The 288,358-nt window shown below is 37.7% G+C and overlaps 3 protein-coding genes and 1 long non-coding RNA gene across 9 annotated transcripts in view; all 4 read right to left on the bottom strand.

Annotated features, from left to right (window-relative positions):
- LOC147527905 (uncharacterized) overlaps positions 1 to 5,688 on the bottom strand; it is a 6,095-nt gene extending 407 nt beyond the window's left edge. The window contains exons 1-4 of the long non-coding RNA XR_015222513.1: positions 4,261 to 5,688; positions 2,439 to 2,516; positions 2,197 to 2,328; positions 1,172 to 1,240 (exon numbers count right to left, since the gene is read on the bottom strand). This is a non-coding gene — a long non-coding RNA (uncharacterized LOC147527905). The remainder of the gene's footprint in view (positions 1 to 1,171; positions 1,241 to 2,196; positions 2,329 to 2,438; positions 2,517 to 4,260) is intronic.
- A 1,676-nt stretch (positions 5,689 to 7,364) lies between these two features.
- ZNF711 (ZFX family zinc finger ZNF711) lies at positions 7,365 to 30,295 on the bottom strand. The gene is given in 10 exon segments (XM_086619855.1): positions 7,365 to 9,109; positions 9,582 to 9,725; positions 10,311 to 10,358; positions 11,491 to 11,628; positions 12,232 to 12,378; positions 15,405 to 15,563; positions 21,834 to 22,115; positions 22,118 to 22,363; positions 23,944 to 24,048; positions 30,257 to 30,295. Coding segments are annotated over 9 exon segments (2,421 nt in total). The 5' UTR covers positions 24,023 to 24,048; positions 30,257 to 30,295; the 3' UTR covers positions 7,365 to 7,931.
- Positions 30,296 to 45,465: 15,170 nt separating this feature from the next.
- On the bottom strand, positions 45,466 to 62,276 carry APOOL (apolipoprotein O like). 4 transcript variants are annotated; one of them, XM_086619711.1, is made up of 9 exons: positions 62,253 to 62,276; positions 57,644 to 57,748; positions 56,942 to 57,061; positions 55,340 to 55,394; positions 54,295 to 54,393; positions 53,132 to 53,223; positions 51,488 to 51,574; positions 49,681 to 49,837; positions 45,466 to 48,394 (listed from the first exon to the last, which is right to left on the bottom strand). In XM_086619711.1, the coding sequence occupies exons 1-9, from the start codon at positions 62,262 to 62,264 to the stop codon at positions 48,297 to 48,299; spliced, it is 825 nt and encodes a 274-aa protein (XP_086475837.1). In that variant the 5' UTR covers positions 62,265 to 62,276; the 3' UTR covers positions 45,466 to 48,296. The 4 variants fall into 4 exon arrangements, with proteins under 4 accessions (XP_086475837.1, XP_086475839.1, XP_086475838.1 ...); XM_086619713.1 differs by lacking the exon at positions 62,253 to 62,276 and adding an exon at positions 60,466 to 60,519; XM_086619712.1 differs by lacking the exon at positions 62,253 to 62,276 and adding an exon at positions 58,117 to 58,258 and having other exon boundaries at positions 56,942 to 57,084; positions 57,667 to 57,753.
- Positions 62,277 to 70,008: 7,732 nt separating this feature from the next.
- Positions 70,009 to 268,631, bottom strand: LOC147527904 (connector enhancer of kinase suppressor of ras 2-like). 3 transcript variants are annotated; one of them, XM_086619486.1, is made up of 24 exons: positions 268,565 to 268,631; positions 198,648 to 198,811; positions 177,885 to 178,087; positions 176,529 to 176,616; positions 170,042 to 170,083; positions 164,880 to 164,999; positions 153,476 to 153,535; positions 148,634 to 148,702; positions 136,244 to 136,390; positions 127,826 to 127,959; positions 127,045 to 127,250; positions 122,750 to 122,835; positions 121,190 to 121,444; positions 108,131 to 108,165; positions 98,432 to 98,480; positions 94,543 to 94,591; positions 93,040 to 93,215; positions 91,475 to 91,548; positions 84,917 to 84,988; positions 73,927 to 73,997; positions 73,090 to 73,193; positions 71,145 to 71,652; positions 70,614 to 70,813; positions 70,009 to 70,224 (listed from the first exon to the last, which is right to left on the bottom strand). In XM_086619486.1, exons 1-24 carry the CDS (start codon positions 268,629 to 268,631, stop codon positions 70,009 to 70,011), a joined length of 3,195 nt encoding a protein of 1,064 aa, XP_086475612.1. The 3 variants fall into 3 exon arrangements, with proteins under 3 accessions (XP_086475612.1, XP_086475613.1, XP_086475614.1); XM_086619487.1 differs by lacking the exons at positions 98,432 to 98,480; positions 108,131 to 108,165 and adding an exon at position 122,451 and having other exon boundaries at positions 73,090 to 73,190; positions 93,040 to 93,199; positions 94,530 to 94,591; ... (1 more) ...; positions 122,745 to 122,835; positions 268,565 to 268,628; XM_086619488.1 differs by lacking the exons at positions 98,432 to 98,480; positions 108,131 to 108,165 and adding an exon at position 122,451 and having other exon boundaries at positions 71,160 to 71,652; positions 73,090 to 73,190; positions 93,040 to 93,199; ... (2 more) ...; positions 122,745 to 122,835; positions 268,565 to 268,628.
- Between the last annotated feature and the right edge of the window lie 19,727 nt (positions 268,632 to 288,358).

The following is a 288,358-nucleotide window of genomic DNA, read 5'->3' as shown; positions in this document are numbered from 1 at the left end:
CAAATGCTAATTTTAAAGAATGCTATTGATCTCAGAGTTGATGCATTTTCAGCTGAATGTTTATAAGCCCCAAACCAGCCATAAGTATTTGTTTCCTGTGCTTGCTTGAAAATTTCAAGAAAATAGTATATTTTTATATAGAAAAACTTAGTATGAAAATAGCTCTCAGACTAAATTTCATTATCAGACCAACCTTCTATTTCCGAGTTTTGCTCCTTGCTGGGCCACAGAAATTCTCTAAAATGATTTATTAATCATTAAGTAGTTGTCAAAGCAACACAGTACATAGAATTAAATTCTAAACTATGCAATCAAAAGGTGCTAGCTTGTTCTCCTGGGGTTCTTGCTTTGCTTTATCTCTGCAGACATGTATTTCTATTTACAAATAATATATATGATGGACAATGTTTAATGGTGAAAGAACACTGTAGGGTATGTTTAACTATGAAATAAACCTGAGTGTGACTTTCTGAATCCTGTCTGTCCTAGAAACATCTTGTGTGTGTCTGACTGATAGGCTGGAGGGGGTTGTTTTAGGGGTGTGATACTGCAGTTTTTTAGATAACTTGTTCCTCTGAAGGAATCTTTACAAGTGAAGGAACAGTCTTGGGTCCCTTTCTGTGTTACTGGTGCCAGTCCTCCACTCAGTTAATGGTGGGATGGCAAATTACCTTGTCCTTTTCGTAACTGGGAGAAAGAGCCAAGGGTAAAGCCTGCTCCTGGCTCTGCTCTTTGAGTATGTCCAGCCCAAGCCTGGCCTGCAGTTTTGGAAGCCAAGTAAGTGTGCACCATCAAACAACAATCGGTTTAGCCTTGCTCTATGATAAAGAAGTTTTAATTAGCTAAAAATTAAATATCCTCATTTGGATGACAAGTGCCTTGCCCCACTGAAATCCATTTATTAGATTCTAAAATAACCCCATTTCTGTACAGCAGTCAGATGTAAGGTACAGATCCACGCAGAGTTAACATACCAATATCACAGAATAGTGTCCAAGTGCATTCTAGCCCAATAAATTATTCTAGTTCTGCTGTCATCTAATGATTTTCACCTGTGGTGCCCTAACCAATAAAAGCTAAGAGGAAGCACAGCGCATTTGTCCAATGCCATCACACTGTTCCTGTGCAGTCATCCCCACTGGAGGAGCCACAGAGGAATTTGCTGACTTACCATGGCCTCTGCCGTGATCTCAGGCGGGCTGGACTCACTGGAAGTGTTACACAGACGGCCCAGAAGCAGCTGTGAACAGCAGAAATGTGAATTACCAACAGCCATGCTGTGCACGCATTTCACCAGTAATAGTCTATTACTAACCACGCCATCCCCAGCACTAACTGGTGCTTCTTCAACTGGGTTATGACTTAAGCCCACGTAACAGCCCACACCCTTCAAGGGCAGAAGCACATGGGTGGGCTGTTGGGTGTGGTGGTGTAACTGCAGGGCAAAGGCCATGATTAGGCAAATGAGCTGGTCCGCAGCCAGGGCTGGCATTGTGACAGATCTGAAACACCGGGATCGGTCCCCATACCCGAATTGATGGGTAACCCATATACGATGTAAAAAAGCCCGGCTGGCTAATTAGGACAGCCAGATGTCATCACTGTGTTGTGGAGCACGGATCAGCTTCTGTAAGGCTTGGTAGAGTATTTTAACCCTTCGTACACTGTAAATGCTACAGTGCCTAACACCACATTTACTACTAAATTTATTACATTTACCAAATGCTACTGGCCTAACACACCACATTTTACTCACAGATAACACGTAGCAATAGATACTTGTCAAAAACCTCAGTTAAAGCAGTAGATGAAGCACAATGGCCATTTGGGGCTGGTTTTGTTTTCAAACCAGATGGATTTTAAAAGCAAACACAGTATTTTGCATTACAAAAGTACCTGTTATCTGCTGTAGTCTCAGCTATTGCCTCTTTTCTGTCAAACCAAAACGGATTTACTGAACTATTTCTGCTGGAGTTTACAGAAACACATTTTGCTCATTTACCCATCGCTGTAAATGCTACTTACCACCCTAATTACAAACAGTATACATGAGACAATTTTTCACTGACTGCTACATTTTTTCAGGGACAAATTAGAAAAAATCAAAGACGGTGTTTACTTCACGTATTTACAACAATATACTCACTGCCCTATTAAGACTGTCATTACCAACAGTATTATTAAATAAACGCTCACCGCCTGAACAGATTTGATAGCGTGCAGTTTCTTGTTCTTACACTGAAGAGTAGAAGAAAACTGTCTTCTGGTTTCTATCATTGACTTTCCAAACAACTCGGTATGCAATGTGGAACACTTTTCCTGGCTCAGCTGTAAAACAAAAGGCAAACAGAGCCCTGGTTCAAAAGTTACTGACACCAGTAGCATTGTCTGACCAGCTGACACAGACTTTGAATGCTACATGAAGGTAACTTCCTTACCTGTACCTTGAGAGTACTCTGCTGGTGTTCTTGCTTATTTTCTCTCTCTCATTACCTTTAATTGTGGTCATTTGAAACCTAAAAAAAAAAAAAAAAATTACAGATGATGATCAAGACATGAATCACTTTTAATTGCTCCCGGCTTTTCGGGAGTTTTTAGCCTGTCATTCAAATAAAAAAATGCAACGAACAGATCTGACATGCCAGAGTCACCCTTCCCTGTGTTTGTGCAACTCGCTGCTTGCTCAAGCAACCAAGATCTCACAGTACATCAGGCACAGCACCCAGGGGCAGGCAGGGGAGAAACGCAAACACGGCCGAGAACAGCTCAGCGCTGTCTTCCCAGGTAGCCAACAGCTTTACGGCACACGGCACCGTTCCCTACTCCGGTACTGTGGAGTGGCAGCCTACCACAAACATTGGGAAAGGTGATCCACCCTGTTAGTGTCGCTGTGGGGACAGACTTGGAACGATGTGGCAAGCAGAGGCTGTGCTCAACACAACAGCTTCAAAGCCCTTACTGAAAACGCAGCAGAAGACAAGACGTACGTAAACTGCGCTGAGCAAAGCAGGTGTGCATGAAAAAAGATCATGTCTACTGAAGAGTGCCTTTAAAACTGCAGAGATCATGCCACTTCACAACAACCATGGGAGACAGCGTTCAGAGTTTTCAGGACAAGTAATAAAATCTGATACCACCAACTTCTATCGTTCAACACTGAAGTCAAAAGACTCAGGAGGCTTACAGGTGGTGGTAGTGTCTCTCCTTCACTTGCTTCCTACCGCCACATAGGAACTCATCAGCTTTGAAAACAAACAAGCAGGACCTGCCTGGAGAGCACTTCATCCCATCCTAAAGGCTTCACCGGTTTGGGCAACAGAAGGCGGTTTGCTGCCAGCTCAGGAGCGCAGACTACACAGAGCAGGGATCTGTGGAAGTACTGAGACACAAGAATTTTACTGCGATGTGACATGGTGCATTTTTGAAATCATGACACCCCCATGGTTAACAATAAAACAGCATCACAAATCCTCTTAAATAATTACTGGGAAAGTGCATTGAAAAGAATCTGGGAGCTGTGCCTCACACGGCTGAGGATTCAGGTGAAATTTTATTCTTACATTTCGGAAGATTTAAAATGCCACTTCCTATTAAAATCTTATTTCAAGTGTACCAACCAACCGCTTGCTTTAATACCGAATGTCAATTACCGGGGATGCACAGTTGGGGGGGGAGGTTCTACCTGAGTCTATATATATCTGTATCTAGATATATACATCTACTTAAGATATACATAAAAAGATCCTAAATTACTCCAACAACACATACAAAATAAGAGCACTGTTATCATACCACTTCCTCTCAGGTTTCTCTTTGTCTACCAGGCACATTCCTTTATTTTCCCTTCCCTAACCCCAACTTGTACGTCCTTTCTTCCACAGCCCCACATTGCCCAGGCCCTTTCTTGTTGATTCCTTCCTCTTTCCACACATCACAGCACAACTAACATCCAGCTAGTTACAAGAAGCTTCGACATCGCAGCTAAAAACAAAGTCAACAATTCTGGAAGAAGGAGCAGAAGCACTGGTGGGAATTTCAGCTACAGAAGGACATGTTAAGTCCAGTCTCAGTCACAAACATCTGAGCAGCACTGGACGGAACCGGCAAAGGGCCGAGTAGAAGCACACACTATCCCAGGGGTATCACAAGCTACTGAACTGAAAGACCACTGCCCAAGCAAGAAGTCTGACAAACTTATGTTTTTAAACATAAATTTGTGTGAAATTTAACAACATAGGGGCAGTAGCCCATGAACCTTACCACCGTGTGGGTTAAGTCTCAAGGCTCTCTGACAGACCTTGTTTCCACAGTCCTTAGCTGGGTTTCATTGTCCATACACTGCTGAGAGAAGAAGAGAAAAACAATTAATATAAAGAAAGAAACTTTCAAAACACTAATGCAGGAAGTCACCAAAGAAAAGTGGTAACTCACCTTGAGACCTCATACTGGACAAGGCTGTAACCTGTAACCATCCTGCCAAGTTTAAGTTTTACAACTCAGTTTCTCCCCCCAGCCACCACAAAAAGCAGGGCTCACACTATGAGGGCTGTGCTAGTCTGCACCTGCTTCAAGTCCTACATATTCTCCCATATTTGTACCTTAGTTGATAACAACCAACTGCATTTGTAGCTTTTCCAACCACTACTTCCTCCCTCATGTCTTGAAAAACATGTTCCAAAAGGTGTGACATTTTTTTCCCTAATTAAAAAGAAATCTCATTAGGTGGACTTACAGACTGTTAAACCTCAACGTGAATTTCAACTTCAGTAATACGAAGTTCCCAAATTCAACATTCTATAATATAATGACGAAGCTGTAAATGAATTAAACTTTTACCCAGCATCCATCGTATACTTCCTGCTATCATTAAATACGTTAAAAGAACTTTAGTGCCCTTCACGGGATGCAGGAAAAAACTAGATGCAATGGAAAATCTAGGTAATGAAAGTGATGCCTCACTGTGTTCCACACTCTTAGAACAGCAGATACCACTCACCAACTCGGAACTAAATGACAATCAGCTCCTGCTGAACAACTGTCCACCACAAAGAATTAACCCACGGATGTAATTTTAAACTGTCAGTTATGTAAAGGTCAAAGCCTTTCACTGTACTCCTTGGAAAAAACACTACTGTTATCCTCAAACGTACATTGTAAAACGTAAATGTAATAGAGTTCACCAGTAAATACCAAGTATGAGTAATAAAAGGTATCAAAACATGATCTCAATGCCATGCTTAAAAGCATTATGTCCAGACTTCATACTGCTGTCCAAAATGCTCCCTCTCCAGAAGGTTAATTTCTGCCATTCCTAGCCCCCACGTCCTGCTCTGTACCCCACGGTACATGGTTCACGGTGACGGACTCTTGGGCAATGTGGGATTAAGTCTTTCTACAAAGTTGGCTGCAGAAAATGTTTGAAAATACTCACATACCTGATCCTTCCGTCCATCTGTAAGGGGGAAAATGAGGCAGCACAGACGTGTGCTTTGTCACAGGGTCAGAACGATCATCTTCAGTCTGCTACGAAGAAACTCCTTCAGTCTGTATATTCAGTGTAACATTCAGGAATAAAGCATTAAAATGGTCAACAATACACAAGTATTTTCTAAGATTTTTTGAATGCTACGGCCTCCTCTGATTGCTGGGCATACAAAAAAAAAGTAGCATGAACAAAAAACGGATGAATTGGTTCATGTCTGCATCGTTTCTGGTTTTTAGCACAAAACCTACGAGTTGAGTGGCTAAAAGCCCGTCGGAAATCCTTGATGAAGAGTTCACTTAGTATCGCACTCTCTTCTGAAAGTTTTTACTCTATTACTGATGTCATAATTCAAGTATTCTAAAAGAGAGGGAAATTAAGAAAGCAGTATTTTTAGTATTTCATTTTGCAAGCCGTTCTTATTACACAGATAAAAAGAAAACACCTACCTGGCTTTTCCCAAAATATATGAGAAGTTTTATGTTCTCTTTACTTAAAGGAAAAAATTTCAAAGGAGTGTCAGTATCACATTTGACAATTATTTTAGAAATAAACACATTACCTGTAACTTTAAAGAGTCAAAAGTCAAATAAACCCCCAATACTCTTCCCTCAACGGTCTGATAAATAAACCTCAAGTAACCTGTTTGTAACTTGAAACGTTATTACGTATTAATTAGTGTCATTAGAAACACTAGGCAAATTTACACTGAATAAGACTTTCCTAAACACCATAAATGAAAAGCAAACTCCAAAAAATTTGGAGTGCAAGAGATGCGTTTTATTGTATGCCCGTTACGATGAGTAACACATTTAGAAATAATAATCCCACATAACAGTGACAATCTTATTTTACAGCGTGTACATCATTTTTTACAGCCACATAAAACACGTATTTTTCTAAGAGATTTCCCAAATTTAACTTTCTGAAGTTTAGAAATATAAAAAAAATTTATTCTCAAGGAACTGATTCTCATCTGGTGCAAAAACAAAATATGAACATTATCTGAAACACAAAGCCACAATATAGCATGGAGTTACAATTTATCATGTGAACAGCTGTGTGCAAACATGAAGCAACTAAAAAAGTAAAAAATACACATTATATGCATAACATTTATGAACAGGTTTTTCATTAAATAGCCCTAGACCAGCTCGTATATTAAGCGCCATTTGATTTGCAGCATGCTAACACAAAGCATTGTTTAAAGGGATGCATATTTTCAATGTATACACTGTAAACTGAAGATCCACCTCCAAACTCTAGTGGCAGCATGTTTTTCTGGTTAAATACTGCATATATACTTTCTTACAGATTGAAAATGCATGTTTATAGCATGGTATAGATTTTTTTTAAAGAATTGAGTAAAAGGTGCAATTTTATGTCTATATTGAAAATTTCATATTAGGAGGTAGGACAGTAAGAGTCATACCTGTTAAGAATACTGCCCCAAAGAACATCTAAGTACTCTGAATTTTAATTAAAAAAATCCTACATTTTTCAACTTTGTTTTTAATACTCTTTTTAGAGAAGATTTTAAAGTAGTGAGAAAAAAAAAGAGTGTTGAGTCACAACACTATGAGCTGCATCCATTTCACCCTTAGGAAAAAAAAAAAAGTCAAATTCAAAGTTAATTTTGTTATGTGCCATACTGAACAACATTCAACTGTAGTTTCAGATAAAAAAGGGAAATTATATACATACACATCTTTAACCCTTAGCACCAGAACACCGTCTTTGAGATCATAACATAATGCTATATTTTAGACATCACGTCCTGCAATAAAATAGGTTAGCAGCTTTGAAAACCATTAAAAAATTACTCCTTGGACCTAAACTAATAAAGGAAACGAGAACGTTTCCCAATGAAATGGTGTTTTTTTTTTTTTAAAAAAAAAAAAAAAAAAAAGGGACAACCCCCCAAACTTGAACAGTTCTGGAATTTAATTTCCAGGCACGATTTCAAAATATTATGATCAAGCGACTGACTAATAATACTCTCCTTTCAAAACTGCACAAGAAGTTAGACTCAGTTGCCTTTGCAAACAATTTGTAAATAACCCCACCATACAGCTGACCTGTATTCATACTGGAGACAAGTGCTGTTACGGACAAAATGGATAACACAATCATCCTCGTTTTGTCTTCTTTAGCTTAACAATGTGTCATACTATTAATCTGACGACATTCATCCATCTTTCTGCAAATTTAAGACATTCATCCATCCTTCTGCATTCCATAGTGCTCTTTAGGTTCTGATAAGCAACAATCCTAGGGCTATGAGATCCCCTGTCAACCCTCATACTTTTAAGACTTTTAATACAAAGAATGTAAAGTTATGATTTAATATCAAGCTTTGAAACCAGGAGAAACAGTTCATGAGATTTTTTTTTTTTTCCCCAATTAGCATATCACAGTTTCTAAATTGCTTCCTTCTTGAGACCATATATTACATTATGGCCTCTTTGTGGTGCCGCATTATATGCTGATTTTTTTCGGATGGTCTACGGAATCCCTTTTTGCAATACTCACACCTATGTGGGTAGTCTTTCGTGTGTATTGATATTACATGTCGCTTAAAGCCTGACGCATCCGTAGTGCTATATTCACAATACTGGCACTGATAAACTTTTCTTCCACTGTGGGTCTTCATGTGCTTCTTAAGTTCATTCTGCTGCCTAAATCCTCTTTTACATCTTTTGCATTTAAAAGGCAGGTCCTTGGTGTGAACTGAGAGGATATGCCCACTAAGTACAAAAGGATCTGATGTTTTGAAGTCACAGTGTCTACACTGATGGATCTTTTTACCTTTATGGGTTTCACTATGCTTTTTGAGCTCGGAGGGACGATGGAAGCCTTTTTCACATACCTCGCACTTGTGGGGAAAATCCTTCGTGTGAACCGAGATAATGTGTCGCTTCAGGTCACTGGAATTGGTGCTCTTATGGTCACAGTGAGGGCACTGGTGAGTCTTATGCCCTTGAAACAACTCTGTGTGCTGCTGCAGCTCCTTCTCATCCGCAAACGCCTGGGGACAGTGCTCACACTTAAAGGGCAGATCGGTCCCGTGTTTGGTTTTGATGTGAGTTTTCAGATTGGACTGATCAGCACACCTGAAGACACAGTGCTGACACTGGTATGGCTTCTCCCCCGTGTGGGTCCTCATATGCTTCTTCAGCTCCGACGGGTGACGGAACCCTTTCCCGCACTCCACGCACACGTGAGGGAAGTTCTTACTGTGAACTGCCAGCAGGTGTCTGTTGAGTAGTCCCTGCTCTGCAGTTTCGTAGTCACAATATTTGCACTTGTGCAGCTTAGGCTCCTTGTCCCGCAGGATTAGTTTATTAGAACTCAACGGGCTTGCTTCTCTGTATCTTCTCGTGTATTCTGTAAACTCGTGGGTTTTATCAACTTTATTGATAAGTTTATGGCTTTCCAGATGATTGTGGAAACTTACTTTTTTGTTAGTTGTAAAGTCACAGTCTGTACACTGGTATTTCTTCTTAATCATATGATCTGGATGGTTCTTCATATGCCTTTTCAAGAATCCTCTGGATTTAAATTTTTTCCCACAAATATGACAAGGGTAAACTGTTAAGGGCTGTCCATCAGGACCTATTATAACAGCTGTTTTTAAACAAACAAAAACAAGTTATGAAGGAAACAAATTTACCGATTAAGAAGTTTTAAATCAGCCAACTGCTGTTCAGATTCATGCACTTACACTTGCAGCAGACAGAACGGTTCAGCAGTTTAAAAACAACCAATCCACAGCACCTATAGTTTACATAGCTTTGGTTTAGAAACTGCTCAGAAAGATCAGTAATACTGCACGTGCAGTGAATATATCCGCCGTTACTTTTTATCAGCTTGCAAAATTCAAACGAATTGCATCAGCCCTGAGCGCACTGACTGCCAATAGCAAAAATTATTACATTTTCTGTGCACAGAATTGGAGGGGGGAAGGACACAGGAAATACGCAAATTATCATTTGTATTTTTTAATTCTGCACCAGCTTTTAAAAAAAAAAAAAAAAAAAGGAATAGTACAGGAGTAAGTGCCACTCCATGACAATATGCATAACCATACAGTGTTTACCTGTTTGCCATTGCCTGGCCTCTCCTCTCCTCCTTTTCTTGGTTTTTTGTTTTAGCACTCTATTAGTGCTAATGCTATCACATATCTGCAGGTATTGTGTTGCATTACCGTTTTTGTTTTCTAATCGTGTATCCAAGTTATTTCCTAGAAACAAAAATTAGACACCATAAAAAACCTTAAACAACTTTTTCCTTTGGGACTGATGACTGGAATTTCACAGCAGCATATCTACTCTTTCTAAAAAACTACTGCCTGTTCCTCTACAACGAGCACATATAAAAAAAGAAGAGTGCCAGTATAAAGCACTATCTATCTTGTATTCTTGACTTCTGCCAGCAAATTTTTCAAACATAATTAATTTTCAAATCTATTCCTTGATTTCTCATACTTCAAGACATTCATTTCCTATGAGTTATGATGGCTGTTTCCTTTTATTTAACTTCATTTTACTTCTTAACAACTGCATTATCTCTTTTCTGACTACAGGCTTTATTATTAAAAAGTCTGGCAGATCCTCCCAACTTCCCCACCCGCTCTGAAGGCCTAAAACACATCTAGAACTGTTTTCATTGCAACATAGTAGTGAAAAACTGCGGAGTCCTTCAATATACACTTCACAGATAATTTTTTTGCATTCACTAATTAGCAGAACTGGCACATAAGTGTATATATTTTCAAAGACAGCAAGTTAGCTTTAATGTTGAACCAAGCAGAGTTACGTGTTCTTACCTGCCGCTTGACCATCTTCGTATCTTCTGGGTAGTCTTCTTTCATCTCCTGCAGAAAATGGTACTTTAGTCATTACAAATTAAAATTCTTTTTGAAGACAATGGCTTTCAAAGCCTGATAATGAGAAAACTAACTTAGCTAATAAGTAACAGCTTAGCTCTCTCCAAACTGGGACGTGCAGTTCACAACCAGTTCAGTATTTTGTAATTAGGAGCCCCAGGAAATAATATCACATCTTTCTTAACAGTTAATATCCACTGCAGCTGTGTTTGCATGCTTACCATGCTGACTGTCTTTCCTGCTCCTCCTAATATGCTTGTTTCTGCAAACTTTTAACCTCACCAATCCAGAAACCAGGTTATCTGAAAGCCACTTTATGTTCCTGAGATGGAAGTGCTTTATCTTTCTGGAGTAGAACTAGGCAGATAAGAAGACTTGCACCTTATCAGCCACTCAGCACGCATCTACATGAGGCACTATGAAGTTTGGGAGATGCAGAAGTAGTATCTCAAAAGAGAATATTCCTCATTTTGGATTCAAAGTGTTTACTGCTATGTGCCAAGCCTCTGTGGTTCTAAACCACTTGATCAGCCCAGCTACTATGCTCAGATGGATTACATAAATGAATTTTAACTGACTGATTATAACATAAACTATGGATGACCTGATACCCTCTTGATATACATTTAACATGCCAAAATCTGAGAAAATAAAAAACATGAAATACCAGAATACTCGGAATTCATCATATATCCTGATAAAACACTTCTACTATTTGAAGCATGGCTGCAGAGAACAAATGACCTGGAGGTTTTTTTGTTTCTAATCTGAAGGACTAACAGGCTTAAAACAGGTACATAAACTGAAATTATTAGGAACACATTCATACATTTATTCCTACTACTCCCTTTTAAAATTAAAGCTTATTTCCCCTTCCTCCTAGCTAATGTGAAATACTCAAGGCTATTCTTGTTTTTGTAAAATCTTCAACAGCCAACTTAAATGACCATCCACACATTCTGTATATCTGAGATGGAATCAAGAACAGTATAAAAGATCACAAGGAGTTGTTTCCAAACCCCTAGGACAAGGTGAGAGATTATCCTATTTGCATTGACATTCTGGAAGGTAGATTGGAGATCAAATAACGGAAGTGGAACATAAGCATACGGATTCCTACCGTAAGCAGCAGCCCAAGCAACAGGGACAAAAGTTTTATTCACGCCAGAGTCTTCAAGCTGTGTGTCTGGAAGTGATGTAGCTTCTTCTTCACCTACAATAACTTCCATATAAACTTCATCTGCTATTTCAGCACAGCCTGGATTAAAGGAGAAGAATAAATCTTTAATTTTCTTCCACGCATCCTAAATTTTCCGTCATTTAACTTGCTCTCACTCTGATTTGATACCCATTATAAATTACTTTTCTTCCTTTGGCATTTAGAACCACCCCTTCCCTTAGGGGATCACTGTTTATTCAGACATTCCTTAAAGAGAGAAAACATGTATCAATAAATATAAATCCAAAATAAATACCAACACAAATTCAAATATACAAACTTATGAACTTGTAATTGATGACATTTATTTGCCACTTTGCCAGAAAGCTGTTTAAACAAGGGAATTCACAGTAGGAAAACAGAAAAATGAGAAATTTGACTAACCTCATTAACTTCATCCATGGACATGTTAAATTTAATATAAATAATGAAATGATTGCATACAGTATGCACAAAGTGCATTTATCCACATCACTTTAAAATAATTATAGCCTGCTCTTTATTTCTAGGGAAGATGAGCTTAGTTTTCTACTACTTCAGGCAGAAGAATCCTTCAGAAAAATTAAAAAAGTCCTTGAGAATGATGTTTATATTGTTGTACAAAACAGCATGAGAAACAAAAATGTTTCTTATTATGCTTACTAATATCTTCATCTTCCTGAGAAGAGTCCTTAACAGCCATGTAAACCATTTTTTCTCGCTGCATTCTACCAACACCTCCTTGTTCAATTACTCCAGCTACAGAATGTCCATTGTGAAAGTCGCTCTCTGTAACAATTTCTGTCCCACCTTTAAGAAAAAGATGTTAAACACATTAAGTAAATGTAAAAAAAGTCACTGTTAAGATAAATTGCAGATTTAACTATTTTTTTCTTATTTACAACAAAGCTATTTCGTAAAACTCCAACCAAACATTTTGATATCCATCTCTGCCATAAAATCATGCAAGTTTGATACTTGCGGGCAGATAATAAAAAAGTTATCTCAGTGTCTCCTGAAAATTCAAGACTGAACAACCACTACCCAAGAAGGATCAAGCCTTTTATGCATGCTAGCAGTGAACTCAGGTGTGACTGGACACATACACCTGCCCATGACCACCAAAAAATGACTCTAATTCTAACCTTGCCCAGAACACAGCCTTTACATACTGTCTTGAGATGCAAACAGCTAATTGTTACCCCTCTTCCTCTCCCAAAATCTTATTTACTCACCTTACAAAAACTGATTCTTAAGTAATTTTTCCTACAAAGATTCTAATGTGTATGTCCCAGACTCATTACACAGGATTGAGCAGTAACTTATACTGTGGTCACACCTCTCAAACCACGATACAGCAACTGCTATTGCCCATTATTTCAACAAGAACATCTAGAGAGACAGGCTAGCAGGCAGGTAAGGTGCTGCACCAAATCCATGGAGACAACACAACCTGAAGAGTAACAGCTGGAAAGAAGGAAACGAGAACAACTGCCCACACGGGCCTGCTCTGGGTGACTAGGAAGCTTTGGCCCACTGACTGACTTGAACAGAGGCGAAAGAACAAGTTCCAGTCTGGACTTGATCTTGATGCTTGAGTCAGAGACAGGTGGCAGATAAATATTGATGCTTAGTCTTCCATGCATCTCAGGGACTGAGCAGCGAGTAGAGAAGCTGCAGACTACGGCAGAACAAACCAACACCTGGTACACCAAGAGTCCTTGTTCACTACTACGAATGGTCCTGATGGAAAGCGCTCAGCTAGCTGGTCGAGTCCAAATCAAATACACTGATCCATCACTCCCTGTGTTTGGTAAATGGGAGACTTCGCCAAATGTCCTTGCCACCCAAGCCCATTTTGATCACTTTTGTCAAAAGTGGCTTTGCCAGGACGTTTATGCAAGTAACCAGACTGCCACGTACATGCATGACACGTGAGCACAGCCCTCCACCCACGCCATGTACAGAAAGATCAAGAGATTACTGCTAATGGGTAAACTTGAACCTTGGATATGCTTTGTGAAGCCTGTTATCTGTTTCTGTATTCCTTAATGCTGAGCAGCAAATGTCCATTATCAACACAATCGGCTCTTTCCATGGGGAAGCACTCACCAGTAACCAACAGGGTAATTTGCCAGGACTACCTCATGGCTGTTATCAGAAGCACTGAGAGCAGCTCACGAGAACATCCCTGCTGTAAATCAGTGTTCAGCCATAAGAGATTCTGATTCTTCCTGCTGCTGCGTTAGCAGTCTGTGTCCCTCAAGCCTGACAACCTATCCCCAGAGGAAGAAACCACATCTCAAGAACAGGGCCTGGCAATTCACGTACAACCCGGCAGACGAAACAGATGTCACAGTAGATAAGAGACGTTAACATGCCGCTCCTCCAGATCCTTTCCCCATAGTCTTATCAAGCACTTGGCCTTGACAACCTCTTTCTCATATTCAAAAGGAATTAAGGATCAAATACTGAAAATCCCAGGGCCTTAACAGAAATACTCAGTAACCTTCAGCTGAATCAGATACTGTCTGTTCAAAACGTAAGGGCGACTCTGCTTTTACAAATTATGAAGAACAGAACGTGGGTTAGCTGTATGACCACTTGCAAAGCATCTGGAAGTGCTGGATCTATCCTGTGCAAAAGAGAACTGCGGAGCAATTCTGAGTTTCTTGGTTAGGTCTGGAAATGACTGAATGCCTACAGCCCCAGCAATCTTCCCCTCTCTCTGTGTTAACACCACCAAAGACTGTTCAACGACAGGAATCCACTCTGGAGGCTTTTCTGTGCTGATACACAGTCCTGCAATGTCAGAGAAAAGCAACAGCTGAAAAACAGCTGCAGACACCCAATCTCTTCTACATTTGGGCTTTGGCTGCTGTCATGGTTTAGCCCAGTTGGCAACTAAACACCACGCAGCCGCTTGCTCACTCTCCCCCACGCCCAGGGACTGGGGAAGAGAATTAAAGCAGAAAAGGGAAGGAGGCTTGCGGGTTGAGATAAGAACAATTTAGTAACAGCAATAATATAAAATTAATAACGCTATAATAACAGTAATAGCATATGAATAGATATATGTATAATGATAATAATATACACAAACACGTGATGCGCAGTGTAATTGCTCACCACCCAGTGACCAACGCCTGTCCCGTCCTGGCTAACGATCCTGAAACAGATAAATCCCGACCCTGCAATCCTGGATGAGCAAGGGGCCCAAAAAGGCAGCCGGAGAGAGAGAGAGAGATCGCTTGGAGAGTCTGAGAGCCCTCAGAAGAGCGTTCCCAGAAGAGCAAAAGCCCTCCTTTCCGGGCAGCCGTCACCTATATACTGGGCACGACTTGCACGATACAGAGTGCTTCATTGGCCAATTTAACCCTCAATCCTGAATCCACGTTCGAATCACAAGGCGAGTTGTGGGCCCTCTGTCCCTGCCATGCCCCCCCATCCTGTTGTGCTCCTGCACACTGGCAAAACAGGGCAAGCTGAAAGGTCCTTGAGCTCTCCGTGCCAACTATAAACATCAGTGCGCTGTCCACATTCTTCCCATAGCAAATCCCAGACTAAAACCAAAACACAGAGCTCTTCTAGCTGCTAAAAAGAGAAACCAACTCTGTCCCAGTCAAAACCAGGACAGTTGCCTGAAAATAAATACTGCTGATCAAAAAAGAGCTTGAGATCAATACACATCCAGTATTTACCACATACGGGCAGCCTCTACCAACGTCACACTCTACAAAACATTCCAGTCTGTGGATTACATGAAATTAAGAACAAACAAAAAGACCCTGAAATACTTCAAACTACTGGAAGAACGCACAGAATTTCAAAGGTACCTATTTCGACATCATCTTCAGCTTCAGCTTTGAATATGTACACTTTGATAACTTCTGAACCAAAGCCGTCATCTTTAGCAACTTCATCATTTGTCACCTCAGTACTAATTTTCAAGGGAGTGCTTCCTATGTGGTCCAATTTTTCTCCAACATCATCCACTGTAAGGATAAGAGAATAATAATGAGGTTCAAGCACATTTTTTAAAAGTCAAAGCAATCAGTAGCATGATTTTCTCCATTACTGTCCCCATGCATAGTAAAGGTCTGTATTCATAAACAGCCTTTACAAAACAGTTACTCTCAAGATACTTAAGAGATTCCAGAAGTTCAGTACTCATTTTATTGCAACTCAAGAAACACAGCAGGAATTACAGAATGAAGAACACAAGATGGAGCTTCTCATCAAAGAGTGCGTGGTAACTGGTCATGCCTGAAGCTATTCACTTAGAAAGCTAAAACGTATCGGTAAGTAAAATTAAACATCTATCGAAACCACATTAAAAATTAACCCAGAATTGCCTGCTACAGTCCGAGAGTCCCAAAAAGTTTCCCTACTCTACGACACTGGTGACTAAAATTTAGTAGCTGAAACTCTTATGAAGAGTGATGACTCTGAGTATATTCCCAGTGAAAGAAGTGCGTATCAAAAATTTGAATACTTCTTCCCCCTAAATTGATATGTTTTCAAGTGAAAATGAAGATTATTGTATAACATACAGCTGATTGAATGATGTAGTGAAAATAAATCCAAATACTGCTGCGTGAAGCGGACTTCTCATTCTTTACGCACGCAACTTAGTCACTTTGAGTATTTGGTCTATATATTCAAAATGCTCATCTTATTTATACACCAAAAATTACACACTTTTAATAACACTATTTTGGTAAAAAAGGGTATTCACACGGAAATCCATATCTGTACCCCAAACTGCCACTGAACTAAGCATCCTTCTGACGGGTACTGCTAACATGCTTCTCTCAGTGGACAAAATTAGCTCCTGTGCAGATGGCCACCACAAAGCTGGGCAATGCTCCCCACCCACTGACGTCCTCTAAACACAGAGGAATCCCACAAAATGTAAACAGAATATGAATTAAATTCATTCTGGGGAAACAGCAATTTTTTGCATACACAACTTTAAAATACGTGCATACAAGGTAAAAAAAAAAATAATTAAAATTACTACTAAAGCAACAGGAGCGTTTCATGACTAAGAACGGCACCTACTCCCTGCAGATGCTGCGGGAAGGCTGGGTCACCTCGGCATGGTGCCGTGGTTCCCAATCCCCCTCCAAGTCTCCTGCCCCCAGTGGAGAGCTGTGCCTGGGGCACATAAGTGAACTGGAGTTACCTTGAGCTTTCTCAACACACCAGGCAGTCACACCAGGTGGTTCAGAACCTGACAGAAAGGGAGCAGATGCCTTTCCTGCAGCAGGGTGGGAATCCACCACAGCCATCCCAAACTAAGCTCTTCCCACCCACGGACAGGATTCTGTGGAAACACCTATCCAACTAACACAGTTTTTCAGCCCCACATCGAGGAACCTTATTTCTGTTTCACAAATCTTGGACTGCATCAGAAGATTACAGAAGTTACTGAGCACAGAACTGGATGTCATGTAGGTAAGTACCAGTAAGTATTCAACATCATTTTAGAACCTCTGAAAATTATGTATTTTGATAGCAGAAGAGAGGATTATGCAGCCTCTACTAACAGGAAAAGGGAAGATGCTAAAAGATACTTATTTTGGAAAAAGTATTTCCATACATTTAGTATGTTTGAAGTCATTAAAGATTATTTTCTTTTCTGCATGGCTTCTAACATTTATAAAAGTTTCCTATCCATATTCTTCAAAATCAAACACGTTGAATTTTAGTACAATGACCATTTCCAATACACGTATGAGTCTTTGAAGGTCTGGAGGTAACTAATAGTACAAGGAAGGAGTGATTATCCATCTGTATGACTAGACATGCTGCAAACACAGAAAGAATACTTAAAGGCTGGGTGGAAGAAATCACTAATTGTAAGCTGTTACTGTAATTTTAGAATTGGTAGGTGGTAGCAAAGCAATTTTCAAATCTGCAACTCAAACAACACCAACTTTTTCTAAACTCGTAAAGTTTACAAACAATGCATTATCAGTTTAACACAGAAAATAAATATTTCTGTACTGGAAGGTTATTTAACAGCAGCAACTTCTTACTGAACAGTGGAGTAATCATTTATATGCAATAAGAAGTTTTCTTTATGGCAAAAATTTCCAACTATTTAACTTATATTGAGTGACAATGACTGTACACCACTATGTATCTGGTGAAGTAACATAAGAAAAAAAGGACACAATTTTAGGTAGTTGCCTTACCAGGACATCGACTGCAATACAACAAAGATTACATAAAGAAAAAAAAAAAAGAGGAATTTTTCAGTTTTATAATTTTTATAAGAATAAATATTTTCAGCCAAAAGTAAAATACATCAATCTAGCATGTAAGCTCACATGCTGTGGTTTCTCATTTCAAATAAAGCCCTCAGATCTCAAAATCCTTCAAAGAATAGGGAGCCCTGTCTTTGAGGGGCAAACTTACATTATTTTTAGAATTAGTGGTTACTCCCACACCATCAATCATCCTGTGTCTTTTCAAAGATCTTCAGTCTCTACAATTTAAGCTGAAGTAATGGAAACGTATCAGGAAGCCTGTGTATCCAGGGCCTTTGGAACCCCTTTTTTAGAAAAGTGAAAGTGTAATATAACAAAATTTGAAAAATATAAACTGGACTGAGGAAATGATACTGATATAGACCATCATCTGTAAGATGTTGCCTTTTGTTTCAAATACCTCAACAACAGACGACACTGAATTGGCAATGCCATTGCTTAAATTGCTGTCTTATTTGAAGTAAATTGTAAGATTTCAATCTATTTTTTAAACACATTTAGAGAAGGGGAAAACAATCAGCACAGCAGGACCTGTAATATTTGTCAAGTTCCAAAACATCAGGACTTTTTTAAAAAACAGATTGTGAAAACATTCTAAGCAATATGACTTCAATCACAGACTGCTAACCCATCAGTGCTAAATTATCTGACGACTTTTCCCAGTGATAGTTCTCAGGAACAGGAATGCTTACTTCATGTCAATGGAATATGAAAGTGTCTTCCAGATCTGACTCATCCACCAGAAGCACTACATATTATTATCTCGTCACTTAAAATTAACTGAAAAAACACAACAGAGAACCTTTATAAATATATGCCGAATCCTCCTGAATAAACAAGGTTTAAAGGAAAACCCAGCACTTCCAGTTTTAAACTTACCTCACTTCGCTGTTTTCAGGTGTGTGATGTCCAGATTCACTGTGGATTGCCAGCTCCCAGTTCATGTGATGCCTCAGCATGCACTATGCTGGTGATATCACACCCACCATAGGAGCCCAGAGGGATAACAGGAGGGCAAGATAAGTCCCATGGTTTTACAGTTTTTTCATATTTTCCTCATACTTATTTTACATCCCATAGGTTACAATATAGGAGTATTAATCTTAAAATGTGTAGCAAACTACGTAACACTGTATTGTAACACACTAGAAAGGAGGTGGTGGTGGAACAGTACCTTACCCCTAAAGGCCAGCTCCAGTGTTGTTCTTTGGTGGGTATGAGGTCACCAGCATAGTGCATGCAGGGCCAGCACACGGATCGGGAGCTGGCAATCCGCTGTGGGTCTGAATATCGCAAACCTGAAAAACAAAAAAGGGCACGCTTTAAGCTCCACGTGTGCCAACTCCTCCCTGGCACAACGGGATGCACTGCTCATGACCTTCCCACCTCAGTATGGATGGACTGGGTCCATGACCACACCATATGCATTCACTTTGTCTTAATTTCTTTTTTAACAAGTCTCTTAAACAGGTATTCTGGAGATTTGGAACAAGGGATCACGCATATCCTGCGCCATACGTTGCGAACGTATCAAAAAGAGATTTTTAAGTCTTCTACTTATAAGGCTGATTTAAAAAAAGCTGAATTCATCTGCACTGAGGTAGCAGAGTGGTGATGATAACCTAGTGAAAATGTCCAATTACAAAATCGTACACAGCTAGTTTACAGACTTATCCAAACAAACTTATTTTCCAAATACTATTCGCACAAAACTATAATTATCAATAGTGTATAAAATATCTACATGGGAGGGTCATCTGAAAATGGTGAAAAATCACCTCTCACTATAGTTAAACTGCAACTCCCAACAAAGCAGCAAGAGAAGTTAAAATTCCACACTCATCTCAGCTTCCCATCCTGAAATGTACTATTTCAGAAGTTCCCAGAATGTGTTCCACAGAACAGCTGGTGCTATTCCCTAAGTGCATTATCTGTCGTTTTATGTAAAGTCCCCACTTTTTAGATGCTGAATTTCATTAGAAGACAACTAAGTATTTTGAGATTCTTTAAAACTATCATTTTGATGTGATTTACATTATTAAAAAGTTCAACTGCTCTATATACAAATCCCAAAAGAAGTATCATAAAATTAACTTTCTACAATATTTACTGAACATCTAACAATTTAAAAATATAAGTAAACAAAAAGGGGTTTAAACTGCTTGATGAACTGGGGAATTTAACTATTCTATACAACAAATTATCTTCATAAACATAACAAACCCAAGGCTAATTTAAAAACTTTTTTTAAAAAAACAACCACAAAACAACAACAAATGAACAACTTTTGCTAAGAAAAAACATCGCTAGCAGATAGTTTGTTGGGTCAAGCTGGCATACCCTGTGTAATACAGCCTCAAAACTTTGCAGAGGCAAAAGCCTGCCTTAGTTTATCTAAAATGATTACTTAAAACAAAATTATAGATTAATAATGTAGCTTCCAACTGTGACTATTCAGGCATATCGTGATCATACATATTAATTTGCTGAAAATTAGGTCTCAAACTGGCTTCAAAACATTGCAAAAGCCATCGGAAGGCTTGAGAACACCTGATAAAAATATAACTGTATCAGGCACAGCTGGGGTCATTGGGTAACTTGCTGAAAAGTTTCAGATGCTCCAGTCCAAATGCAGTGATCATCATTATCCACCACACTTATCTACCTCAGAAGGAATTCCAAAGATGACTTTACTTACACTTACAAAGGTGCAGTTGGAAGTACCGCAGTTACAGAATACAACTCATCGTAAGTACTCTGTCAGAAAGGAGGAATTTTTTCAGTGAAACAACTGACTGTACAAACGGTGTTCCTTTATTTACAAACACACAGGAATTTTTCCGTTGTAGGTCTAATTTGCTTTTAGGCTGAGGGTTTTTGGTTCTTTTTCCAAAAAATCTTTTCTGACTAATCGATTAGTGATAAATGGCATTACAGTAAAGAAAGACTGATAAAAAAATCATTGCCATCCACCCTGTACTGAACAAAAAATAAACACCAAAAATACGTTTTGCGTAACGGACATGAATGCCATGAAATATTGAAATAATGATAATTACTTATCAGTCATGTCCTCTGTCTTGGAATTTTAACAAATGCAGCTTGCTGTGAACAGATGACACTTTGACACACTTGGCACTGCCTTTTTTTAACATATTGCTTCTGACTAAGTAAGATCTGTTGTGACCTACTCACATTTCTGGAGAAGTTGGAGAAGTCAAAAATCTAACATGAACTATCAAACATCTTATCGAATTTGTGCAACAATAGAAACTGGTGTCCTGAGTATGATTTACCCACTGCAGAAACACGACAGGTCCTCTCAGTAGCTCTCACCCAACGAGCCCCACGGGACCACGCAGCTCCCTCAGAGTGGAATGCTGTGTGCAAACCGGAACGGGCAGTGCTACAAGGGCCAATCAATTCATGCACACAACCCTCAATGTCAAGTTCAGTCCAGAACAGCACAACATATCATAAAATGCCTATTATAATTTTTAATATAGCTAAATAAACAGTATTTTGTGGACGATTAAGAGAAAACTTTGGGAGTTGGATACCTTAAAAACCTATTTCTTTGTCGGATTCTACTGATTAAACCCAACATGTTATTTTCACGTGAATCTACGTAACATGCTAACATACCCGTGTGTTTAAAAAAAGAGTATTATACTCAAAACATGTAGAATGTTTAACTTTCCGATGTGTTTTTCTCAATTTTCAGGAATATCTAGTTTCAGAAACACAAACGTACACACTCATTCACTCAACAGCATGAATGTCATTCTCTTTCCTGCTGTATCAGCGATAATGGATTTTTCATCAAGAAAACCCAAACCCAGACACCAAGAACTAACTGGGCAACAGACTATCATTTGAGAGTTCCAGTACAGAATGCAGCAAGAGTTCAGCTACAGGAACTTCTCCCCACCAGACCACTTCTACTTCAGATAACCTCCTGTTCATATCTACCTTTGTGTAACTTACAAGATATCATTAAGTAGTCTTCAGACGTACTCTTGCCATCATCATCATCTTCTGTTTTTATAGTCATTGTGGAGCCAGGAACATTACCAGCTGCTTGAATGACTGCTTCAGAATCTGAGTTCGTGACAAGAACTTCTTCCGAAACCATTGTAGGCGAGTTGGCTCCTGACACAGAGTCTTGCACCACGTGCTCCAAATGTCCGTCGGGACCCGTGACAAGGTCAGCCACAAAAACCTGATCGGGAACTCTAACGGTTTCTGTGATTAGATCAGAAGTCAAACATGATCACTGGTATCTAATGCTTCTTCAATAGCAACATCAGCTTCCAAAACAGAATCGGGAACAATGACACCTTCTGTTACAACGTCAGTTTCAGTGATGATGTCAGGTCCTTGGACAACTTCCGCTGCTAAGCCGTGATCGAGAGTTATTCCATCATCAGTGACGACATCAGAAACTAGGACAGCTTCGGGCACGGATACAACAATATGGTCTCCATCAATGTGAGCAGTGCCAGCCATTCCAGCCACTAGGAAACAATTACGAATGAGGAGAAAAAGGTTAATATCATGGCACTAGCAATCAGTTTATCTACGGAATGGAATAATTGTACGGATAAGTTAAACACAGACCTACAAATCTGTTACTTTTCAACAATTCACATTCTGCATTTCACCTAATAAAGACTATCCAAAGCAGCCTGTATTCTTTAAATTAAGAAAAATAAAACATGCCACTTCGTTAAGACATAATGTGGAGTTTGCCTCAAATTTAGGTATTATAATGCTGATATGTTAAAAACTACAGGCCAGTTTGCAGTTCGATCTTTTCTTAAATTTCAGTTAGAAAACGTTCGACTACAGCAGCAATTTGAACCTGCACAGAATTCTTGCATGACCCTGGAAGTGTGGCACAAATACATTAATTGCTGTTACAGTAAAAGGACTCTCATCCTTTACACTGCATGGGCCTTGATAAAAAAAAATACTCAGTTATATGCAACATTTATAGTACAATTTCCAACAACTTGCCACGCTGCAAGGAATGGCTAGAAGCAGAAACCTGTTTTTCATTAACAGACTTGTCCGGCCAGTCATTTTTGCAGACTATTTTTCTATACATAAAAAAGAATGCACCGTAAATTATTTTAACACACAAATAAATGGCAGTTTTAATCTTAACGAATAAAACTCTCAAGAAAATGGTTCTTATCAGAATGAAAAAAAAATAATTACAATTTTAAAATTATTCAGCATTGTACTGCAAATGCAGCTATTTTGGTATGCTCTGAGGGATATTAATTCATGCAGAACAAAGACATGGTCCTCCCCAATACTTGAGAAGGTCACCTCCTGTCATAATGCAGAAATGGAGACCCACAAAGAAGAGTGGAGATTCTTGCTGTCCTTTCTCTAAACCTTCAAAATTGCAGAGGTTATTTAGCACTGCCACCAAAAGAAACAGTATTCATTTACCCAAAAAAAAAAAAAAAAAAAAAATCAATTTAGAAACAAGTTTTGTTACATCAGTACAGTTCCAGCACTGATGCTCTTGACAGAAGACTTCTAAGCACATGTGAACATGCAGATTCAACTAAATCTTTAAATTGTCGTCTATGTAATGAGTTATTTGTGGTGGGAAATGATGTCTTTGTGTGAGAACATCTACTGAAATACCCCAAAGGAGACCTGGAGACAGTAATCAAGGTAAGCACACAAAAGCTTGAACGTTGTTTACATCCTCTACTGGACGTTATTTACACCTCCTGTATGTTGGAGATGTAACAACTAGTCAATGTGATTACAAGCAGAAGCACATGCACCACAAAACTGCTCAACTCCAGATAACATTTTCTGTCTCTAGAGCACTTTGGGCCACAGACTTGACTTTTTTTTTTCCAGAATTACTTTAATATTTTGGAACAAGTGACTATTTCAAGTATACAAAGGCATATTATACACCACCCTAAATTTTGAATTTTCTCCAAAAAGTCATGCAAATAGCATTGTTCTATTAGTCAACACTACATCTCAACATCACTTATAAACATATAGCAAAAACTTGAAAAACAGTCTTGATTTCATTATTTTTAATAGTTAAAACGTTTACCAAAATCCTGCATTATCATGGTGTGAGGCATTTTGGATTCTTGAGTTTGCAATCCAAGACTTCCACCACCTGGATCCATATTCAGCTAAGTTCATTCACAAATAACTGCAACGAAAGCAAAATCAAAATTTATGTTGAAGAGTGTTATCATGTTCATTGGCTTTACTGGATTAACATGTCACACTGACAGTCACAGAAAATATTTATCCAAAAGGTCAAGAAAAAAGCATGCAGTACTTCATACAATTCACTCTGCTTTATTCTTTTGGTTTTGTACTTTTTTGACCTAAAATCCTGAAAATATTTCCATCCATAAGCAGTACCATAGTAATCAAAAGAATTAAACACGCGAGTGAAACCAAATAAGTCAGTAATTCTTGGTCAGGACTTACAAGGTTTTTTTACTTTTTTTTGGTTACTGCCTGGCCTAGAAGAGTTCTGTTCACATTCCATAGAATTTAACTGGAAAGTGCTTTCTGGCTACCTTCAGCGTGCAGAGGTACAGACTTCAATACTACTTTACTTCTAGGAGCACTAAGCACAAAAAGTGCCTAAACCTTCAATTTCCCCACTGCAAGCTGCACATCAGAGTATTTTGCAGTGTTGAGACTATCTCCACAGGGTAACGCTCCACTGACTGACAGCAAACACCTCACCTGCAACACCAGGAGCAGCATCCAGCCACAGTGACACAACAACAGAACGTGTGTTAGTAAGCAAACGAACCTACTTACAGGTCACTTGTTATCTAGAAGCAGAAGCTTTTCTCAAGAAGCAAGTTAAGGTGGCCCTAAACAACCTGCAGCTGTCTGCAGAAGCGAGAAACACAGGTCAGACACCAGCAGTGCACACGTGCTACTGCCAGCCACGTGCCTGACCACAATAACACACGCCAGTGCCACACACAAAGGACACACCTCTGCCCTACCCCCCTCTGCGTACACTCTTTAACTAATTACCAAGACTGGTGATGATGGATGCTTGGAGCTGCATTGGAGAAAGTGGAGAATTGTACTGGGAGTATCAATTTTTCAGATTCGTTCACAATTTTTTATCTATTGGATATGCCAAAACAAATTCCAACGTGTAAATGTAATGGAACATTATGTTTGACGATAGGCAAGTTTTGGAAAAGTGGCATACTTCACTAAATTTACGAGAACAAAAGCGCCGAAGCAGGGCTTCTCTCCCAGTGACTATGAACCCCTCTACATCATCAAAAAAGACTGACAAAAGGCCGGGCAGAAAATTTAATCAGCCCCCAGTTAGATTTGCACGCACAGTGCAGAACTACCCAGTACGACAGGCAACAGCTAAGCACGAGCAAGGCCAACACATTCCAACATCTCCATTGCCATGCTGTGGAAACGACGGCGCTCAACAGACTTCTCTGCTGACACTTCTACTTCCCATTCCAGCACTAGGACTGCATTACCCACACTGGTTGACATTTTACTTCAAAATGTCAGGTTATTCTAGAAATCTCATCTTCCAACACTGTCCCTTCTGTGCTGGCTCACTTCTGCTGCCAGGGAAAAGCTGGTCCTATGCAGCTGTCTGCAATATCCCGCTAATAGAAAACTGATCCTGTAAAGCTTCCGATAGAACAGACCCACCGACTCTTTGTGAACTCCCCATTATCCTTCACTGTCACATCTTTAGCTTCATTTTCTTTGCCTTTGTTTTTAAGAATTGCTTTGTTGCTTTGGCTCTTCCGACTCCCTTTAATGCTTAGGGGCTCCTGTTCCTCGACTTATCTTTTAAAACTACACCAGTTCCTCCAGCCTTGCCACACAGCCACGCCAGTTCTACTCAGTGTTTTACTTCTGAGATTCTCGCGTTCATTAAAAACGCAATTCCAATGACATCGAAGAATTTTCACACATGGAGAGGAAATGTTGAGCTTCTTCCTAAACTCAATTTCACCAAGATGTCCATTTCTGGTATCACACCTGTCTTGAAGAAGCTGAATCTCCTTCACAAGCTACAGCCACACAAGCCTGCTTTCTGAGAAAGAGCAACCACGTAACATAGAATCATGGAATCATAGAATCGTTAGGGCTGGAAGGGACCTTCAAAGGTCATCTAGTCCAACCCCCCTGCAAGGAACAGGGATATCTCCAACTAGATGAGGACATCTCTTGGACAGAGTGTTTCCATAACATACAAGAGAGAAGGGCAAACTAGCATTCCTCCATGCCATCTGCATTGCTACAGAGAATTAACGTGTGAGGATTCTGAATTATTTTGCAATTTCCTGCAACCCCAAGGGCTTTTCCACAGGTTCTCAGTCCAGATGAAGTGACTCCGTAGAATCAGCTGCAGGAGCACCCAGAGTCAGGCTTTCACAGGTGAGAAATCTCCAGCTGAGAACACCTCTGTTGCACAGGACTAAAAATCTTGTACTTTCCTGCCCTCTCGTATCCTAGATTCGGAAATCAGTGACAGTATCACACACAAAACAGAGTGTTAGGAGTCGTCGGAAGCGACTACAGAATAAGAGCTCAAGTCAGAACTACCTGGAACTGGGCGGTGCAGAGATGAAAAGGGAAGTACAAACTCAAAACCAAATTTTTTCACCACTCTAAGAATTACAAAGCAACCTCAGAAACATAATGCAATGCTCTGTCACTCCTGAATTATCGTCACAGCCTCTAAGGCAGCTAATGAATACTTGCTATTACAAAACAAGACACAGCTCTAGACCAGAAATGGCTGATTTAATATAGCAATTCCAGAACTAATGCAACACTCTACAATTTCCTGACCACAGTCTTTACACCCAGATAAATCCTTCTTTTTTAATGTAAATGAATACAAAAAAAAATATCTTAAATTATATAAATCTGAGATTACAGGAAGAATGCGCTAGGCTTTTCTTCCTTCTTAATAAGCAATTTAGTTTATTTTCATCAGATTATATAATTAGACAGCAAACTAGAAGTAGATTACATATTGTGCTACATAGAAAATTTAATACAAAGACTACAGTTTCAACTTAAAATTTCTACAAGGAAAGCAAATTATCACTAAAAAGAGTATTTTCCCAGAAGCTAACAGGAGTATAAAAATTACCAAAGTTAGGAGGTGGCAGCCTCTGTGCACTTAGTACTAGGAATACCTCAAACTTCCACCAAAAACAGAGACAGATGACGGCACGCTGCAATAAAGATGCAAAAGCTTCACCTCGGTTTATGCAGCTGGCATCCAACCATTGCTTAAGTATACGTTCTAAGCCCTCAGTGCAGACAAAGGACAGCGTTGCATCAACGATGCAATCACAGATTTATTTTTTTATATATATATATCCTTTTGGGTCTTAAAGGAATGCAGTGACAGTAGGAAAACCTCTTACTGCTAATGCTGCAACAATTAACAACAGATAATGGCTACAATTCGCCGACAACTGGACATTTTTGCTCACAGATTTCAGCAGTGCAAATGATTTAGTTTCACACACTACACAGGCAGGCAAATCTCATTATCTGAGACAGCAAAAAACATAGTACAGTGATTAACTGTGGCTCCTTTCTTTAGTACACCACATTATATACCCACACAATCACAGAAGTGGTCCAATCGTGTATTTTAAAAAGGACAGAGAAATAAGGCAGAAAGCCACAATTCCGTATAGTGTCACAACCCCAAACTTATCCATACAACTCTTGTCTCTAACTTTCTTCTCAAGTTTTTCCTCTCAATTCCCCTTCTCCCCTGTGCGTTTAGAAGAAAACACTGTGAAATGCTGTATTAGCATCAACCAATAAAATAATATCATTTTACAAGATGCCATTAATATTTTCATTGATTTTTTTTTAATTACAGCACGCTATCTTGTGCCAGGAAGTACGTACGTTACCATCAGATCCCAAAATGAAGAATTTCATGAAACCTAAACTGAGACTCCCAGAGCAGGCTGTCTCAAGGCTAAATTTTTAAAACATGGATCTATCTGATATTATTTTGCTTTTCTGAAAAATGCAGTTCTCTTTGTAACTAGCTTCAGGACAAGGTTGATTTTAATCTATTCCAGTTCTTTATGCCAAAGCTCTTCCTTAGGCAGGGCTCAGCTGAGACCAGGCAATGAATCTTAAGAGTCAAAAAAAAAGGGATATACGACCTCTCTGTCTAGAGGCAGAGACACTACTGTAAATTACTATTGTAAATGGTATTTTTTTTTTTAATCAAAGACAATGGTTGGCAGTTTGGGACTCCCTAAGAACACATACTTATAAAAACAATGCTCAATTGGAAAAGTGCTAAAGACCCAGACCCTTGTAAACGTTGTTCTTAGTATACACATTGATTTATTCTTAGCTTACTTCTCCCATAAAAATATCATAAAATAACCATTAATATTTTAATTTTCTTTGAGAAAGCTTTCAGAAAGCACCCTAAATTGAGAGATCTTCAGCCGAGTATTTTAAGAGGAGGGAAAAAAATTAATGCCTTGGCACTTCCACACTTTCCAGGAAAAAAAGGATGTCAGTCTTGTACCCAGAGGTACAATGAAGCTCCCAATCAATACGCTGGCTTCCAGGCATTGTTACCATATTTAGAATTTTTATAACATAAAAAATATTTCTACAAAATGCCGGTTACAACTTAATATATCTACATAAATAAAAAGTATGTATTTAATACATTTTGTTATATATATATATTTGTATATTTAATAAATTTTGTTATATCCTAAACAGTGTGGTCCTGCAAATTATTTGTAAACATACAAATAATTGTTTACACACACAGCTATTCCCAACACGTTCAGGCGATACATTTTTACATAAAGCATATTTGCACAGTCAGCCCTTTAGCACTCCTTTACAAAGAGTGAATTTATTCTAAATAATATTTAACTCTTGTTTACACATAATAAAGTAAAACACAACATCATACTTTGTCAGGTGTTTCAGATATTCATAACCTGCATTTTGATTAAATCAAAAGGATCAAACTCAGATACAGAGCAACTTAACACAATAAACAAACTCATATGTAGTGGAAAAATCCAAACCAGATGCTTTGTAATTACCTTATGTCTTAACATTCAAGTTCAAGAAGAATACAAGAGAATTATCCTCCCCTGAAGACACTTCAGGGTTTTGGGGGTTTTTCCCCCTCATTCTTAACGCAGCACCCAACACAAAAGCAATGAAAACATCCTGCTTACGCAGAAATTCTGAGCAGAAGAGCTCAATTCGTAAAACAACGTGCAGGTTAAAGCAAGCCCTTTGCAGAAAAATGACTGGGTATGAAAATCCAACATATCCATTTTAAAACCATTTATTGTGTCACCTATAAAGCATCCATGAAAACTTACACTATAAATCCGTTTAAAAAGACAAAGACGAAACCAGTGAATGAGATTTTGTCTCTACTGCCTGAAAAGCGCTTAAGGCTCTGAAATAAATTAACAGAACGGATTAATTTACATCTACGCGCTACACCCGCAGCAGCGACACAAGTCCCCGTGGGAAGAACCACGGGCAGCGGAGGGCGACAGCCGCATAACGGCACGGCGCAGCCCCGCGGTCCCTCGGCTGCACCGCGGCGGGGCTGCGCGGGTGCGGAGCAGCGCGGTAGCGCGGAGCAGCCGTCCCGCGCGTGCTCGCGGAGCGGGCGCGCCGCCGGGCGGCGGGAGCGCGGCGGTGGCGGGGCGGGCAGTGCCCCCACCCGCACCCGCGGAGCGCCTGACGGCGGTCCCGGGCGCCGGACGCCCCATCCCCGGGGCCGAGCAGACGCGCGCCGCGGACAGGCGGCCGACGGTCCCGCCGCGCCGGGGGGGCCGGAGGCGGCGGAGTGGGAGCGCAGAGACAAAGGAGCCCGCGGAGGGCGCAGGGCGGCGCGGAAAGGGCGCGGGGACGGGGCCGCCGCAGCCCGCGGCCTCCCCTCGGCGCAGCAGCATCGTCTGTGCGTCCCGGGCCGCCTCCGGGCTCCGGCACAGCGGCCGTGTGTCCCGCGGCGGCCGCGGGACGGGGAGGCGGGGATAACCCCTGTCCCGGCGGCGCGACGGCCCGCCGAGCCGCAGCCTTCCCCGCCCCGCCGGCCGACATCTTGTTTTCCGCCATTTTCTGGCCGCCCGAAGAGGCCCCTCAGCCGCAGGGCCGGCGGGCGACGCCCGCCCGCGCCCGCCCGGCGCGGCGGCAGCCAGCGGCGGCCAACGCTCGCTGAGCCGCCGAGACGCGGCCGCGGCCGAGCCCGCCAGCGGCCGCGGCGGCGCTGACAGGCCTCGGGCGCGGCCTGCCGTGCGGCCTACCCGCCTCCATTGTCCCCCATCCCCCGCCGGCCCGGCTCCGACGCCTCGGCTCACCTGTGCGGGTCCCCGCGCCGGGCGGCCGCGCCGCGGGCCGGGGCCCGGGGGGAGCGGGGGCTCGGGCCGCAGGACTCCGCCGCCGCCGCGGCCTGGCATTCGGGTCCGCCGGGTCCGGGCCTGCACCACTCGCCGGCTGGGCCGGGCGGCGGGGCGCGAGCGCGCGCGGCCTGCTTCCCCTCCCCCCGCCGGCGGCCTCGCGGCGGCCGCCCGCACGTCAGCGCGCGCCGAGCAGGCGCACCCGCCGCGCCGAGGCCGCTGCCCGGGCCCGGCCCGCGCCGCCGAGCGCGCCTGTGCGCGGCGGGGGCGAGCGGGGAGGTGGGCAACCGGGACGCCCCCCCCCCCCTCCCCTCGCGCCCCGCCACAGCGGCGCCGTTAGCGCGGGAGGCGCGGGCCCGCCGCCACGCGCCTCCCGCAGGAATGACCGTCAGGTGCTCTGCCGCGGCTTCCCGCCGGGAAACCGAAGGAAAAGGCAGCTTTCCCGGGGGGGGGGTACGGACACGCACGCAGCCGGTGTCCCAGCACGGGCTGGGGCTGTCGCGGCCATCAGGCCTCGGCCGCGCAGCGCCGCGGAAGCGGCCCGCGGTGGTGGGGAGGGACCCGCGCTGCTCGCGGGGGTCTTTCGGCAAAAATGTCATTTCGGTAAAAAATCGTTGTGGGCATGTCTCAATGCCAGCGTCGCTATCCAAGCGGTTCCCTTCATAAAACATGGGCGAGTCCAGCAAAAAGAATAAAAAAATGTAGAAATCTTGTGAAGAATTAGCGTGGCTGTGCCTGGTAACCGCATCAGGGGAACTGGTCAGCACTGGAAACCCGCACACACCAGTGGAAACCTGCACACACCAGTGGAAACCCGCACACACCAGTGGAAACCCGCACACACCTGTGGAAAACAGCACACACCAGTGGAAACACACACACACACCTGTGGAAACACGCAAAACTTGGGCTGGAGAAGCCCGTGAGCTCTGTCCTCTGATTTAACTGAACAACGGGTTGTAACTTAATTGTTCTAAACCTGCTGGAAGCCAAGAGTATTTTTGCAAACACACACCTCTGGTTTAGAAACTGGCGTGAACAGATCACAGTCCTGCAACAGTCGAGTGTCAAGCACCACTAGGGAAACACACGGAACAGTTTTCTGGTTGAAATACAGATAAATCATAGAAATGGCTCTGTGTGTTAGAAAGTTTGACCTTTATAGTCGTATTTGAGATTAATCTTGTTCACGGACAGTGGGGTTCAGTTGCTCAAGTGTCTAATAGGATGTCCAAAATGGAACTGGCAGAGATGATGACCTACAGAAGACTTGTCCTCTTCTGGAACAGCAGCAGGACATCAGGTGGAATGCCACGGAGCGTCAGAAATGGCACCAAGCACCTCCGTTCAGGTGCCGAAATCACGCGTGTAAATCTCATTTCGCACTATGCGACTGTAATTTGCAGTCAAATATAGAGGTACAGGGTTTTTCTTCTGGAGCTCTTAAAAAGAGTCTTACTCCTGGACTTTCACCTTCTTTGCGAGATCTTGGAGATCTCGCCTACATTTGACCCCCCTCCTTTTTTTTTTTTCTTTTAAGGGATAAAGAATAGAATACTGGGTAAAGCTGTCCCTAACATGCCACACACAAAAGTAAATACAGTATTAAGAACATTCTAATCAGTTCTTCCAGCTCTAGCAAAAAGATAGGCATTCTAATGAGGAAATATTCTCAAATTGATCAACACAATTAAGGAATGAGAGGAAAAAATACCTGAAAATAGGTAATCACAAAACTGAATACTTGGGGAAACGGCGAGAGAGAATCGTGCAAGGTGATAGCATCAGAAAAGCAGAACTACAGAGAGATTAATTATCCCTTTCTTCAACAAAATCCCATCTGTGCTGGATTCTGTCTTCTCGAGTAGTATCAAGGGAAATCTCAAAAGCAAGATGAGCATAAAACAGCAACAAGCAACAACAAAGCTATTGCCAGCAGCGTGACACAACATTCAACATCAGCCCCAACATGCAAATTTGCAGAGCGAGGCAGCAATTACAAAGAAAATCAGTCCAAAACACTGGTCAGAAGCACAGAACAAAAAAAACCCAAACCACCAAGACACCGAGATGACAGGAATCCAAGTATCAAGAAGTGCAGCAGTGAATCACAAAGAACACAGGAAAGCCAAACCAGCACTGTGTATCAATTTGAACTGTTCACACTTGACGAGGAAGCAGCCCATCATAACCATGGTATGCAGCAGACGACCAGAATTGCTCCTTACCCTTCAGTTCAGAACACAAAGATTTCAAAGAATTACAGAGCTTCTCTGCTCTCCACCCAAGAGGCAAACATCCAAAGCAGATGGCACATTCAAAAAGCTATTCCTTAATATTATTATTGTTAGAAGTGACATCAGCATGTTTCAAGCAGTTTCTTCACAGTTTTCTTTCGCTTACAACTGCCTGATGTTAATACTGATGACCTGAGCGGGACTGGTGAAGTCTGTCAGGAGCAGTGCCTATCCATGTGGCTGATGTCCTGCGACTCTTGGTCTGCCTGAGCCTGAACAGCAGACAGCGAAAGCCCGATGAGGAAAGCTTCATTCTCTGTGCAACTTTATTCATTTCAATTTAAACAGCATGAGCGCACACCTTCCCGATAGCTCTTCTCGTGCCAGCACCACGTGTATTTGATAAGATTGCCTTATCTCTTTCTCCTGCTCCTTTTCAAAGGAGTGGTGGGATATCAAACTGAACACTCAGATTCTGCGATCGCTTTCAGGTTGGTAAATGAAGCTAGAGGTCAACAACAACTGGAGTTTGTTGAATTAAGGCACTACTGGAGGCTAAGAAGAGACAGAAAAAAAAAAGCAATTCACTGACAAAATTCACTCACGCATTAGGATCTCACTTTTTGGGGTCAAAATAGTTTAAACTGATAGGCGAAGATCTAAACAGATGTGCTAACACTATTTCTGTGTGTTTCTGAAGATAACAGAGAATCTTTTTCATTTATCTTATTTCTGACAGTAATTGAAAAATAACTGGGTGACAGTAGGATGCTTTTACTGAACACACCATTGAAGGAACAGTGGGTGAGATGAGTAAAAGCAATGGCATCCTTCCAGGCTTCCTTCTCTGGTGATGCCAGAACAAGGTGCTCTGCAAGGGGGCTGTGCGGGCGTTACCAACGTAAACATGTAGCTTCTTTGTGCTTTAATCAGCAACAAAATTCGTAACACTGATACGTACAAGCATCGTTCTATGCTGTCTGCAGTGTCAGAAGACATTGTAGTGCAGGTCTGCAAGCAGCCCCCATTCAAAAATCTCTGGATTCTTTTTAATGAATCCTGGTGCATGTGATTTCAACTATCCATGAAAAATTCCTCTGCCAGCATCAGATGATCTACCAGTGAGTGAACCTGCCGTCAATACGTGCCAGGTCCAGACAAACGCCCAGCGGTATCTTGCTGCAGTAGAAGTAAAACCAGTGCATCCTACCCACTTCGGATAGTTGCTACATTGGGGCAGAAATAAAAAAAAAGGCAACTGTGACTGAAGATTTAGAGATGGCTAGGAGGGCAGCTAAGGTACAGAGCTAAGCAAAACTGCCAGCTTTGGAGCCACCTTCCTTTTTTCCTCAGCAGGAAGCTGTACCTATTCCCTAAATTCTTGCAAGGAACAGGAAGCAAAATGAAGGGGCCTGAAAAGGTTTCTGGCTTCTCTATTGATGTACTTGTCTGGGCAGTAACGGAGTTGTGGAGAGCATGGGAAGCGCCAGGATGCTGTTAAGGGATGGAGCTGTTGCAAGGAGAGTATTCTGATTCATAGAAAAGAAACTTCAATATTTAAATCTTTCTAAAAACCTTAAGATTCTTGCTTTGCCTTAAAGCTTCACATACCACCTAACACTAAGGAAAAGAATCATTTAATATAAATGTGCTTGAGACTTTTTGGAAAATGGGAAATATATGCAGGACTTCAGTATCTTTAATTTGTTAGTCAGTGGTAAGGTAGTTGATACTCCATGGCTTTGTTTATTTTCATTATTTACAAAAGAAGTTATAAAGAGAGCCTCTGTGTTTCTGAAGGCAAACCATTTCAGCTGTTAGGATCAACGAGATGACAGAGGAACACAAAGTGAGAAAGGAACAAGGGACAGTGGAATGGGCTTACAAATTGAGGTTGCTACATTAGTCAGTACTTCAGTATTTGATGCATCTGGAGCTGGTGGGAAGCCGAGTGCCTTGGGAATGTTTGTACAATGCTGCCAGTGTCAGGGGGACTAGGTGGCTCTGCCTGAGAACAGAGCCTTCCCTTCTACCTAATGCTGCACCCAACTGGTTTAACAAGAATACAGGTTCTTGCTACACAGTTCAAAACTGTACGTAATTTGTTGTTTTCTTTCTTTAAATATCGGCTCTTTAAGGGGAAAAACAAAGCGACGTCAGTCAGGGCACAACAGGCTCTACAGGCTACAACACCTGGAAGGATCTTCATCATCATCATTAAGAGAAATTCATGGCCCTACTAACAGCATCAGATTCAGAACCACGGCTCACCAGCATGCGGACAGAGATCATGCCGCAGAGTGGAGCATGCATCACAAATAAACGGGTGAGCCAGATGGACACCAAGACACTAAAACTGTGCCTGGCAGAAGCTGTCTTTGACAAGCTTTCCTGAGAACTATGAAAAAATGCAACCCCTTACCCTCCTTTCCCTTTGATATGGATTTAAGCCATCCTGGGAAGCAAACAAGGAAGAACAATGATTAGCATGCGTATTTGGCATTTCTCCTGCTAAAATTTGGGAAGACTTTTTCCTTTCTCAGAGTTTGTTCTGAGGAAGGGCAGCTTTTTGTGATAGGTACTTCCTGTTGTTTAGGCACAGGACATGTGGTCAATCACAAGAACCCTGAGTCCCGACAGATGTGCAACCATTTAAGCAATACTTAGAAGCAGCTGTGTAAACTGTAAAATCAGGTATTCACAAAAAGTTTTCATTGATCACACAGTAAACAAACTGGATGCTAGTATCACATTTTGCTTTATAATTATCTTCTATACCTTTTCTTTGCAACAACTTTTAGTGATTTCTAATAGTTATGGCTATTTCCTCTGTCTCAGCTCACGGGGTCCTACTGATCTCTCAGCGTTTGGATCATCCACTGATCATGCAGCATTCCAAGACATTTCAGATACACAAAGCACTGGTGCTTAGTGTTTCTGTAAAGAGATCAGAACTAAATCAGTAGTGTGACATATGCTCCCCAGTATGTTTGCTATTAAAATAATCTGTATTTAATCAAAATACATTTATGTTTCTTTCACTAGCATCCGAATGTATGTACTGCTTCTGAACAGGTACTCACCGATAGCTTTGGGAGATGATTGTCATGCAAAGAACTGAACATATTAAGACTTTGTACACACAAACTGAAACATCTTTTGAAATATTTAAAAATATTTCGGCAGGAAATGAAATATTTAAAAAAACATTCCAGCTGGAAAGCAGCATCAGCAGGACATTTTGTTGCTATTGAGGTGGTTTTCTAAAAAAACTGAAGAAAGCTCCCGTGGCCTAAAAAGCAGGGCTAAAGAAATCACAGGGCTATTGTGGAAGACAGACCATGGCCAGGCACGGCCATTTACACTTCTCTTGACTCTGTAGTGATCCTTTGCAAGTAATCCATAGACCAAAACTACTCCTCTGGAAGGAAAATCCTGTATTTTCTTTCCTTCCTCATTTTTCCACTGAGTTAACGGCAAACAATTAGGAACAGAGGACTCTCAAATACACATGTGCACACATACTTCTTGGAATATTTACAAAACTTTTGCTACCAATAAAATTATTTTTGTAGATATTAGATGACAAGGGGGAAAAAAAAACCACCTCAGATGGGTGAATTAGGTTGCAGGCTCTGATACAATGCATGACTGGCAACAGATTTACTTGTACTATAAAATACACAGGTAATATTCTCATCTTCATTAAGGACAGTCAAAGCACATCCCAACTCCTTTTTATTTTACTATTTTTCCACTTATGCTAAAGGCCCCACCTTTTTAGTATTTTTCTGCAGTTGAAACATATACCTTTCTGATCTGTGAGTTTTCTTTTTGTAACATGTTAACATTTTTCTTTTTACCATACACTTTACCCATTTTCTCTTTTTTTTTAAACTCCATTATGAAGAGAAATGCCTGTTTTTTACTGATAATTTATACCAATTATTGGTACCTCCTGTACAAAAATAATCCAAAAGGCTCATTTACATAAACCAACTGTAATCACAAAATACAAGACCTGGGCCAGAAAGACATTGGTAGCTGACTAAAACATTTAGCAATTTTGATAAGGCTGATTTTTTAGGCACAGAAAGGTCTTATGGTAAATCCATCTCTCTACAAATCATTCAATTATCAAAAAACCCTGCTAGAACATTTAGTTATAGAAAGGATTTCATAAGTTCTGGAATAAATAATTTCTCTGTACATCATGCCATTTGTATAAGAAACATATAAGAGCAAATTTACATGAAGTTTTAATAAGTTTAAATTATGAAGTGATGGAGGGGAACAGGAACCCCAGAGTCTCAAAGGAATGGTGCTTCCTAAGAGGAAAGTACTCACAGGACTGTTAACGGTCATATTTTTCACGCATTGGTGGAAATTTAGTTGTATCGTTATTCAGGACAGAGTTTGGAAAATTATTGTAATTTTAAAAAGTTTCCATTGTCAGTAAATGTAACAAGACAGCTGTTACATGAGAGTTAGCACTCTTTTGTTACCATTACAGAAGTTTTCAGCATGGCTTGAAACTACTGGCTTGATCTTTCACGGTATTCCAGCGAAATCGCAAGACATGCTGGCACGAAAAAGCAGTGTAGGTGAAACAGGCACAGAGCTTTTAGGAATTTATTTTTTCATGTCAGCCATATAAATTCCTTCACTGTACAACGAGTTAGAACATAGAATTCCAGTAATTCCTCCAGTATATATATCTCTATACTGACTGCAGCATCTGTTGGTGGTGATGGTCTCTTCTCCCAAGAAGCTGGGGGAGGTTGGCTCCCAAGCTGTTGGTTGGCTCCCAAGCTGTGCCGGGGGAGGTTTAGATTGGATATTAGGAAAAATTTCCTCACTGAAAGGGTTGTCAAACATTGGAACAGGCTGCCCAGGGAAGCGGTGGAGTCACCATCCCTGGAGGTATTGAAAAGACATGTAGATGTGGTGCTTAGGGGCATGGTTTAGTGGTGGCCTTGGCAGTTCTAGGTTAATGGTTGGATTCGATGATCTTAAAGGTCTTTTCCAACCTAAACGATTCGATTCTGTGATTCTTAAGGGGCTGTCTTTGGGCAGCCATCCCTCAGGTTGGTGAAAACCCTGTTTATATGTGTTGTAGTATCTAAGTTTAAATGACTCAGAAGATGATTAAAACATTGCAAAATGTATCCAGTCTAGAATGGAATTAGCAGGTATGTAATACTCCTGAAGGAAACACCTGTATAGTAAAAGGTGGTTTTAGGCTTTTTATTACCTCACATCTTTACTTAGTGGCATAAATACTACCAATCTGAATTATGATAATTTCTACTCAGTATCAAGACAGAGAATTATATAATATATATGAACAGGGATGTCATTGATACATACCCAATACTGCCTACACTCTGCATAACCTGCGTAAGGCAAATTATTGCTTGGATAGCCAAATTTCTCATATTGAGGTCGCTGGTTATGAAAATGGTCTGTTGCTGGATCTAGTCTCCTTAATGGAATGGGACTATGCCAACAAGAAAACAGAGGTTATTAAAAATATGAGTAAAAACATACTGCAAATACATAAAGTGTTAGTTTAAACGGAAATAGAAAAACAATAAAGCTCACTACTGCATGCACGACACTGAGGTAATAACATTAAGACACCTAAATGTTCAATCTTTTAAGTCCTTTTTACTGTCAAACTCTCATCCTGCAAATACAGGTAAAAATAAATTTAGAGAGGCAACATATTTTTTGAGCTTCCCCCCCTCCAGTGTTACACTAAATAGTGCCATAATATCTAATTTTCTATATTCCTATGATTATTTTGAAAATGTTTTGGATTCATGATGGGCATACCTTCAACATTTTCAATGTTTACATTTAAAAAATCAGGCCTTCTTGAGAGACCAAAATAGCAGACAGCTCTAGTCTGTTTCTGCAGTAGAACCCTGCTCCTTATGAGGAAAACGTTTAACAAGAGAAACACCACACTAGCTCTTTCTTTTTAGAAAAACAGACTAAGTCTTACACAGCAAGCTGATAAATTTAGTCCTGTGTGCTAGTTCACATTTAGTAATAATGTACAAAATAGTCCTACAAGCAATGCTTTTAAAATTATGCAAGGTAAAAGAGAATAAACAAAAAAATTGGAAAAAATAACTTCTTTCTATCAAAGACTCAAGCCACAAAATATATGTGAATAATCAAGCCAAAAGCTTAGCCATATACTGCATCTTTGTCAGCTGCCATGCCACTGGCAAAAGTACAAAGTAATTCTCAGTCTCCAAACCAGAGTATAAAGTGAAAATGAGCAAGATAGGAAAAACTGCAGCATACCTGTAATTCTCTAACTGACGTGGTTTTGGGACATCATCAAAATCTTGTCTTCTCAGTACAGCTTTTGGAATTTGTTCAACCAGACATCCTACGTATAGGGGATCAGGTAGCTACACAGAGCAAAATGACAACAAATGACAGAAATAGCTCACCAGGTACAGTATATTAGCAACTGTCTTTGGTGTAAAAAATTGTACAAACCAACTTATCAGTTACAAAATATATTGTTTGTTTCACATTTGAAAACGTGTCTATAAAGTCAATTTATCTAAAAGGGTCAGTAGAAGAAAAGTCTTTACGTACCTGGATAATGCAGAAAATGTACCTCTCAGATAAGAGAAATGTGCACCCAGGTAACTCTGCACAATTAAGGGTCTTACCAAGGCCAGAGGTTTTGTTCAGTCTTTCATGATGAAACATTTCAGAGAGATGCCACTCCGTAAATGACAGTGGTTTTACCTCTGATTTATGCAAAACTAAACTAAATACAGTGATTGATAATTAAGATCAACTGAATATTGCCATTTAAAGTGGCTGCTGTCTTGCCAAAGACATGGCTAGAGGAAGAAGGAAAACACCATGAAGAAACAAAACAGTACGCTATATTGTTCATAAAGCTAATAAACTATGTCCGTTTGCTAAAGGTATCTTTGTTTAAATAGATAGTGACCTGAAGTAATTTTCAAAACCAGGTCCTCAAGAGAGAAGACATATTCAGGGTCGTTCATCTGCAAGAGCTGATGCTATCAGATGCAGATTTCAGTTTCCTTTCTTGCCTCCCTGAGACAGCTTTGATGAGGGCTCTGCAGAGTCCAGAGCAGTACGAACACCAGCCTGCCCTGTTGGCATGAAAACAAGAGTCAGACAATGAACAATGGGCTTTCTACAAGCTCACGTTTTCGTGACCACCACATCTAGCAAGATGAGGCAGGTTGAAACATCCCCTGGGGTTGCCTCTGGGCTGCAACCTGCAGGCTGGAGCACCAGAAAGTAGTAAGTACTGCAGCCCTTCACCCAAAGCTGTTCTTTGCACAGTAGGTTTTCTGCCCTAACGAAGCGTGCAGGATTTGGTCTGATTCACACCTTGAAAACGACAGCACCAGTTGAAGGAAATTCAGAACTGGTTAAAAATTAAACAGCACCATCTCCTGGTGAAGGAGGCTCACGCCTCGTTTTTCTTCCCTCCTGCATTTCTAAGATACTAATACTTGGCAAATATATTTAACAGGATCGCAAATATGTTTAACAGGAAATAACATATCAGACTAGATTATTTTCTTTCTTTTCTCAGACAGCCTACGTCTTCTTCTCAGACACTATACACTCCTTATATATGTAAAATAATCACCTAAAGTATCAAACGAGGAAATGAACACTGTACACAAATATAGTCCTGTTCAGGTTTCTTTGTATTTCCTATTTCCTGTTCTGATTTTTTTGGCTAGAACTCTGCCAACAATGCTTACGTTATGTACTAAACCAGTTACATACTCTCATGCACAGATTATGCAGCTGAGAGATGACAAAGATAAATAATATTCAGTACAGCCACATCCTTCTGATCATCGACACTGATCCCTCCCCCAGCTCCAAAAACGGCATTGGAAAGCATTACTCACAGCATGGAAAGGAAAGAAGGGTCTCATTATTGCAATTTAACCTGTTCCATGAATCCCCATTCTACTTCGAATTGAATAAAAAGTATTTGAAACTATTTCTGATTTTCATAAAGTTTTAATCTTAAGACTCTGCAGAACCGTGTGGTGTTTATTCACAAAGGGTCAGATTCTCAGCTAGTACCACCTGGTTTGTCTTCATTAACTTGTGCAATTATGCTGCTCTGTACCAGCTGGTGACCACATACATCGTCATTACAAAAATACATCTGATTTCTGGTCTCTGAAGTAAACAACATAGATCAAATCTTTGCCAGGCCTCTTTACCTGTACTCTGACACATCTTGTACTTGCAAAATTTATTTTGGCACATACAGGAACCGAATATAGGAAGAGAGTGACTGAGGCAGGCCACCTAACACACTGACAACAGCCAGGAAGGGAAGCAGAAACAAAAACATGCAACAGTGCGACTACCTGAAGCACTGCCAAACATCTGTGCAAGCTGCCCTGCCATGACTGGCATCACAGTATTCCTCCTTTTACCCAACTGCCACAATGGAAACTGCTACTTTTCTGCTCCTTACACAACAAGTGCTGAGACAAGCCTATTCCTCCATGCCAATGACTTCAGAAAGTACAGGACTAAGGGAGGAGAGAGTAGGAGGGAGAAACGGAGACCTGAACAAGGGGCTGAACACCAAATCTCTATTATTGAATCTCTTTCATAAATAATAGAAAATATGATAATAATTTCCTGGGCAATTCCTATGAAGATATGAATAAGCTAGATATCAAGAGTTTGGTAAGACATGCTGTGAAATGACCACTTAATATTTGAAGTGTTTTAACAAGCTTAAATATATTCTGATGGACAGGAAGCCTTTAAACCCAGAAGGAATGTGGTAAGGACACAGGAGGAATATAAACTCAGAAGACTCCGTCTGGGTGGCGGAAGCAACCTCAGCTGCTACCTGTACTCTGAGCATCAGCCCGAGCCAAGTCACAAATCAAGTTACAAATGAGAGAAAGGGAAAGGAGGATTTCTCCATCACTCTGAGACTGAATGGAGCCTTGGCTGGTCCTGAAGCTAACTAACAGGGATGAGGCAGGAGCTAAGACGGAATCCTGTAATCGCATGCACCTACCATGAAGTTTCGTTGGTTAACTTCTCTCTTTTGCAATCGTGTTTGCTTTTGGAGAAAGGAACAGAAAATACCCCTCTGACAAGGATGAACAGCAACAAAACCTAACACCTTAGTGCAGCCCCAAACTGTCATCTTGCCTTTTTATTTAAAGTCTTTTAAAAATTCTCAACATTCACTGCACAAGATCCTGCATACATGATGGCCTCTGTGTGAATGGTTTGTCGTCCCGAAGAACTATACAGGAAGAAATGGGGATACACTCAAAGCTTGTGAAAGATTAACTGCATTGAAGTTTAAGTTAGCACAAGCATTGTTTTTTAGGATGGTGCCCTTGAAATTTCTCCATAATGATAAAATCTGAATGTGCGTTTCTTCATTTGACAGGAGCTAGCTGCTTATAAAAACTTGCCAAGTGCAGTTACATTAACAGCGAAAGGCAAACTTTAACCTTTACTTTTCAAAGGATAAATAATGATCTGTAAAAATCAATGCCTAGCAAATTCTTGAAAGAATACTGCTTTGGCTGAAAGCCCAACAGCACTTAATTTTACAGCAGACGATAAGGCTGATTCCTAGTCCTGCCAGAAGACTACAAGAGATCCCAAAATCACACTCACAAGAACAGAGAAATTAACATATACCTCAGTAAAAAAAACCCTGTGTGATCCTTCTTCAGATGTAACGCTGAAGTGTGAAGTACCAGCTCATACACATGCTTTTTTCTTCCAGTTGACAGAGAATTTCCCCTCTGGTTCCACAGGACACCTGCTGAACGCCAGCACTTCGGGCTGGGTGACACACAGAACACCTTTACCCAGGGCTTTGAAATTTGATTGAGATAAAGATGCAGAAATGTAACTTGCAGTTTTCACTCAGCTGGGATGTTCTAATGAAGCAGATTACAAAACCTAAACTCTTGGTCTTTCTGTTACACTGTTGGCATTTAATTAAATGCTACAGGTTTGGACTAAGCCTCATGGAAGGGCTGCAAAGGCCCGAAGTAGGTTTCTTTTTAGTGCCTACTTGGGTAGCAACAAATAAAACCAGTGCCACTAGGCCTGAACAGCTGTTAGCTTTGCATTTCACAGCACATCCATCTCTTTCTCTTACTGTCTTAGCTTCTGGGACCCAGCAAAATCAAGTGGAAAGTTATGCATTCCACGACTACAGTATAGGCAGACTGCACCTAGACTGATTTTATTTCCTCAAATAGAGGGCTATAACTAAAGCGAAGTTACTGACCAAAATTAATGGTGGAAGCTGGTCAACTGCTCATTTGCTTTAATTTTAATTAACTTCAGATTTGCTTCAAGACGGCTTTGGAGAACACTCTTTCTATACTGTGGTGTTGCAGAGGTTCCGAGGGAGGCACAAACAGAAAGCAAGCTACGGATTTCTCAAATTTTGCTATCAGGACTGCTACAAAATAAAGCATAAAAAAAGTTACCAACACTTCAAACGATGATGGCCTCAGGTCGGACTTCTCAGCTGACCACAGCAAGGGAAACACACAGAATTCCTCTCAGTTGTTTCAGTAAAGGCAATCTCCGACAGCCCGTGAACGGAAGGGCAGAGAACTAGCTGCACCTTGAGTAACGGTGTTCCCACTCTGCCCTGTAGTAAACTCACAACCCCAAGTGCACGTCCCTTCTACCAGTCGAGTCAGTGATGAAACTTCCACTTCCCTCTCCTTTCTCTTCTCCTCCTCCACATTGTTAGTATGTACTGATACACTCACTGTTTGCAACACAAGACAGATCTGGCCATTAGACTTTAAAACGTAAAGAAGTTTCTTTAAATAAAAACATTAGCATAATGACAAGATTTTCCAACTTTTAAATCTCCTTCTCCTTAGCATTTCCGTTTGGTTCGTACACTTGCTCTGGTCGACAAGAACAACACATCAACACTGTGGTAACATAAATAATAGGATAACTTCTAGAATGGTTTCAATCAATCTTTCTTGACTGCAGCTTACCATCAGCACGTGTCTGAGCTTTGCTTCTGAGAATCCCTGCCGTTTAAAATAAAAACTACACACAATCTAGTGCACACTAATGCTCCTTTTTAAAAAGTATACGCTTTGTAGGACCTCCACTTTCTTTTTAGATTTAAAATACCTTTTCTGCATTTGAATGTGCTTCAGAAATACTCCAAACTTTCATTAAAAGATGACTATACTGATGCCTTAAAATAACTTTATAATATTTCCTAAATTATTAAAGAATCATAATGATAATCTGCTATTACTTATTCACACAATTTTTCTTCTTTTTCACAGTTACACTGTAGGTTACACCATGTATTATATTATTTTTGACCCTTGGATTGGCAAATTACTTTACCTGGAAGATTATGATGGAGCCATACTGAAGTAAACATATTTGCTGTCTGCCTTGTTCTTTTAACAACATGTGCCATTCCTCCAGTATGGATAAAAGCCTTCTTTTTTTCCGAGTTCTGAGCTACAGCATTCTTTAGAAGAAATTACCAAGAAAAGAAAGTGGAAGCACTTCTCACAATTTAAGATGCATAAACAACTGAACGGCATTAATATGTCCTGTATGTTACTTTAGTGCTTTCTTCCAGGAATGTACGTTTCAGTACTCCAGGGTGGAGTTTTTTCCCCAAAATTATTGAAACAGATGTGTCATGTTTACTTATAAACTTTTAAAATGTACTTTAGAGAAAAGGAATTGACAATTTGCCCTTCAGATGAGACAACATACAGAAGTTAAACTTAATTTTCAAAAAGTATCTCGTCACCCTTTATTTTCAGGTGCTTCACAATTATATGACAAAATAAAGTATCACAATCGGTTTTATGTAAATAAAAAATGAATAAGTTCCAAATCTCTACATATTGAATACAATCAATCATAAATAAAAAACATGCATTAAATTAAAACTATTTCTGTATTATAAAATATCATCATGTGACCCAGTTCTTTAAGACATTGGATTTTTCACAAATATATTACTTACATCATATAAAATTACAGTATACATTCTTACTTTTATTATGTTACTGTATTATTGCATTACGAAAGAAACTGTAAGTGGCTATGAATCATACATTTGAGAAGCATTTCTAAGTGTTTCACTCTAAATGAATAAAACTATGTCTTGCAATGCAACTCTTCCTGTGTACTTACGTTAATTTTTCATTGCTCAACAGGTTTGAGTACTGGACACGAACTTCTAAAGAGAGCAAGTCAGGCACATACATTTAAAACGAGGACTCACAAGCATGGCATAGATTTGAATTAGCTTTTTTAAAGCCATTGCATAGCACCTTTACTATAAACCCTTAACACAGAGATGTGGCTACAGTTCCTTGTAGTTACATGGAACAAGCCATCTGTAGAGTATTATATAAAACGTGGAGATTCAGATGTCTGAACCAAAGAGGGCAGGCACCTTTGTAGATCTGACAAAGAAACACTTCACAAAATGGCAGCTGAGCCATAAAGATTCCCAGTCACCTTTCCAATATTTGTGTAAGAGCAGATTAGTAATCTGATTTGGGCTGCCTTCATTTCAGCAAACACATTCCAAGTTTCTCTGTAATAACCTGAATCTTTTTTGGTACCTCCAGAAATTTCTCTCACCATGTGTCTCACATGGACTGACAAGACAATGACTGATTCTAATAGAAGTTTATGTTAGCAAAGAACTATTATATTATATCACGTTACAGGTTTTACTGAAAAATTCATTCCTGCAACTAATTAACCTTGGCTCCAGGACAGAGAAATCCCAATTGAGAGATGGATTAAGGTCTTCCTGAAAGTAGAGAATGCACCCAGACAGGATACAAAACTTTTCATACTTTTTCTGTCCCGTTTTCTTTGGCTGTAGATAGGGAAAACAGTCACTTTAGCTCTGTTTCAGTGCCAAAACTCAAGCCTCTAATTTCAGCCCCAGCTTTCCAACTGCATGAGGATATTAAACAAAAACTGTTGATAGAAAAAAAACAAACAAACAAAAAATTACCCTCTCTTGTAAAGAATGAGAAAGAGACATCTCAACTGACAAAAAACATAAAACGTAGCAGGCAAACCCTGTACTGGAATAAACCTGCGCTGGCTCATTCCTCTCGTCCACCAAGAAGAAATGACATAGCACAGAAACACCAGTTTATGAGCTCTAGAACTGTATTCCTCATACTGTCAATTCACCAAAGTGGGCAGGAACAATAATTTTAAGTTATGTCCCAGAAAAACATATCTAAGACTTCTGAATGACAATTTAACTCTGAGGTACAGCTCCACTACAATTTTGCCTTAAGGAGTAATATGAGACTAAAACACAGCCTAGGGACAGCTTTGTGTATCGTGCCCACTTACAGCACGAACTTCTTGTAAAATCGGGGGCTGTAGTACAAACTGCTTGCACGAAACATTTCATTCTTGGCTGCCTGACCACCAAGGAGTCCAGTGTGGCTTTGCAGACTTCACACTTTCATCTGTATCATGAGATTTGAGTGCTAATGCCCTTAAAAGCATGCAAAGGACCAGACTAGCTTTTGGTGCTGCAGGTACACGGCAGTCTTTTAAGGCCTCCTCTTGCTTGGAAAGGGCAGGCGTGGTTGCTCCTTAACAGCTATCCAAGGTAGCTTCTCTCCCTGCTCCCAGAAGACTAATTCCTGTGCACAGGCACCTGTGCAATGTCACCACAGTAAAGCCCTACAAATTTCATGCGAACCTGCATCATCTTACCTTTCTTGTCGACTTGTTGCGGTAGGGCATCACTCAAGGGAAGTTAGATTTTAAATGGAATCTAGGAGTAGAGCAGATGTTTTTTTCTTTATGGTTTTTATCCAGAATTTGATCATTTGATCAAAGGGCCAGATATAGAGATAGATAATACAATTTCTGCCATACAGTCTTGCACTTGAAAATGATCCTTTCTTCACCATTTTCACTTCCTGCCTTACGTCTTCATCTGTTTCCCTGATACGGCACATGAAGCCCAGCCATCTAATTTTTCTACTCCTCTCTCTGTGATGGAACACTGAATGTGTCTCGTCCAGGAGCTCTGTGAAGATTGATTTAATATCCTCTGATTGCTGCCTGAGTTCTGACAGTTTCCTAGGCCTTAAGAGATGATTAAAGAAACAAAACACATTAAATCCTGTCAGCTGTCCCAAGCAAGTTTAATTAATAGAATTATTCTTCTTTAAACTTCACATTTACTGACTTCACCTTCCGTTGGACTCTGTGCAACAAAGTCCAACACTTTGCCTGAAATCTGGATTCCAAAATATCAATACTTATCAGTTTCTGAACCATCATAAAAGCCTTACTTATTCTTTTGCTCATTCATCATTCCTGCCTTGTGCACATCCCATTTCGCAATATTTCTGCAAAACTCCTGCTAGTTCCATAGTAATACTAGGAATACTGTTTGCCTGTACTTCACTAGTTGTTGGCCTTTGCATTAGAAGCCTCAGAAGAAAGAGTCACGTTGTGAAATCTCTTCTTACGGAGAACAGGAGCAAATAACCCTTCATATCCCAGTCCTGAGAATAAATTCATATGAAGCAGTATTTCTTTTCAGGTTTCAGCCTTCCAACCAAACTATCTGTTTATATAGTTTCTTCTCGCTTCCCCTCCCTCAACTTTGTTCAAGGAAGACCACCAGATCTATCCCGACCTTTTGGAGTTGTTTCAAAGAGAAATGGAGGATGAATACAAGTAAAGTGATACACACAATGATAAAAGCCATGTTTGAAGGTTTCATCCTGGGAAACTTAACCAATTTATAATTTCATTCTTATAACACAGAATGTCACAGGAATCCTACCGAGATCAATGGGTATTGCACACAAATGTCTGAGAAGAAAAAGCTGGCTGCCTATTACTTCTGCATTTAACCTTGAAACTACAGAAGGTTTCCAACTTCCTAAACATTGCTAATGCACTCTACGTAAATTCAAACAGTATCAGCTTCATGGATTAAGCAATTTGCATACAGTTCTTCCAAGTATTAGAAGTAGTTGAAAACTAACGCATAGTCCAAAAAGGATGTTTTAGAGATTAGTTATGTGGTTTTGCCCAACTTAAGTGATATTCAAATTCCCAGGAAGCACACTGGACAAGAAGTTGTTTCTATTTACCTTTGTGAAAGAGGCAAACAACAATAAAAGACTTTGCAATGAAAAAAAGGTGACTTACTTATACAAGCATTAAAGGTAATACTATTCATATGATATAACAACCAACTTTTTAAGGGTACTCAGAACAATAAGAAGCTGCACTTCATTCCAGGGCCGAAAGACAAAATTCAAAGACGCCTCTGCAACCCACATCCATCACATTCTTCTTTCAGATCAATGAACAGCTGAGTAGAAGTATAGAGGTATTTTTACATTTTCAAACATCTTTTGTGAAGTGATATTTATTAACAAGCGTGGCACAGAGAAACCTCACTGTGAGAAGACACTGACAAACCTAACTTTCTCAGTGTCTCACTAACGACACTGACAATCAGTGAATCCTCATTGCTTTTAAGGCGTGAGAAACAAAATGTTCACTAAACAGAATCATGTAAGTCATTAATACAAACTGCAATGTAAGAAAATACCTGATTAAATTATACCTCACAGAGTATGTATTGTAAGGATTATTCCTTCCCTTCTTCCCTCCCCCTTATCTGCAATGCTTTGCGAAGATTTGTCTTAGCTTCTAGTACTGTACATATCCACATCTTCTGGGCTGGACTGACCATGGTCCATAAGTTTTGGATCAGGCTTAAATTTTGTTGTCTTTGCTGTTCCTGTGAGAGATAGTAAAAAAATTTAACTAAAATATATATATATTTAAGCTGCAGATAAAATGGGTCATTGACACATTTTGAGAATTACTGTATTACCAAACACTTACAAAAAAGACCAAAATAACTATGTTCTAGTTAAAACTGTGCAAGTGATTGTGATGCAGGACAATGAAGGCATGTTGTAATTAGTAACACACAGCAGCGGATGGAGAGCAGGTCTTTCCCCTCAACACAGCAGGGTGAGAGAAGAAACAGTGATACTTTGCCCTACACACGTAAAGGAAGGAAAAGTTTGGGACATGGTAACAAATCTCCAGCCTTTCTTCCCCTGCTGCTCCCAGGAGCACAGGTGTCTCCCAAAACCAACTGAATCAGTATCTTCCCTGAAGCTGCTGCCAGATGGTAAGAATTCCAAATTAAGACAAATGCTCTTACTTCACTTCATGACTTCCAAAAACAATGAGCTAAGTTTACTAAAACGTTGAGCACTCACACTCATCCTGAATGACAAGCCACAAAGACTGTCCTATTTAATGACACCGCAATTCCAGAGGATCTAAGAGAATATAAAGGCAGGTTTTCTAGGACTGCGCCTCCTACTACTAGTCTGCTGCTTTTCCAGCTACATCAGTTGGTTTAACAAAGGGTGCTATGTTCTCCTGAAAGCTTTGCCCCATCTGGACTAGTTAAAACAAACACCTCTGACAACACAGATTAATTTAGGGCATGGGCATTTTTGGCTGTATTAGGGGCATGAACTAATTCCACCCATGAAAGCAAAACCAAAAGATATCCATATACATAAAACCACTAAAGACAGTCTGGCCCAAAGCGAATGTAAAACCAGATGAAAGTATTCCACAAACTAAATCAGAAGAAATACAGGTGCAAAGCAAAGAAAGTCGTAAATGTATATTACAGTGAAAATGAAAGGAAAAAAAATAAAACCCCATCCAAATATGTTCTGCTTGGTTTCCAGAAAAAAAAAATGTTCTGGTAAAGAACACAATAAAAAGAAGCAAGCAAGTTTAAGTGGGGAGTAAAATTCGGAAGTTGCCCCTACAAAAGGTAACAATTTAAAACAAATTTAGTTCTCCTTTAAGAGGTAACTCTGCTATTTCTCTTAGCAATTGGCCTATCAAAATATTTGTATGTTAAATATGCTGTTACATGATCTAGTCGATTATCTCAACCACTTAAGATGCACAAAGAACCACAGTAAAAAACCTAGCAAAGTAATTGGATCTTCAAGTTGCCCTGAGATTACACTCAAAATGTTTTATCACCTGATGAAGACACTGGATCTTTACTACTCCCCGACTCTACTGGAGAAGATTCTGTTTTGTTAAGTGATGTGGACTCAATAGCAGACTCAGGTTTTGTACTAGAAATTTCTTTCTTTTTCTTATCTTCTTGCGTAACTGATTTTGACTCTCGCTGCAGCTGTGAACCAAACATGAATAAAAAAATGCACGTGGGTATATGCTTAATACGTTGCTGCAAAATAAAGCTTTCAAGTCTGAAAGCTTATCTTACATGAAATTATTTTCAGATATAACATCACACAATGATATTCAACTAGTAATATTAAAGTGAGCTGCTCGGAAGGGACACAGCTGGAAAAAACAAAACGCATGAAAGAATCCTACAGTACAGAGACAAGAACTTCAAATTCACACATAAGGAAATTCACTTTGTGATGAGTATATACTGTGCTTTTACCTGAGACCCTCACAGTACTTCACAAGGAAGCCACTGTTCATTTTTAGATGAGGAACCGATAGTCTTACACAAGGCTGAAGTAGCATTTAGTTTTTACAGAACACTTAGCTACCCTCATTTAAGAGAAGAGGGAAAGATAAATCATGGTAACACCCTAGTAATGAAAAATAATGCATTGTTTTGAGAACAGGCTTCACTCAGGGAAAAAAATAAAGTAAATAAAAAATGTCTTTACTGCATCAATTCTTGTTTCACTGTCAGTTTAATAACATTTATCTGAATCTCATTTTCAACACTAAGAATTCCATTTGTGCTCCTCAGTGGAAATCAAAGGTGAGGACTGCATACAAACGAACACCATAAATTCAAAGCAAAATACTTCTGTATGTTAATAACTGAGAAACTTCCACGTTCTTTAAAAAGAGGAAAAAAAAATCATTGTGCAAAGCTGAAATTTTACTCAGGGAAGTACTACTTTGTCGAGGGTTTATAGATTTCCAATGGAGAAAAACCCTTTCAGGTTGCAGAAACAACATGTTAATTCTGGGATGTTCTAACCCAAATTCCATATGTAATTTCCAGGAGGTTAATATTCCCCTCTACTTAGTGCTGGCAAGGCCTCAGCTGGTTTCCTTTTCCTGTTTCGACCACTTCACTTAAAAAAAATCAAACCACACAAACCACACACAAACCACCCTAAAAACAGAAAAAGGAGAGAGAGAAACTAGAGAAAGCTCAGAGGAGAACAAGAACTATATACAAGTTAGAAAGACTCTTCTGTAAGGAAAGGTTACACTAGGGAGAAGGTAACGTCAAAAACCATGATAAATTTTCCACATATAATAGGTCAATATAAAGAGGTTACTGACCATTCATTCACTATGGCTGCAGTGAAGACAGGACAAGGAAAAAAAAATAAAATAAAATCACACATGGACAATTTCTATCACAGGGTAATTAGAACAGATTACTTGGAAAGGTGGTAGAATTCCCTTCACTGGTATGTTTAAGAACAAGCTATGCTTGCCTAATTCTGCGTGTCTTTGCCTTACAGTCTTTGGTCTGCTAGGACCAAAGCTTGAATCAGAATGGGTTATTTTTGTCAACATCAAAAATGAGCTGTAGGAAAAACTCAGACTTCTCTCGTGCATCCTGCATGTACTGTGGGACTACACAGGGGATCTCAGTATCTATTGGTCTGAAAGGTTTAACAAATATGACACCAATCAAACACTGAAGCTACACAAATATTAGAGTGTTTTTTGTGCCTCGCAATGCAATTAGTAGAGAGTATCAGCAGAATAATGACCTTCTAATTTATGTTTTTCTGCCTCTGAATTTGAGTTACAGTCACTGCTTTAGAAAGCCTACCTTGGTGACATCCTCCTTCTTTGCCCATAGTGATCGCACAGCTTCATAGGTTTGATGGCTTGCAGAAAACAACTTTTTCCCTGTTACCTGTTTTTTAGAAAAACCTAATTTAACAACAGCTTTAAAAACACTGACATACACAGACCATCCCAATGAAATGCATCTTATTTGCATGAGAACATGCTTGACTCCATACTAAGACATTTTAATCATCTACTTTTCATTATCTAGTGCATATTTTTTTACATTAAGCAAATCCTAAATAATGTTTAAGTTCATATTAGAAATCCACAGGTAGCGTCCACATGCTACATCCACTCAAAATGAAATCAAAACCTGATCAGCAAACAGTGTTTTAGAAAAGTTAGCACAACAGACTGGAGCGGGAGTTTTGAAGGATCCAACTTATCTCATTATGTTGGAAATGATCACAGACAGTAACACAAAAGGAAAAAGCCCCAACAGATGACCTGGCCCATGCTGGTGAGCAGTGCTTTGCTTTACAAATGGCCAAATCCTCCAGTCTCCTTTTGAAAAGTAATTTTGTAATAGTGCAGTGACTACAGAGTGCCTCTACAAACACTCTGCAGAACAGAATACTCCACAGCTGCAACTACAAAAAAACTGTGCAGAGGTGATACATAATGTAAGTAAATAAGAAACAATAATAATAATTATTATTGAGAGATAACTTCTCTCTTGAAAAACTGTAATCCTCACTGATGTGCATAAGAAAACCCCAATATATCAGTTTAGCAATATAAGTTCACCCAAAGATTTTAACCATGGAACAAATCTTTGCGGTATCTTCCTGAGTACTCTGGAAGTATAAAAATACAAAAAAAACCTACTTCACGAAAATTAGTAACAATAACAACTGATTTGTCATGATTGAAAGTTAGAGATTCAATAGTAGTTTTTTTGATCAGGTTTCGCGATAACGTTCCAGAAATCTTTCTGGCAAAGCTTAAATCTGATAATCTTAACTGAAAGATTGGTAAGTCCTAGAATAAAACACAACTAACTAAATTTTCCTATCTCATTAATTTAACACAGAAATGAAATTTTAAAATTTTAAATACAAAGTTTGTCAAGGAACTACAAAGGATCCTTATGAAGCAGCATGCACTTTTTGAAATAGGGAAACACTGGAAAGCTGTAGAGAAGGAAGAGATATATAGACTTTATATCCTGCTTTTCAATTATCTTTTTGTGTAGAAAAGTCCTGCGTGCAAAAAATTCTCACACATAAATTCTAATCAGGTAGAGTGCTGCAAGATGACAGTAACTGGAAAACAAGGAATTCTAACAAGAGATGCAATTGTACAGTATCTCCAATTGCACACCTATCACCTTTGGCAAGGCTTTATTTTTTAATTACTTTTATTTCAGCAATATAAAATTATCTTCATTTATTCGAGAAACAAGGATTAAGAATTAAGAGGCTATACAACCGTATTTTTAAATCCAGTCATTCTATTAATTTTTTATAGTTACGCAATTAACATCTGTGATGCATTATATGTTCTAATGAAGATGCATGTGAATTCTGACTCCTAGTCCCACGACACTTAATTCAAGTGTAATGGGAATGCTATGACTAAATTCACTGTTAATTCAGTATTAAAATACAAGGAATCTTACCTTAGCAATTACCACTGACTGAGCTGGGTAACAAACAGAAATTCCTAAAGTTGTAAGGCCCAATGGATAAGCAATTTTCTTAAATCTAGAATCTGTAAAAAGCCAAACATTTAGAATAATTAGACACTAATGAACTGTAAAGCTAAGCAGTTGTATCAATTACATGCAATTTTTAACCCCTAACCATTGTTTACATCAAAATTATTGCCATCGTAGCTGGAAGAGAGAATACAAAGTGTGATTGTGGCTCAGCACAGGCACGTTTGCAGCAGATACTGCTATTATGAACACCAGTTTCTTGAAGGAGAAATAATCCCAAACTAGATTTTTCAATACTGTGAAAAATTCAGGAGCTGCTGTGGTTCTTCACCAGCTCCATCCTTACTCTTTTGAGGACACAGACTGCAGAAACCGGAGCAGCTGCAGCCTGGAAACTGGGGCCTCTCTTCAAACACGAGAACGGCTGGGCCAGACTCAGGTTCCTGTTTGTTGACAAGGATCCCTGATGACAGATTCTCAAGGCCAAATTTTTTTTTTTTTTTTAAATCTGTCCACCAAAAAGCAACAGGGATACAAGAAAGCTTTTCCTAATCTGCCAATATTTTGATTAACCCATTTGCTTTGTGAAATATTCAGACACACATATACTCAGGTATTACAGATTAACATTTTCTGAACAGTATTTTCTGGCAGGTTAAATATTATTCCTCTAATATTTATCTTGAAAGGAGAAGCAGCTGTATCTATTACAAAGCTGCCGAAACCATGCCTTCTGACGTGTGTTCTCTTGTACTCTCAGCCAAATGCCAATGTTCTTTCATTTCTTTACTCTAAATTCCCTTAGTTTTCACTACAGTCAGTCACCTTACCTGTTGAGTCCAATTTCCTCCAATTTTCAAAAACCAGTAACCAAAACAAGTTTCATACTTTGAATTTCTGTTGATTCCACCATTAAAAATGACTACATAATCCTGCTCTATTAGGTCTTAGTCAGCTTTTAAAAGAAACATTGAATAATGTCCCTCCAATTTATCAGGAACAACTTTTTTTAATACTAGTTATGTAGGTTTTTGCCTGTGTTTCAGAAAAATCTTTTGACTGTTAAAATTACTACATGCTACGTGTCCAATGCATCAATAATGAAAATAAGCAGAAAAACCTACCTTTTCTTGCCAGCACTACACCAGCTAAGCCTGATATTGTAATTACACCAACTTTGGGAAGAAATTCTGGTGGTGGATTCTTCAGGTAAACATAAGCATCTTAGAATTTAAAAAAAAAAAAAAAAAAAGAGAGAGAAGAAGAAGAAAATGAAGCATAGTAATTCAATATTAATTCTTTTGTTTCCCACTTAGAAATAAAGATGGAAGTAAAATTATAAATATCCAAAACTGAAAACAGTCCAAGACTGGATTTTTTATTAAGGAATGTAGATGCCTTATTTTCCAGGGACACACTCTGCAGTTTGTGTTAGGCAGAATGAGAATTACAGTCCTCAAAACACAGCAGCAAAGCTGACAATTTTTCTCCTTAGGTATTTTTTTATGTTGTGCAAAATGTTAGTTCTTAAAGGAAAAGGAAAGCAGTTTTAAGTTTGATTGTACTGTGAGTTAATATAGACTAAATGACACAACGCATATTTTGGAATCTCCCAATATACTATTTTCAAGGAAAAAAACTTTTATTTATAGTTTCTGATACTGAACTTGAACGCAAACACTGCTTGTAACTTGTCCTAGAATTAAGAAGTCGTGTTTGTAATTAAGACAGGCTGTGGAATTGCCATCCCTGGAGATGTTCAAGGCCTGACTGGGCAGGGACCTGAGCAACCTGCTTTGGCCCTGCTTTAGGCAGGTGACTGCACCAGATGATCTACGGAAGTGCCTCTACAGAGAGACCTACAGAGATCCCAACTTCAATCGTTCTGTGATACTGTGATTTTCAGAAGAAAGCTAAAATCAAAGGAATGAGAAATACTATTTAATTGGTCATTTCTCTCATTTGAACAGAAATGAAACTCCACAGTGAATTAGCAGTGGTCTCAGGTTTTTTCCCCCCACACTTGGAGAAAGTATTCCAGTATACTCCCCTTCCACTCTCTCTCCCTTCTCCCCTCTTGTAACTAGAATTTGCTGATTCAACCACCTTTCTAAGTAGCAAGTAGAAACAACAGAAAATGCTTAATCCAGAAATATGCGACTTGCCTACCTTTTCCAAATTGAATTGAATCCATTATTCCATTTTTAACAAAGACAAAAGCATCCTAAAAAAAATCCAACAACAAAGCAAAATAAAATAAATGTAAAATCTTTGCAAAAGTAGATGTTTTCAGTACAAAACTACTTGCTTGATACATATAGCTCAGCACTATGAGACAAAGAAACAAAAACAAAGTTATTATATAACTTTTAAAAAAAACAGACCAGATCAGTGAACTTCTACATACTAGAATGCTGTGCTAAGATCTATCCCCTTTTTGACCACCATATTTATAAAACTTTCATCCATATTAATTTTTAAAGAAAATCTCTTTAATATAGTAAGATCACTTTCAAAATTGACATCTCAGGAACAAAGCAAAACATCTGGACCCCAACCATGTAACATAAGAAAATTCAATTATAAAATACAGTCTCCTCTTCCCTAGAGAGACTTACACAATAAAACTGATGTTGTCTTTTAGTTTGTAAAATTAATGCTCAGTTTGGCGAAAGATCAGCGACGTTGATTCGGTCCAAGATGTGTGCTCACGTAGTTTGCATTACTGCCTTCAAATTGGTCAACTTATTTAATTACAAGTTTTCTTTATTCAGAAAAAAAACCCTTCTGCTAGCCTATCATTAATATCACTGTCCTCAGGTTGCTAAACAAATTGAATAAATAGACATTCTTTAGGAGACTAATAAAAAGAATATGATCTTGTGTTACTTCATCCAAATCATTAGTTTGCAGTAACACAGAATTTGTACCACCAGAGGTCACTGCTAGTCAATCTCTGAAACACTGGATGATTAAAGGCATGAAAAAGTTTGATATAGATTTATAACTGAATTATTTCAGTTATGCAGTCACGGACAAAATTTTCACGGACCAATGGAATCAAAATTTTACAGGAAATACAGAAGACATTTTGATTTCCTTGCCTTTTTCAATTAACAGGGTCTATTTTGTTTGCAAGAGAAAAATACAAGCCTAACATTTCTTATCCTAACAACAGGCAGGGAAAAAAGTTGTCATTTTCCAGCAGTTAAGAGAATGGTGGCAGGCATCACATTTTCCTCTATGCCTGGCATATTCAGTAACAGAGCTGCGAGGTATTTTTGATGACTAGTTAGTAAAAGCCTGCTTTAACAGTTAAAATGGATGCACCCAGTCTGTCCTTCCTGAAGTACCTAAATCAGGTCTTTCGACCTCCCCTTTGGAAGCATCTCTCTCTCTGCAGACCGTACCTGGAATTTCAGACTCCTAAATGTTATCAAGTTTTGCTAGCAAGAATCTACCTATGTAACTCTTGTAGAAGTCAACCACAGGATATTCCTACACCTGACACTGCTACTTGGCCTAGATCCAGTTTAGCATTGACTGAAACAGACCTCTTTGATCTCACCACCTTTTAATCTAGAACACAAGGAGAACACACTGGTTCCTGTTATAAGCACAGTAGAGAAAAATGAGAGAAGGGTTCGTTTTTGCACCTTAAATTACAAGGAACTGCAAAAAAATCTCCCAGGTGAAGTATGATGTTTTTACAATGTTTTAGTCTAGTGCTGTCAGGAATTGTAGGAAACTTTGGATGCAGGCATTCCTTACCTTGCACCATCCAACATAGCGGCCAGTCATCTGTCTTACTGAAGAAAATTGCTTTTGCAAGTGACCAGGCTGTTCTTCAATGTATTTCAATTTTAGAGGTGGTGGAGAGTAAATTGGAAGCTGGAAAGAAAAGCACAGCTGTACTGCAGGGAGATAGTTTTGTACACCCATCAGTATTTACATTGAATATGTTTTTCAGGACCGCAAATTCTTAGCGCTCCCATTACAGCAAAGAAAACCTTTCTATCAAATCATGCTCTTCTATATTTACAAACTTACTTTACACCAGTGTGATCACAAGTTAACCCTTTAGAATTGAAAACTGAAAGTGCTGTAGAGATTCTAAGAAGTAGAATTACTGAGTATGACAAAAATATATTTTCTTCAGAAAAAGCATGAGCAAGAACAGTTGAGAGATGCATGCAGGTATTCCTTATTATCACTATTACATTCTTTTACCTTTTCTGGCTTCAGTCGGGAAATAACGCAATACTGAAAAGGAGATAAAACGTCACTAACTATTGTAACACTTCATAGTTTATTTGTGCTATAGTGGCCAGTTATTTGGGAGGTAATTTTATTATCACGTACTACTTAGCTATATATTTCATTTACTGGGTAATAGAATTCAATGGAAAGAGCTGGTATTCTGCAGATCCTTCTACTATTACCTTAAAGACTGACAAATAGTAAGATTCTTACCTGACTTGACTTCAGCAGCTGACCTTTCGATTCCTTTTCTGTTGCTGCATATACCGTAACACATACAAACGGCAGTCCAGAGGAAACAGCTGCCAGCTTTGCCACCTGGGACAGACAGACCAACAAAGGGAGTTTTAATGCAGAAATAAACATTTCACTCGAGTAAAATCAAGATTTTCCTATTGTGTTGTGCTTGACTGTGTCAATGGGATTAAACAAGCCACTTTTACAACCTTTTTAAAATCGTATACCTTTTAGAAACCTCTTCATGAAGATCTTCTCAAATGACAATGGTAAAGAAAAAGCTAGAGAGGACTGACAAGAAGTTAGGTCTAAAATACCAGGAAGAATTTTGTGTTAAAAGCCATGTTGATGCTTCCATCATCCTTTAAGGTAAATTAAGTTCTAATCTATTCAACAAACAGGTACTTCAAGTCAATGAATGACTGTCGTTTCAGCAAAATGTATCTCGATTTTATTTACAGGAATTCGCCATGACATCAGACAAAACGTCGTCATCTTTCCAATTCAGAGAACAGTTCAGCTATGTCTATGTGGAATAACTGCGTGTTGACAATAAATGAAAATATAGAGCAATTACTGGAATCAAGAATCACCTGCTTAACCTGTCTAATCATGTATGTTACAATGTGAACTACAAAAATACAGGTTTGGTCATGAGACTTTGATGTCTACTTAGAACATTAATTTGGAAAGAACCACCATATATTACACAAAGCTTAAACTCAAATACAGCTTCACACGAATATTTTTTAAGCGATTGCCTTAAGATTCCAATCAGAGCTGGCATTAAGCACACTGGCATACCAGATATTAAAAAAATTGTCAGAACATGACGAAGCATCTGCAACTTTGGTAGATTATGGTTTCTTCTGCACCGGTAGAGACTTTTCTGTTCTTCACCTGAAGCATTTTTGAAACTCTAAAAACAAGTATGAAAAAATGTTCCCAGGCTCTGCATCGTGATGACAGTGGTAGAGTGTCAGAAAAACAGAGAAAAAAACAACTTGATTTTGGGAAATACCTTAAATCCCTAGTATAAAACTCTGCTATATCCTCACTGTTACCTCAGCTTTCAACTGGAAATATCCCATCAAAGGAGTGGGACTTATTCCATAGAATTTTAATACTGAAAACGTAACGAACACGAAGAAACGCAAAAGCACTACCATGAATGAGCTCAGGTTCACCAGATGTCAATCACTTCGGTGAAATAGGCCAGCAAAAATCAAAACCCAAACCAATTAACACAGTAACTGCCTTTCTGATGACGTTGCTTAAAGTGAAATGCCACAGTCAGAGCTCCAGAAGCTTACCTACAAAGGGACACCCATCCTCAAAGAAAAGTCTGTATTTTAAAGGCATTATTAAAGGAAACTGTGTAAAATGTATCATAATTCAGATAGCCTGTTTCAGGACACGATGCTACCGAGACAACATACCAACACTCAGCAGATACTAGCAGGAAAAAGAGAAATTAGAAGTGAGAAATCATGGAAAAGTTGTATTGCTCACTTAACAAATTTGATTAATTTGTTTTAGACATACACAATGGAGTTCATTGTGATAAATGTAAAAGAGAAAGCTGTACTGTGAATGATGAAAGTAGTCCCATTTCTGACTGACAGTAATTGCTTTTCTTTTGGAGGCTTGAAGACAAATGCATAAATGTTTAAAAACCCATGTGAACAGCCGTACTATCTAACATTTACGCTGGCATAATTATTCCAAGAAGGTTTCACTCTTTTCTATTGAAATCCCAAAGAACTGAGGTGACAGAAAAGCAACATCACCTTGACTACCCTAAAGAGGTTTTACTGCATTGAGCTTTTGTTTATCCTTTTCCTTTATCCAATGACTAGGTATATTAAAAAGACCTCAATTAGCTAAGTTGTTTCCATTATCAATTTATTGAAATTATTTTATTAAGAATTACTTCAAAGGATACTATGCATTAAACAAGGAAAAATAGATATTGTTTAGCTAAAGAAATCAAAAGATATTTTAGCTATGAAATCTTCTGAAAGAAGCTATTGAGACTTATGAAATGGCAGCATCATACAGTTATGTCAAGGACTAGGAAAGAAGTACAGAGAAAAACATCTGCAACAAGTTCAAGCTGTAAGAAATGCTGGAATTACCTCGACAACCAGGAGGATAACTCCAGAATGTCAGTCGGTAACTGATTCAAACAAATATCTCTAACAAATTCAGGAAATATTTTACTTTTTCTTTTTTTGGAATTGAAAGAGTTTAGTTCAACAACTGCTCTGCATTTTATTACTAGTTCTGCATTTATCTGAAGTAATGCTCTGAACGAAGCCCCGTGAAACTAGCAGAAGAAAATCACCCAGTCCCTAACGGCAACAGATCTAAACTCCAGCAGTTATTAAAGCCAAGAGCTCAGATGACATCTTCTGGAGATGAACTCAACATGAACATAGACCTAAACATCACCAAAATTACAGCTATTAGAAATTATCAGCCTTAACGCACTGGATGGGAGGGAGAGGGGAAGGTCAATGGTAAGAGTCAGAAGATTTCCAGTAATACCAGTGCCATGCTACTGACACTGCCATCACACTGCACCACCAGGAGGTTGTATTTTCACAGGCATAAAAAGCACTAACCAGTGCAGGCTGATAGACATGGCATTATTTTGATGAGAAGACTGAATAGCAATTATTTGCTGAAAAAATTTATTATGTGCTCTCTCACAGAACATTGTTACAGCTATGCCTGTTAATAGCAGAACTAGAGTAAAACTAATCAAAATTTAATAATAAAAATGCCAAATGTACCTGGATAATTTCGGCTTTAAGTCTTTGCATTTCAAACGGCCTACTTCAAAGTGCTAGAACCTTATCAAAGATCAAAAATACAGATTCTACAAAAAGAAAAGTTAAAAAGCTACATAACTACAAAGAATTCACTATCAAACTCAAAAGATGCAGAACACAAACTAAAGCGTAAGAAAACCATATACCTAATTTATGCTAATCTTTAAGTATTGTTTCTCACTGAAACTCTGCAAATTCTGTATACTTGTTTCAAGAACTGGTGCACCAATATGGAAGCTTGGCCTGAAGGCAAGAACAAACCTCAAAATGAAAATGGGCAACCAAAGGAGTAGGCTATATGCAAAAACCTGATGCATGGACAAATATACACGCCTTCTCTATCACAAAATCAAAATCTACTAGTAGTCAGATTAAAATCAGATTAAAATTTTAGTAGCTATTGCATATTTTCAGTGGAGAGCTGCTACTCAAAGAATAACAAGTACAGGTTTATAGTTTTCTGCTACCACTCAGATGTCTTGAGGCAGAACACAAAACTGTCTCTGATCCTTTCGATTTATTTTTCCCAGCAGTTACATGAGGCATGATGACTGCCAGAAGTTTCCAGGCCAAATCCAGTATTTTCATTTGGATACGTAAGTGAGCATCCTTCCACTTCAACTCAACTTACTGTGACGCCACAAACTTGTTTTCAATCTTTGCCTGCCAGATGGTAACCCACGGAGAGTGAAAACTCAAGAATAATAAAAACCTATTAATTTTTCATAGTAAATAATAAAGGACACACATAAAGTCACATCCCTTCACCGAAGGTACTGAATCATTCAGATTTATGTACTACTTCAAGATCACCTGGGCATAGCATGAAATCAAAGAGTTTCCTTTTTCAGGTACTTATAACAAACGAAGGTAAAATGTTTCATTTTCATTCCTTTGGCCATCCTCCTTTGCATCATCCTTTCCTTTGCAGATATACACGTTTTAAACGCTTTTCAAAAGTAAATACGAAGGCTCATATGAGAGCAACCTCTTCACCAACTGGCTGTGAAAGCTGGAAAACCTGCCTGTATATTTGAAAGCCTAGCTCTTTACAGACAGATTTTTCCCTGGTTGAAGACACTATATTAACAGTACAATTAAAGATATTCTAGACACCTGTGGCCCCATTAGTTTTTAACAGTGTTACTTTAACAACCTTGTTTCAGTGATGCATAGCACCACTCCTTGTTTCAGTGATGTGTAAAACCACTACACTTCACGACGCTACTACCAAACCAGTATCCTGAGATTTCATCTCTCACACAAGGAGTGGAAGGCGTTTCAGAAGCTTTAAGCAGACGGAGCACAAGCAGAAGAGAAATAATTCCTTTTATTCCCTACTGTGCAACTTAACCACCCTCTTGAACCAGCTTTTTCCACCCCAAACTCTACAACGGGGAAATCAACACCGAGACCTCTCACTTCTCTACTCCTCCTTCACCTGCTCCCACCCGCTTCCCGCACTCCTCCCGGGCGGTGACGCCCCGACCGGAGCAGGCGGGTGCCCGGCGAGGCGCGGACCGCCCGGCCCGGCTCTGACAGGCGGCGAGGCGAGGGTGCGGGAAGGCCGCGCGGGGCCGGCGGAGAGGGCTGTTCCGGGCGCTCCCGAGGGGCGAAGGTACCACAAGAGGCCCCGCGGGGCGTCCTCCGGCTCTCCCCGGGGCCGTGGGTGTCTCCGGGCGGAGGCGGAAGCGCAGACCGAGGGAGCCGCCGCAGCGCCGCGCTCCCTCAGGCAGGGGGGCACTCACCTTGGCCGCCATCTTGGCGACAGCCCCGCGCGCGCGCGTGCGCCGAGCGGGGAGGGCCGAGAGCTCGGCGAGGGGCGGGGCTGAGGGCGGGGCGGTGGGCGGAGCTGAGGGCGGTGGGCGGAGCTTAAGGCGGGGCGGAAGGCGGGGCGGTGGGCGGGGCGGGCGGGGCGGCCGCGCGGGGCTGGCGGGCAGCGCTGCGGCGGAGGCGGCCCCGGCGGCGACCGGCGGCCGCGGGAGCGCTGGCCGCGGCCGGCGGGCGGGTGTCTGAGCCAGTGCGGCCTCTGCGGTTGTGCCGGTAGAGCCGTCCCTGCGCCAGCGGCGGGGACAGCGCGCAGCGGCTGCTGGAGCGGAGGCTGCGGTCCTGCCGTGGGTTCGCGTCTTTCTGATAGTTTTGTGGGTTTTTTTTTTCCCATTTAGCTCCTACAAAATGTTCCCCTCCCAACAGCCACTCCCGAATAGAAGATCACGGATTACATTTTCAGTCAGAAAAGCGCGAATGCCAAATGTCCCCCTTTAAAAACACGAAACGGAGAGAAAAAAACGCGTAAGCTGCGTTTGCTTCCAAGGAAACAGCCAGAACAGTTATCTGAGGGCTGTTCCTGCTGAGCAGCCACAGCTCCAGCTGTTCCAGCGGCGTGGGAACACGGGCAGTCCAAGGTAATCTGCCCGGGACTGGTGCTGGACTGGGGCTGATCTTAGCTACAGGTGTTGGAGAACACGCAAACACACAAGACACAACATTTAAGTGCAGATAATTCGTTTATTGAAGTCCAAATTTACAACTGAAGTTTACAACTTTTATTTTTTTTTTTTTCCCCAAAACAAAAGCTTTGTTTGAATTTAGGAAGAATAAATGTTCTTTTTAATAATGTACAGACTATATCTCTTAAATAAGTTAATATCTTTGAAAAAAGAGCAATATGTTCCTTTTTTAATGTTGCAGTGCAACTTACAACTTACACGTCTGTGCAATGTACCATGAGGTATATGCCCAGTGAGCAACACACAGTGAAGTTTTCCATTCATAAATTTTCATTGTAGACACACAAAAAGTTAACAAGTTAATCTGTGATAGAAAAAACGCAGCTGGATACAGTAATTCACACAGAACTCATCTGGAAAGAGGGAAAAAAGAAACCTAATTCCATTGCCTATATAAACTATTGGGTCATCTCTCAACATAGACGAGTACAAAATTAAAAATACTGTTGTGAAACTGAAGAAATACTGTATTATCCAGGGGTTGAAACCTCGTTTTACCTGTATCAGTCAGTTAATTTTCTCTCACCGAAGCATCAACGAGCTGAGGGACTGGACTCCGGAGCCGGTAGAGCATCTGTTCATAAAAGCGCTTAAGCGAGATGGTGATTAGAGAAAAGTTGCAGAATGCTCGTGGTAGAACTCGGGCATCTTCCCTGGCTTTGGTAATGGTTTGCCATTACCTCTCAGTTCACTTCTCAGCTGGTTGGAAAACAAGGCTGAAACATGGAAGATTTACTAGTGCTTGAAGCTCTGACACTTCAAACTTTTCAGGATGGCTCTAAAATACTTACTTTTCGTCATGACCGAAAACATATATTTATTTTAGAAAGAATCAACCACAACATAACTTTGTGATAAATAACAGTTCTGCCTCTAATACATATATACATACTGCTTGTAAACAAAAAATGCCCACAGGTCATGGAGTCTCCATGATTTTTATACAAGGCGCTATAGATTTTTTTTCGTTATTGAAAACAGTCCTAGTGAGAGTTTGGTTTGTAACCTCCTATTGCTACAGAAACAGTAAGAATGTTTATATTTACAAAGAAACAAAGACCATGGAGACCCCAGAGCGTTATTTGCTAAAGATTTGAAGTCAGTGGGGTTTTCAAACTACGTGTTGTCAGCATGTTCAGATTTAATTAACAGTACAGGTTGAACACCAGCAGTACGGCACTCCAGTGCTTTGGTATTTCAACCCCTGAATATACAAAGACATTACTACAGCCTACTTCACAGTTTAATGCAAGTAAAGTGCAAGCCATAGTACAAGGGTGTCATACATTTTTCATACATGTAAGCGTTATCTAAAAAAGGCTCTCTATACAAGATTTATTAGCTACTTCAGTAAACTAGACAGAAGTCACCTATGGCCCAGCAATTAATGGTCTTACAAGGATAGTTTTCTTTGTAATACAGTATGTGTCAAATGTAAAAAGTTTATTAATACTAGTGCATTTCTCTTACATCCTAACCTGTTTTCTTTTCAGATTTTTAAGCTGAAATCCTTGTTTCTCAGTAAAACAGAAGACTTAACTGGTAGCAGGGTCTTACTGGTATTTTGACCAGTGAACAAGATTTGTTAAGAAATATTTGCTTCGTGGTTGCTAGTGAAAAAAAATGCAGTAGACTCAATATGTGTAATGTGGCGTCCTTATTTAATCTGCAGCATTCAGACAGATGCATTTACAGTTAGTAAAAAGATCTGTAACGACACCCTCACCAACGCCTGAGAATGAACAATATTCTAGAAACGTGAGGACAGAAGCTAGAGGCCTGGCTGGTGAAGCAAGTTTGTCGACGTGTTTTATCATTTTTACAACATTGCTTTCTTTCAAATGCTACTCATACAGTGGCATCAATGCATACAGCAAAGCTGCTAATTGTCACTTTTAATACTTGTTTGTGTCTGACAAAAATAAACTGCCTGGCCTGCATTAAGAATGGATACTGTTCTTTTCCTGAAGATAACGACAGGCAGTATCTGTCTGATTTTTTTTAATGCTTTTATTAAGAGTAGATCCCAGTAGTATATCAGCTATCTCAAAAACTGATAAAATCTTTAACAATATTGTTTGTAATCCTCCTTCTGAATGTGGAAGTATGGTATAAACCATAAAACACAGAAACTAAGCTTTGAAAAAATACTTCTTCATCGATTAGTTATATCAAGAGTAGAGAGTCACCTGCCCACACATTAGTGAATGGAACTGATCAGAAGTACGACGTTATGCTTACACATGATGGGAGTAAAAAAAATATAATTTTTTAAAATCAACTAGGAAAATACAATTTACTAGTTTCTATTTAAATAACAATGTATTTTCCATTCACTGAAAGGGTTGTCGAGCATTGGAACAGGCTGCCCAGGGAAGTGGTGGAGTCACCATCCCTGGAGGTATTTAAAAGACACATAAATATGGTGCTTAAGGGCATGATTTAGTGGTGGACTAGGCAGTGCTGGGTTAATGGTTGGACTTGATGATCTTAAAAGCCTTTTCCAGCCTAAACAATTCTGTGATTCTACGATAAGCGCAGGTTTGACTTTCAGACCCATGTCCAGTTAACATTCATTAAGAGCCTCAGTCACACGGTGTGAATTCGTCTGGGAAAGAGGAGATGGGGAACCTATCCCCACAGTAGCTTGCCTGAAAAAGCTACTCTGAACCTTAGCTTTAATGAGGGAAATATTCTAGAAGAAAAATAACTTTTTATTACTTAATATATAATTAATTAGCTAATATTGCTTCTTCAGTCTTTCCTGTTATTACCCATTTTTTTGTAGTAGTGGTAAATAAGCATCATTTGGCAACAGGGAAGATGGTGTATTGTGTCTGATGAGATTTTAAGCTCAGTGGTCTAAGGCATGTGGTATGTGGAAAATCTACAAACCTACACTCCAAGCAAAAAGGCATTGCTACAACCTGTGCCCTTCTGTCTTGCCCAGAAATGCACAATTTCCCTATTGTGAAAACTAAGGAGAAGTTAAAAGTCCTTTATGAGACCAAGTTGCTACTTATTTCCCTAACGTTACGCTACAGGAACTTGAGTGGTACTATAACTTGATGGTTGGACTCGATGATCTCTAAGGTCTTTTCCAACCTAGAAATCTATGAATCTATGAATAAATAGTATTTTCAGGGCTGAGGCCCAGTAAACAAACAGACCTGACGAAACCAAGACACTTTCTTAAGGAATCTCTCCAGGACTGTGTCCTGAGACAGTAGTCAGGGTCTCTGTAGAGAGACAAGATTTGCTTATGCCAACAGATTTATTGTTTAAACCGTAACTAAAATGGTATGGTAGGCATCCTTTGCATTGCAGTTTTGGGGGTAGCTGACAGGCATTGCAGATGGGGATTAAGTTTTGCTGACGAGTTGTGCTGTACCTTGCCTTAGCCAAGCGTTGTTTAAACAACTTTGGCCCCAATTGCATGAAGAGTTTGTCCAAACCCTTAGTGAAATGTCACGAAATAGCTCTGCCTGGCAGAGCTGTCCCACCTCAAGGGGCCAACAGCCAAAGCTTACCAGGACATAAACAGCCCCCAGATATATCACCTTGGTCTTAAGTACCACTAGTGTGTTGGGGTTTTTTTTGTGCATGCAAGAAATCTGACAAAATTCCTGTGAAATGACTTTCAAATGCCAGCTGATGTTTGTGAAAGAATAAAGTCTTTGTACTGCTTAATTTAACGATTAGATTTTGCTTGCTCTAAGGCGTAAGCAATGTTAGACAAACATTTCAATCTTTTCTCCCAGTTAATCTTAACCCCATGATAGGAAATGTCTCCAGCATATCTCAGTTCACTTTGTGAATCTCTTGGATAATTTGTCTTGACTGTGCAGTGCAAATCATAGTTGATGAGAAGTTGTCTCCAAGAGCAGAATACAGACTTATGGCTCCAAGAATTTCAGAAAAGATGAACTCATGACACTGCAAGATTTTAAAGATAAGCTGAGCAAAAGTGTGATCTCTCAACTTTTTTTATCTCATCTACTCGTATTTCGGAAATCTGGGGTTTTTTTGCATCTTCGAAATGAAAATCGAGATTGTCTGTTTTCCTTATTATTTCAGTTATTTTTGAGAAATATGTTTTCCTAATGGTGTCTGTAAGTTTCAGATGCATCTATAAATAGCATTTTAGAAGAGAAATAGCTTGTTTCGTTATTGACTAGAGACTTCACTGAATATGCTCAGCAGACAATTGTCATTTCTGTCTTGAGATAAAATACAGTGGCATCTGAAATCTCTTTTGAAAGCTATTTTAAAATCATATAGATCTTTTCATTATGAAAGCACAAACCATCTTTTGGGTTTGAAACGAAAGGCATGTTTAAATTTCTGTATGAATACAGAAATTCAATCCATTTAACTAATTCTGTCACCATCTATCACTGCTTGCACACACATTATGAATTGGTTTCTAAATGGATTCTAGAATTTACCCCGTTTCTTGCTTTACTGCATCATATTTCTCCCACGTTGCACGAAGGCTAGTATTAAAAAATAGTGAAACATATAACTTTTAGGGATCTGATATGAAAAGCTAGGCAAATTCTCTCTGTGCTTCTGCTATTCAGTTGTTAAGTAACTACAGTGTTCAGATAGTAAATGCATTTCAATTTATTTCCATGTTTTGCATGAATACTGCAACTCCAATATTGGTGAAACCTGCAGTGGCAAATTGTTGTTCTATATTTCCTGTATCTTTTTTACTACCTCAGGTGCTTTGACAGAGGGTGAAGTGTGTGTTTAATATTCAAGCAAAACATATACAACGTGGTCCCGCTCCTCTGCAGTCACTGGAGTTTTGCTATTTATTTCAATGGAAATATAATAAAGCTCCAACTTAGGGAGCTTTTGCCTTCAGTGATTCTTAAGCAGAGCTGATTACTTTGTTGAAGCCGGGCAAATATGCCTTCGTGTTGTATGTTCTACCCAAATGTTGTTATGCCTTTGTTGCAATGTTGCTGTGTGATGCAAAGAACTCAAACCAGCTGTCAGTAGTACTTCTGTGCTAATAGCATCTCGTATTGTTATAGACTATTACTCGTTTAATCACTGCATCTACTGGGGTTCAAATAAATCCCAGTGCAAATGAGAGTAAAAAACAAATCTGAATTGTGTTTCTTCAGCTGCCACATGGGGTTACAGGGCAAGGTTTTGGTAGCAGGGGGGCTGCAGGGGTGGCCTCTCTGAGAAAAGACGGGGGCTGCTCCCATGTTGGACACAGCCAGTTCCAGCTGGCTCCAAAACAGACTTGCTGCCGGCCAAACTGAGCCCATCAAGGAGACTGGTGGGGCCCCTGGGATAACTTAGTTAAGAAAGGGTAAAAACACTGCAGAGCAGTTGGAGAGAGGAGTGAGAAAAGTGTAAGAGAAACAACTTTGTATACATCAATGCCTGTAAAGGAGAAAGGGGACAAGGTGGTCCCAGCGCTGGAGTAGACATTCCCCTGCAGCCTGTGGAGAAGACCACCCAGTTTTGGCCTTGTGACTATTTAAATCTCTTCTGGGATACTACGGACCTAATTGAGATAACATTTTTTCTTATATTACGTTGAACGATATGAATTTTAGAGCTCTTGATGTAAAAGAGACAACTAGGTTTATCTGTGAAAAAATTATCTGTGTTGAAGTGAAATGACATCAACTGTATTCACATTCCCTTTGTTCTGCTTTCTAGAAATATTCTAGCAAGCTTAGTCAAAGAAAATTGTGAACAGGTGTCTGAAATTTATGTTCAGTAGCATTGAGAGCAATCTCTTCTATTTTTTTTTTTTTTCCCCAAGAATACAAGTATTTTCTCCAAAATCTGATTCTTAGAAATCATTCTCAGCCAGGCAAGGAAGTGAAATACACTATGTGACTTGTGTGTCTTCCCAAACCAATCAATACAGATTGGTTTTCAAATGATGTATTGAATAACTTCACCCACTTGCTAATGTACTACTAACAGTTAAAAATTATTGCCAGACATTACATAATTTCGAATAATTTACTCAGCTCTAGATGTCAGTCTATTACAGAATTTAATTGACGAGTTCAGGATTTTTTTTAAACTTCTCATCCTTGAAGCATGCTTTTTTTTTAATTTTGTGACTCACAGTCATGTGTCACTTAAATTCACAGTGAAGAAACTATGAAAACCTGCAATATGTACCATATTCAGCGCAGATGTTTTTCTTTCACCATGAAATACTTCAAATTATACTAAAATCAGTTTAAGTTGCAGCATTAGTGAACAACCAACATTGTTCTACTCGTATCTTAACCTCTGTGCCATACCTGCTTGCTTATATTCATTCATTTTCAAGGCAGGCACAGTATGTTACAAACACAGTATCTAAATGGCGTGTACAGTATGCCCATAGGGCCAGATTGGGATCTATTTGCTAGATGTACAGTGTACATTTTAAGGCACACTATAGGGATCGAGTTTACATTTTAATAACTCTGTCCTTTTATTTGCAAAGATGGTCACTACCTGGAAATGTTGCAAAAATAAACGTTCATCTCTAAGAGTGGCCAATGTATTTCTAGTTTCATTTTATGTTTTTCTCGAGAAAAAGTGTGTGAAAATGTGAACTCTAGGGCATTTTTAAAAGTTTAATGTCAACTACCGTGTTACATTTTATATACATAGATATGTCTTCATATATATCTAAATATATAAAATGATTGTAGGAGCTCATACTATAAGCTTAGTTTTAGTACAGTACTTTAAATATACTGGTATTTATTTTCAGTTGCACTTCGGCACTGCTTCTTTCTAATGCAGAGCTTGATACGGACGTCAGTTGATAACAGCAAACAAAAAAATTCATAAAGAATATTATTGTCTCATCATGCAATGTAGTAGGCATCCTGTGGCGCTATTCTCTTATCCAACTTATTTACAGTACTGCTGAGTACATTATCAATAAATATTACAGTGTTTGTCTTACTCAATTTTTCATGGCACCCAGCAATTATTCAGGATATGAGTCCTGTCACACATGAGTTTCAATGAATGAGTGTGTGTGTGTCAGCATCGGTGCTGAGGTTGCAAGTTCAGAGGCTCCGTTTTGGGATTTCACAGCTGCACTGTACTCACAAATGTCCAGGAAAAACTCATAGTTCTTTAGTTTCCAGTCTTTAAACTTCTTTGATGTTAAGTTGGGATCATCCAGAAGGCTGTTGATAACTGTGAGGTCCCCTTCCTTCGCCTGTGAAGTTCCAGAAAGACACGGTACACGTCAAAACGATATTTATGCCACATTTTGTATTTCAGCACTTCATTTCTTCTTTCATTTGAATGCAAAGTGCTAGGGAAACTACTATGAACGCTTAAATCTTTACGTATATTCAGGAACTATTACAGCTTAAACTGTTTGACAACTCAGTTCTTGGCACTTTCTACAACATGCCTATAAAGAGTGACAAATAGTTATTTTTTTTTTCCCTTAAGCTGGAACATATTTACTTTCAAGTATTTTTAGTTTCTTTGGAACTTAATTCTAAAGGTGCAAAGAAAGCCTTATCCATGGAAAACGTTAAGAGATTAGAATTCTACTAGTTTATATTGCTTATACGCAAATTAATGATAAAACCTTACTTTTAAAGTGCTCTTGAGAACTCTGATGTGGTGAAGCTTTTCATTGATAACTGGATCGTTACATCGCTTTACGAAAGACTTGCGGAACTCCTGCTTGGTGGAAGGACGCTGCTCTCCGAAAGCTGACAAACTGGCTTGTTCCAGAGATTTGTATAGCTCTTGCAGACCATCTGTGTTTTCTCCAATTTCTTTTACGTTTTCTGAAAGGAAATAGATGAAGAAACCTAACAACAAATCTAATCATTCAGACGAAGTCTCTAAAACCAGCAAGCAATACTGCAAATTCATGTGTAAAATAACCCTATAACACAGTCTTCCAGTTTTTGCTTTGATGAAACAAGAACATTTTGGTCAGCTCCAAAGCTATATTCTTAGCACTACATCCAAGCACTTCAAGTACAAGCTCCTGTGTAGTGACTGAAGAGTTTGCCAGCATATAACAGCGCAACCCCAAAAACCTGGCTGAGAAGAATGGCAGCATTGCCCTGGCTTTCAGTGGCAGTAAAGATCAGAACATCTCCAAAAGCTTACCTTCTGCACAGAAACTATTATGCCTTCTAAAAGGAACTTTTTCTTCTAGCTTGTCATCTGTTCCTTCTATGGACTTTACACGCCCCTTACCCCTGACATCCCTGTTTCGGGGAAGGCTTTGGCTACGTTGCTTCTGTGGCCTGCCATGAGAGCTATGTCCCCTTTGACATTCCACCAAAGGGAAAGGCCCATCCTGCTCATAATTATGACGTCTTTGTACTGGCAGCGTTGCTTGTCTTCGTCTGTCCGGTGACATTCCGGGCCGGCCACTCGTGTACTCTGCATCAGGAGGAACAGTCTGAAGAAAATGGAGCCCTGAGCTGGTTAACGGAGTCTCTATCAGATCCTGCCACGAGCGTCTTTCTCGGTAGGGAGGTCTGCATCCTGACGAGTGTGTGCTTCCTGCTACCTCTTGTCGAGAATCCTCAGCGGAAGAATGAGAATATGTTGATTCACTTGAAAAGTGTCGACCGTGTTTGGCTTCGGGGAATGGACTTGAAGAATTCACCTGAAAAGATACAAAAGCACCTGCCTATAAGACAACGTTTTGAACAGACCCAAGAAAATTACTACAGCGCAGAATACTGTATGATATATACTATTAAATGGATTGATGTGTGTGTTTTGATATGTCATAATATGAAACTCTGTAAACAGAACGTAATTAGCAGTGAGAACTTGTATAACAGTGCTGTGTTTTAACCACTCCCTTATTCTTGTTTTGCACATTCTCTGCCCATGAGCAACCTGCTGGAAAGAACAGTATAATACTGGTCCAGTTTTCCTGAAGACCTCTCCAGTGTGCACTCAGTCCAGCAGTGTGCTGTGAAGACATGAAAGTCCCCAAAAGAAACAATAATTGGATTTCCTTTCTTTTTTTTAGGGGATAAGTATCCAGCCAAACAGAAGAAAAAAACTTCAGCATCCAAAAAGATTTTTGAATTTTGGTGGACTGCTGAACTTCTTGAATTATGTTAATTAATTCTGCTGGGTCCATGTATAATTTTAAGTCAAAAACAAAGAGAAAGGCAAAAAAGTGGAAAAACAGAAAGGGAGGGGCTTAACCTGTATCCCAGGTGATAAAACAGCATCACATGGGTGAAAACCAGTCTGAACTTCACCCATGTGATGCTGTTGCCTCAGTCACTCTTTCTTTGGTTCTGGCTGTGTGAGGATCGTGTCATTCACGCTGAAGAAAAATCTGAAAGAAAAATAGAAAACAGTCCTATCTGTGCTTAGAAACATAGAATAATCATCACAGCCTATGTTCTGTATAATAGAGATGTTCTTATTTGCTACTAGAGCCTCTTCATCTATTTTTTTCCCTTCAGTTATCAAAGTCTACCCGTACACAATATTAGAAGTGCTTTTATCAGCTACTCAACATATTATGACACTAACAGAAAATACTGTCACTACTATGCTATTGTACTCAATGTGTTGTATTGTAAAGAACCCCTTGCCTCTATAGATATGTTCCTAAAAAAAGTGTTTGCACTAGAACATGAATACTGCATGAATGTGATCTGAAATTAATCTCTAGCATCCAGTATCCAATATCCATACTTGAAAAGCAGTCTCAGTGAATACAAACTATCCCGTCCACCACCTTCTTTTCATATTCTGCAGTAAAATCAACATTTGAGTATTCTGTTCGTATTATCAGGTGTAGTCTCCCAAATCCTACAAAACGTGTCATATTTACAGTCTGGTGACACATCTGTGCAAGGAGACAGTTACCTCTCCTCCTTTTGTAATTGGCTTGCTGTGGAAACATTCAGGTCCTTGCTCATGAGAAACACCAGTAATTTCATTCTTACAATGAGATACATCTTTGTTCTGCCTTCATGGTAATTAAATATTCCAAACAATCAAGGAAAATGCAAATCAAGGCACACAGATATTTTTTGGTGACCTGCTGCCAAATGCAATGTTTATAACTCACTGAGGGTGTTCGATGATAGGAGTCGCACAGTGTCGAGGAGCCGTCCTGCTTCAGGGTTAAAGAGCCCTCGATGTCATCCTGGTCACTCTCACTCCAGTAATCTGCTAACAAAGCAGTCCGGGCTTCACTCGTGCTTTTCCACAAGAAAGTGGGTCCCACATTTTAAAAATACCATTAGCATGCAAAGGTGAACATTTCACAGTCACCTAGGTGGCTTGGCAGTCACTAAGGAACGGACTTGTGAAAATGTCTGGAACCTGAGATACACACGTATGTAGAACCACCTTCAAATGCTTTAGGAGAGCGTTACAGAAAGCAGAGTGGGCACTTAACTCCCACTGTACAGAAAAAACAGCTTCTGGTCACAGACTTTCAAAGAGAAACTTCCTTCTAGATGCCAAAGTAGGGCTAAGCCTCAACACTTAATTCAGCTATGGTAGTGGAAAATGCAAGGCTGACATCCGAGCTCAGGACATGCAAAACCAGTCCTAGAGCACATACTGAACGGTGTTGGTGATGTCTTCACATGCTCTGGGGTGACAAGCACATCTGTGGCTGTGATCTGGGAGGTCATACCTCACCCTGAACCTTGCATTCTCTTTACCATTTGTTTTAAATATTTATTAAAAGCATTACTCAGGATTTCATTTTCTTTGGTGGTGGCACCAATAAACATGGTTCTTCAAGGATAAGGATTCTTATGAAAGTTGATATTTTAAAATGTATGGCACATATGTTAATAAAGAAGTCAGTTATGACATCTCCAGCTTTGTTCAAATAATGAACAGATTTGTGCTCTCTGCTGATTTCTCCTAATTATAATCTCTGAAGGATTACCTTCATCTGGATGAATATCCTTGTCGTCAGGTGTGTAACCAATTGCTGCGAGACCCAAACGATTCATCCATCTAATAGAACAATAAAAAAATGAGGAAGAGATACACTTAAAAGGAACATCTAGTGTAAATTGGAGGGCATACACGTTCTTTACATTTGGAAAAGTCAGAGACAACGCTTAGTCAAAAATTGAACACTGTTCAGGCTGTTCAAATGATGATTCAGATGTGTCCAGTGGTTAATAATTTTAAGTGAAGGATGTTCCAGTTCATGTACAAGGCAGATGTAGTTCTGGACTTCTGTTCACATCTGCTGGAGGATGTTTGCCTAATGGGTTATCAGACTCATTGCATTTTATTCTGCTGCCTAGAAAACTGAAGCATCATGATATTGATCTTCCTTATGCCATCAAGAAAATGCAAAGCGTACATACTAATATGCTAACTTTGACAACGACTAAAGTTAATTTCTAGAATCGTCTGCATAGACCAGAGAACATCCAGCTCTATCTCCACCTTAAGCAGAATCAAATCCTCTCTAAGCTGCATCTGCCAACTTGTGTGGAATGGTTTCCAGAGACATCGTGTAGAAGGGCATACAGCATTTATTCTGATTGTTACTTCTATTAATTCCAAGAACTTGACCGAATTGCCAGAATACTATAAAATAGTTTTGATAATAATTGTAAGAAAACCTGTTTTAGGAAAAAAGTGGTATTAAATTTGCATACTGAAAAAACAAAAACAGACTAGGGCAGTATTCCACTGGTTATTTGCTAGTCTAGACACGATGCTGGTGATATAAATGTTTAGGCTTGTTTAGCTGTGATATCAAAATTATTTTCCTTTGTTTTTTTTTTTTTTAATACAGAATCTTAGGTTTCTAAAACAAGACTTGGTAAATTAAATGCATTCTTAAGTACTCCCTCACTCAGTGACTAAATTATTTACTGTATCATTAATTTCCTAGTAAATTGCACGTTTTCCAGAAGCAGCTCTTTCTTCTTTTTTAATGTTGCAACATAACATTTGTTAATAATTGTGTTCTTGGTTAATGAATCATATCGTGACAGAAACATCTTTCAAAGTCTTCAAGAAGGACATTAGTAAACAATACATACTGTATCATAAGGACAAGTGTCTTGCAGATTAAAACAAGAAAACTGTTCCGTGTAATTCTTTCGCACTTGTACTGGAACAGAAAAAAGCTCGTAAGGACATATGTGAATGTATTGTTGGTCTGATAGAATAGTATGTGGAAGATGGCATACACAGCAAGGAGGCAGAAAAGGATGAAAGAGTGAAGTCTGCACTAAAAATAGCACCCAGTTGAGCGTGCATCGATCTCCGGGTCTAAGCAATGCTCCGCTGCTGCTCAGAGCCGTGATCTCAGTCTGTGATATTGGACATAGCACTGACTCACCGCAGGGCCCTCAGCAAACCCTTCTGCCCAACTCATGACTTTCACAAGTATCCAAAGGGGACAACAACACTTCCTTCTTACTCACAGGGAATTGTTAAAGGGTTTAATTTACTTGCAAGATTATGAAAATGTAAAGAATTGTACAATAATATTGCTTGGCCTTTCAGTACTGAAACAGAAGTCGGCAAATTGGAAATAAAAACGTAAATGATGATTCGCTTTCACAAATGTCATCTGCACGGTTAGGACTGCTCACGGAGATGCCGTTTGCATCCACATGTCAATAACTCATCTTTCTCATGAAGGAAGTAGATTTCAAATGGATTAACAGGTTCACTGAAAAGCTTATTTTCCACAGTACTCACCAGTATAATTTCATTCAACAAATGGCATGCTGATCACTTGACATTTGCTTCTCTTGAAAGGCGTATTCTTTATTGCAGTAATTGAAATGACATCATATCCTTGCTCATTATTAAGCATTTGTGTTCACTATTTTTTCAATAGTTGTTCCTGAATTTCTAAACTCATTAGCATTGGAGCAAAATAGTTTTAGTCATACTTTACCATATGCCTTTGGCAATTAAACAGAATGCCTCAGCGACTTCAACTAAAGTTCTGCTTAAGCACCAGTGATAAATTAGGACTCGTTGCCATTTTTGAAGTTAAAACAGACTCAGCCACTTTGGTGGTCAGTGCGTGGAAATTTATAGTGTCTTAAATTTCTTAGCAAATTCATCTTGTTGCTTATTCTTAATTTGAGGGCTTCAAATCTTGGAAGGATATATAGATAGCAGTCAGAGTTAATATTAACCTTCAAGAGAACACGGATATTCCCAGCATACACGGAGTATCAGCATTATTTATATGGCCTCAATGTCCAAACCTGGAATTAGCAGAAGATAATCTTCCTTCTCTAAGACTGCTCGGATTTTTCTCTTACAACGGGCAAGAGGATCCCCAGCTATAGTTACAAGTACTTTCTTACTTCACCACAATCTAGAGTTAGCTCTTTGTCAAGAAAATAAAAAGTGTTATCTGATGACATTCAGTGGCTTATAATGATAAAATCACTTCTGATAAAAGAAAAAGAATCTCAATTTTAGTTTTTGTGTTTTTGAAAAAACATGAGTGAATGTTTTTGAGGTTAATCAGGAGTTATAGAAGTGCTGAGATTACAGATCCTTTTCTTGCAGTTGTTTTTTTTTTTTTTTCCCCCACGGAAATGCAAACTCAGTTCAAAAGGAACACTACGTAAACTTGATGACTTTACTTGATGAGCAAACTACTTTCGTCTTTAAGAAAACAGAGAGTCAAGGTTATAAAAAGTTATCTGTGGAAGGCTTGAAAACACAGCCTCTTGGTTCTCAACTCTGCTTTCAATGCCTTGTAGGCAAACATCAGGTTTCAGAGAGGCAACAAGAGGATGTGTTAGAATTGGACTCTCTAAGGATAGATGACTGCATGTTCAACTGAAGGTCATGCAATGCAAGACTACATGCTACACCCGACAAGAAGCTATAGTGAAAAAAAAAAAAAAAAAGCAACAGGAGATTGTTTGTGTGATTTGATTTATATAGCTGTTTCCCTAATAGCCCTTTGAATTTCCCATGACCACAAAAAAGCATGAGATTTTCCGGCAGGTACATGTATAGCGATCTTACATGTACATCTGTGCCTTGGCCTCCTGAGGGAGAAAGTTGGGCTCCTCTTTCCCCCTCTAAACCCTATCTTTTTTTCTGTGATAATTTCAACAACTCTTCTCTTTTGATAATTAAACCACCTAAGCAGCACATTTCACTAAGTTTGAGTCTAGGCCACTCAAGAAAGCAAAGGGTTTGCATTCCAGATGGAAACGAGTTGTGATGACATGGAGCCATACTCAATGTCCCAAGGATACTTTGCCACAACATTTTACCTTCAATATTGTACAACATCTCCCTAAGATATAATGTCTCTCTTACTGAGGTACATTTTAACTTACAGGGGTCCAAGAAGCGTATTAACAATTTTTTATTGCCTTTGCCTTAGTGAACCAATTGCAGGGAAAGCTAAGCCTCAAGTCAAGTCACGTAAATACAGAAGTAAGTTTTGTACTTTGTTTCAATGGTTTAAATTCTAAATAAGTCGGACTTGGCTTTAATTAATTCTGTTGGTTACAAACAGGAACTGTTGTCATTGCTTTGGGATAAAATAGAGCTGCATGGTAGGAAGTTAAGTTAAATTTACTGAGATAATTCTGGTTAGTACCAGGGGATTACAGCCCAGGGCTTCTTCTGAGAGTCTGATTCTACCTCCAGGCCTGGAAAGTGATGATTCCAAAGGCACTGAGGGCAGTGATGAACTAAGTAGCTGTGACAATAATCAAAACTTGATACTGAAGAGTGAGTCATGCTTGAAATGCCCTGAGTTGTCGGGAGTCAGGAGCACATTCTCTTACTGATCATTTAATAAAAACACTGGAGAAATGTTAAAGTGGACCAAACAACCAGGGAAATATTTTCATACAGCGTCACAGTCCTAGCACACTGTATTGAAAACAAGAATATGCCATTACTCATTGCACAAACGCAGTACTGCCTGCTATAATTTACTCCTGCCAAGTATGGTGATGAGCCAGTCCAAGGTCAGTGTGAGGTTCTGGGATTGAAGGCAACAATAATTTTCATAGTGGCATCACACTTCACCCACTTGGCTCTTCCTTTCTACAGCCCAGAGTGAAACAAACAAAACAACTTGGACAATCTCAGTTATAATAAATTTGAGAGAACTATTACGTTTATTGTAGCAAGATAAAAACCAAAGTCAAGAGGGTAATCATTTTTTAAAAACATAGATGTAAGGCTGTTATTTTTAGGGGTAAAACCATTCCATAAATCCATGGAGAATGGGTCAGGAAGTAGTGCATTTCTGTGGTTCAGATAAGTTTTACTTGCTAATATCCTCAACACTGGATACACTTTTTGCCTATACAAGATGACTGCTATATAGAAGAAACTATTTAATTCAGGTGAAAAAGTAAATAATGGATATATTCTGAAAAGATATAAGTTCAAGAAAGAATTTACTTTCACTGTTTCTTTCTGTTAAATGTTCCCTTAAAAATGAAATCAATGAAATACTGAGGCATTAAAGCATAAAATAAGTAAATAATGATATATTTCCCATCTTTATGCATCTTTTCATCAATTAATACTTGCACTTGTGTATCATCTCAGGTTTGAATTATAAATATTTCAGAGCAGGAATATATCTTTCTTTGCTTTTGAGATTGCATCTACGCTTGAGGTTATTTGGTTACAAGGAAAAAACAAAACTAAAGTGGAAGACAAATTTGACTTAATCAAGATATCTTGAAGTCTGTTATAGATTCCCTTGAACCATCTATTTCATACATAGAATTTATTCAGTTCAATTTATATTTAATTTCTGTTTAAAACCTTAGGTTTTTTTTTTTTACAGCAGTGGGATAATTGGATTCCAGAATTCACTGTAAAATTCTTTGCAATACAGAGTTGTATTTTAAAATTGATTTTGTACTTGTTAAACTGGCTTCTTTCTGACCAGTCTTTCTTAGTGGACACCTAGAAAATCAATATGTTTCCCATTTTAGTTCCTAAGGTACACTATTTTTCCTATTTTCTAAGGTTGTATAGGTAATACATTCATTCAACAGAATAAAGGTTCCTGTAATAGGTATGGCTAAAATGATGCTGTTATTTTTCTCAACACAAAAGCAGCCCAGAAATGTAACTGATGTCTCACAGTGAAATATAACACTGGGCAGATTCTTCTCAATGAGCTCATCTCTCCAAATATATCAACACTCAGCAGCCTGTATTCTTACTGTTTTGTTTGTCACAGTTGCTGGAATTCGTTAAGTAAAATCATTCATGGGATAAACTGTAAGTACTCTCTGATTTGATAGTTTGACATGACTGTTGATCTTGTTTCATGCATTGTCTTCTTGGATTTGTCAGGCTGGAAAAATATGAAAAAAGCCCCAGACAGCTTAAGACAAGTGAACCATGGCAATTTATGCCCTCTTTGCACATGCATCTACTTCATGCACTTAATGGGAATATGGTTTTTTTTTTTTTTTTCTTTTAACTTTACTTTGTCAACCAAATGCACAAATATGACTTTGTAGTCAGAAGTCTGGTTTGGTGGTTTGTTGAGTTTTGGGGTTTTTTTTCCTCCTATGAATGACAGACAAAAGACTTCACTACTGCTGTAGCAAATAAGTTACCCTTCTGGTAATAAATGAAGTATCATCTTACTGTAGAAATATAGTTGTTTATCAGAGAGAATATGCAGACAATAACTTTATAATAGACTATAATTTCAAATAAAACCAATGATAAACCCTAAGGAAATCTACCAAAACAGTCACAAAAACTCACTCAACTGATCTTTTTTTGCCGATTTTCAAACACGTTTACAAACAAGCTCATGGCAGCACTCACACCTCTCAGGCAAATCAAAAAGGAACAGTCATTGTTATGTCAAGCTTGGAGTTTCAAGCTGATAAGATATTTTCTTCATTAGCCAAACGTGGCTACTGGATTTCACCCTACTGTAACCTTGTCCTGTTGGTGTTACCATATTACTCCAGATAATTCGCCAGACTTTCTGGGCATCCACTTGAGGTGAGTACTGCTGCATGCAACTACTGCTGCCAATGCTGACCGTGACATTATGTATGCTTCAGCATGTGTGACAATGTGGTATTCTCCAGATAGTCTTCCTGCCATTCTTACGGAAGAACAAGTAAGGGATCAAAAGCCGTAAAAGTGAATCCAAGCCGTGATTTCTTACATTTAATGCATGCTGTAATTTTACTCAGTTATTCAAGGTTTTACCCTAGCTTTCTCCCAATGATTGGCCCAAAAGAAGGCTTTGGAGAAATGAAACATTCTTTATCAGCAAGAGAACTTAGTATGGCCAGGAAAGGTATGGATGGGGTTTTTTGGGGTTTAGAGGGAAATTTTTTTGTAAGAGATGGGATGATTAACTTGTGAAATTATGTAATTCTATTTCCACATACTCTTAAAGAAATCTGATCAAATAGGCCAAACAATACTGTTAAATGCCTGACTGATTAGATTACTTACATTACTTATATTACTAAAACCTTCTGATTTTGCAGTGTTAACTTGGTACCTCCAGTATAACATCCCAATATGTGAATGTAATGCATGTGCATTCCTTACCGAGAGGTACAGCACTGTAATCACAAAATCTGCTGTATTAAATGCAGCTGAACTGTTTGACTCCCAGAAGAACTATACCAATTCACAACGGTATTATCTACAGGAGAATTTGATTAAGTTAATTTTGTAATTTTAAACTAGTTCAGAAAGCCAATACAAATCCTAACTCCTCCACATTAGGGATAAATTCACACCTGAATGCTAGTTTGGATTGCATATCGGATAATTGCCATTGTGTATGGCAAACTCCTTTGAACTCCTTCACTGTAATGCTACAGGCCAGTGGCTCTCAAGCTGTATTAAGTCTACAGTAAGTAGTCTATAAATTGTAGAAAGGAGGAGTTAGGTGGCTGGCCACGAAAAGGAGATTTTGAAGACTTACATCTCCACACTAGTACTTTCTGGTGTAGTATTTTCCCCAGACGGGGCAGTGTAGCTCTACTATCACGCTGCTCACTCCCACATACATCCTGGTTTCATCCAGTTGCTGGGGCCTGCAGCTAATTCTGATCAGAAAATCGTTTTACTTGTGCTGCAACTGAGGAACGTTTATGTGAGAACAATAATTTAGAGGAGTGAAGCGGCCTCGGGCACGGACTATTTTTCCTGGATTTGAAACGAGTTTATAGGGACATAAAGAAGGGGGAAACCTGCTGTTTATGTTTACTTACAACACCATTGGGAAGCTCCGTTTCAGGGATTTCTATTTGGAAAGTATCTTTTAGATTCTGCAGAATGATCTCCTTGCTTTTCATCAGGTAAGGGACGGGGGAGTAAGAGCTCTCTAATAACTTACTCCGCTCTGTTCTCTTAAAGAACTGTTAAATTAGGACAAACAGATCTGACCTGATTACTCTTCTGCTCACTTCTCCAGGAACTCTTATTTGAGAGCAGCAATGCCTAATAGGGTAGAATGTCTGAAATTTTTAGTTGCCAAGATGTTTTCTTAGGTGTTAGCTTATTTGTAAGTGAAGACTGAAAATAAATTAAACTATAAAAGATGCATTAATACTGGCCCACCATCTGATTTGGCCAAGATCTGTCAAGGAGACTAACATGCCCAGAATTTAAGGAAGAAAAATGAATGAACTTTAGTAATGAACTAGATGATTTAGGGAAAGCCTTGAGTAACTTGCTTGGTTATATTCCATATATACAAAGACAGAGGCTATACATCCTGAAATTTGCTTAAAATCAATAGACATTTAAATTCAGAATACTTCAATTTTCAAACAGTTTCTTTTAAAGAGAAATATTTTGTTAGAGATTTTCAGGTCTTTACTTGGAAAATATTGGAAGTCGCCCCTGCAAAAATCAAACATCCTTCTGTTTCAATGGGTAGCAGATATTTGTTATATTTCTTGAATGAATAAAAAAGATTTATGGAGGTTATAAAAATTGCAAAGTTAACCTGGCTGTTCAACTCAAATGTGATCAAATTACTCAGCCTAAAATAGGAACTTTCTTTAATTTATTATTTGGAGTCTACAAGGAGATTATAAATGCAGTGCATTATATACTTCAATCACATGAAAGTTTTATTTAAAGGAGATATTTTAAAACAACTGGATATTAAATTGAATGCTGATTTCCTTAGGAGTATTTCCAACCTAGAAATCTATGAATCTATGAATTAAAGCCATAAACAGGTAATGCATGGTAGGGTAATAGATTAGACACTTCTGGGAAATAAGGTCTTTAACAAGCTTGGAGCACCCCGTGACTGTGGCAAGGGAAAGATGAGCTCATCAATTTCATTATTAATTCATTTCTAAGAAGACAACTCTGCTCGTGTAAGATGTGACAAAACAGCATGAGCATTAATCTTGCAAACCAGAGTCTGTCTGCACCATGCAACACAGCAGGCAAAATTCGGCTGCAACGGAGTAACTCTACCTGATAGGTACAAATCAATTACTACCCATGGGTATACAACTCTTTCAACAGCAATGTGGCATTAAAGGCAGATTAAAATATTCTGGAGTGGAAAAAAATTATTAAACAGTGAATCCGAAGTGAGAAACTGCACAAAACAGCTGTTAAAACAAAAGCTGATGGTAAATGCTGTTGAAGAAATGGTATACTTTTACCACACAGGGAATAAATAAATGCATGCTATGATCCTCTCCATATTAGAACTATTTTACTTTTCAGCAGGAAAGATCTACCCTTCTGTCAGCATGGAAAATCCAGTTAAATTTTGCGGTGACAGCAGGAGCATGAGATACCATACAGAGTATTTGCCCTATTTCCTCAGACTACATAGTAAGCAATTTGCTGGGAAGACAGAGATTTGTGAAATTAGTATTTTAAGTGCATTTTTCATCTATGAATCTTGCTATTCATTTCAAATTTCACACAGGACATGTGGGAGAAGGAATTCCATGAAGCATGTAAATTGCTGCAGGGGATGCCCAGGGATTTTACAGAGGTAGCACAGTAATCCATCATTTGGGTTGGGGAGTGAATTACAATTACTCTACAGGAACAGCATTGCTGAAGGAAAAATACTGCAAAAAAATACTTCAAGAGGAAGTTCACTCTTTGTCTTCTCCCATGGGAAGCAGACCCAAAAAGTCAGGAAAAAGGCTCACGTAGATACCAAAGTAAATGGTATGAAATGATAGTATGATACGAAAATACATCCTGGCACCTTTCCAGCTGTTCCTCTCCATTAAGGCTGTAATCTCCCATAAAGACAGCTTCTTTGGCTCCCCAGGGTAGAAAAATCAATGAATATTGTAAGAGCAGTTTATTGAACGCATGTCAAGACTTCCTGGTTTTCCTTGAGTCAGAGCATTTTATGGTATAACAGAAAGATGTGATCGATAGCACTTCAACAAATCACAGCTATCCAAGCAGCTAGAATCCAGGGAGAGACCGTGCATAGTTAAAGAGAGCAGAAGATCCTCCCTTCAGTTTTGGACCAAATAAATCTGAGCCACATGATGTAACTGAAAAATAGAGCATTATCAACATCGGAAAAGTATTTTTCAGCAAATTTATATCCTAAAAATGACAGCCACAGTGAGATACTCCTGAGAACTGGACCTCATCACCATTATCATCATTAGTGAATGATGAACTAGTCTGAACTATTTTCATACAGCCAGACTTATACATCTACATGGTGTTTCTTGAAGGGCCGCGTAAGCCACAGAATATAAATGCTCAATTAAAAAATAATTTTTAGACATAAGCATTCCAAAGAAAAAAGTCCAGCTGTGTCCTGAGGTAGCTGTGCCTTCCGAAGTCTGTGAACAGAAAGAACTAGCTAAATCTCAACGTTTCAGTGGTCTACGCCAGGAAAGATTTAAGACTTCCAAGAACAGTAACGCTGTCCCATGTGTCCTTGCTTTTTACATAAACAAATTACCAAAGTTACCAGGAGGAGGTAGAACGTTTGACTCTGCCTTTGAGAATCAAAGGTGCCTCCTCACCTTTATCTAACCTCTGCCTTCATCACTGAATCACGAAATAGAAGTGCAGAGTAATTTAGGTCAGAAGAGATCTCAGGAGGTCATCTGTTCCCACACCTCACCCGCAGCAGGGCCAGCTTTAATGTTGGATCAGGTTGTCCAGAGCCTTGTCCAGTCAAGGTCTGAATGCCCTCCCAGCACATCCAAGAACATTTAAAAAACAAACAGCAAAGCCAGCAATTGAACTTTGCCAGCCTCTGTTACTTGTTGGGACAGTGGTGCGATGAATAAAATTAGTTACTACTGGTTTTTGTTGTTGATGGTGGTGGGTTTGGTTTGGTGTGGTTTTTTTTGGGGGGGAGGGAGAAGTTTTTTAGTTTTTTTCCCAAATTCTGGCACAAAAAATAAATGCATCTAATTAGTTCAATCCCATTCTTGTAAAAAAAATTACTTAAAATTGCTTTTCTCTAGTTTTAGGTCATCTCTGTGGCTTGTCAGTAGATATTCTGACTTCAGAATATCTTATCCCATCATGTGGGTGTAATCTTAAGTCTGAGCTTTGGTATGTATGCATTGTTTTTATATACCAGAAACATTTATCCCATATTGATATTTCTAGTGTTTCTTGATCAGCAAAAAGTTAGAAGTATGATAAACCTTACACTCATTAACAAAGAAAAATTCTAATGAACACAGATGAGACCAACACAACTAACTTTCCCAACACTCTTTGCACAATTGTGACACGCAGCATGATAAAACATTTCAGCAAAGTGAGCCAACAACGTAATGTACGTCCTAAAATTAACGGAGGACTAAGCGGACTAAGTACTGAGAACACTATCAATCATCATGCTCCAAGAGCATATTTCTATGTGAGATGAAATATCATTTTCGATTGTTGGAGTACCATGATAAAGAGGGAACATAACTTACCTATTCATTTCTTCAAGGCAGTCTGTTGCAAAGTAGAAGCTCTTTATTTTGGGGTGGCACGCTTTGAAGGCACTATGAAGTAAGCACAAAGAATAAAAAGTACCTTTTCTTTCCAAAGAAAGTTTTGTGTAGTGTATTACTCAAAGCAATACAGAGGGCTGTCAACTTAGATAACTGTCTGATATCTTTATTGTAACTTTGATTCTGAAGATAAACATGAAATTAGCCAAATTTTATCCGATGCTAGTAAATGAGGAAGAGAAGGGGTATAAAGATGAATAACCAGTCAGTAATTGCATTCAACTGGAGATGACATTTGAAACACAGCACTCTCAAATTCCCCTTACTTAGTCACAAGACTGCAAGATCTCTAGAAGAAACTTGAAAAAAGGAACGTTTCCTAAATTTGATACAATATATTTTTAATCCCTAATTATAATCTTCATTCAATTTGAGTTTAACAGAAGTAATATGGAAAATTCTAAGAAATACATCTGGCAGGTTTGCTTTGTTCAGAAGTAGATAATAATAAAGAAGTTCCTGAGATAGTCTTAACTTTTCAAACAGTAATTTCTAATTCCAGCAATTGCTTTGTCAAGTTACTCTAAAAACAACCATATCCCACATACTTTTCATATTAATATATTAATCTTAGCTGTTTTTTTTTCCTGCAACCAACATGAGTTGTTAATAGTTGATGCTTCTTCATCTTCCACTTAGCAAATAACAGAGTTGTCAATATTTACATTTAAACCTTATGTTTGTTGTTACATTACAATTCATAATCAATTCTGTACTACCCAAGCTCAACATCTGACACCGTGGGTGATTGTAGTTCACCTAAAAATGCTTTTTATTAATACTTTTATATGGTATAATAAGCTCTCCCTCGGTTGAGCTGTTATTTGAAAACTGCTAAGAAGAATAATCATATTTTTTACAATCTTTTAGTGTGAATATAATCAAAAGGAGTATTGCTGTCAAGGAAACTACAAACTCAGAGCATTAAAGATTATTATTTTGATTAGTTGGCAAATGTTAAAAAAACGCCATGCTATCGTTCATAAAATTTATGTTAAAATACTGCCATTTATATGATAATTACCAGACATAAGAATTAGATTAGGAATCTTTACACGTAGCATTATGAAAAAGCTGTGATGCAACATTTCTCCTATTAATAGCTTAAATGTAAATGAGTGTTTTATTAATTACTATGATTTATTGCACTTTTCAGAGACAAAAATGAAAGCTGAAGAAGCTTCACCCGGACACACTGATTTTCAGATATATGTTATGAATACAAATGCACACAGTAACAGGTTTTCCTAACAAAAGTTCTACAGAAGAAAGAGATAACAGCAAAGTTGTATTTATGTGCAGTTTCCTCCTGCACGAGATAAGAATACTGAGGGTAAATTTACCTTTGCACAGAGGATTATCATAAAACATCTTAACCCTGTAAAAGAGACTTGAGGGGTATTTAAGGATTGTTTTGGCACTCGGACATTGACAGTTTCCACTGCACATCCTTGTCTCCCTAGCTACTTGCATTTTGCAAAAGAGAACAGTGTGTATGGGAAATCCCAAAGAGGGAGGACACTTTCCTGGTGCCCACTAGATGGCATACGCTTGTTAATTATACATACTCAATTTTAGGATTTTAATGCAAGAGATTTTGATCATTATGTAAATATAGCTGTAAGTCTACTCTGATCAAATTTATGATTTATTTACCAGATTAGTATAATATGATTTTAGAGTCGAATATTCTTAGTCTCTGACTTCTTAATGTGGAAGTTTTTACTCCCTTTTTGCCATCAGCAACTCCAACTGCTCTAGCAAAACAGATGATATCTGTCTGGGAATAGGAAACGTGAAACAGTTTTGTGTATGTCTTTATGTGCGCTCACGCATCTTAGAGCGGTACGTTACACGCTGCTAACTACACAGTAATTAACAAATATTACACCTCCTTACAGGAGTCCCTTACAGAACTTGATTTTTAAAGCCTAAAATAGAAATTCGTCATTACTAAACAAATACTCCTGCGTTGTTACCCTATTTAAGCATGATGTGCTGTTTTCGGGGATCTATTTTTTGCTGTGATGTCAGCACTCTGTTTCCTGTTGATCTGAACTCTGTGCAACATCTCCACCTCCTAGTGTTCCGTTTGCTCAACCATCTTCCAATCCTGAGATTTAAGTAGTGGCTCAAATTGGAGAGGATTATGTGGTGGGTCTAAAGATTCTAATCCTCTTGATTAATCCTGTTAGAATATCACATGATGGAGGTTCTGCTTGTAAATAGGATTATTTTCCTAGACGGGAAATTTATATACATAAAAACATTAAAATGCCAATATTGGGGTTTCAGAGTCAACCTTTTAAAAGTTAGAATGTGTCAGAGTCAGTGTGATAAACAACTTAAATTTGGCTCCACTGTGCTCTTGTAATGTGCTACAATCTACAATGATGTATTTGAATATTCCATTCTCACAGGAAGCCTACCTCAGTTACGGGGCAGAGTGGACCCACTAGAGATGAATCAGGACTATGCAACTGGTGAGGCTACTTTCTGTAGGACTCCAGTCTCAGTTTTCATGGAATTTGTGAATATGTCATAAAATGCAGAGTGCAAGAATTTTTCAAGGGTAAATCAGTTAAATGTTGCAGGTCTTCCTGCGTATGCAAAGGAGTTCTCACATGCTGAATCACAGCAAACAGACTTAATAATTGGTTACTACTTGAATGGTCCCTAATATCTTTCTGTTGAATATTCTGATAATTTACTGAAATGGCGAGCACTTACAGCTGCAATAATGTATTGGACTGCTATTTATTTACACGCTCTGAAGAAAACAGGTCTTTACTGTTATGAAATGAAGATCCGAATTCTGCGGAAACTTGATTTAAATGTTTTGCAGGGTTTTTTTTTGGGCTGCAAAATGTGACGACAAATCCATCCTCATCTCTCAGAAGTGTCACAAAAATTATTGTTAAAGAAGCATTTAGATACACTAGCATTAAGAACTGCAGAAGTCTCCTGGGAAATAATTCTAGATCTTTAGAAAAATAAGAATAATGCAGAAGAACAGGACTTACATTTTCACCTTTAAGTTGTTTTGGAGGGCCCAAGCTGCAATAATCTAGATGTGGTGTAATGAGCACCAAGTAAAAGGGAATAATCACTTCCTTCATCTGTTGGCTACATTCCAGTTAACACAGCCCAGGAAGCTGTTGGCCTTCTTTTTGGGGAGGGCCCGCTGGTGGCTAAAGTTTGGTTTGCTGTCTACCAAGACTGTCAAGTTCATTTCAGAGGAAATAATAAAAATTACTGAAACTGTAACAACCTTTAAGATATAACTTCATGTCTACCTATACTATATCAATGACATTTATATAAATTTCTGACTGCACAGTTTCAATATCAACAGTAAGGCATATAGTCTCATAAATTTAAGACCCAATTTTGCACTAATTATGCAAGGAAAATTTTCACTAGATGGAGATTTTTGAAAGTTCAGGTAAAGCACTAGTTAACAACAATTAATTATATACGTAGTTCCATTAATCTTTAGTCTTGTGGATCAGCTTCATCATGGGGCATTACAGTTATCAGTATCTTTGAAAATAACGTGTTATTCATGTCATGCCACATCACACAAACTTAAATAACTAAGATTTCTAATATAGTATGATAATTTTTAATCATGAAGACGCAAGTGTTGCCTAAAAGCAGTGGAAAATTTTTCAGTGTCAATGCAAGAAACCTCCTCTCCCAGGGACAAGGTCGTTCTACATCCAAATATAGCCTGGAGAGCTAAACCAGTCTGAGATAATGCCATAATTCATACAATAATCAGGGTACCTTCATTAAAAGTATTAGTGAGGCAAATCATCAAACCATACAGAATAACGTATTCAATTACTGTACTTTCTTGCGAAAGCTTTCTTGAGGCTATTTCATTCAAGGTACACTATGGACATCAACATCAGTCGTTCTCTAAAACAGCATTCTCCATCTGACAGAGCAGTGGAAAAGACGAATCTGTTAATTATTCTAGTAAGACTTCAAATTCTTTTGTTCAGTAAGGTTTGAACATTTCACGTTGATGGCTCTGCAAATAACAGAATTTTGAAAGCAAATCCAAGCTGAGTCCCAAAACGTTCTTAGTTTTGCTTTTGAGAGAGCTGAAATGAAACTAACAGTAATTTTAGCTGGACATCTTTATGCACTAAAGTACTAATTGTACTTTTCAGGCAATGTTAATTTGAAAACAAATGAACCTACTAATAAGAATAATAAAAAAGGGAAGAACTAGGTTTCTTTCCTCTGTCCTGATTAACTGTCAAGGTAATTGCTTTACTAGCTTTTGTATTAATGTCGAAATGGACTCAATCATATAGAAGTAAGAACACAACCAGATTTATGTTTTCAGATTTCAAGCTCATGATGAATTTTAGGTTACATTCCAGCACCTACTAAAACCCCACTATTACACGAAAAAATATCCTAAAGTGGAAAGAAGCAAGAACTGATCCTGTAAAATGTGTCTTTCACTAGCTCTCTGAAAAGAAAGACCTAACGAGACCTAAGGCAAGAAAACCCTAACTGAAATGTTTCCCTCAAGTCTAGCAGAGAGAATAATGACGTGTGGGTTAGAACTTTTCCAGAATACGCTGGGTCAAAATGGGTCACCATCACCTTAATTTTGTTTGCAAAAGGAATGCAGAAGAATGAAACCACAGGAAGTTTTCCTTGGGCTCACCAGAACCATTGGCTTTTCGGTGGAACCAGGCAAGAGCAACCATAGTCCTGTCCTTAGGAAGACAAGACAGGAGAGGGTAGGTGAGTGCTGTAGAAGTGTGTTTTTAGAGACTGTGGATTAGAGCTGGCCGTGACACAAGCAGGGCTCTCCCTTCACATGTGCTGGATATACTGAAATGCAAGTGACACTGGATTTACTTTCTCTGCAGTCTTCAGAGGAGCAGGTAAATAGTGGCAAATGTAACGGGCAGTTGTTATGATGGGGAAATCAATAAATGACAGTGCACGAAGGAAAAAATCAAAGGGAAATCCCGCTCAGCGAACAAAGGGAATATTAATGTTTTCATTATACTTCTACTCCTGGACCTACCTCTTTGCACACTGCTGAAAACTGAGTACCTTCAGGCTTTGAATCCTTTCAAAGTTTTAGTTAATCGGACTTTTTCCTGTGCACACACCCTACAGAAATTGTTCTCTAGGAAGTGTTCTGAGGAAAGGCGTTCTAATGCTCAGAGCAAAGCTCTGGAAGCTATTTCTAGCTGTGCACAATGACCTTCTGTTTGATCTTGGTTAATTCACTGAAATTTGTTAAGTGTTTTATATTCTAACAAAAGGGTATTATTTTCCCTATATTTTTATGTTCAATATCATTATTAATATCTGCTCACTCCTCAGAGGAATTTATAGTGCTCAGTTCATGTTTAATTTCTATATCAGCTGGAAGGAGTAATAGAAATATAAATGCACAATCTCCTAACTCTCAGACAGACTGTAATAACACCTCCAGACAAGAACAAGCAATTGAAGAGGTTTGATTTTCTGATGAGTAGGTCTCTATTGTAATTAATACCTTCAGTATTTTTATTATACACGTGTTCATAGACGTAGGACTTGTATTCCTCAGACCAAAACTGCATTTAGTCATTGGAAAAGCACAACGAAAATTCAGAATGCTTAGTTATAACTGGGAAAGCTTTAGTAAGAGAGCATTGTTTATGCTATTCTATGTAGCTCCTCATGGCAGCAAGTTCTAAAAATCCAGATGCAGCGTACAGAAGACACGTGCAAATAATTCAGGAGATAACGGCAAAGTGCCAGTCTCAAAGCATTAGAATTGTTCTGCTAAAACTGCTGCAGCTATGAATTCCCATCCCAACACTGCTTGCAAACAATTTCCAATGAGTGTCTGTTATTAAATGTGCCTTAAGGGTGGCAAAGCTTAGCATATGCTTTTTACTGGGAGCATCATGCAGTAGTAGGCACATAAGCAATAACGCAACGTTCATTTTGCATATGGAACCTAAATATTTTAGCAGTTGAGAATAACACAATATTGGGTAAATAAGTTTCCTCCATAAAGGAGAAAATGGAGATATTCACCATCCCTTACTATGATATTTTTAATGGTATTTCCTATGGCAATTGTTTCTTGCACACTTGAGTCTTACCCAAGTGACCATTCCGAACCTAAGGAAGTTTTATCTCTTGGCTAACGTATTCAGCATTTTTTGTTTTGCTTATTTAACTGAACTTGTAACTGGGCTGTCTGGAAAGCTGATAAAAGAGTTATTAAATTCTTTGTAAGATAGTTTATGCTATTTACATTAAATTGTATCTTTTATAATAAAGGAAAGTACTAAAGCTTAGGTGAATCTTAGGTGTATTATTTACAGATTTCAAGGTTTTCTGTGTAACTTCCTTCTCTGGGCTTTGCAAATTCTCAGTACTATGTAGTACACTTTCAAGAGCAATCCCTTGATTTATAAACATACTTGACACATTACTTACTGTTTTCTTCTGCATTCAATTGCTCTATCTATTCTGAACTCAGGTAAACTAATGAATCCTTCTGCTTTTTCATCCTATTGAAAGAGAAGAGAAAATGATGGTGAAGAGGAACAGAGAGTTAAAAAGAGAGGAGCGAGCAATAGCCATTTGGGTCTTACACTAAGAACAACCATCCAATCAGTTGAAATACTGAAGAGATTTTCCTCATGATGTTTTTGCTTAAAAAATGGCATTTACTTCATCATACAACGCCAATAACTTTTATGAAGTAACTAAACTGACGGTTTCTTGAAGGAGCTGCAGTCATACTAGTTCCCCTTTGCTGAAGATTACAGAAAACATATCAGCATCAAATACAGCACCTAAAATGGCATTCGAGACATCAACAGCTACAGAGAAGAATTCTCAGTTTCTTCATCGTGTAGTCTACATTTTAGAACTGCTTTGTGGATGCCTCCTTTTAAAGTCACAGTTGTGCAGACCATCTGCCCTGCTAATAATAATTGAGGAGGTTCCTACAGCGAGCTCACCAGTGATTAAATGGAAAAGTAATAACTGGAAAGGATCTCTTGTCACTTTTTGCTTCTTTTGAAGTAATTTACCAGGAAAAGCAAGGAGACATATTAGCATCAGTCAGATTTTTGAAAAGCATTAGCAAGTGCACTACGAATCATGGCTTGGCTGTAAACAACAGACTGAAAATCAGTGGGACACATAATGACTACCACCTTGCGCGTAACAATGTCAAACAAACAAAACGGGCTACACAAACTCTGACTGCCTTTATCATCCACAGCCTGAAACAACACTCTTTTGGGCTGACAAGAAAATACTGAGGATAATTCTGCTAGTAAAGTCGCCCTCTGGAAGAAAATGGAAACTATGTACTGAAGTGTCAGTAATCAAAGCAGGCTGTGTGCTAAGAGTTTAGATCACTGAGGCTCGATGCACACAAGTGGAAGAACAGCAGCCTGATGATATTTGGCTTCTCCCTTCCATTATTTTTTCCTGCATATATGCAGATTGCACAAGCACGGGCCCAGTGGTTTTCAGTAACGTTTCGCCAAGAACAGCATTTTACACATGAGAAACTGCAAACTCCAGGCTAATTCAGCAAAAAGCAAGAGGAACATCTATATAAGAGTAATGTTCAGATAAAGAGATCGACAAATTCAGATTTTCACATCTGCTTCACATAATGCTTAACAAACATGAATGGTTACGCTGTGTACGTCTCCCCATACAACCGAAACGAAGGAGAGCTGTGTGTGGACACTGTGTTGGTCCAAACAAATAATATCTGTGGAAAAGTATTAACTACTGACGTATTTATTTCTTTAAGAGTGCCATGAACACCTGCTATTTTATTAAGCTTGGACATGGGCTTTGGAGACTTTAAAGAATAATTTCAATTGAAATATTTCCAGCTAGAATGATTCAGACCTGGCAATTAAAGATGCAGTTCAGTAACATATCCTACCACATGGCAAAAATAGACTTTATTCAAAAGAACTGTAAAGCTTAAAGTTTAATTTTGACTTTCTCCAAACATAGAGTATACTTACATTCTGGTTTGTGTACCAATACAAGGACGAATCCTTCAGAATAAACCAGTACTTTTTCCATTTCTGTGTGAAATAACCCTTGGCATCCTTTTTCTTCCATAGCCAGCCTTCACAATCTCCATGTCCCAAGTCTTTGCAGGAAATCCGTCTTCTGCTCCCACTCGTTAGAGAGCTCCCTGAGAACACAACGATAGCACGAGACATCTCACTGGATGAAAGAAGAAAAGAACTATTTTTCTCAATATACACACACTACTAATTTTGAATGATGATTAAATTTAAAATCCTTCAAGACAAATCCTCTTCAGTTTCAGGGAGAGGAGATTGAAAGAACAATGCCCAAATTCCACAATGCTCTGCAATTGTGGTTTCAGCATGAATACAAACCAAAAAGGGCTGGTTTATGTCATGGTTTCTTTAATCTCTAGAGGGTTCATTCCTCTTAGGGCTGCGTTTTTATCTGATTAAGATGGGCATCATCATTCCAAAGTACAAAAATATTCATTTATTCCTCACTCTGAAACTCAGACTATGACATAACCTGTATACAGAAGTAAACACTACTTCTTCTGTGTATCTTCTGTTACCACTTTTAGCAATAGAAGGCCTGTCAAATCCTGCAGACTTTTAAACACAATTTTTGTAGTCAATGTTTATAGTCCATAAAAAAGGAAGATCATCCACTTCCACAAAAATGCATGTGCTTACATTGCTTCTATCCTGAATTTGACTGAACGACAATATGTCTTAATGAAAGGCACAGCATCAGGAAAAGCTTTTTTGTTGTTGTTAATCCAATACATCCTAATTGAAAGGCTTAAAATTTTAGTGTGCCTTGTAAATATCAATGAAGAAAGTTTTTCCTAATTATGGTATTATTTTCCCTGAAAAGGCTCTGTAAGAAATGTTCTTAAAACATTAGACATTTTTCTGTGAAAAATCAAGTTGATATTGCTATGAGAATTACCTTAGCTGTGAAACAGTGAAGAAATTTAGATAACATCTAAACATGATCTTTTGTTCTGCATCATTCCACAACCAAGTTTTACATTTTGATCATTTTAGAATAATATACTGCACTGTGTCCTGTTCAGGTTTAGAACAATAAAAGGAAAATTTTCACAGAAATGAGACTAAACCATCAAATAGAATAAAAAGAGCTCACTGGCCATATGCTTTCATATGAATTTATTATGTTGTAAGCATTTTTCATATAATTGTTTTAACAGTCTAAAATAAACGGATAAAGAAACAGAGCAGAAGGAAATGGCAAAATATACAGATAGTACCTTTCTTCTACTTAAGTCAGAGGAATTTTTACCATTGAGTCTAACAATGTTATACCTTATAACATATTTATTTGGTATTTTAATTTGGTATTTGGTGTTTACTATCCAATTTAGAAATATTTGAATTCAGTTCAACTTTGGCATTTGATCCAGATCGCTTCTTACCAGAGAAGTCTCATTTTCTAGTTTCAAAATGTTAACCCAAATAAGTTACCTTTTGACCATTTTCTGCTTTTTACCCTGAGGGAAGCGTAATGGAATGACTGTAAGGAAAAAAAAAAAAAATTATGAAAAACCAGTGCAGGCAATAGCAGTAACATGAAACAGCTAGCATTCAGTACCATCTCTGTGGTTATCTTAGGGTTAGTTATCACAGGATGTCATTTTTGTAATTTTTCTCTTACTGCTATTATAAACATCATAAAGAAAACAGCACAGTGCTAAATCTGCAAATTAAAACCCCATTTTTTTCAGTTATTAATTACAATTGCAATCAAATCATTAAAGATTCTGTGCATGAATGGTTATGCAGTGGCTTGAAAACTAAGGATGTAAACTCATCTGAATGACCCAATAAAATTAATGATACTTGAAGTTTATTCTAAGTATACACGAGACAGTGATACAAATATTCATTCAAAAAGAAATATCCATCACAAACATTATACAGTTAATGTGCAAAATTATGTGTTCAATGACATATTGAAGTCACTTTCTTTAATTGTTTCCAACCATAGGAAACAATGAAGTTTGTTAGGTTGAGATGTTGACAGAATAAATCTGTAGAGAAAAAACTGAATTTTTTCTTTTGTGTCTGCATTATAAAATTGTTACAGAGTCTTGAGAAAAACTTAAAAGCATCTCATTATTTAAACTTTTCAAAAACAAGGATACTACTCAAAAGATGTAAGGATTTCCCTCAAAGACATAAATGCTAGGGGAAGAAAGACAGGTCAACACGGTGGAGTAGCTGCCTGGTCAGTAACTGGTGTTACCAGTGGACATTCACAGTGTGACAAACCACGTAAAGGGCCATCTTTTTAATTTTCTGTAATTTTTCCTTTGTGGTAGATAACACTCAGCTCAGTAGGGGCCCAGAAGGGCGCCTCAGTCATGGCCAGGGACATCTCCATGCTGCCCTACTAGTGGTAGGACTACAGATAATTCCCTTCTCCAAGAGATCATCGGACTGCTTACCCTACCTCACTGCAGCTCCTCACCGTGTGCTCAAAAAGCAAACACATGCTGCAAAAGTCCTTGTTAACAACCGTTGAACAACGTGTTAAATAAGTGTTCAAATATCCCAATATTAAAATTTAAAATAACTGAGGATTAGAATAAAAATTAAAAATATTTAAATTAATATTTAACATAATGAAGGGTTACAGCTTAAGCACTGTAGAAAAGCAACAGCTGAAAACAGGACTCCAACCATTGAAGTTCTATTATTTAAGAATATTAAATAAACTATTTATCTAGTTCCATTTAAGTTTTATTTTAAATAAAAGTGGAGGAAGGGGGGAGGTTTGGTTTTTTTTTTTCCACATGCACAGGCCTATTTGTAACCCCTCTGCAATGTTCCCAGTTTACAGTGTTGAACAGCATGGACGCTTTTTTCCTGGTGTTTGTTTGTTTGTTTTTTTCTTTTCTTTTTTTTTTTTTTTCTTTTTCAGAAATCAGCAATTCCCAACTCCTGAGAGAGCTGGCTCAGACAACACCAGCTTTCTGTGTTCTGTTTATCTCAGACTGTTCTCCCAGTCAGCCACAGTGTAGGAATACTTCACAAAAATATTGTAATTTGGCAGGTGACAAGCTCTGTAAGTGAATATGCATTGTATCGCCCTAAGACACTGCACACTCGCCGTTTACTTGATAGCTGCAAATTTATCTCTGCTTTGAGAACAAGAGAAGACAAAGATTAATGCTTGCTCCTGTGCTATAGGAAACGCAGGAAAAAACAGTCAGAAAAAAGAAAAAGCAAAAGTAAGTCTGTGAGAAAGTATTAAAGATGCACATCGACACTGTTTTTTTTTTAAATTGATGTCTTGTAAGCCACAGCAGCAGTAGTGGTCAGTCATGTTGGGCCAAGCAGAGTTCTGTGGTGACTGTGACTGAAACAATCTGTCCAATGTTCCTCTTTCTGTATAAAAATGCATTAGGACAGAGCAAGTGTTCTGGACACTGGCAGTGTTCAAGGCCAGGTTGGATGAGGCTTTGGGCAACCTGGTGTAGTGAAGGGTGTCCCTGCCCATGGCAGGGGGGTTGGAACTGGATGATCTTTGAGGTCCCTTCCAACCCTAACGATTCTATGATTCTATGAAATATTTGTTTCTGAAAGAGATCACCAAATTTGTCCATAATTTAGGCTAAAAAAAATACAGGGATGAAATAAAACCCTATAATTAAATTGCAGCTTTCATATGTGATTAAATTTAAGGAACCGCAAGAAAAAAGGAAAAATTAGAGGATGTACACATGAGGATATTCACCAGAAATGGGTATGCATCGTTCAATACAAAAGTTTTTAAAATAATGAAAATACAAGCACAACAAAGCAAGGAGAGCTGAAAATATTAGCTCTTCTGAAAATAAAAGTTAATTAGTCTGAAAATAAAAGTCTTCTCAAAATAAAAGTTAATATGTTTTGTTTATGCACACATACAATGTATTCAAAGCAAGAAAGCTACAGAAAGTGAAAGGTTTGCAATACTTTGAGGATCAGTACTTAATTAGCACCCCTAACTTACAAAATTCAAGCTTCATATTCTGAGAGATAAAGGAACTACTATAAAATTAACTTCGTGGTAAACAGTAAGAAAACACCAGAACTTATAACTTCAAAATGACTCAGAGTTGTTACGGGAAACAGATGATGTGAGAACATACTGTGGCTGTCAGCATATAAATTCTCATCTCAAAACCACAACACAAAGTAGAATGTTAAATAAAATGCACATCCTCCCACCCCAACCATAGAAGCAGCACACCATGGGAAAAAAAAAAAATAAAGTGATAGAATTGAATCTGTGCTACGTGAAGCTGAATTAATGGGATCTCAACATATTCACAGTGTAGTAGTAGGAGTGCTGTCACAGAATCACCAAATGAAAAGTTATGCTGTGCTTAAAAAAAAAAAAAACCATTCTGGAGAGTATAGATTCAGTTAGCTGTCAGATGAAGGGAACCAAGGTGAAACTGGTTGCATGTATCTCTGCTCTTTTGAACCTTAGGAAAACCATTAACAAGTTCCACCCAGTGCCATCAGTGCATTCCAAGCACACAAACCACAGGGCACACACTGCTGATTTCCCCACGTTACATCCATTCTTTGCAGCACCAGGATCCCTGGGAGCACCCCCAGGTCCCAGCTCCTGCAGCGGAGGCAGGGCAGGGTTGGCAGATAGAGGCAGCGTGTCAACAACCACAGCTGCAGGTTTTCACCAACTGCACAACATTTAGCCACGCGTCTTCCCCTGTTGTCACCCGTCTTTAGCCCCGCTTTGCAAATATTTGAGAGGCAGAACGATGTCTGGCAACCTTCAAAAGTTGTTTAGCACCTACTTGGTGAAAGAAGTGTTAAGTCGGAATGAAGAAATAGGTATTCTAGAAATGAAGATTCTGTTGTTTGTCCTTTGTATGAAATACTAAATCATAAAAAATGATGTCTAGATATTTTGCACTGAAGACCTTCAAAATCAGTACCACAAATACCTTTGAAATTCTTAATCCCATATCTCCCTGTCATAGTACTCATACTGTTTTAAGAAGTTTTAAAATTTTATTTTGCTCCAGGGCAACCTTCCCTCCAGAGGTCCCTTCCAACCTATTTTCTACGATTCTCCTCCGCAAAAGAGTACAAACTTTAGAATTCACACTGGGGTTCCTGCTAAACTTAACTAAAAGTACTGCATACACACTGACTTGCTGTGTTGCAGCAACTACTTTTCTGAATTTAGACATTACTCCTAGCTTTTTAGTTTCAAATATTTCATAATATAGACAAATTTCAAGGTTTGTGATGTCTTAAGAATCTTTCAAAATCTGAAAATGAATTGAACTGTTGGGGATTTTTTTTTTTTTAAAGTACATTTATAAACCATTACCTTCCTCATGGATGTGCTTCCTTGCCGGTCAATGGCAGAACTCGCATATCTGGGACAGAGAGGAAGAAAGATGTCAAATAACTACAGAAAATATAATCTGAACAAGTAGTGCATACACATATGCTATGCATTTCCAGATGTATACTTCCAGATGCAATCATGTTTCAAAGTTATTTTAAATGTAGCAGTTAAAGCAGGACACCCTTTGGAAATTTAACCATCGTTTTCAACAAACAGTTCTAATGTTATTAAGACTCACAAAATCATTCTTAATACTCTGATTGAAAACATATAAATCATCTGAGAATATCTGGTTCTGGTTTAATCAGATAAATACTAATATACACTCAACCCTGGTCTGCTAAGATTCAAAAGCAGCCAGCATGATTCCTCCCTCTGAGAGACTGGAGTCTCAGGACACGTAAATCTTTTGTTACAGGGCTAACTCTTATTTGGGCACTTCTTCCAGCATCAACAACATTTAGCACAGGTATGGTGGATTCCTAGTGTCCAGATTAAAATGGGAAAGAATAAGCACTCTTAAACAGGAAGAAGGCAGAAATACAAATAAAGAATTTAGCAATTTTGTTTTAAAATTTTGCATTTTAAAATTAGGAAAGACTCGCATGTGTTCCATATTTCGCAGAGTTGGTTCCTTCTCGTGTCATTACAGAATCAAACCAAGGATAACTCAAATTGCTTATAATATGTGTCTTCGAGTTATTTTTTGAGTGTCTTAACTTTAGCAATATGTAAACACACGTATAAACACACAGACATTGAGAAGTATGTAACTATCAGGCCAAATTTGACATGACTGTCAGATATGTTTGCAGGGTACAGAGAAAGTCTAATATCTTCTTTTGTTCTGTTCTTTCCCCACCACCTCCTCTTTCGTTTTCTGGAAGCACTTAAAACCAGGAAATTCATAAAGACCACAGCTATTTAGTAGTTAACGAGAAAATTTAGATAATCAGAAAAACAGTAATATTTTTGCTGTACTGATATCCTAATAGTATCTTCTTGGCTGGCAAACAAGGAATGCAGCTGTTACATCTGCTATTGCAAGGAAGTGTGCTGACCATTTTCCATGGGCCCAGAGACAATCCTGATGTGAAAAATAGAAACTCTTAGCAAGAACATGAACACTAAGTAAAGTTTCCCAAACTAACTTCAATGTAGGCTCCCAACTGCTGCTGCAGTTTAGTCGTTTAACACCAGCATCCCTGCCTTTGAGAAACTGGTACACTGCTCGATTCACAGAAAGGCTGTTGCAGAGCAGAGTTTGAAGTTCTAAAGTCCCGGAGAAGGTCCAGGCAAAGTTTCACTTTTCTGAAGATGTGTGATTAGCGTCCTGACACAATAGTACAGCAAAATATTTTAGGTTAGAAAGGGAAAAGCCTGAAACAGTTTCTGTTCGGTAGGCCTGTTTGTGAATTTTTCACTTATTAAGGAGACACTTTTTGCATATCTTTCTCATATAAATGCTATGCAAACAGTAATTTGTCTCTACAGAGTTAGTAGCAGTTGTGTTCCTAAATCCTTTTTAAATGCTACGATCGTGAAGGTTTTTAGGTAGGTACAGGCATAGCAGTGGTCCTCCAAAATTTTTAATCAGTTCTGATTCCTTTGCATCAGAGAGAAGAGAGGGAAACTGAAAAAAACCTCATCTAGCTGTCTCTCAAGGCAACTGAGGGCAACGCTGTGTGGAGGCTTATGTACTCAGGAGAAAATAGGGAATAGATATTCAATGTCTCCTTGAATAAATTTAATATATAGAATACAATGGAGTTATAGAAAATTAACAGTTAGTTTGTTTTGTTTCGAACCTTCATTCATTAAAACACACAACAGAAATTTTTGGTATTCACAGCATCCTGCAGCAAAGAGTTCCATAACGTTTTGCTACAGGATGCCATGGCTACCAAAAATTTACACAGACTTTAAAATGCAAAAATAACTATCTACGGTGTATCTGAGCTTTCTCCTGGAGTTCTGTAAAGGCTAGAGAACACAGCAGGAAAGCATCAACAGAGGCCTTTCCTTATGCAATTATCAACATTATTGGTCGTTGATGGAAAAAGGACACTGGATCAGGGTCAACTTTTCTTAGACACACAATGTCCCCTCCTGTTTTCAAAAGTAAGAGAAAGGAGAAGTGGGAAAACCTTAAAAAAAGTGAATCTTTTTCGTATGTCGTATAAATAGAAAAGGAGGGCAGGAATGGGAAAGGAATTGAAGAGGAAAATTAAAACGGAATAAAAGGATTGTGAACATTTTTAACATATTACCAAATTCTATTGGTCACAATAATAACAACATCTGTCTTAAGTTAGAAAGACAGGAATTGGCATTTTCTCATTTGATGATTTCCATTGTTATGAGAAATCAAATTTACCAGTAGAAACAACCGCTGCATTGTCAGTCAAAAGGATCTATCGGTCCTGAGTCAAAGGAAATTTCCAGACTGCAGTGAAAAGATAGGATGCATAACATGAAAATTAAAATCATAAAAGTTAATAGGCAAGTCTCAGAAGTTCTGAGCTGCCTGTAGATTACAAGGATGCAAAGAAACAACTGAAACCCAAAAAAGTCAGATTACAACATTTGGTAAAGGAACGGACAGACGCCCGAACTGCTGCAAGGCAGATTTTGTCATTAATGCTCCATTTCTGCCTGCCCATGAGAATGCCAGAACTGCACTTCAGCCCTGCTGGGCATTTCCCCCCTGATTTCTGCTCTGCTCCTTTAATCACGGCCTTGACCCATCTGGAAAGTGTCGGTTTCAATGCTTCCATTCTTTCTCTCAGCCAATATACAACATGAATAATACATCTGTGTTTTTATCTCAAAAGCCCTTAGTCAAGTTTTATTGGCTTCCATGCACACGCAGTAATGCGTCTGCTTACAGTAATCACAGACTCACCAGCAAAAATGTTGAAAAGTTATAGAAGCGTTCTGCAACCAGGCTTTTGAAAGCTGTTCAAAAGTTGGCATCCTAGGAAGGGTCAGGAATAGGTGTTCTAATGTACAATGAGCTTATTTTTTCTATTTGGGAACAGTTTTCAACGACCTGCAGGAGTTGTTTAGTTTTTTTTTTTTAAAAAAAAGATTTTATATCTATCAAATACTCCTCCTCAAATCTAATCATTCTTGAAATATTCAGATCTAAAGATCACAGAAGAAGAAATGCTGACCTTTTCTTCTCTTTAGACAAGTAAATTCTCTGTGTGAAAATGACAGAATCAATTAATTTAGACGTAGAGGAACCCTAATATGTTGTCTATTCTGATTCAAATAATCTGTATCATGTTTGGTTGAGTTATTCCTCACCTTTCTTTTAAGGAAAAAATTATTACAGAAGTGAAGGGGAAAAGAATGAAGGGGGGAGAAAAAGGCATGTGCAGTGACATGGTCATAATGGCCTGGGCTGTTATTTCTCAACTCAATTAAAATAGTTGATCTTCTACTAAATGTTTCTTTTCTTGTTCATGCATAATACTGTTTTTGAAACAAACTGCAGAAACTAGAAAAAGGAGGGCCAATCACTTACGAGTAACTTATACCAATTTAAAAACAAAAACAATAACAAATCGAAACCAATATCAAACCAAACAATTATTTCAGGAAATTTGCAGAAACATTTATTGCATAATATGACACAAAAAAGGCAAAATACTAAGCAAATAACCTGCAAAACTTCAAATAACATTTAATTTCAGAATACAACTCATTCTAAAATACTTATTCTCTTACACATTTTTTTTTTCAAATGGATTTCTGAGGTATTCCTGTTTGGCAGAAGCATCCAGGACTTTAGCAATGTCTATCCTGAATTTTCATATGCCCCACCTAGCTGTGTGTCATATATTGGAATTTCTATGGATAAAAAGGTTGCCTCTTTCCTTATCCATTGTTCAAAACTGGCTAAATTATATGCTGTAAGCAAACTGAAATAAATATAAAAAGGGAAGAAGAATCAGAGAAATGCAAGTACTAAGAAACTAGCACAGATCAAAGTTCAATACAATCTGTCTCTGGTCTCAGTACTGGGTGCATATTGACTCAGTATTCCATCAGAATGAGGATGCTGAACATAGTGCTAAAGTAGAAATGTTAACAAGAATGAGCTAAAAAAAAAGATGAAAACGACTTTGACCTAGGTGGAAGCAAAACACTGAGAATTTAAAGTACTCAAGTAGGTGTCAACTTCCAACTCACATCTTAAAGGACATGCAAATGAAGTGCAAGCCTAGTGATAAGATTTGTAATCAGGATTTCAAATGAGGAGCAGTGTTATATGATTAGAAAGCAGTGATAATGAATCTCCAGAAACAAATTAGAATGGAGAAACCTAGAAGTACAGGGGATAGCAGAAGTACTGTATTCCAGTTTAAGGTATTTGATAAAAGCTGTAAGAATCAGGATACAAAGACATACCTGGCAAAAGATTTTGTAATGAATGCTGAGAATTGTCACCTACCAAACACTGAATATATGAAATCAACAGTGTAGCTGTACACACCTCTGCACTTTCGCTATCAGAGCAGTTACATCCGTTTAAGAACATCACCAGAATTCTGAGTATCCTGCATTTTCTGCTCCTACAAAAATTCCTCTTACAGTGAACAGAAGTGACCTGCTATTTCTTCATGACACAAGTGCCACTAAACAAATGCAACTGTGAATACCACCTCCATGCTGACACTCATTCCTATTTTCCTTTTCAGGAACATGTTTTCATTTTCTGCCATAGAAAGACAACAACTCATCTTTAATTGTCCCATATGGGTAATAAATCCCAATGAATGAATACAGTCTAGAAACAAAAATAATTTCTGTGATTGTTACTTACTTTTCATCTCATCTTTGGTACAATCTGTATTGTTGAATTTTTTTAAGTTCCTACTCTGGCAGTAATATATAGGATTATAAACTAGAAGTAATATAAAATCATTTTAGTGATAACAAACTGCTAATATATATTTACCATTGATCAGACAATAATTTTATATAGTAATTTCTGTGATTTGTATTAATTTAACTGCTCAAACAGCTATCCTGTTTGACTACCCCAATTTGCAATATTTTTTTAATCTATAAAAGTTTCCAGTAAGTAAAAAAAGACGACTATTTGCCAGAATTTATTCCTGGAGCAGGGATAAGTGAGGATGAATTACTGAGTAGTGTATTTAGTGTAGTTCATGTTCTGTCACGGTCCAGCATGCTCGGAGCATTCTGACTTGGGACCTATGTGGGATGTCCAAGTTGATGCATGGTCCCCAAACAGACAATTTGAGAGCTTTGCTTGCTGGTCCTCTGTAGGATGGCTCCTGCTTTGCCAGGTTACGTAAGTGTATGATCTCAAGTACACAGCACAGATGATCAAGAGATAATTTCAAAGCTGTTGGCTAGACATTACGGGCAACACTGAAACCCGCATTTGAAAATGTACTTAGAGCCTGCTGCCACCTTTGAAACACAGAGAGCTTGAGTAACACTCCATTGATCCACAGCACCTATGAACAACTACAAAATGGAACTTATCACCCTGCTCTTTTTGACTTGGCAAATACCTGGGAGATGTAAATTTCTAGATGCAAGGGTCATGCAAAGCTCTCTTCAACCTGCACCTCTCACATTCTGAATTACTTCAAGTGCAATCTGGTTGCAGCTCAGGGTCAAGGCCAAAATAATTCATTTGAGCAAATAAAAAAAAAAATAAATTCAACATATTAGAAAATATATTCATGCGGAAAAGTGTTGTACTTTATGTGAAATTTCCTTTTGGCTGGTTCAGAAGAGCACATATATAGCAATTTGGATTTATCTACCTGGTCACAGGAATGCATTTTTAACCACCTTGCCTGGATTCATGATTTGTATCTAAGTTATTAGAACCTCCGTAGCTTATGTGATGTATCCCTGTCACGACAAGTAAATTCTCACTAGAAATTTATTATTGAGTATTTTGTAGTGAGATTTGAATCCCTTCTCAGTTCCATGCTGGCTCAGAACTATGCTACCAGCTATTAGTATTTCAAGTAACAACCAGGTAGCCCAGATGCATCTGTACTGGTCTGCAGTCACTGCAATACAGGTGTATCTGTACATGCAAAGTTGACAAAATAATGTCAAGACTAAAAGTTATTTTCATAATACTTATCTCTTCTTACCTCTCCAGTATTGACCACAACTAAAAAAAAGTCACGTCACTGCGGACATGATTAAAAGAGTTTTTAAGCATTAATCCTTGCAAAGACAAGAGGTGGTGTGAAAAAGAACCTGAGCAGCATTTTCCCATGGAAACTAACTGCAAATAGTCACAAACCCCATCTATTCAACCAGCAGTTGTGCAATGCATGAATGACAATTCTTTTCTGCCTCTCCCTTGCAGGCCTGTGTGGTTAACTAAGCAGAGCAAGATCTTCAAAGCCAAGGTCTCTGTAGTGATGTCATGGTTACATTACGCACGCGTGTCTAGAACCCACAGATGTCAAGGTCTCCTATTTCTAGAAAAAAAAATTCTCCTAAAGTAAAATCAAGATCAAAGAACACAGTGAACACTGCTAAGATATACACTATACAGTATACACTATACAGTATACACTATACAGTATACACTATACAGTATACACTATACAGTATACACTATACAGTATACACTATACAGTATACACTATACAGTATACACTATACAGTATACACTATACAGTCTGGAGTTTGAAAAAAGCTGCAGCAGGGACTACATGTTAGATGCCCATTACCACTTTGTGGTCTGTGAAACAACAACAAGCAGGGAAAACTGCTTCCAGTAAAAAGGAAAACAAATTGGCTGCTTCTTCGGGAAGCATTTGCTTCGGCCTGCCTTCCTGAAGCCTCAGAGCACTCACACATTTAGTGCAGAGTGTCATTTTCTAAATCACGACACCTGCTTGGAAGCAGAGTCACAACTTGCCTGTGGCTGCCCTACTTTTCTAGCCACAAGACTTCTTAGAGCTCAGATTTTTCGGCATTTTGTCAGACAGGGGTAGAGTTTAACGAAGGGGCAGTATCTTACGATGAAGGGCGTGGGTACTTTGCACAGATGGTGAGAGTCTAGCCCTGTGCACAACACTGGGCCAAATATGTGAGGCCAAAATAGTTTGGAAGAAACCAGAGTTGTAACGCAGAAATACCTAGCTGTTCTTCTGCTCGAGGCTAAAAAGCAGCTTGCTTTACATCCTACTCATTCAAAGAGTTTAACAGCTAGATATTCATAGTAACATTCTGTAGTCTCAGATTTCCTACATAGCTGCGTTTCCAGTATATGTACATTCTACAATGTGCAAGAAACACCTTCTGGTTTGTTTTTTTCTTTTCTTTTTTTCTTTTTTTAAAGATGAAATCATATCACAGAAATTGCATAGGCAACTGTACAATTAATGAAGATACTGCTGTTTCATCCAAACATGTGAATCTATCCACAGTTTGTCTTCAGCTCTCCAAAACCAAACTATATGCGATGAAAATCTGCCATTAGTGCCCATCCCAGCTGATTTTAAACCGAAATATTTTTATTTTGTTTTAAGGTGTTTAAACCACTTGAAAGAAGGTTATTAGGAGCAAGAAGAAATCATTCTATCTCTTAAAATATTTTTCAACATATTGAGAAGATATAATATGATCATGTTTTGTACCTGAGATGTAAAATATGCGGGAGAAGGATTAGGAAAGGGAGTCATTCTATAATAGGATAGGAAAGGACAATCTTTTTCTAGAATATAAAAGAATAGCCTTTTGCTACGAAATTTTGCCAAAATTTCATCAAGTCATATGTCCCTGGAAAATATCTCTTGGCAGATGTCCAGTAGAGACTTGTGTTCTGTCCATCAAGGATGTTCCATCTGGATGGTAATGTCCCTGCCAAACTGAGCATGTGCAATCCACTCAGAATAATTAGGCATGCTTTGCTCTATGAAGAACAAAATTCCTTTACAACTCTTCCTTGTGGCTTCAAGAAACTATAGATGTGGAGAAAGAAGACAAAAAAGGGGTGAGAAGTATGATTTTTTTTTTTTTTTTTTTTTTTTTGGAAGGGGTCTGTGATTTCTTTCTGTTGCAGAAAGTCAAGTAGAAAGGATCTGAGGGAGGGAGCAGCCACGCTGGAATGAAAGAGGCTGAAAAAAGGGACTGACAAAAAGAAAGGGGAAACAAGTGCAAGGGAAGAACAGGACAATAGCACCTGGCGTGCTGGGAGATTAAGTGAAAACAGGAAATACATAATATTTACAGAAAACAGTAAGTTCTGAAAACTCCAATATAAGAGGTAAGGTCAAAAGGTGAAATCCAATTGTTAAAAAGAGACTGAGAGTAACACACTTTTTCCTCCCATGTAACCTCTGCCTTATACAAGATGGATGCTGCTTCGGCTCTGTGTTGGAATCAAATACTAAGCAGGATTTTTTTTAATTTGTTGTAAAAAAAGACTATACATTGAGCTGAGGTTAAGGATGAATGACGTAACGAACTACTACCATGGCAGTGATGGAGAGACGAGACCGTCTTCTGTGAGGTGAAGTAGAATTTTACCCTAGAAAAAGTCCTTCAAACTTCATCTTTACCCCACTTTCATCTGTGGTAACAGTGCTACTGAATTTAGTTGAATGTTGTTTTAAACATGCACAGCACCCTACCAGTGGGGAGACTTCAATAAATTCTTACCATTACAACTCCCTTCGAAATGAATGACAATGTTTAATACACGGATAAAGAGGTAAAAACGTTGACAATCCTGAAAAATCCAGCACAAGATGACTTGTATTTGGTGGTCAACAGCTAATATTGTTGTACCTCAGATTTCTAGCTGCAATGGAGTGATGTTTTTATCACTGAAAGAAATCATCGATTGTAAATCCTTTAGATTGGCAAAAGCACTCTGTGATTAATTATATTATATTCTGTGCATGGTTTAGCTTCTTAAATAGATTTAGGCCACATACAGGATGAAAAGATGCAAAAAAGAATAATTATCCATATGAACAGATTCCAATTTAGCTTAATTATGATGTTCTATCATGCACAAGTGTCTGTTATTTCAAACTTATTCTTTTAATATGACTTATTAGATGCAACTAGAATGTGAACATACTTCATCAGATAAACCGCAAAGAAAGAGAAAATTACTATTTTATCCATTAGAATTAGTTGATAAAATTCAAATGTAAGGGACAAACTGAAGTCCCTATTCTTAGTATTTATCAAACATGAGTCACAAATATAAACAAGTAATTTTTGTACAGACTGAATGAGCATGTACACGGTAATTGAAAAGTTCTGCATGTTATTTCCAAAAATCATGCTAGCCATGCATTATGCTTTTCATCCTCGGACTGATTCTGAAATACTAAATTTCAAAAGTAAAAAAAATAAAAATAAAGGATAGGGGAAAACATCCACTACTTTGTAGCAGTGTAATTCTCCCCCCAGTAATCTTTAATAAACTTACATCTGAAGTATTTTTTCAACCTTTGTAATCTATATTTACATTTGATGTTAGCAAATGAAAGTTATGACATTTACTAAACGATATAATGCTGTTACTAAATCTGAAAATTTATTCCTCAAGTATTGCAACTACATTTCTAAAAGTCAACAAGTAAATATAATTCATAGATAGACTACACATATATTTAAACACGGAATAACAGAAGTAATTACCTTTCAGTATCTCCACTGACTGTGTCCCCTGCTCTCTGTAGAAGAAAAACAAATAGTATTAAGCACAGCTAAAGACTGCGCTTCCTTAGCGTGCTCAGCACAGCGGTATCTGCAGTGAAAGAGGGCACACAAGTAAACCACAGTAGTCATTCTGTAACTCTAAAGAAAAGGAAATGGAAAATTTATTTCAATTTCTAACTAAATGTTACTTCACAAAGAAGATAGTATTTTAAAGCAACTTGCATCTGCACTTACGGTTTCAGCTGCTGTAGAACTGTGATTGAAAGCTCTTTAAAATATGAAAGGGAACAAAATGTTTTAGAATGTCAATGTTTGCAAAAAATGTTAATATTCGAAAGGGAGATTAAGCGTAAAGGACAAATATTACAATATAGAATACAGAATTTCGGAAGAAACTATAGATGATTTTAAAAACAATTATGAACTTGTCATCAAAACTTGCTTTAATAACATTTTTACATAGCTTTACATGACTTGATGTACTACAGTGGTTATTCCTCTGAAGTTTGGAATTAATATGTCTCTTAGTAGTAAGTGATTTAGGATTAAAAATAAAATCTTCAATCTGTTTTTGTTACTTTAAGCTTTATGATGAAGTTTTCTCATAGCTAAAAAATAGTTTTGCATCTTGAAATTGCAAAAATGTACGTTTTAAAATTAACATGTATTTGTTTAGAAATGCAGAAACCTGTACTTGAAAAATCTTTGACTATATGCTTTCTGATTAACCAAGTAGGAAAAAGATTGTTTTTTAGAAGCATAACGTTTGTGTTTTAGTATCACCACGTAGGCATACCGTCAGATATTTAATCACACATGACTTCAGAGAACAGCTACAAAACTGAAATGCACGTCGCACGGATAACAGACAGGAAGTCTGCTGGGTCTGTGCAACCACACGGGCTGTAACACAGGTATGTTCTAACAGCAAGTGTTTCTAAAATAACTTTAAAAGGTTCAGGGGACAAGCACGCGTTTTGCCACCTCCCTCCTTCACATATCCCTTGGAGTATCAAGATACAGCACCATTTATCATCTTTTACCACGCCATCTCTAGGTAATAGATGTTCTGCCGCTTGAGCCAGGCAAAAAAACCCAGAAGTGATCAAGTTACCCTGGTAATAACCAGTAAATTGGGAGAGGGTTGATGATACCACAGTAATATTGAAACATCTGAGGAGTCTTGTGCGTCACCTGCTTGCATCTAGCAAGATCAGACTAATTGTCTAACCTAAGATCAGAAAGACATTTTGCCCACAGCAGGACCATGTAAATCTGCATGACTACTTTTTCTTCTTTTCCCTTAGACATTTCTTTTATCCAAAGTACTCCTCATATCCAAAAGAGAATTCGCCTGACGCTGGAACACGCTGAACATACAGTAGGATTGTTAATGGCAAAGATTTCTTTCCAATCTATCAAGCATATGAAGGTACTGACAGCCTGTATGAAGTCAGAAGTGGATCACTAAATCAGTACGTGGAGCTCCGTGATGATCATTGTAATGATCACAGGGCTGAAATTAAAGAACGGGAAAGCACTTTTCCTGGTTGTGCAGCTGGTACATCCTGTGCCATGCTCGTGTTTTGGGTAAAACATTGCCAGGGTGAACCCACACTCAAGCCAGAGAATGTGCCATGGCAAAACTGTCCACAGTACAACATAAATGGCACAGACTTAAAAGTTTTCACTTATGTAAGCATTCCTGCCTCTTACCTTCTGTAATAATTAGGGAGCTACGTGGTTTACGAGTAACTCTTGTTGTTGCATTAAATACTATTTACAACTGAAAAATTTGCCTTTTACTTGTTCTGGTAATTGATTCAGTTAAAATGTGCCAGCAAATATGAGTATCAAAGATGGTTACCATTCAAATAAGACAACTTAGCTGATGAAAAGTAATGAAATTGTGCTCTTACACTTAAAAGCAGGGAGTTCTCCGACATACCTTGCTGAAACCAGGCAGAGGTAGGAGTTCCCTATTGAGGAACTGAGTACACAAAATTAAAACAGGCTTTCCTGAGTGCTCTGAACAACTTAATCCACCTTAGAGAGGTCTAAAAAACTTACAAAATAAAAATATACCATATAGAAATGTTCATATTTTCTTGATACAGCCTGTAAGAGATAACAGCAAAATATCTGTTTAAAAAGCTTCACTAAAATCCTGCATAATAAATGACATATTTCTGCTTCTGTTAATGGACTATTAAATATAAATGAACCAATCTGATCATCCCAGAAAATACTGCGGACAGCCTAGCAAAGTATTGCGCAGTCAATCGAGTAGAAGAACTTTGATGGCAGCACTACCCATGATACTGTTATAAAAATAAAATTTATTGGTACTAGAAAACTCAAAGATTTTCTTCTCATATCCCTTCGCCTTCTAGTGTTACTAATTTTAGCAGCAAAAAGTAGGAAAAATTTAATTTGGTCAGTTTAAGCATTTCCCATTTGATTTCTTAATTAGTAGAAGCCTTTTCTAAAGCTGCTCCTAAACTGAAAGTAAAGTGTTTTCCAGAAGAGGGTTTATTCACTTTCTCTCCTAAATGGGAATCATCTCACACTCCCTTCCTTGACAAAGCTAAAATAATCCTCCTTGTTCACACTGTGCTGGCCATCTTCTCTTCCTCGCCTGTATTACCAAATTTCAGCACCGCTAAAGAACCAGCCCAGTTACTTATTTCCTTCCAAAAAAAAAAAAAAAAAAATCCACAAAGAACACCTCTATTATGGGTGATCACCCTGGCTCGTGGCTCCAAGATTTCTTTTGATCAGATATATTCCATTAGCACCACTGTAAACAATTGTTTGGATGTTATGAACTTGCATATATTAGATGGTGAAAAGACATGCTAGAGTGAAACGTGCATTATTAATTATTATATATTAATTATTCTATTAATAAAACATGTTTTTCTAGAGGTCTTTCAACACCACTAATTTTTTGCATTAATGAGCACTAATTATCAAAGATACTGAATAATCTAATCTAATTAACTAAAGAATAGTCTGTAGTAGGGAAATTTTACAATGGCTCTATAATAGTGGGAAAGAGAAAAAAATATGAGTTAACCTTTTAACTGTTCATAGATTATGCAAATTGTAACTGATAACTAGTTCACTGCACTTTATAAAAGAGTAAAGAAGAATATCTGCATAAATACAGAGAAGGAAAAATAGTTGATATGAGTACTTGAGAGACATTTAGTTTAAACATAATTACAACGCTAGCAATAGAAAACATTTATGACCTTTTAAGTTTTTATCAATACTTAATTTATTAGGAAAAAAAATCTCTGCTCCTGACTAAATCATTAATGACATATGTTTTATTACCAGTATTCAAGCATGGACACCAGGGATTACTACAGGTTTAGGTGGATACACGTATCTATGACCTTTTATTTGACCAAATTTTTATCCGCAAAGAAGCTGCTATTGGAGTACAATCGAATTTCTAGCCTGACATGCCAACCTTATAAAGGGATTTCTTGTAGCATGTATGGAAAAAGCCAGACACTAGCATTTCCATACATATAGCTATAATTAATTTCCTTGTGTAATTGTAGTTGCACGTACAGATACAATACTGACAATGACGTATGTGGTAGACTCCCATCTGCAATTTCAGCAACCTTATATATAGTTTTTTTGAGCTGTTGCTTCTTAACAGTGTCATGACCTGATGTTTGGAAAATGAATTGCCTTACCCTAGTGCCCAAACCAAAACTTTTACTCCATCTTACTAAAAGGCCACTTTCATGACTAGTAGACATGTGGGAGGCTCAGGAGGCACAAGTCTTGTCATGCTGTCACACACTATAAAGCACAAATTCTGTGAAATCCAGGTCACCGGCACCTATCAGCCTTCTTTAGAGTCATCTTCACATTTATGTAGCTCTAGGGATTTCAGTGGATCTACTTCTGACTTATACAAGTAGAAATGAAAAGACAATAAGGCCTGTATCGCCTAGCAAGCAGATCTGATGATCCTCTCCCAAAGCAAATTCTGTAGAAATTCCTATTTACCCAAAATGTCTATAAATACATGGGAATCAAAAAATTGTTTCCTTGAATCAGGATTTCACAATGAAAAGAAATATTTTTTCCTAAGTAGTACAGAAACCACATATATCATAGAAAACAAAAGAACCCTGAACTGCAGAAATAGTGTGAAAACATCCACAAGTCATTGTTTATTTGTTTTTTGCTAGTGGAAGAGATTAGGATAGTTTGATAATGAAAGTTACTAATCTCAATTGGTCAAATGAGATATATTCACTCCATCCAGATATGTCTTTTACTCAGATGCAAAAAAGATTCTTTTACCTTTATTATACATACTGTTCTTCTATTCTTCTATACCCAGATACTGAATTCCCTACAAAAATGATTTCTCCTGCTTCTTAACTCACATATTCGTTATCCTAAGCATTTCTTTACATTATGTTCAAAAGTGAGACAGTAGCCTTGTTGCCAGGGGATTTACTTATCTCTCTAGTTCAGTGAGTTGATGCTTAACTCGTTGAATACACTTGCAAAATCATTATGCTCAGCTAAAAATGAAAGCAGCCTTTGAGGTTTTTCTTCCACTCACTCTCGTTGAGGGGAGAGATAATAGAGACAGGAAATAATCTCATGCACGCTACATCCATGTACAGTTCAGAGGTACTCAGTTTTTATGCTGAAAATAACAAGATGACAGGTGAGGAAACCAACCAACAACAAAAGGAAAATATCCACTCAGGATTTTTAATTATGTGGTACATTATGAATGTTATGTCACCACACAATAGGTAATAGAGAAACAGAAAAGTTTTTAACAGAACGAAAGTTCCCCTTTTGGAAAAATGTTACATCCAAAAGAGAAGCTATCCCAGATTATACATGAGGTTAAAAAAAGTATTCTAAGAGGCAGTATCTAAAGGAAGATTGCCCTTTGAGTAACAACATTTATCTCATGTAGTAAAGCAAAAAAGGTTCCAAAAGGACAAATCACAACAGTGGATAAACTGTATTTTATGTTGACCAAAGAATACCTTTGTCCTCATTAATCCACTCTTTAAATATAAGGGAAATTAAAGACATTTAAGGGAGGTTTAATCTGAACATAAAAGGGGTAAAAAATAAACTAAAATATCCACACTCCCCCCCGAAAAAAAACAGCAAAGATATTCTTCTTTTTCTTCAAAAACTAAGAATAAATACTGCGTTCCAAAGAAATGGATGGGGATTTTTGGTCAAAGAAAACCAGCATAATAACTTGTAAATTTATTTATGTTCTCCAAAACGCTTATGTTTTTCTGGAACAGACAGCACATATGATTTTGTTGCAATAAACTAACTAGAACTACTGAGTTTTCTGGAATGAGCAGTCATTCCATGTTGTATACTAGCAATCTTAATTTTATACAAGATGTACAGCAACTGAAGTGGACATTCACTTCCACTAAAGTTTAGAGAATAGAATTTTATTTCATCACAGAAAAATCCCAAGGTAGAATTTAATGCCATTTAATAAAAGGTACAGTGAAGTTCCACAGATTTCACATGAAAAACATGATGCAGTTCCTTCCTGAGGAAAAAACATTCAGAGCCCTAATGCAGCTGGAAAGGCAATCACATGAAATTATGCTGTTAGATGGAACGTGTTCCTGAACTGCAAGTTTCTACTGTCAGGAAGCCCAAACGTTTTCTTGCTGAGAAGTTAAGAACAGCCCACACACAGCCCAATACTCAGCAGTGATTTTGCTGCACAGGATTCCACGGGAAAGGTGAGGGAAGTGGAAGAGGAGGAGTGACTGAAGATGAAAGGATGTAGCGTAGCTCAAGAAGTGACGCAGGTCAGGGAAAAAGACAGTCAATTCCTTCCCCTTCCTTTTCCTCACTTTCTCCTCTCCTCTAGTACAGGCTACCCATGATGCTGCCTTACACAGGACTGACTCCTTTTCCATCATGCCATGCTTTCTCTCCTCCTCCAAAACCCCTGGCTCGTTCTCCAGCTGAGGAAGGTAGGAGCTGCCAAGAAGTTGAAGAAGGAAAGGACAGGGACCAAAGCCTGAGCCAGGCAGTAGAAATAAGACTCAAAGGAGAGTCTTCAGAGTTCTACAGCAGTACTTCCTGCATCCTGATCCTTTTGTCAGCAACAGGACATGATATTTGTATTACAAGGAAGATGAGTTTGCACATTGCCACTTGGTGCATTCTTCTGGGTGATAAATAGTGCAATTATGGTAGCAATAATATCAGTTGTAGCTAACGTTTATTAACAAATGCTGAATCACATCAATTTGAACGGCTGTTAAATATATCTTTAGACTACACATACAAAATCAGAAATACAATACTTTTTTTTTGATAGCCTGAAGAAATAATAAACCCAAGCCATAAATGTATTTGCTAAAATAATGCAAGATGGTAAATCTTGGCTCTGTTGTGACTTTCTGGAGTCAAAGTACTCCAGAATGCTTTACAAATTGCAATTTACACGTGAGGATACAGTAGGTTAACGAATGCTTCATTTGCTGACTTTCAGTGGTAGTTTGTAGTGGTTTGTTTGAATGCTGCAGAGTAATGTAATTTAAATATGCTCTAATACAGCAAAACTACTTACAAAAATATTATGTATGTTTGGATAAAGAGAGCCTCATATTTGCTTTGCTGTAAAGCAACATTACATAAACTATCAGTTTAAAGAAATCAAATCAAAAAAGGTACCCTAAGCATTTGGAAGCAAGCAATAATACATAGCCTGTCTTATAGCTGAATTGCTGAAGCAGGTACCACAGGCCAGTGCTAACACATGAATCCTAACCACTGCAGCACGTCCAGTGCAACATTCCAGGCCCTCTTGTGGAATACTGCACAACTGGAGCCCAGGATAGGTCTACAACAAATAAGGGAGATGCTCATACCACAGCTGAGCTTCACAACTGCACAGTGCTCTATAGAGACGGAGGGACCTACTGTGCCTGGATCCAGATGTAGTATATTTCACAGATTTCATAGATTTCTAGGCTGGAAAAAACCTTAGAGATCATCCAGTCCAACCGTCCCTAATCCCCATTAAACCATATCCCCAAGTAGTTCATCCACCCTATTCTTAAACACATCCAGGGATGGGGACTCAACCACCTCCCTGGGAAGCCTGTTCCAGTGGCTGACAACCCTTTCAGAGACGAAATTATTTCAGAAGTAAGCTGAACCATTTTTGTAAGTTGCTTCCAGATCTGAAAAGGTACATCTGAAACAAACATTGGTTTGCACTGTTCCAATGCAGGAGCTAAATTTGGTCAAACTTACAGAATCTACACAAGGTTTTCACTTTGTGTTACAGAGTGTCAAGAGTACCAGAATTTCAGATTCAATTGTAATTTCAGTTCCTTAGTGCTGTGGAACTCTTAGGCAAAACTTTTCGGTATATGACAGAACTTACTTTATGGAATAAGTTCCTCAGACCTAAAACCCAACACAAATCCAACTGCCTTCTTGCTTCTCCCTAACGCAAATAGGTTGTGTTTTGGTTTTTTTTTTAATAAAAATCAATGACAATCATATTTTATTCCCCTTATTTTCCCTTGTACTCTAAAATGCCTTTTCCTTTTTGAACTGTTCAGAAATTAATGAAGAGTGTAGTTTAGAGAATTATGTCTGAACAGAACTGTAAAGAAATACATTATAGACATTACTGCTGAAGGTTCCCATCTTACGGTACTAGCCAGATACTTGTCAGCTCAAGCCTTCATGTACACATTTTTTGGTACAAAACAAATGCAAAATAATCTCTTACAATTAATGCAACTGGACAGAATCAGTTTGAAGCTACAGAAACCAGAAAGACTTTATAACTGCTCAGAGGAGCTAATATATCATCCTCATAGCAATTTTTCAACATACCTGCAAGGTAGGGAAAGAAGGTTTTCCATATTACATATACTTAAACAAAAGCACAGATAGAATTTTTTCAGCAATTGAGGAAGGAAATTAAACTCTGAAAAAGTAATTCTCATCCTTGACAGCACAGTTTTGTTTCTTCCTGCAAAACCATCAAGGAAGAAATAAAATACGAACACTTTTCCTACAAAATTAGCAATAAAAGACTCCTCCTTCAGTCATATGGAGATGAACACATACAATTCTCCCAGACTATTTTAATTATTATACTTATCATAGTAGCACTCAGGCTGCCTATCATCCAAAACAGGCATCTGGAACATCTGCCACATCCCAGCATGCATGCCTTACAGAAAAAAACAGATCTACATTGGTTTTGCACACATTTTAGTTCTCAGCATGTACCATTAAACTTTATGTCATTTGTCAAGCTGCCTTCTGCAGCTCCAAGAGCAGTTAAACAGCATTTGCATCACTCTGTGCTAAAAGGCATGTATTACCAAGTTCCTGTGATCAGCAGGAAGAAAATAAAAAGTGAGTGAAGCAAGTGCTGTGAAACCATGACTAACCTTAAACTATTAAAATGCTTCAAATTATCTTTAAAATAAAAAGTGACTACTGCCATAACATTCCCAATGAATACCCTAAAGCAGCCATTATTTCCATTTTACTATGTAGGGAGTACTGAAACGAAAGAATCTATCTTAAAATTCATCAAAAATTAAGTCTCTTCTACACACTGAATTCTAATTTGCAAAAAATTTAGAAGATTCAATAGTTTGTAATCCAATATCTTAATTTATGATACTATAAAACAAAAAATCCCATTACTTTATAGATAATAGACCCAGAACATTTATCACCAAGTAAAACCAGATGAGCGATCACTATCTTACTTGAGAATTTAATGTAGTAATCAGCAAATTAAATTTCAGAGCTTCAGAAACTTGTGCAAATCTGAGGCAGTAAAACCACAAAGCTGTGGATTCTTTCTGGAATAAGAACTCCAATATTTCTTTTAGACAGAAGCTAGTTGCCATAGTGCAAAATGTAACTGAGCAGCAGAAAAGGTACAGTTCTTTAGAGTTTTTTAAAATCCTGATCATCAGTTTAAAGATAGAGAGTGTTTTCTATTCAAGACTTTTGTGTTTTGTTTTATGGGGGGAAAAATGCAAAATGAAAAATTTCCCATGTACATCTGTTCTACTGTGCAGGAGTCCTACTCGTTCAGTTAGTTTTCTTCAGAATGAGCTCTGGTAATACAAAATAAAAACATATTCAGATTTTAACTCTATTTTTGTAAGCCCAGAGTCTATCCCAACAGTGTATTTCAGCAATCCTATACTGGGTATACTTTTGTGATATTTACATATACCACACTATTTAGGCTTAATCTGGAAAATCAATGTCGCTTCAGAAGTGAAGCATTAGCAAACATAGGAAGTCATGTTCTAAGAAATACTCTATTGATGAATAATTAATTATAACAGCCTTCTTAATTGTAATTGACTCTTCCTCACGTTCTGCGACACGCATCACAAAATTGCGTACCAATTAAATTAGAGTTTTAAATATATCCTGAAAGGGGCAGTGTTTCTTGACAGGAGAGTTTTACTGCAACATAGCTTTATGCATCATTTTATATCCTGGGCATACTGCCAATATTGCATTACCTAAATATCCATTTTATATAGTAACTCTGCATCCTCACAGCAACTTATGAAATCAGTCTAATTGTTTAATTTTAGGTTCCAAACCAACATTCCTTCCAAAGCATTAATCTAATGGTGAATCTGTGCAATTACCAATTTTGTAAAACTTCTTATGTCTGTGTCTGGTAATTTAAACTATTGTTAAGTAAGTGCCTTTTTTTTTTTTCTTGGTAAGTGCTTAGAAAATGAAGGAATGGCTAAGTGTCACTGTGTATCTCAATTTCTCCTTCCATCATGCCATACTTGTTCGCTTACAAGACACTATCACCTTCCCTTTACTAAAAATTATTAAGATCCTATTCAACACTAGCATCTCTATTCTCTAAAGCATTTATCTGGGTTGAAATTTTGATCTATATTCAAAAGTTGTTCTAAGTGTGTGTTAAGTGTAGAGGAATTAATGGAAATTTGACTGTAACAGTTGTGCAGTTTTGACTTCCACTAAAAAAAAAAAACAACGAACAAAACACAAAAAAAACCCAAACCAGTTTTGTCAACTGATAGTACTGCCTTCAGACAGCTGAGAAAAAACAAAATATATACTACAAAAGCAAGGAAAAGGTAAGTGAACCTCAGACAAATTCTTTTTTTTTTTTTAATATGAAAGGAGTAAAAGCTGTTTTATGGAAATTTGATTAGGTAAAGTTTAGAAGTATCTTCTTTTGATTAACCTTAGTCTTGAATTCTACATTCATGAACTAAAATGCTTATGAAAATCCTGGTAACACCTTTAAATATTAAGTAAATGAGACGATCTACTTAAAATCGAACTTTCCATCTAAGAACACAGCTATCTGTTATTTTTCGCTTTCTTTTTGATATTAAAATGCCATTAAATTTTCTTTGATAGTCAAAATTTTCATTCTGGGTAGCTATCTTTCAAGGTAGACGTGCCAAACAATTTTTTGCTTCTCTTTTCAGAATTTTTTCAGTATTCAAAGTGTTGTTGATACAAATGATTCTGTACTTGCAAGAACCCACAAAAGCTGTGTCAGCGGCTCTTGTATTTTTATTGACTCATTTCCTCTGGCACATTTATAAGGCAGTTGTCTAAGTGCCTGAAATACTCTGATTCCTATGACTATCTCCTAAAAGGACTGTAAAAGTCTGTCTCTAATGTTGTTCAGAAAATTTATGGTGATAAAAGAACTTACACCACCCTGTCAGTCCTTGAATAATCATTTGACATGTGTCCTCCTCTGTAATTATTGCACATTAATAGTAGAGTTTATGCAGATACTGCGCTGACCAACCACTGCCTGTAATGTGATCTCCTCCCACATTGCTGTCTTTTTTCAAGCTTCCTGCATTTCCTTCAGACCTCTTAACATATTATGTCTTTAGGCTCTTTTTTCGTATTTATTATGTTATCATACAATATCATATTACTAATTTATCATGTCTGTTTCAAATAGTTGCGTTTCTTTCAATCCACAATGAAAGCCACAGAATGAAGAATTGCTCCAAGCCACTGTGACTTACAAACTGAAAACAGTTGACAAAAATAATTTAAAACTGCATATTATGATATTGCAGACCTTTAAGACATGATATTTCTATAATGTGCAGATGGTTGTTTTTCTGTACAGAGTGATTTGTAAACTGCCATCAGAACACAAAGCTCCTATGACAGTATGGAATTTGGGCAAGAAATTCCAGTTCTGAAGATATATTATCACGGTGGATATGTGGCACATGAATTTTCAAGAGAAATGCCATTTTTATTTTCAAAAGAGTAACCACTTCAGGACTATTAACTTCTGACTACTTCAGTGAGATTTGTATGTTGCCCAACAACTGCCTCCTTATACTTTCCCCTGAGGTTATAACTTCTGCCATTGCTAGACCAGAAGAGTAATAGATCTGATTCCATTTGGTGATTTCTTAAACTCAGAGTGTTAAATTCTGATTTAACTGAATTAAACAGCAACTTTTATCTTGACTTTGCCAGGAAATGTATTTTGCCTTGGAATTTAAGCAAAGTTTGCGGTGATGATGAAAAATAAATCATGTGACAACAGGCCTGAATCTGGGAACTTAACCAACAACTGCCATTATTTAAAGGGTGTAACTAGCATCTTACCCTACATGACTCATTTTCCTCTGTTCAGAAGTCAGGTGAGTCAACAGGTGACCATCACTCTTCCAAAAATTGACTAAATCCAGTTGATCCATCCACCAGGTTATGAAATACTGTTTGTTTTTTTGCAGACTTGCACAATCATTTTCTCATTCATCCTCGTAAACCAGCTCCTACTTTTTGCTCTGGATTTGAAATCCTTCTCTTTGACTTTGTGATCCTGATAAACTTTGTAAGAGTTTATGGACAGAATAACACCTTCCACTAAATGATCACATGACTTGATTTATAAACTAGTTGGCTTTCTCTGAAGCTGGGGAAAAAGACCTTCCATCTTTTCCAAAAATATTAACTGCAAGTGTCATAGGAAAGGGAAATTTTAATTTCCTGAAGACAGAAGAAAAGTATGTGATCTTCAGACTATCAAATGCTGACAGCTTGCAGCAACAAAGATGAATCGTTGGCTCTATTTCAAATGTATCCCCTTAGGTCAACCTCACTCAGCTCTCAGACTCGATGCACACACAGTCATCTCTCAAGATTTTGTGCAGAGAGAGAAGCATCGAGTAGAAGCCCCAAATGCAAAAAAGGCTGAAGAAACTTGCTACAAGTCCTGCTTTTCCACTTATGTCTTTCTAGGAGGAAATCTACCATGATTAGAAAATAAATAAACCTTGAAAAGTTTCCATATCAAGTGTGGGGAGGAAATAGGCCTTTTTTTTTTTTCAGTAAAAGACTACCTTGAAGATATTAAGGTTTGAACACAAAATACTTTGAAGCTACTACTCTTGTGTCATGAGAATGGAGCAGTCAGCTCCCAAACAGTAGGACCATGAGTAAAATTTAAGAATGCCTCTGTAAAAGGCGATATACATATACAAAGCATGAACAGTGAGGACCGATGTCTGAAAGGTTCTTATTTCAGGGCATCCAAATCAGCACAGTGAAATTCGGCAGTCATGAGAACCTACTGCTTTTTCTTGGTGGCTACAAGAACTAGTCAGTCATTCATCCAATGGATTCTATCATCTTCATAGTTTTTAGTCCAAAATATTTCCTCTATTAATCAGGATGAGCAAATTCACATCACTAGACCGTGGCCATGGTACTGCAATTTGCATCTGATATCAAATGGTCCTTGCCTTGCATTTTTCCGTTCTGTCTAGACCGTTCTTACATGAAAGCTACTGTGATACAGATTTTAGGCAACTTTCTTGGGCTATAAAATACAATATTAAAAGATAAAGTACAAGAATATGCCATGATACCTGTATCAACCCTAAAAGGAAAACATTTTAGTGTTTTTCCATGTACTTTCTGTAATGAGGTTTTTTGCTATGTACTTACGTGATAAAGTGGAACCGTATTGTTTTCCGCTAGCGAGAAATTCAGGACGTCTTGCTGTCCAGGTTCAAGCCTGACATTAATAGTAGATGTCAACACAGATGGACTAATAGGGTAGTTTGGGCTGCTTGTGTTTTTGCCCTTTTTTCTTGACCTACGACCTGTGTCCCTTTTGTTGTCTTTTTGTGTCAAAGGCTCTTCTTGGATAACCAGTATTTTGTCATCACTCAGATACCGCAGGAGTGAATTCTCAGAGTCAGTTGTTGGAGGGGAAAAAAAGAAAAAAGAAACATTAATAAGAGGAAACAAACAGAGAACCCTCTTGGCTGCATCTGTTTTGTCAGCTTGGTTAATTCCCCACTTCATCTGAGGCTCTTTCCTCTGACAAACTTATTTGTACCAAGGTTCCAATCAGGAGCAAACTAAGGAGCTGGCACAAAACCTAGGCACAGAAAAGACGGTGGCACATACCCAGGTCCTTGCATGGCAGATAGTATGAACCTAGTCCACATCATATGGCTTTTGTAAAAAAAGAAAATATAAATACAGCCAGGAGGTTTCAGTGAAATGTCAGAGACCATCACTTGGTACTGTTAAACTGGAAAGAGTCACGTGAATGTCAAGGGACCTGTGAGAGCTTGCACTGGGCTTGGTACTGCTCTTACTGACACCCGCTGCCATTTGAGGTGAAACTGAGCATACAAATCAAGTATTTGCAAATTGCATCAAGCAGGGAGCATCTCTGGGGCCATTCCAGAGACAAGGATTGTAATTTCAAGGAATCTGACAAACTGGAATAGTGGGCCTAAGGCAGTGCGCAGTATAGTTGGGCACAATTTCAAGATGGGAACTTGTCTGAGGCAACCAGTCTGAGGAAAGGAATCTGACTGTAACGGTGAAATACAAACTAAACATAAATCAACAGATCTGGAATAAATCAGAACAGACTTGAGTCTTCAATGAAATTTGTTTTCTCTTGAAATGGAAGACTACTGAACAAGGTATACTAAAATCCTGTATTAATTTTCAAGAGTATCATTCAATTTTGTTGTATTTTGCGTAGTGAAGTTGAACTTTGCTATCACCATGCTTCTTCAAAAGCTCATAATGGAATCAATAGAAATTTATATGATCAGGACTGCTTGTCTGAACAGTGACAGTACAATTGCTGATTCTGGTTCCAAATATTCATTCTTACTAATCAAAATGTGTTTCAAAGGACATTACCTTTACATCTGTAACATCGATTGTTGTTTTCTAGAACTCTAAAGATTAAGAACTGATTTGTATTAGCATATATCTGAATCTTCCAAGTCTTTTTTCCCTTGATGTGTTTCTTTATACTATAATCAGATAGAGTAAATCCTTCCAACAAATACAACCTTTTTATTTTCAGAAATAAAACCACAAAAACCCAGCTACTAAAAAACAGGCTCTTCTATATTCTCCATGGTACTCAAGAAAAATAGATTTGTTTCCTGTGGTGATATCTTTGTGCTTCTTAAGTAGCAAAGAAAAAAAAAAATCTTAGAGAACAGCAGAAGAAAAAAAAAAATACTCACCTCTGCTTCCCCTCTTGTACATGTTTTGTTCTTTTGACTCCCCTATCCAGCTGTACTCAGTAGGCATAGAAACAGGCCTTAAATCTCCTGGAAACAATTCAAGACAAGAAGATTGAAAATAGAAGGCTGTAGAGTAAGTAATACCTATCAATTAGAGGCATGGCATGACCATTGAGAGCAAACCTTTGAAGCAGCACCTATACATTACTAAATTGTAGCATTCAGGATCAATTGAACATCCTCCATGTCGGATTCTCCCCTTCATTATACTGATCTGAAGGAAAGTACCACTGGCTCGGGTGAAACTACTTGTAATCATAGAGCAGATTAAAAATTTATTTTTAAACTATTCTGTAAAAACCTGCTCACTCATTAAACAGATGTTTTGAAAAACAGAAAGGAGCAGTTTTAAACAGACTAATATGCTTTAGTGAAACTAGAAAGGTTATTAACACAGATACAACATGACATATTTGTCAGTTAAACAGTAAAACCTATCTGACCTGAGAATTCACAAGGTGAGGATTGACGGGGTCTCATAGTTTCAAGGAACTTTAATTTCAAATGCCTTAAAAAGGAAATATGGAGTGCAGCTTGCTATCAACAAAAACAACAAAGAACATTCAAATATTAGGATTTTAATTAATATGATTTTATGGCACTATGACCGTAAGATATTAATGTGCATTATTCATTCCCTACTACAGTATCAGTAGAACACTGAGAGCAGGCCATTAGATGAGGAATACTACAAAACCGACTATAAGGCATTAGCACTTTGGCCTTGTCTGTGTGCATTATTATCACAAAACACAGAAACACACCCTCTAGATTATGGGTTAAATTCTATCTGACCCATAAAGCCAAGGATTCCTCTTTCCGTATGCCAGCTGACTAAATTTAGCGTGCTTCTTTAGCACTTGAGCAAAGTTTTTTAAAAGTAGTTTGCTACTGTTCTGTTTCTAGGATAATCATAGAATTTAAATGTGAACAAGAGTTTCTTTTTCATTATAAATTTCCCCAGGTTGATTAGAGTGATAAAATAATTTCCATGGATTATTTCTAGGCTAATACTGGTTTTTATTCACCACTTTTCCAAAATACAGCTTTTTAGCTACTAAAATGTTAGGAGGATTTAAGAACAAACAAGTATATATGACAAGTATGATGCTGGATAACATGATTTTCTGAAAACTGAAGGGGTAACATGTACGTAGAGTACTGAGATTTCCCCATGTTATCCTTTCACTCACACCATAAAAGTTAGTATGTAATTAATTGTATGGAAAATATATGGAGTTTCCCTATCTGCCTAACAGTTGAAACTGCCTTCAACTACAAACATATTATTCAACTCCCAATCTCAAATTTAGTCTCAGAAGAACAATACTAATTAAGAAAAAATCCCAACAAATCAAACAAATGGAAGAATCGGTAATATGGAAAAGAACAAGAAACAAGTAAAGTTCATAAATTAAACCCCAAAATATGAAAATAAGAAAGCGTATAACAAATGAAGACCAACATAATAAAACTTAGCAGTATTTCTGTAAAGAGAAGAAAGGTCTGAAGCTCTGAAGAGATTTGTAACACAAATGCCAGATGCCACAGCACTATCGACATCAAAAATAGAAATTTAGGACAGGAAACACACATGCCACACAAAGGAACTAGTGATTTTGCAACCTGCTTATTTTACTTCCAAATTCTTTCCCAAACTAATGTAACCTATAGGCTGTTTTAACATTGCAACTTCGTTGTTCTTCTGAGGAGTAGAAAATGAGTGTGCACAAGTATACTAGTAAAAATTGGGGAAAAAAAATACTACTCCAGTAGAACAAAATTTGGATTTGGAAGGCTTACTAGATTAATTTGATCTGTAGTTTAAAAAAAAAAAATAAATCTTAGTTTAACAATTGTTTTTGAAACAAAGGCATATTCCTGAGACTTTAAAAATCAAATTTCTTCTAGATTTTCAAAGTTACAGAAAATCAGAACTGTCCATCATAAACACAAGAAAAATCTTTCATATTGCTTGGATCAGGCACAGAGCCCAATGTTTTAAGTCATCGTGCAGCATGAATTTATGAAAGCAAGCCAAATACATCCATCTGGCTCCAATTTTAATCACAGTTAAGATTTATCTTTCGTTCTAATTTTATTATAAAATGATGTCACCTATCAGGGCGATAAAGACTGAATATTGCTAGTCTTAAGACGGAATACTACTCTTCAGTGTTACAGCTTTTTCAAGAATCATATATGGCTGTAAAAGTTACTAAAAATATCATACATACAACAAATATCTATTAAAATGTCCCTATTCTGCAAAGGTAGTGTGTGTATCTATATATATACACGATCCTGTTCATTTTACAATTGATATTTTCCTCATTTTTTACCATAAATCCAGCTGTCGGTAACAAAATACAAATCCAGGGCAAAAGTTCTGTTTAACTGATAACCATAAGATCGGATTGTTTTCAAACTATTAGAATGACAAAACCAGCACACTTGGAAAGCTGGATGTGCTTTGTAGGGAAAGTCTCGCTACGGTGAATTATCACCGTCCCGTTGCACTGAACCATCACTGTGGTTTGATGTAGTTTGAAGCATCCTTGCAGCTGTCATCTTTTCAGACTTGAATTCTACCCTCTCAGCTCTCGAAACAGCAGGTGAAATTACTTAACTGTCCCTCATTAGCTGATCTTAGCCCAAAGGTAGTAGGTTAGAAACCTTAACCCAGGGAAGTTTTGGAAACGATGCTGGGGATATCTCACATATAAAAAACCTCAGGAAACATGTACTGACAGAGGGAAAATGCTTGTACATCTTAACTATCAAAATCTGCTTTGGCATCTGGGGCCGCCAGTTGCCTCTCTGCCAACATTTATGGTGGGGAGAACACGTCAGTCTGAGAACAGGGAGGAGAGAACCGCGTCGTCTCTAAGCACTAACAACTGAAAGAAGCAGGGGAAACTACATTTAATAACACCCATGGTACCAAATCCTGCACCGGAGACTAACGAGTTCTATAGCAGACCAACAGAATCAGGGCCTGGTGTGCTTAAAGATTTTTCTTTTCTTTCCCCAGCTGTGTTCCATTTCAGCTGTTATTGAATCTTCCGCTATAACTGCCTTTGGTATTATCTCCATTGAACTGCAGCACGTTTTTATTACTTGTGTTCTTCACAGACACATTTTTCTTTACTACCCTGAGCTTGTGAGAGGTTTTCCCTTTCCTAGATATCAAAGATCAAAGAAATTTAGGAACCTTTTTCAACAAAATGAGAGAAAGGAGAATAACCTAAGTCTCAGAGCGGGTGGATGAAGTACTGACTGATGGCATCACACACTATATATGCATGTCTCAGAAGATAGAACCTACTCAAACAGAATGCTATGATCAGGAGTCATTGATTCTCTGAGGCTCAGAAATAATGCCATTTTCAAAATTAGATATAATTACAGTTTTTAAAAGAAATCTTTTACCTTAAGTCTGTAAGCTTTACAAAAATAACTTACTGCCTTGAAAATGAAACCAATGCAAATGTATGGAGAATACACTGCTGTATTTCAGTAGTAGCATTCTAAAGTTCACCACAACCAAGCAAATCCATTTTTACAGATAAACAAACAAACAAATATTATCAATTCATTTTCAGCAATACCTTTTATATAGACATGTATAGAAGCACATATATATTTGCATATCTGTTCACCCATATGGATTTAAATACACATGAGATTTCTATATAAAATCAGACTTTATTATTGTTTTAATAGCATCTTATATATTTAAGCAGTCTCCATTCTAAGTTTTTGAAATGTATTTCTAGTACTAAAAAAATTCACTGTAGGATAGTACTCATGTAATTATATCCACTTAATACAGCACTGAATTTTGGAGGGCTTTACATCTTGTAGATATTTTCAGACCACAAGTAAATCTTTTCAGGCCCTCCATTGAAGTTTAACGGTTCAGATCAGTGCAACTAGAATAACCTCCAAGAGCTTGTGAACGAAACGGAGTAAATCAAGACAGTAGCTATCCAAAAAATGTGATCTTGAGTATAATCCAAAATTTTAAGTATGCACTGCTAATTTACATGCTCCTGATCCTGAATTTTAGCTTGTTATTATACTAATTATTCCTTCACATAAACTTTAGTCTAATATTCAGAGCCAACAGGTCACGGTCTAACAAACAATAACAGATATTTGGGGATGTTGCAGTGTTAATAGCACAGTTTGTAAATCCAGTCAGTTTAAAAATGTTAAGAAATTTCAGCCTACCATGAGTGGGTGTTTTTTCTCTTCTCCGCACTCCTGTAGCTCTGCTTCTCTCGTACTCGGAGCCCACAGAGTGGCCCTCGCCTTCAATCAAGGTGTAGTATTTCCCACTTTCATGCTCCAGAAAATAGCTTGGAGACTCAGAGCCTTTCATTCCAGGCTTTCCAAATTTGCTGATGTCATCACAAGACATTAGTCCAATTTCATCCCTAAAAACAGTACATCAGAAGATTATGGAGAAATAAACCATTTTATGATGTGTCTCCCAAACACTACAAAGAAGAAGCCCTGTAATTGAAATGCTATATGTGAGAACTTTTGTAAAGTGATTCAAATTCAACAAATATAACCTAATGAAATCATAATTACGTTGCAATTTGACTGTAAGATAAGCACAGGAGTTTTCTAGGATTTGAAATGGAGCATAAGGAATTGGCATAACATGAGAAGGCAAGGGTTTCCCTTGCAGAAATGTGTGCATGTTTTAGAATAAGATACAAGCAGTCACACAAAAGTAAATTAAACTAAATTATTAAAGTCGTCTTTAAACGCTTTCTTGGTTTGGGACTAAAATCAGGTTTTGCTCAACTTGTATCTAGCTAAGTGAAAGTTAAGACTCTCAAAATAATGATACGCTGCTTAATGTATTTCTAGCTCTTAATTTTACTAAATGTTTAGTTTGATTGTGGAGCTTTTTGTTTATTTATTTGTTTGTATTAATCTAGAGAAATTAAAGCAGAGAATTTTATTTTTCAAAACCTCAAGTTGATCCAGATGTAAATACCTGGGGCCATAAAGTCCTGACATAGGAGACAGAATGAAAACATCCTGGAGTGTAGAATTCTCGATTTTTGAGGATATGCCCATTGTACTTGTTGGTGTTGTAGAGCTGCTTGTTGGACTGGTTGGAATTACAGGCTGGGGAAAGAAAAAAAAAAAAGAGACATGATGAATAAATTAATATTTTCTGTGCTACGAGTAACAACAAAGTCAATGTGCATCACTATAGGAATCTCAACCTCTGTTTTTGGATTAGTAATTTTTTCAAATTACTGAAGTTTCTTCCAAAAAGATATCAATGAAACACTGTTTTACCAAAGAGTTCAAGACTAGTTATGAAAGAAACTGATAAAACATCAGTAGCGAAAGCAATTTAAAAGCCACCAAAAAATCTGAGGCTCAGAATCAAAATATGATTTTTAACCAATGCAGAAACTCAATTAAAATGAGAGGAAGGACATGCACTATTAAATGTTATTAATACAAAAATTAATTACAGAACTCTGGAATACTTGCACTGAATGAGTGTTCATAATCATAATGTTGGTTTCAGTAGAAGATTTATTGTTAACAAGGACAGAATATTTAGATTATTTTAAGAAAACAGATCCATAGTCATCTATTGTTTCTTAACCTTTACTGAAACCATAGCTGTGACACTTGTACCACAATGATACCAATATATGTTCTGTGTGAGCATCATAAATATTAAAAGCATTAATAAAGTATGGGCTTCTTTTTGAATTTTTACTTTTTTAATTTTTAAATGACACTAAATACTTTTTTTTTTTTTTACTCAAATGCCATAGGGAAGCTCAAGTCAATGGCTACAAGGACTACAACCAAATATTCTGTGCAAGATATGAGGATATATACACAAAGAATATTTTTCAACCAAGGAAGAGTCTGTGTTTATACTCGAGAAATAGAAAATGTTTTTATTTAGTATTATCATTTAGATTATTTATATGAAAAAGTCCCATCCAAATACAAAATTGTGTTTAAACAGATATAACTAGTTTTCTACAGGTGGAAGGAAAACACAGTGACCTAGAAATCAAATGAAGACCAAATATAATCTTTTTCTAAATACAAGGCTTTCAACCAGAGATAAACACTGTAATTATTTTTATATGATTCAACAAGTAACAGCAATCCCAAATATCAAAAAAGCATGTTTTTTCATGAGAATATCGTTCTGCATAAGGGTCCAAATTATACTGCTCTTCTCTGCTTATTGTTAAGCCTCTCATACTCTGATCAGATTTTTTTAGGTTTCCTTTGTATTATCAATATAAATAGATAAGTGGCTGCCAAAGACAGGAGTGTTTCACTGCTTACTTTGTCATATCTTTGAAAATTAGGGACTACCACCTTATACACAGCATCAACCACTACTTTTAGAATACTACCATTATTTCCTCAGGTTTGGGGTGGCAGTATTAAAGAGACTAAATACAAAATATTCTAATAATCCTGCAATTTACCTGCAGCTGGATGCAGATGCCCATGGGTCAAAACATAAATTATCACCGTCACAGAAAGACAAGCAGAAGCTATGTTTCCAAATTAGAAATTACTTATACCAAGTCTCTCGTGAATAATTTCTTTCCAATGGTGGTATGTTCAACAGTCATCAAGGTTACAGATTAGTCAATGAAGTTGATAATAGAAAAAAAAGGGTGGAGAGAGATAATATGACTGTTCAATATGCCTCCAAAGAGGGTGACATCCATGCTATTCCTGATAGATTATTTTTTATTTTATAGTAATGTAATCTTTTTTGCTTAAATTTAATTCAGTTCTTCTCCTACCCATCCCAGAAAATGAGAACTTTCCTTTTCACTCTTCTTTAATTTTTATTTATTTTTACATTATGAATACCATCTGTTTCCCCTCATTTTATCTAGAAAATAAGAAAAAACCCTCTAATTTTTCCCTTATAGGGCTTATTTTCTAAATCACTAATGAATTGTTATGTGCTCTATACTTTCTCCAACTGATTAGACTAGGTGTACCCCATGTGTACTAGGGGTACTGAGCACCCAGCTGAGATATTATCTGATTTTTTTAGATAATACTGAATAAACAATAACAATTATTTCACTTATCTTATGTTTCGTATTCCTGCTTATGTCTTTCAGCCAGATATTTGAGTTCCTTCCAATATGGCTTTCAGAATTTTGTTTACTGTAATTTCTACATTAATTGGAATTATTGCCACATTGTTCAATTGCTACATTCTTTAAAATTACAGTTTATTATTATTTCCAAGTAGACTACTTTACACTTGCCCCTCTTTCATTTCATTATATTTTTTGATTTTTTTTCCAACTTTTGCAGACTATTTCTTAATTACCAGCCAAGACTCCACTGCATTGGCAGGCCCTCCTGATTTAGCACTGCATGCAAATTTAGCAAGCAGTTCCTTCAGGTTGTCAGGAAAAGATGGAACAAAACCACATGTATCAGCTGTCTGTGGAATAATAAATGATACCTCCTTTGTTTGACAGTGAACCATAAATGGCTATTTGTTAGGCAAGGTTATCCAGTAATTGTCCACTCATTCAATCTCAATTTCACCTAGACATTAATTCTCTGTGCCATACTTATGAGAGCAGGTATTAATATCAGAGTAAGATAAACAGCTTCTCTCGTCTCTACTAGGCCAGTTAACTGCTCACATAAGAGCATTAAATCTGTTTAGTGATTTCTTCATAATAAATTTGTGTTGGTGTTACTCATCTGTTACCTTCCAAGTGCTCACAAACTGCTTATGCATATTAAGTGATTAACCTGTAATTCCCTGGCTCATGCATTTCCCCTTTCCGAAGGCAAGCATTACACTTCTCGTTTTTCTAACCTTACTGTAATTAATCCATCTCTCATCATTTCACAATAAATACGTTCGAAAAATAATGGTCAAAGAGTTCTTCCCTCTCCACCCCCCAGAAATACCAGCTCTTCTTCTGGCCTTTTCAAATGGCATACTGGGAGAGCTCACCCACTGCGTGAAGTTCACTTTCCCAATACAAGGGTGGGAAGTTTTTAAGAAAACTCACTACCTCAGGCTTGCTCTCAGATAAGCTGCCTCCTGCTTTCTCCCTCTCAGCTTTACTCTTAGCTTACTTTTCTCCACCTTCTCTATGAAAAATACTTGTCTTCAGTGCTTTCCAAGAACTCCCTGGCCACCGTGTCTTTAGAACAGTGCCTGTTTCTCTCTCTTTCTTAACAGACGCACCCAATCGAAAAAAAACAAACCAAAACATATTGAATGATTCTGCAAGTTGCTCACAAGAAGTCTTCTTCACTCATCTGGCCTGGGAGTCTTTAAAGAAGAGAAGAGAGCATCCGCTTACTCCTCCTCTATCATCACTCAGGTAATTCCAGCAAATATAGTTCATCTCTGATGCGGAGCTCAGAGTGAAGGTAGCGAAGATGTATCACTCTCACTGTGAGCTCCAGATATGGCTGTGATCTCAGACATGGCATTTCAGTGATTTTAAGTATCTGCCAAATAGCACAGCGGTCTTTTCATATTATTAAAACATTAATTTAATAAGAGTATTTAATGTAATATTTTAGTATGATACCAAATCTAAAAAGGTAATTTTAATACACAGTAAATATCATCCCAATCAGGACTCTCGATTAAACAGACATAGCAAATTCTTTAAGTCTTATGTCTCAATTCCAATAAAATTACTTAAAGTGATTATGCTGACTGTGTGTGGGTACAAATGAACATTTGACAAAGTGTGTGCAAACACATGCACAGGTGAAAAAAATTCCAAGGAAAATCTATTTGTTCATAGAGGACTTTTGAAAAGTGATGTTTTAGGTATCTGCTGTATGTTATTTGAAGTTTTTAATGAGAATAGCTTATTATCAGTGAAACCATTAAGCAATGCTGAAATAGCAAAGTAAAAATGAAAGACAAATGATAAATTCAATGCTCATCAGAAATAAACAATTGTTTGCCAAACAGAAAAAACAAAACTGTTTCAGAAACAAAATACATTGCTGTCATTCTGAGTATGTTTTGCAAATATTGGGGATAATTAAATATTGTATCTATTTCAAAAATGCCAGTCAAAACAACAAACATCTGACACCTGTGCATCCTGTAAAAAAAAAAAAAACACAAACCAGCAGGACAAGATGCAGGAGGCTGGTAAAGCCCAGGGGTACAGCAACAAGAGGCTTGAACATGGACATCCCTTACCTTTTGAGGGGGTATGAAGATTAAGGATGGGGGTATGAAGATTAAGGATGGGGGTATGAAGATTAAGGATGGGGGTATGAAGATTAAGGATGGGGTACTGAGTCTCTGCTTTCTCCCTTGAAGGAATAAACTCAATCCCCAGAATTCCCCTGATGGGTGAATTCACAGAAAACACACAGGCATCACTCTTCTACATGGATTGCCTGTGGTAAGGGAAAATGGGGCTCTGTAACTGCGGGTCACCCTACATGTTCCTACAGTGTGTATTTTTTGTCAGGATAGATGAACTCATGCCAGTGATACAGATGACTAACTGGAGAAGCTGCTATTCAGAAAAATTAAGTGTTCAGCAACACAACTACTACTCACAATAAGAAGCATAACTCTCGATACTGTTGAGTATTTTTCATATAATGGTTAATGTGTGCTGTAAAACAGCAGGTATGTTTACAGCGTTTTCTTCAAATTTTGTGATTTTTACTTTTTCAAAACTTGAAATATATATATTTTTTGATGCGTAAGTAATAATTTTTGTGCTCAGAGCAAGAGAATACAATGCTGTACATATGAATACAACAGAAGTCAATGAAAGTATGAGCAGTGTTAAGATGAAAAAGAAAAAGTCGTTCACCATCTCCTCTGGTACAAGACATTTAAGAGAGCAGAACACAACTTTCTTGCTGCATTTTTTGCCTGAGGTGTTAACAAGTCTTCCCTTGCCCAAGATATTTCTCACTAAGATAGTGAAGTAAATGGGCAGCACATAATTTCAGAGTTCCTCTGAGCAATTCTATCAGGGTACAGTACCCGAACTATCAACTGCGAGCTAACTTGAGTGGTACATAAAATAACCAACCTGTTATTTTCCCTTTTTTGCTCTACAAGCATCTGTTCTTGTAATGCTTTAGAATCCATCTTTTGTACAAAGCGTCATGTCTCCAAATTCATATGGTTTTCAACATCTGAAATGAACTACTAAGCTAGAATAATTCTGAAGATACTTATAAAGTTGCAGAGCATAACATGTATTCTCTAATATGTAAGAATTATTGTAAAATTGTCACTGTTGACAAGCTTTACTATTCATATCACCTGACAGATTCTATACCTCAAGCTAAATAATAGAAAGTTTAATGTTAGAAAGTTCAATGTTCTGGATCAAGTAGTTGTAACAGGAAGGCTTACTCCAGTTAGAAAATTTCTGCAAATAGAAGGGAAAAAAAATACAATAAATGTTGTATTTTAATTGAATGAAGTTGTTGGTGTGCTCGCTTTTATAAAAAACAGAGTACTATTTGCCATTTCAGGTGAAAGAATCATTTTGTATTGAGTGGGAAGATAATAACAGAGTTTAAAAATGAAAAGAGTCTTCTAATATCACACAATGCCAACTAGAGACAAAATGAGAAAATGGTGTGACTGACATGTTGCCTCACTGAAAGATAATTGTAGCGCAGAACTTCAGCATATGTTAACATTCTGCTGTTGTTAATTAAGCACCAAGGGAAGCTATACACAGCAAAGGAACACTACAACAAGACCAAGAAATAAATCTTATAAGGGTTCACAGATTCTGTATAATTAATAATTCATAAATTAACAATGTGGTATAATTTTTAAAATAATTATTGTGGGAAAATTATTAATAACACCTATAAGTGCCTTAAGAAATAATAGAAAACACAAAAACTTTTATTTAAAAAATTCCTGTGGTGCACCAACCTGAGTTAACAAATATTATTTCTGGCCTCTGAATTTCAAGTTCTTAAATTCTACTTCCTTTGTTCCTTCCCTGATTATGTACTGCTTTTGTTTTGTGTTTTTTTTTTTTTTTTTTTACCAACACTAAATTAGGATGGAAGAATTTTTCTGCACGTGTTATTATTCATGGTTTTATGATCCATTTATATGGATCCATTATTATCCATTAGACATGGGTATGTGTAACACACTACGACAAAATACAAGCAGAGCAATATGTATAGATCCATATACGTTATACGCCATGAAATATAACACATCCATGTATGTTATCCTTTTTTGTGACAGTCTGGCATTTGCTGAACTGTTTTCAGTTTTGATCTACTTTGTCTGAGATCTTTTTCTACAGCGTGTTGCTTAACTGGTCAATCCATATCCTCCAATCAGGCAGCTGGTTTCTTTGGCCTAAGTATAAAACCTCCTGTCTATGCTGAATGTATTCTGCTTATTTCTGAAATTCTGTCAATAGTCTCTGAGAGCCTCTGTTCTGTGAGAACTCATTTAATCCATTAGTGTTAGAAAACTCCAGAAAAACAAATAAATAAACCCAGAAGCCTTCCTACTGATTCAATGAATTAAACTGATCTAGAGAGTCTAAAAAATGCCAAAGTCAAACAAAGGCAAGGGCATTCTGCAGCCAAGAACAGGGAGAGGGAAGTGAGATCACTGCTTTCCAGCAGCATCAAGCTGTTATGTCAGCTGTCCAGGAAACACATGCTTTAGTATCATCTTGAAATCCAATCATGCTAGTTCCAAGTCATTAATGACGATAATAAATAATACTAGATCCAGGTGAGAACTGTAGGAAACAGTCAAACTGAAAAAATGTGTCCTAAAATGTATCCAGGTCCCAATACTTGAGCTTGTCTCCGTGGCATGAAGACTAAAGACGACCTAAAGATGCTAAAGACGGCCTAAAATCGGTTTTAAACATTTTATTACTAAATCTACTTTTAAGAAGTAACACCAGCAGCGCTCCTCTTATTTTCCTAAGTGATTTATATTTTCATTTAAATCCCTCACTGCACTATTCTTCGATACAGAAGAAACATATCCTAGTGGGGATGACACTTAAAGCATCCTTTGATCCTCAGGGGCTCTTGTGTTCTGGGTCATCAGGAAAGGACACATCACAAAATTAGAAACCGTTCCTAATTTCACTTGGTGCACTTTCGCTTTTCTGGCTACCATGACAAAGGATGGCATATTTTGCAGAGAATACCACGCCATGTACACAACACATATTGTTTCCACACTGACAAAACTTCCAGAACTCGTGCTGCTTGTGAATTATTTAATGTACTAACGTAAAGAGAGGAGTGTCACAAATGCAATTTCTATTTTGCTGCCCCTGGAGGCTTCATATGAAGTTCACAAGTAGATACACAGTCCTCTTGCTGGTGTGAAGCATGTTATTCTTGCACCCATATGATGGAAAAATCTGAAGAGTTCTGAATCTCTTCTGGATGCCACAGTGCCTGTTTCCTCTCTGCCAGAGGCAGTCACTGGGAAAGGAAATGGCAATAAACTGGAATGTCAGCACTCCGGAGCTGCAAAGATGACACTAACTCTTCAAGTGAAGCAGCCGTGTAGGATTTAGGCGCTTTGAGGAATGAAAGATTCAGGAAGAGCCAGGCAGGAAGGAGATTTGCCTGGATAGGCTCGAAGGGTTTGCTTTTAATTTAAAAACTATTCAGAAACCCATCCATGTATCGGGTAATCCAAACAAAACAACTCTGTGAAGTTTCCGTATTATGAAAGTGCATAAACTTATTACAGAATTTATGTAATAGTCAAGATAAACATGCTTAGTTACTAACTTATTAAAAAAAGCTTCTCTTTAATAATGACATTTTGAGTTTGGTCTTTTTATGGTGAGTCAGTTTCTACTACATATGTTGATGTAGGAAGAACCAGCTGTGATGTACACAATTTTTTTTTTCTCATGTCAACAGGTTTTCAAGGAGTAAGTATGCAGAAACTATCAGAGGTTTTCTTAGCATCATTACCAAAACCTCAAACTTGATGAAAGATGTGGAACAGAAGCTGACTTTTCCTGAAATTTGAAAAGTCTGCCACGCTTTGTTACAAACAAGTAGCTTTGACAGACTGTGAAATACTGGAAACTGGGAGGCAATGCTGCCTCTGCCAGTCAAAGCAAGCTGCTGAACCTTAGGTTGCCTTGTTCTTCACTGAGACCATCGGTAAATGTTCATTCCTGTGACTCCCAACTTCACCAAAACAATCGAGGAAGACAGCCTTGTTGACACATACCGTATTGCCACACATACCTATCTCAGCAATCTATTGCAAAATAATTTGGGACTTTTTAGAGGCTCCTGTTTCTTTCACTGGAAGGAAAAAATCTGATTTTTTTGTCTTGAATAGGGTAAAGGATTTATCCCGATGACACTAGCGTTGCAACAGCCTTCTTACCTGAAGTGCAAGAGGCTTCCACCTCACATTCTTCAGAAGGGCAGGAGCAGAAACCAGGGTATTCTGAGGACGTTTTTTCAAGGTTAAAATAACTCCATTTGGGTCTTCCCGCAATGCATTTACTAGGTTCTTTAACTGCCAGCCAACCTAAGGAAAAATTCCATAATTGAATTTTGAAAGCTTTCCATTTAACTTTAAACGTGAAGGAAGTCTTCTATCAACTGAAAAGGTCTATTACAGCCTACTCTTTGCAAACATAAGCAGTTTTTATAAACTGTCTGATTACTTCTGTTGGACTGAAATGATGCTGCAGAAGCTGGATTTTTTTTTTTTTTTTTAGCTACATTTGCTCAACAAAATAATGCAGAAGTGAACACTGCCTCCCTTTTAATAATTTGTGAGATCACTGAACATTTTAAATCAAATGGCGAGGACTAGCAGCCATGAAATAATTTGTCTGGATCCTTAGATGAAACATTCACTGCTGGGTAGGAAGATAGACTATGCTATAGCAACATAAGTAGCACATGTAACAGCTTTAAGATCCTAACTGAAGATAAATGATCATATATGTGATTTATCTATACAGCCCCTGGATAGAGCTGAGTAATTCGAGTTACTATAAATTGTAAATATAGCCATAAAAAAACCCCACATCACCAGTACTGAAAGGATTTGATATGTGCCACTCACAAAAAGCTACTTAGTTACATTTCTTAGTCTTCTTGATTATTTAAATATGAATGCATCATGAACTGTTTATACATGAAAAGAGAAAATATATTTTTATGGGATTTTTTTTTAATATATGTGTACACTATCATATTATCCTGAATGGTTGAAAAGGTTTTGAAACTGATTAATAATATAAATGACAGTATATAAAGATGTTTACAATAAAAGTAATTTCTTGCACATTGAAGTGCTGCTGAATTTCTATCCATATTTCCATAGGCACACAAGAAAAACAACCACCAAAAAAAGGGTGCGAAAACAGTCAGATACGTAAATTCAGAACTGAAAGCAAAATTCATAAGAATTCACATTTTTTCTAAACCTAAACTAATCTTTCTTCCAGGTTACACCACTGAAATCAGTGGAATTGTACTAGTTTAAATAAGAGAATAGAATTGGCTCGATTCAGTAGTCCTTTTGACCTTCCTATATGCAACTGATGTATTAGCTTGTTCACTATGAATAAAATAAGAAATTCCTACTACTTAGCACTTCACAGTGAATTATCATTAAAGCTGGTTTGCCCTATTTCCTGAAGAAGTTGAAGAAGTTTCTTTAATATTACAGTCTCAAAAAATGTATCCTGTGTAACACCCAAATTAGTACTAATAGAGATAAATGTACTGCAGTGGTTACGGTATTTGCTAACATTCACTTCTAAACCTAGTTTTTACCAATGTACACATGACCTGATCTAGATAACCAGACTTACAGCACAAATTTTGAACTTTATCTCTTTTCCACTGGCATCAGAAAAACAGTACAACTAAAGCAGACTTAAGCAGTTACTCACATCTACCCTCAACCCTGGGTCCCAAGGGCTAAGCTATTGTCTCCATTTAATCTCATCTTGTTATTTTCAGTACACCAAAGATCTTGCTGAAATAATTCAAATTGCAAGAACAAGCTTACCTAGAAGGGAATTAATGGATAAAGTAACCACTTGCAAGTGACAACTGGGTTACTGGTTCATGTTCAGCTCTGGGAAACAGCAAGGCACGCATAAGCACATAGAGGGAGGACTTTGGAGGATTTTCCTAGCCTTACTTACTTGCATCTTCTCCTCACATGTGATTTCTAGATCTACCACTCAAGGAAAGTGAATAGGTGCAGGATAGATTCTCCACTTATCCTTTTAAATATCGTGTTCTTTACAAAACATTACTTAAGTGAGTCAGGTTTTAATCTGAACACTGATGGCTACTTTCTACCCACAGTTCTGCTAAACAAAGTATGGATCCAAACCTGCACGGAATATTTTTTCAAAAGTCAACTACTTTCACAGACAAGCTGAGCCCACAGCAGCTGTATTAGACTCTTCCCTCCATTTCCTATTCCAAACATGCAAGTTTTTTACAGTGGTAGTAAATGACCGTAGTAAAGCCCTGTCGTTACGTGTTATAACTGCCACGAGTCTGAAACCCGAGTGCCAAGCAGATCTGCACTGTACAGGAATTAGAATGCTGTGTTCGTACAGCAGTTCTCCAGGCACAACCTTGCTGAGGCCAAATTGCAGTAGCCCTAAGTGAATTTAAGAAAAATTTCATTTAAGAATGAAAAGCTTAGGGAATACGAGAGCAGGAACTGCGCGAGTGTGTGCAAGCATTATGTGCCGTTACATTTGCTATGCTTTTTGACTACATTTGACCTGTCAGAGTTCCCTGTAACACTTTAATCATCATTGCTCTTCTGGCCAAAATGTGTATTCCCACTGCTGCTAAAAAAAAAACAGGAAAAAAGAAAAAAGGGAAAAAGATTTAGATGTTCAGAATCAAAACAGTCTACATACATCACCATATTATATCAAGTAAGGTTTATAATTTCTTCCTCTTAGAGGAAGATAATATCTGATTACATATGAAGGTGGAGGGAAAATAGTAAAGGTAACCTTGAGGAGATTTCAATTAAAATTGTCTTTCAAGGGTTGAAGAGAGGTTAAGATATAAACTGTAAGGTTCTAGCCTGTCTCCACAATAGGCTGAAGCCAAAATCCCAAGTGTGAACATTTGGCTTGGAAAGAACTGCAATATGTGTCGTAATTCTAAAAAGGATTTTAATAGCTTTTTAAAGTTCTATATTATTTGTAATGTTGCTGTTCTATTGAAAATTTTCTAAAAAAGGCACTAGTCACAGGAAACCAGAAAATGGTACCAATTAAAAACAGGCCACAGCCAAACAAATGCAAATATGTCAACTTGCATTCTAGAAGATCTCTTCAAGTTTGTGCTTTGTTTATAAAATGACAGAGGCTACATAATATATTTTTATTTTACTCAATTACAGAATTAAAGATGAACTATTTTTGATTTTTATAGATTGATTTAGTTTTGAGAATGATGAAACCTTTAGAATTCCATGAGCTCCTTTTAGAAAAGAATGATAAATAATTAAGTTAGCCATAAATTATTCCAATGAGAACCTTAATGACAAAACCATTAAATATCAAGATCTATTAAAGACGAGTCTGCAGTCATTACTACTACACTATGATAAAACGCTCTTAGGAATTTGGACATGTTATTATAAATTGTGTTACTAAAAATATATTTGAAAAAGCAGAAGTCATTACAGTAGTTTAAAAATCTTAGTTGAAAACCAGTCCTTGAGACAGATCTTGACATTTATTCTTAAAGAATCAGTCTTTAATAGCAATCACTAGCTCCTAGCTATGATGAGATGTATGCAGCGAAAGGGTATTTTGCTCCTTAAAGATTTTTAGCATATACATTCAGTTAATCAGGTTCTACAATATGGGTTAAGATATTTCACTCAATAATGAAAGTTAACATCGAAATTAGACTAATGGAGGGGGAAAAAAAAAGGACTAATATGATACTTTTTGTATTTTCCTGAATAAATGAAATTAGAGCAATTAGAATACCCTTTACATTAAAATCAACAAATTCAGAAGGGCATTATTACGTCATCTTTGCACAGCATAGTAAAGCTCTATTCATGGTGCACTGTTCTCTGCTAAACACATTTGCATATTGAAATACAGTGCACTATTTTTATCTCTTTGCAAACTGGGCCTGCAAAACCTAGAAAGTGGAAAGCCACATGCCTGCTGTTGTCTTACTTCACAGCTCAAAGGACAAAAGACAGTCAGATGCCAGCAATGAGAATTGCTACCAGAGTGATGCACACAGTTTGTAAAGAGATTAGAATCATAGCAGCTTTCATACTTACTGGCTTAAAATGAGTGACTTCTTAATTTTAGCAAAAAAACCTTTTTTTTTTAAATTTACATGCTAAATATGGAAGAAACTTAGAAGAATGCAAAACAAACTCACTGAAAATGGTAAGAGGCAGGCAGAAATTTAAGATTTTGGCGGTTTACACTTATGATCGCTCTAATCAATAATTTTTATTGGTTTATACATCCTCTGTGAGGAAAGAAACGGAAAAAAAATCTGTACTGCTGTCTATGAAAGGATTTGTTAGTTTTCTCGTAGAAAGTACAAGCCAGATAATTAGTGGAAACTGCAAAATATAGCAACTTTTTAAAAGTTCCAAAAATATTAATCTCTATGATAAAAATTTCCGTACCATAAAAGTATAGTGATCTAAGTATCCACAACGCTGCCGTAATTTTGTATACCTAAACTTGACAATTTTAAGGCTGGGACTGCATAACTAATATGTTCAGAAAAACATAACTCCCTTTGATTAACCTACAGTAAACTAGTTTGCTTTCTAGTTCTCCAATATCTTCTTTAGAGTCTCCCTAAATTGACTTTGTTTCTTCTCATTTAGAAGATCTAGATTGGTATGAATGGGATTTGGAACGCCAGTAACAGGGATTTTGGCATTTCTATAAATCAAAACTGTTCACGCTGAATAAGTACCTTTTCCCTTTTTTTTTTTTTAATAAAGGCTACCTGGCTCATGATGACTCACTGATGACGTGTATGAAAAATAAACTAACACAAGAAATTCTTAATGTTAGACACACAAAAAACCCCACCAAAACCAAACAAAAATCAAACTGATGAAAACACAAACCGGTGCATTTGTGGGCGACTGTACAGACATTGAGTGCATGATATATTCATTCATTAAAAGGAACTGAAAAAAACAGCTGGAGTGTTGAACATGATGCTGCATGTCAAAGGACTCCAGTAGTCAAAACCACCACAACAGTTATTCGCCTCCATGCTGATTTCTTCAAAACACATTACACGAATTTAGAAGACAGCTCAGAGAGTGGTACTAGAAGTGCACAGCGGCTCAAATACCTATGTTTCTTCTTCTGCTCCTCTTTAAAATTCTGGGGATAAAGCAGAAGTGTGGTGCCTCAATGCCTCACTGCTTTATCAAACCCTAAACGTCTTATCAGGACTCTGAAGAATGAAAAAGTTCTAAGAAATGCAAAACCAGAGTGCACCTCACAGAGGAAGGTAGGTTACACCTTCATTTCTTTGTGAGACTTGTGTGTATTCTACTCACTGAATCATATGCCAACTTCAGTCTTACCTAGGATGGAGAGAGATGGAGCATTAACTAAAGAGGAATTTAAGAACTACCTTCTTAGGCATTTGATCTGGAAATCAATCCTACAGAATAGTATTTTTGAAATATTTAGAACATGCTATATCGCACATCACCTGAAAACAAATAATTCTGCTTTGACTGCAGTAACCCTTACATGAACCAGGACAGATGTTTCCCCTCAAGGCTCTTCAAATACATAAGCAAAGCCATCTGGATACTTACTTGAACCTCAAGAGTATGACCTGTCTTCATATTTGCATTAAAAAAAAAAAAGCTTGTGTAAACTCCACGTTTTGCTAAGGAAACAGACTATCATCAATTTGTATTTTAAATCTATAATTCACTTTGCTTCATTAGGGAATTAATCAAGGGAATTTGTTTGATTAACATGGAAATCAGAAATTATTATTAGACTAAAATGCACTGGAATATCATAAGACTACTCTCTGCCACTGAATAGGAAGCTTGTCATTAACACCTGTAGCTGATTCACCCCTCTTATTAATATCCTAACTGTTACTAACAATAATTGATGATGGAAAAACAAATGGTCTCCCATTATCTTACATAGTTATTTTCATTAACTAACGGAGAAATACAGCAAGATTCCAAGAAGATGCAAGATCTGCTACTGGAAGACATGCCTAAGCCTTTTTGAAAGGCAGAATACTGAAAATCAGCAACATCTGGCAATTTGCTTGCCAACAGAATGACATCTTTCAGAGGAAGAAGTAATTCTCATGACATCTCCCCTTCAGTTTTTATCTTTCCTTTTCCTACTTGTATTTCACAACACACAGTGTGCCGAAACACAGATGGTGTGACCTGGCACCACGTTTACAGATTTACCGCCATTTAAAGTGAATTCTCATTCAGACTCAAATTTACAACTCGAACATACACCTAGGATACTAATTCAGTAAGTATCTTCACACCGATAAATTAGTTCTGAAATGATTTCATTGTACCTGGGCTCTTGACACAATTTAAAATATGTAATTTGGCATGGAACAGTATGAAAGGGTATTAGATTGCTGATCCTGTATTTACTTAGCATCCATCATTCCAAAGAATAACCTTACCAAGTGGGAAAATGCAGCTACCTTAGCTAAACCCAACAGCTATTTAGAGATAACAAACACCTTACACCACAAAGCAAAGGTGTTAGAACTCAAAGAGCCCTTCTAGGCTACTACATCCGTTTGTTTACTCTTCTACATAGCTGCAGGCAACTAAGATGGGATAATTCCCATCAGTTCTTCAACCACCATTCTAGGCAGACTGGAATCCTACCACAGATTTTACAGATGTTTGTTTGGATGCTTGCTCTTGCACAACATTGGTTTTTACCTTAAACAGTTCTTTCTGGTCTTTATAGCCTCTGTTTGTTAAGAAAGAGGAATTCCATCTCAGACCTTGCTGGCTGGGTTAACCACATTGAAATCTTTAAAAGAAATCTCTTCGTATGAGACTGATGATAACATTTTCTTTTTTACCTTTTACATTTTTTTAATGTTCATATGTAACTTCGCACCTTCAATGATTGTAAATGACCTGAACATCACACAGTCTTTCAGACAAGATACTACCAATGTCAAGACAATGGCATTAAAACTCTATTTCTCCTGGGAACATGTTCCTGATTAATTCCAAGTTCATCTTTGCCATTTTCAGTCACATCACCTCTATGGCGCTCAGTTGATTTGGGATTAATTACTACATTCTCACTTCTGGAGTCTTGCCATTTGCTCCTGAGTATGCCATTTGCTCCTGAGTAACATCTAGCTTTCAACAGGAATTACTAAAAGCATTATTACTGCTCTCTGTCCTAGTAAATGACCTTCGAATTCTAATTCTGAGAAAAAAAAAAGTTTTCATTTTCCTGAACAATCAGTTTTCCCTAGTTTATCAAACAGTTTTCTGTACAGAAGTAGAACAAATATTTTACAGATGGTCAGACAACTAGATCAATACTTGTTTGGGTCTGTAATATTTCTGTTGCCTGAAAAATTATCAAAGGCAGAAGGCTAACACAATTGACTTTTCATAAATTTATACTGCATTTCACGTAACATGCCATTTTTCTTCGTGTCTCCAGTTACCCATTCTTCTCTAAATCACCTACAAAATCTTGCATAGCATTGGCTAATAAGTTTCACCTTCTTACGTTTCCCTGGCATACAATGTTATCTCAGAATAAAAAAAAAAAAATCATCAAAAATCCTTGCTAAAGGGCTTGCAATTGACAGTTTCAGTTGCTTCAATAAACTGAGATGTAGATGATTTGGCATTAAATTATCCAACTTGACTTCCGTCTGGATGCCTGTTCACCTCTGTATTTGTTAAGACTCATTTTCTTCTCTTCACATACTCTTCCATATTATCCTTGTTACAGAAAACTGAAAAGAAACAAGTGTTTCTTGGCTAGTGGAGATCTTAGCTTTAATTTCACCCAATTTTCACTGCATGACAGTCCCAATTCTTTGGCTAAAGACTCATGTCCCACATACGAAACAACATAGACAATGTGAAATGTACTATTTCGACTAAGCAGCAGAAAATATACCCTCTATGCAACCTAAAGTGTAATTATTAATTTTGCAAACAAATGGATGTACGGTGGCATATTCAGCACTTCTGTATAATTTTATAAGAGAGCACTGGCAGACCTGGTGCCTGTTGTTACTGTAGGGAAAAACAAAGAGCGTGGCAGTAATTTAGATTGTACAACTTATTTTTAAAGTTTCTTATGCTGTTTTATTAAAATCTAATAAGCAAGAAGGACAGGCAGAAAAGCAAATAAGGAAATTGGATAATGATTAAATGATCTTAACAGCCAGTGGTGAATCGCCTGATTTAATTAATTTCTTGCCTAAAGTACTATTATTTTTTCTTTGATCTTTATAATTGTATTACAGAGTGTTCCTTGGTTAGACCAAATTCCACGTAATAACTCTTTTATTTCTAACTGTTTCAATTGTTGCATTATATAATTTGTAAGCTGCTTTCCTTTGATACTTTCTGAACTGTTTTTTTTGGGGGGTTGTTTTGTTTTGTTGTGTTTGTTTGTTTTTTAACTCCCAGCTACATTGAAAAGTTATTTGAAAAGTAAAGTAAAACAAGTGGTCTGTTTTGTTAATATTTTTAATATATTTGTTAATATAACTGGTTTCAGGGAAAAAAAAAAGATTAATTCAGCTACCTCCTAACTATCTCATATTTCTTACTTAATACACACAATGCTTTATATAAAATGAGTATACTAATTGCAGGTATTAAGAATAATTTTAAAAACATGCAGCCAAAATATTCTAGCCACATCAATCCCACTCCACACATCTGGCATTTCTATGAGACTGACGTTGTCAACACAGTTAATCCTCTGCTATAGCTATACAATCCCAGAGAAATGCCTCCAGGATTAGAAATGCTGTTGTATGTCCTAGCTCCACTCGAATACAGGGACAATACAACTATTTCCAAGTCTACATCTTCTTAAACCCGTTTAAAAGCTCACTCCTCTCACAGTTTCAAAACAGAGTGATTCTTGTCTTAAAATGGATTTCCTGATAGAAAGAATCAAAGTTAAACTGAAACGACAGTTTTTGTTTTTAAAGGAAAATCTAAAATACAAGTGTTATCTTAGTTTCATTTTTGCCTGTGCATAAATAAAAAATAAACACAAACCTTCTGAAAAGAGCCAACAGCTTGCTGGTAATGGCTACATTAACGTGGTCTCATTTGTACAATTTTAGCACAGGAGTACTGCCCTACCCAGGAACGAAGGCTTTCACTGTACAGCCCTGTAACTCAATGTTAAATATTCAAAGTATTACAGTTGGGAACTTAAAGAGGGTGTTGTAAGAGGGTCATGCATTAGGGTGACACACTGGAAGTGCTCAAATTATCTAGCTTACCAAAAAAAAAAAAGGGAAGATGTAATTTGATAGCATCCTGAAAATATCTAAATGAGAAACCTGCTCTCCAATCTAATAGATAAAAATATATCAAGATCAAAGGACTGGAAGCTTGTGCCAGACAAATGTAGACTACAAATAAAATGACTTTTTTTTTTTTCTCCAGCAATGAGAATAATTAACTACTAGAACAATTTATTACAGGTTGTAGGAACATCAATGAAAGTTTTAAAACTGGAATGATCTTATTAAATGAGTGGATATGCATTTATCTAGAAAATACATTGGCCTAATTCAGTTAAAATCAGAGTAAGTGATGTCAGTAGTCAGTTATAGGATTGGATCTATTAAAAGAGATCTATACTTTCTCATGCTTTAAGTAGAGTCTCTATGGAAAACTAACATGAGACTGAGACCGTGGATTTCAATGGATGTACGATATTGTACATCAATACATACATTGTAAATAACATTTTAACTATCTATCTTAAAAATTCTTTAACAACCCAGGAAGTACTTAGGATACTAAATGTAATAATTTGCCTCTTCACAGGGCAATGCTAAATGCATCGTATGAAATAAACTGAACAGAATGATAGATGAGAGAAACAAACGCTCCGCTTCTTTCAGCTCCAGAACAAGGTGAAGGGAAAACGAGAGCCATCACGACGGGTTATAAAGCAATGTGAACTTTTGCTGCCATTTTATTTTAGAAGGAATGAAGATGTGACATTTAACTTTAAAATGTGGATAAAATGGAAGGGAGGGAAGGTGGGAAAAATTTCATCTCCAGTCCAGAAATCAAACTAATGGTAGAAACGGCACTACCAGCTACCAGGCAAGAAGAACGGCTGGAGGACGTTGTGAGAAGTAGAAAGCAGCTGAACCAGCACGCTTTGGCTAGCTATCATTGCAAACTGCTCTGTCTTGTTCTCTTTTACACTTTTATTTCTACTAGCACTTGCTCTTGCTAAGCTGTTGAGTCAAAGGCTGGTGTGACGAAGTGTTGGGTTCTACCAAGGACTCTGTGCAGGCACAGATCTCTGTTCCTCTATCGGTTGAGCAAGACCATTTACAGCTCTGGAAAACCTGTAAGACCACCAGAGATATACAAGCCTTTTTTTTGGAAGGTTACTCAGCCAAGCTTCCTCCTCTCCAAGTCAATAATTTCAAAGGGGCTGCACCTCATTTTATGAGCTGGTCTTGCTAGTACTAAATTATTGATTACATAGAAATTATTCTAGTCCACTAATTGAAATAATAATAATTACCAGCATGATATTGATCATGACAACTTCTGATAACTTGGGTTATGAGAAAGCTAAGTGTAGTTTGTAGCAAGATGTGCCAGAATCAGCTTAAAGGGCATGCTTGAAGACCAAAGGGATACTTAAAACATTAAAACTTTCAATTCATGAGAGGAAGAGGGTTGGACATACACCTCTGCAACATGCAACCAGTCAGTATTACTGTCTGACTTTCCAAAGTCACAGTGAAGACTGAATGAGACTTTCCCGGCCATTTCAAAGAAAGAATAAATTTCTGAAAGAAACAGCTTGCCATTTATCTCTTTTTCTTAACTCGTTATAAACTTTAGAACGAATAATTAATAGTGGGGTTTGTCAGCAAAAGGTATTTTATGCCACTCGACTCAGCTGTTGGTACTGCTCCCTTGGCAGGACGGAAGTATCAAACACCTTGGGCCAGTTTCAATAACACACATGGAAGGAGTTGCTATCCAGAAAAACAATTCTTGAGTAGCTGAACAAGGGGATTTCACTTACGGGAGTAGAGATTAAATCAGGTCTGTCATTTGAAGAGTATGTTTGATGGAGAAAGCTAGTTTAATGCGTATTTCAACTTGTAACTATGACAACTCATAGAAGCTTTCTAATATACATAAGAGTTGCATGCTTCATTAGCATTTAAAGTGTGAATGAATAAGTTATACTTCTTTTCAGGAGAAAATATTTGCTCTCTAATGATAAGATTTTAATAGTCAGACTTGCATATTTCCACCTCACACAAACAATACACAGAAAGAGGTTTCTTAATTTTGCTGCTGCTGTGTTTGGAGAGGGCTTTAAGATGACAAAGCAAAATGGCTAAATTATAAGAATTTTAGGAAGTTATCATCATCATTGTCACAATGCTACTCATGCCTAGTAAGTAAAAATAAAAGTGTTCCTTTCACCTGTAGTTCCAGCAACACTTCTTCCATTCTTCTGCAACATACAATTTTATTATTTTTAAAGGAATGGTCCCTATGACTTAAGATAGTTCTGGGACATAATTTGACTGTATTTTTTTTCAGTAATTGCCAACATTGGAACTAACATCAGTTAGAAGGAAGCAGCTTGTGTCATAACAAAATAGGTAGAAAAATATAGTCATTCAACCTTGGATGAAGCTCTGGTAAGCTTTTAGATAGGCACTCTGATAGGCTTTCAGAGCTCAGTTGCAAAAATTAAATAAATTATTAACTCTTCAGTGAAGCCATGCGTGTTTTAAGTCAGGACACAAGTCTATGAATGCTACAGAAACATATTGTTCTGGCATTTTTACATAAAACAAAATGTAGTTTTGTGTACATACAGTATAGAATACGGCATGTAGCTGTGAAAGAAACGTGATGGTGGGCACGTTTAAATGTACCCAAATCCTGTGCTGCAACACCTTAGGGGCAGCATACACAGGCTTAGGTGATTTTAAGTATATTAATAGTTTCACTAGCTTTATAAAACTACTCATCTGCTTAAAAATAAATCTGCATGCAAGAATGGAGAAAAGCAAAATCTGACAGATTTCTATCAACACTTTGTCATCGTTATGTTTTTTTCCCCCAACTGATTCAGAATATATGGCTGTTACAGCACTTCTGCATTTTTAATCTGAACTTGGTATTAAACAGAATGCAAAATCCTGTTTAAGAGAAAAAGTTAAACTAGCTGGCATATTCGAAACAAGAAGTCTAAAAACTTCAATGAAATATTCTGGGATATTCTTGTAGAAAGAGTATCATGTTGAACAGCAACTGTGCAAAATGTAAATTTAGCTTAATCCTTCTGGGCTGGTTACTGACTCAACATATGCCTTTTATTATTAAGCATAAGCAGTAGTTATGGTATTTTAAAATACATAAATAATAATGTAGTTTGGCAAAGCTACCTTCTGAGAAGAATGATTATCCTTTTAGCAGTGGGAATAGGCAAAGCCTGCAGAGCAGAGCTTCCAAAATACTTACCACAGTTTGATGGTTGACCTGGATCACCTCGTCACCAGCATGGATTTTCTTACACTGGTCAGCAGGAGACTAAGGACAAGAGATAATAATTAACTTTATGTGGGGGTGTGTGGAGGGGGAAGGGAAGAGCAGGAATTAAAACAACGAACATTGAAGGAGGCAAGAAAGCTGGGCCCAAAGAAGTAGTATTATCAAATAAAAATAATTGGTCATATTTATAAAATCTGTATTTTAAAGGAACTATGTTTTTTTCTGGTTACAGATGGCAATCTGATGAAGTAATCTAGATTCCCACTTCCATGGGTGACGAACAACCTTTTTGACAGGTTGAACTGTTCTCTGTGGGGAGTATGAGCAGTCACAGTCTTGCTGGGAATACACCAAGTGAATTTACATGACATAGAAGTAAATCTCCTAAGTCAACAAACACTGAACTTACTTCATGATCAAGGACAGGGCTGAACCAGCTGTGTGAGTAACAGAAAAGCAGGTCTCAGTCCTTTATACAGCACTTTTACTGCTTAAGTGCACTGAGGATACTCTGCAAATACACTACAATTCCAGCAGTTCCAAGACAGTACTAGATTAACCATTGAACACAGAAAGTGGTCATTTACAAATGGATAATGTCATTGACAGACTAGTTCTTCAGGAGATTTTTACTATATATATATTTATATACACACACGCACACTTTTCCATATATACCATTCACATAATTTTGGGATCACTGAGCTGAAAAACTCCTTTATCCCAAACAAAGCTTCTTCTGATCACATTAAAATGGAATAAAACCCATTGAAAAGCCACTTGAACACAGTCAACTGCTATTTAACAAACCATTTTTAAACGCTTCAATGAAACCAGATCCCAAATCTGTACAGCATACAGGAGATCAGCACTCAGGAGGACGGAACCGAGAATTCATGGCAACCTGCTTGCATTGCGCACTAGCTTACAAGAGTGTTCTACTGCCATAGAGTACACCAACTTGAAATTCAAGGGAAAATAACCAGGAAAGAATTAAAGAGCTGAGACACCACCTTGAGAAATAAATCTCAGTGGAAGTTAGCTATTAAAGAAGTAGACCAGTCAGGAGAGTTGGACAAGGTTGAATGTTTACTCTACTTGTTAAAACATGGAGTCGGAGAGGGAAGAGGACAGATTTTCCCATCTCAAACAATGCAGAAACTTTTAAAGCAAAATACTCTTCAAGTAGCATTTCAAGTTCTGTGTTCAAGTAAGCAGACCACTAAGAAGAGCAGAAAAAGAGCCACTTGCAGCTACAGAGAATGATCTAGCTCTAATACTGTTGAAGATGTTCCGCACAGAAAAGGGGTTATGTTATCAAAACAGTTATTAGTTCAGTTCCTGGATGTCTTTTGGAACCAGCCTATAAAATAAATTGCCCATGGCACAAGCACCAGGTACAAACGCAAAGGAAGAAAAGATTTATTTGAACGAAGGGTGACTTGTAGAAGCTTATATTTGTGATCTCACTACATACCAACCAAGACTTCCAGGAAACGGGCAAGAGCTCTTCAGTTGTACAGTCTTCACCAACCACAAATCCCACCCATCATTTCCATCTCTTTTGTGGATGGAGATTAAAAACATAAGATAAACAAATAAAAGGAACAAGGACAAGAGGAAAAAATACAGCAAACCCCCAAATTGCCACTGGAAAGAAAACAACTGCAATTACTTATGAATAAAATGCCAAAGAGACTCATCTATGAGGAGGTCAAATCACTCTCCAATAGTCAGCAGCTGCTGACTAATCAATGGATTCTGCAGTCTACACAGCTGCTGGAGAGCAGCAGGAGACATCATTAATTATTCAATCAGGAAGAAAAACCAAGCCAAGAGGGCAAATGGCCAACATTTGACACCGTGATTCCAAGTGTGTTACAGGTGCTATTTCAAGCACCTTCAGCCTACTGCTCACTTACCATTCCTAACCTTGCTCAGCCCAACCTCCCCAGCACAAACTACATCCCAACTCATCACCTGCTCGATCTCTGTTGTTCTTTCATAAGGGCTTGTGTGTCTCCTGCAGTGGGAAGTCCTGCCCTTGGTCGTTGCAGATAGATATCAACTCCTGCCATCTGAGTCCTTCTGCACTAAAATAGAGGATTTTACCTACGCACTTTACAGGATGGTGTGAAGAACTACCTGGCTCCATTCTCACTTTCTCCTTTTGGTAGAAACTTCCAGAATTTTGGCAGACTGCTCTTTTGCACAGGACTAACCACATAACAGAAAGGTCTTTCTAGAACTCAATGTGAATACAAACTTGATTGTTTCAAACAGTGAATGAAAGGTAAGCAGGAAACTGAAGCAAACACCACCATTCATAATGTTTAACTTCAGTCGACATTAGTTGGAAAAGCTCTTTTTAGCTCCTTTCCTGACTTTGATGAGGCTGAGCTAATTATTATCTTTTAAAATTAAACACTGGCTCTGAGGTCAATTATCCCTTCAAAAGGAATGAAAAATCAATTTGCTGAAATGCCAGAAATTAAAGGTCTTTGAAGCTGGTTTATCTGCACATGTGATTACACTTTTAACAAAAACAAAAAAAGCAACTTCTTATGGTTGCATCTTATCAAAAAGTTTTGACATCTAAAGTTTAGTTAAAATAAAAATAAAAATTTTAGCGGCTGACAATTTAGTAACTCCTGCTGTGAATTTCAATTATAAATATATAAATGTTTTCCCTACAAGCTGCATTATATTTCTAAAATTAATTAGAATTGCAATAAAAAAGTGGATTAATTATAGCATGAGTAATTCAATCTATGAACAAAATCTGTTGCAACATAATCAAGATGGATCATTCTTAGGTTTCAGGAATCAAGATATACATATAGTTATTTTAAGACCTCTAAATGCTGCCAATGGCTTTAATATCAATAAGCAAACGAATTTCAAGTTTAATTTGCATTAGACTTATCTTCACCAATTGTGACTCACAAATCATCTGGCTTTCCACAAGTTTGTTCTGTCTAAAAACAGAGTGCCAAAACCCATATGATGTAATACTACTCAATATATATAAATCAAGTAGAACAAAATATCACATGAAGCGTAACCATATGGGCCAGCATACCATTGCTGCATGCCAGCAAGTATTTACATCTTTGGCTAGCTGCACAGTTCTAATTTTATGTTCCTTGGGTGTCAGCATTACATAATTTCCATATTAAATTCATAAAATCTAAACTTGCAATCTATCCAGCTATATGCTGTCAAACAGATCCAAGGCTGAACGAAAGCAGTGTGACTAAAACACTGGATGAAAACCAGAAGGGATGGGTCCCATTACGAAGTCTATCACAGTAATTAGGTTGTAGCCATTCAAGTCAATATTTTTTTTCAAATTCATAATTATGAATTGCAAGTTAAGGAACAAGAACGATGTTTAGAAGCTACTTCGTTATTCTTGTCCCACTGTTTGGTTTTTCTATGATCAGTCATACTGATTTATGTGCTGCAGCATTTCTGTGTGCTTTTGGTGCAGATCTGCCCAACACTTCTGGCACTGCAAGGAAAATGTTAATTAATACATTTTTCTTGGTCTCTTCAGTATTTTTACTACGGATGATGGAAAATATGAAAATACAATGGTGCTTAACTCATCTTAATAAAATTCTTTCAGGAATGGTTATTTTCAGAAAGGAATTTTTTATACATCCTCACACAATAGTCATTTGGATTGTTAACTTTTTTTTAACATTGTCGAATCATCTGTCCCCTTCTGTTCATGTACCAAAATCTGTTTGCTCCTTTCCACAGTTCCTCCCTTCCTAGTGATAGCCCTGTCTATAATTACTGCTAGCTTTGAAAACTTTCTGGTTTGACAAAGATTATTCTGTAACTTGTGTGATATCAAATATAATATCTTGTTATCTTTCTCCATTAGCCATGTTTTTTACATCCAGTCATACTGCTGATATTGTAACTATTTTAAAATTTAGTATTTTACAACCCATATTACTGAATTGCTTATACATACAGAAGCTACTAATTTTCTGTGAGTCAATCCTAGGACAGGCACCGTCTCCAAAAGTCTGATTTTTTTAACACTCTTTTAAAATGAATTTGATAATTAAAACAAACAAAAAAAAAAAGAAAAAATTACAGTCCATTCTAAGAAGAAAACAAAGAACTCTTAGCAAAGAAGCATTAATTATTGTATGACAATATTTACTCACTGCCTAAAGTAAGCTGGTTTTACATATTAAAGGCTGCTCAGAGGAAAGCTACACTTATCAGTAACTGGTTTTGTGACCAGTCTGGTCAATATAAACAGCTGAGGCAGATTTTTTTTTTTCCTGGAATATTATTTCTATTGTTCTATTGACAGAGAAATACTTCTTTTATTTTTATATGAACCTGAACTGTCTCATGTTCTGAGAGATTTATCTAAAGAAGAGAAAAAAATTTCAATACAGCAGATATTATTTTAGACTAATGTTAATGCTCTTACATCAGAAAAAATTAATATAGAAGAAAACACTTGTGACAGAGAAAACGTATACATGAGTGCTACTAGAGAGGTGAATTTGAAGAAGCATTGAGGACAGCAGTTCACAAATTTCATTTTATTATATTGTTAGTTACTAGTCACTTCATTATAGATATTTTTCTATGTCTATTTTCAAGAGTTCCAAGTTTTTACAAAGGTAATACAAAATATGTACAGAAAAGATAAAGAAAAAAAAGTAATAATAAAAAGTGCCTTGATTTAGTGCAAGTTTTCAGATTGCAAAATACACTGCAGCTATACAGAAGATACTTGTATGCATGATAAAAGTATTTCAGAATAAAGAAGCTTACATTTTCGGTTGTTCCTGTGATTACATGTAGTCCATCATATGTTGATTTGATATACATTCCCTGAAAAAGAGCAAGAAAGGTAATTAATATTTGTAGGAAACAAATAAATGATGTTTGCATGGTAATGAAAATAGTATGTTTATTCCAGTTTAAGGACCATAACATTTGAACAGACTGGAAGGAAGCGTGGTCAATTAACATTTGCAAATCTAAGTTAAACAAATACATAACAAGACCCATCATAAACAGCACAGTTTTATCACTTAACGCTTATTTTTATTCCAAACAAAGACTTTTTGGACAGAATTCAACACTGAGCATCAGCATAAAAGCTCGTGCCTATTCAGTGTTCGAAATATTTAACATGAACTCTTTTTATTGTTAGTGACAGAAAAGAAGTATCAAAACTGAAACCAAACTGGAATAGTCTTGAAACTTAACATGCGCCGTGTTCAGAGTTACTGATTCAATAAAAATGAAACCATAGCCTAATTCGGAGAAGAGATGAGCCAGTGCTCATATTGCCAATTTATGGAGAAAAATGAGCTTGGTGAACTCAGAGGAGCTTTGTAATTAGTCCAGCAAGAATTCTGCTTCAAGGAGGCAATTGACAAAATATAGAGAGACAGCCTAAGTAGTTCTCTACACCACACACAGAGCCTTACATGGCAGTGAGACTCAATTCCTTGTATTCTTGCCTCTCAGGAGTAAGGTCATGTCTTCACTTCTTTCCATACGTATGGTTATCCATCAAATTTTGAAATCAATTTAATCTAATTGGTACATTGTACTGCTGATTCTTTATTCTTTCAATAATTCTGCATCACCTTGTGCTGTCAAAATGGAAGTTTAAAGCCTCCCAGCAATAAGAAAGAACATTTTGTTCAGAGAAACCAATTTCAAGATTCCTGAACACTAATGAAGATCTTCAGGTTAGGTATTTACAAAAACACACGCATCCTCCAAAAAAAAAAAAAGTTAAAAAAAGGAAAGATACAGAGAAGATGGACCCAAACTCTTTTTGGGAGTGGGAGGATGAAGTTGGACGCAAGTTGGAACTCAATTGAAAAAAAAGAATATTTTTTTCTTTTTATTTTTTTTCCAGTTTTACTATGAGGATAATAAAACACTGGAACAAGTTGGCAAGACTGTGCAATCTCTGACTTGGAGATGATCAAAACTTGACTGGAAAAGGCCCTGAGTAACCTGCTCTAGCTGGATCTGTTTTGATTTTTCATTGTGAGAAAATATGACTTCTACATTCATGTCAACTAATTCAATTTCAGCAAGTTTTAACTTCATTTAAATCTCAAAAGCAAAGATCAGCTAAAACTGATAAGGTTGCTTAACTTTGCTGCATAGATAACTCCATTTTAGATTTCACTCACCATGACTACTTGTTCTTTTAAATGAGACTGCTTTATCAGCTATTTAATTTGTAAAAACAAAGATGTCCAAATTAAATCTTGAAAATTTTGAAATCACTTTTCTAAAATATGTGATTGGTTGAAAGAAAGAAGTTTCTGGGGAGTCTTCCACTACTTCCTTCTATACATTTGGCTTAATTTTATCAGTGTTCACTATTTTATTGTCTCTGTAATACCTTCAACCCTTACTGACGAACATCTGATTCTCTTTGCCAACTGAAAACCATAAACAAGAGCACTAAATAATGAAAAACCCTGAAAGTTCTCATTGGAAATGGGGTGTTGAGTCTCCATTAAGTCTTAAATAGATATTTAAATCCATCTAGTATGCATTACACTGGATTTCCCCAGTGAACTTTGAGCCAGAATGTTACACAACATCGCTGCATCCATCACAGAAGTCTGGTATTTTAACACATAGTAGACGTCGGTAACATATTTCCAGCCACACTTTTAATATCAAATTTAATATCACAGTTCTAATACCCTGCTTGTTTTGACAAGATTCATTCCCCACTTAACAAACCAACAGATTAAGATTTTTAAGGCCAAAACAAAACACAGTGCTAAACTTTTCACTAAATTTTATCACATATTTCTTCATACAGTTCTTCATCTCTTGTTAATCTATGTGTATTTTTGGAAAAAATCAAATTACGATTTTATCTCTTAACATATGCCATCTGAGAGACATAAAGACTGACTAATCACTGAGAATTACCCTACATTTTGCTATCTGCTCTTTCATCTTAGCTATTAAACTTTAAGAATTAAATATATAAAAATAAACATTTTTAGTGAATGACTCATAGACTTCAAATTATCCTAGATAGAACTTTCATCCTTGTTTTCCCAAAGGAAAAATAATGAAAGAACTTCTTTCTTGTTGATCATTACACTAGCACTATCTCCTTGACATATCTGTTACTTGAAAACCTTGAAAGATTACATTCTATTTAAAAAATATAAAAATTGTTTGGTTTTTTTTTAATTGTAAACAGTCCAGAATGCAAGGTATTTTATATATATGTACATTACATAGATATATTTTACATATCTATATGTAGTATAATACTCAAAACAGGATTAAAAGCATTCTTAAAAAGAACTCCCTGAAAAACAAACACCAATTCAGAAAACAGCTGTATTTAGTCTTAAACATCTGTTTTAGAGGACAGATATTTTCCCTGTTTCCAACTCTGTAAACATTTTTCCCCAAAACCTCCCTGTCCTTGATATGCTGTCAGCACTTACCCATCCTTTTACAGCAGATAATGTGCACAGTTCAATCCAACTCTCAATTACATTCTGTGGTAGGAAGGTTTTTAGAGGACAATTTATCCTTCAACATGAAAAGACACTAAGACTAATAAAAATATTTTTTCTAAAGGACAACCTGTGCCAACCTTACTTTAGTGACTGGTGTCCTTCATCCCCACCTCCATCCTTATTTTCCTCTTCAAAATCAGCCTTTGTAAAGAGGAAGACTGGAATCTCCAGGCATATTTTAAGCAATACTGGCACAGGTTAGCAGAACCCCTCCAAAGTTGAAGTTGCTCACACACATATACAAAGTAGTTTATTGACATGAACGAAAGGGGAAAGCTTTGAGGGGATCGCTTTCATCCATCTGCCAGTGAGAACTGAAAATGATCTACTCTGGCTTATAAGAAAAGTCCAAAATCGCAAAACTGAGTCATTTAGAGAGCTGTTAATTCTCTGAACCCAGAAAAAGCACTAAGTGTTCACAGTCTGAATTAGGCAAAAGAGCTGGATCTTGCTTTCAATTTAAATGGGCTGTTGGCTATCTTTTTGCTCATCGTTTCATCCTATTTCCGCTAATAGAAGCATTTTTTTTATGGTTGATAAGCCTAAAAAAAAAATGGAAATACATTCTGAAAAATTTTCTGTCAGATAACAGAACTTCCAGGGAAATACTGATTTAATACAGCAGTTGAAGAATTGAAGCAGCAAGCCTCTTTTTCCCAAGCCCAGATACGAACAGCTAAGTAGATCCTGTTGTGACAATTGCTAACACTTCTGGAACTGTTAGAAGTTATTGTGTTTACAATTATTTTCTATTTTACCTGTGGCTTAAAGCAGTCATATTGATTCAGCATATTCAAGAAAATCGTATTCTTCTGTAATAGTGTATTTTTACATAAACATAATCTATAATTAACTTGTCAACTATTTATTAAAAGAGGAGCCACATACTGCTATTTTGATCTTATTAACTTTTCTTATAAAATCTGATGAAGATACACTCTTGTAAGCTAATTATTCCCATATAACTCTTTACACAAACCGCTTGCAAACTATTTCATGAATTTCAGCCTATGAGTTGTCAAAGCAAAATAGCAAAAACCTCAGGCTAATAAATAAGAATAATATTTTGTCAGTGGGTTTCGCAGACAAAAAGCACATAAACAGGGGAACTTCCAAATCCAGGAATCCATCCTAGGCTCTGGATGGGAGACTTTCAGTGGGAAGTGGCTTTTTTTCCTGTTGTGTCTCATCTCCCTCCGTCTTCTAGTCCTTCCTCTTCAACTTGACTGGCTATCCCTCTCAGATAAGTTTTATTGCCTATTCAGTATCCAGAACACAAGCTGCTTCTCCTCCTGCCTGTCAGCTCTACTCTCTCTTTTTCTGTTCAGTGCCCGACACTGAATCTTCCCACAAGCTTTTCCTTCCACAGATCCAGTCCCAGAATCGGTATCCAGACAAAAGAGATGGAACTCATCTCCTTAAACAGGAATATCCAGAGAATATTTAGTCGTTTCAAAGTAACCAAGAATATGCATAGGTTTGGTGGATATGAGACAGAGAACCTTCTGGAGTGGCAACAGAAAGACAGGAATCTAAAACGGTACCAGATATCTACATCTAGGCAACTGAGTCTTGCTGTAGAGGTTTCTCCTACCTCTTTCCTTCCGCTTTCGCCACCTGGCTGTCTTCCTTTCTTCCTGCTCTTCTGGCTCATGAACATCCATTCTCCTTCTTTAATCAGTTCGGGGGCTTTCCTACCATATCCTCTACTACCACATCCTATTCTGTTCTTTCTACCCAAGTAACTCAGTCATCTCCTCCTCAATTCCCAATCTTCTGTCCTCTTATCGGTCTGTTTTCTGCCCTTCCAAGAAAAATTTCATCGGACTCCTTTTTCAAAACAATTTTGCTCCTTTTTTTTTTTCAAGAACAGATCTTTATTCTGATTCTAGTTTCTATTTGAATCCCACAGATTATCTCAGAGCACCAAAGAATGGCAAATTACACCCCTTACCTCTGGGCAAGAGCTGTGTATTCTCATTCACTCTGTGAAGACAGCTCAGGCTAGTCAACAGTTAGGCAGTTAGAAATAAATTGTTGCCCTTTAATAACTGTGATGTCAGATATGAAACTCCAAAGAATTACATTAATATATGAGAGGTCTTACAGAACAAGGAAACGTTTCACATGCTGTTGTATCAAGAACCTGATTATTCCTGAGTAACTCTGTCACTATCCCCTAATGAGAGAGTGACTTAAAGGTTTTTAATTAAAATTTGACCTTTGAAAACATATGGGAAGGAATCAGTCATTTAAAATCCCATTGGAAAGAGGCTATTCTCAAGAAAACAGTATTTCAAGTGGAATTTCCTTGAAAAATTTCTTTCAGAGTCACCCAGTTAATTAACCAGGATATACAACAACAGTGTATTTTTAAGTGCCATCAACTATTCCCAGGTTAATACATGGATAGTGCAGGCAATATTTGAAGAGCTCTGAATTTCACAATGAGATTAAACTCTTTTAGTATAAGCATTTCACTTCCAGCTGCAGACTGCTATTCCTTTTTGGGTAACAATGACCTATTATCAGATGATTCATGGTTTTGTACCACTTCTTTGCTGGAATATGACAAAATGCTTCTGCATGGAAAATTCAGGTATTTAAAACTACAATAAAATGGTGTATGTGTCTCAGCAGCACTTCTACAGGGAAAAGATTGCTGACTCTACTTTTATAACACCGTGAAGCATCAATGGCAAAGATGCAGGTTTGTGATGATCCAAACTACCAGGCAACCTTTACACCCCTTGATCTTTTGCCCCAAACATGAAACAGTTCTTTAATCTTGTTTTAACTACAAAATTCAGACAAGAGTTTATTCTTCTTTCTCATAATCCTTCTCATCATCCTTTTAATAAATCCCACCTAAATAGAAACCCATTGACGACAAATATTAGGATACGAGAACCTTTAAATGTCAAGCATGATGGAACTTTGTCAAGTTTCTGTCGGCCTTCCAAAATAATCTGAAATAATTAGATTAACACCCCAACTGTTTTAGGACAGCTGCGTGTATTTCCACAAAAGTGCTGTCTTCATATTCTGCTTTTTCTTCTTGCATTTTCTCGCAATTCCTTTCTTGTAAAAATGGAATAGATTGGCTTCCATCACCTTTAGTTACAAATAGCACAAAGAGAAGTACTATTTGAAAGGGTAGCTGTATATTAGACAGATGAATAATCCTTAATAAAGAAAGGTCTTTGCATCTGACAGTTTGTTTGTGCTTTTTTTTTAGTTTTCTCTAATAATATGCAGCTAGTCTTATAAAAATATTTATACTCACAATCTCTGCTTCCTTTAAATTCTTAAATGAAACGGGAAAAGCTCCCTCTGCAGAAAAATTAACAAAGCTGTGGATATAAGCACTGTATATCTTAATTAAAACGTGAAAGATAACACTTTCTATCAGTAGTAGGAAGCTCAGACACAAGAGAAAACAACAAAAAAAAAGTGAAAGGAAGAGGAATGGAAGTGATACTGCATTCCAGAAGCAAAACATTCCTCAGATATCAGAAGATACAAAACCAGATGATAAAAACCCAACAGCTGGCCTCTTTAGAAATCTCCTGCTTAAAAATAATCATTAAACTCAAAGAAGATTAAAGTTACATGTTACGCAGAAGTATCTTTAAATATATGTACAGCACATCAAGTTCAGAAGATAAAAACCCAAAATGTCCAAAATAATACTGGCTTTAATAATAAAAAAAAAATCTTTCACTACTGACAATCTCCGATCAAAGAGTAGTAGGAGGAAAAAGACCCCAAACTTCCAAAAACCCTTCATGCTCGTATCTTATGGATGGTCTTGACATCCATCATCTCAATTAAAACACTGGTTCACTTAGCCTGCCTTTGTTAATCTGACAGCAAAACAGCTCCAAAGATGGCTCTGGACTTAATCTGATCTAATTAATAGTAAGGTTCACATAATCTTTCACCTTCCCTGACTAAGCCCCTCAATGACTTAGCATCAAGCTCAAGATCTGCACCTCTTTGCTTGCAAACAGCAACACAAACTCTTGTCTCAAGGGCCTATTGCTTACGCCAGGTCCATCAAGCCAAGAAATTTAAGTGGGTGCTACTGCACCAGCTTTGCCTAACCAATAAGCAGAAATTCTGGGACTCCTGAAAGCAGAAATTGGTCTACAGATTTTTGAAACATAATAAACTCTAGGGGAGTAGATTTTTCAAATATCTCATTTTTGAGAAAAATCTCACCTTGTGAGGAGCAGTTATGCACAGTGGTTAAAAATTAAAATAGTGCCATGGTTTCATTTAATACAAGATATTGTAACTTCAAAAGGAACTTTACCACACAATGCAATGAAATGGAAACCTGTCCTTCTCTAAGCAGAAAGAAAAATAATTGGTAAAAAACATTTTTAAGTTTAAAAATGATCCAATTTCCTTTGTCATACTACAATTGACAATATAAATAAGTCAAAGAATTGAAAAACTGAAAGCCAAGGAGGGGAATTTTCTTAAATCATGAAGTTATTTTATTCTATTTCATAAAAACTTAGGTATACATGTTTCTTTCTGACAATATAGTCAGAACTAACAGTGGGTCTTACAGTTTAATACTTTTTTAGTACAGGAGTTTATTTCAAGTTTTTCAAATTGATAGTTTGAAACCAAGTTTTGCCTTCCAGACATCCTGTTCAGACTGATCACGCAGTACCCTTCGAATGTAAATGGTATCGTACATAGTACTACAATTCAGGAGAAAAAGTGTTTTACAATCTTTAAAGTTACTTTAAAATGAAATAGAGACTATATGGAGGATGTTTTCGTATTTGCTGAAAATTCAGCGGCAAATAGGGAAAAGGAGGAAGCAATTTGACTAGTATTTGTGACTGGTACAGCTTGGGAAGCAATGGAAAGAGAGAGGAAAAACCCAGTATGTTTTCTGGAGGCCAGAAAATGCCTGTAGAGATCTGGATGCAAACACAATCACCAGAACTTGGAATGGAACCTAAAATGTGTGCTTCCCAATGCAAATTCCTTTGTCCAGCAAACTGGCATGAAACTACCAGCAGAGAGGGTGTTTTGGGTAATGTGTGAGATAAGAGTATTTTTTAGTAAAGCAAACTGAGAAAGAAGATACTTAGGGAGAAAAAAAGACTCAAGCTCACAAAAGCATGGACAGAAAGTTAGAAAAAGCTAGAACTGAAGGTACACATTCGAATGACATACAGCCCCTTTGTGAAAATGCTTTGTGATCCAGAATTTATTTAAACAATTAAACACACAGACAGAGACCCGCAGGAGTTCTGACACCATGTAGTAACTGAATGGACTTGGACCTGGAAATTAATTCAGTTTATGTTCAAGCTTATGCAATGTCTATAGGATTTCTGGCTCATTTGTTGAAGAAATTAGAAGGCTTATAATAAAAGCAGTTTTGCAAATGGAGTTTTCAAAACAGGGAAAGACTCATAATTAAATTGACTGAATATTATTCTAGAAAACTGAATTCTTATCTGAATCTGAGTAATTTACAACACATTTTTCACCAATGGCAAATAATTGTGTTCATTTTCTAGATGCCAATCCTGTATGAAGCTGAAGCTAGAGCTCTCAGTAGCTCTCAAAACCTTAGCTACACCTAAAACCAAGAAAGAGACTGTATTTTAAACTTATGCTACGTAAGTAACAAGTGTTCTGAAAAAATCACATGGTATGCTTCTCCTGAAAAATAGATTTTGGGGGATTTTGACGCAAATTGGCCTATGCATGAGATTCTTATTTATAAAACTAAGATTACGATATCATTTTCACAAGTGTATTGTGAAGGATGAATTAATTAGCATCTGTGAAGCACTCAGTAAGGACATATAAAAAAATAAATCTCATGGTGAAATTAGTAACTCAAGGGAATGCAGAGCTAAGCTGAAGCGTGGTAAATAAGACCTCAACCCCTACGCTGAATGATAAGGATAAAAATGGAACTCTGAATACTTTCCATTCAGTGAATAGCACTCATTTTTCTCTTGAATGGAGCAGAGATCCTGTGGAAAAAAACTGCTATACAATCATGAGAAAGCCATTTGTAATTCATTACTCTGTTCTATATTTGATTCTGATTAATGTTTTCTTTTCCTCCTTTTCACATGATTTTTCTTTTATTCTCATTTATAGTCCTTTTTCATATTTTTTTCTAAACAGAACACAGTGTCAGCAAAATTGATTATAAGGAACTTTCCAACCTAACATGTTATAGCGCCTTCACAATTAGGCACAGAAAACTTGGTCATTCACTGTGATTTCACTTCATCTTAAAAAAAAAAAAAAAAAGGAAGAAAAAAAAATGGCAGTCCATTTTGATTGCAGTATTTGTCTCATGTCCTCTGTCAGCAGTGCCCACTTACTACAGCTTTGTTGGCTATAAACTTATGGGTACACTGTGGATGGAGAGCTACACCACGGTTCTTCCACCCAGTGACAGAGTCCAGTTTACAGCATTATTCCAGCACAGGTCCTGTCTCCTTGACGTTCTCCTAGAAAAGAGTGGTCTGGAGGAAAGTGTGCACCACATGTCAGGCTGGAACAATACAGCCAACTAGTCTCATCTCGGTCTCTCATGCCTTAAAGGTTTAAATGATGACACTTTATGATAAGCTGCTTAGAAATCATACCATTCATACTCAAGAACTCCAGAAAGACACCTGCCTCATATTGCACATCGTTCAATTTTCAGCTCGCTATAGGACATGCCATTTTTGAAGTAGGATACACTCTTTCTGTCCTCCACCAGCCTACACCCTTGTCCTAGATCTAGAGCTGTCACTGAATGGGAAGCACGAGCAATGCCAAGCCCTGCTTGATATGCTCCACCATCTCTGAGGAAAATACATCCCATCTGTGTTCATGTCCTCTTCAGCACCGAGAGTGAGCTGTCCTCTAAGTAGACAAGCAGAAATACGTCACATTTCTGGACAGAAAGGAAAGATGTGCAGTGATCCAGACTCCTAGCATGCAGGATGGAGTAGTCTTAATGCAAGTGAAAAGCACAGACCGATGTACAGCATGTATACTGCACAAGATGTAAATGAGGCTGACCTAGTATTTCCTGGATATCTCGGCACTAACTCAGAAATTGGACCAAGAGAGGAAACTGGGCCTCAAAGGGAACACATTTGGCCACTGATATGCAGCAGCACAGCAAGCAAATAGTATCTGTCTTCAGGATTACATACTGGGCTAAGCATCTGTGATGCCACAGAATTAAAATACAATGTATTTTATGCTGTTGTAATGTTCTTTGTTGATTAAATCAGTCTAAGAATAAAGTAAACTTATATAGTCATACAAAACCCCCTCATGTTATTGAAATACATCATTCCCAAATTAATATGCATACCTCAAAATAATTATATTCTTGTAACATTGACCGAATTTGCTTATGATGTTCATTGCTGTTCAACGTCAGAACAACGATATTGAAATAATGCAAAATATCTCAACGAACAGAAACTTAAAATAACTCCGTAAAACACACTGAATTACAAAGAAGAAACATGCCACAATGTGTATAGTGACACTCAAATGTATTTGAATTTGTCAGATCTGCAATTTTCTGCAGACAAGCCTCATGGCTACCAATTTCTCTACCCACTTCCCTCTTTTTAACTCCTCCAACAGCTTCCTCAAACTCAGGAACAACACCCTGGCTTCCTCCTCTTGTAGGGGGGGAAAAAAAACCCAAAACTAAACTAAAAGAAGTCCTGAGAAGGCAGCTGAAGACAGTAAGAGATCACACTGAGAAAAGTAGCCTGTTTTTGAGAAAAACGTGCAAGAACATCCCAGTGCCTGCAGTGCTACCTTACCCTCCAGCTTTTATCGGGATCTTCCATTCCCAAGCACAATCTCTATCCTTTCACAGCCTCACAAGGTCCGAATGGTTCCAAAGCAGGGGACTATGGAGGAGAGACAGAAATCTTTCCTGCTGACCACTAAAACATCACAAAAATCCCTTGTCCAAGAAATGTGACAGTGCATTAGTACTTCCAAGTGGTAGCCAAATAATTATTAAAATATTATCTCTGCAGAAGATTTTAGTGGCGTGACCCATTCCTAAGGCACAGCAGCTGGGATGTTCGGAAGACACCTGACTATTTTGCTCAGTGAATAACAATTTACAAATAGAAGGGATTTATTTTGTTTCTGGGATTATATTTCTGAAAGTTTTATTGGAACTGAATCGTTAGGGAGGCATGTAACTATTTTTCTGCAAACTCAAGAAACACACCTTCCGCTAATCATTTTCTAAGCACATTTAATTAAGGATATTTAGCTAATTTTATTTGCATATGTATCTATTTGGGGATTACTTTTGTACCTTCCAGAAATTGCAATATGGCTATCAAGGGACTATAACTTTTCTTTAGCTGCTCATATAGTTACCAGTTGCACATAAAGCAATTGTATTTTTTTTTTTGAAAAAAATGCAATCCCTTTATTTAGTTAAATGTTAATTAAACCACTTTCAGAAATCTGATTCAGCTTACCAAAAAAGTAGGACACTGCATAAAAATACATTCTGATTTCTTGATAAATTAAAAAAAAAGAAATCACCCTAAAGAACTGAGGCTTGTATTCTGTATTCTAAGAGTTAAACTTCAAACTGCTTTGCTACTTACCAAACCCTCACTGGGCATAATGCTGGTGAGATGAACTACCTCAAGATGTGCTGACTGTGACACCAGAGAATCAGATGAGAGCGAAATGATGTGGTCACAAATCCCAGACAGGGTTTTACACTACAAAGAAAAACAAGTCAGTATAATTCCTCATATTGAACTGAATCTACTAGTGAAGAAGTTCTTATTCTGAGAAATAACTGAGAATAAACAGATAATTTTACTTCTTAGCATTGTAAAAACTACAGATATATGAAAGTTAAGAACAAGAGGTTAAGGGAACAGAAAATATCCATCAATGTCAGGAAAATGTACATGCGTGTACAGTTTGGATTAAAAGATTTTACTGTGCACTAAGAACATCTGTATATCTAAACTGTCTTCTCCAACCCAACTGTCTGCACTTTAAAAAAACACCACAACCCTACGAACTTCATCTTGTCTGTCATCATAATGTATGATTATAAATACAATGGAAGTAGAGTGAAATATGTAAATAATAAATGCCTTATACGACAACTTAATAATCTGTTTTGGCTACCAAATAATGAGGGAAACCATACCAACAGTGAGAACTAGGTGAATTATGCATTATAAAAATTAGAAAATCTTTAGTTTGCTAAAAATTACACTGGCAGAAAAGTGCCTTAGTTAATCCATTTCCTGAAGTAAAATTCTTATGCATCTTTGAACACACTCTTTAACTGCCATTCCAGATCACTACAACTGTGCAATAATTTGATGTTATCCTGCCTTCCAGCTAAAGATCTCAAAATCTTAATAATGCTAATCCCCACGAACACCTTCAAAGTAGGAGCCCCATTGCAAAGGTGGTAACAGAGATTCCGACAGATCAAACCTATCCATCAAAGACAAACGGTAAGTCTATGGATCAGAAAGGAACTGATCTGTGCTCTCAAAGAATCTTCATATGTGAAGATTTATTTCCAAGTTTGCATGTGATGCTTAAAGCATTCCTTCAAAAAGACTGTGTCTAATCTGAAAGTATTCATTTAGATGAATTTCAGAATGGTCTTCTGGTCGAAGTTGTGCTGTATGCATCTATTTTCCTTTGGGGACTATACTCTTATTTTCCCTAATTATAGCAAATGGTAGTGAAATCCCTTAAGGGAAGTTTGATTTCAGACATTTGCAAAAGAATGAAGATTTCTAATATCTCATTTGACATTATACATGTAAGTTAAACAAATAAAATTGTCACAATGAATAAATTAAGTGACTGAACATATAGATTATGTTCCCATTCACTGTATAGTTACTCATCTGGAAATCCAAGTACAGCTCTGGAGTACTGGATATGGCATTTGTGTTTTGTATCAGCTGCAAGATGCAAAGCATCACATTCAGGTATGCATGACTGCATCAAAAGGCCACCAAAACCCAGAAATAATTCTTGCAATTTCAGCTTTGGACCAGAATGGCTAAACAAAACTGGACGTTGTGTCTTCTCCAACCAGAGATACAGAAACTGGCTTGCTCAAAAAATGGATTGTACTGCTCTTCTGCATACGAACTGATGGTTGACCCTGGCTGTGAGTATCTGCTTTCATCCAGCTTTAAATTTGCTGTCGTATCAAAACCTTACTGTGATGTCAAACTGAGGCCCTCTCTTATAGAATCATAGAATGGTTAGAGCTGGAAGGGACCTTCAAAGGTCATCTAGTCCAACCCTCCTGCAAGGAACAGGGATATCTCCAACTAGATCAGGTTGCTCAGGGCCTCATCCAACCTGGCCTTGAACGTCTCCAGGGATGGAGCATCCACCACCTCTCTGAGCAACCTGTTCCAGTGTTCTACAACTCTCATGGTAAAAAATTTTTTCCTAATATCCAACCTGAATCTACCTTCCTCTATTTTAAAACCATTACCCCTTGTCCTATCACAACTGGCCCTCCTGAACAGCCTCTCCCCATCTTTCCTGTAGGCTCCCTTGAGGTTATGTTATCTATCTACCTCCCTCCCTATCTATCTACCTCCCTTGAGGTTATGTTATTATATTTATCTTAAATGTTATGACTTAACATTTAAGATCACACATACAGATTAGATGTAGACTAAATCCCAGAGACAACTCTTTACACTTTCTGATGTAATGTTTTAACTTTACAGTTGTCACATGCAAATACTTTTTCAGTAAATAAACTTTGGAACAAAATAAACAGGAAAGAAGTTTTCAAATTGACTCTTATGAATCTTTAACATCTCCCCCATGATTCAGAAAGTTAATTAAAATCTATGTAGGATTTTAGCTCCAGGAAAATATTCAAGAAAATTATATTGGAATAATTCAAAATATCAGTTTGCTGTAAAAGCAGTTCAGCAGATACAAAAGAGGCCTGACACCAGTTGTAAATAATGTAAAGCTGAGATAGTATAAATGGGAACGACCAAGCTGAATTTATGAATAACAGCACAGGGTCAAGAAGCAATGTTTGATGTGGCACTATCACTATGAGATGATCCACTAACATATGCTGAAGTAATTTTAGCATACAAAAAATAGAAAGGACCAATGTCTTGTGTACTAGTTCCAAAACCACAGGGAAGCAAAGGTGTACTCTCCAGATGGTGCAAGACTACTGCACTTGAGAAAACCTCAATCTAAAATGGGTTTTTCAAGAAAATCAGTACCTGTTGTAGAGAAACTCCACATACAGTCGTACAGGCCATCCGACACCTAAAACCATTTATTACATTTCTCTCAACAGGCCATGACAACAACAGAACTTCTGGGAAACATCTCAGTCTTGAACAAGTCATATGAACTTAGGAGTCACAAAAAGTATTTTTAGCATGGCAGCCACTGCTGCGTTTGTACAATGAATAGAAGTTAATAACCTGTATTTACTGCAAAGAGAAAGAACAGCTAACAGGTCGTAATTTTTAATTATCATAGGAATATCAAGTTAGTGTAAAGAATGGATTCAGTCCCAATAATCACCTTTTGCTAAAATACTTGAGAAGGGATGGTGGGGAGGTGGGGGAAGGGCTCTTTACATTAGTGATGGGTGACAGAACAAGAGGAAATGGGTATAAGCTTAGTCAGGGGAGATTCAGGTTGGATGTTAGGAAGTATTTCTTCTCTGAAAGGGTTGTCAGCCACTGGAATAGGCTGCCCAGGGAGGTGGTTGAGTCCCCATCCCTGGATGTGTTTAAGAAAAGGGTGGATGAACTACTTAGGGATATGGTTTAATGGGGATTAGGGACGGTTGGACTCGATGATCTCTAAGGTTTTTTTCAACCTAGAAATCTATGAATCTACGAATCCAAAAAAAAAAAAAGAAACCTGACTCTCAGACATGCGGTGCAAGTGATCCTGAAGATCATGCCTCCATAATGGATATTTTCCCATAATATCTGAGTTGCAGAGTAGACACAGTCCGGCCACGTGAGTAGTGAGGGAATGGCAACTGTGCACCTGCGATCACAACATGAGAGCACACACTGCCCTAGAGTGGAGCTCTTCCAAACAAATCTACACCTCAGGGAATCTCTCCAGTAACCAACGAAGAAAGTCAACCATGGATCATCATTTTATCAATCTGTCTGCTTTTAAGTAAATATTTCATAGTATCTTTCAGAAATGAAACAAAGCGCCACATGGTGTTTAAGAGTTCTAGATTCTATCTCTCACAAATGTAAAATTTTACTTTACAGCATCACAATTATTTACCTCGACATTTTCTTTAATTTCTTTTTTTTTTAGAAATAAAACAACCATAAAAGAAATGAAAAATTTACAAATGTTATTCTTGAATTCAGTATCCTCAAAGTAATTATTCTTTTTTTTTTTTAAGATGCTGTGAGAAAGATGGTGATTATTCTCACTTCATCCAGTTACAATGGTAAACAGGTTGATTCTCAGAGCCCAGATGCTCTGAATTAGGTAGTTTCAGGTGATCTTGCCCAGGCAAATACAAGTTCTACTGCCTTGGGATCCAGGCTCTTTAAGGTTCATCATGGTTAAACTACTGAGCCTATGGAATACTTAAAAACGGAAACTTCTCTCTCTTCTCCCTTTTCAGGCTTCCATTCAGAATAGGTAGAAAAGTCAAAAGTAACATTCCTGCTAAAGATGTATTTCTAGAAGTCATATGCAGCTAGAATTATGGGTTAAAAGATGTGTATATATGTATGTACGTATATGTATGTGTGTATATATAGACATACACACACACTCTCCAAATCCCAGAAGATTTCAGGTGCTTTTAGAAATTCTTTTCAGAATCAGGTTTGCAACAATAAGCTTTTTTCTAAAAGTCACTGCACACTTCCTGATTTTAACAGCATATCAATGTTTTACGACAAATTTTTATCCCTGCTAGAAGCAGAGTATGTGTAAAAGGCTTTTAAAAATAAAATATTAGATTTTTTTTGAGTGCTGAAGGCATGAAGTGCTCAGTCTGACAACCAGTGCAGTTAGTAACACACCAGATCTGATGGATTCATTGCTGCAATTCCACACCAGCAATCCTAGCAAGAGTACTACACTAGGAAGAGTATTGTGAAGCTTATGAAACAATCTAAGAACAATAATCATGTTTTTGTAATTAACTGTAGATATAAGAGAGCATTACTCCAGGGAACTCCATGAAAAGGGAAAGTAAGAGGGAGTATCTGGCTTTGCCTGCTAAAACAAACAGGCATTAATTAGGGAATAGCAGAAGAAAGCTTATTTTTAAACCTTAAACTTGAAAGACTTCCAATTCAGGAAAGAGTAAAAAGACTTGGTTGGAATCGTTCTTAAGTGAATGACACCATCTTCCATAAGCTTCCAATCTTCAGAGCAACTGGAAATAATATCTTAGGTGAAAAAATATTTTATTAATATTGTTTGGGTAAAGTCTCCACATTTCTTCACGTTAACACAAAGATAAGAGGCACAAGTAATTGGCACTAAGTTGGTTTCAGGGGGTTACAAAACATTTAAGCTGATATCTCTTTCTTGCTGATCTTGAAAATAAATTTTAACTATTTGATCTTATTTAAGAAGACTTTTAGAAACTGACATAATTAATCAGACATTGTGTCAAATAGTAAGGAACTTTACTTTCAAATGATAGCTTTATTTTTTTTTTAAACCATTTAAGTGGATGGGGTAGGATTAGAGAATACCAAAGCAGAATATTTAGATTACTTACCACATGAAGAATTTTATTTTCTGTTTCATACACTGTACAATCCTATGGTAAAATAACAAAAAAAGAAACCAATTAATGCACATGATTTTAAATTTCCTATTAAGACAGAAAAGAATGCTTTATGCTGACAACTGTCTGTTACAGATGTACAAATGATCTCTTGAGTTTTGTCATGTCCAAAAGGTTACTTTACTATCTTAAGGAACCTGACTTCTGTTGTCGCTGGTTAACCTCAGGGATTTATTCTTCAATACTAGCAGCAATATAAGTGTAAGGCAAACAGGACAGATTCATGATAGTGAGGAAAAAAAGTAATTGAAGATAATTAATCTGGCATGTCTGAAATTCAGTGATGTGCAGAGCAGGAGATATGTTGCCCAGCCTTAACGTTTGTTAGCTGTTCTACAAGTCGTGGGGTGCAGATCCTTGTATCAGACCTATCACTAGGTTGATTGCGTGACTGCAAAGCATGGGAAGCAAGAATAAACAGAGAGTATTTTGACAAGTGCAATGCTAAAGCTGTTAAAATGGTGTGTCCACACTGTCAGTTTGGTTTGCTCCATCACTTCAAGGCTCTGATAGTCTACACCATCCACAAGCAACAAGAAGTGGTCCCTTCTCTTGGGAGAAGTCACATAACTGCCCTGGCTTTGGACTTTGGAAGGCACAAGTCATACCAACAAGGGATGGAAGACGACATGGGGCTGCTTGTGCTGAGCACTGGTCCAAGGATAAGCAGGGGGTTTCACTGCCTGAAGATCTCCCAAAGAACAAGTCCATCCCAGCTTTCCAGTGCCCAACATTGCTATTAACCGATTTAAAGTAGGCCTGAATAACATTAACCTCTTTAATTAAGACTCATAACTTCTAAAGCAGTCATTTTCCTGTTTTAGTTAACATTTTAAGAATAGTAAGTCTTACCACCACATAACTGAAGGGTCATTACTCCCTTACCTCATGTTTTGATTTAGTGATATTACAGTGGCTAAAATATTGCTTGTTCGTCACGAAACAAAGCATGGAAAATCCTAAAAGAGATCTACTACTTTTTTTCCTTGAATAAGTTTTTAAGTAAAATCTAACGTGCTGATCTAAATAAAAGATCCTCTCAAGTAGCTTTAAATTCCCTATAGTTCTCAAGATTTCCCCTATCCTGGATCTTAATATATTAGCAACAATAGTTAATTGCTTCAAACTTCCCGTGAAATAACCCCACCATCCTCACGCCGTTTGCTCTAGAAGCAGATTTGCTCTATGACCAGTTCAGGCTGTGGTACTCTTTCGAGAGCAACGGCAGCCAACTGGCAGATCCCTGCTCCTCTTGCCCGGCCGCTCAAATCCATAGCCACGTCCCACCCACTGCGGCCGTGTCCAGCTGGCAAACCTCCTTCCTTGGGTGCTGCCCCGAGGACCTCGTCCCTCAGCCTGTCCGAGGGAGCTACGGAGCAGCTCCAGCCTTTCCAAGCCACTCTGCCCTGGATTCTCAGCCTGGAGAACAGGTGACTGTCACACCTGCATCTCTAAGGGTTGCATTTATTTTGGAGGATTGGCATTTTTGTAAAGAAATTAATTCCTAAATTAAAATCAGAAGATTGAGAATGCAAGGAACACAGAGAAGAATTTATATCAGCATTTCACGGTCAAGTATCCCTTTGATGTTTCTTCTCTATTCATACTGTTATTTTCTACAGCACAAAAAAAGAATTCAATTAGTCAGTTTGGTTGGCAATGCCCAAGGCAGTTTTCCTACAAGTTTTACGAACTTCAAACAGCACATCCCTCTCCTTTTAACCCTCCAAGTACCAAGAAAACAAAATGATCACAGCAGGGTTTACAGCTTGACTTCAGAGCTAACGCTCCTTTCTAAATTATTCCTTTAATTTCTGTACTAGAAATACAATATGAGCTCAATTCTGAACAAACTTAATTACTTCAGGTCAAAGAATAGGAGACTCATGTATAGTAAAACTGAAATTTTACTGTTTTGTAGAGCAGAATTAATGTTAGCTGTACTTATGTTGCACATTCAAGATTACATTAGCATTAAAAATGTTAATGGCTTTGGGATTCCTTCCAAAATAGATGCATATTGACTTTTTTTTTTTTTAAATACATCAGACTAGTTTAACTGAGAGGTTAAAAGCACTTGCAATATTCTTCTAAAATGTTAAGAAATGTAGGTCACAATATTCTTCTGATTTATTTTTTTTCTGATACATGGCAATGCACTAGGGATCTCATTAAAAAAAAATCTTTCATGACTCACATTTATAGAATTTTTATCTATTTTTCTTAGAAAATAAATAATAGCTACAGTTCTTTCTACATTCTCCAAAAGCAAGATGACATATTAAAAATGTTTTTTGTTAGAGTTTAAAAAACTTTAAAAAATTAGCAGCTGCATTCTATTTCCACTCTGTTTAATGGTGAAATACAGAAATTACAGAAATAGTCACAGCGGCAGTATTACATATAAGCAAGCTTCTGCACTATCCAGAACAAAGGTACAGTGCATCTTCATAACTCTGATAAAGTAAAACAGTATTAGTTTGAATATTCATAAAAAGAAAAGGTCAGTAGGACTTGTGCCCACCCACACTATAATTCTGGTTTATAATTCTGAAAGAAAAAAAGGCAAGTACTACTGAAATTTGCAGATACCATAAATAATGTTTTATGACAAGTCTTGAGGACAGTTAACTAACACATAAAAATACTAATACATGTAAAATATTTAGTTCATTAACTCAGTGCAATAAAACAGCATGAGTTAAGCCAAGTCCTGAAAAGAACCAGAGACCCTATAAAGCAGCAGCTTGGAAGAGAACTTAAACCTTGTGGTGTTTGCCAGTTGAATGCAGCAAAGATCTACTGCAATCTTTCAGTGGTGGATATGACAAAATGATATTTAAAAGTATATTGCTTGCATACAGGAAATCAAACACTTCTGGAATTCACATATTAACAAGAACAAGCTTGCTCTGAAATTAGGCAAACACACACCCCTGAATACACTAAAGTAACTTATTGACTTGGTTTTGTTAAGGTAAAGGCTTGATCATAATCTATATTTAAGGAACGGCGAACAGATGTTCGCTAACGCAATGTTCTTCAGCAAATGCAAGCGAAATAAGATTTAGGGGCTGAAAGCTGAAGTTTGCAAAGTTCAAACTGAAAATAACACCCATGTTTTTAATGGCAGTTGCTGAATCACAGAATAATTCAGGTGGAAGGGACCTCTGGAGGTTATCTGGTCCAACCACCTGCTCAGAGGAGGGCTAATTTAAAAGTCATACCAGGTACAGAAAACTCCTGATAAATAATGATTTCTATTAATTGCAGTACAAACTAAATAGATTTAAAAAGCATATATGCTTCATTGCAAACACAAAGTATTTGACTAAAAGTAGGGTAAAAATCTGTAATACAGTCTCTGAATTTATCTCAGCGAGGTTAATCAAACATTAATAAAGGGGAGAACAAGCTAAATTTTGTCTGGATTTTGTCGGAAAAAAAATTAGTCTGGGTTCTGCTGACATTCTTTGGTAAGACACAGACAAACTGTTTGTTTAGAGAATGTTCATGCAGTTTAACACGTGTATCAAAAGCATCTATCACTGGTTTAAACATCTTTGACATAATCAGGAAAAAAAAAAAATCAGAAAACCAACTTCTAGTAGAACCAGTGAACTCTTTCTACTCAATGAAAAATTCATCAATGGCTACATTTTATGAACAAAATTCCAAACCTGTTCTTCCCCAGTTATTCCAGTTATCTTTCCCCCAGGGTAGCCTTGGCACTAGAGCATGACCAAATACAAATACAGTTCAATTAGTCTGGTGGATTAATTTTCAAAGCAAGAAGGGGAGCTAGTCTACCTTGAAGCTAGAGCTATACTTCAAAATGACGTCAGAGAGCTCAAACGTTTCAACACTCTGTTCTAACATGCTTTTTTTGCACATTATCATCAACACATTTTGATGGGACATCACACCTCAAAATTAGAATGTTTCTGCACTTTCTGCATAATGTTATTCTTTTATAGTTTCCCTACTTATTTTAGTGGAGATGATGAGGGATAAGAAAACTGAGTAGAATAAAGTATGTTCCCAAGCATAAATGAAGAGATATAAAACTTCTCTAAAACTAGAGAATAAAGATCAATGTTCTTACAACCAGTATGAGAAGACACTGTTAACAGATAAACAAGTGACTGCTCATTCGTTGTAACATTTACGTGGCGTGTCAATAATTATACCCAACATTGCAGCTCTTATGTTTGGTCTAAATTTCAAATGAAGATCTCATCTTCACACTCACACAGAGAAAGAACATGACCTAAAAGCTAAAAAAGTGACTTTGTGGTTAGATCCAAGAGTATGTCACTCAGACACATACAGTGCGTCCTAGCAAGAAGATTGATAAGCAGTGTCTGTATCAAGCTAAGGTTACACAGTGATGCCCCCTATTTAGAAGGAAGTCCACCCTGAGTGGCAGCTGTAAGTTCTGCACACAGAGCATGTTGATTTTGCACAAAATACATCTTCAGGTTGAAGACATTCCTCACTTAATGTGCCAAAAGCAGAACCTTGGCTGCTGCTTTCACACTGACTAAAATAGATATCTAAAATTTATATAATCCATAAAACAAGGAGTATCTGAAAGGATCTGAGATCTAGGTTTCTATTAGTTATGCCTTTCAATTCATATTTTAGCCTACAGTTAAGACGGCAATTTTGGTGTAGGTGAGACACTTTTGCTTTCACACATTAAGATCAATTTTCCTCAGATTTAGTGACAGCAAAACAGTCTCCCTATGAAAGATTTTGGTTTTTCTACTCTTCCTGGTGCTAAGTTTAATATACTGTAGAAAGATCTTAATAGATGACTATCAAACAACCCAGATTTGACAATAAGATAAGGAAAAAAACACAACTTGATTTGTAACTGACCTGTAGAACTAAACTAAACGTTTTTCATCTTAGAATGTCTTGGAGTTTATGCTAAAAGACAGATTGTTTTTAAGTTGTCAAAAGGAGGACAGCTTTGGGAGTGAAGAATTGAGAAAAAAAAAGAACCAAACTATTGCTGGCAGAGGACAACTGAATTTCATGTGCCAAAAAGCAGTGAAAAGAACAACAGAAATGGAGACAGCAATGCAAAATTATACTATTTTCACCTAGACCACAGGGAAAAATCAAACTCACACAAAGGGCAATATCAGCTGAAGGGCAGAACCAGAATCTGAACTTTTTATGCTGTAGAGAAGTTCATTTTGCTTAGTCTGTAAATCAAAAATAGCCTAGTGCTATAAACACCTAGCAAAAGAAAGCTTAATAAAGATACATAAATAATTAAATGCCTACATAGGAATTTTTAAACCAAGAAAAGAGAAAAACGGATCTTTGTTTTGCGCTTCAAAAATGCATAAAGGACAACATTTCTAAAAGGAGTAAAACTGAATATTATAAATTAAGGAAAATAGTGTAAAATACAAAGACTGATATTTATCATCCTCGGTTCTTTTTTTCTAAGAACTAAACTAAAATTGAAGGGACAAGGAAGAGTTTACAGAATGCTGCTACTCCAGGAAGCCTTTGACATTAACTGAGTTCTATGGTGGGCCTGCTGTGGGGTTACATGGCAAACTGTGCCAGCACAGGACAGAGGCAGGCAATGGAGCCTTGTGTGTTGGAGGCAGCACCAGTTTAAGGTATTTACAAACCCACAGCTTTAGCTAAGCTTTCTTCTTGCTTTCAGCTTCCTCTTTTGCCTCGTTCCAAGACAGCCCTGCCTGTTCTCTAGCCTCTCCATGTATTCCAATAACACTATTTTGTCTCATCAGTATTTTTATCCACTCACAAGAGGAGAAGCTCACTGTAAATATTTCTAAAACTAATTTCCACTCAGTCTTTCTGTACCTGTGTGTCACCTCTTGTCTTACTTCAGGGGTAGACACTGTCAGAGACTATTATTATTTGTGTGCTTCGTAGCAATACAGACCAAATAAATTAATTTTATGTACCCGTGGACTGTACTATATTACAACTAATTAATGTCAGTGATGACAATGCTACTAACCCTTATTGGTTCCATATTTGGTTTGTTTAATGTCATGAATGCTTCATATTAATCACTGAACAACTTTCATGTGAGTGGCTCTCCTTTAAGTGAAGAAGCCAAAATATAGGTTCTGGCTGTATTTGTATGTATTTTAAGAACTCATCCCTGAAAGATTTTTGATCATTCATATTTTAATCTGTAATAAATTGTTAGCAGTAGTTAAGCTGTTTCCCACTGTCCTTCAGTCTATCCAGGCATATGAAGATATCCAAAGCCCAGAGAAAGACAATATGCCAAGAACAGAGAGGTAATGCTAAAACATTTTTTTTTTCAGGTGAAATAAAAGCTTAGCAATGTTTATACCATAGCATTTTTTAAGCAACAGTAGGAAGAGCACTCAGAGAAGAAGATAACCCCTCCTACCTGTTGCACAATGGTTGTTAGTTCCAGGCACAGTTGAACAATGTTGTTTTTCAGCAGTGAATATTCTGTCACGCTGACAAATGGAGACCTGTGACAAAGGAATAATAAGTTTATACAGCATTAAGGATTATAACTCCTGTTTGCAGTATAAGCAGATATATGTAATGTAGAGACCCCTTCTACCCCACTGAAATGTGAAACACCTAATCATGATAATCTCCAGCAGCAAGTTAAACAGCTTCTGTAAAACATGCCTTTGAAACAAGAAACAATTTAGACAGGAAGGATGTAAACTGGATTTTGGCCAGAACATCAGAAGATATCGTTCTTGTGGAAATAGTAGCTTCCAAATAACTGTAAGGAGTCCAGATTTCCCCTGCATGGCTCATTAAAGAGACAGCATTTCTAGCATGACATCACTCTTCAGCAGTAGTTAGCAGCTTAATTCAGAGAGCAAAGTAAAGCTTACTTAGTCACTAACAGCTTCCTGCACACTTGGGTTTTCTTCATGCTTTCCAAATTGTAGCTGAATCTGACCCCATTTGAATTTATAAGACCTGACAAGGTCATAGCCCAAGAGAATATGACTGCTGGCATTAGGTTAGGAAGATGTCACCAAGATTATACAAATCTTGTAAAGGAGGGTGATTCACTCTCACTGAGATTTCCAAGGTGCCATTTACACATTCAGGACTATCCAGATTCAAGATAAAGCTATCTGTTGCTGTAACTCCAAAGAGAAACAAAACACAAATGCTCTGATGCTACTTTGTGTTTTTGCTTCTGTCTTTCCACAGCCAGAATTTTAACTACGTTTATCCAGAGAGATACTTTTAATCAAACTCTCAGTTCGTAAATGAAAAAAAAAAAGGGTTGATTGTCAATCAGCAACCACACCACAACTGTACTTAATACATCAGTCCTACCATTGTTAAAAACTCTTAAGAAGAAAATTTAATTTTCAAAATAAGCAAGTACTATAATTTATTTTGAATATTCTTAATTGATTTGCTCAACTCCAGCTTTTTTTGTGCCTTTTTGATGGCTGAAGGACAGTTAAAACTCCACAACCTTTTCTTCTTTACCCTTCCTTCTGAAATTACCAATGACGTTACCACTTGTGGCAGTGAGATGTCAACTTGGAATAGCACAAGAGTATTCATTTAGCAAAAAATACCACATTTTTGCCTCTAATATTTAAGAAATTTGTGAAACAAAATTTAGAACCAGAATTCCAGATCTGCTATTTTAATATTAGAATAAAAGAGTACAATAAAAAGAGAAAAAGAACGGAAAAATGCAAAACATTCCAAAGAATTATTCTCATGCATAAAAGACCAAGGAATAGTAAATTACCTGTCCAGCCAGGCTAGTAAGTTCTTGGCAGCACCAATCAGGTCGACTACAGAGGTAAGAAAATCATTTGGCAGTCGTCTGGAGGCCCTGCCATCATAATGGCCACTCCTCCTTCTACCCGTTATAAAGTTCTGAAGATTTTTGGCTGAGGCATTCAGCTTGTGAGACAGAGTTCTCAGGTTTTCAGTCTCCAAACCATAATTCTGAAAGAAGAAGATGCACAATTAAGTGAGATAGTGTGTTGTCAGCTACGTGAACAAAACCATGAGGCTAAACATTCCGAATGGTATTGACTGAAAGAATTGGATAGTTATGGATGTAGTTATGGATGCCTGGTGTTAGGCTGAGCAGCAGGCTACTTTGTTTAGGACATGCAGGATGCATCCATCCTGTTTGCATGACAGCTTCTGCTTCATCAACACAATGCTGCAGTCCCCAAACCCGTTGGTCCAACTAAGTACCTGAGGGGAAGGCAAAAAGAAGCCTCATATGCTGGGTCTCAGGGTCTTTCCCATTTTCCAAAAGTCAAGATGAGCCAGTCCACTGTCCCCTACTCGCTACAGTTCAGTGTTAACCAACCACTTGGAGTGTTTGTTACCTCTGAGGACAGGTCTTTAGCGGTCCCACAGCACTGCATCTCACTCAGATTTGTGTTAGTCCCTCTACTAATTTGTAATAACTTCACCTTGGCAGACCTTCCCTTTCACTTACCCTGTGAATAAGGTATAAAATTTTATATAGCCTTAGTGACAGGCTTTTACAAGAAAATTCCTTCCTGAACCCTGCTATTGTTGGTGAGCAGCTGTCCCATCTGTAATGCAATATTGGGAACAGTCAAATCAGGTCAGAGCAAAGACGTGGTGCTCTTGTTTCCAATGACTGTGTAGGGAAGAATCTGAGAACAGAGCAGGCGTGTAGGAACAGCTGCTAGTGGTGCAGAGACTTCAGACAGTGACAGTGTCTTCCTATTTAACAGTTCTTAATGGATTTTCTCCCATTGTTTAATTCTGATGGGGCTGGGTGGTTTAAATCTAAGTTTTTGACACACAAGTCCCTTTTCCCTTTCCGCACATTCCTTCATCCATGTCTCTGTTCTTTTATTATCAAGCCAATTCCCCACTTAGACCCAGGTAACAAGCATAAAGATATCTCAGCTCATACACATTAAATAATTCACTCAAATTCACACAGAAAGTCTCAAATAGACTGAATTGAACCCAGATTTCTGGCTGCCACAGCAGGATGTAGCACATGAAAGAATTTAACGAGCATTTAATCAAAATCAACTTTCAGAGTATGAACTGATTGCCCACTACTAATTTCAACCATGTGTATGTTACAGAGGATGGCTGATCACGAATACCACATGTTAATTTTTCTGGCTAAACTTCTTCCTCCAAACAGAATAAGGAACCACAAAGGCCACACAATGTATTGAGTAATAGCAATTTTATGCAATGGGATTGTATGGAAATCAAACGAAATGCAACCAAACGCTTAGTGAAACTGGTTGGACCACTTACAACTGGTACTTAGGACCATGCCTTCTCTGCCAGCCATTCTCCCTCTCAAAGTTCACTCTGAAAACTAAATCAAGCCCCCTGCTTCCAGCTTGGAGGGCAACCTACAAGGAATGGAAACACTTTGCCATCTTAGTGAGCTCACTGCAAATAACTTGGATTTTAAAATAATTTTAGATATTAGGAACAGAATTAGTTTCCTTGTTATACACATATCACGCCTAAAGCATCACAATCAGACAATGAGGTTTGGAAACATCCAATTTAAGACTGAATACTGAAACAAATGAAAATTACATTGGTTTAGCTACAGATGAGAACAATTCTCTTCATCTTTTTTCCAGAACAAGTACTGTACAGTTAGCAACAGCATCACTCAAGTCAGTCAATTCTATTTTGGAAAAGTTTAAAGTCAAAAGCAAGTTGTATTTGATATGAACATGTCATCTGTTTAATATTTGCAGCTAATCTTTCTTTTATTAAAGCATTGAAGGAATTCCCTCCCCTGTTCTGTTTTTCTCTCAAGTTCTACTCGTGCCAAGATGATGAATAAGTGGATGTACTGGGATGCCTTTACCAGCCAGCAACCTGTGATGCAGTGCTCTGTTTCCCCTCAGAAAGAGTTTGATTTTACACACTTAACAACACATTACAAGGATGATAAACCAGATCCTCCTGTTTTGATTTCCAGCTTCAGCTTTGCTTACCCCTTCGGAAACAAGCAGAAAATGTTTCTCCCAATAGTTCATTATTGCATAAAAGCTCTGGAAACCTGTCAGTTTACTTTCAAGAAAAACCAAGCAGGAAAGGAAACAGTTTGACAAGTGAATCTCTAAAAGCCAATACACTTTTACCAAAGAGTAAATGCCTGAATTTTGAAGAAAGTATGCTAGATACTAGCGGTGTAATCAACTGGAGCGATCTCACACAAAGTATTGAACAGAAAATACGTATGAGGAAATCCACCTAGTGAGCAAATTCTTCATGATTCTACGATTTTAAAGTTTATTAAGATGTTCATAGCAACCTCAATTAATATAAAATTTAAAATACAGCAAAGTATAAATAAAATATGTCCATAAAGAAAATCAGGAGATAAAAGGAATATTTTGCAGCACAGTAAAAGTGCTGATACAAGCTATTGGGTTAGCTGAGACTTAGCAGGACACAATAACAGGGAAAATATAAAAATATTACAAAAATGACAGTTAATCAATATCTCCGTAGAAGACAGAGACATTGTATTGCTCTTAATTTAAGCTTGCCTCAAATCCAACATCTTCATTTTTAAATGAAACCACCATAACCAACTATAAATTGGGAAAAAGAGCGGTTAAAAATAAACCTTGACAGTATCACCTCATCCTGATTTACTGCACCATGGCTCACCACATTTCTCTCCCCACATTGAAGGATGTTGTGGCCCCTTTTGGGCTTCCCTAGTCAGCAACTGGGGTGGTAGGGTCTGAAAAAGATTATTCCAGAGGAGAAAAGAGCCAACAAGTGGGTACACACACATCTGAACTGCGTTGATTATGATTCAGTGAACGTGCTTGAAAACACAGATGGAAGAGTTGCAGCTTATGATAATGAGTAAGTAGGTGGGTAGCCTTGTTCTGTATCCATGACACTGCAAGCATCCAGATCTCTTCTAATTCCTGTAGGCACCTCATCTGCATAATGCTTACTGAGATAGTCTCAAACCCGCCAGACTAAATCATTATCACAGCTCCCGTATCAGAGCTCAGTTTTCACAGCCATATATTCTGCTCTCACCATGTTAAATATGTGCTGTTATTGTGAGACACACCGCAGAAATGATGCTCCTGGGCCTGTAAAATTCTGTCTCCTGGCAGGTGGTTCCTTTCTTGCATGATAAATCCTAGATATAATTTCTGGTTTAAAAAGAATGGAAAAAAAGAAGGAAAAAAACTCTAAAGGGGCAAGAGGGTGCCATTAGCATAGGCAGGCTTATTTTTCATACTAACAGTAGGGGAAAAAAAAAAATACAATCAAGCAAGGTTTGCTCAATTCCCTGGTTTTGTTTCACTTGGAGTTGCTGCATAGCCTTTTTCACTGAATTACTCTATTAGTGGAAATGGACATACAGGTTTAGAGAATGAATATTGATTATTAAAGCTACTCCAAACTCTTGTCTAGAACTACACAGCCATGCAGTTTGTCAAATTATCACAAAATTTGGATCATGAAGCTGCTTAGTGAGAATGGAAAGCAGACTAAAGCCGACTACTCTCCATTACAGTAAAACAAGCCTGACAGGTATGTTGCAGAAAGGCTAATTGCTAGAAGAAAGGGCCAATTACAGCAAACCTTGAACACAGGAAGATGTGACTGGTAAATTATTAAACGTTTACTTAAGCTTCTTTACATAAAAGCAATGTGCAAATAGTGAGAAATTCAGTCCATCCACTGAGCGCAGTATGTGATGGCATTATTACCTTCCCACACAAAAAAGTTACATAGAAATTATCTGATTTGTTCAGAGACAGACATTCAGGAGTATATTTGAGGCTGGAGCTCAGCAATTCTCGGTGCCCTATTCAATGACAAGAGATGGAAAGAAGGATTTCAAGAGGTAGAAATTAAACACAAATGTGAGATCAGAGCCAGACAAGCTTATTACAGAAGAATGCCATTAGCAATATTGTCAAGATTTCATAGATGATTTCATAGGTTGGAAAAGACCTTAGAGATCATCGAGTCCAACCATCCCTAATCCCCATTAAACCATATCCCCAAGTAGTTCATCCACCCTATTCTTAAACACATCCAGGGATGGGGACTTAACCACCTCCCTGGGCAGCCTATTCCAGTGGCTGACAACCCTTTCAGAGAAGATGAAGCTGTGCTTAAAGTGACACTTGTTAGTGAGACGTACCACTGACTGAGGTTTAAGGATAAGTCTGCTTGCTGTCTGTGAAGCCCAATTTTCAATTTTAGCAATTTTGTTCTCTAATCCTCTGATTTTCAAACTGTCAGCGAGGATTTCTGCCATCCCCCCAGTTCCACTCTCCGGTTCGGTTTGAGATGCTCGTTTCAAGTGCTGTTCCTGGTGATCAGGGTTATCATAGGGTGGCAAGAGGGACCCTACATCTCCAGGGCTTTTGCAGTTGATCTGATTTTTTTTTTTTTTTTTTAAGTACAGAAAAAACAGGTGGCTCTTGTCAGAAGCGCTAGAACTCAGAAGACAGGAGAGAACACCAGGGTTTTTTAACAACCTGAAATAAACTGTTGTTTTTACTGGTGGGGAGTGAAAGATATGATGCAAGAGATACGTTGTTGAATATTCTACACCATTAAAAATGTGTACAGGAAGTTGAAAAAGAGGAAACCTGCATCCAAACAGATATTTCTTCCTTTTTATGTCATAAATTCAAAACGCAGAAATAGCTAAATATGCTGTGACAATGAACCCTCCCACTCCGTGTCTGTATCACAATTCCAGCTAAAATCTCTGCTTGTTTTGTACGTGTCCCCGTATGAAGTTCCATTTCTAAAAGACAGAGAGAAAGCTAAGTAATTTTTTATCTGTCTGACAATATATCACGTGGGGTTTTTTTTTACAAATTCAAAGAGGTGGAATGAAAATGTCTTCAGCCATGGATTAGGGTGTTTTCATATCTTACTGTAGGTATGTAATAACATTACAAATTGATATTTTGTGCTAATAAAACTACCTTTGAAAGTTTTACCTACTAAGATAAAATAGGCCAAGTTTTTGTAGCAAAAGTTAAGTTAAAAAATAACAAGTACAATGGAAAAAAAAGAAGTGCTAATCAGTTTTTTGGAAACGCTAACACCCAAAGATCAAAAGCAGAGCAAAAAACACCTGCAATATAAGAAGAGAATATTTCTTCTGCAGAAAAAAACGGAGCATTATGTACTTCAAGATACAAATATAATATTTTTTTTTTTGCTTTAATGTGACATACAGAGGTTAAAAATGTGTGTATGTTGAAATTCATTTGACACAGGATATAATTTTAGCTAAATAGTTTATATTGCGTAAGTAATGACTTTAACTTACCTTAAAAACAGATTTATTTCTAATCATAGTAGATTTTCTTGATGTTGTCATTCATGCAAGTAGTCAGTATAATATATGTATAAATATGTGTGTAAGTATGTATAAACACACAGATGTACGTACGGCGTTTTCTCTGGTAATGTTTTGAGAAGGATGTGATTTTCACTGAACCGTAATGTTCAGAGAAATAAAAGTGCAGAACAGTAGATCTGACAGAGGAGATGAAAGGAAACAAACCCGACTCAAATCCAAGCATCTTATCTGAAATTCACCGTGTTAAAGCATTTAAAATACCACAACCCAACCATCGTGCTTGTGCTACACTCCCACTTCTGCGTTTCGTGCATAAGCTTAGAGAATCCCCAGTGCATCCACCCGTGGCAGCCACGGCTGCAGGTCCCAGTTTCAGACAGCAGCTCAGGACCAGCAGCTCCTCCGCTCCCCCTCCCAACCCACCTGGAAAGCAGCACATCTGGACTCATGGCACGCTCCTCTCCTCCTCAGGGCTCAGTTTCCCAGTTACTTTAAGCTGACGTTTATGAACCGCCACAGAAAGATGCTGCCACGCGAGTCTCAGCACCATTGCATAGTGAGCAGGATTAGGAAACTATTTCAAAGGCTCAATCTTCAGGCACATCTTCCCCACTGCAGACTGGTTTTCCAACCATTCTGAGATTACATGTAAATTGACTTAAAGTTATTGTGGACTTGCAATATCTGATGTCTCTCTGCGGGGATTCTCTACCTCTCTTCTGCTGGGAAAGCACCTCTGGTCCCTTCCAGGCTGCCTGCTCGTCCCTGCCAGCCCTCCCATTCCCCTGGGATGTGCACTCACATGGTCGGGATACGACAGCACAAGACCTCTCCCCACCTGGCTCCCAAGGGCACGGTTGCAGCACAGGGCTCTAAGATGACTAGGAAAGAGAATTCCCCAAAGCAGCTCTGGGTTTTTGGAATCTCCTTTGGGAAAACACGACGTGCCAGATGGGATCCCACAACTCCCTGCTGTCTACATGGCTGTGGATGCTGCTCCTGCAAAGGCCATAGCTTCCCGACGAAAATTACAGTGTTTGCAATAGCATATAGTAATTTAGCACTTAATGAGTAAAAACAGGAAAACACAGCATGTTCAATAAAATGAAAACCTCAAAATAATCATACGCTATGATTTTGGCACAAATAGTTCTGATACTTAAACAGAATGAAAACCATCAAAACACATTTTTAAAAATTTCTTTTCTGGAGATATGTTTTTAAAGGTTAACAGAAAACACAGTAGAAACTTAATTCTAAAATACTTGTCTCTGTAAACATTTATTTGATTTCATCAGGTACATCCAACAAATTTTGTGGCGATTTTTTATGATACAAGTTAAAACTGAAGTTATCAAAATAGAATGAAGTCAAAGCATGGGAGGCATTGCATCTCAGTCAGGCATGTCATTTTTTCCCTCTTTAAGAAGAATTTAAATGCTAGTTATCGTTTATGCAAATAGCAATTTGAAGGTGGTAAAATAAATTTTTCATATAAATTACAAATGTCTTTCTTTTGAAAGCGTTTTAACAGATAAATGAGTTTTACTATAGCATTGAAAATACTAGACTAAAAGTATGTATTAAGCCTTAGTTCCACAGAATATGACCCCCTAAGTATTTGTTACAGATTTCAGATAAAGTGCTAGAAGATCTAAATTGGTATTCTATGTCAACCAAGGTAACACAAATTGAGTAGAAAGCACTGATAAAAAGTCTCTATCTCTTTTATAAACCTCCTTTGAGTATTGAAACGCTGTAATAAGGTCTCTCAGAGCCTTTTCTTTTCCAGTCTAAACAATCTTAGCCTTTCTTCATAGGAGAGGTGTTCCAGTCCTCTGCTCTTTTTCGTGGCCCTCCTCTGGACCCATGTGTTTCTGGTACTGGAGGCCTCAGAGCTGGATGCAGTACTACAGGAAGGGTCTCATGAAAGCAGAATAGAGGTGGAAAATCGACTCCCTAGACCTGCTGGCCACATTTCTTTTTATGCAGTCCAGGATATGATTTGCTTTCTGGGCCACAAGCACTCATTACCATCTTGCAACATTCAAGCTGCAACATTCAGCTTGGTGTCATCTGCAAACTTGCTGAGGGTGCACTCAATCCCATTGTCTATGCCATTATTAAACAGTATTGGTCCAGTACAGACCCCTGAGGACACCACTTGTTACTAGTTTCAATTTGGACATTGAGCCACTAACTGTTTACTCTTTGGATGTGGCCATCCAGCCAGTTCCTTAACCATCTAATAGTCCATCCAACAAATCCACCTCTCTCCAATCTTAATCTTACATAATGCCTAAAAACGTCCTCCATCTAAAACCAACTACCCACATCCATTAGTGATCACATGAACCACCATACAAGTTCAGGTCTAGAGACTGGAACCTAAAGCTGCACATATTTCCTGAATGGTAAAAATGGGACAATGACTATAACGAAATGCAAGTTTTGACAACACTTGATGAAAAGTTAAATAAAATAAATCAAAGAAACAGTTAAATTTTATGAAGGAAACTGTCAGATATAGTTCATTCAGTGTCAGACTTGGCACTGCACAGTAGTATTTTAATTGGGTAATGAACATAATCACATACTCTGTGAGCAAAGGAGTGAGGCATCTGAAGAAGAGGCAATTGAACCCAACGCGACCTAATTCTCAGGATGTCTTATCACTAACCCCCACTTCTGCACAGTTCAACTTATCTGTCTGGAGTAAACGTCGAGAGGAATTACTATTATGATGGCTGTTCTAGTTACTTTATAGCAAGGAGATGCTGTGCTGCACATCGAAACATATTAACACAAAAAAAAATTACCTATTTTGATATTATCAGAATCAATTTCTCAAATTCCAAAAGAAGCCTAGATTCCTAAATAAATAAAAAAATAGAAGGCACGTATGGATATGTGCTACTTAAACGAAAACATTTAATAATTTATAGATTTTAAAAACCTATGACATCCTAGTCCCAGCTGTTTTGCAAACTATAAATGCATTAAGAAAATGCATTCCATCTTCAGTGCTGGGGACTGCAGCTCAAGTAAAACACTGTTCAAATTTATTTCAGCATTTTCTTTAAAAGCTCTTCTTATTCTATATCAGTAAATTAGCGACACTATATAATAAAAAAAAATCCTTCTCACTATCTTTAAAACATTTGCCTATCAGTTTGTTATGACAGTTAAACTGCAGTATCATAACCCAGTTTATGGGCACAGAACACAATGATATTTCATAGAAATTAAAGTATGGAATATATTAATAACTATGGTAATACTGTGCAAATATGCAACATCATAATACAAATTAGAGTATATTATCTGAAACACCTCAGTTCTTTTCTGCGTGTAGCTTTCCTCCCTCTTGTGCTCCTTTCCATTATAATTATTCTACCTTTCAGAGCAAATCGTGTCACAATTCTTTATGGTCTCCTGAGTCTATAATTTGGAACGTGTCACAGTGTTTCTGAGCACTTCACATACTTTCTTCTTATCTTGTAAATAGGTACATTAAGTAGATAGTGCTAAGATGAAATATTTTAACCTTGTTTAAAAGCTCAACATTTACATTATATTTTCACTTCCAGAAGAAGCTTTAGCATTTCCATTGTAACTGATATGTATAAATGTAATCAAGCATAATTAAGGTGCCTTGACAAGTAATTTGATGGAAAAAGCTGTGTGTTTCTGATTTAAGAATTAGAAAATGACAGTCTTTCCTTTAAAAAATTGGACTCAAAAAGACCGTAAGACCAGTCACTGAAACCGACTTTTTTTTCAGAATATGGTATTTAAATAAATTGTTAAAACTCTGTGTAAGTGTTAAGAGTCCAGTGACTGGACACCTGGTAAGAGGAACAGAGTTAGAGAGAAGCAGAAGACCAAGTTGTATTCCTGCAGATATCTCCTCTGAAAACATGGAAAATACATGGCTAGACTGGACCTTGAAATGGCTATGGAGAAAAGATGGCCAAGAGAAGACCACAGACATAGCATGCAGATTTGTTGTTCATGGATCTCAGAAGGGTCACTGATTATGACGAGACTTGACCCACTCTATGTCAGGCTAAAACTGCACAATAGACAAGTTTCTGTTACCAAATGGTTCAGATAATCAAGAATTAACCCATGTTCTTATCTCCTGCCTAAACATTTTTTTAAAGTAGCTTTTACATTGTAGCTCTTGCTACAGATCTCTGAACGAACGGCGTAAAGCCTTCTTGGTCCGCTTAATCCTAATGAAGTCAACGTGATTTAAATTCTGTAATACCCAAATACTCCCTCTAATTGGGTAAGCTGGAATAAACCAGAACATCTTAATGTTTCTGTTTATGTACGTGTTCATATCTATCTACGCAGAGAGAGTGAGAATATATTACTATGGTACAAGGATCTAAACCACAAAAAGGTACAAGAAAATCAAATTCTTTACATACAGTGCAGGCATTTAAAAATGTTCTACAACATTAAACAAATCCAATACACAAGTATCTGTCAAGCTAATTTATTTTATTGGAATCATCTAAAGATATATTTGGGATCAGCTGTTTTATATATTCCAGTTTTTGCTTGGAATCATCTAAAACATTGAAGCATCTGTTTATTTACTGCCTCTTCTCACAAAAGCTTTAAGAAAGGAAACTTTTAAGAGAAAAGATTCCTTCTGAAAGGAGATTTCATGTCTCATTACAGTTGTAAAGTGGAGCATAGTCATTTACTCTGCCAAACCATCAATAGACTTGTTTCTGTGGAAGGAACAAAGAGTCAGCTTTAAAACCAGGAGAGACTGATCCTAATGTATGCTTAAAACAGTACTTCAGTTTAGCTAAAAGAGAATCTTTCACTACTTTTCCTTTGAAATTCAGCAGCATCCCCCTGAGCTTCTGTACTGTACTTCTCATTCACGTTTTCTGCTCAACTCTATCTTCACAAAGAGTCTAGATTGAAACTCTCTGGAAGTGAATTTGCATTCAAAAAATTTTCTCAATTTCAAAACGTGTTTAATGTTTTCTCATATTTTTTGAGCAAAACCTTAATATTACAGGAGCACGAAATAATGAAACCTTCTCATAAACATACTAACGAAAAATGGTGAATGTACTGCACCATCCAAACATCACTTGTCCTCTGTCAAGCTGATATTTCTGCATATTTGACATCTTCAATGTCAACTCTCAGAAAAAACACCAGTAGGAAAAGCAAGCTGTGGCAGAGTTTCTTTTCCAATACACACAGAAGCAAGACCCAAGAGGATGAAGGAAGTTAGTCTATTTTGTGGCTTCTTTTCACATCACGAGATCAACTGTTTCCAATTACTTCTGTGTTAAGTAAGGACTGATCTGCATATGGCTGCAATTAAAAAAACCATATGCATGCCAGACATCTGAGATGGCTTGACCTCTTCCATATGTGTATGAAAGCAAGCTATGAGGAATATGCTGATTGGGGATACCGTGATAAATAAACAAGACCAAAGGCTGACTTAGTAGATATTACCTCCAAAAACATGTTAGACCATGATCTGCTAACATTTCAAACAATTACCAAATACAGCCTGCAGTAGTGGTTGCCATGCCTGCAATTGTTTTTTCCCCAGTGTGCACCATGCTGTATGCTACTGCCAGTATGTTCTGTCCCTCTTAGAAATACCTAAATTACACCCAAACTCTTTACATTTCCTGTTGTAAATCCAGGGAACTCCACTGGCTTTATTTCATGGACAAAGCATCTCAAGCCTATTCCAGTCTATACTACACCTTTTCAGCACACTGATCTTGATTCATGCGTTGCATCTTTCTCAGCAAAAATTAATGATGCTGCATACGTGTGGCACACTGCTCAATAACAACAAATGTTTATTATTTGTCACTAAAATCCTGTGAAAAATTAGCCTTTGCTATTTATTTAATAATAATCGTAGTTTTGAGTAAGAAGAAATCATCGAATCGTAGGAAGTCTACTTTTTTTCAATTTCTTTAGTACCTCTTAAAATGAATTATAAGACAAACACAAGATTGTAGAGGTAAGAGGCTCAGTATACAACACAAAATTATAATTTAAACAGTGGTAAATTATTCAAAGTTCAGAGAAGAAATGCTAGTCTTGTCTTTTGGAAATATGTCAACACTGACCATCTCACTTAGGTCAGATATTTAGCTGAGGTTCTTGCAGAATTGGTAGTTCGGTGTGAAAGTTATATCAATTTGGGAAAGATGTATTACATGTATTCATAACAATCCAGAGAGAAGCAGACAAAAATTAAATTAGTAACAAGATTCTTTTGAATGGGCGTTAATGAGAATATGGAAATGTTCCTTTATTTGTTTTTATCACAAACTTGCCGAAAGCTGTTCAAGCAACTCACTGACAACAATTACACACATATGTATACATAATATATATATATTTGAATCCATATAAATTTATCTCTAATGATAACTGACCACGGATAATCACTCAGGAATTCAGGCAGCTTATAGCAAGTGATACTGTAACACAGAGCAGTATGAAAAATAACTTAGTGGGAATTTATGAAAGAAATTGCTCCTCGCATATGAGAAAAGCAATTTTTTAGTTTTTTCCATCATAGGGAATATGTTATAATTCTTAACTTACACTGGTGCATTCCCTTCATAGAATCTTTATGGTATACTGCTTGCTGCCAGTGCTCCATAACACGTATTGTATCATTTAGTACAGATTTCAAATCAGGATCTTAAATAAAAAATTTACCATTGCTTTCTGTAAGGGAAAGAAGCTTTTGCAAATGAGACACATAAGTAATAAATAAAATGTAATACTTTCCAGCGAAAAAAAATCTACAGCCTTAGAAAAAAAAATTAAACTAATTTTAAATATTCATAATATTGTTTGATGTATTATTTCTGTGTTTGCAATAAAAGATCAGAATGGAAGAGATGCCACTGAGCACTCCAGAAGTTAGAACTTCAAATTACTGAGTTTAACTCTTGTACGAAAGGATGGTGGTTTAGTGGCATTTTTATGAGATCACAGCACACTTTGCAAGATCTGTATTTTTATGCTTTACTGAATGGAGCACTAACTTTTCAAAATCCCTTGATGAGAACAGGCCAACGATTTCCAGACATGTTTATTGTAACAATGATTTGGAGGCAGCAGTAAGAATTATTTAATGTGGAGCAAATATCCCTAAAGGTCTGATAAGTATGTACAACTTGCAAGACAACAGCAAATAAAACTGAAAACTTACCACTGTTGAAATAGCACTCTTTTTTCCACTGCTATTTTTCCCCTTCATGTACATGAAAAATTCAAACAAGAAGGATAAAGACTAAATGACTGACATGAGTCTTGTTTTTATGAGTCAGTGCACACATGGATGTCTGAGCATAGTAAATTAATGTGGATTTGCATCAACCACCAGTAATTATGTTTTATGTCAGACAAAAAAAGCAGAAGAACGATGGATTCCTGCTGTCAGTGCTGCACTATATTCAACCACAGAAAAGTTTCTATCAGTTCCAAAATTTAATGCATCTACCAAAAATTAACAAAACCTCAAAAGTAGTCCACAACCAAATCTCAAACCAGCATGTCTGACTAGATTTGTAAGTTTGGCCAGTGTTTCTGCGCTGTCAAGAATCAGCAATGTTTCCATAATTCTCAAAATCTAGAGTATTCACCCCCACACTCTTGTCAAGACTCAGTTATCTAAGCCACTTCTCATAAAATTAATTTTGCTATATACCTTTACAGGAATCTGGACATTTTGGCTACAAATTTCTAAAAATGCCAAATCAATGGCCCCTTTTACACAAATAAAAGACACCGTTGCTTAGCGTTGAGCACCACATAACCTAATATTGCTACCTGAAAGGCACATTTACTAAAGACATCATATTTTGTAGCCTACGGCATTCGATATAAAAGCAGGGACTCCTAAAGAGAAGAGGCTATGACAGCTGACCACTTTGGTACGTGTGGGTTTGTATGACAGCATTGCCATTAGAATTATAACATAATAAATATCGGTCTAAGAAGTTTAACCTGACTTGCACCAATTCCCACACTACAACTTAGAGCTTCATCCCTTCAGGTGGTCAACATTTGGCTCTTATTCCTGTACTTATAGTCTTGCAATAAATTAAATGCTCACTTTCTTCAAGGCCCTGTGAAAACATAAATGCATTCCTAGCTCAAAGTCCCCTACAAATATCATGCAGAAATGAAAAAATACAGACGCAAAGCTCTATTTTATCTCAGAGATTAATGTTTGTGGTAGCATTGATGAGAATCTCTCACAAGATTTTTTTTTGTGGCAAGTTTTTATCAAATACACTCTAATGCGATCAAAAGCAATGTAGAAATCTAGTAACACGTTTTATCACGAGGTAAGAAACAACACAGGGCAAATATCACAAACATCTTTCTTTTTAATTCCTTAAGCGTAGAAAAGAAGATGATAGAAAAGAAAATGGGAGTCCTCTGCTGCATGATTTATTCACGTGTCACTAGTAGGCTATTCCATACACTTCACAATGAAATTCTAGGGAAAGCAATAATTCATACAAATAAATTGGATACGTCAATTCTAATTAGTCCACAAAGGCTAGGTAAGTATCCTTAGGAGACCACAGGGTATCTCCACGTTGTTGCAGACAAATCAAGTATCCAAATCTTGGCTAGTCTGCGGCTTGGGACACAAGAGAGCTTACACAGAGCAGTTCAGAATATTGGAGCAAGGAAGGAGGGGAACAAGGTTAAAAAACCAAAAGCTACCTTACCTACTTTTTGCTGTCTACTGGTTTTGGCAAACTAGGCTACTGTGCAAGAAAGGATGCCTTCTGAAACACAAAGAAATCAAAGCAAAAGAAGCAATAAACATCCACTTCACACCGTAACATGCAATGTTACGGCAGCTGGTTTCAACAGAAACAACCATGAAGTGAAACAGAATGCTACTATATGGGTTTTTCTTTCATCACCGTGCAGGGAAAATGTCCTTTCCTTTATCCCTGGTAGTAATTGAGACTGCTATCATCAGCCTTCAAGAAACCAAACATCCAGAAGGGCTGAAATTACAAACAAAAATGTTGCCTTCCAGATCTAAACCTCAAAAGAAATCTAAATGATGTCAGAAATGAATGTACCATTAACATCCCCTAAACCCGAGGTAGAGGTATGTACAAATTATAACGTCCACCAACACTATTTGGATTGAATTTCAGCCAGTATTTTCCCTCCTGCCCTGGTCTACAGCATCAGATATGTGGTTTTCCAGCACCGGATCATTAGCCTACCTATCCATTTGCATAAATTTCTGCTACTGCATTGGACTAATAATTAGCAACACAATTTAACTGCAGATATTGTGGTGTGCTCTTCTCTACCAGTGACTGGCAGTAACTCATAACGTGAAAAGGAATGAAACCTTCATTGACAGAATACCACTGAGTTTATACAGACATAAAGTCAGACATAAAACATAGTAGTGGATTATTATAAAAGATTATTTTATTAATTTATACATGGAAATCAGTATATTTGTTTTTCAGAAGCATGCCATAGGTTCCTGTAGCAGCCTAGCCTGCAGTGGATTAAGTACCAGTAAGAATAAGGATCCTAACCAGAAGCATTTTCAGAAGAAAATCACAAGCTTTGGAAACCAACACAGAATCCTTAAAATACTTTATTTTTCCAAAACACACAATTTTAAAGGCTAAAAAAGAATGAAGCAGCTAATTAGGTTAAGCAAAAGATGATAAATCCTTTCTAATAAGTGGACTAATTAACTGGCTCATTCAATACTATTAATTCAATGGTTTGGCACAGCATAATAGATAGCACTGGACTGCCAAAAGTTGAACTTCTTTTCCAGTTAAGATTAATAAAGGTCTCTGGATCCATAAATGTTCATATAGACAAAAATAATGTATGTATCAGGTTCCTCATTGTACTGAGGAGATGGAATATCTCTTCATCTCTTAGTAAGAGAGATGGCATTCCGTTCCAAAGAAAGAGGATTTATTTCCATCTATTTAAGTATCGATATCTAAATAAAATAAAGATTTCCATCTAAAATAATTGCATTTTGAATAACCTTTGAAATATGAGGAGAAAATAAGTATCTGACATATCAAATGACTTGTTAAAAATTAATCTCTTAGGTAAAGTCAAAAAAATACTTCCCAGTACACTCACAGTATTGTTAAATCAAAAAATGTATCAGTAGAATGAAAGACAAAAAGGATCACAAGAGAGATCATTGCAGATACAGCATTAAAAAAGTAATATTAATTTAAGCAAAATTTGAATAATTCTAATTCAGGAGAAAAAAATCTTATCAGTAGATACAGAGACAGCTATGAAAGACTGGCTGCTTCATCTTCAGCATGGCATACTTCAAAACCAACTATTGCAAACTGCTTTCCATCTGACCAACAAAATGTTGTCACTGTTGTAATTTTGTTGAAGAGATGTCTAATAAAGAAATATGTCAGAAAAATGTTAGAAAAATACCAAAGTATATGTGTTTGGCAGCTATGTCCCATACATTGTTTTTAAAAAGTAGTAAATATACAAGCAAATTAAATTCCTGCCGGTTGTTATAAACATGTTGACCCACAGGTGACTATTTTGCCTTCCAGCAGAAAAACTATCATGCCTGGGTTGCTAGATCTTGCAGGAACAGCAGAGGGAAATATTCTAATCTTTATTTCTCCTTGAATGCTATCCCAGCACAGTGCCTAATTTCACTAGCTGAATGCCCATGAATTAACAGTACTTTTAATTACTTTAGATACAATCTATATTTGAGCATGCTTTTCATTTTACATTAATTTTCCTTCCATTCATTATCAAGGTCTTTCTTCCCACTATACTGTTTATATTTTAATTTACGTGGGCTTTGACAACATACTGACTCCAATACTGTCCTAATTAAATTAAATTTACTTGCATAGATTTGAACAGCAACCCATGTTGACCTCAAAAGTACTCCTTTTTCCTCTTTCCAATATATTTTACTGCCTATCAAAGAATTATTTTCCCCAGGCCCTACTACTTCTTCAGAGTCAGCCAATGCCTTTGTGCAGCTAGTCCTCCAATACGTATCCAGATTAGCATTTTGGCTTTAATAAAATTACAGTCGGAATCCTAAATGGCCTGCACTATTTAGTCCAGTGATGTTATTTAGGTCACTTCAAATAAATAATTGCAGAGCAGCTTCTGACCACACTACTAAGAAAGAAATTTGATGTTTCAGACAGGATTTCCCCTCCCCGAGCCATCATTCCCGATATTCTTCATAATTAAAACACTACTCAAAAATGTCTTTCTAGAACTGTCAAAGAATCGAAGCTGAAAGTATTGCTCACCTATGACTTTTCCTTTCATTGCACATCAATCCAACCCTGAGCAATCCCAAGAAAGTGCCAGTACTTTCTCTCCTACAGTGGGAGATACCCTCACCTTTTACACTTCACTTTCACCCTTTCAAAAAGCAGCTTATTCTAACATTTGAAATGATGTCATTTTTAAAGTAAAATGTGTATACTTCTATATTACCATATTGCCACTTCTGTTATGCATGGACATACCAAATATTTTTATTTTTCCCTGTTTACATTTCTTACATCTTCTTTCCTACTGCAGGTCATCATCTTCCAGTGTAGAATCTTTTCTAGATAGGATTCTCATACGTAATGCCTAGTTAAAGAAATCTTTGAATTCACCTTTCTTTCAAAAGAAAAATTGTGATCTGGGATTGTACATATTAGTAACATGTCTTCTGATTTTATTCAGAAATAATATGATGGTTTGAATCAATTAACCAAGATATAATATTGTTTTGGTTTTTTTATGTTTATTTGTGAAAAGCAGATGTAAAAATCATATCGAAGGCAAATGCATAACAGTAAACCTTCTCTGTCTTTAATAATTTGAGTTTGAGAGTCTAGTTAATAGGTAGTTTAGGACAGGGAAGAAAAAAACTAGAGGTGCCTCCTTTATTTTCTGCCTTCTCTTGCACTTTGATCCCTCATTATGGGTCAGCATTTAGTTACATACATGCTGTGCAATGGTTTGCATCACTGTGACAGAAGCAGAGTTTGACGTGTATTCCCATCAAACAACTACTCCCCACCCCCCCAAAAGCCAGTGGGCTAATGGCCAGGCCCTTAGGGAGCACATATGGAAAATATGGCATCACGACACGTACTTGCAGTGTGTTCCAAGAGCTTGAGCTAGGACAGTCAAATTTCTCTTGCTTTCCTGAAGCAACGTAGCTGTTCCGCAGCTAAACTCAAGCCCAACGTGCAGTTGAATTCCTGATGCATCACTGAGCCTAAGCTTACCTGAGAGATTTCTCCAGAACATTGGAGATGCTTCTGTTTAAAGCATTACACAACCCGTCTGGCTAAGAGGGAGTGGAACATCCTGCTAATGCTGCCTGGAAGAAATGGGTCATGTAACTTGGACACGGCCAATCGCCAAACAGGAATCAATTGAGTAATCCATGTACGGAAAAAAAATGAATGTTCATTGACATGGCCCAGTGAGTGGATGATATGAAGAGTACAAAGTAGTGCTGACATGTATTGATATCAACAGGAATGCAGCTCTCCCTGATCCAGATAGGAAGAAAACACGGTGTGCACAGCATCGTGGAGGCTCTGCCAGCATGGGACTGGGAACACAAGCCATGCTGAATGGGGCAAATGGAGGGAGAGAGGGAGAGAATAAAGTGATGCTCCTGCTTCTTCCATCCCTCCACATGTGGAATTGTAGACCAGATTGTTCAAATTGTTGTTTCCCCTCAACTTTTTTCATAACAAGCTTGGAAAATAAGCTTTTTTAAGTATACGTATATATGAATCTACAAATCTACTTACTTTGTACTCTATACACGCACTCCATAGGGGCACACACATACACAATGTATTAACTGACTGGGGCTGTGTTCTAGCTGCCCATAAACTATATTAAATTTGCTTATAACGTCAGTCAGGAAATCAGGGGTAAAATGACACACTCCTTAAGACATTCTGATTCAAATAATTTCTTACATGTTAGTTCCTGTTTAGTATCATAAGCAAAACACATATACCTCCTGTTTTGTGGTGTTTGTTTGTTTTAATTATTTTTAAGTAAAGTCTTCCCCCTGTTTTTTTAGACTAGCTAATCTAAAAATCCATTACAGTGATGAACTCCGATTCAAAATTTTCACTGATCGCTTAAACAGCAGTCAGATTGCAATAATCTACTAATGTTTCAAAATTTAACACAGAATAAGAATAAAATTATGATATTTTAGAAGTGTATTTCAGGTGTTAACAAAGGCAGCATCAGATCTCCTGCCATTCACTTCTGGTCGTTATTTAAAAGAATTAGGAGAAATTCTTAATGATGCTTTTTGGTTACATAAAGTTCTTATAAACTACTACAGACTAAAAATAGATGTTATGCTTGGTCTTAAAGGTTTCATTCGTGATCCTTGCTCAGTAAGAAGCTGCAAGAATTGAAGAATGTGTTGTGCACAGCAGCAAGGCAGAAATGTCAGAAGCAAGGGAATACCCCCAAGGGCAGAGCTGCAGGCAGCAGACCGCGCACGGAACGGACAGGAAGATAAAAACTTAGAAGTGGGGGGAAAAAAAAAAATAAATAGCAGGCATTTTAGAGACAGGGTGAGAAAGGAATGGTAAGGGCTTAGAGGCAGGAGGCTAAATAAATGATACTGGAAAAGCATTTTCCTGCTTTAAAAGAAAAAATGAGGTCATGAGACGGCACAGTAAGAGAAGAGCTGCACCACTGACCAGCAGCAGGGCCGGCGTTTAAGAGTTGCAGCTTCTTTGTTTAAAAAAGAAAAAAATAATAATAAAAAAAATCAGCAAGGGTCCTCCTAATGGGCACACTTGACCGAAGGGTGTTCTTTTTCCAGAGGAAATTTCCTGGGTCTGCTATTTCTGACTTGTTTCAGGGCTTAATACTGCATTGTTCTTCAGCTACCATAACATCGTAGGGTGTTTGGGTTCCTTTTACGTGGAAAACAAAGTGTTGGAATAAAAACTCTTGAGGTTGACTTTGTTTCCAAAACACAGAAGTTTGCTGGGTTACACAGCATGCACAGTTTACAAATACGGCTGCAAAAAGGCCAAAAGCATTTCTCTGATGTCACATATGTGTTATGTAGTTTGCAACAGTAGATCTCAAGCTGCATTAAGTGTATTTTGTAATTAAAGGTATTTACAAGAAGCATATGCATAATAAAAGGTACTTTGTACTGCTTTTTTGCTTAGATCAAGTGCATTTTTCCTGCTTGCTTTCTGTTTTATTACTAAGTGCCAGTTTCCCTGTTGGAGACAATTTATCTTATCAAAATCCCACAGGATAAACTAGTTCGTGCAAAAGCAGAACTCCTGATAAAGAAGTAAAATAATGGGGCTGTCATATGTAATTTACCTATGTATTTTTTTTTTGTATTTTCAATATCCTTCCACCTGTTCAACTAAGTTATTTTTTTTCTTTAGAATTAATTTAACACATTGCATTTTATTAGCTGGTAGGAATTAAATAACAAAGAAAGAATTTTCTGATCTCAAATACTTTGTTAAGAGGTTGACTGAATTAATAACCTGTTACATGAAAAAACAGTGTTCTTCCAAACTTGGATGTTTGCAGGTTGCTAAAAAAAAAAACCCTTTAAATTGACACACGTGTCTGTACTTTATCTAAAGTCAATTTTACCATTCCAGTCTTGTCTTAAAGCTCATTTTAAGCAATCTTCCAGTCTAATTAGCATTACCTTCTGGCTTCTTAGTACCATCCTTTTGAATGCTGGCATGGTTAAAACACTCAGGTCTACTTGGTTTAGCATAGTGTGGCAAATGTCAGTGAAATATGAGGGCATATGGCATATAATTACAGAACCATATGGATGCCAGTAGTGACAGTCAACAGTATTTGAAAGCAAGAGCAAGAAAGTTAGAAGAAGAGCAATAAAAGACCATCACACCTGACCATAAACCAGATACATATAGTTTCTTTACAGCTGAAAGATGCCTCTACATGTCTGTCCTCTAAGGAGGCAAAGCCTCTGTGTCTGTGCAATCTAGCTGCAGAATGCAGACTGCTTTATTTTAACCCAGATTATTAAGATGAGTGATACAAGAAATCACTTACCAGCGCACACAGCAGATCAACTGCTTCCAGTATCAGTTCTTGGTGGCCGATGCGAGTGACTCCCAGTTCCTCAAGCTCTTGGTGAGTGATGTGCAGCAGCTGTTCGCCATTGATCTTCTCTCTTTCAAAATTTTTTATGTATTGTTGGAGGCAATCATCGAGGCCTATTTAAAAAAAGCCAATATTCAGAAAACAATCATATTGTAATTCACAAATATACAAATTTCTTGGGAATACAAGTACACTTCCTGGTTTGGATGCGATACAGAGAATGTGCAAAAAATCATAATTTAATTTACATAGTATAGTGCATTCTACTGAAGAGAAAAGTTTATATTACTGATGTTTTCTGCAATATTCTTAAACATTTTAATACTAATTTTAAAACCTCATGGTACTTCCTAGGGAGACAGGAGGAAGGACAAAGAAGCACAGAGAGGGACATTATAGAAAACCTTTTTCTTATGATGTCATGAAGACCTAAATATAAGTTTAGCTTATGCTTAGGAGCATATTCTTCCTGATATTCCTCAGAGTCAGGAGATGAGGCTATCACTGAAGAAGAGTGTTTTTCAGGCTCAGTAACCACCTACACTAACTCTGCTAGACCCAGTGCCAATTTCTAAACTTTTTTTCAAATCCAACTATCCAACTTTCTGAAACTTAATAACATATGAATGGTTTTGTTACAAAACCTTCAATTAACAATACAATTTTACCCATGCAGAAAGAATTATTGCATTTTGCCCTGAAACTTGATGAGATAACAGCTCTGGTAGTTGCCACAATATTCTATTTCTCAAACCAGAGAAGAGGCTGAGTAACAACATAAGTTGAAATATTTTTTTTATTCCTCCGAATCTGATTCAGAACCACAGAAGTTGCCAGCTAGAACAACTAATTGGACACAAGACTCCTTACTACTGGAAGACATGCAAGGTTATGCACAGTTCCCTCAAGGACTCTGTCTGGAATTGTACTAGATTCAATGAAAACCTGATACGCATATGATTTTCTGGAGACCTACAAAAATTCAGCTTCAATAATTTCATCTACTAACTAGAGTAAGTAGAACACTATGATTCTGAGTTATTTGACTTACAATGAAACAAGTAAACTCAAGATCCATAAGAAGAACAGATATCCAGAAGCTGCAGAAATAACCAACTTGGTCATTTAAGGAAGACAGAGCTTTGCAATATCATAATTTCCATATGCAGTCTTCTATTAAATACACACAAAGTTATCAGTATGGTTAAATTAAGCAGAAAATGTGTAAACAAGCACTAAGAAAATACAACATTTATAAAGAAAATGAAAGCAATAGGCATATGATCAATATTGTTCTCATTCGTCCGTTTAAAAGTGTTCACAGGTGCCACATACAGAAATACAGCAAAAGTTATTGTCTTCATTTCCTAGATTATTCATGTAAGCAAACAGATAATTCTATCATGTACATTAGTATCTTTTTAAAGAGATATTTGTATTTTCACATTTTTTGAACCACAAAGGTCCTTTTAAGTAACCAGATGATAGTTTGGCAATGATGAACAGAAATATATTCCTCTAAATCGGTACAAGAATGCTAAATGAGTTAAACAAGAGGATGAAGGAAGTTCACTGAACACATGTTAGAAAACTACATTACTATCTATTACTCTACTTAAACACATACTTTCTTAGATAGTATTAGGTGATTTAATTAGATCTAATAGAATTGGTCTATTTCATTGCAATAGAAAATATTAGCTAAACACACTGCTAACATGTGATACCCCAGCCTGACCGAAGGCTGGGATTAGTTAGCATCTGGAGATGGATTTCTAAAAGTCATAGGAAGGCTTGATCAGAATAACAAACCATTTGCTGAAGAAGTGAGAGCTTGTGGAAACTGAAGTCAGAAAACGTGAAATTTAAAACTGTCGTCTAGACAAAAATAGTTAATATTGCCCATGTTTTTCTATTCTAAGGTTAGAGAAAACATCTGAGAAAGAGGTCTGGCATGCTTGTATTTGGCATGCTGAGATTTACCACATTAAGACTCGATTAAGCCAACATAATTCAGTTGAGACACAAGGACTGCGATGACACAAGAACTGAATGAAACAAAACAATGTACTTGCCTTCTGTTCCATAAATACAAGGGGATATATAGCAGTTTCCTTCAATTAACTTATCTTTCAAAATTATTCAATTATTTTCTCTGCATACCAATAGTCCTAAATTATGTTATTCTGTTCATATATCATTTATCGAATTAACATGCACGGCTTGACGTCACTTATACATATATCTCATACAAAATTAAATTAGTGATATAAAATGTCATATTTTATGTTGTTATTCATAAGCATGAAGTATTTTGGTTCTGGGTTGGTTTTTTTTGTTTTGTTTTAAACTCAAATCAGCAGTCTGTTCTTAACTAATACCTAAGCCTTTTCTCTGTTCTGGAATGGTCTGCAAACATGAGACTATTTTTAATGCATCTGTTCGTGGTTTTAAATTATTTTGAACAATTTTATGTAAGTATACTTCAGTTTGGATTGGTTGAAGACTGGTCACTGCAAGTTCTGCACTTATTATTTAACATTTGAAATTCAGAGCTGTTACACATTTCTGTTCCCTGCTTGCTCAAGAATAATTCTTAGAAGTAGTTTCAGAGCAAATTCCAAAACCTGTCTTCCAGATTTTCTTTTAGTGAATATTTGCCTAAAACTCATCAGAAAGTCACCAAAACTGATAGTGGAAGGGAAATTATTTTGAACAAAAATGAAGCAAATTAATGTAAAAATTCAGCATCGGTGACCACAAATAAGCATCTGTAGTATTCAGAAGGATTTAGAAAACACCAAATTAATGTGACATACTACGAAAACTGTGTAGCCAGATGCATTAAATGTGTCTTTGTGCCAGAGAGAATGTGTGACAGAAGAGCAAAATATGAAATTTGTATTATTCACACTGCTCTGTAATAGCTCCCCAGGGCACCTTTAGAAGGCGTTTACTTAGTGGTGCAAACAGTGTGGCAGTTGACAACAGAATGCAGAAATATATCATTAAAGGACCAAGCTGTCTCATAGCATGACAGTATCTAATATACACACAAAAAGAAATATTTTTCCATCGCTCTCTGCTTTTCTGCCTACCTGGGCACTAGGTATTGAATTCCATTGTTCCTTTTCTTGCAGTGTAAAACTTTGTGTTTGATAAGTCTGAGGTGTTACAACACAAGAATTTAGCCATCAGTAGTTGCATTCTGTACTGTCATGGCTATAACTGGTTTTAGCATGAAAATACCAAGGATGTAATTAGAGAGAGTACAGAATGAGATCGTTTTGACTCGCCAAAGCCAAATGGAATATTTATTTCCTCAAGCCACTTAGGCTTCATTAGTGCTCCTGATGCAATTTTCCCAACATAATTTCTGTTTACAGATAAGGCTTAAATTAGTTAAGATTCAGAACTACAAAGTAGTAAGGGGCATTAACGCTGTTTTATACGTAAGTAAATAAAATTAAAGTACTATTCCCAAGTTACACCGGGTCAGAGTCAGGCAAGAAACACAGAGGCTTGCAGTTCTGTTTCTGCACATTCTTACTTTTTTCGGGTACAGTTTGTAACTAACTGATATGTCCTTCATAGGGCAATAAATTAATTCAAGAAAAAGGATTTAAACACGTGTGCTTGATTTTAAAGCTGAGACTTAACATCCGCGCACGATGAGAAATCTGCTAAATCATCTCTATCCTTTTTTAAGTGAAAGAGCTTGTTCTGTGCACAAGGACTAGGAAAACTTTATCTCTGTGTTCAGAGAGAAGAGGAAAAACAACCCTCTCTGATATGTTGACTGCGAACTACGGTTTTGCAACTAAGGCATGTAGTAAATTGCCTAAATCAAGGAAAAAATGAAAAAGAAAGGAGACAGGAAAAGGGAAATAAAAGTCAATTAGCTTTAAACTGTTTATTTTCTGAACTGCTCAATTAAGGAAAAAAGGGATCATTAAAACAAGAAAGTAAACCAATATGTTATAAAAAAAAATCTCTGTAGAGCTAGCTAAAAAAATCAGATTTAATACTTAATGCCAACGTTACAAAAGAGGTTTTACATATTGTGGGCAATAAGGCCCACTGAGATTAAACAAATCTTTCCATTGATGTCAACAAACATCAGGTTTGTTCTACTTTGAAAGCACAAACATAGTTGTCATGTTACGTAAAGATCTGTCCCTGACAGATACTGAAAAAAATTACTATAAAATTAAAGGAAGGGAAAGCACAGGTTGTTGCCCTCTCTGCAGGAAGCCAAATTATGCAGAGAGCAGCTCTCGCAGGGGTGACGATAAGTTTGTCAAGTGAGACCCATCACAAAAGCAAAGTATTTTCTAAATTAGAAAGTCCGTCATTTCCAATTTTTAATAAATCTCTGCATAAGTGACATTTATTTGCTTCCCTTTTTTTCACGTACTTTAATGGATTTTTGTTTCTTATTGTAAATTACGCTGGTTTTGTAGCCTATCCTAAAAATTCCTGACCAAATGATAAGTTTTGTTCATACTACATCATTATTCCCAGAGGAAAACGCACAGCAGCTGGCTGGAACAGCAGAACCCTGGCTGTGGAACGGAGGGGTGGTGGGGAGGGCAGGCAGGGAAGGTCCTTGCCAGTTCAGCTTGTCACAAAGATGACTGCTCTCACGAGGTGACCCTTCTGGCAGCAGAGGGTACACAAAACGACACCCTCCGTTACGAAAACGCAACGTTGCTCATTCTGCTTTTAGGGTCCAGGACGAAAAAGAAGGAAAACAGCTCGGTGGAAACACATTTACCCCTCCTGACTTCTGCAGTTTAGCACTAAGTGTTGGCGTCCGCTTACAGCCAGCTTGGCAAAGAACTCAAACCCACTTTGATTAAGGATCTGAGAAAGTATTTAACATTTTTCCCAGTTAAAATCCATTTTAAAATAAAAATCACACAGCAGAATACCAAAACTACAACTGCACAAAGGCTTATATGCAACAGCAGGTATGAAGTATTGATACAAGCGTCCAGAATCGGGGTCTAAAGGACAAAATCTGAAAGTCAATGGAACGATCTCAGTTTGTTCAGAAGGAATACACTTTGGTCTGCCAACAGTGAATTAATATTCCTATTAATGTACCTCATTTGAATAACAAAAGCTACACAACAGTCATATCTGTTGTTGCAGAACAGTCATTTGTGAAAAATCAATAAATCAACGCAAAATGGGGACAAACTCAACTTTCTAACGTTGGTGTGTTAGGTGTTGGAGGAAATCCACTACAGCTGCCATGTCCTTCAGAGGAGGTAAATGCAAATGGTTTGTGCAGGCACATTTCTTGTATAACACAACTGCAGTGCACAACAGGAACATGCCTGCACCAGCACACGTGTCTCAGCAGCCTGAGCCCAGTTGTGAGCCACCAGGGCCACCTAATAATTCAAAAGGAAACTGTACTGAAACTACCCCTGGGTGACCAGGATAAAAAAAAAAAAGGCCAGAAACATTGCAAAGGAGGGAGCAGAAAAGGTAAAAGACAACCAGAAGCTGCGCACTTGGAGAAAAAGCATAGAGAGGAAGACTGCTGAAGTAGGTTTGAAACCATGAAAGAAACATATTGTTTGATTCTTGCTGGTTTTTCCAAGTGACCTCACACATGACCTTCCCAATAAACAGGACTGCACCTGAGACACCTCACCTGATTCCACCAGTGGCTTCTCTTCCTAGGCAGTGCAGCTTGCAAGTCCAGAAAATTAGCTATTTGCTGAAAAAAAGGAAACTGGTTTTCTGTGCTGGAGATTATCTAATCAGGGAAGGCAGCACAAACTTCTGCTCCTGTCACAGTTTACATATGCAGATCTGCTTAAATATATCCAGTGCTTAACAGCATCTACAGGCTCAGATCAAGTAGTAGTTGTTACAGAAAGCAAAAAAAGTTGGGGTTTGTTTTTTTGTTTTTTTAAAAAAGACAAGTGTTGTTTTCTATAGAAAGTAATATTTAGCAGCTGGCTAGAAACATCTGGAAGAAATTGCCTGGTTGGCTCACAGAGAAGTAGGTGGAGATGCATGCCTTTTCCCAAGTGTGATTTTATTGAATACACACATCAATTCATGGGTGTTCTTGATCAAAAACCCCTTTGGTTTATTACGTTGGGCTTAGGCACAGTGGGCCTTTTCCAATTCTTACATAACTCATAACAATAAAAATCATCAGGTGGGTATTTTTTGTCAATGATGTTAAAAGCTTTTTAAGAATTATTCAGTCCAAATAAAGGAAAGGCACAATCCTCAGGACCATGCTCACACTAAGCTGACTCTCAAATATCGACTATTTGTACTGAAATCCTTTCATGTGGGGGGAAAAAAAAGAAACTGTTTAGAGCCCCTGGAGAAAAGGATCTTCATATCCCCACAATTCAGAAAGAGACAAAGGGAATGAGTTTCAAACCACTTTAAAACACCAAACTTGGAGCATTTCAGACTAAACTTTCCTAAAGTTTAGAGTCTATCTAAAAACTAGAGCGTATCATGCAGTATTTTGCATCTTTAAGCCTAATTGTTACAAACCTGATCTATAGCAATACAATACATTACAAAATTTCCTATAGAAACTACATGAAAAATCACAAGTCACAGCATGACTGCACTAACACACAAAAAGGAAAGAATTAACATTATGTAAAAAAAAAAATAAAATCCCTCAATTCTGGCATTATCTGACCTTTAAATGCTTGACTGTGCAAGTATAATGTGTTTAAATGTTGCTTCCCGGATGAGTTTCTCCTGCGTCACTCTAATGTTCACATGGATACAGATGGATGTTTCAGATGCAAATACAGGCAGACTTCTGCTACTCGGATTTACAGATCCATCATCTGCATGAACAGGAACTAGAGCAGAATGAGCACTTGGAATGAACATTTCCCAGACTCTGACACCAGAAAAGTTGACTTCCATTCCAGGCTTCGAAGTAGATTGAACTTTACTGGATATAAACTCTTCCACTTGCCTCCGTGCAGGTCCACGGGCTACTTCTCTGGCTCCTGTTCCCTGCCCTGGCAGAGCCAGGCTCCAGGGCTGCCCTGCAGACATGCTCGAGCACCAGCATCCAGCCAGCACCGCTGGGCTCTTGGCCAGTTCTCCTGCTCTTGGCTTTTCAGTCCCAGGGCTCCCTTCTCCTCAGACTCTCCCATCCTCATCCCTCAGTTGCCCCCACACACACCAGTCAACCTCTCATCAGTTACAAGCATCCTCTCATCCTCCCAATTCTTATCACAAAACTCTCAGGTTTTTTCCCCCAGCAAAATCCTGTATATCTTCAACTCCCTTCATTTACTGCCAGCTTCCATTTCCAGATGTCACATTTTTTTATTATTCCACACTGTCCCTATGCTTGTATTTTCTACACGAATTAGGCAGCTTTGTCTCTCCGTACAAGCAGGGAAGCAGTGCTAGGAAAGCACAAGCTGGAGGGAGATGGAAGCTTCCAGCCTCAGTTCCTCTTCTCTGCCCAGAGGTCAGAGCTTCACTTGCAACAAGGGATCTCCTCAGCCACAAGTGTCTTTTGTAAGAGGGACAAAATCCTCAAAAAATTTAAAATTTTGCTGCAAGTTCTTAAGTGTATGAATACCCTTTTTTTTTGTCCTCTCCAAAGTGTCCTCCTCTATGATTAAGAGTAAATGTCACAGCCCCTTCACCAAGAGCGTGTGTCTGAGACACAAACCATCCTCCCAGATTTTATCCCATATGAAAAACCAAAGGCACTACTACATCATCATCAACACTACCACTTTTTTTTTTTTAGCATGGCCAAAGCAACGGATTTTCGCATAACCTCCACGTCTATAGCCTCAAGCTCTTTCTGGCAGCATTTTTCCAAGATAACTACTTTATCAAGACAAAACCTGTTCTGAAATTATTCATGTTTGAAGAGTTCAGAGCATGTGAGAAGTTATTGTAAGGGGATGTTTCAAGCAATATTAATAACATGAACAAACTGCTGCACTGGTAAAATTTGATTTAATGATATGCCATCACCCTTAAATTGACATTCACACATATGAAGTAAATGGCTTAATATAGTTCTGCCTCCATTACCTGTGACTGAATAATAGGAAGTGAAGAAATTCTAAATTTTTCCTCACAAACTGACAGGTGTTGTTGAGCTGTGGTATTATCATGGAAGCAATAAACAGCGTTTTCAAGAAGCTTGCTGGAGCTAAACCTGACCTTATAGATGATTCTGGAAGAAGTGTCACCCAGAGAGCACATCACATTTTCAGACACAAGAGCACGCTCCTTGCTGTCACATTTCACAACAGTCACAACCTCGAGACATGTCACTGACGCTATTACTGATGAATTTCCCATAAAAGTTATGAGACACAGAAGTGTCTTTATTAGCTCCCTGTGCTAATAAAAAATTAAAATCTTTCCTCGGCCTCATTAATTTTCTTCTGGATAAAGACACAACAACAGCCTCCAGTCATTTTTGAAGTATCATGGCTGAAGAATGAATCCAGCACATCCACACCTCCCGTTTATTTGATGATATGCTTCCACATCCCAGTATGACTCAGCTGACAACACTTGGATGCTGAATCTGCCTCACTACGTTTATTTTAAAAGAGAAATGCTTTGGCCAAACGCAAGGCAAGTACTTCTTTTTCCTGAATTGGGCTCATGTAACACGTTGCTTTACTTTTTTGAGACAGAGTTTGAGGAGAATCTCTTCTGGCAGGAGCACTGGTCCCAACTTGGAGCGGTACCCTCGTGCATCCTGCTCCTGGTGCTCACACGGCTGCGTGGTGAACTGGGTCAGAAACTGCTCTGTGTTAACTTCACTCCTTTTTGTTACCAGCTATTTTTAACTAGACAAACGAGGTGGAATACACCACTGGATGAACGAGCAGATGTTTGAGCTGGCACCGCTGCCAACATAGATGCTTTTCAAGCTACACCCTAAGAAAGCCACATTTGATAATTCTTTACTTTGCTTTCTCTTTTATTTGTTGAGATGGCAAACTTATGTTCGTCATCCCAGTCATTGTTCCAGACATCATGAAATACATAGACACGTTAAAAAACTTTTTGGATTAGCTAAAAAGAGAAAAACTGCAAAAAACACCATATTGGAAACAGAGAACTGGAACAGGTGCTCTGAACCACCTACGCAGCAACCATCAACCTGCTGCTAAAGATGACAGGAGAAAAAACCCACAACATAACGAAACCAAAAGAGACAAACCAAACACCACCGACAGAAAGGAACCATTCTTAGGTGGAAATAAAAATATTAGGAAATCAAGTATCATTTTCTTCACTAGAGCCTGAGTACGTTGAGGTGAGTTTATGTCAGACCCCTGTTGTCTCCATTTCAGAAAGGTCAGAAATTCTAATAAAGAAGGAGCAGCATTAACTGTGTTCTCGGATACAAGGACTGATCTTAAAAGCAAAAGCACTAGAACAAATGAATATAACTGAAAGCTCCTTTCTCTAGCTTCCAAGGATTTATCCACTTTGCACTCCCCACAGGAAAGTCTTAATCACAGATTGACCTTCAAAAAACTACAGTTTGGTATTATTAAAAACCAAAACTATAACACTGAAAAAGTTTTTGAACAAACAATGCAGAGATATGCCCCGCTCATCCCTGTCTTAAAAGCAAAATAAAAAAATACTAAAGAGACAGATAACAAATCTGTCTGAGCTAATCAAGAGAGAAAAAGTAGCTTGTCAGACAAATTTCATATGATAGTAAGGCAGACATTTAAAGTTAGGGGAAATGAATCCTACCTTAAAAGCATCTGACAAGCCTGCAGAAGGGCTCTACATTAAATTCCATTTGTAATCATATGCAAAACCACCCAGGCATAGTGTCACAGATGTTTCAGAGCAGCGACTTCCCAGCCAAAACACAGATAAAAACCCTGAAATTTTCCGAGGCATATATATGGCTGCAAAATGTTATCAACAAAGTAAACTTGTACCAGCATAGCCAGAGTCCCCAGACTGTGTTGTCTGTTAGCAAGTGCTAGTGCTTGCAAAGCTGAGTGGTGATGAGAGCTGACATCAAAGAATCAAACAGAAAGTGCTACAGATGTTTCAGTGCCAAAATATATTAATTCTTGCTTTGACTTCACTTACATATTTAACTGAAAATCCTAGCTCTCAAAAGAACAGCCAAATCCAGTGCAGACATTTATAGTGAAAAGCCCAGACAGATCAGATTTCTGCTCAACACAATTTTTTCAGCAACTACGAGTCTAGGACCCAATTCACCAGTAATAGTTGAAAAATCTGCAAGATATAAACGCTAGAAGTAGAAAGTAGGCTTGACAATTCCTCACACAGTTGTCAAAAATCACTGGGAATCTACTTTCAGATTGCTGCAGGAGGTAAAGAAAAAGCTAGGACTTGATTTTTTTCAGGGAAATTCAGCAGTTTTGGTGGTAGCATCTGTTGGTTGGTGACATGGAAAATCGTGAGGCTCGGTTGATCTGGAGGTTCACAAACACCTCTCTCATTCCGTTTATTTCAAGGAAACACTAAAGACCTCATGCCAGCACTGTAGCTCTTGTTTACGTTGTCCTGTTGACTCTACAAATCTGGATGATCTTAAATTAGGTTCTTTCCTTAAGCAGTTTGGAGGAATCAGCTCTAGCAGTCTGTGATTAGCTCAGTTAAAAGTCAGGTAGTTGCCTCAAATTATCAGGAAATTCCCATTCTAGGATTTCTTTTATCGACACGTACTGTGTGAAATGAGTAAAACTAGGCAAATGGGGAGAAATCACAAAAGACAGATAAATCAAACAGTAAATCCTACTGGAGAAAAAAGCTTTTCTCTTTTCTTGTGTTTACCCATTTTTATGCTAGAAATTTTTATTCACTACCACTTTTCAGGCATATCAGATTAAGATAGATTAAGTCTCTGGCTTCAACAGCATGATGAAAAATATTACTACATCTCTACATCACTATTATTTTGTGTTTTAATTCTGAATTCTAAATGTTTTGCTATTTGATCCGGCCATAGCTTAGCCAAGATTAAATACTTCTACGAAGTAACATGAAACTGGCCAGAATTTTATCATCTCTAAAGAAATATATAGGCAAAAGTCCGTGAATAAAATATGATTACAGCTCAATGTATAAAAAAAATTTTATCCACCCAGCAAAGCAAAGCTATTGGTAATCCAGTATAAAAAAGTAAAATCAAGTGATTACAAAACGTTTCAAAACCATAGGATATCAGACACTGATGTTTGAAATATTACTTTTAAAAATCCTTAAGATGATTAATCCTTTCACATGGCAGCATGCCAAAAAGTGTCGTAGGTCAGTGCTAGCACCTGAGATTTAAATCTTTGACCAGGAAACATCAGACTGGAAGTAGCACACAGTTCCCATCCAGCCCTAAACACTGCTGCAGCTCCCGAGCCCACTGCTGCCAAAGCACAGCGTGGAAGAGCTAAACCATCATTCTCAAACCAATTCTGCCTGCTTTTCTGTTCTTCAGAAGTAACAGTTGAAGTTGTTTTCTCGAGACATCAGACAAGGAGTAAGAGATACGTAAAAGTAATACGCCAGTAACAAAAGCTGTCCATAAAAACCTCTATTTAGAGCTGCTGGTGAAAAAGTAAATGTATTAACTCACTGACAATAGAGACCCAACAACCCTGAGCAATGCACTGTATTAAGTGAGCAGGATAAATTAATTCTGTGTCAGCAAAAGCAGCACAATGTGAAATAACATTTCTGGGGACATTCCTCATGGCTTCTCAGCAGGCTGCTGCTCTTCTGTAGCAGTCAGTCCCAGTAAAGCCTCCAAAAAGAAAAGTCTCTTCTGTTTTTTTCTGTGGTTTTTTTTTTGTTTGTTTGGGGTTTTTTTTTATTTTTTTTTATATATATGCCAGAGAACATGGAAAGACATTAGAGGTTAAGTCAGCTCCTTAAGTCACACTTAGGAAGGGGTTTGCTCCTGTGACCACACTTGGCTGCTACACCTGATGCCACGGTCACAGGCAGGAGGCTACGCCAGGCAGAAACGCTGTAAATGTCTTCTGGTCCTTGGGCATAACCCTGAGATAATATGGCTGGGAACCTCCAGCAGGACCAGGTTTACTCCAGCAAAGAGTGACACAGAAACAGTAAGTGACTGGGGAAGGTGAGTACACAAATAAATTAAAGAACTGCAGGTTTCTGTACAAAATAAAATAGCTGTGATTAAAAAAAAAAAAAGCAAGGAAGTAAGACTGAGTTAACCCAAAAAGGTCAGAAGAGTGAACCAGATGTGACTTTCATATTTATGAAACGTTTCGTCTTCAAATCGTTATATGATTAGCTTTTTCTAAATTGCCATTTTTCTGAACTTCTAGAAACATGACATGAAATAAAGACAGCTTCGTTTTTCAGGATATTACTAATTCTCAGTGTAAATGCATTGTGTCACCTGTTGCTGCTATTGTTTTTCCTGGGACAGCACTTGGTAAATTAATAGGTAAATCTGGAGGCTCCAATCTCACTCAGCAAATACGGAAAACGCTCAATGCATCCTGGATTTAAGAGATTTTCTCTTTCCAACTTTTCTGTATTAGTAAAAGCAAAAAGAAAACTTGAAAAGCTTTTACATGTGTGTTGTAAAACCTAATTTATAAAAGAAATGTTGCCATTATAAAGTGTTTCAGCCTACAACTAGTGACTGAGTGCTTGCAAACAGGCTATAGTAGAGGTGTTGTAGGCTCAGCAAAGCGCTGGGTGAGCAGCGCTACTCGAAGGAGCCCGTTGCACAACTGACCCGTGGCATATTCAATCAAAAGAGCAGGCAAAGAGCAAATGCAACTCAGTTGCTAATTCTACAGACCACAGCAAAATTTCACGCTGCTTCATCAGTAAGAGGATTTAGCAAAGACTGAGTTACAGTTTGCTGCTTTGCTATCTGGAAACGGAAGCCCAGTACACCTGTGGTAAGAGGATTGTACAGGTAAAGGGTGGCAAGTTGCATCTTCGTTTTAGCCAGGAGCATCGATGCGTTTTTACGGTGTAAGAGGATTTGATTAGTAGTTTCAGTTACTGTTGTGCTGTAATGGTGTGTTTTTCCAGATGATGCATAACTTTGGCTCAGTATGGATCCAAGACCCTCCTCTTTCCCCCTCCCTAAAACCCCAACACCAGCAGAAACCATCCTTAAAAACTGTACTTTAAATCCAGGCTTTTTGAACCTCAGTCCAAAAAGCAAAACAAGTACATGGGAAAAAAACAAAACAACTATGGACATGGATTCAGTTGCAAGCAACCAATTCAGGTTGCATTATCCACATTGCACTACTTTAAGAAAAAAACCCCATAATCTTAATTTTTCACTTTTAAAAGTTAAATGCTAAGCACATTGTTTCCCTGAAGCAAGAACAAATTATTGATAATTTTCAATTTGAAAATGCATATAATTATGTTGTGTATTTTACATATAAGATATATTATGATTCTTGCTTTTAAATGCTTTCAAGATATCTACTTGAGATAAGACGTCTCTATCATCATATCCTCTCTAGTTCATGGTCTCTGTAATTAAGAATTTAAAGAGTTTCAGAAACAAAAAGATGTCTTTTTGATCTCAAACACGGTAACTGCTTAAGATTGAATTTGAATTTTTCCTTTACTATCCTTTTATCATATAAACTACATTTGAGAATGTAACTTGTTAGGTAACTTGATAATGCAGATTAATTGACAGTATATTATTCACAGTGTTTCTTTTCCCTAAAAATGTATCAATGAGATTGGGAAAATTCAATTTGTGATGTCCTTTAAGACACGTCTAACAATGCTATTTGCTCACCATGATCTATTTTCAAATCCTAACTGTAAAAAAAACAAACCAGGTGCCTGTAACCATGTTAAAAATTATTTTTAAAAATTGAATGCCCTTGACTTACTTCAGTCATTTTCAGGGACAGGATGAAAAATTACTATTTCCTCTAGAGGGCTTCAGGGTCTATATTATTTCACAAGTCACCTAAGTTACATTGCATTAAGTGACTGCACTACTAAGGGTCAGAAAGGCTCATTGCTATTCTGACTGCTCCTAGTTTGGAAAAAAAAAAAATCATGATTAGTTAAGTGCAGAGATAACAGTCTGATGATGCTATCATAGCTAGTGTCTCACTTTCCAATGCAACAAAAAATGAGATGGAAATGGTTATACGATTATTTTTACTAGAAATGCTGAAATTAATCAATATTCACTTTATGTTTTCTGGGAATATTCCTCCCTATGGAGAACCAGGCCTTTCTTGAAAGTTTATTTTTTTACACTAATATTAATTTAGAATTTAACAAGACATTCTAAAACAACTCATATATGATACTCATGTACTAAATAAACTATTATTTTAATTTTCCTGTAAGTCTGTACTGTGATAATCTTGCTAATCAAGTTCCTGATTCAAAGAATTTATACACTGGTGTATAAATACTAGTAAAATATATAACTGAAGTTCAGGACTTCAAATTTAATCACCTTACTGTCTTAACATTTCCATGTCTGCCACCAGAAATCCGAGCCCTGATCAGCCAAGATACTTTTGTGCTATATTCAGTCTTTATTTCTCTCTCTGTTCTCCTGCAAAACTTGTACCTCCTGTATCTCCCTTATTACTCAGCCACTATGTTACTCGGTGCCTGTCAGCAGCTCTTACTTTGCAAGTATCTGCTGTGTCAACCATACATCTAAAGATGATATATTTCTTATATTTTCAGACATAAAAATGTCACTAACGGTGCAGTTCCATAATGAGCTTAAGCCAATTTCAGACCACGCTGCTGCCAAAAGAGGCAACAACTTTTCCTCCCCCCTCCTCTTATATTGGCATTAATAATTTTATGGCAGCACAGTGGATCAGACCAGCCCATTTCAGCAAACTGAAGGTGAAGCAGGCAGAAGGTGAAGGGGAGCTCAACCTTCTTTGCCAACAGCCTGTGAAACAACTTTGGTTGCTAAAAAGAAGAGCTAACTCTGTCCCAGCTGAAACCAGGACAAGCTGCTAAAGCAGTCCTTTTCTGCTCCTCTCTGCCTCTCCCTGCTACCTCCAAATGTCTTTGGAGCTGAGCTGGGGAACGGATCCACCTGAACAATAGCCCAGAAAAAATAAAAGAAAAAAGATTATTGCTTGGCAGGTGAATATTTGCCAGTTTAGTTTGCAATATAAGCACAGCAACCAGAGCCAGCGTGCCCAGGAGACAGGGCAAGGAGGAGTTGCAGGGGAACAAGAAGAAGGAGGTAGAAGTAAGTGTATGGACCAACCACCATTTAAACCAAGACCATCAGAGAAAGTTGTTTGACTACACCCATATAAAACAGGTTGGAAAGGAAAGATGATTCTGATGTATAAGACTGCTACAACTTACTACAGCGAAATTTTTAAAATGTATTACAAACAGAGCACAACAAACAAGTCCTTTTCCAACAGGCATAAACTGTTTTAGTCCCAAGTATCTCTGGTGGGACTGGTGATGCTTTTTATATGAATATGATGAAGGGAGAAGGAAACTGAAGACTAAGTTAATGAAACTGTAAGGTGGTAGAAGGTTAATTTTGGTACATTGCACTAGGAATTTAGAAATCATCAGTTAAATCCTTGACAATTACAGGAAATCGTAAGAGGTGTCCTATGCTTGATCTCATAACTGAAACAGCCATCAGACTGTATAACTCAACAAATTGAGCACACTTTCTTTTAAAATAGAAATCTAATTAGGCTTATCTCTGGTTTGATGTTTGTCAGATAATTGCAGTCTGTAGAAATCATAGGACCAAAGTCCCTCCGGAAGATCACCCTCTCCAAAACATTACTGGGCACACAACTATCTGAAAAATAATTTTTTTTTATGAATTCTGATCTCAGAGGGTCCTATTCTTGGTACCAGTCATGATTTAACATAGGAAGCAGTACAGTGATGATTTGTGTGAGTGTGGCCTTGATCCAACAAAGAACCTAAGTGCCTGCCTCACTTCCCTGTATATTGCTAATCCTCCAATTGATTTTCACAGGAATATTCACATGATTCAAATCAAACTTAAGTGCATTGTTGGAGTAGAGCCAGAGCACACCGAACATTGCATGACCGAGCCCACGATGGCCAAAGGTTTGGAGATGGTCCCATTCCATTTCGCAGATCGAAATTCACGTCTCCGTGGGAGGACATCACACAGAAAATTTATACCTCACTTAAAGCTACCTTCATTTTGAAAAATCCTCTTCAAGAATTAACATCTCCCATAATACTTACTGGTATACATGTGTGCTAATTTCCTCAGTAAAGATACATTTTGGTAGCATGTTTACTTTCTCCAGTACCTACAATTGCACAATTCTTGATGCCTCTCCCACTCTAGCATAGGCATTGACATGACTTAACACCTACTTGTAAAGAGATTATATTCCTTTCAGTACTAGCAGGTTGTTGGTTCCAGAAAGAGATAACCACTAAACAAAATTTCTCATTCTGTCTCATCATCTATAGGTTCTTTTCCTCTGTCATAACGTTTTAATAATACTTTGAGAATTTTATTATAAAATCCTTTAAAAATATACACAAATATTAGTTTAATCAAGAAAATACTGTATAACCTGTTAGGGACTTGAAGTCATGGATTTTCAGTTGACTGAGGAAAAAAAATAATCAGGAGATGGGAATCATGAGAACGCTGGTCAACGTGAAGATATTGATCATGAGAAGATTATGAGAAAAAATTCCCCCAGACCACAACTGGCGGGTCAGGTCAGCCAATGAGGAGTCAAGAGAACTGGAAGTGGCCTGCTTTGCACTTTTCAGCGCTCTGCCGAGCAATATGAGCTTGAGGCACAGAGCCGAAAGAAATGACTATTTCCATTTTCCCCAGACAAGTCTCTCTTTGCAAGGTCAGGTTGATATGTACGCTGAGCCTGAATTGAAACCAAAGAGATTTGGCTCTGCATACAGCAAGGCACAAAAGGTCAAAATAAAGCTTCTTTTTCGAAGACTGAAGGAAGAAGTCCTTGGAGACCAGAGTGGTAACTGATGGTACCTTAAATGAATTCTCTCTTCATCAGTTTTATCAGTAAACACATTCAAATCTTCAAAGAGCAGGAGCTCAGCTACATCCACCTTTCCTTTGAGAGTCAGAAGGACACCGTTTCAGAAGCACCAGTGGTTATTGCCACCAAACAGCTGTATAAGTAGCACTACAGGTGTTTGGAATGTGAAGTTCTAGCACAAAACTGTCTCTGACAAAAACACACACACAATGCACAAAACCAATCTTCTCACTTCAGTCTTAGAGCATCAGTAAATGCCATCACCTCAAGGCCATCAGCATTTTGCCTACAAGCTGAGATACCAAGTACACTGAGCTATATACTGATGGTTTAGGTGAGGATTGAACGTGCTGTATGGATATTGCTAAGGCAAGAAGATGATTCATTTCTGGTTGTCTGTGACACACAGGTATTCAAGTCATCATAGACCTGAACTCTTACCCATGCTACTCACTCAAAGATGGAAAAACAGAGCATCTGTTCGCAGTTCTGACAAAAAAGTTGTCCCACAATACTGTTACGCATTCCATAGCTCCTTTAGATCTGGTAGACCCACTGAAGTGATCAACCACATGTTTGAACAAGCAATCTAATGGTGTAGCTTATCAAGGGACAAGTTAAGGCATTTCCCCCCCCCCTTTCCAGCTATAAATGTCTAATCAAACCCTAAATTTTGTTTAAATTATCTTGTAAGGGCTACCCTTATGCCACTTAAGTTCCATTTTAAAAAATTACTAAAAAAAGGGTGTGATAACTAGGCTGAAAACAACACGTAAAGAGTTTATTTTGCATATTGGGAAATTTTCATGTTTCATTCTGAAACAGGTTGTTACATCTTGCTACTACAAACTTGGCAGTTGTGCTGTATTTTGGATGTAGTGTGAACACATTTTGATTTGATTCTGGCAGGCTCCCAGTTAAGCTGAATTACAATGAATGCCAACACATTACAATTTCTTTCAGTAAACACAAGCCACAGTTTCTTAGGCAAACAGCCATATGCCATGTTCTCACACTATTCATTTTTAAACCAAAGAGCTGAATTTAGCTGTTGCTTATGAAGAAAAAAAAAGAAAAGACAGTCAATGGAACTCCTCTTGTACTTAAAAAGGCTGAATTCTTCTCAATATCAGAGCAAGATCTCTGTGAAACTGCACTGTGCAGCTACACCAAACAGGGAAAGGTAATTCTGTTTCCAAGGACTAGAAACAGAGGTAACAGCAGGAAGGTGATTCCTCCCATTCTATTTTTTAACATGTTTGCACGACTCAAGGGGGTTGAACACGGGCTTTTACGGTCATGCACATGTTCCAAAGCTACTCCAAACCATCAATTGTTGCTGCATGGAGATATCTAAGCACGCCAGCTTGAGGAGTATTTTCAGACTGAAGTAAATTCTCTTGGAGAAGATTGAAGTTTATTTTAGAGAGAATCTTAAAATTTTAGTTCAAAACGCATGAAGATTAACGCAGCTACGTAGGGGCACGGCCGGAATTCAGGGCTTACCCTTTGTTAAGGACCTCATTTCTCACGATGAATATCTGCGGGACATGAACTTCCAGCCAACTAAACATGTAGCTCCACAAGCTCCTCAGAAAACTGTTTCTGTTCAAAGTCTCATATTGATCAAAATATTCCCAATACTTCATCATTTCTCCAAGACAGGTCAGCAAAACTCTTCTGATGGGTCAGTGACAGGCAGAAGCAGCACTGTGGGCAGCTTAAACCAACGGGGAACCTGCACCACTGCGGGCCTGATCCAAAGCTGCTAAATTTGCAGCCTACTTTCCAGAGATGCTCCAAGGTTAGCCCTAGCTTCTTAGCATGCAAATCCTCAAGGAGCACAGATATATAAACCTAAAATATGTAGTATGATACATATTATTATATGTAGTATTATTAATGAAAATGCCTTATCCTTACGTAGCACTTTTTTTGTTAGCCAAGCTCAGAGCTCATTATAATTCCCTATTTCACAGGTACAAAAAGGGAATCAAAGAGATGTAAAGCAATTTTCGTGAAATCACACGAAAAGCAGTGGGAGAACCAGAAATAGGCCCCATGTCTTTTCACAGTTTTCATGCACGGGCTTAATTAACTGGGAAAAATTAGAATCTTCTCTAACCAGAAGCGAAGGGCAGCACATACACTAACTAATCCTCCACCAAAATATCCATGATCTGAGAATATTAAGGAAAATTTGTGACATACACTTTGCCCTTTATCGTGTGGGATATTCTAACTAATTTTTAAATATTTGCTTTAAGCAGTGTTCAAGCAACATTTTCCTCTAACGCGTTTTAGTTTGCAAGTGTTGATGATCAAAATAAATTCAACCAAGCATTGTACGTAAGACATGGAAAATTACATCCACTTGCTCTACTACATCTTTATCACATTCCTTATGCCAAAAAATTGGAATGACTATGTATTATGTATTCACACATTCTGTCGCTTGCTCTTAAACTCTACTTGTTTTCCCACACATCTCTTGTTCATTTTGTAAATGCTGTCTTAATATCCTTGTCTTTTTTTTTTGTTTTAGTCCTCTGTGCTCCTATTTCTCAATCTCAGAACCTCCATTTCAGACTTCTGTTTATCCTGTTTGCATCCTACAATGTCAGCTCTAGCTCCTCTTTTCTAATCTGCAATTTCTGATACCATTTTTACTAATGTGCAGCTGAGTGGCTGCTGAGAGCACACTAATGATGCAGACACATTACAATTTGCAATCCACCTTATTCCCTTCTAAACAATTTTAATTCCACTCTGCAATTACATGGCATTCCCATTTTCCTCCCCCCAAACCAGCATGCCAATGTTATGTCAAAATTCATCCCCTTCAAAAGCTTGAATAAGTTAACAAAAATAATAAATTCTATATTTCTCTTAAATTTAGTTGTGCCCTACCATAAAAACTTTCTCAATCCTTGGTTTTCAATTATTTTAACCCAAAGTGTTCTCATAATTCTCCTACAACCAGTTCTCTTACTGCAGTAAATCTGCAGGACTCCGTATCTCTACATGGTTTCAATCTCTGATCACTAGATGAGTCAATAGAAGAGTCAACCTCCAACTGCAGCACAAAATCTTTGAGAAATTTTGGGAGAAAGCACAAATAAGACTTCTTAAAAATACATGAAGCATTTCACCATTGTTTCCATAACTGAAAATCAATGTGAACTACAATGTGAGTAAACTCTAGTTTGTCTTGTTTCAGTAAGCAGAGCAGATACAAGCTGCTTCTTCAGTTACAAAACCTTCTTAACCATGCACCTTGATGAGAGACAGCTCATTTTCACATTGCTGCACCTGTCCCTAGTGCAAGCTCAGTCTTTTCAGAAGCGTAAGCAAGAACATGACTGTGGATGTGAAACGTCACTGTAATGTGTTTAAGAGCATCAGACCTCAGCTGAAAGCCTCTTCACTCCACGTTTGTCTTCCAGGGCAGTTTGCAAGATTTCACCCTGCTCGTTTCACAGACTGAGTAGTAAAAGTGTGAGCAAGGGCTGCTTAGAACTTTTAAAACCAATTTTATTTGTACGCTGCTGGATTTGCTGCTATACCTTAAAGGTAGAAACAGATTAAAAGTTCCCTCAAATTCACCCCTATCTCCCAGTTCCATTTTTGTAAAGTCTACTTATCTCACACACACACTCTTACTCTCATTATCCTCTAATTACTCTGTCCTTTTTGATCTTAAGCACTCTTTGCTTCTCCCTCTCTTGAAAAACATCATGTCTTTCTGGGAACTCACCTCCAAACTCTTTATAGCTCCTCCATCACTGTACCTTCCAAGTTTCATGGTCTATTTTCTTTTCTTCCAGCACACATTTCCTTTCTGCTGGATTTTTTTAAATTGGCTTCTTTCACATTCCATCAAAACTGCTGCCTTTCATTTTCATAGTCATAGCAGGCAGAGTGTGTTCATGAAACACATTAACAACGAACTTAAAAGGCTGTGTCAATAAAAAGGCTGAAATATTGTCTGAAAAGAACTGTATGACTTTGAGAACTAGACCACTAGAAACCAAATGAAATACAGTAACACAACAGGTCACGCCAGCTGGGAACTGTTAACAGATTATTGCTACTGTGTGGAGTCAGCAGTTAGAGGAGAGGAGGGGAAAAAAAAAAGAAAAAAAAAAGGAAAAAAGTGCAAAAGGAAAGAAGTTGAGTACTCTAATGACTGAGAGGTTGCTTCCAGACAGCGATGAGATGAGGCTGTCAGGAAGGGAAACACAAATCTCAAGTGAATTGGGAGACACGTTTTCAAAATTTTCGTTTACTCGTACTAAAACTCGTCAAAGATCTGCGGTGATTTCCTCCTTTTCTACTGCAAATCTGTCAAAGCTTCCTCAATAATCACCTTCATTCCTGCTAGGCAAAACCACGCTTCTTAGATTTTGCCACAATTGTAATGACTCGAAATGCGCTCTGAAAGCTGATTGTCTTCATTATTTTCTATTTACTCTTTTTATTTTAAAAGTCTGAAATGCCATATTGGATTCTCTTTAAACTGAGAGTCTACAAGCTGTATTACTCCTCCACATTCTGTTTGCATGTTCTAGTACCTCCTTCCCTAAGCAATAGTAGCATCTAGAGTGGCCAAAACAGAAGAGATACACCTTACTCTCCCATCTATTGGCAGAACAGTTAGATGCAGAATCGTGTTGCCTGATGAATTTTTCTAAAAGGACATGGAATCTCATTGTTTGACAAATAAGATCTTAAAGTTCAAAATCAAATCAGTAGAACAACTTCATTACAGTACCACTCAAAAATTACAGTAAATGCTCTACATCCTGCATTTTTCACTTCCTCATTTTCAAGAAAATATGTCACAAAATTTAGATGATCGTATTGAGGGCGCTCTCATTTTCTGCTATACGCACCGTAATTCTGACTTCAAGATTTATCCGAAATTGCTGGTTTTACATCTCAGAAACTTCTTTGGGAAAAATCAAAAAGGAGTAATAGTAGCACTGAAATCACGATGACTGAACCTCAAGTGTTACCGATCAACAGGTTTTTCTTTATGACAGACTTGTATACGAGAAAATAATAAAGAGGAGTTGTATATAACAAGTGAGACATCCCATAGGGACAGTTCTTTTTTCTGGCTACATCTGCTCATACAAGCTTTCATAAGAATTATCCTTTGCCTTGTCAAGTTCCAAGTGCCTTAGGAGATGTTTAATTCACTGCCACTGAATTTAGCATATATGCAACTACCAGTATAAGTTGCTAGCATAATTTCTAGGTTAATCAGGCACTTTTCACATCACATTATTTTAATACAGTGCAAAATTGAGCATTGTCACATTTATAAATTTTATCAGATTACCAAAGTTATCACATTTTTCTAGCAAGTTTGCAGTGTTTTTTATATAACACACACAAAAAATAATCTGCTATTACCTCAGACTTTATTTAATATACTTTTTTTCAGACCTGTGAAACTTTGTGCACAATGATTAAGACTATAAACATCACAAATGCACTAACAGAAGTAGACCCGAAAGGGCAAAACCATTTACTTAAGTGTGCAGTTTTGCCATGGAAGGAAAAAAATACATAAGGTTTCAGAGTGTAAGGAACAAGAATTGGAGGAAGTAACCAAGTATTTATGTTAATAATTAGAAAGTTGGGTGTTTGGTTTTTGTTCTGATTTTACAACAGTAGAAGTTAGGAGCTATGTAAAGGTGATTTCAAAATTTGGTAGAAGTGTTAATTTCTTTTTTAAAAAACCTGTTGATCCTCAGTTCTTATAGTAAAAAATAATCAGTACACAAACTCATGTATATTTGGCTGCTGGATTATTTTCCTTCAGTTGCTTGTGGGTTTTTTCCTACCTACAAATAACGAATTAAATTATAACTGATATTTATAACTATAACATTAAGACAGAATTCCCAGACCTTCTGAAATGCATGTCCAATACCACAAACCAGATCAAAGATGCCTTTCTCTGCATGCTCAACAACTCCCACAAAGAACTCTGATAGATTTAGGAGGCACGAGTCCATTTATAAAAGCCATGTTGATTCTTCCCATTGTATCATGTTTATTCATGTAACTCTTAATTCTTAACAGTAGTTTTACCAGACTGACTTATCAGGGAAATCAGATTTATGTCTTCAGTATAGCACAGTCCCGTGAGAATCCCTTATAGAGATTTATATCTCATTTGTAATCTTCTCTCTCTCTGGTACTAGGAATTATTTGAAGAAAAAATTGTGTATCAGTTATCTCACATTTGAAGTTTTGTTGTGTTTTGCAGGTGGTATTTTTTTGGTTCGTTTTTAGAAGTATTTTCTTTCTTTTTGTCCACCAATTTGTTACATAAACTATCTGCTAACACTTCCATTTCAGACAATGCTCCAGACACATTTCCTGTAAAGAATATCCTCCTGATCTCCTCTAGTAATGAGTTTTTTATTTTACATTATATTTGCAATTCAGCAGACAAAAGACGAATGATGTTATGTATAATACAGTTAAACAGAGGAGCATATAATGCTCAAATTAGGCAATCACTTCTAAAACAGCTGTGATGAATACTGCACTTAAACACAATCATGTTCTTTTTTCAATATTTTTCCTGTACTGTGTACAGGCCACAGCATCCTAAATGGATGTAGATATCCAAGTACTGAAATGAATCATTAGCAAACAAATTAAACTTGTTATCAAAATGCAACTCTATTGTTAACAGATGAAAAATGAGTGGATCAAATGACTGCAGCAGGAAAATCTAATAACAGCTCAGCTGTGACCTGTCATCTCTTGCCACAGCACTTCATTCATAGTAACATATACTCACCAATTATTTTGTACCTGCACGTATTTTTATGCCTCTGAAGTAATTTCAGGGTTCAGCTACGCAACTGAATTTCTGAATTAGTGGTTTCCAGGGAATGTGCTATCAGAGTGATAGGCTGGAGAAAATGAAAGAGGGAAGAGGAAAGCTGGGAACCTTCCTGGAAAAGCATGAGACAGGTACTTCCAAGGTTTGAACATGAGAAGATAGGGGAAAAAAGAAAAGCCTAAAATTCAGTCAAGAACTTCTCACCTCTATTCTGAGCTTATTTTATAATTCTTTGTCCTACTGACAGAACTAAGAGAGAGGAAAGAGACAGAGACACCAAAGCAATAGCACACGAGTTCTCCATATTATCAATCTCAGATGTTGAAAGGTTTCTAAATTTTTCTTTAAATATCAAGAGATACATACATCTTACACCGATACCTGACAGAGAGCAAATCAGCCTCCAGTGAACGCATCAGTAATGACCTTACTGAGGGGGTCCTGCTTTTCAGCAGTTTCTTGAAATTTGAGTTTTCCAGCAAGCAAGGAAAGAATCCTACTCTTAACAGAAATCTTGCAAACCGAAGTATTGAGCTTTTTTGCTCAGCAGCTCCCAGAGGTTTTACAGGTAATATTCCAAAGTAATATGAAATGTAACAGAAGGTGGAAACTGAGTCACAGGGTGATGTGTGGGACTGTAGCATACAGGCTTTAGAGGTTTGTGACTTTGCTTCTCTGCCAGCCCAGTTAACACATGAGAAGTAAAGGTCTGTACAGATATGGAAACGCCCCACAACTCTGCCTACGCATGAAGATGCAACCATCATAGAATCATGAGTATTATTTAAAATTAAATCTCCTATAGAGATTTTATTTATATACTATGATTTCCCATACAGGCTACTCAACTTTTCTGAGGTAGATTCTGTATCTGCATGACCTGGTGAGAAAAGTAGGAAGGGGTGACATAGGTGGTGGGCTGTATGACAGCTATATAACCCAGCACTAGATCGCACGGTGGAAGAACTGCAGCAAATGTAATTCACAGTGCTTGGTAAGAGGGTAAAAGAAATCCTCACCCCAAGGTCCTTTCTTCTGTAAAGCAAATAGAAAGATCATACAGAAGCAGCATCATACAGTGCAGGGAGCAGTACAGCAAAGTGGAACTTCAGAGGGAACAGTGCTGCTGCTATGAACCTGAGATAATCCTTAAAATATCGGTTTAAAAAAATATGCTTTTCTAAAAAAGAGAAAGCACCTAAAAAGCCCTTTCACTTCTTGACTGGCATTTATACAAATCACAGCACTGTGAAAAAAAGCATGGATTTGTCAGTTATATTCATTATTTTTCTGCTACATTGTGATGACTTTAAATGGCTCATCTGAAATATCAGTCATTCTGTAATCTAAAAGCCTTTAAACTATAACTACACAAGTGCTACAAAACTATAGCTTCTTCCTGACTCACATCTGTAGTTCAGTGTGATTTTTACTTTCCCAGGCATCAGGGAGCAGAGCGAGCCAACTGCTCCTTAAAGGAAGGTGAGCTGGGAGCCAAGAGTGATCCCAGCACAGGCAGAGCCCTCACCGACAGGGTGCAGACCCCAGTATCTGGACGCAATGGGCAGAACTGGGTGGTGGCAACAGGGTCCATCAACAGTCACAGACAAGGCAAGTCATGAAACGGGTCCTGGGAGTCAGACAGGAACAAAAGGAGGCAAGACGAGAGACAAGATTATGGTGTGTATGACCCAAGGGGTCCAGCCAGGAGACAAGCTACCTGCAGCACAGGTCCAAGGTTCATCCAGGGAGCAAGGCTGGAGACCAGCACACCTACAGCATCGCTGGGACAGGGACTGGGCTTCCACCAGGCTCCTGGGCAGGTGGTGGGTGAAAGCCCCTGGTGAGGCCAGTCAGGGCAAGTAAAGCTTATTAGCACCCTCTGGGCCCTGACGTTAGGGGGCAATGGCCAAGGCTGGCACTGCTTTGGGTATACCTTCTTTAACACAGGAAGGCTAAATCTGAGTTCTCATCTAATACTGATTTAATCAATTATTAAGCAAAAGGCACGCATTGACTGGGAAAGAAGGAACACTATCTGTCTGCAGTATAGTGCCCTCAAAACAATATAGTGTCTGACCCAGGGATAGAATTTTGACACAGCCATGATGTTCTAAGCATCATCTAAATACACCTTTGCTAAAAACTTTTATTTTGCCAAGCAACTGCTAATATAAAAAACAAATTAGTAATGTGCAAATTCATGCTATCATTATGAGAAGTGTTCTCCTTCTTTGGAAATATATATGTAAAAATAATTTCTAATAATGTACTAATAAAGATCACTTTGTTGAACCACAGATGATATGTAAAAAGAAGGAACTGACAAATTGAAAGAGAACCACCACACAGTGGAAAGTAAAATATACAGGTATCAATGGGATAATAAATCCTCTGACACCATCTGGGAGAGCCCTGCAGCCATCACACCATTATTCAAAGTATTATTAATGTGAGTGAAATCTTCATGGGAAGATTATGCTCATCTTCCTGTACAACACACAGCTCCAAAGTCTTCTGTGTTCAGCTTTCCATCACAGTCTCTTGTTGGTAACTTCTGCAAGTCAGAGCCACCCACGAGCCTAAAATGGCTTTTGCTTGGGTGCTCTCAGATGGAAAGAAAGGAAATCACAAAAGTCTTTCTTTTCATTCATGGTTCACTTTGACCCTGAATTTTCTCATTTTTATGAGAGTCAAAATACATGAGTCAAAATGCAGTGCTTGCCTCAGGAAGAGAGGGTACAAAAAACTTCATGTGCATATCTTTGCAAGGTATGTCCTTTTCTTTTACAAATATATCGATCCAATTTTTGTGATCTGTAATATTAGAAAGGATTTACAGCTTCACAGCATTTTCATTTCAATGAAGCAATTTTTAAACCTTCACAAAAAGCCTCTCCCAAGTACAGATCCTGAAATTGTCTCCAAAACATGTCCTGCTAAAAATATGGAAGAGCACGAAGGCCACCATTTCTTTGTGTATATTATTTTCATAACATTGTCTTAAGCAAAGCATTTCTCAAAACAGCATTTCACAGTTTTAAATTTATTGTAAAAATACCAGCCAGTAATTGCTTTTACCAACAGACCAAGAGAAGCCATTAGTATGATTTCAGTTCTGTAATCAACACACACTCTCAGCCACACGATTCAGTCTGACTCATTCCCAGCACAGACTCTAATTAACTTCCAAAGGAAAGCCAGGGGATTCCTGTGCAAGTAATAATGCTACTGAGACATTATGCAGAACTTCACCTCCAGGAAACGATCCTGTCTAACCGTGATTGCATCTCAACAACAATGCAGAAAGCTTTCTAACGTAGTCACGAAGAGAATATAATCAATCTGTCAGCAAGAGCGAGGGAAGATTTTTTTTTTTTGCTTTTAAAATGAAAGTATATCAGGAAAAATCATTATTGAGAGAATACCATAGATAAAGCTAGATCCTATATAATACACTTTGAACCTATACAATATATTATATGATAATCAGTTATCAAAATAAGAAGCTAGTGACTTCACACTCCAAGCTTCTGAGACCCAGCATTGCTGGGGCTGGCATCACTAACAGGCTTCATCCATTAACAGAGGGGGAAAAAAATCCCAAGAAAGCTTAAATAACTTACCCAATGCTATTGAAATAGTACCTGTGACTGAAAAAACAACCTAAAAACCCCAAACTATGATCCCTGAAGAATGAGGGTGGGTTTTTGGTGTATTTTAAACTTATTAAAAAAATACTAAAGTGACATTGATATTCATCTTTAAAAGAGAAGCAGGCCAAAGGAAGTCTAAATTATTTGGTTTTCCCATATTTTCTCTCTTAGCTGCCTAAGAGACGCTGTAGTCCCTTTCCTATCCAGTTCCAACATCCTGTATTTACAACTTGTCTGCTTCTGCAAGAGTAAAAATCCTCATTTTCACATTGTAAGTCATTCTTGAACCCCATCGCATTCCTTTCTTGTATCATTATAATCTTATCAATCTTCTTTTTTCATTGCTTCCTTTGAGCCAAGTTATTATATATCTTCATTATTCCTATCCATTGGCAGGTGATTCATTTGTGACATGCAATTACCACAATTTCCTTCTGTCCTTCATTAAAAATCTCAGCTGGTATTAAATATGAGATCACTGCAAATAACATGAACAGATTACAGAAAGATGAGTAAAAATGTAAATAATGATGACGTTAGGGCAGTTGTACAGCACAATCTGGACCATTTAATTAGTCTGACCTATTCAAAGAGGTGCATTTTTTAAATGGCTAAATACATTTTATACACTTTCAGGAATGCAGACTGTAGGGCACACTTTTAGAATGGGGGCACACATCAGGGAAATCAGATACTCTGAAAAAGACTGGAGATGGTCCAGTAATTTCATATGAGCCCCAGGATATAATGCTGTGGTGAAAGACATTACTTGGTCCTTAGATAAATACATCAGAATGTACCGACAGAAATAGGGGAGTGATTTTACCTCTGGATGTACCATGAGTGAAGTGGTACTTAAATACTGCACCTAATTTTGGTACCTACAATTTTAGGATGTTAAAAAACAATAAAATAAGAGAAGATGCATGAAAGTGGTATAGGATTCAGAGGAACATCGTGAGAATCTCCTCAATTCATTTAACTTATAAAAAAGATTTGAGTGATACAGCTGGAATTTATTAGCACATGTTCAAAGAAAGAAAATATCAGGAACTGAAGCACTTTAATTTTAGCAGTGGAAGACTGGTCAAAAGTTAAAGTCAGACAAAAAAAAAATGGAAATTAGCTGCTTTAAAAAAGAAACAAACAAACAACAGAACACTGAAAACCCGTCAGTGAATGTTATTAAACAGAAGAACAAACACCCTGGAGAAGTGATGGGTACTCTGTTTCATAATATTTTTCAAATGTACTTTTCTGGAAAATTCTGCTTTAATAAAATAAGTTGTTAGGCACAGGACTTGGCAAATGGGTGCTAGATTTTATGTAGCTCACAAACCTTACTGGTCATCTCAGAATAACAACCCCAGTAACGGTGTTCTATCAGCTGTACTTTTCATAATTTATTGATCACACAATTATTTTATTAACACTATTACTTTTTTTTTTATACTTTGTGTAGTTACTAGTTTCAGTTTTTCTGAAGTCAACTGCTGCAAGCCTTAGGAAGAAAATTTAGAAAGCTAAAATTGGGGGAAAAAAAAAAAAAAAACAAAATATGGAGAAAATATCAGGCGTATAAGAAAAAAGCACAACAGCAGTATCTGTGCTCTCAGTAGTGCTCCACAGGTTCTGTGAGGTTCTGGTTTTACTTTTACCAACGTCACTTTGTCAATCAAGAATCTTCACTTTTCTTCCCTGGCTTAAGATTCAGTCTTTTTGTTGATCCTAATCTCCCCTCTCAGGGCTGCTGTTCCGTGTAAATCCAACCTTGCCCTGGGTGGTGGGCTCCGAACCGTGCAGAAGGCAGCACACGAGGGTCGTTGGGAAAACCCTGCAGGAGTCGTAAATGCCAAAAAGCAGCTTGCTGGCTTGAAAAGCAGAACTTTAGAGGGACTGAATTACTCCACCATATTTGCCACTGTGGATTTGGACTCTGAGCAATGGGATTATGCTGTTTACGTACAACCAGACTATGGGGTTTTAGTGTTCCTGTAGACATGCTCAAGTTTAGCATATTTTACAAGGTTATACAGATAAATAATCCAAACAAAGGGCTTGTATTCAATACACTCTGTGATTTATTTTTGAAAAAACAAATAGAAAGAGAGGGGAAAGGAAAATAATAATAAGAGAATGAAGTTTTATAAATCATCATAATCTTAAAGTGTTTGGAGTTAAGATTCTCTTAGTATTACAATAATAACACTCCTCACTTCGTTGCTTTCCAATATAATCTGGATTTATTCTAAGATCCTTAGAACATTTTTTTTTTCCTCCCACTTAAGACTCCCTTGATACTGAAATGATGAACAATATTTTCAATAATCCAGGGTGGGGAATCATGTTTTTTAGGAAGAGGGAGTTGTCTTTGGTTTAGGTTTTTGTTTGTTTTCTGTTTTTGTTTTGGGTTTTTTTGTGGTGTTTGTTTTTTTTTTTAAATCAAGTCAAGAGATAACTATAAATCCAGTATCTGATTAGAGTGACACAGTTTTAGGGCTCTTTGAAAGAGAGTGTTCTACCAGATTAGGACTAGAGCTTGATTTTTAAAAACAGACTAACTTGAACTTTCATTTGCTGACGAAGCACAAAATTTTACAGAATTCGGAGTTCTTAAAAATATGTTGACTTGGCTCTAATTAGGGCTGCAGGTATTCTGCAGAACTCAAGCTGACGAGCAGAGCTATGCAAGGCCATTCACAGCTTTGGCACAGAGCAGCAAACGTTACCGTGCTATGAGATCAAAGCAAGTTCTGCTGCACTTTGAGTAGATTTCAGAGAGATGAACAGATCACATCAATTTGTCCACAAAAGAAGTTTAGTATTAAAAAAAGTGGTTAGATATTTTATCACTCGAGTCAGTTCACGTGCCTTTCTTACAGGTTTATGCCATACTAACCATTTGCCCCAGCAGCTGGGGATCTGTACAAGCCTGAGTTGCACACAGCTATCTAAAGTCTCAAAATTCAAGCACAGAATAAAAAAGAACATATTTTTTTCCTAACTGGTATTGTCATACTACGAATTTAAATGCTCTGAGAGATATTTCCTCCACCGGATTCTACACAACTTTTTCCCTTCCATTAGCAAAACCACACTGAAGGTCTTTGCCCTCTTTGCAGGATTCATGACCCATCTGTTGAGCTGGAAAGAGTATGCACAGAGCCATGGTGTAAACAGGATTAACGACATGATCTAGCTTAAAAGTAACCCTGTAGAAAGAAAAGGATGGGAGAGGCATTTTTAGCACAGTGATTCCTTTCACAGCAAACCTTACAGACAGTTGTTACTGGCACAGTCAGGGAGATGGGGACCTACTGAATCGGATTAATCTGAATTTTGTTAATCTAATTTAAATTAGATTCATCCAAACATATATGAAACTACTTTATGTGTTCACTGAGCAGTAAAATTATGATCTTTGCTCTTCAGCAGAGCTTCCTTCATGTACGTGCTAAAAATCTATGCATTACAGTAAGTACTACAAATGATATGGCTACATTTTTGTTACTGAGAGGGATGATGATCTTTTAAACAGCTAAATTTTCAGTTTTGAATTATGGAACTAATTACTCCATTTAATTAAATAATACCTATTTAGTTTAATATTGTGTGAAAACATGAGTGACTAAATTTTTGTATGTGAGAAAATTGTTTACTATCCAAGCTCCTTAATTAAAGCATCAATAATCATAATCTCCACCTGAAATATCATCAACCATAAAAATCACCATTTTGTCATAACTAAGAGGCAGAAAAGCATCTAAAACTAGTAGTGCTAGCATTATTTAGGCCATAACACAAGAAATAATACAAAAAGCAAACTTCATTGCCAGATATTAATTAAAATAAATCCAAATTGTCTAAATAAAAGATAAAAAGCTGGAAAGGGTGCTTGCTCATTCCATGGAGCTGAAGTTTTTGACTGTTCCCAGTTATAACCCCAGTCTCCTCAAAATTTCATTGTTCTACCTTCTTTATTCATCCATCTAATTTCAAATGCATAGCCTTGGTGCTAAAAACATAAGTGTGCATATTTGCCACCAAGATAAACATGCAATAATAAGCAGGAAATCCCTGTATAAAACCCCAAAGTACATGTTTGCAGGCAGCTTTATTTGGGATCAAATACAGTATCTAATATCTCTATATGCTGTATTTGGCCCCACTGAGGTTAGAAGAAAAATTTGCCACGGACTAGAACAAGCATAAGATCGTGCCTTAAAAACACAGCAGACGAAAATGCAAAGCCAGCTGACTTTTCAGACACCATACATAATGGTGAAATTCTAAATGTAAGCCTACTGCCTATAAAATGGATTTTTTATGTCCATACGTTCTATTATCACTTTACACACTGATCCCTCCTCCTCAGGTTTATATTCTCTTTACCACACTGTTTTGCCTTTGATATAATTATATTCCAAGGTAATTAGTTACCAAAAAACCCCGACCCAAAACCAACCAGTGAATAAGAAATGACAGTTTTCTGCTCTAGAGTAGCTGAGACTTTCAGATATTTTTCTCAGGAGGCTAATGGTAGATAAAGACTAATAGCTTTCTGAAACAACAACAGAACCAATAAGCCCAGTTGTGCACAATATCACAGTCAGACTCCTAAGGCTTCAGCAAAAGGTGCACGTGCACAAGGATGCTCAGCATATGTTACAGGGAAGTTGGTATTGAGTTCCAGATCTTCAAAAGGGATTTCCCCAAGTAATGAAACGCATGGGGGAGTTGTGATGTTCTAGAGAGACCGTGCACCAGCAAGAGAACTGCGACAGATTACTGAGATATTTAGAGATGACCTTTCATAAGCACCAACAAGCACCAACAAGCACCAACAATGCATCAGAGCTTTAATCCCTTTTCATCCACACACACAAAAGCCAAGGTTAATCCAAAATTTTACAACAAAGTTACAGTAAAACTTCCTTCATGCAATCTAAAACAATGACAGCAAGTATCTGAGAAGGGTGGTAGCTGAGGGTTTCATATTTCAACCAAAATTTACCAACCACTTTCTTACTACTAACTCTGATACAAACCAGAAAACGTCCACAGAAAGCGGTTTTAACTGTAAGGAATGCTCATGTTCTTAAAGGAAAAACAAAACCACAAAACAAAGAAGCAAAATGCCCCTATGCAGAATTGGGGCATTGGGTTACTGAGCTGTAAAAGGCATTCTGATGTAAGAGATATATAGCTCAGGGTAAAATGAAGGCTCTATTTCTAATTAAATCAGCAGTCACTCTGGTTTCAACACTGGCATTACATTTCTAAGTTACATTTCTAAGTTATTATTTAAGATACCTTCGCTGCAAACACTGAAGTTTCAGTAACATCAAAGAGTTATCATATATGATCAAAAGAACAGATCTTACAAACCTATGCTTGCTAGCAATAAGTAAAAATTAATTAATATGACACGCTGTCACTAAAGTACAAAGCAGCAGAGAACTTTATTTAGACAGAGAACTGAAAATGTAGGAGTTTTCTGAATTGCAATACCAGATGATTTTATGTATTATTAATGCTAGGTTCTCACTCAAGGTTACTACTAGACAATGCATATACAGCTAACATACACAAATCTAAAACACAGTGATCAGCAATATTTTTCTGTTTCACCCCTCAAAAATTATGGAACAGCCTTTTCTATAATAGCATATACTATGGCATAAATATATGAAGTTATGTATATTGAAAAAAAAGCACTTTTAAAATTGAAAAGATACAAAATAATTGTAAAGAAGAATAAATTATGTATTATTTGTATGCATTTAGATGATCGAAATCCATCCAGACCCCGTAAAAGTACTCAACTCTGGTATTATGATTAACCAAAAATAAACTCCTATTTTCATAGTTTTTCCAAAATATTTCTTAGTTTACTTTACCCTATTCATCAGCCGGGACTATCAAACATAACTGAAAGCATTTGAAATGGAAAATTCTAGAGAATATCACATATAGAACGTAACATACCTTTTTTCTTCTTTAAAGATCACAAGAACTATATATGCTTCTGCTAAGAGAACATGTAACATGGGTTTCCTGTTTTGAACTCATCTGAGCATCCACTGAAAACAAAACACATTCCTCACTGGTCTCAAACTAACCAGCACAATCTTTATGGTCATATATATGTAGTACTCTACTGGAAATGAAATTGGTATTTTCAAAAAATATTACATTAAAAAAAAAAATAACTGGCATTGCTTCACAAAGCACCTTTTTTAGCACCAAAAGTAGCTTTGTACTCAAACCAACTTAAAAAGGAGAATTTCTATAATATAAAGATTTAGGGCTTGCTACTCCAAGCCCCTAAATGCTCTGGTCTAAGTAAGCAACCACTCAGTAGCTGAAGAGGGAACACCTGGGCAGCTCCCATGATTACCAAAAAATGATCATGCCTTAGGAGAAGAGCTGCCTAAATTAATTCTCTCAAAAAAGGACATCAGGCAGAACCACATAATGGAGACAAAAGTCTGCACCTGAGAAAGGTCAGTCCTTCCTTCCTCTTAGATCTGAGATTTCTCCAGCACATCTGATAGGAGGATTTTATTATTAGCTCGTCATCTTTCATAATTAAACAGGATTTCAAAAATTATATTCCAACTTTTAATAGAACATCAACCTGAAAATCAGCTTCCTGTTACATTATTAGAAAGCTCATTATTTACACTTCCTGAACATATTTTCTTGTTAACAGAGAGATTTAAAACCAGCTTACTGCATCCATCTGAAATACTTGTAGCTACATCCCTGAAGCTAACTTCTTGCCAGCTTTTTCTTAAAAAAAAAAAAAAAAAAAAAAAAAATAGTCAGTAATTCAGCAGGAAAATGAAAGTTTACTGTATTCAAAACAAATCAAGGCTCAGTTCCATGTCTCAATAAGCACAGAAAAGAGTAATATAATATCTAATGAGGCACTTGGTAAATTATAGATAATGCTCCTTATTTTGGAGGGAAATGTGGCATAAACATAATCACACAGTTCTCCAAAGTATAATGCTTTACAGCTTGTGCATTAAAACTAACGTCCAGCAGAATTCCTCAGACATGGGACACAAATGTCAGCAGTATTTGCCAAAATTGCCTGCAGATGCCCGCTGGCCCTGCAATCCGGCAGTAAGTCAGACCCAAAACGGTATTTAATGCAGCCATGAAAAATCAATTACACAGGACCCCTGTCTTTCTCTGGGTTTGAAAAGATGCCAAAGTTCCCTATACTATTTTGTTATTTTCACTCATAACTTCCCCTGAGCCTCGTAAAAAGCTATTTCTTCCTAAATTCTTTCATTATATCCGGCTCCAATTCCCCACTTCTACCTTCATCTGATTCTCCGTGCAGGTCCTGCAAATGCTCTGAAATTATCAAATCTTGACACCATCCCAGTGACTTCGCTTCCTTTTCTATCTGCTGATTTCTGAAAAAATTCCAAAACTGTATGGTAAATGTGAGCATATTGACAACAGGCTTGCTTTTCTTTAAAAAGGAGTGCCTGAAGTCAGCCCAAGTGCCTCCCTATTCACAGAGCCCTTCAGAAAGGGTTCAGCTATGAGCACTAAATTGGCAATTGCTCTGTTAATGATTAAAATTTCACTGCATTTATGTAGAATTAAATACAAATGCATGTATCACCTCTTATATGTTAGGAATTGTATTTTTTTCAAGATTATTGGCCTTTCCAGTTCTCACATCTTGACCAGAAATGAAGGAATTTGTGGACTATAAATGTCATGTACTGGTATATATTAATTCATAATTAATTAATTCCATTAATTGTCTATGTTGAAATACAGCCTTTTATCACCACAAAAAAAAAAAAAAACCTTAAGGAAATCCATTTTTTACAACCATTTTATTCTGCTTTTAAGTCAAAGTAGGTAATTCACAGCAACAAAATTAAAACATTTAATTTTTCTATTTCCACAGGGTACTCTATAATTTACATTCATCAGGCCGATATTAAAAATGTGCAAAGATAAACTTTATATCCTAAAATTTTATTTCCAATGGAGAGGTACCATGTATGAATCTACATGCATCTCAAAGCCCACCTCAAAGCTGGTTGTATTTGTAGAGTGAGAAGGTTTCTATTCCACCTTCTAAAGTGGAAGCAGTCAAGCATCTTTAAATACATGTTTTTAACTGGCAACGCTTCCAAACTGGGAACAGACTGCCTGATGGCTACAATTAAAAGCGTTATCAGCAAAAGAAATACATGGTTGTTCCCAGCAGCGATAAATACGTAATCCTACATTCAGCCTTGACAAATATGATCCACACTACACGTTTCACAGATGATAAACACTCTGAAAAAATTAAGCACCGTATCAGCAGGCAGGAGGAACAATTAATGTATGGCATGAATATTAACTAGCTCATATTGGTTAAAATCATTAGAAGTACGTAGAAAAAATAAAATAAAAACAAATAAATGTGGTTCAGGAATATCTTCTCCTTTGGGGTAAAAACATGTAAGGGGTGCTAGGTTTGTTTTCTGATTCCACATGTTATTCAAGAACTCAGATAGTGATGAAAATATATGAATCTCTCTTAACTGGAAAAATAAGAAAGTCTTACTCAGCCAATAATACTTTCAGCAGGATTGATTTTTGAGCTTTAACACTAGAAAAACTGCTTTTAAACAGTAGTAATTGTTTTTCCTTCAACAACTGCCCAAGTAATTTGCTTTCCTTAACAAAACTCAGCAGTTTTCCATAGCTTTGCCAGAAATGGCTTGAATTAAAGCAACATAGAGAAGTAGAATTAGTCTTCTAGATATTCTGCATATCTTAGCAAATTTTTTTTAAATCCTGTTTTATGTTCTGGAGAAGTCTACTTACAGAAAATTCATTAAAATGAGTAAATATCTGCTCGTTCCCCTTTCTAGCCTGTCTGATTCAAGCCAAGACACAGCTGAAATAGTTTGCAATGTGCTTTAAAATTAACATTTCTTGCTTTAGTTTCAAGCTATTGCTTGCAATTGAAAAATTACTAAAATAAGAAGCTGAAAGTAAAAGGAGATTATGGAAAAGTTTTATTTCATTTAGAATTTCTCTGTAATTATCTCTATAAAAATACCAACTGGAACAATTGCATAACTACTCAAAACTCAACATTTCTCCTTTTTACTTTAATATACTTATAGAGAAAATACCCTAATCCATGAAAATAGAGTTTAAATTTTGAGTTCTCTCTGCTTATATCTATTGAGAAACTGAAAAACTAGATAAAGATTTCGTATTTCCTCCTGTTTCAGGTCTTGTAACAGTGCTCTGCTTCAAACACATCTACATTTACACAAATTTTGTTGTTCAAAACCCCCTTCAGAGAATACTAGTGCTACACTTCTGGCATGAACACAGAGGAAAAAACTGGAGCATGAGTAACTCCTAGAATCACAAAGCCATTAAGGCATCACCACCATCTACTAACTGGGAGCAAGTTTTAGAGATCTTTCAGAAAATATATAGGTCAGCATCTGTCATTCAGAGTCCTACTTGACAAAGCTTCTACCAGTTAATGTTTTAAAACAAGTTTGTCATCTGGGACTGTTGCTGTGTGCATCAAGCAGTACAAAGTATATATTTACATCCAGCTAAGTTATCCTTCTCCTTCCTCTCCCCTAAAAACTCCCTGCCCAAAAAAAACCAGCAAGAATACAGTATGTTTGCTGTTTGAGTTTTACTCACATATTTGATTTCTGAGCCAAAGTGGCAATCTTTATTTATTATGAAGGAATAAATTGGATATAACTGTTTATGCTACAAAACCAGGAAGATTTACAAAGTGCGAATCACTGAATGCTCATCACTGGATGCATTTGATTCTTAATACTAAAATAAAAAATTTTAGGCTTCCAAACCTAGATTTGATTGAGTCTCTTAGCACTCGCTGAACCTCTTGAATAATTAAAATGTTTTTTATACTGTTAGATGTGACTGCAAAAACGTAAGAATAAGACGCCAAGCAAATGAGAAAGAGAAACTTGTTACCATCATGCTGTGCAAACTAATTCTTCATTCCACATGAGAGACCATATACCTCCTTTTTTCACACTGGCAAGACTGGAACAGCGTTACTACTAGGACTCTATGATCTGGCAGTCATTCTTTAGGGCTGAAGCAAAAAGTGGCCATGCAATGATTCCAAAAGTGGAATGCAACGATTTTCTGATTATAGAAAGTGAAATTACTCCCAAGAGATCAATCCATAGGGAAGATGTAGAATTACTATCACCATAAGCTAATAAAACCTTCCCCTACTTCAGGTGGTAGAGAACTGTACTTCAGGACTAAAGAAATGGAGGCTGCAGTCTTAATTCCCTACATCTGTATGTTCATCATTAATGTACCTCTGGAAATCGTTGCACTGATGTCTGCAATGCAGCCCAGAAATAAAACGAGTGAGCTTAAAAACCATCGAGAACAACAAAACCAACATAGTTGCTGTGGGTCAGTCAACTTTGCTGGCTGCTGATTTCTCCAAAGTGATTTTGGGTTTGTGTGCACTGTGCTGCAGTTTTTCAGTAGAGACGTTTCATTTATTTACGTTACACTGATTGCTGCCCGAATGGTAAAAAACAACACAAGAACATTTTTTAAAATAACTAGAGAAAGACAAAAGCAATCCCTAATGCCAAGACCGGTCTTTGAAAAACAGTATGTTCAAACTGAAATGATCAGAAGTAGATATCGTCAACAACACTCTTAATAGCATTTTAAAGGGTTAAATTTGTTTATTTTAGCTTTACATTTTGTACACTATTTAAGATTGATTTGTAAGAGCTATTTCTCTGAGCAACATGGTTAGAGTTTCAGTCTAAGAGCACTGCCTTATGTTGCACTTGGAAGATTTTCACCACAGCAAAATCTGGAAATACTTTCTGAACAACATTTAAATCCTATATAACCCTCATTCAGACCTCTTATCAGGGAATATTTGCAGACAAAATCTGACCAACTATTTGTTGTATGCTTTCTCCAACAAAAAAATATCCCAATATAAATTCTTGGCAGGACCTCTGGCATGTGTTCAGATACAGACACAGCTTTCGCGCTAACGTACCAATTTCAGCAAAGAACATCGTTTTATGCTGGAAACACTTCTGCTTCCTCAAGCCCCTGAGTAGGTTACTTTCTTATAAAAGTGCTCACACTTCAGGTCCATATTCCTCTTTCTGTAGCAGAATAGCAAAAATAATTACATGCAGATCATGTTATCCCTGTAAAAAGGAATAACTTTTAGCTCTGACCAGGATGTATACTGGGCCAATGTAATGCGTTCCTTTGAAATTCCAAGGCACGTGGTAAAATGGCCCTTTTGTTCCACCACATGGATGGGATTTTAAATCAATAGCTTGCCTATCAGGCCTCCACCTTGCACATTTGACCACTACTTGTTTGTGCACTTACAGAAGTATAATATTTTTACTTGCACAGAAAAATAATGAGTACAAGATTAATATTTTAAAACCACTATATATATGCCCTGGAAGCTCCTATTTAAACAATATATAATCAGGCCTTTGTTTGATCTCATTTCCCTTTTTTTCCCATCCCAAGACTCCTTTCAAGCGTTAGACAAATCTCCTCCAGTCTAACATCAAAACATACTGACAGGAATAAGGCTGCAAGGCTGCTAGCTTCTCTCAAGCGATGCCACCCATTGATCCATGAATAAATGTTCCAGCTTCAAGGCACATCTCTGCTGTAAAGCCATCTCTTGTGAGATTCAAAGAAGAGCTCCTTGTCTGGTGCTCCGAGATCTGAAAACCTGCTGTAGTAACTGTGGGAGTCAGAATCTGACATCATGGTTTGCAGCGTTTGGTAGGATTTACCACCTCATTATCTTACGAAGTAGCAACGGAATTTTAGAGGAATTACATACAACATTCAAACACTTTATTTGCACATGCTGGCATTTCGGTGCCAATTTTTTTTACATTTAGCAAGTGCTTAAAATGAAAACGCTGCTTGTTTTCAAATCACACAAAATATGTATATTATAATCCGGAACCAAAATTAAGAAGGTCTTGCTTTCATTTTGTTAGCAAATTCATTGTACCAATAATTCACCTAAACAATTACTAGAGCATTGTATTGCCTACAATGTGCTAGGAATGTTGAAGTTGTAACTGAAGTCTTTTAGAAATCCTGAATTTAGAAAATGTTTTAGAAATTCTCTAAAAATAAAAGCTTTCAGGTATGTGGGTTTGGGTTTACTTCCGCTTAATGAATATAACTTAAAACATGTAACTTCATTAATTTTTCCCCCAAAGCCTCTGTGAAGTAGTAGCCTAGCTTCCCACTCAGAGTTGAAGTCCCACCCCATAATTAGCTCCTGGAATCCAAGTACATCTAAGAATAGTGGTACAAGTGCTCCTGAATTATCTTCCAGATCTTAAATATGAAGTAAAATTATTTTCAACCTCTATGGCATTCATAGCTTCGAAAACTCCCTACTACTGAGGTATATAGGCTGAAAAAATTGTAAAAACATTTGCACTTTAAAAGTGGATAACTGTAATAACAACATTTTCCTGAAATTTCATGGCACTACTGTATTTCATGTCAAGTGCTCCAGTTTGTAAACAAAACTGAACTAGACAGTCTGGGGAAAAAACAAAAAAAAGAGGAAGAAAAACAAAACAAAACAAAAAAATCAAATAGAACTGGACTCCTGACTGAACCTTATCTGAAGAGTTGTGCTGAATGCTGCTATAATATATCAAATGCCAGTTAACAATAGCCTGCTGAAAAAGAGCTGGCTTTGGGATATATTTGCTCACGTCATTCTTGGCAAGCATACAAAGTATGAGTCAGTCCTGCAACATTCATACCACTTCCAGTTAAAAAGAGATTCAGGTCTGACTACCAATACCCAAATCACTTTTAAAAATTAATATTTTATTTTTTTTTTACACGAGTGTTTCCTAAATTCTGATGTTTGAAGTCAAAAAAAAAATACTGTCTTGGAAGCAAGAATTGATTCGAGAAGCCAAAATGGCAATGTGCATTGACTGAACCTGATTCGGATTTATCTGAGCTGAGCAGTGAAATTAAAATACATGTTGAAACGAAGCTGCCAGCCTGTTTCTGACAGAGGTTCTAGCTCAATACCCTCAAACCTACAACAACTCCTATATTTGGAAGAACTGTCATTAGTTTTCCAAAGGAAAATGATTATAAGATCTGTTCCAAAATCACACCAAGTCTCCAGAACACCAAACACCGTCACCTTTCTATTACCCAGAGCAACTGAGAGTTCTGGTAACACAAATGCAGCCAAAAAAAAATCCGTAGTGACACAACCACAGGCACGTGGAAGTGCAGAGAGGAGGCAGAGATGCTGCAGCGAGCGCTGACCCGAGGCACGACGGCCACGCTGCAGCATCGCGGCGAGCGCGGCCGCTCCGCGTCGCGCCCACGCAGCTCGAGGGCGACCAGCTCCGTGCTCCTGCACCTGCAGCCTGCACAGCAGTGAGGTGATTGCAGGTGAAATCCAAGAAAATGAGCAAGCTTTTACTCTCTGCAGAGCTATTTCTCACAAAAGCCTAACTACGGTGCGTGTAGATTGCAAGGAACTGGGAAAGGAATGGAAAATAATGGACTAGTGCTTTCCTCAGCAGCTAAAAGCAGTATAATTTTAACTTGAATATACCTGATAATTTTCTAGAAAATTATATACACAAAAATTTACAAGAAGTGTGGAATTTAAAATGTTATTTGGTGTTTTATTGCGTTACATTCTCTCGGGACATTAGATAACTATGGAGTTATTCATACTTGATACGTGAACAAAACAGACACATACCAAAAATACTAGGGCTGAATATAGGGTTTTTTAGCCAATAATATCCAAGGGAGAATTTGCAAGTACTTCAGTGAGCTGCTCCTTTTGGAAGAAGGCACATAAAGCTGTCGGGAAGAAGATGATAGTAGGAAATCAAGGTGCAGATGAGGCCAGAAGTGAGTTTTTTGTTTAACAGCCAGTACTTAATCGGTGCTCAATTCGAGAGACTAAACAGACAAAGCGATGGATGCGACTGCCTACTACGATTTTAGCAGCTCCTGGTCAATATTTGGAAAACAACAGCAGCATCTCGTTGACACACAGACTGAGCACGTGGCGCCTGTTTGTCCTTCTCACACCCACTCCCATCAGCAGGCCTGCATCCCACACGAACACCCGCTGGCGTTCACAGAATCCCAGAAGGGTTTGGGTTGGAAGGGACCTCAAAGATCATCCAGTTCCAACTCCCCTGCCATGGGCAGGGACACCCTCCACTACATCAGGTTGCCCAAAGCCCCATCCAACCTGGCCTTGAACACTGCCAGGGATGGGGCAGCCACAGCTTCTCAGGGCAACCTGTGCCAGTGCCTCACCACCCTCAGAGAAAGGGTGATCTATTTCCTATATTTCAGCACAGGAAAATATGTAGAAGTTGTTCACATTAACAGGCTCTTTAGGAATGGAAATCATAAGGAAACACACACTGAGGCCATATGGCTTCATATTAGATTTACATATTTAAAGTGTCTTTTCCTGACCATCTTGTTGCTGTAAGCATAACGTATTTGATGTGCAATACTATCATTTTTAATGTAAATTATTTAATGAAAATTATGTATTATATCCACACAAAAAGTCCACTATCATATACCTGATTTCCACAGAAAAATCAGGAGCAAGTTTTACTCAAGAGATTTTGTTTATCTTGGAGACCTAGACAATTAACTAAACACCCAAGTGTGTTATTTAATCAGTGAAAAAACAGAGTTTTACAGAATCATCCCCAACAGGTTGCTCCATGTATTGGAGACCAAAGAGACTTCTGAGTTTTTTTCAGACCAGCTTTCTGGAGGCTGCAGGGAGAACTGCTTCATAATCTTCAGGCTCTCTTCTGCTCCAAAATGTTTCTATATGCTCAGGATATTGAATCTTTAAGGCACCTATACCTCAGCAGCAGATTGATTGCATTTCCTGAGTGCAGCTCAGTGTTAGTCCAGGACCTATTGTGCAACGGAATCATTAAAATACGGTGTCTTGGAGCCAAGTAATTTTGGTTGTATATTTAAAATAGTACCATTTGCACATAGACACATCCTCTTCAAAAGCCTGAGAGAATTAAAACAAAATCTATTTTTGAGAAGAAGATAAACACTGAATAAATAAGCAAGCCTTTGCAATCAGAATTTGTCCAATGTTAACATTTATCACATGCTAGATAGAGATTATTGACAGATTTATGGAAATTTAATGGCTGATAGGTGAGTATCACTCAACAACCTACTTCAGCCTGGTGCAGAAATGCTGTCAGACTCTTGACAGGGATTTTCTTTTCCCTGGATTTTTAAAACACTGCTTAAAAACTCAGAAAGGTACAAGATAGACAGAAAATAGAGCTAGGCAAATAAGACAGAGACCTACACGCTGTTTTCATGTTTCACTTGCTTTGATTTCATTTGCTTTCAGATTATTTTGGGAGAAGGAAGATCAAGAGAAAGGCTTTTATCAAACAGAAAAGACAGAAGCATCTCATTTCTCTTATGTGGAAGAATTGTACTGGAAAGGGAGAGCTAAAAACTGCAAACAGTCATTGCTCCTGCACGCTAAAGATGATGCTGAGCAACTCAGACAAATACAAACATATTTGCCTGTGGATGAGTTCAGATTGTGCTAGTATGTCTATAATTGAATCTGCCTAATATAAAAGCAAGAAGATAAAACATTTGACATGATCAAATCACAGGAATATGTGTATTAATCTCTGTCAACACAAATATGTATAGCACTATTGAAATATAGGAACGCATACAAACCTATACATATCTTTGCAAGAATCCAAGAAAAATGTCCTTTGGTTGCCCAACTCTAAGGATATTAATTCCATTTCTGACATGGATATGACTATGCAAATTACCAGTAAGGCATGACTGCATTATCTGACTAAATTAGGTTTACTGTAAGACTTTTTCCAAAGACTGAGTAGCTTAGTACTCAACTCACACTTATATATTTATGTTGGTCCTTCCATCCAGACAACGTACCTTTTGAGTGCTATTAAATATTTATATGCTGTCAGGAGTAACAAGATGGAATGGTAACTGACATTATCAAAAATAGTAAAGACATTTTTAATCTTACTTCTCCACTAGTTTTATGAAAAAAAAAGACGTCATCTGCTAAATAATTTTGATAGTTTTTCCACAGTCAAGGACTTTGCAGAAAGCACTGAAGTTTAGGATAATAGGATCTTCCGAGCAGCGAGACAATTTCACAATTATTGATTTATTTGTCTATGGAGCACTTTGTATAGTCACTGCCATCTCATCCATGTGTGTTATCACTGGCACGCTCCTGAGGTCATAACTGAAGACCTAAAATTTGAAGCTCACATTTTGGATCCTGGTGAAAAAGAAACGATCTTTCTACTAAGCAGTAAAGTTGTTGTTCTTAGAAGCCATTTTGTGCTGATTTGGCATGGGAAAAAAATCTGCCCATTTACCAAAATGCGTTCTAAATTACATTATTATGGAAAATAAAATGTAAGTTGGAAGAAGAAAATTTTACTTTAAAAGCCTGTCTGATTTTAAACTACAATATCAATACTATGTTAATTGAACATAGTGTGACATAATATTTAAATGACCATTCACAGAAACGACACTCATGTCTATGTTTTTTATTTCAGAGAACAATGAATGAAATATTGTTCTATACATTATACATGTAAAATGTAAATAGATGTTTTGATCTTTAGTTTTTAAGTACTAAATATTAAATTATTTTATTAACTGCATGTCTATCACAGAATTTGTGTTTTCCCACTTAAATTTTAAAACAATTTTTCTGTAGAAAATGTAATATTTCTTGAAGAAACAAGTTTTATGAACTCTTACACAAGTATAAGCCGCTTAGGAGGTACAGACATATATATACATACACCGAAATGAAATATTTCATATAAGTTCATTTTATCAGAAAATTATATCTAGGACTGAACAGCACACACATAGTTTTAAATACAGACACATTATTTGAATTATGTCCTTGTTTTGCTTTCCTTTTCTGCCTTGGACAGCTGAACCAGTGCACTTTGGGATTAAATAGCTAGTTGTAAAGAAACAAGAATTCAAAAAAGGAATGTCATGTTAAAGAACCATCAACTATCTTGCTATGTTTAAATTTAATATGACTCTTCAGGACTAATTTCTTTTACCAAGTTTCATTAACCCATATATCAGAACTGCAAATTACAGAATTAACACTGGGCCAGGGTTTCACACTGCCCCCAACTTAGTCTCATTTTTTGTGGTCAAAGGTACTTATATGTATAATTTTGCTCCTTCAGTTATCTGCAGCTGAAGAAAGTAAATTTACTATATGAAAACTGACCTCTAATAATTTATGCTTTCATTACTGTAGTGTTAGTCTGATGTTAGCACCACAGAAGTTTAACTTCTTTGATTTATCAATGTTATTTGGTTAACTATTTGTATGTATATCGAAGCAAAAGTACTAACCAAACATTTCACCAAACATTTTTTCTGCATTTAGCAGAAGCAAACGTTATTTAACTCAGAATAAGGACTTGCACATGCTGATCATCATTTATTCCTAACTTTTTATATTGTTACTCATTAGGATATGGCAAATAATACTGTCCTTATTACCTGTAATAACTAAGATCCTGAAACTTATTCCACCCTAAGCTCTGTCAACTAAAAAGATCTATTAAAATGCAGTATTGGGAATTTAGGCCCAAAACTCTAAACTGTTAGAGTCTGTGGGTTATTTTATTGCAACCAAAGGAAAGAAAAAATATTTCTTTTGAAAAGTGTATTTTGTCAAATGATATTTATTTTACAAGCTACCTAGCTATGCTGTAGACTATTTCTGGGCTTCACAGGGACAGAAGACGATGGCTTTTTAAATTATTAAACAATTAACTGGCTGTCCCTTACTTTTGTGACATCTTTATGAAACCAAATTGTTCTTTTGTTAACTTTCACTTCACCTTTGCAAAAATAGTTTGTATAAAATTGTCCACATACACATGTGAATTTGCATTTCATAGCATCTACACTACTCCATTCACTGCCTTATAAACCAAGAGAAACATGGTTGAAGCCAACAAAGTGTGAAATAAAATAATTGACCCATTTATTTCGAGTAGACTTAATTTCAAAAAGTTAATTCCAACAACGTGATAATAAGATAAATCATGAAGAGCTGTTGATGTAAATGCATAATAATGGTAGTACAACCTGTGAAACACATTTCAGGCATATAGCCCTGATGGAGTTACTGATTGCTGGCCACTATCTCATTTTGAGACTGGTTGCTGAGCCACTATGATGTGACAGGGCTGTTGCAAGCAATTTTCACGTGTAACCCATTGGATTGAATTTAAATAATTCGTGAAAGCTGTCTGAACAGATGCACTTTATCAAGTCAGACTGAAGGATCCAAATGAAGTTCAGTAGGGATGCCTTCCTATAATCTGTGCATAGCATCTCTCATGGAAATAAATTTGAAAAGCCAGCCTGCACGTTCTTCTTTCTGTAATCTTAGGAGAAGACAGAGCAATGAGACATTTCTCTGCTGAGCTTGAGGCTGTTCAGAATTCATTCACTGGCTCTAGCTGGAAAGCTGACAAAAAAATCGGCGTAGACTCCATCAGCTCCACCTCTTCTCTTCCTCCTTTTGTAGGTTTCCACTCCTCCCTTTGATATTTTTTGTAAATATTACAGTTGCCTGTAATAGCTCTTGCTTTTGGGTCAGTGGTTGCAATAATTTCCCATCTCCTCTTATGTACTAGACAAATAACCAAAAGACTGAATTATTTCCTAGGGACTATCCTTGTCAGATTTCAAGCTTCCACCACCAAGGTCAGGTACACTCAGTGTTAGTATGAATAGCAGAAAGCTTGTAAATAGCCTTCAAACCTAAAGATTCATTAGCAAAACAAAGGAAAATTCCAAAACCATCTAAATGAATTAGGATCTGAGTCCAGAGCCAGCCTTGCAATTCCGGGTGTTTCAGTGGCGTATGGAGTCACTCACTCCACGCAGCATACAGATGGGTCATCAAGTTTTCATCATGTTTCTTTGCCCTCTGTCAGGGGTTATTCATAGAATCATAGAATCACAGAATGGTTTGGGTTGGAAGGGACCTCAAAGATCATCTAGCTCCAACCCCCCTGCCATGGGCAGGGACACCCTCCACTACACCAGGTTGCCCAAAGCCTCATCCAACCTGGCCTTGAACACTGCCAGGGATGGGGCAGCCACAGCTTCTCCAGGCAACCTGTTCCAGTGCCTCACCACCCTCACTGTAAAAAATTTCTTCCTTATATCTAATCTAAATCTGCCCTCCTTCAGTTTAAAGCCATTGCCCCTTGTCCTATCACTACACACCCTTGTAAAAAGTCCCTCTCCAGCTTTCCTGTAGCCCCTTTAGGTACTGGAAGGCTGCTATAAGATCACCCCGGAGCCTTCTCTTCTCCAGGCTGAACAGCCCCAACTCTCTCAGCCTGTCTTCATAGCAGAGGTGCTCCAGCCCTCGAATCATCTTCGTGGCCTCCTCTGGACCTGCTCCAGCAGCTCCATGTCCTTCTTGTGTTGGGGACTCCAGAGCTGAACACAGTATTGCAGGTTGGGTCTCACGAGAGCTGAGTAGAGGGGCAGAATCCCCTCCCTCAACCTGCTGGCCACGCTCCTTTTGATACAGCCCAGGATACGATTCATCCTTCCCCCATCAGGTCTCTAGGCAGAAGCATACACAGAGCTTTTCCTTAACTGGACTGTCAAACTACTCCAGTTAAAAAACCTGTCTTTAAGAGTGTTTAAGCTAATCCAGATAATTGTCAGAATTGACTTTCCACAGGAACTGATCCTGAAGATATGTAGCTGCTTGTGAAAACTGTAGTCCTCTTTAGCTGGTTTAAAGCAGCAAGTATTTACAGTTGGTGGCAGGTAAATCTCTGAAGTATTAACATGGTTTTTAACATGCTGCCTCTCATTTTAAAGTTTTTGTGTTAATCACTGTGCCTGCTGGAAATAAAATATATTAAGATAATTTTTCCTTAGCGAGTTAACTTTAGTTCTTCATTTCATTCCCAAAATATTAAGCGTTTCTGAGTTAGGAGAGCTTCTCCTGGTGGCTCTGTATTCACTCCAAGAAACAGTGAACTGAAATGCTGGAAAGTAATTTCTGTAAATTCTATCTTGATAGAAGTTACCAATCTATGCAGGCAGATGTCATCAGCTGTTATTATTGCTTTATTAAATGCAGTTGTCTCTGATTGCCTTCAGTGTTAGGCACGTAATTCTTTTCTCAATTCAGAGGCTGATAACATAACAGTATAATTTTAGGCATTAACTGCATAACCTTATGTGTGTTCTTTCCCAGTTGCAAATACGATCCTGTTAGAATCCTCTAGGTGCACTGCCGAGATCTCGCCCTCATGATGTATCCTTGCTTTTTTTGTCCTCTACAGCCAACTCTTTCAGTGTGTTATTGATCATGGTTCCACTATTTCAGCCTACCACCTCTCACAGTCATGCATTATGCATCTGCTTCTCTTGCTTCTAATATTCTTAATACTTAACTAATGATATCCTTTTTTTTTTTTTGGCAAATGTTTCTGGTTTTAGTAACTTCTTTATTCTGGAAAAATGCCAGATACATCTATCCTCTGTAGAGTCTTTTATTTTCCCCCTTAAAACATGCAGGCGTACAGTCTGGACAGTTTGCTTGCTGCAGTGATCTTGATATGAGCTGATTGTCCTTCATTAAGTACACTCACTCTTGCTTCCAGCTTCAAAGTGAAAGGTGTTCACTTTGTGTGTAATTCAGGCTGGTGGGAACTTGAGTCAAAGTTCATGTTTTCTGTCTAAGCAAGATCCTTAACTCCACTAAATTTCAGGGGACTCACACATCTTAAACCTATTTACAGCTTTTCTTATCTACAGATGGAAACACTATCTAGCTGTCTGGGTTCTTGGAGTAGAAGTGTTTTAAGGGAAACTGTTGGAATGGCTATGAGCTAAAGCCTTTTTTGCCTTGTAATTCAAATTTATGTTCTACCACGACTGTATTTTCCAACGTCACCGACACTCACGTGCAAACCCATGGGCTCCTTCTTTGCAAGTCTTTTAGGAGTTGTACGATAATAGACCCCTCTGGCAGCTGTAGAGCTTGCTATTAAGAGAGATGATTTGCTGAATATTCCCATCTGTAGAGAGAGGTTTTCAAGTGGATGTGATTTACATAGCATGTGCTGATGTGCTCTTTGTTGTCATAGGGAAAGATGCTTCTTTTTATATGGAAGAACACAGATGAAAGTAACAGTAAAGGCTGCAGCGTGCAGTGTCTGAAGGATTCTCTATACACGGTATGAAAATTCCCCTGCCATTTTGAATGGTAAATCAACTTCAGTTTGGTTTGGTTTGGTCTCAATCAACATATAGATGTATCTTTAGAAAGTTACTGTGTGGACCCAGCCCATTCTAGTCACCCTTTTTCCGTTGTCACAAACTTCATGAGATATCTGGACTCATGTAACTGTACTTGTTATTTACTTTTACTTTACAAACAGCTGTGATATTAGATGGTATCTTCAAGCACATCTTTTTCAAAGATCTTCTATGACCTCGCAGCTTAGCCTGGGTTTTCATATTTTTTAAAGAGCAGACGTAACACCTTCTGCCTGCATATATTTAAATTGTATTGCTGTTAGTACCTGTTGTTAGAGCAACTTGATGTCCTCCTATGCTGGGTTATCACCATTTTTAGGCAAATTGAGCCCCTTCCTGGGCACCTCCCTCAGATGTTCCAATAACCATAATGTAAATATTTGTATGAAAATATTTGATATTAGTTATAAAGTAAAGGAAGAAATGTTTCTTCTTTAAGGGTGCAATAGCATCAGAAGTTTTCAGCATTTGGTATACTCAGTGATCCTTTTGTCCGTCAAAGGACCTTTCAGGCGACACTTTAGGGAAGTACAAACATTTTATGTTATTTATTTTACATTTCGTTTAATCTATTTCTCATGATTCTTATGGTTTTGTAGCTATTCACAAAAGTACAGAAATCAAAGGCAAGTGGATGAGACAAATGCAGTTTATCCTCCTACAGAACAAGGCACCTATGGGGATAAACCAAATGTGACCCTGCAAGCTGTCAAGACAAATTAGCTGGTCAAGAACTATCTAACCAAACTCAAATTTAAACTGCATAAAACTAAAAAAGAGAGGTCTTTCAGCTGTCATATTTAACATTTAGACCTACAATGTTTAAGGAATGAGATGTACCTTCAATTTTTTTCCCGAAGGACAAACTTATTTAAAAAATAAACAGTAATGTCTGAAGCGTTACTGAATTCTTGCCAGCAGCCAGAGTGAGCTTAAAGAGTCAGGAGAAAAGACCTTTTTTGAGATGGAAATTAATTCAGTAAAAGTTATCATAACTGCCAAACTGGTAACGTGATCACTGGGAATCTAAGTTGTAAGCAAAACCAATCTTAATTTCCCAGGCAGATGAGCCAAATGCCACAAGAGAGTTTTAAATCACAGGTATCTCTTTGGAGAGAAGTCCTTGGTGATAAAGGTAATTTCTCATGCAAAAAGATATAGTCTATATTCTGAAAATTGGCCAAATCATACTTGTGAAATTAAATGTGAACAATAAATATCGGGAGGCTGTAAAAGGCTAAAGTTAGCTGTTAGGGAGAAAATGTTTTGGTGATCATTGTTAGTTATGGGGCAATTTGATAGAGATACTTATACAAATTGTGATATCATTCTTGACCACGTACATTACATAAAACTGACTGCATCAAAACACAAGGCAATTAAAGATCCAGTTTACATTAAGACTGCAGTCATAAAAGCTTCTGGAACGTATTTCCCTTTAGATGGTCTTAACCTCTTTTTAGGATCTCACAATTCATATTTCGTAGTAAATATATTGCTAGATAATAACCATGCTCATTCCACAACTGCTGAAAATACTGTGATGACAACCAGGGGCTCCAAACTCAAGCTAGCAAGCCAGTCTGTGTAGGTCTGACACTTGAACATTGCCAACAGTCACACCAGTAATGCAGTGAGGACATGGCTACTGGGCTCTGGTAACAGCGTTCTTCTTGGCCACTCGAGTACTTTTTTGAATTGTAAATGTTCCTAATTGAGCCCAATTAATTTAAGAATCAAAACCATGGCGAAGGTGGTGTAGATACACAGTAAGAGCTACTGACCTCAACAGTGCACCAGATGTATCTGAAGTAAACAATAGTGTTTTCCCAGCCGGTGTTTCACAGAAAAGCACACACCAGGATTATAATTGCACTGAAGGTTACCTTTAAATTTGTTGGTTTTCTTCTGGAATTGATAAATGATATGATCAGTTGGGAGCCTTTAAGATTTAGGAAAAGACATATCTGTAAAACCTATATGGAAAAGTACATTCTATCATTTTTCCTGAACTGGCATTCAGTGTAGTTGCCATCTATCAGAAGGGACAATCACAAGGGTCCAAAAGAACCCCTGGAGAAGTCCAACTCTGACACGCCAGATACTGTACTATTTCAGAGAAGTGCTGTTCTCTGAGATTTGAAATCCACTTTTTTTCTGATTCTCAGTACAGATAAGTTATATTGTACAGGAGTTGTTTATCTGTGCCTCCCCTCATGATCCTTCTGTCATTTCTTTTAGCAGCTTCGTTCCTAAAAGCCCACTTGCTGCATCTATTGATTTCTGCTCTAGTTGCTCCCTAGAGCTTTGTGGTTCCACTTTTATGACACTTATAATAGCAATTCTCTTTTTCCAAGTGGAGATCCCATTTATAATTTATGTATTTACCTACCAGAGAAACCACATGTTTTTATTAGGTTCTATTCTCATTCAAACTTTGCCTTTGATGACATTCTTGCCCTGCTCCAAGAAAACGGAAAAATTCTGTGACTGTAACTGGATTTTTGTGCATTTCTGAGACCTTTATGAACTGGTGATTACAAGAATTGATTCAGCTTTAGATGAACTCCTTAGGAGACTGAATTCAACTACTGAATTCAGGATGAGCAAGGTCACACATTTTAGGAAGAGGACACAAACATTCGTCTGCATTTAGGCAGTATTCGGGGAAGCTGTTTCCTGTGTTTGAAGCACCCAGGCTTCTGAGATGAAATGTACTGAGAAACGAGCCTTTGCAACTCAATGTGTGTAAAATAAACAGAAAGAATGTCTTATAGAATCAAATTTGTTATAATTCCATCTTTTTTTTTTCCCCCTCTTTATTGTTTACTTTCATTTTCTCCTGATGGAACACTTGAAATAGAGCGGTTAGCTAGAAATTCAAAACTGAAGTGAAAATTGTATAACTCAGATCTAAGGTGTTAGTGTTCCACATTCTAACTATGCCTTTTAATTTTGTAACAACCACTAGTGGAAGGATTGAAAAGTGGCAGAAACATGAAAAAAAAGTGACAGAATAATTTCTCGCTCTTCTTTTTCTTTTCCCCTGCTACCTACAAAGAGCAAAGGCAGTATGTGAGATTACATCAGCCAGGAAAAAATACCATCAAGAGGGAGCGATGTGGTGGAAATTACTTTAAAAATTATTCTGTCGTTAGAGGTATCGTAAAGTTTATGAAGAAACACAGGCGATTGCCTGGAGTTTTCTTACGACTCAGAAGCATCATCACATGGTAGGACAGTCCTTGTGAAATGGAAATCTTTTCCATTATATTTATTAGAGCAAGAAGAAAAAAAATATTATATCCACTTCTTCAATTAAAAAAGAGATAGCCTGAGTAGCCTGTTTTGAACTGGAACACAAAAAAGTGCCTGCTCTATCTTCAGAAACTAGTTAAAATCTATAAAGCAGAGAGTACCAAGAGAGAGATGAGCAAACTTTACATATTCAGTTAATACCTAACACTGAGCACATTTTTTTTTTGTCTTAACCGTTTGTGTAGTGCAGAACTGAAAGAAAATTAAGTGAAGGATTTTTACTCTATTAAATTACTAAAACAAATATTTCTGAGTGTAGGACTGCTTATGAAGAGGCCGTTCTCCACTTCCATGTTTTAAGACAGGAGATAAGAGAATGAGAGAAGTGGGAAGTTTCCTAGCAAGATTAAGCGACGTACCCCTGAAATCATTGGTTCTGGCCAGCACCTGTGCCTTTAGTTCTGGAAGTTCCACGCCTATCAATAATGCACAAAGAAACCATCATTTTCACCTTCTCGATGGAGATAGAAAAATATTGTTCACTGGAAATAGGAAAATAACCTGATATCCTTGCCCTGAGAAGGAAGTTTCCTGGCTCTGTTCTACCACTGTGTCACTCCAAAAAGGCGTGTGGATCTCTCGTGCATCTCCTCTCCATGCCCGCGTGGCCTGGGGGCTTCACTACCGCTGGGATCTCAAGGGTGGCAGCCCAGGCAAAACACAGGACAGTCTGTAATTAAATACCTGTTTAGGTTTCAGAATTCAAGGTTGGAATTTGTCATGAAGTGTTAGATTTTCAGTGTAGAAAGGAATACTGGAAGTTTGGCCAAGGAGATGTGCTGTCCTGTTAGAATAATTTTCTTCCTAAAATTTCAGTGTTTCCTTGCAAAAAAGGAATATGAAAAAGGATGACTAAAGAGTTTTGACAAAGATGATGGCAGTTAGAGCTTTGGTATGGTCCAGGGAGTTTTATGGCAGATGATTTTTCATTCTACTGTAATTCTACTTTGTGGTGCCTACATTTATCAGCTTAGTGTACACGCTGGTTGAGGAAAAACTTTTTGTTTTGTTTTGATGTTTATTTGATCTTTACCTCTTCTGGTTTTGAAAATGATCAACATTCTAGGCCAATGCTTTCTACAGGGTAACAAAGGATATTGCAAAGACCCGGCTATACCTTTCCAAAAGGGTTGACTGTTCAAACACAATGTTCCAGAATTGTCCATCTGTCTTATTTGACGTCTTCCTCAGCCTGCTCCTCCTCCTTTCCGAATTTCATGCTGATGTAAATTTTTTTTTAAGGATAACATCCAAGAGGCCCATATGCATGTCAATCCCACAGTGATACTTAGCACATCGCTAGCGTTTATGTTATGTAAATGTACGAGAATGGCTGGTTGAGAAAAGCTGCTACAAAGCAGGTAGTGATTTACCGAAAAGCAGAAAGATTGAAAGGGGTTTGCGGGAGCCCTGTGTGATGGGAATGATAAGAAGCTCATTCACGTCACCAGCTTCCCTGCTGGACTTTCTATTCTCCCTCCTTTTTCAAGCCAACTTGAATACAGAAAACTGCGTGCTAAGGAAAACCTCGAACTAAATGTGTAATCAGTCTAGCCTCAATCAACGCAGCACAATTCATAATTTTCATTAACTGAATTAGCTTTTCTTTTTTTTTTGCTGTATCTGCATCTCTTTTGGACAATGTAACACGTATTTAGAACATAGATACTTTTGGAAAACTGCATTTATACACTCAAAAGAAAAAACCAAGGTTATTCCTTCTAAAAGAAATGTTCAGGTAGTATATATTTACATAACAAAAATGTATGTCTAATGCATAGCTTAACATGTAAGTTTAGCTCTGAGGATCTGACTTCTCTTGAAGCAGTAAAAATGTGAACTAATATGCAGCTGAAAAAAAAAAAAATAGCAAAAGTGTAAAACCACTTTTAAATCAGAGTTTTCACGAGTCAAGGAATTTCTGCTCAAATCAGTTGTGGGATTACAGCCAAGCTAAGCCTATAGGTGTCTGGAGATACACAGGAACAGACAAACGATCACCACAAGAGCTTTTAAGGTTCACAGAGCCAACATGGTTTTTGGCTCAGCAAGTCTACAAATTTTACCTTAGCTCTTTTTCAAAAAGATAAAAAAGTGTCTTTACCATTGGGGCACTTAAGTTGCACCAAACTATCGATTGTTAAGTTTTTTTTTCATAAACACAATAATATACTAAATAGTACCATATTTTAGAAGTAGTCCCATTGATTGGACCATTCAGTGCCCGTGCTGTTGATGTCAACTGTGGGTGAATAAAGTAGTTTTAATTATCCAATATGAAAAATTATGTGATAGGAGAATGAGGCACCATATACATATAAGTGTTTTTTTCTTGAATATGTGCTGTCATTGCTACAAAGTCCACTGCAACTGCTGCAAAGGAAAATTGTCTAACTCGTCGCATCCTTCAAAATATACGAAATATCAAAGCTAAGCATGTAGCACTGGAAAAAATAGACTGGATAATAAAATATTTCACTTTAAAATTTGTTTTGGCACCACATGATACAGGAAATTAATGTTTTTATAGATTTTTCTGAGTTTTTAATCTAACAGTGTCTCTTTAACATAAGTAAATAGACTGTAGTATTTAAATGCCCAGGGATTTGACACCCCCAAGTGTAATTTAAGCCTTTTAAAATTAATAAATCTTTTATAAAAATCCAGAATATATCCCAGTATGATTACCTAGGATTTCTTGCCCAGTGTCTGAGAAGTTTTTGGTAATTCTTATCCACTTTTCTTGTAGAAAAACTTTGTTATATCAAGAAAGAGGATATCTACCCACATACTTTTGACTTATTTTCTCTTATTCACATCTTGTTTTCCTCACCATTCTTCGCAGCCTCATCCTAATGCAAATCAAGGAGCTAATTTGCATGCATTACTTTCATTTCGAGTCTGATAAGATTACATTGTTAAATATTGGCAGCATGTATTTTTACCAACAGATTCTTTTTCGACCACATGTTTCTGCAGTGGCAAATTTCAGCTCAAGTGAATGGACATTGATTTCTAACTGCTATGTAGAATTTCAGATTTCTTCCTGACTGACCTGCATAAAATAATTAGCTATTTCCTTATGCTGAACTGACAGCTACCTGAGAAACAGCAGGCATTCTCAATGCTAATAATGCTATGCAGCCCAAGGCTTTTTTTCTTAAATTACTAGCATAAAGAAGATTGCAGCAAGTCATATTTGTTGAATAAATTGTGAAGATGTTTCAGCTTAACAGAATCAAAGATGAAATCAAAATACACAAAGAAGCGAACCGAGAATTAATATTATCTTTTCCCATAGGCTCTGGTTCACAAAGTACTTAGCGTATGATGACTGAACTACACAATTTTTTTTCCATGTATGATTCCTGGTTAATAATTGGGCATGAATTAGTATGTGACTGTCCTGATACTGGTATCTGTTAAGAGTTGTTTGGCCTTAGACAAGAGAAAGGTTCTCCATCATGGCTTGGGGGTAACACAACACAGCATCATCAGGTGAAAAATGATGAGATATAAATATTACTGAATCAAGATTCGTTACACTCACACACTCGTAATAAGAGGTAGTCCTTTCAGGAAAACAGGTTGCTCTCTAAGTGCACAAGGAGTGGAAACTACAGCCACAGGAGTGACCCTCTCAAGTTAGCAGGGAAGACTCAGGGACCACGCCAGAATTATCACCTCGTTTGTCTTTTCCCCTGTTCTCGAGACTTCCTGCTGGACCACACAAAACACAGCGACTGTACATTACATCACGTACCCACTTCCACCTTCTCAGTATCCACCCGAGCGTTGGCACCAGGTCTGATATCAGCACATTCCTGCCAAATAAATTTGTACCAAGTCTTGACACGGCAGCGCAATACGAACCCACAACACGCACATTTAGAAGAAAAGACAATTCGCCACACAAAAATTGGTGCAATATAAAACATTTTCTGAACGTTAGTTTTGACAATAGATACGTGAGTTATTTTCTACTTTGAGCATGTTTCAAAATAAGGAAACTCAGTAACTTGACAAGCATTGCACACGCTTTTGGAGAATTGCGAGGCATAACAGGGAGGGTAAGGAGCTTTCTCCCAAGAGAAAAGCACACGGAGCAGTCCTCTGGAAGGCCTCGACCATCATCAAAAAGACATTTTTGCTGTATTTTTGTAACAACTAGCTAATGATTCCTAACCCATATGCCTGTACCAGATGTCTGAACCTTCACAGGCCCGATCGTATTTATTCCTTTAGACGAATCATTTCATGTTACTTAATAATAATAGTCAAGATCATTGTTTGAATTCGCACCACTTCAAATCCAAACACAGCAAATTTGATGAATAAGAGGCTTCACATTTTCCCTTGATTAATAGGCTATGTATGTGCAGAAAAACACTTTCATCTTGAAGATGTGATTTCGCCAACGAAGCCATTGCTAGCCAGATCCTCTGTCCTGAATCAGTTTACCCACGCTGTGGAACAATGACTGTGATTCTAAAGTGCAAGCACCCAAAATGAAATTTTATAACTTTTATGTGCTACAGATGCTAACATATCTCCCTGTCACTATTAAGAATTGTTGCTCTTGAAATACTTATTGCCAGTAAAGCTCAGAACCTTTATCTGCAGCATACTTGGTTTGAACTTCTCATATCTCTTCACTCCTTACCAGCTCTGCCTGTCACTGTGGGCCTCTCTTTAGTGATCCAAAAATGCCCCAAATCATGCAACAGAAGAGCTTTTTGTTGAAATGCTGCTATATGGGAGACACCAGAGCCTGAAAAATGTTCAAATAAATAAAAATGTTTAATAGCCCACAATGCATATGAGGTTGACGTTACTCTTTCATAGTACCCAGGTTACTTGATCTGAAAAAGAAACAAACCCCACAAGCAGCACGATGCTAATAATGATCCTGAATTTACATAGTGCCTCTCATCCCAGGAGTTTCAAACTCTATTGTGTAAGCTGCACAAGGACAAGGTTATCCTTAACTGAAATGCCAGCTGTGGACTGAAATGTGAACCACGCAACCTACCTACAGCTTTCCGTCGGAGTGAGCGAGGGCACAAGTTTTCACACTGGTTTTCGAAGCATTTTGACTGCTTTCTATCCCCTCAGTCTATCGGAAACTAAGTTTAGACCATATTAACATGTACTTTCATGAACATAAAAACTGAAATGCCGCCATGATGGCTTGGTTTAATACGGATTTGGAAAAATCATCATTTTCTGAATCGTAAACATCGTATTTGCCTATATATTAGTGTACACCTTTCCAATCTGTTGTATCTGCAAACCAGTGCCAGTGCATCTGTATATAAGCAGTACTTTTCAATGGCAGTTGTGTAATTGCCTATGTATTTTTTATCAGAAGTCATACCTGCCCTTGGCCATAACTGCACTAGACTACGACATCTTCTTTCAATGGATTTCTAGGTAGGGTTTTTTCAGCTCCTGTTAGTATTGTCCTTGTCTGTAAGCATTTATTGATCTTCAGAGTCAAACCAATGAGTAAAAACACAGGAGCTGGAGACAGAAATTGCACAGAGGCAAAATGGAAGATAATGAACATTGGATATAAGCATGGCTTTAATAAACACTGCTTCTTTGATAGCCACTAGTTGGTTCTATCAAGAGAACTCCTGATAGATCACTGTAAATTTTAAACAAACAAAAAAAAAGAGAATATATCAGTGCACAACTGTACTGCAATCTAAAGTGTCCCTCGAGAATATTTCCTAATTATACTGCTTGATCAGTTTTATTACCTTACCCAGAACGGCCAGTCTGCAAGATATACTGACGTTTCTGTGCAAAGAATGCTACACTGTAATAACAGATTTATTTTTGCATAGTTGTCTCTCAATTACTAGACTGACTTGTGGATCAGATTTCCCTGCATGCAAAATTCCCTAATATGAGCTCAACTTCAGGTAGCTTTAGAATATCTATAGCAGAAAACTCAATAACAAAACATATTTTTTTTGTCCCGTTTTACTGTACAAGTGATATTGACAGTTATTCAGATTGAAAGCAACACAGATGATAGTGCATCCAAAGTCTACAAATACTATTGAATTTCTAAATTTTCAGTAAAAATCTCAGATAATGCCCCTTTCCTAAGATTATTACAGATAAGAGATCGTGGGATGGACCTTAAGGAAGACCACACGCTTTCTTCAAATACACAATTTTCAATAATTTTGAGACACCATGTGAATTTATCTCAGAGCACAATTGGTCTTCTGGACATGTAAATCAAGTTTGCTGAATAATCTTGCCTACAGACCAAACTAAAGTGCAACAAGCTTACCTTCAAACTCCTCTGTACATCCTGGATGTAATTTAGAAACCTTGTTTATTTTAAACTCTCCAAAGAATCACACTTCCTGTTTCAAAACATACTTTTTTAGAGTAAGAAGTTGGCCAATATTTTTCTTTTAATCATCTTCATGAAACTTTCTTAACAGCTTGAGGACAGTAGTCCAAGGTGTGGCTTGCATGGATAATGTCAACTCAAGCTTGCATGAATGCCTGCTAGGGTTAACCGTAGCTGCAAGTTGTTTCTGCTTTTTCACTATTGTGCCTTGCAATCAGCAGGCCAGTCTGACACTACAAAAGAAAATGGAAATATACAAAACGTTTTAAGAATAAAGCATGCTATTTTGACACTGGAGGACCTCATAAAGGAGACATTATTAATGAAATAACTATAGAAATACCTTCCGAGATGTAAAATTTACAGAACTTAACAGCAGAGAGAACATGCAAAGAGCAGCCCACAATAAATAGGTAATAGGAAAGCTTTTCTTCACATGATAAGTGATACTGATGGCTTTTGGAATGATTCAGAGATTGAATTAAAACGCTTTCATTAAATGATCATTTGAGCAATTTTGTTTCTAGTTAGAGTATTTCCTCATTGCTCATACGCAAATAATGATTTCTGATGCTACCACTAAAACTACTGATAGTTTGTCCTGAAAATTATCAGAGAAACAAGAAATAGCTAATAAGATGCCCCAGTGCATCCTTCTTTCAGTGTGTCATGGTTTCCTTACCACATTTCCTAGTGTATTCAAGTTCAGTTTTTAAAGTCTCAAGAGGTGCTTCTCTCCATTTTTCTAAGAAAATTATAATTATTTAAACGTATCCTTTATCTACTTTTTTATTTCCTTTGTGAAAATTTCCTCTCTCTACTTATCTGTATATTTTCTCTGTTTTGTTAGTTAAATAATTCTTTGTTGCATTTTTGATGGATTATTCACTAGTTCTCTTCATTCACCAAAATTTATTTCTCGAAAAACAGCATCTCTGAGCTACTGCACTGAGTCCATTTGTTTTTATATGACATTCAAGTAGTGAATATTCTAAACTTCTCTATTTGTTCCGAACTTCTCTTACATTACTCTACCTGTTCCTTCCAACTACATGACTCAAATGTAAGTTTCAAAGCGTTTTTTCTCTGCTTCGAATGTCTTTTTCCTCTGTAAACCATGAAGTTGTCTTCTGTATAACTAAGGAAAATTCTTAGTGTGGCTTGGCAATGGACAATTAAAATCTCTTGACAATGGGCAATCAAAATCTCTCCTTAGTGTTCCATGATTTAGGACATTTTCATTATGAGCTCATTATTCATGCTGAGTGATCAATAACAGATGCCTACATGTGTCTTTCCTGGTTAGAGGAAAGTGTCCACTGTGGCACATTTCTATCTAGAATAAGATATGTTCATATTCATTGTAAAGAATTTCATAAACAGATACCATTGTTGAACCACTTCTTCCAGGGAAGCAACATTTCATAGTCTGAAAGAGAAGTTAGGAGCATCCTTGATATTCACAGTACATTTTAACGTAGAGTCAATGAAACATCAATAAATGGCCTCTTCCAACTGCACCTTAAAGCTACCAGGAGTTGTGCTAGGGCTCTTCAGGAAGGTGGATTTCAACTTGCCCTAATTAATCTGAAGCTGTCGAAATGGTAACCCTTCATTGATAAAATAATATTTTGATAGAGTTGCACACATTTGCAACATACAGAAGCACTCCTAGTTTGCCAAACTTGAGATCAGAACTTGTTATGTACGTCACTTGGTCTCTGTTATCTGTAATGCTTAGTATGGACATGTCTTTGTTATTTTGAAAAAATAGGAATATTTGCCTTTCAGGACAGTCAAAATGGCACAGCAGCCGTTTTGTACTACAAAACTCTGTACTACAGGACAGTAAAAACTCCCACGCAGGACTAGACACCAATCAGAGAGCAGTGGGGAGACACAAGAGGATTTTATCATCCCCATGTTGTTTCTTCCACTCTTTTCTCCCACTTGATCTCCCTTTGCTACCTTCTCCTGGACTTCGCACGCAGTTCACTTCCAAATTGCTGCAACCCTCTCTAAGGGCAGAGCTCGAATTTTTTAATGTTAAATGAACGAATTACTTCACAATCTGATGCTTACTCTCCACCTGATTATGAAGAAGGCAAGAAACATCCTGCTAGAGAAGAATATGAATAAACAAGAGGAGAGAGATGAAAAGAGAACAGGGGAAGCTGGTGGAGAGAGCGAGCTATAACATGCTCTTCATTCAAGTGATAATTGCTATGTCTAAGCTGTCAGGCTGATGACACTACTGTCTGTTTTAACTCAAACAGAGTTAGTTTTCCATGTAAACTAAAAAGTAGATGTGTCAAATTATTCCTTTCTATAGTTGTAGTTTCAGTACAGTTATAGAAGACAATTTCTGCCTTAAGAACTATTGAAATCTGTAGATTTTTTCTTGGCTTTCTATTATGTTTAGAATGAAAAAGGCAGACACGTTTGTAGGGAAGAAAGCTGAATGTATTTTGGTAAAATTACTGTTACAATTTTATTTCAAACATATCGCCTATGTTATAACTAAAATGCACCACAGTCATTTTTAGTGGAAAACAGTAGGTGGAGAATTTGAGTAGAAAAAAACAAACATTGCATTGGCCTTGAATCCTTCTGAGTTCATCTCTGTAGCAGGTCAGTAAAGATATTTGTTGGGAGCCGTCTGAGGATTAGTTGATCAGAAATAAATTCATTTTGATTTGTCACTAGAGCTTTTCACAAATACAACCTTATAATTTTTTTCCTCTCTCTGCATCTTATAATGACAACTCACTAAGCTCCATCTTCCCCATGCCTGCCATCACTACAATGGTGACAGGGAACAGGGGAAAGGTTCGTGTCTAGTAAAAAAAAATGACCTACAAAAGTAGCATTTAGAAGATATCTACAAAATTATTCTGCAGGGAGAGGATCAATGTATAGTATTGCTCAGCAATATTGCATACTATTGCAGTTTATTAAGTACAGTGCTTCATTTAATGTCAACAGTGTCACTATTTTCATCAGCAGAACTACAACCTCCATCTCTGTCAGCATGACAGGACATCTCTTTTCAGAAAGAATGGTGTTAAAAGGATAAGTTCTTCTCTTTTTAGCTTTTAAACCTTTGTAGGTGCTAAAACAATTTTGCAAAGCACCTCAGGACAAACTGTAACTTCCTTTTTGCTTTCCTGGCATATGCCAGTGTTTTAATATTTATTGTGCCTCGTGCATTTTATCCTTCATTACAAATACAAATGGAGGATGCTAAATCCATCAGAAAGAGATGTATGGAAATTTCATTATGTAGGAATATTTATTTACTCAAGCACATGAAGTGTCCATCTGACCCGTAGTGTGCATTTAGGAGACTACCTTGAGGACAGACCCAGAAGGCATGCAGCTCCTTGCCACCGGTTTTGAGATGTAGGAACTGGAACAGAACTTTGCCTGACACTCCACCTTCTAGGCACTATTTTTCTAGCATGCACTAAAATGCTATTCATAAAGTATTTTTCTGCAAAGTGTGGTGTTTCCAGAACTGCTTTCCAACTTAGGTAGCCAGAAATACTGTAACACTGAGATGTTCTGCTATTTTTCTAAGAAATATACATTTTATAAACTTGTAACTGAGGTGTTACACATAGAGTTCTCAATGTTATGGTACCTAGGCTGGTGTCATTCCTGTCAAAGCAAGAAAAAAATTAGAATCAGGAATTAGGAGGACAAGAAAGCATTGTCAGGATTATGTCTGGGAAGAAACCATGAAAGTATATTATTGCTCAGCAGGATCCAGTATTTTTGCATTTTCTTGACATACAGTGCCTCATTTAATGTGATCTGAAAGTGTCATCCACAGGATCCAATTTATTCTGATTTTTGCTTCCTAATGTACTACATTGTGAAGTAATGGAGATCGGGAGAAAGTTGATCTCCTCTGAATTTGACCTGCCACTGTGTTATCCTTGTAGTGGGCAGAATTTGAAGGTAGTTGAGGATTTTGCATAATGTGTCTTAAGAACATATGGTAAGGTTACAAGACCCAGCAACGCATGACAATTGTGTCTATATCAAGGTTCAAGACAATAAAATAAATTTATTTCATAATGACCTGGAAGATTAGTATCGCTTGATAAATGTGACTTGAGAGACATTCATTCAGCTCAGACTTTTCTCTGCAAGCAGAATTACATTTATTTAAAAGGTCTGAATGTATCTGTTTTATAGATAGGGAAATTTTAGAACAGATCCCTAAGCCTCCAGATAATGAATACAGATAATGAATATAGACCATTAAATTGCTAAATGTTACTGAAATCTTTCACGGATATAGTGCTAATCCAGTTGGTTCTTGGAAGATATATAGACCAGTTTCTAATCAGTCCTCAAAAAAACCCTAGTAAAAATGAGGTAATAGTGATAAGGATGCAGAAATATCTTGGCCAAATAATTTCCATAGCATACTACAGCTGGACCGGAGATACGGATGTCTGTGTAGAATGCCCTACTCAGCTTGTAGATCAGCTTGCCATGCCACTAAATATGGCTGCGGGGTTACTGGGAAGGTCAGAAATGGAGTAATGGACTCAGCAGAGTGTTTTGTTGTCTGTCCAGGCTGCCAGTGGCACACAGGTGAATTAAAAGTAATGACAGTTAAAGCCTTGAAGGTACTGGGTCTCAGTTATAGAATCATAGAATCACAGAATGGTTTGGGTTGGAAGGGACCTCAAAGATCATCCAGTTCCAAGCCCCCTGCCGTGGACAGGGACACCCTCCACCACACCAGGTTGCCCAAAGCCTCATCCAACCTGGCCTGGAACACTTCCAGGGATGGGGCAGCCACAGCTTCTCTGGGCAACCTGTCCCAGTGCCTCACCACTCTCAGAGGGAAGTCTTATCCTGCCAGTCTTCTGAGCTCTGTGTATCTTAACCTCTTAGGCTGAACGGAATGGGGCTTTTGTAAAGCGTTAGCAAAAGTGGAATGGATGTATATTTGCTTCTGATGAACATCGTGTCTTCTGCTCTTGGGTGGCTGTGCTGTCAGCTTCTTATAAAATACAACATTAAGATCTTTGAACTTTAGACATTTGGAACAGAGTATTGACTTGATCTTGAATACTTTGTCTCTGACTTGGTTTTGTTAGGCTTTCACTAGAGTTAAATATTTTTCCTGCTATGTCTAAATATTATACCTTTATTATTTATTTATAGTCAATATTGACTGTGTCTGCTTTCATTTTTCCATGTGTACAGTAGGTGATAACAAAAACATGACATGCTTGCCAGGCCTTTTGGCCAGTAACTTTTATAACCACTAATTCTTAGTGATATGCATGTATTTTAGAAGACAATGAGAATTTTAAAATAATTTAAAGAAAATCAAGACAATAAAAGATAAATTAAAAATTAAAGAGAAAGTAAAAAATTAAAGGAAAGAGAATAAAGCAAAATCGAATGTATCCTCATATCATACTTACTCATCATGAAAAAGCAACTCACCTGTGCTAGACTTCCTTTCCCAGAGATAGTGAGCTGAGATCTTGAACTTCTAGATTACAGTTTGTGCATGATCTTTTCATATTCTCTCCTCAATAAATTGTAGTTGCCTCCCTAATCCAATCTTCCCATTTGCATTAATTCTCAGAATATTTGAAATGCAGATTCATCACAGGCACCTACCTATGTCTGCAGCTAGGATAATCTTCTCACACAGGTATTCTGGAAAATATAAAGCGTGAAATATCCAGAAGGAAGCTAGAGCTATATGATGGCTTTGGGGTCGTTTCACACATTTTAAAGACGAGGGTCATACACATGCAAGAAACCATCCCAAGATCTTGTCTGAGTTGGCAGAAGCCTTGAGAAGATGTTAGGCCATTCTGCTGCAGACAGGCTGGGTACATAAACTGTTCCAGAGGGATGTTTGTCTGAGCTCTTAGTTGTGTTCAAAATCCCCTGGAAAGCAAACGGCCAAACCTGCCCAGGCAGCTTGTTCCAGCACTTAGCTCTCCCTAATACTGGGAACCTGTTTCTTGGAATCTGATCTTAACCACTTCTACTGCAAAGTCAAGTCCGATGTGCTCTGCTGACCCTTTTAAAGCAAATAGTTTACAATATTCAACAGAATAGTTGTTGCAAAAATTTATTACTAAAAAGTATTACAGTCTGAAACTTGTAAGAGGAGTCGGAGAGGAATCGCAGACAATTCAGTGACTTCCCAGCCACAGCTGGAAATGTGGTACTAGTGGAACACAGTAACCCAAGGGGGAGCCACAACAGTAAATTGTTTGTTTCAGTTTTGAAATTGGTGAGAGCAGAAGGAAAATGATGAAACCTTTACTTTAGAACTGCTTGAAAATTCAACGCTAATTCTGAGAGCGCCTCTATTTGTGGCTCTCAGTTCTCTTCCAAACCTATTTGTCTTCAGAAAGAACTGAAAAGATGTTATAAAACCTACATTTTTCCAAATAAGATGTGACCTGGGTTATCTACTCAGGTTTCAAATTACATCTTGTGAAGTCGAGTTCTTGAATTATGGGATTCTAAGGTCATGAAGAGGGATCAAGGAAGCCAAGTACCATCCAGCTCCGTACCTATAAGGCTGCTTTTCTGGCAGATGATAATATTTAGCTGTGTTTCCAGTATGCTATAAGGTTTTATATATTATGTTCTGTAAATAGAGGAGACTCCCTGGTTATGACACATTGCTGCAGAACAGGTAGTGATCTAATGAAAAGCAAAAGAAGACTGAGAAGGGGTTTGCCGGAGCCCTGCGTGATGTGAATGCTAACAAGTCCACTCACGTCATCAGCTTCCCTGCTCCCAGCTCCCCTCTCCCTCCCTTCCTTTCTCTTTTATGAGCCAGCTCGAAATCAGGGAATTACATGCTAAGGAAAACCCTTCAGCTAAACATACAATTATTCTGCACAGGACCAGTGCAGCACAGTTAATCAGTTTACCAACTGAATTAATTTTTATTTTTTCATGTCTGCATCTCCTGTTGAGAGCGAAGAAATTCTAGATTTAAAGGGGAAAAAAAGGGGTTGCAGTTGTGAAATGTGTGTCTAAAACCGAGCATTCATTATGAGAAGCCTCCACTGCAGGCTGTTTTGGCAGACAAACCTTGCTGTCAGTCCTCAAGACTTTGACTAACTGACTCCATGTGGAGTTACTTACAGGTACTTAAGGAATAACTGGTTTCCTATTTTCATTTTCAGCTGTTTAAGAACATCCCGTTCTCCAAAAGTCACAGCTAGATTTCATTGCATTGCCTTTCATTTCACTTCATCGGATTGTTTGGAAGAGTTGGCGTTTGTCTGGACACAGGTGTCACATCTCTGCAGATGAGTTCACATTTTAAATGACCTACTTGTAAACTGCTTCACTTAGCAAGTACAAATTCTCAAATGCTGGTATTTGCAGAAGTACAGAGAATACCTTTCAGATCCTGCTTGCAACAAAAACACAAACTATCATGCTTTTATCCATTCTTAGTGCAAATATGAGTCAGCAGTAAGACATCATCCCTCCCCTGTGTCCCTCCAAACCCCCCCATTCCGCACAGGATTAGCTCCCCCAGTGCATGCATGCACATGAAAACAGAATGCCTTTGCTTTGGGAGGGCTCACTCCGACGATGTGTTTGCAACTGCAAAGTGTCACCGACTTTCACAGCAAGTGCAGGGGCTCCTGGGCCAAAAAGCATCCCAAGTCTCCAGGCAGAAGCATTACAGATGGAAAGAGGGAAGCCTAGCTTGTCATTTACTCATGTTAATAGGTTAAACTGGATCAGAGGGAAAACAGACCATGTTTGAAAACTATTCTGATTCTTAATGTACTTGCAAGCTTTATGGATAACGTTTGTTTTCCAGCAGTGCCACAATGGAATGTGAGCAAAGCAAAGTTCTTTCTCTTAAACTACCTTTTGGGTTCATGGTACATATCCCCCAGGAAAACGTCGCAGTTATGTAAGACATGGGCACATACAGGAGAAATACTGGCTCACTTTCTGAAGTGAAAACCATTTAGGGAAATTGAAAAATTTGGAAAATCCGCAAAAAAAATTAATAGTGACTGAAAACTGTTGTTAAAGTTATCTTCACAATTAATGTTTTCTGCTCCTTTGAAAACTTTCTTTTTAATCACAGTGTCTCCTGTTGTGTATTTGCTAAACTTTAAAAAATGTTTGTATAAAGAAAATTTCTTTAACACAAAGGTATCTAGAGCCTTAACTTCTAGATCCTCTATAAGCCTCAAAAATCAATTTCTGAAGACTTGCATGACCTTTTCAGGTTGTCCACACCATCAGATGCAGTTCCCAAGTTGAATTCCAGTTGAAAGCGTTCCCAAGAAAGGAACTGTGGAAAAATACAAGATGCCATCTTGTCATAACAACGTTCCTTAGAGCCTATTAATTTTTAGGGTTTTGGAAAATAACATTTCCTTAAGAAAATGTACAGAAGAGTGTTTCCTCTTGGTTGGGGTTTAGGCTGCAGCTGCATCTGCTAATAGCACACTGTAACCAGGATGCATTCTGAGTAGCTGGGTCTCAAGCTATTAACCTAATTTTTTGTGACTTTCTTCCATCTTCTCTTCAATTATTTGATGTTGCTGGTAATCACCGCTAGTTAATTTCAAAACATGTACGTTGCTATCAGTTTTTAAAAGTAAGTTTCAATAGCTTCAATAATTATGATAAATTCAAGTTAAAAAGGTATATTACTATCATTTCCCTATGAAATAGGTTACGATTTACAACCTTTACCAAAAAAAGCTAATTAACTACATATTTTTAAGCCAAATAAAAGGTATGTTACACTTGTAATATTTTTTATGTTGTCTATTAACATGTTGCTTTCTATAGCAAAGATAATATTTCACATTTGTAGCGTGGTAATTTTTCTACATGTCTTTACTATATCTTTTAATGCCATCAAAGCAGTGTACCCTACAGAATAGAGGACATATGTAAAAGCTGCCCTGTCACTTGAATATACTACCTGTTCAGACCTTCAACCTCTCTAATGCCTTAATAGCTATTTCACAGAATGGCTATAGCTGACATACAGAATATATGTAAATTACAGGCAAACAGTGGTCACAATTGGCAATTTTTGTAAAGTAAGGCATTTACAAGTAGTTTTAAACTAGTTCTGGTATGCCTCCATTTACGTGTGTTAGATCTTTCATTTGGTTACAATTGAAGTATGCATTTATAAAGGTGAACACCAGGATAAAAAAGGGGCTTGTAATGTTAGCATGGTAAAAATGGGCAGATGTGCAACTTTACTGTTCGTGGATCTGCGGCACTCTGGTTAGCAAGGAAAATATCTATCTTGTGAATACTTCCACGCCCATTGCATTACACCTATTTATGCTTAAGCCCAGAGGCACACGACTGACAATACTGTCTACTCCAGACGTCCCTATGGATGCAGTATGCAGTCTTTGTACAGAAATTTAACTGTCAGGCAACTCCATACATCTAAAAACCTTTTGTTTGTATGACCTTCTTGCTTCCCATGGTATGTACGACACGTTACGTGGATCAATGTTACCCAAGATGCAATTAGTTTACATCAAAAAGGATCAAAAAGTAGCAGAAAGTATTTTTACATTTAGCAACAAGTATTATACACTCTTTGACATTTAATTTACATTATAATTCAAGTCATGAGTTAAAATAGCACAACGATCTGTCCACTTTTTAAATCTTTTAATACTGAAAATAAAGGTGTGGGTCAGAAAACTCTCCTCTGCACGTACATTAGGAATTGATTTCAAGTAATGACATCAGAGTATGGGAATCAATCTTGTATCTAATGGTTTCAGGATCCATCCCAGTGACCTGCTTAAGATCTCCCAATTAACCTGAGTTCGCAAACACCTGAGAAGCAAACTGCATAATTCCCTTAGATACCATTAGCTTCATAATACTGTGTGCTTGTAAAAGAATAGTTTGCTCATAACTGAAATATATCTGATGAGCACCCAAACAGTCCAATTTTAGCTAAGTATGGAGATGTATCTCAGCAAAATGAAATCAAAATCACTCCTTTATTAGTGATATTAATATTCAAAGTATTATTAGTGATAATACTTTGAAAGCTTTAAGGATATTGCAGTGGGCATCCAATTTAACCCTCCAATAAGTTCAGTAATCACATTACAGAAATTATTTCCATGGGTAATGTAGAAACGAAATTTGCACCCCTTCTCCTTATATAACAGAGATGCCTTGTAGCAGAAATTGTTTGTCTCTAAGACAGACAGCTCATCAGAAGAAACGTATAACAACAGTAACGCATCCGACTGTGGAAATACATTTTTCCTCACTCTGGAGAAATTTGAAACACTTATCATCACCAACAATCCTTCACCCTCCCATCCAGCCCTATCAGTTTGCAGCACAGCCGAGCATCGTAAGGCAAAACATGTCACAGCCTACGGCTGTGTTGTGAAACTGCGAACGTGCGGGGAAATCGTCATTCCTGACAACTTATCGGGACGAGTTTCCCCGGCGGAGCCGTGCTCAGCCCTGCACGTCCCCCCTCGCGCACCCCACGCGCGGCACCGGCCGCGCTGCCCACGGTACCGGCGAGGGACGGCGACGCGGGCGCCTTAGACACGCCGGTGGCAGGAGCAAGAGCAGCTGGGAAGCCTGAGCAAAGCAGGACATGGCACGGAGGGAGCAGAATTCCTCAGTCCAGCCACCGGCACCTTATGCTCCTTGTGGTACCCTAAACTACACACAAGTGCTGCACAGCCACTGCATCGGATCACCTGATCTGAGCCAAACAGACCTAATCAGGGCAAATTTAAAGCAGCCAAACACAGTCACGTTACGCTGTGCGAGGCATAATGGAGCCGTGAGCCACAAGCACTTTCTGCCTGCATTTACCAACAAATGCATTCCATCCCCACTCCGTTCGCGGCAGAAATCCCAACAACATGCTGCACAGCTCAAACAGCCCCTCTCCTCGGTCGTGTCTCTAAAAACTACTGTGGAAAGCAGCATATGGATTATTAAAACTGCATCAACTCTCCCCAAAACGAAGGATACAAGAGCAGATACGTAAATTGCAAGGATACAAAGCGCAGACAATACACGGTAATAAATGATCATACCTTTCATCCAATCCACTACTTGCTTGGGCGTCCACTTGCTAATAGGTTCCATAACGAGAGCCATCATCGGATCACTTTATCATTCGCACCAAAATCAGAAAAAGGAGAGGAAAAAAATGTATCAGAGCATGGCTGGGCTAAGAGAGCTGGAGGATTTTACAGTGCAGTCCAAAGAGAAGATGATGCTTTGTCCCTCCAGGTTTCCCCTGCACTGATTCAGTAATGTATAAAATTACACTGCTTGATCAGCTCTGGCACCTCCCCCACTGCACACAGCCTGCAACACGCTGGAGCACAGAGCCAGGAAATGGTGCAGTACGTATAGACTTACTTACAAAAGCCTCTACCCACTGATCTACTTATTAGACTGGCACAAATATAAAACGATATTACACAGCGAGCAATTCGAGCTGGAGCTATTCCAGACACCGAGTTTTAAGGAGCTTTATTCCAACGAGCTCTGGGATCTTCATCAGGGAAAATATCACAACTGTAACTTGATAGCAGATTGTCTTGGCTTCATTGTGAATATGCTGACTGTCACTCCGTTTAAAGAGAAGATAGAAATATCAGAATATCGCTTGGCATCTGGCAAAATGCTGAGCATCTCCATCTTTACAATACAAAATGTTGCTGGAGTCTTATACTGTGTAATCATGTAATTCAGAATGTCAAACCCAATATAAAAAGCCTTACCCAAGAAAAAAACGTTGGAAGAAAACTCTTTTATCTGGCCACATTCAGAGCCAGAATATTTCCTCCTACCAGCTTCTCGTTTTACAGTGAAAGAATGACAGCATCAAAGGGTCAATTTTTACTACTACAGCACTTTAATACAGACAAGTATAGCAAGTATTTTGATTCAAAGCACGGGGACGCTTGGTTAATCTGTCCCTTTTGCTAAGGCGAGGGGAAAATGTTTTAAATATTGCTAATACTGAAGTTTACTACCCTTCCATAAGATGCAGGTGAAACATTTTAATGAGATGTGCCAAATAGCACATTTTGGACCCTCTTGTGACTCTTTGCACCTCATGCAGCACGCGTTCTGCATCATGTGGTTGAAGAGGTTCGTGCCTTCTGTTTGACCCATTGTCTGAGATACGCAGCCCCACTACTTTATTTTTGGGGGAGAAACTCAGATTCCAGAAAAAAAGACAGAACAAAGTGGTACCACCTTTCTTTTCAGTAATCTTTCATTTGTGCCTTTTCTTCCTGCACCACTCTGAGTTCCAGCAGCACATCAGGGTAAGAAGATGATGTTGTTACCATGTCTGCCTCACTCCACTGGGCCTGTGTTAATTTACCCAGGCTGAGATCTTTCTTACATGAGGGAACACAAAATACAAATGGAATATTTATGCTATACTGTTTCAGGGTTCTTTAAGTCTATAAAGATAAGGATGCAGTCAGGCATCCCTTCCCCCCCCCCGCCCCCGAAATGTCCCCAGAGAGATGTACCATTCTCAGTTCAGTGATGCACTCTGTCCTTTTTTATTTTTCCTCTGCTTTGGGAAGTAATGTGATTAGTATTCTATGATGTATTTTGAGTGCTCAGAGCACAGATCTCCTTTACAAAAGGATTCACATCAATTCTCCTTCAAGAAGGCTCTTTCCAGATGAACAGCATGTCAGCTCCTTCTCTGAGCTTTGGGAAACCACTTTCAGTAGCTTCACTTCTATCTAAATAGCTGTTTACAATGGACATAATACTGACAAAGATTTCAAATGCACAATACTTCTCTTTTTAGGCAATAGGGGACTAGAATTGAGATATGCAGAATAAATATCTCTGCTAGCAATTGGAAACTATACGAGCTGTTTGTTATGGGGCCACGCTTTCTTAAAATTATTTTCACAAAATGATCACATCTCAAATTCTTTTAAGTTCAATATAAGCTTGGAAGAATTTGAGATAAGCTATGTTGTGCATGAATTTAGTATTTGGACAAAACGACATGAAAGAATCTTCATTCATGATTGTTTGGACTATTTCCCCAATTCCTGTAATTAGACAGGCATTCCATCAACGTTCTTTTGTCTCACATTTCCAACCCGTGCTTGACTGGGCAGACATTTTTTTTGTATATTTTGACAGATTTTTGAAAGAGGATGGAGCCTGAATTCAAAGCCCATCAATGTCAGTGGGCACACTTCCACTCATTTTAATTGTCCTTGGATGACAAAAGAAGTCCAAAACTATTTTTTGGAATCAATACTTCCATTTTCAGAATGCCAACTTTTAAAAACTTTTTTATGTCCTGTTACAGAGGGTCCTCACCACAAAGATGGCTTGCATTTTCATTTACTCAAACTGCCTTTTAGAATTCTGGTGCTAGTTCAGGCAGTAATTATAATTTATCTGAAAGATCTTGACTATTAGAAAATCTCCTGTGGTTTTCTTTATTAATACTAGTCACAGTTGGTCTGTATTTTGGGTTTCTACAACCTTCTGGACAACCATCTACTTTTTGTACTACTTCTTGGAATGAAATATTCAAAGTTGTTAAAAACAGTACCTCTGTTTCTCTCCTTCCTGAGCAGATGAATTATTCAGCTTCGTTGTCTGTTGCGTAGCCGTAGTTTGCCACGAATCATTCTAAACCCAGACAAAGGCTCCTTTAACTCATGCCATGAGTGTGTTCATCATAGCAAATGGTCTTCATCGTAGTCTTGATCAGAAAAGGAACCTGTGACTGACCACAGTGATGGATAGAACTGAGCAAAAGCGAAGGCCCAATGGAGTCAAGATGCGTTCAGGCTATTTGAGTAACCACAGTTCAAGTCAGTTCAGAGCACTTTTTAATACAGGTTGTCCAGTATGCCAGCTGAGGTAATGACTCTGAAATGAGTAATCATGGAATAAGCCACCCGTTGCACTGAGCTATCGTCCTTATTGCTGACATGGTTCTAAACACAGCTGTGCTAGAGCTAAACCACCTAGCTTATAGTTATTGTCAGCCACAGGTAACTATAGTAAAATCAAGTTTGAAAAGTCACTAAACAAAGAACTTTTGTAAAAAATAAGCAAAACTCTGTAATCCCTAAAGCTGTTCCATGTGTTTTTCTGTCCATTTATTGCAAGGCATCTGCCTAGATCTATCCCCTAATCTACCTAGCACTGCTTCCCAGTACTGACATAAAAGAAACAATGCATTCCCATGATTACGTTTTTCTTCCAGGCTGAATATAGCAAATCAAGAGAAAAAAAAGATCAAGGAACATCTTTCTCACTATTATTCTATCTAGGTCATGTAAATGAGAAATACTTTCTGACTGAAGTCTGCATAGGCATCGGAGCAAAGTAAGGACTTTGAAACAGAGGAAGAGAACAGACCTTTCACTACACGACACAGTGCTGTTGTCGAAGACTATATAAAATAATCTGGTAATTTCAGGCCATAATCACTGCTATCATCTCAGACAGCAAAGGCCTAAGGCTGAACAGACTGGTTGGAAGGTTTCAGGTCCCTCCTTCTTCACAGCAATGCTGGTAGCTCTTTAGCTTTCGAGCACTGCCTGGTATCTCTGGGATTACTAATTAAACCATCATTCTCTGTATTTTCATGGTCACCCTGGGAGGCAGTTTCATGTTCTCGTGTATTTCATGGCCAGTGATAACTTTCCAATTAATGATTATGCTCAAACCTCATAACATTGTTAGTAAAAAACTTACAGTAATCACATATTTCTTGCAGTTTTCATTTGGTAACAACTATTCTCATATTCTTTGATGAAGAAATAACTGTATGTTGTGAACTAAGTCCTTTCCAAGCAGGATAGTTTAAGAAAATCTTGACATTGCATTTGATAGCCATTATAGAAATCTTAAGCATGCAGTTTCAGGTTAAATAAGTCATGAATCCCCTGAAAAAGTGGTCTGTAATGTTTTAACTTAGGACATTTATAATTTATGTTGTTAATGGAAATATAAGAAAAATCTCTAAGGAAATGACTATTGAACTCTTGATTATCATTAAAGATTTTGTCATGTAATATTCACATATTATGCAGCTGCTTTTTGTGGAAAAGACCTTTTTTAAGAGACAGAATGTAGCTGAATTATTAGTTTTGATCAGTCTGTTCTAAACAAGGCTCTGCCTGATGCTGCATCATGCAGCCTCTTCCTTGCATCACAACCCTTGAGACTCTTGTATTTCAAAGGTGGAGGGCAAGAAAACTGGTGAATTTATATCAGCACTAAAGTTTGTGCTATGAGGAACGAAAACCTGGCTCACATTTGTGACAGGGATGACCAGACATTCCTATTTAATCACAAACCTTCGCCTTGCTTAAGCCTGAGTTTACAAGCTGAAGGGTTGGATTCGGGCTGTCGTGGTGTAAGTTCAGAAGAGCTGGAGGAGGCTTCCTGTGCTGTGAGCAGCTCGGACAAGGGCTGTAAGAGGGAAGGGTAAAAGCACCCCCAAACCCTAATGAGAAAGTGCTCCACAGCAGCTCAGCCCTACTGCTTATCAAATAGGGTGGATATATGGGGAGTGTGACGGAGGGCCACGAAGATGATCTGAGGGCTGGAGCACCTCTGATATGGAGACAGGCTGAGAGAGTTGGGGCTGTTCAGCCTGGAGAAGAGAAGGCTCCGGGGTGATCTTATAGAGTCTTCCAGTACTTAAAGGAGCTACAGGAAAGCTGGAGAGGGACTTTTTACAAGGGTGTGTAGTGACAGGACACGGGGCAATGGCTTTAAACTGAAAGAGGGGAGATTTAGATTGGATATAAGGAAGAAATTTTTTACATTGAGGGTGGTGAGGCACTGGCACAGGTTGCCCTGAGAAGCTGTGGCTGCCCCATCCCTGGAAGTGTTCCAGGCCAGGTTGGATGAGGCTTTGGGCAACCTGGTGTAGTGGAGGGTGTCCCTGCCCATGGTGGGGCGGCTGGAACTGGATGATCTTTGAGGTCCCTTCCAACCCAAACCCTTCCATGGTTCCACGATTCTATGGCGCGTCTCCCCCAGCACACGCACCAGGCGCTGCCGGGAGCTGTGCTCGCCCGGGGGAGGCGTTCGCCCTCCCTCGCCCCCCTCCGAGCATCCCGGCTCTGCCCCCCCCGCCGCGGGCTGCCCGCCGGGGCCGGACCCGTTCGCCGCCGCCCGCGGGGCCCCGCGCGGGACGTTCCCGGTTCTGCGGCGCCACCTACCGGCCCCGCGGGGCCCTGCGCGCCGCGACCGGCCCGGGGCGGCCCCGAGCCCGCGGCCGCTTCCTCGCCCCCGCACGGCTTTTCTCCGCTGATCCAGCGGTAACGAGGGATGGAAGCACCTGCGGCCGCTTCCAGCAAGGGGAAGTTCAGGAAAATCGGGAACTTTCAAAGCAGGAATTTTTTGCTTTGTAAAATAGGAAGGCAGCAGTGAATTTCTACTACTGATGCTTATCGGTACAACACTTTTAGGGCGTGTAGTGATAGGACAAGGGGCAATGGCTTTAAACTGAAAGAGAGGAGATTTAGGTTGGATATAAGGAAGAAATTTTTCACTCCGAGGCTGGTGAGGCACTGGAACGGGTTGCCCTGAGAAGCTGTGGCTGCCCCATCCCTGGAAGTGTTCAAGGCCAGGCTGGATGAGGCTTTGGGCAACCTGGTGTAGTGGAGGGTGTCCCTGCCCATGGCAGGGGGCTTGGAACTGGATGATCTTTCAGGTCCCTTCCAACTCTAACCATTCTGTGATTCTATGATTCTATGATTTTATATTTTGGGTTGGTTTTGTTTTGTTTTTTTTCCATAGAAACCCACTGCAGCCTCTGCTATTCAGTCAGAGGTATTGTATTAATATCCCGTTTTTTACATAGAGCTTCATTAGGATTGTGTATTTTTCATGATTCATTAGGTGATATAACTTTTATTAATGTGTGTAATATGTTATTTTACGTTAATTTGGTATTAAAACACCCTTAACAAATGGTTTGGAAATCAGGGCTAACGTTGCAAAAATACAAGAAATATTCAGTTTTCAGGATTATAGAGAAACTATTTCATAATCACTTGCTAAAAAATATGTCTTGACATTGCCGAGTGGTTTTGTGCAGTGCTTTTTTCTTAGTATATTTTAATGTTCTCAAAAGCTCCTGTTCTGACATCTCTTGAGGTTGAAGTCCTCTGTTTAGCCACAAAACACGTGTAGTATGGACGGAGGCAGTACAAATTTCATCCTATCTTGCCATCGCTTTTATTATACTATCATCTATTTTTTTCACAAATTGCCCTTTAGGTATGTTAAAATTCCTCGATATCCATAGTGGTTTATATAAGACGGATTCTCTAGATCTCTGGGGAAGAAATGGTCACTTTTTGCAGCCATATTCAGAGTTCTAAATGTTCCATAAGTGTGTTCCGTAATGTCAAATGTATCTAAAACCATACCAAAAAATTGACATAAATAATATAGTTCTTCTCTAATATAAATCCATTAACTTCAGTGAAGACATTGTGAAGTTACAACAGGAATACTTTTTTTTCCATAGAAGATGAACTAGGTGTTGCTTTGACTAGGACTGAGCAGAGAATACTGAAATGTTTACATATTAATGGCAACAGGATCGTCTGGTTTTAGTCTGCTTCCTAATATCACCAACATGTTTACAGTCTTCCAAACAGCTCCAAATAAGAGGGCACGCTCAAACCTGTGAATCACCGTCACAATCTTCAAAGCATAGACACAAGAAGAAAGCACCTTGAAGAAGAGCCTGTCAAATACGCTTCTATCTAGTCAAGGACAAGGCTGCTTTCATACAGACTTGTACCACCACAGCTAGTCACAGCGTCCTCCCTGCAGAAGAGAAACCTTCATGAGGATACAGATATTTGGGTAAGACTTAACTTTAAGCTGCTGGAAAACAGAAAGGCTCGGTAATACAGGCGCCTCATCTGCATAAGTTATCTCTTCAGTTTGCCATCATCAGTTTGGCAAACAGAAAGATCCTTTGTTACCATTTTCCTGCACCGAATTCCTCTAGGAACGACTATAAAGTTCTGCTAAAATCAGAATTGACTGGACAATGTAACGGGAAAATATCTTGCAGCAAGTCTGTTTGAGTTTCCCATGTGCCTAGTTACCTCCAGAGGGGAGCCCATTGCATCGGGGAGACAATTCCACGCTCAGAATGGATTCACTCGCTCAATTCAGTTTTCCAAAACGCAGGGCTTATGGAATCAACAGTCACAGGGTCAACATGAGAATTTCCCCAGGCAAAACTGGACAATCTCCTTCCAAACTATGTTCCAGCTTAACAGAAATTGTCAGTGTGATGCCAAAATTATTCCACGGGAGTAAACGGCCTGTATTGTGTAAGTTTTATGTAGATCAGACTACATTTTCATTACTCCTCTTTTTGGCCCTAAAATCTTTACATATATGAATTTTAAAATTTGAGCAGCTGTTAACTCTAGCTCCTTTTCCTTTAAGAAAACAAAAGGCTAGAATATTTATTACTATGATATGTTTCATTTCCTGTCAATATATCCATATTCATTTGTACACAATATAATTTATATTTGCCTTTCCCCTTCTTCTAGTAAATAAATGGAAAATATTTATTTGATAAAAACAGAAAAAGTGTTCAATATACTTCCTCTGAAAGAATTATATAACCCCTTATAAGCAATAAACCATCTGCTTCTTACTACAGTAGATGAACCATATTACTTTGGAAAAAAAAACCAATAATAATGGGAACCTTGACAACTGTAATAAAACTTCCAAACTATTGATACCAGATTCCCTTGTTATTCATTATTTGCTGACCGGAAAGTAGGCTCTGAAACAAAACTGCCCGTTGATTTTCCTAAGGCGTCCAGGGAACCTGGTCTGTATATTCTGTGTCTAAACATTTATTGTTTGAAGAAAATAGCCCAGCGACATTGCAAATGGGACTTATTTTGCCTTTGAGGGACACTCGCTCTGGTGGTAGAGGAGAGACAAGCTCAAGTTCAAACGTACAGAGCACTGGAGTGCAATCCAGGCAATGATGTGAGGTATTCCATTGAGAAAAGACATTTTATTCTTTTGTGCTTCATCATCATGTTCTTCTCCATCATCCCATGGTAAAATTTGCCTTACAGAAATATTTGAACATGGACTTAAATATTAAAGAGTCATTTTGCCTCGCAGAGATATCAGATGGGGTCATTCAGGATGTGCAGGCAAGGAGAATGTCAGATTCATAAAATTATAACAATGATTGTTATGCCATCTTCATTTTCCTGTGTGATTTTCGGTCTAAGCTCGTCTTTCATGTTGTCAAGTGACTGGTGACAGGCGAAGCTTTACTCGAAGGCATTCTCAAGATGGCTTTTTTCTTTATCTTAGCATCTCTGCAAAGCCCTGCTATTATTAGGTCTTTCTAATGCCTTGCTTAAAACCTCAGAGATTATGCTCCTACTCTATACTCCAATAGCCTCTTCATTCATGATGTTTAGTTAGACTAAATATTTGCTTGGAGGACTGGCTGTGCAGTGACTACAGAGATATTCCCAGTGCGTGACTAGAGCCAAATTTTTCATTGCCTCAATACTGCGAACAGAAAAAAAAAAAAAGAGATATAATTATCTGAAAGCTAGAAAAAGAAACCAGATCAGCCTAACATCAAACACTCGTTACAGCCTTCGCCGTGTTTACTTCAGAGAACTCGGTACGTGAAGCTTCCCTTACCGCCCTCGGTGGCTTTGGGAAGGATGGATGGATGAAACGTTGGCTTTAAACGCAGAGCTGGATGTTTTTCATCCTCTGTGTAGTAATACACTGATGCGAGTAAAACACTGATGTAAAAGAAGGATGCAGAATACAAAGGTCCCTTCCCTTCAGCCTGTCTCCTCAAATTAACTTGCTTTGACGTCTAAAGAGGCCAAGAAGATGGTGGTGATATGTCCTGTCGTGTTTTCCGCTACATCCCAGCAGCCTGCTCTTTGCTCTTAGCCAGGAGCCTTCGTGTTGGCAACTAGTTGTCCTCCTGTAATTCGCTGGTCAGGACTTTTCCTTTGCTCTTTCCGTTCCACACAGCTCTGCTCTCTCCACACGCAGTGGTAGCTTTATTTTTACAGAGCTTGAGAAGCAAACAATATCATGTTTTCTTTTTCTCTTAAAAATGCACTCAGATAACCTGAAACCATTTCAGATGGTGACAAGATGTGCTCTGATCAAGCAGAGGTAGTTAGAAGCTAATTACCAAGAACAGGAAAGCTTTGTAGCTGTGTTTCAGGGTCAGCTTTCATTTCTCTCTCGCTCTCCTGCAGTCACAAATTGAACGAGCTCAGCTCCAAAATGAAGAGCTGCCCTCCAGAAGCCTTGTTTATTCCAATAGCTGTCAGAACCCCCCTGCCATCTGCAGCTCCTCCTCACCGTCCTCCTCCCAACCTCCAGCGTTTCCTCCCTTCTGCCGGGTGTCCCAACAGCTCTGCAGCCAGACGTAGTCCTTTTGTTCCCTGTGAGAGATGGGCAGTCTTGACAACATGTTTTTCAGCCAACAAAGACCATCCACAGCCTTGCCATTAAAACTGGGGAATGGCCTTCCCACCTTTCCTTGTTTCAGAGGTCTTCAACAGTTACAGCAATTCTCTAAGTGCTCTCTAATTTCTCATGATAGTCAAACTACTGAGGGTTTGCTTAGGACCCGTGTTCTCCAAGTCCTTATAATAGCTTTTATTTTTTTCAGGTCTCCATGAGGAGTCCATCTTCTCTTCCACAGAGTCTTCAGAGTGAGAGAAACCTGCATTTTTTGCTCTTCTTTTAATGGAGCTTGTGTTTTGCCCATAAGAATGACTAGAAATGCTCCCTAATGGCTGCAAGTATCAAAATACTCCATCCTAAAAAGGAGCCGAGACTCTTTTAACACAGACATGACCACAACTGAGCTTTGCCCTTGAAGTCCTGCTACAAGTCCATCAGCAATTCCTCATGTCACTGACTTTTCCTATTTTCATTCCTCAAGCTTCTGTTAGTTTCCCAGTTGAATTCAGTCCACCAGCTGCAGGACAAAGGTTTTCTCTGAAGAAAAACATATCCTGCAGTTCAAGTTGTTGTGTTTTTATTTTTAAGTTCAGTGCAGTGGCAGCAGCAGCAGCAATTTTTGGCTACAAAGCCTCTCGGTAGGTGGTTAGCACTGTGAGCCAGAGCTGTGAAAAGGTGAGACAGACAAGAAACCTGTTAAGAACTTGACCCTTATTTCATGGTCCCTGTAGACAAGGCCCTGTGCCTTCTGTCTGGAAGAGCTCGATGATTTTAGAGACTATTTCCCTCTCTTTTCAGAGCGGATTCAGCTTCCAGTTCTCATGCCTTCTTGGGTCTGCTTTTTATTATTAGGGAGATTAAAATAAAACATCATAAATTTAGCTCAAAAACTTCTCCCTAGGTTTAGCTGAGACCAGGGCTCCCACTGCTTGACTCAGCTCATATTCCAGCTCCTCGCTGGCTTTGAACTTGGTGCCAATTTCCTCTTTTATTTGGGAGGGGTGATGTGAGTCCGGAGATGGTGCTGCAGCAGAGGGGTAAGAGGTGCTGGCTGAAGGCGGCATCGCTCACACCGCCAGCACCAAGCTCAGGTTTAAATAAAAATCTAAGCCTTATATTCCAATATTATCTCAGTCTTCATCATAGCTCCTTCAAGGCTAATCTCAGGATAACAACTTTTCATCACATAAGCTACCCATTTAACATTTTCTTAGCTCTTTGGTGAAGGGGAATGACTGTGCAGCTGTCTTAAATTAATTTGAAAGAGTTAGGAAAAATATTGATTTCATTCATCTATCTGTAAAACTATTAATACTGGTTCCACCTATTAGTTATAAATTCATTTTGCATTCTAAACTAAAACACAAATGGCTGTGTACGTTTAATGCTGCCTGCACATTTTACTGATGAGGTGCCACATTCGCCGCATTTCTGCATCGTGTCTTTTTAATAAATGTCTGCATTTCTACAATCACATATCATTCTAAGAAAGTTCTTATGCCTTTTGTGTAGCTCACCAATTTTGTCGTGTCGCTGCTTTCTCACACCGCATCATGAAACTTAGCAGGACATTTTTCACGTTAATCGAATGTTCTGCCCATATATACACATATTTATAATCTCCCAGGGGAAAAGCTGTTTTAGTGGTTTTGCACAGCACAATTCATTTTCATATTTTTACTTATTCACAGAAAATGCTGGGATTAAAAATAGTTTAGGCTGAAAGCTTCACTGAAAGCTTTTTTCCCTAAAATTCTAAATTACATGATCTCACACTTAAACAAAAATATGTATCATTTTGAACCATTCAAAAGTGACAGAAAAATATTCATTTTGCAATAAATTAATTCTTTGCAAATAGCCACATGGATGGGTTTCTGATACATCTTTGATGAACTTTTCTGGTAGGACATTGTCTGGTTTATAGTTCTAATACACATACTAGACTGTAAAAGTGAATTCTTTTGCTATTAAAATACCACTGGCATCAAAACTTTGCAGGAATTGTGACTCGCATTTCTGCTCTCTTTCCAGTTTTGATCTGAAGAAAAAGGATCTTTTGGTGATTTTATAACTTCCTAGTTGACCATATGCTATACTTTTGTCTCCATATACTCCGAGTTTCTTTGCAAATCTTCCTTTATTCAAGTGCTTTATTCAAGTCAACCAGAGGATACTTAGCCTGGGCTTGTTCCACATTAATTCAAATGCTTAAATAAATTTTGTAGAAAAAGCTACAAGGGACAGGTTTTAGAAATCTAGTACGAATCCTTTGTTTCAACTCCAAATACAAAATTAAAGTGTCCAAAAAGAACTCTTCAGATTAAAAATTTCATTTCAAACCAGTATACATGCAGAGGTCTTTCTGAAGAGGCTCCTTGGCAATACTTCAGTCCATGGCCTCAGTAACTGAAGTCACCCTGTCACAAAAAGAAAAACAGTCTTTGACAGCTAGTAGTTGGAGTTGCCTAAAGAAAAAGAAAAGAATTCATTTTGTCAGTGCAATAATTTTTGTAATTATATATTGTATATTTATTATATTTTGTATATAATCTGTGTATTTCATCTAAATGCTGTCCACGTATTTTAAATAGATAATTTGGGAGCTGGAAGCATGGTTTTCTGTCTAGATTTTTTAAATTTTTTTTGTGAGCCATAGATAAAGCGTATGTGGCTACTGAAGACATTTTCAACACTGATAGCTAAGCAAAGACATCTGAATATTTTGGGTTTGGACACTCACCCAGCTGGCACAGTGCTGCAGGATGCAGGTCTGCCTTGGAGAATCGGAAAAGGCTACTGGCTGGCCACCCAGCTGGTGCCTGGTTTTTCCAGGCACACGATCTGGCTTTAATCTACTGTTTTGCCAGGATTTGCTACAGAAAAGATTTCAAAAATAACATACTGTATCCTGGTCAAATGACATTTTCTAAAATTATCAAACCAGATTTAATTTCCAAAGACTTGCTCATCTCCCCTACTATGCCAGCACAAGGAAGCTACGTTCTCCTGTTATTTAAATGAGTAAGCCTTTGGATCAACTCCTTCATTTAAGAATAATTTGAAACTTTTCAACACATTTATTTCAACATTTTGTAAGTAGAAAATGAGATTGTAAGTACTTGTATGCACAAGTACCGTGGCTTATAAGAGCAGTCTTGTGGTATCTCTCCTAAGCTGCCAGCAATAATTCAACCATATTGTTGACTGACAGAAGAATTTTGCCTTTTTATACAAAATCCAGCTTATTATTCTTGATGAGATTTAGGATGGGTCACTGTCAGGCTAGGCTGTGACTCTGTTTGTTAGATTGCATTTTCAAATCCTTTAACCTATCACAAATGCATGTCTTCGACAGTAAAATGTTCCCCAGGCAAATACATTTTTTATGCTGAAAATAAGCATTCCCCTTGGTACAATTTTAGCTGTATCAAGTTAATAGCTCTAAAATATGACTTGATTTTAATCTCACGTTCCGTGCACTGCTTTGCCAGTGTAGCACCAGTAAAGCAATGCAAGATCAGGGCAACCTTTTGTGGCATCACACTTGCTTACCCGCTGCCTGACTTTAGTAATTTTGAGATTTCTCCATTTCAGGAACTAAGAGAAAAGTGTTTTAACCAGAGCACAAGGCTCAACATCTAAGGGTATCATCTCTGCAGCACACAGATATGACAAGGAAAGGATTGACATTAGAAAACAATAGAGAATTAAATTTCAATTTTCTAGAACGCAAGTCTTCACCTTTTATGGGTCTGTTGTGCCAGTCTTGTGATTAAGAAACAATAACTACTATTTGAGTGTTCTTCCCTAATCAGTTGTGTCCCTTCTTTTATTTTATTCTTTTATTCTCTTCCCATTTCAGCTGGATCATGTTTCCTAGTTGGCCTAGGAAATAATATAATTATATATTGAAAATTATCACAGTAAAGTTACATTTATGTCCACGAAGAATTTTGTGGCCTGGAGTAAAAAAATCCTTTGGGCTCGTAACTTCCTCTTTTCTTCCTACAGGCATGAAATGATGGGCTGTGTCAATCAGAATGCATTCACCTATTAATACCACTTAAGCAAAGCATAAGGGCCTGGTTTGACTTGGAAAGTGGGTATGCTAATTAGCTTAAATTTGCCAGAATTTGACTCAATAGGAACAACTTGACATTCAGTTTGAAAGGTCTAAATGTTTCTGTAGAGTTCAGATAGCAATATTGCTGGTAAGATATTCCTTTCTTTTCCTTCCCCAAGCGACACTACAAATACAAAAAGTTCATTTGCAAATGTTTACCTAAAATAAAACGACTTACGTGGAGGCCTACCAATGCAGCTGACACAGATCCTGATTAAGTTAAATCCCTGGCAATAGAGTCCACCATGGAAGCTGGGCTATTTGCTTTCCTTGAATCCTCCCTGGCTTTGGATGCTTTCAAACCTTTTCTAATCCTTGCTGAAGGGCATAGCTAATTAACCTGGGAACAGTGGTAGGCTGCTGCTTTTACAAACTACCCTGACACACCTGCACCACGTTGACCCGTGCCTGTAGATATATGGAGCAGCTCAGGGACACGCACGTTGGCGGCATGGCACGCAGCCACCTTCCCCAGACACACAAAAGGTATCTGCAAAGCACCAGAGACGTGCCCTTCGCTGGGCTGTACCGACATCATCTGACTGATGACAACAATCATTAATTTATTCCTTTCCACGCTTCCTACTTTCAAAGCACGTTAGTTCTTCAAGACGTTCATCGCCCCGTTTCGTTGCCCCGGATTCCCTTGGCAAACAAAGTGGTGTTTGGCGTCTCCTTTGTAGTCCAGTCTTCACGTTGCTGTTAAAAAGGCTGCTTTGAAGTCCTGCTTCCTCTGGAACTGTAAAAGTCTGACATTGTGTTGTCCACTGCTTCGCTCTCCGTTTTTTGTAATTCCCAGAGTTGGAAATTGATTAGTCAATGGAGCTTAAGCTCCACGGCTTGCAGCGCGCCGCACCCTTTCGTTCGCTGTGAATCCAAGACAAACACCATGATTTAGATCCACCAAGCAAATCCATCAACTATGTACCACGACAGGTTGCTGTTTCTTTTGGATCTTTATTGAAAGAGACTGCTAACAGCTACTATTTTTTTCCCCATATTACAGCAAAAAGTTCGTTTTACTCTTCATATGATGTGTTAGGGCACAGTGGAGGCAGCTGCTCCCTGGGGGCCAGGAGCGTTAGGTGCTCCCCACAGGGCAGGGTCTTGCAGCCAGGACCGGGGTGCCCTGGGGTGGGTGGGGGCTGGCAGGGGTCCTGGGCCGCAGGGTTGGGAGAAGAAAGATGTCAGAAAGACAAGAGAAGAGTATGTAAGCCTGTCTGCTCTTCCCAGATGCCACTGCATTCAAACTGTTACATGATTTTTTGAGTCATTCCAGGCAAGCAAAGACACTCTTATAAACCAGTGCTCTCCATCCATCCATGTATGTACTCAAATAACCCAAGTCGCTGGATGCTCAACTAAAAATACATATTTGTTGGAGTTTTCTACTGTTATTTTTAGAGGAAACCAAGTGGTAAGCTGACTACCCAGCAGGAGATCATAAGCGGTGGTGGGGCAGATCTTACTGTGACTCAAAATTGTTGCATTTGAGCATATGCTGGAAGGGCAACATCCTCCAAACGACAGGTCTCAGCTGCGTTTAAGAGAGTGCATGCCACTGTGTATGCCACTGGAGAGGGAGCAGCTCACACATCCTTCTCCACATACTACCATCTGTATGTGCTAGTGCGTTTTTTGCAGTTTTGCATTTATTTAGGGAAAGTGAGCCTTGAGAACAAAATATATGCTAAATAAAATTCTCTTTAATGCAACGCAGAGTTGCCCCTCACTGGAGAATAAAAGAGCACAACTCACACTATTGCTGACACTGACATATTCACTAATGTAATGCTGCTTGTTTTCACTCATAGTCACTCCAAGTAATATAAAATAGTCTCCTAAAATATATCTGATAATAAAAAGGACATATTAATGAGATTATTGAAACATGAAATCTTAAATAAGGACTTAATTTTAAAGTTCACCAGTGCTTTTCTGGTCTTTAATTCTTTTTACTATATGGAAAAAAATAAGGTGGAATTAGAATAAGTGATGAAGAATTGTGCTGGATAAAGCAACAGGATTCCTAAGACAGAAGACTCTGGGGGCAAAATGGATCAAAATGTCCATATGAGTGTAAAATACATTTTTATAATGAAATGTATGAAATATATAATGAAATACAGAACTTTCAATGGAAAATACAGAGATCAAAATTAGTCATTGATACTAGTGATTGATATTAGTTACTGATGAACACTGATGACTAATATTAATTAAGGTTTCATAGCTGGAAATTCCCTGGACAGCAATAGGTTGATACTGTCAGGAAGCTTAAATTCCCACAGCTCATCTTTGGAGCATTAAAACATGATAAACACAGTATTTCCATCATCTCAAATACTGATTGCTTGATTTACGAACGAGCGGCTCGCTCTATATGCGAGTTGCCCCCGTTCTTTAATGCAAAACATCTATTGTCAGCCACTGTCAGGGACAGGATATTAGGCTAAAAAGGCTTTTGATGCGATCCAACACGTCTGTCCTGCGTTCCTGTATTCTTATCTTGCTTTAAAAAGGAGGCAACTCTATTTCTGCCCCAAATGCCCCTTTCAAGTGCATCACGGCAGCAGCATTGCCTTATGATAACAAGCACGGGTGACAGTGGCTAGGCCTGTATCTAAAAAAGATTTGGCATCTTGTCTTAACTCAGAGGAGATAAAAAGGCATTTTCTAGATATAGTTGTTCAAGAAGAAGCGTCTATTAGGAACTCAGTACTACAAACTATATTGCCAGTAGATAGATGCAGCGATTGGGAAAGTATATAATCTTCCTCTCCTCTTAAAAAATCTTCCCTTTAATGTTACATCATTCCATTTTATCTGGACTGAGATTAAACAAGATTATACGTATGGGAGAAGTAAAACGAGTTGGAAACAATAATGTAGTCCTACCACAAGTAGGATTTCATTTAAAGAAATTGTTGAAACAAATAGTGATTAACACAAAAGCGCCTGCAAAGCTTTGAAGTCACTGTCTTCTTTCATGAAACAAGTAATTTGCGTTCAAACAAATTCCTCTGCACGTGGATAAAATAAAATGACAGTATAGAGGGAAAATTATTTGGCATCAAACCATCAATACTTCAATTTTATTGTTATCTCAAAGACAGAGATGGAAGATTACTTTGTAAACATATTTCTTAATGGGATCATTTTCTAATGAGTGATAGCAGTTTGTGACAAGATTTAATCTTACACAGTCTTTTTGCAAAATATATGTAATGCTATGGGATCGAACAAAGTAGGATATTTTATCTACAAAAGACAATGGCTCTCTCCCAGGGAGAACACTTCACCTGATATACTTGGTCTCACACAGCCTCAGGAATCTTGTTGTGCTTTTAGAAAGATTCACAGGAAAATATTTTTTATGAACTAGTTAAGGCTAAAAGTGTGCTTTACTATAGACCAGAAGGAAAACCTAAACTCTTGCTCCTCCCACGTTAAAAAAAAAAAAAACAAAAAACAGTAAACTGAAGAACTGAGAGTTCAGGAATGAAGATGATTTTCCGCTTTCAAAAATGTCAAGAGGCATATCAGTGTGACACACAGCCAGCCTTTTAAGATGGCAGATGGTGGAGTTAGTTGTGATACTGGATGAAAGGTGAGGAAGAATTTCAAGACTTTGATTTTGCAGCCTAACAGTTTTAAGATGGCAGCGCTCTTTCGTAGCGTGGCACGCGCGCTTTGTGGGGCAGCCGCGGTGCCACTGCATTATAAGTTACAGGATTATGCAGTAAAGGCTGCAACACTTTGCCTTCTCTTGAGCTCTCACCTGCAAACTGATAGTCAGATCAATTGAGCATGGATGGAAACTGTCTCATGGATTTCCTTAGCTTCTTAGATTTGGGCCAGAACCGGCGTTTTTAGCTGATCTTATACTTTAGGAAACACATGAAGGTCATGTGAAGGATATGGGTTTAGCAAGAGGTCCAAAAGGCTCATAGTGGGGTTTAACATTTGCTCCTTCCTCCGAATCCCTCGGATTTTCACCCTTTGTCTTCAAGGTGAATGTGGAGCTATTGAGGAACACGAGATGCTTTGTACAGCTCTATCATTTGTATATCACATATATATGATATGGCAGGAGCTTCAGGGGACGTACGACAGAAGTGTGGATCCACAGTCAGAAAAGAAGCAGAGGAACATGTGCTTGTGGGAGACCTGAGAAAATTTGAAAACCTTCTGAATCTCTGGAGAAATATAAACCAAACAAAAGAAAAGCACTGCCTAACGTAATAAATGCTTTGAAGAGTCCAAGTCAACATTTTCTCAGTTGCTTTTTGAAAAAATCATGGGAAATAAGAATTGCTTGTGCATCACCTTTAGGTGAATCACCTTACCACTTGAATTAGGGCTTGTAGTGGGGCATTAAATGACTGAAAGAGGGGCCATATGGATTTGCCAGGCCATTTATACTGATACTCACTATGACAAATAGGCATCTGCACGAGCGAGATGAGAGCCATACCCATCTCATTTTGCTCCATACATCTCTAGATTGGACTTACGGTACTTCAAGCGCTGGAATGGAAAATTCTGAGAATGATAATGTAGGAAAACTGGAATGGAGCAAGTTTCTATAATGTTCTGAAAAGCAATAAAACTCTGCAGAGTTCACTCAAACTGAAAACATACAGCTGCATCCTGGCCTGTATAACCAAGAAATGGAGGCATCCGAAGGAAACCGAATGGCTTCAAAAGATTTACTGGTTGTGGGGTATAAGTTTTTATTGCTTTAGAAAATAAATACCTCTCCTTTCAGGAAGTCTGTAATAACGAAGCCTGAAACAGTAGACTGGTGGATTCTGTACAACAGGCATCACAATCCAGAAGAATATGGGATTAATTTGTAAAGGCTTCTAAGAACAGGTCAATTGCACAGGCAGGAAAAAAAAAATGATGGGCTCCCTCCCCAGTTCTTTGCTTCCTCCTGCCCTTACTGGTTTTGTTTTCATTTTTATTTTAAAAATATTTTAACTTCTTCTCTGTACTATAAAGCTAGGAATATTAATGGGTGGAAGATGAATATCCAATAATTATCTGCCTTCTTTTCTTTCATTTTTGGTGTATAGCATTTTTATACGTTCCTCGAGATCATAATTTTCGCAGCTCACTGTATGAAAAATTATCAAAGGTAATAAAAATGAAAGGAGACAGTATTCCTGATTTTCATAAAAATATCCCAAGAAGCAGAACGAATCCCTAAAACATACACACAGCCAGGCTCTTCTGCATTTTTTTTCCACAAGCACCAGCTGTTTTTTGCATACTAGCATAAGGGACATATTTACAGATTCAGTTTATGGGAGCTTTGTTTACGCACTGGGTGAGGATTAACAACTAATTATAATTAATGTAGCAAAATCGAATTCAAAGAAGATGGAAAATCTGTAAATCTCGTAAGACCACTAACTCTGGCTGTGTTCTTAGACACAGAAAAGGTGCTGCACACAATTTTCCATATTCACAATTTTACTCAGGTTTACACGCTGTAATCCCTTCGCCATCACTATTCCACAAGGAACCTCCTGATTTAGCAGATCTTTGACTACACCCTTGTGCCTCCCAATTTTTGTGTGTCTTTACATTTTTTTCTGTCAAACAGACAAATATCACTGCTGTCATTTCAAGTGTCCATCAAGCAGGAAATTTATGAAGGAGCAGGCAACCGAGCGCCCTGCTTTTTGGAGCAACTTCCACCTCTGTGCAATGCCAGTGGCATCAACACAAAGAGAATGGCATACACATTTTGATGGAAAGAAGTAAATTGATAACAGGCAACTTGGATTTCACAAAAATAGATCATGTCAAAGCCATCTGACTTTCCTCCGTGACAGAACAATGAGCCTTGTGGAGACACAAGGCAGTAAGTGTTATAGATCTTGACTTTAGCAAAGCTTTTGGCATGGTCAGACGCGGCGTTCTCGTAGCGAAGTTGAGGAAACAAAGCCTCAGAGCTGGCTGAAGAACTCTGCTCAGAAAACCTTCACTACAGCTTTCTGACAAAATGAAAGGAGCAAGGAGGGGCTTTGCTATGGTCAGTCTCGAGCCTGAAGTTTAATAAATCTGTTCTGAGGGTTTAACTGATCGAAGATCCAGGAGGAATGCTAGCAAAAATTTCCTAATGGGAGGATGGCCGAGCACTAGATTAACTGCAGGGTTTTCAATATTGGATTCTCCCATACATCTTCCCAAGCACGAGTTCAAC

Source organism: Tauraco erythrolophus, chromosome 13, assembly GCF_009769465.1.
Source record: "Tauraco erythrolophus isolate bTauEry1 chromosome 13, bTauEry1.pri, whole genome shotgun sequence".
Lineage (NCBI taxonomy): Eukaryota > Metazoa > Chordata > Aves > Musophagiformes > Musophagidae > Tauraco > Tauraco erythrolophus.
This window is presented reverse-complemented; position numbering and strand designations above follow the sequence as displayed.

Excerpts from the sequence above, each read along its gene's own strand:
- APOOL (XM_086619712.1), bottom strand. The coding sequence starts at position 58,162 with ATGACGACGTTTTGTCTGATGTCATGGCGAATTCCTGTAAATAAAA. Across the intron at positions 57,754-58,116 it reads GCGAATTCCTGTAAATAAAA|CCCAGGTGGCAAAGCTGGCA; the intron begins TCGAGATACATT and ends TGGTCTGTCTGT. Across the intron at positions 57,085-57,666 it reads AACAGAAAAGGAATCGAAAG|TACAGCTGTGCTTTTCTTTC; the intron begins GTCAGCTGCTGA and ends ATCTCCCTGCAG.
- LOC147527904 (XM_086619486.1), bottom strand. The coding sequence starts at position 268,631 with ATGATGGCTCTCGTTATGGAACCTATTAGCAAGTGGACGCCCAAGCAA. Across the intron at positions 153,536-164,879 it reads TTATGCCCAGTGAGGGTTTG|GGAATGTATATCAAATCAAC; the intron begins GTAAGTAGCAAA and ends GCTCTTTTTCAG. Across the intron at positions 93,216-94,542 it reads AAGCAGAAAATGGTCAAAAG|GGAGCTCTCTAACGAGTGGG; the intron begins GTAACTTATTTG and ends TTGTGTTCTCAG.